The sequence below is a fragment of the Amblyomma maculatum genome, chromosome 8 (genome assembly GCF_055883805.1).
Source record: "Amblyomma maculatum isolate TAMU_Amacu chromosome 8, ASM5588380v1, whole genome shotgun sequence".
In the NCBI taxonomy this organism is placed as follows: Eukaryota; Metazoa; Arthropoda; class Arachnida; order Ixodida; family Ixodidae; genus Amblyomma; species Amblyomma maculatum.
This window is the reverse complement of record NC_139351.1, coordinates 52,180,094-52,423,886: the sequence shown is the minus strand read 5'-3', so window position 1 is coordinate 52,423,886 and position 243,793 is coordinate 52,180,094. Positions and strand designations below refer to the sequence as shown.

The 243,793-nt window shown below is 44.8% G+C and overlaps 2 protein-coding genes, 2 long non-coding RNA genes, 1 other non-coding gene and 1 pseudogene across 11 annotated transcripts; 1 reads left to right on the top strand and 5 right to left on the bottom strand.

Moving 5' to 3' along the window:
• Positions 1 to 1,182: 1,182 nt before the first annotated feature.
• On the bottom strand, positions 1,183 to 24,587 carry LOC146181163 (uncharacterized). Of its 3 annotated transcripts, none has more exons than XR_014700171.1 (3): positions 15,087 to 15,189; positions 11,153 to 11,205; positions 1,183 to 3,680 (listed from the first exon to the last, which is right to left on the bottom strand). XR_014700171.1 is itself a non-coding variant. In XM_084576278.1 (3 exons), the coding sequence occupies exons 1-3, from the start codon at positions 15,708 to 15,710 to the stop codon at positions 3,070 to 3,072; spliced, it is 729 nt and encodes a 242-aa protein (XP_084432404.1). In that variant the 5' UTR covers positions 15,711 to 15,761; the 3' UTR covers positions 1,183 to 3,069. The 3 variants fall into 3 exon arrangements, 2 of the variants coding, with proteins under 2 accessions (XP_084432404.1, XP_084432405.1); XM_084576278.1 differs by lacking the exon at positions 15,087 to 15,189 and adding an exon at positions 15,646 to 15,761; XM_084576279.1 differs by lacking the exon at positions 15,087 to 15,189 and adding an exon at positions 24,495 to 24,587 and having other exon boundaries at positions 1,185 to 3,680.
• Positions 24,588 to 31,592: 7,005 nt separating this feature from the next.
• LOC146181161 (uncharacterized) lies at positions 31,593 to 146,572 on the bottom strand. 4 transcript variants are annotated; one of them, XM_084576283.1, is made up of 4 exons: positions 146,416 to 146,572; positions 90,348 to 90,400; positions 44,304 to 44,416; positions 31,593 to 32,053 (listed from the first exon to the last, which is right to left on the bottom strand). In XM_084576283.1, the coding sequence occupies exons 1-3, from the start codon at positions 146,469 to 146,471 to the stop codon at positions 44,307 to 44,309; spliced, it is 219 nt and encodes a 72-aa protein (XP_084432409.1). In that variant the 5' UTR covers positions 146,472 to 146,572; the 3' UTR covers positions 31,593 to 32,053; positions 44,304 to 44,306. The 4 variants fall into 4 exon arrangements, with proteins under 4 accessions (XP_084432409.1, XP_084432407.1, XP_084432406.1 ...); XM_084576281.1 differs by lacking the exon at positions 44,304 to 44,416 and having other exon boundaries at positions 31,594 to 32,053; XM_084576280.1 differs by lacking the exons at positions 31,593 to 32,053; positions 44,304 to 44,416 and adding an exon at positions 52,511 to 53,000.
• On the top strand, positions 38,504 to 38,943 carry LOC146181162 (uncharacterized). Its single transcript, XR_014700172.1, has 3 exons — positions 38,504 to 38,588; positions 38,670 to 38,791; positions 38,853 to 38,943. It is a non-coding gene; the product is annotated as an uncharacterized LOC146181162 (long non-coding RNA).
• Positions 146,573 to 149,594: 3,022 nt separating the features above from the next.
• LOC146181160 (uncharacterized) lies at positions 149,595 to 162,189 on the bottom strand (annotated as a pseudogene).
• A 21,646-nt stretch (positions 162,190 to 183,835) lies between these two features.
• Positions 183,836 to 183,907, bottom strand: TRNAA-UGC (transfer RNA alanine (anticodon UGC)). Its single transcript has one exon. It is a non-coding gene; the product is annotated as a tRNA-Ala (tRNA).
• A 41,708-nt stretch (positions 183,908 to 225,615) lies between these two features.
• On the bottom strand, positions 225,616 to 234,594 carry LOC146181158 (uncharacterized). Of its 2 annotated transcripts, none has more exons than XR_014700170.1 (3): positions 234,388 to 234,594; positions 229,981 to 230,042; positions 225,616 to 227,402 (listed from the first exon to the last, which is right to left on the bottom strand). It is a non-coding gene; the product is annotated as an uncharacterized LOC146181158 (long non-coding RNA). The 2 variants fall into 2 exon arrangements; XR_014700169.1 differs by lacking the exon at positions 234,388 to 234,594 and adding an exon at positions 232,935 to 233,049.
• Positions 234,595 to 243,793: the final 9,199 nt, after the last annotated feature.

Below are 243,793 nucleotides of genomic sequence, written 5' to 3'. Positions count from 1 at the left end.
TAGCGACAATGATTTCACGATGAAAGCACATTCACACATGTGCTCTTAGTGCGCTAGGTGCTAGATGAGGCAGTATAACGCGTGTTTAGTCTGCTGCCTAACGGATGTTTGAAGGTCATTTAGAAACTCTTCCGGAGATCATTTCTGTCTAACCCTCGTGTAATGGAAGGATAATAGGTAAGCGAATAAAACATTATTATACTCAAATAAGTAAATAATGAAAAAAAAAAACACAAAAAAAGATGGATAGGTGGCAACAGTTTTGCTTCATTATTGAACTTAATTTTTTTTTAATGTCTCGGCACTCATTATAGTGAATGAAAAAATAACTCGTTTTTGCCTTTATGGGCACATTGCGCTCGAGTTTCTAACATTTCATTGCGACTTTCTAGACTTCCTAATCACAATTTTACTTTATGAGATAAAACGGGCACAACAAGGGGCTATTAGTATAACCGATAAAGGTACTAATTTATAGGGGTAAAGCAGGCTACAACTTAAACTACTGAACACGTTTTTGTTATAAATGTCTGGTCCTGTGCAAAGTCTGCTCCACCCCTTGACATGTGCTCGACATGGCAATGAGCCTTAATAAGGGCAACAAAATACAAGCGCGCGAATGATTCTGGTGCGTGCTTTGCTGGTGTTCGCTTGCGCTGACTGCTTGCGGCAGCACCAGTCCTAATGTACTCAGACTTTGAGGCCAAACCGTACCAGGCTGAAGAGTGAAGCAGTTCCTCCAGAGATTTAGTTGACAGTTTCCGGCAGTTGCTACCACACATGAAACGTTGCCTGTTGTACCGCACATAGACCTTTTCCTGTTTAGCATCACCTTTTACCGCCACAGTATGTTTAGTTTTGATGCTTTGAACCCGCGACCCCATTCTGTTATAATCGTAGTATTTCTCTTTGGCGCGTCTAGGCCGCATGCTTTGCTTGACTGCGGCGTTCAATGTGGTGTATTGGAAAGAGACATTTTCTTCATCCGGAATGAACCGGTGTTCATATACAGACAGAATCTCCGACATCAGACGAGATCATGTCGCGGTGATCGGTTTTCTAGAAGGTTGGGCATTCGAAGTTTCAAGTGCTTCAAGGATCCAAACACGAAAGAAAACTGGAGCTATAGTTTTTGTTTTACAATCACATACCTCTAAATACTGTTAAAAAAGAGAATAAAGCGACATAGACGCATTTCCGAAGAATATCTGACTACTGAAGAAATTGTTCTAAGTGATCTGGTATGCAGGCTGATATGATTTGACATGCTGTTATGACATGCTGATTTGACATGCTGTTATCTTATGATAACAGCGCCTCAACACGGACATGTTAGTTACCATGAACTCTTCAATATGAGGTTTGAAGCAGAAGGTTCATTGATTACAACCTCGTGCAAAGGCAGGAGCATGTTCCTGTTTGAGACTACTGCTGCTGTATTAGAGGAGCTTCACCCAATATCAGTCACGGTTTTGCACGACCGAAGGACCCCTCATAATGTTTCATATTCGCCTTAGCCTCCTATCGTGATAATAATCTCTGTGGTTCAGAGAAGGGAATACCTGTGGATGACAAATATGTAGAGATGTGTACGTTACAGGGTGGTGTTCTGTGAGCGACAGGCTTGCGTGTGTGTGTAACCTAATATTATCAAAATCAAAGCCTTTATTCAGCCTCAGAGATTCCTTGGAGCTGGCTTCCCTGGAATCGCTTCTGTATAAGTGCATGATTAACACAACTCTCACACAGATGGTTTTCACTTTACCTTATAGGCAAGTAATGCACATGGGCAGATGTTGTATGTTCTGTTCTTCGTAAATCATCCGCTCCTGAACCAGCTCACAACGTAATACCGAGAATTCAGTGGCACATTTTCTCGTAATCTGCATTACGTACATATTCATTTGTATGCCAGATATGCACCCCTAACACGCATGATGACGAGGGACAGTATACAGGCTCTTTTCTGTTTGAATCCTTTACTCTCTGAAGTAGAAGGGAATGGTGGTAGCAATTTTTCCATTAAAAGCGCCAATATTTTCATTTGCAGCTATCATCTTTGGTGCAGCGCAAATTTGAAATTCGTCACCGGAGCTCCTCTGGTTTGCAGCGGCGGATTATTAACACGCGTAACATGAGGAACGTAATTCGAAGTACAGGGATAGAGCTGTTTGAAAACCATCTTACACTGCGATTGCTTATCGTGATATCTTGAATTCCCTAGCGTTGCTTCATTTCCGCATTAATCTCCTGAAGAAAAATGAGGTATAGATTTGCAGCTTTGATTTCTATTTGCAATCTAGAGTAAATAAAGCCACACACAATTTAACCTGGTTAAATTTAATATTTATTTTATGGCGTATGCACCACCTGTTTTCTGGGCATGCTGTCGAATTGTTGCCATTCAATTAGTTTCATGTAAGGTGCCTACTGCGACTTTCAGACAGTGAGCATTATATACTTGCCTGCGAAGTAGTTTCGCACAGGAAGGCTGCAGCAGCTACCGACTTCGTTTCAGAGACAAATGTTATGATTTTCTGCAGCTGAAGGTTCAACGTTTTAAAGGGAGAATTTATGTATAATAATATTATTACCTCATATTTTGTACTAACTGCTGGAACGTTTCTTAGTGGTGCGCTTTATGCAGCGTGTGATTAAAATTACCACTTTCTGGTATCGATCTCGTCATACCACAAGTGCAGTAGAGCGTCTGCTTCTTCCAATGAAGGAACGAATTTTGTTTGAAGTTGCAAGCAAATTTTCCCCCAAATGCTAGCCTCTTATATTTCAACGAAAACAGCGCCATTGTGGAATGACTTTTAAAACAATAGTGAGAATTGCCTATTTGGAAAGGTGTTAGTGCTAAACTGTGAGTTGACATAAAACACGGCTGCGTTTGAGGGCTGCTTATCGTTCTCGCAGAAGCTAAGTGGCTGGCCGTATTTAATAAAGCGCCTAAGACATGCAATTTAAATATTCGGAGAAGTAGGAATGGTTTGAAGATTCGATTTGTGAATTACTAGTACCAGGAAAATTGAATTTCTAATCAATAAGTGGCGGAATGCAAATTTATCTCATTGGTCTGTATTGGTACGGTGGCCTAATGTCTTTCGGGTCGATATGTGGCTGCGATGGGGGCCGTGGCTGCTGTTCTAAACCTGGTGAGCCCGAAAATTGGGAAAGGGCTGATTGATTCTCAGGAGGCGTTCTCGATGGAGAAACCGACGGCGTCCGAGCAGGCGATGCAGGATTCGACGAAAGTGTGTAACTACCCGACGTGCTTGAAGACGACGAGGTTGAGGAGGAAGTCACGTGGGACTTCCTCCTGCGCGGAGATGTTGGTAAGTGAACTGAAGGACCTCTTTGTATATCAGGCAAAGAAAGCCGCGGAGATTGAAGACGAGGCTCGGAATGTCGTGGCCAAGTGAGATGCGGCCCACGGACTTTTTTTTTACGATGCTGAGACGGATGATATTTTGGGGGTAAATTATCATTGGAGGAGACCGGACGGGGAAAAGTTTCACGTGGAGACCGACGTGGCAATGAAGGACCGGGCAGAGCTCCTGAAGGTGGGTGTTCCTGAGCCGTCAAAGTCCTTCGGGGGCGCTTCTTCAACCCATAGTCATCCCGGCGTCCAGGAGGTGGTGTGTTCATACGAGCCGATATTACTGGCGGTGAACCTGCGGATAGCAGAGAGAATAGCTTGCATCATGAGCACACGCTAGCATGTATTCATTAGGCAACTATGCTTGACATCAGTGCACAGCCAGGGATTGTCACGCTTGATTATTTGCGAGACATAGGACCAGTAACTTTTTACGCTCCAGACTACGCGTAGTTCACACCCTTTTGCCGAGTAAAGTGCGCTCCGGATTTGCAGAACAGTTTCACGACGGATTTGAAAAGGTTGCGAATGCTAGGCTGCAGCGTTGGGAAATAATGATTAGTAGCACGGCGCCACTTCCCCCCCTGACGCAGCCGGTGTTTATAGCAGCAACGCTGTGAAGATCAACCACATTTGAACGAGCAATTCAGAAATAAGCACAGCTTAGTCGCCGTGATCCCTGATACGCAATACAATCGATACCAGTTCAGCTTGTGGTTTTGTCTTCTTGGTCATGAGTCCGGCTATTTTTTCTTGACTTAACGTTAGGAGCGCTATAATAGCCTTCCCTCAATGACAACACCCATGGCATAACATAACAACATAAACATAACCCAAATCCCATGACATAACATAAAAACAGTGCGTATTCAACGTGACATCTTTACCTGCGAGGTTTATGATAGCCTCAATCATTAGCGGCGCCTCTTTCAAAGAATCAGGTTATCTGGGAAATCATGTAGAAGGAATTTCATAGACTCGGAAGGGTTCCAGGACAACTGTTTAACGAAGCATTTCATGTGATGAATATTCTCATAAAAAAAAAACGAAGCGAAGCGATCTTCTCCTTATCTGATTGTTACGGGCTACAGGTTGGAACGAGGAAGTTGCACAGATTCTTTTGTAGTAATACCGTTTTCTATGTGACTATGTACGCTGCAGTAGAGGCACACCTCCGCCCTAAAATATCAACCCTTGAGGCTAAGTTTGTCATTTTTGACCGCGCCGTTTTCCGCTGCTTCGTTTATTTATGGTTCCGAAACTACGCATTAAATATTTATTGCTCATTGCACTGGTATTTATGAACTTAATTATAGAAAAGCAGATCTCATAGCTCAGTGGGTATAAAATGCGGAAAGGCAATTTTCCTTAACTCAACTGATAACATTGCAATGAAAATAAGTTTATTTAAAAATTTTCGAGAATCTTAAAGGAAATGTATTTCTATTTAGACGCATATATTATATACCACATCTGCGAAGGTATGCCTCTCTGCGCCATGCTTTTGCGTTCACTCTACGTCAGCACAACAGGCTCGCCAAAATAATACAGGTTTTCTGGAAGGGTACAGTGACGAAAGCTTTCATAATATTTGCATCACCTTCTTCCACTAAGCTTAAGTTTTTGCAGAATGCGCCTAAGCCTGCTTAAGAGATGAAATGGATGAATCCACTTTACAGGATTACTTACATAAAGTGCGTCGTCATTGTAATCGGTACTATCATGTGTACTATCATTATCAGTATCATCTAAGCACGACATATTTGTCATTGCTATGTTCTACAATTGCATAATCACTAAATCTAACGTCCCTGTCATGGCCGCTGTCATTGCTTTTATTAACACTAAGTGCTGCGCCATTGTCCTCACTTATAGCCTCTTACACTACACTAGGAGAATTACGATCTGCTTCTTACGAGCCTTGTATGGAGTAGTGGTTACTACACTCGGCTCATGATCGGAAAGGTAGTAATTCGAATACCGGTGGAGACAACGGATAATTTTATTGCCAGCACGAAGGACGTTTTCTGATCACACTTTAAGTGCATGATGCGCATGAGCCCACAAAGGCTTTCACCTACAAAGCGCATAATTGATGCTAATCGTGCAGCTGAACATGTAGACGTGTTCTTAATGCATGAAGCAAAATACTGCTATCTCACACCTGTCTGCAAAACAAGTGTTCACAGTAAGGAAGCAGTGTAAAAATGAAAAAAAAAATGGTTTTGCCTTTCATTATTTTGACCAAATGGTTTTGTCCTACGCTTGCTGTAAAGAATTCCATTTCACCCATAGTCGAATTCAGCGTCGCTAGTCCTGCATGCGAAATATAAATCCGTTTCACCCAGAGCCTAACTCAGCGCCGCTTTTTGATGCCCCAAAAAACAAAACGTTTTTGCGAGCGAATAATACTCGAATTCCTGCTATTGTTCCCGATATCGAGGGTGCGCCACACGTGATACACGCGCGGTGGTGCGCTGCCTTTTATCAACATGCAGACTTGCTTCCTGGACTCCCTAGTTGTGTGCAGTCAAAAAGATTGTTATATAAGTTAAATAAAAGCTCAGTTCAGGGGTAAATTCATGCTCACCATTATTTGCTGCGGTTGATGCTCGCCAACATTACTAATGCTACTACACTGCTTCATCCCAACATCCGTGTTCTGTGATAGCAGAAACTTCAATTTTTTCTTTATTCGAAAAGCGGCTATGTAATATTCCCTTTGAGAGAATGATAATGCAGACCAGTCGCGAAGCAGCCTGAATAATATAGCTATACATCGGCATAAAAGAAAGCGTGCGCCCCTGGAAAGATTCCTTAAATCATTCAAAGGCCTCCACTGACGCCCCTTGAGCACCTATGGTGAGAAATCATGCATGGCAAAAACATGGGCTAAAGATGGCGCTACAAGGAGAGTTGTTTACAAGCCGGATGGATGTAAGTTTAAATGTAATTAGTGAAATTTGTAAACAACTAGAATAAACGAAATAATCGCCAACGACATATTTGCCACTTTGAACTAGATCCCCGCAGCTGTGGCGTAGTGGTTAGTGCGCCGGAATACTCTAGGATAATCAAGTTTTCGCGTTGCTTTTCAATGGAAGCGAAAGGAAAATGCACATGTGTTGTGTACATTAAATAGACATTAAAGAATTTCAGGTGTCCAGAATTTCTGGAGCCATCCACTCTAATAGCCTGAGTCGCTTTAGGACATTGAACCCTATAAACAGAACCGAACTAAACTAATCAGGCTCTAATGTTCCTTTTTTAGTCATTTGATCCCATTGGTGTCCTGTTACTGTGATAAATCTATAGCTTAGTAAAAGTGCGAGATAATAGTCCTGATAGGAACTGGGATGGCGAAGATCTACCCTAATAAGTTTAGTAGATTTCTTTGGTTCCTGCTGCGCTACCGGAACATTATTTTGTGGTATATATTAGGGTGAGCATGAGAGCCACCTCAGCGGCGACATGGCCAACTCATTTCTTCTGTTTTCACTACAGGCATGCTTCATCTTCGTGGCTTGCTTTCTCCTGTCACCTGCGCACTTCCCCGGATCATTGTTTCCTGGTTACTTCTCAACGGATCTCCTGCCCGACAGCGCATGCTTTCCTGAGAAATCAGATGATGGCTTCATGCTGTCCCATCCCGAATTGCACACCCGAAACTATCTGGGCTTGCGTTTAAATCGAACACCACAAATTACTCTTGCTCTCTGCTATCGTCCCTCAAATTCAACTTCTAATTTCTGTGAACAGTTACACGCTGTCATTATTAGTGCCTACTTGCGGCATCCTACTGCTGTAATTGTGATAATCGGTGACTTTAACGTTCCAAATATTTACTGGTCTTCTAATCGAACTATTCTTACTCAATTTAGCTCTTTAAGTTCCCGATTGTTCCCGATATCGAGAGTGCGCCACACGTGATGCACGCGCACACCTCACGTGTTACACGCTGTCATTATTAGTGCCTACTTGCGGCATCCTACTGCTGCAATTTGGATAATTGGTGACTTTAACGTTCCAAATATTTGCTGGTCTTCTAATCGAACTATTCTTACTCAATTTAGCTCTTTAAGTCATACTGTTTTGAACTTATGTTCAGTTTTCTTTTTTACTCAGTTACTCTAGCAGCCTACTAGGCTAACGGACTCTACCTCCAACATATTGGATTTAATACTAACAACGCACCCCAATCTCGTTTCGAAATTATCATGCCTATCTGGGATATGCGACCATGTCACAAGAGCGCCTCACATCGCTTGCATCACTTGCAGCATCCAACATGGGCGAGATAGCACGGTGCGAAGACGTCATTGAGTGGCTTACGCGCGGGGAAGTGCAGCCATAATCACTTGCAGGCCATTACCAGAATCATTTCTTAAAAACAAGTATATTAAAGGCTCCACGTAAAGATCCTTAATTTGACTCAGTTGTTACCAAAGAAACTCTATGAACTTTTCGCATTACGATACCATTATATATACCGCTATAGGTGCCCGTTAAATATAAAAGAAAATTTGAGCTAGCAGGGTGAAAACTTCAAGCATGCCGGGCAGATGAATCGTCGAATTTGACTGGGTGAAAACTCTAGAATCTAATCTAAAGATGTCAGAAAGCAGCTTCCTGTAACTTTTCAATTCGCTTCGAATCTAACCGTTTTCATTACTTATATCACTCCACCATGCAATAATTTATAAACTAAATAAAGGATTTTACTTCAGTGTATTTACCGCAAGATCTGGACAACCTCGGACTATTTTCTTTTTTTGCAACGTAGGCATATTGTTCAGCTAACTACGTATAAAAATTATATCAATTGGATCAAAATTTTCGCCAGCATCGCTATCTGTGTCTCTTAACCAGGTTCCCATCGCAAATTTTCTCATGAATCTTGTCAATCTGCATACATGCTCTATTGAAGAACTTAGCAATGAACACATTTCATTTTTGCCGGCTACGAAATGAAACAAACGCATTCCATGGAGCGAAATTAAATAATATTGATGGCGCAACATCTTCATAGCATCATTTTTATTGCCATGTTTAATACACTCTGCAAAAGAAAAGTTCTTCCTCACTTTTTGGCACTAATAAATACGAAAAAGCTCTTCTAAAGCAATGCTTCGAAAAGATTTAAGGGTGAAGTGTCGTCTTGTTAGTTAATTATTACAAAATACTTCTTCGTGACAATAGTTGAAATGAATGCACTGTTATTTTTATTGATTTTATCTATCCCATTTGAAAAGGCAGGTAACTCCTATGCCTGATTTAAAAGTAACACAGCTCGACATAGCAAGGTCAACCGCTCCAAGTATCAGGCAATGCGGAAGCGCCGGGAGACGTTTCTTAAATTATATCAAGTTTCGCTCTCCAGGAGCGTGCACAAAGATACCTATGCTTTGCACCGTCAAAGTGGCACATGTAGTCAAGATGGCGCGAAACAGGCTAAATTGAGTATTAAGAAAATAGGAGAAATGACACCACCACACAATAGTCTCTTGTTTAATAATTATGCCAAATATTTCATTTTCAACACTTTGCTCGTCAATTCTGTGGAACAGCAATTATACACACAAGCCGTTTCACTGCTCGTAGGCATTTGCATCCACAGCCAGGCCACAAAAAACTAACACGGTACTTTCTTCCCTCGTATGACGCAAATGGCCGAAACAGAACACACTTATCTAGTGAGTGTTCCGTCTTTGTAGTCATGTTAAACCTCCATTGGTTATGGACTCAAATGTGGAAGAAGAGGAGATGAGCTAAAAATTAAAAATATTTCCATGCCTTACCTGCTCATGTGAACAATAAGTTTCGTGGCGAGGTTTTCTATCGTTGAATTTCGTTATATTTGTTACAAATAATTCTTTATAATGGTTAGACAGTTTAATTAAAAGGAGCGTCTTGGTTATCTCTTAACTTTTCCCTAGGATAAACTGAATACCGCTCTTCCTCACTTTGATGGCTTGCATGATGTGGTCCATGCGTTTTATTTTCTTTCGGGCGTTGCCCATACACTAAAAGGTTTCCCGAGATCGGTGCTTTGTTCTTTGCTTGATAGCATCTCTAGTGCTCATGTGCGAGATGTTGTCACTTATTACGCCTGCCTACACGTGCTGCGTCGAAATGTGTTCTTCATTTTTAGGGAGCATGTTGCTTTGTATAAATGCGGCGTTATGGCAGCCTCTAAATAGAGTTGAAAGTTGGCGCGCGTCCTTATACATTCTCGTTCTGGTCTCTAATGTCAAGATCTTTTGCCGGCCACCATGTGCTTATTTATCAGCTTTGATATCTCTGCCAGTCCTATACGATCCATTTGGTCGAGGCGATCATACTTGTCGTTTCTTTAAAGAGTTTACCAGCATCATCTCTAACAATGCTACCGCCTATTTCACCGCTAGCTCACTAATAATATCTTTGAAATTAGTGTTCTTTACTTCTGGGCTACCGACATTCTATTGGAAATTATGAAGAAGAAATGAGCATGGGCAGGACATGTAGTGCGAAGAGAGGATAACCGATTGTCGCTTAGGGTAACAAACTGGATTCCAAGGGAAGGAAAGCGTAGCAGGGGGCGGCAGAAAGTTAGGTGGGTGGATGAGGTTAAGAAGTTCGCGCGGGTCAATTGGATGCAGCTAGCACAGAACCGGGTTAAGTGGAGAAATATGGGAGAGGCTTTCGCCCTGCATTGGGTGTAGTCAGGCTAATGATGATGATGATGATGATGGCTTCAGGGCTAAGTTAGGCTTCCTCGGTTAGCACTGAATATCTATTCTGCTGCGAGAGCCTGAGTTCTACTTTTCCCGTTACTGTTCATTCTTTGATAAAATTTTCCTCAGTAATCTCTTCTGTTCCCTGTTAAACTGAATAATAATTCGAGACCTTACATTCGTGTGCTCACTGCTTTGAACCTTTTCGCTTACCTCTACAGCCCGAGCATACAAACATATTTTAAACTGGCGCCGCATGCATGTTGAGGCTGTTCCCGTGCGCGAGGATCTCAGTGCATATCACCTCTGTATGGGCACCGCGAGTGCGTATCACTTACATGACAAGCCATCGATATAACGGTTTGTCATCATTTGTTTGTCAGTACATATCACGTTACTAAATTCGCACTAGTAAACGCGCCAAAAGACACGTTCGAATCAGTGGAATATAGCTGAATGCTAAACTGAATAAGAAGTCGCATGAACTACGTGCATTCAGGTAGTACAGGACCTTGTTGTTTGGACGAATATAAGAGATGCCTTCACTCTCCCGCGGGTATAGTCAGATGACTGATGGTGAAGATGATGAAACTGATTTTTTATTCATTGCCGCGGTCAGGAATTAACCAATAATTTTGAACTAAATCACAAATGCCCCCGGCGGCACAAACGCAAGTGCCAGGTCTGAAATCGAATTCTTGCTCGCAAAAGCACGCACAGACTAAATTTGTACTTGTTACAAATGCGGCTAACTTGCTTACGCGCATCGTTGTAAAGCCACATTTTGTTACAGCAAGAAACCCTTTGGCTATAAAGGCTACAACAACGAATAAGAATGCCGTCGGTGTGCGTTTCATCCTCAGCCCCCGTAGTATTCGTCGAGTAGTGTTGCATACTGTATGTGCAAATTATTTTAGTTGCATTTTCATCAACCTAAACGAGCAGCTGTATTACGTCTCATGCAATGATTTTACTGTCTAATGGGACTAAACTTGAGTTATGCATATTCAAGTCAGTAAACAACAAAACTGGCAAAATTTTGCGCACTTACTTGGTTCGGTAAACGCTTGCTGTGCTGCACAAGCACGCTGCGCCGAAATCACTCTGAAAGACAAAGAAAGCAAGAAACAGGCAAAATTAAAAGAAATAAATATTCCGTTTCTCGCAAACACTAAATAAATAATGAAGCAAATGGCAACAAAGAAGTCCAGAAGGAACTCAGCGAACTGCACCAGCGGGTTTAGTTAACAAAGGAAAAGCGGTTTTATTCTCCTGCTTTTTGCACTGGTTACGCAAGTGTGATTGCTTCATGTATAGAACGGTAAGTCAAAATTGTCTGCAATATACGTGGTGAGCAAAAGTGGTGTAAAACACTTAGCCGGTGGCGGAGCTCCAGAAAACTGCATCTCAAATTTACCTAGCAACAGCTATCTAAAATTGAGACAATAGTGGCGGTGCCCCATTTTATCCACACGCATGTGCCGATCTCGCTGTCCGTTAGGCTGTTGCTAGATGGCATTTTGATGCAGTTTTTCCGAGCTCTATGAGTGAATGAGTGTTATATACCACTTTTTCTCACGACTGTACCTGTCACCTTTCGGCTTCTTCGCTTTTCGGATAGAAGCTACCACTAAACCTTTGTTCAGTGCTCTTTCATATTGTGTAGCCATTTTTGTCTCATTATAGGTCGAAGAATACAACTTCCCTTCTCAAAATCTTGCCTCGACTTCCAAGCTGAAGCACCCCATAGCGCTTGTTCCGTTCTGTCTCATATAACCCTTAGTGAAATATATATGGGAAAATGATCTTGACATATTTTTTCATCATATTCCGCCTGTTTTTCAATGTAATTGGTTTATGTTTGCTCAACCTTCCTGATGTCCCGAGAAAAGGGTTTCGGCTGAGCAGCGAAACACGCATCCATGGCGACTTATCAGTTGTTTTGGCACCACATTGGACTGACTCTATAAAAACCAAGACTGTTGTTAAAAATTTCGTAAGCAGAACTTTGAATAATTTCCATGCATTTCCCCGCTTATCTATCTTCACTCGTCGCTGAAACCAAATTATGTCACGTGCGCGCTCAATGTTGTCAGCATATGTGGCGGTTGATGATCGGTCGTCAGATTTCTCATGCCACGTCCTTAGAAAAACTCGTGAGTCTACTGTTCCCTTATTGTGCCAAAAGTCTAATGGAATGCGGCGACGGGGGAGGAAGATTTCCACAAATTGTTATTAGACAACACTAAAAGCAAAAGCCTTCTCCACTTTCTGGCAGGAAACAATTTGTATACACTTTCTATGCATGCCTTATAGCAAGTTAGCGAAATGCCAAAAAAAGAAAGGAAACTCTACATGTTCTTGCCCCGAAATAGCGGCACAAAGTGTCTACAGATCCGTTTTCATTAACATAATCATTGCGGTAAGGAATGATCAGAATTAGGGAAAACCCACTTTATTGTTCTATCAAAGGCGCTACTGAAGTCAAGAATTATTTCCAAAATTTTAAATCCGCTCTTAATGCCTTCCTGCAAAAGTGTCTCCAGTAATACCCCCCATATATTAATTCCAAAAAATAAAAACCTTTCATAGGTGACATTGTGCTGTATTGTCGGCATATCTCATCTCGTTTCTCAGTGATCAGCGAAGACATTTTGTAAGTTCCTCACTTCATTCCTCTATGACGCATGCATTGACGCAAAGTGCTTGTTAAAGATACAAAATTCTGTTGTAGCGCCTCTTACAGATCATTATCCGCGCATAAATTGTAATTTTTATGTTTTCAGCCCAAATAAAGAAAAGACGTAATGATTAAAAAATTCACCGCTTCGAGTGCTTCACAAATGTCAATATCAAGGGCAAATTGCGTTACATGCCACATGTGTGAACTTTCAATATCATGTTGCTTGACACTCGAATGTCTTACTGAACGCAGATTTCCGTCACTGTCCTTGTTTGACCCAAAACAAAAAACGCAGAGGTGAACTCCTGACAACAATTACTGCACTGCACTGCACTAAGTTGCACTGTAGCGTGTAATACGTATAAATACCGAATTCTAAGGTGCTTTGTTAGTGCACGCATCAGTGAAATCCCCTCAACAGAGGACGCCAAGCTTGAAAAGAAAAACGGAGTACTTTGATGGTATTCTAAACAAGCAAGTTCTTGAAATATCACATCATACTCAAGGGAGAACATTATAACTAGACCCGTGTCGCATGAAATTGGATTACATAGTAAGAGTTTTATTAGAAAAATTTGTGCTGCATGTTGTGGAAACTGGTAAGGATATTGTTGAAAACAATTCCAGCTCTTCGTTATATTCTATGAAATCATGCGGCCTGAGCAATATTATTTTGTTCTTGTGAACTAAGAATAAAATATTGGGCACATCATGATACATACATACATACATACATACATACATACATACATACATACATACATACATACATACATACATACATACATACATACATACATACATACATACATACATACATACATACATACATACATACATACATACATACATACATACATACATACATACATACATACATACATACATACATACATACATACATACATACATACATACATACATACATACATACATACATACATACATACATACATACATACATACATACATAATTTTATTACCATTCATCACTACAGAGTACATTCTCGTATGTTATCGACAATAAAAAATCCGCACCTTTTGCTATCGAAATAAACTCTCACATAGCGTCTTTTCCTTAAATATGGCAGTGTATAGAGTAACAAAGGTATTCGTTTGCCGTAAATTCAAGTTATTTGGGGCACAAAAGTACATAGTTATTATTTTGGGCATAGTTTGATGTAGAAATGTGCTCCTCTTCGGCAGAGAGTTGGTGATATGGTGTGTAAAAAGAAATACGGGCTTGCGCTCGACTCGCATGGTCTTCGCCTAGTTCGCGCGCCTGGCTGATCTCGCTGATCAGTGTCCACTGTTGCGCCTTTTTCAGTTCACAATCCTTGTACAGATCGATAAACCGCGCCTTACATCCGGTACAGGTGCGGGTTGCGATTCATCCTCTCGCCCTGGAACTCCGCAATCACACGTTACCGCCCTCTACGATGCCTGAAGGCGCCAGCCACTAAGCCGTACAAGTTGTTTCGGCTGTCATTTGCCCCGGCCCCCTCCAGATGCAAGGCCCCGCTATCTTCAGCGGCAGTGACGCCCACGACATTGAGGATTATTTCACATCCTATCAGCGGTTGAACTCCCATAACAAATTCGAAGTGGACACCAAGCCTAGAAACGTGATTTCCTTTCTCACCAGTGTAGGAAATATGCTTTCGGAACAATGAAGCTGACATTCCATCATTGTTTTCGGCCCTCTGGCTGTTAGGAAACTCCGAGCTGAAGAGCGCTTGCGTGCGTGGTTTTCGCCAGTTCGCGATAATTTTACCAGTTTCATCGAGGACGTTGTTGACCTGTGCAAGCGCGTGAAAACACAGATTTCATAGGGTGACAAGATCAAGCACATTCTCACAACTACGGAAGCACAGGGCCCTGACTCACGAGCACACCATGCACACTGAATTGCTTGCTGGCCGCATAGAAGCAGGTGAACAGTTTTTGCTCCTGGCTCAGATCAAGAGCTTCATTCAGGAAGAACTCGGTCGACAGCTCTTCCATATTTCTTGTCATAAAGACCATATATTATGCCAAGCTCCTAGTCTGCGCCAGATTATTCATGAAGACAGAGCCGAAGCTCTTTCCCCAGCCCATCAACTCATGCCTCTCGCGGTCCCATAGACATATGCGACCGTTGCTGCCCCACCACCAACTACATATGCTCCATCTCTACCCCCTACCTACATTCAGTCTCCATGTTGCGCTCGACTGCCCGCATAGTTTATTCGACTGCCGGCTCAATTGGCAAACTCCTGGCGCACGACTGACAATCGTCTCGTGTGCTCATTATGCTGCTTACCAGTTCATGTGGTGCGGAACTGCCGTTGACCCATGAGCGTCCCTCGTCCGCCTCCAGCTACTTCCGGTTACTGGCACAGCGCCAGTACACTCCTCCTGCTGAGTGGTCTCAAAGCCTGAGTGGTCTGAGTGGTCTCAAACTGTGTCCTAAGTACACCACCTCTGATCGCCCTTCACCTTCGCCGCTTCGGGGTTCCATTTCTCCAATTCGACATCGTCCCTCGGTAACCCTAGAGGAAAGCTAGATGCCGCAGTTCCTGACGAGAGTACTGAGCTGTCGTTGAATTTTAAAAGGCATCGGATCTTTCTGTTGCTTATTTAATTGAATGTTTCGTAGAGGGTGTTTATGTGCTAGCCTTGTCTACCCCGGTGCTGCGATCTCTGTTTTGGATGCAGCGCTCAGTCGCTCTTTGTGGAAAATGAAGACGCCTCTTTCTGACCTGTCGTCACGAACTGCGAATGCGCAGCTCATACAGCCGCCAGCTGCGTGTACTGCTCAAGTACTCATCCAAGACATTTTGCATGAAATCTAGTTCATTGTGCATAGCTTCAAGCCATACTTTGACCACGTGGTCTTCTCCATCCTGATGTCGCCGGGTTGGCTCCGTTTGGAGTCGGGAGCCATTGTAAAGAAGACAAGCCTGCGCTTGAACCGCGTGGTCTTGGCCTACTTTTCTGCTGTTATGCCGTCTTCACTTCGCAACATATGCATAAGTAAACTCCGCCTTATTAGCGCAATAATGCCATTCCAATTCTTTTCTCTATATTGGTATTCCACAGGTGTTCGCAATGGTGTTTACATTACATTCAATTTAAACATTTACTGAATGTTATATTTTCAATACAGTGTATAGTGCATGTTTTATTGTACTCATTTACAAACACTTAATAGAGGAGTGCACATGATATTGTCGAGGCATACCAAATAATAGTTATATCAGGCCAGGTATATAAAATGAAACAATATGAGTTCTGACAAGGACATGGCGTTCCCCCACTGGCTACCATAAAAGCCTTCATTTTGCATAGGCAGAGAAAATATGGCAGTTTCTGATTTTCAGCCCACATTTCCAATACACAAATTAACTACTAGCCTATACAGAGATTCTCCGAAATATCAAAAATAGTTTGTACTTCTGTTAACGACGTGGGTTTAGTTTCATCTGTATTTATTCAGCATTACAGTGGCTCCAGGGACAATTATAAATCTAGTATTTTGTTCTGTGTTAACTAAACGACAAAATTTGTGCTGAGGATCTCAACTTGTCTGGAACGATTTGCGTCTAGGATGGCTAGATGAATGAGCGTTCAGAGAAGTAGCCACAAAACATGAGAAAGAATAAAAAAATATACAAAGGCTCACTTCTCTCGGAAGTTTACTAACACCATTCCTCGGAATATCGAGGCATCTTTGAAATGAGGAGTTCAACAGAGCGATTATGGTTTTAATGCACAGTCGGTATTTAAAATTTCTATTTATAATCTCTTTAGAATAGCTATTTTAATGATGCTAAGTTCGCTCCAAATAACTAGAGATCAAAACTTTAGAAACAAAAACCGCGGCCGGAACCTCATAAATCCCTATCGATATTTTTAACTCCAACACAATCATGGCTGTGGCCGACATAGACAGAAAAAATTTTAAAATTGGGTCGCACTGCCATACATGAGCCCGAATGAGAAATATGCCCTCTTAGGAGCTTTCTCTGCGGCTAAACGTGTTTAGAATTTGTCATGACAGCCGGCCTTTTCAATTCGCCATGCGCATTACAAGGTACCATTTTAGCAAGTAAAGCTTACTATGCTTGTCAGAAATTATATTCCTTGTACTCTGTAGCCCCGGTGCTCTACTTTAAGGATGCGGTCACTGCCCTCATTATTTTATCAAATATGCTTTTAGATTTTACAAGCGACATTATGGGAAGGGAATGCAGTATATAGGAGGCATTTAAAGTAGATGGAACCGACATGGACCATACGGACACTCAAAAACTGAAGAGCCGTACCTGCTCTTTAACTATATGTTACGTCTTTTGATTTTATGCTGTGAGCTTTCTAATTTGAAAGCATTTTTATGAGCATGGAACAAAATCCCGTGCGTGAGAGTAGCGCGCGAGATGGGCATGGGATATGTGCATATGATCTGTGCACCAGATTTGTACGCTGATGTGTCACTTGTCAATTATCTTGATGAAGTCATAAAAAAATTAATTCTGTCTTCAGCAGGAGTCTAATCCCAATTTCGCTGATCACATGCCGAACTCATTACCCTGCTGTGTAGAGCCAGGGACCGTGAAACGGCCATCATAATTGGCTGTGGCTGCCATGAGGATGATAATGCCACGGCAGAGACGCGGAAAATAATGATAACGGCAATGATACAGTAGCAACGATAATTACTATGCATTTATTAATAATGATAATGAGAGGAACCATGATGTTACGTGTGCGGTAGCAGCGCTCTCGCTTTCGTCTTTCTTCAGTGTAGATTCCACAGCGCTTGGAATTTTTTCCTATGCTCCCCGGCGATCGTTTAAATTTCGTTTTTTTTTTGCGAAGATTCACAGAGGTAATCTGTGTCTTCAATAAGTCTTGTGGATTCTTTATGCTTTGTGGCAAACTTAGACTCCTCATTACGTAGTCAATGCTTAGTGCCTGATCACATGGCTTTTGCAAATGATTTCCGGAAAAGCTGCCCTCGTTATATTACGAAGAATTTTTGATATTAAAACAGATTTTGGTATTAACGCTGCACTAAATATTATCTGTGCCTCCCCATTTAGCAGCTTTTAAGCTAAAGCGTAAAGAATGAAAGTAAAGGCGGGTAGCTAACACTGTGCCTAATATTCCGATTTCCTTAATCTAATTCAATATACTCTGTGCACATAGATTTGTAGTTGATGTGCTGGGAAGGGCGTATATTCATAAGATGCAAAAAGCGTTGTCTGTATGCATTTTATAGGGTGGCACACAGGTAAAGATAAATACAGCAAAACTAAGATGCTGCGCTGGATTCCCGAAAATTATGATTGGGATTGGCTGCGCGCCATTTACCCCACAAACTGACATCTGGTTCCCTGCTTTGACAATGCAGGCTGTAAGGGAGCCTTTTGTTCATTTGTCATAATCATAAGGCTCAGGCGCCGGAACATCGTCCATGCTCTATCTTATAAGTGAGCGCCTATTCAACTAAGTCACCACAGAGCAGGCTTTTCATGTTAGTAAAGAGGACGGTCGGTGTTATGGAGTGGTAAAATTGGTGTTCCGAGAGAGATATTACAGGGATGTTATAAGGCACGCCAGTTGAATTTTACTCCACAAAACTTGCACAATACAACGTTTTTGTTGCTGTGGATGGATTCGAAGATTTAACATTGAGGCTGAAGGTACCTATAGTGTGTCCACAGTGGATAAAAGTACTGGTCTAGACGCCTTGATAATGTGAACAAAACTGCTTCTAGCTACTCGAAGACAAACGTATTGCAACAAAAAAAGCTGTCAGCTATGGCATTTTGTTGAGGGTAACGTACTGAATTACAATTGTATGTTTAAGATGTTACAGCTTCGTTCGACAAACTTCCGCCTGCGACACGTGTTCCTAAGACCGAGTTATGCTTCATTGGCGAAAAAAATGACGTCCCGCGCCACAGATTACAGTGAGGTAACACCTCCCTCCAAAGCGAGCGCCATTTTCTACATTCCCAATTTAACCCCGATAATCTCAGAGAAGCTACGTTTTCCTCTTCCGCCTACAGAACAGCATTTGCTCCTGGTCATAACTAGCCTGGCTTTATGTAAGGCCAGTTTTTCTGCCTTTCCTTTGAGGATTGTGTCGCAGCTTTCCACGTAAAATCTTTCGGGTCTGCTCAAACGATTTCTTTTTGCAAAGAGCATACATATGCAAGCCGTGTTAGATGCTAGCTCAGCTTGAGATTGCATTTCTAGTAGACATCATATGTGTCGTTACTTGCATCCCTTCCTCCATCTTTTTCCTAAGAATTGTATAAAAATCGAAAATTGCTTTTGAATAAAAGCTATACCCTGCATTTATGTGAAATGCCAATGGCCAACTGAACCGATACGAGGTAAGGGAGCGAAGTGTTATAAAAAGGTGCGATGACAGTGAAGTGTTGACAAGTAGTGCAGAAGAATAATTTCGAATAATCGATGGTGTTAAACGTTGGCTGATGAAGTATGCCTAATGGAAGATTGTGAGTTTCGAGACGTAACCGTTCATCTTTCCGTGTGTGGTATGGTGTCGAAGGTATTTCTTATTGCGCATAACATGAAAGGTCTAGTCAAGTGGAAGCCTAGCTCCGACATACATTTTATTAGTCATCATAAAATATTCAGGTTTTCGTTTTTTCCGCATATAGGCAGTCTTAGTGGCTCCGTAACTTATAGAGCACAGCCTCGTAAGTCCCAATTTCTGGAGGTGTAAGAAGTGGTATTAAGTGACTATATATTCGCAGTGGTGAATTTGACCCATGAACTTTTACACCTGTCTCTGCGTTTGACACTTTCGAACTCTGGTAATCTCTCAGTGCTCTCGCAAGCAAAACAAGGCCAAACTGTGTCAACAGTGCTTCTAAAACTGCAGCTCTGTGCTTTCGTGCGCAAACCCGGAGACAACTTGGTTCTGTCTTGACTAAGCTGACATTCGGGTAAAGCCGATGAGGCATAACTTGTCTTACTAGGAGTCTCGCCCAGTGAGTTGTTATATTGTGGGGCCTTATGGCTGCGCCATTAGCGCATCCAACGCAAGGCCACGGGAAGAAGAACGTAAAGACGCCGGTTGGTGATTGCACGTGAAGCCATCGCTGGCTGTTTTGTTCTGGCCTAGATCCTCGTCAGCTGTCTTGTCCTTCGCTTCTGAGTTCTACGGCCTACAAGGGGTGACCTAGGACAACCAACCCGATGATTGAAAAATGCAATGCTAGCACGGAGCGGCACCAGCAACCGCAGGGCACCTTATCGCTGCGGATTTGCCTTCCCCTTCTGACCCTAAAGTCCGCAAGTCTGGTTATTCCAGTTCAAGGCGGTTTACTATCTACCACATTACATCCGAAAGGGCGCTACTAGCAGGTCGTTAGTGCACTCCGAAGACCTCTGGCAATGCATGGTTATACACAAACACAGAACACACAACAAGATATTAAATCAAGACGTTCACACCGATGATGCGCTCGCTACGAACTGGCTGTTAATTGTGATACGAAAAAAAAAAGCATCACAAAAAATGTAGGGTCACAATAAGAGGAAGAAGCAAACAAAAAATTCAGAAAAAAATGGAAAGAAATTTATAAGAAAAAATACAGAAGCGCCAGACGTCTTCGGAGTCGTATAGCCAACAAGCCCGCTCGCAAGTATTACGTTTGTGCACGCCCTGAACGATGAGAGCTAAACTGAGCACCGCCTAATTTTTACAGAATTGTTTTTATAGGCAATTCTTTTTATCCAGTGGAGAAACACGCGAGTGACTATGTACTTGAAAGTCAGCAGTAAGCGATGGGAATCGTAGCACCTATGTTCTTCGAAATAGTCCTTGACTGCATGAGTCAACGCGTCAAAAGTCACCGACACAAAAAACGTTCTGCGTAATTAACGAAGGAATAGGCTTATGGCGAAATTATGGTGGATAGTGACTCATGCTTAAAGAAAACCGCTCATTATTCTTGATATTTGACACATTATGGGAAACGACTGTTATCAAGTGCCCTTCCGAAAATATTTGGTACTAATTGAAGAAGTGTGCGACGAATCTGTAGTCATTTCAATTTTATATCAAGCCTATAATTAGCAACAGCTATGCTTAGGGGTTGTCAGGAGGCGGTACGTAAAGAATGTGTCCAACAATTCTTAAAAGCCAATAAATAGAACCTTTAAAGGGTGGAATATAGCAAGACGTAATTTAGAGAATATAAGATCTAAAAAGTAATTTACTACAATTTAAAAAAAAATATAAAAACAAATTGCCTAGGCTAAGTAACAAATACTAAAGAGAGTAGCCACAAAGACAGGAAGTAAAATTTAGGGAATTATTAAAATCTGACAGGGAAAAACAGCTCCGGAACCGCATAAGAAATTTATCTCTGCTGAGTAAATCGCAGTAATCTGGTAATTTTGTAGGATGTTAACTACGTAGCGTATACGAATGCAGCCACAAATGTACCGAAATTATGCGCTCCCTAAAGTCTTTTGCAATAAACTAACCATATTAATTTCGCGAGAGTGCGCTCATGATGGTATCAAATGCTAGCCCATGTCTTCAGTCCCAAACAATATCATGCAAGAATATTATACATTAGTGCTTCTATACACAGTTAGCAATTGTCGCAATAGAACTCCCATACAAAATTGGCGCGCTTGATCAGTCGTGCTACCAATTAGTTGCTCTAGGTAGTGGCGTTGATTAGAAGTTCAATTAAATTAGTAGTGTAGCAGTCCTACTCAAGAGCCCAATTTCTTATTACAGCTCAACGAAGAAAATATTTGATTAAAGATGACTTGTTTGTTGTGGATGCGAAAAGCTCAATGCTGATTCGCGTTGTTAATTTCTACAGCGGCTGTTATTTATGGGTGGCTTGTACAAAGTCTGCCAACTATAGCTCGGAATTAACGCTCCTAGGTAGGAACTTTGTGAAAAGAAATGAAAGTACTTAGATTACCGGTAGAGCATCTTTCCGCAGCAGTCTCCTTTTTGCCGTTTTTTGAGTCAGGGTGTCCAGTTGATAATATTTGTTTTTGTTGCTAAACGTTTACATTAATTTGGTTTACTCTTCGGTAAGAAGCAGGCTAGAGGAGCTCCTAGAGGACGGTTCTGGTAATTTCGACTAACTGTGGTTCCTTAACAGGCACTAAAAATCCAATTACACGCGTGTATTGCATTTGTATTCCACACATTAGGGCGCTGTCGCCGTGTTCGCTGGCGCATCGTTCGGTTCGGCAAGTTTCGATACATAACTACTGAGATGCCAAAAGGAGTGCCTGCAATTACTGCATACGGGCTTATTTTAAGAACTGCCGTTTAGTATTTCTTGTATAATAACAAACTATACCACAGCGCCCAGCCGAACAAAAGAGCTGCGGTGATAGACACTTGAATTAATGATTAAAATCTAAATATTACCATTTTGAGTGCGTAATTGCGTGACACCCTAGATTGAGTTTTATTTTAATTACGGTGCAACAAACGGCTTATGTTTGTAAATATTAATAAAATCTTCTAATTATATTTCACCGCCGGCAGTCCTACCGCGCGACAATATACTATATCCACTCGCGAAATATCTTCAGTCACATCTCAGAAGAGCCTAGTTGTTTTAACTGGTCAACACCCTACTGCATATTTGGCTTCCTCTGCCATAACTTGCAACTAACCCAACCTTTTATAAAATTGCAGAATTATTCTGCACTCCTTTCTCCAAAACTGAAATACGCATACACTGTTTGAAACCCTTACCAGCCAAAACACTCTCTCACTCTTAAATCTGTTAAATGCCACGGAAAGGTTCACTCGAATGTAATTTTTAATTCACGCGTCAAGAAATCGAAATCCGAATCCGATCATCCCTCAATCGTCTTATGTGGTACGATTGCCAGGTTATGACTCTTTAATACATTTCATTACACACCGTTTGCAACTTATGGTTTCACACTTGCTCACTGTATTTCTGATCGTATTAAGCATGGCAAAAACGTTTACCTCCCATGTGCACCTCCTACCGCGCCTCATAATTTTGTTCACTGAACTTCCAAGGAATGGATTCGCCTGCCTGCCGATGCAATTCACTACACATCTATAGATCAATTCAAGGCATTCACTGAGTAAACCATCGACTGCTGTAACGCCCGATTACTCATGTAATACACCAAATAGGGCATTCCAGGTATCAATAAGTAAATAAACAACAATTCACAAATCCTGAACTCGGTATGGAAAATGCATAGGCCATGTGAGAGTAATAATCCCATTTGCAAAATGAAGGCTATAAAAGTTTGATATACTAAAAGTAATGCTCACTAGCTTTAGGTCGTAGGGGCATATTCTTGTCAAATGAACATCATGCATTCTTCACCATGGTAACAAATGCAAAGCAAAACTCAAGGCAAAACATAGTCCCAATCAGATCGTCGGTAGATACGTACATTTGTATTGGGTCTGCAGATATTTTCCATTCAGGAGTTCGGGAAGCACATTAGTGTGGGATTGACTGACTTGCTTTTGTGCGTTCGTGTTTAGTAGAACAGAAATGAAGAATGTTATGTACGAATTTATACTAATAACTTTGGCCCCAGATGATAAGATGGAATCATGGAAAGCCGTCCTGGAGGATAACATCTTGAAGAATCACGTCTAGAGTATTTATAGCACTTAATATGCCAGAAAATAGATATCAGTGCGCCAGATATGTCGGTAGAAAATGCATGAAGTGTTAGCTGTAAAAACGTGCTCAAATAAGCTCCTGGGGCATAGCTAATCAATGATTTTTTTGGTTGAACAAAAAGCTCACAAAAATATACCTACAATGCACTTAGTAGAATAAAGCTGCTAATTTTTAATTTTTTTCTTTATTCAGTAATGGTCAGCCGCCTTTTTGTGGCCAAGGCAGGGGTGTTGCGGGTATAAATTGTAAATGCTAAATTGATGAAAAAGGTAAAAAGACAAAGAGAAGATATGATCGCACAACAAGCAACATAGTTGCATGGCAGAAAAAAAGACGTGATAGCAGGTAAGAAAGACTCTTGATTTGACAAGCATACCACGTCACAGGGAAGCCGGTTCCATTCCGATAACCTTTTAGGAAGGAACGAAAATTGGTAATATTCCTTTCTGCACTTAGGCGCACACGTGTTTTTCGCATGTAGGGTGTGATCTGTTGTATTGCACGTAATCTTGAAAATTTCATTTTGACAGATTATGTATCATGATATGCAACATATTTAAGCAGCGTGACTTGCGGTGAGATTGAAGCGTCTGGAAGTCCACTCGCATAATTAATTTGATAACGAAAATATGCCTTCCATACACGTTGAAAATAAACCGCAGCTTTTACTTTTGGACGCCTTCAGTACGATTTGTGCCTAATTGTGAGTGCGGTTTCAAATAACATCCACGTACTCCAGTAATGGCGTCTCAGTTAAGTTTAAGCACTTAATATAGTTTTTATTGGGATGTGCTTCACAAATTTGCCTAACAACGAAAGTCTACGGGATGGCTTTGAAAAAATTGAACTGAAATCCTTGAACTAAGTGTCCATTTGCCTCAAGCTATAAACGCTATCACTGGATCACTTATATTCCCTAGTTATTTCTCAACTCGATATAATCTTCGTCGTCTGATTGAGATCTATTTGCATTGAAAAGAAGCATTTATAGCATTCAAGCGCTAAAGCGTCGCCATACTTACATGAAAATAAAGAGGAGAAGTTTGAGGTCAATCAGAATTTGATAAAAAGCTCTCATATTGTTGAAAAGAGTGAACGTTGTAGCTTTCAGTAGGATCTCAACAATTGTGCGAAAGCCGAACTTTCAGGTCCTTTATACAAGCCCAAAACATTTTTATATTCAACATATGCACACCATAATGAGCAAAGCGCGATGTACGGAAAATTACCCATTTTTCTACCCATCTATATGCGTGTTTATAACATTCATTTTTTTGAACGCGTAGTGTTGCGTGAGCCAAATATTGTGCATTTTCTTGCACGAATTTGCATATTCATGAAATTTTGACGCAGCATTTGTGGACAGGATTTCATGCGCTGCTAGATGAGCAAAAACTAGCCTGGGATTATGAAATGCGCAGCGTGATAGAAAGCTGGGCGGGTTGGTTAATATTATGCTCAAATACGGGGGCCCGAATTGTACAGGCCTGGAAAAAATAAACGAATTGTAAAGTCATTCTGTCAAATGCTTTAATGAAAAAGATGCACTTTCTTTAATATAACGCAATAATAACTCTAGATTATACATTATATTTCATTCGACATAAAGAATAAAAATAACAAAAAATCTGAGGTGTTTCATTTTTGTTCGACTGTTGCAGCGATGGCGTGCTGATGCAGAGTGCACCCATTACGGTGTTGTCACGTGGTGGTGACAAGCTGAAGACAACAAATGGAGAGTCTGCTTTTACACTGAGATACTCTTTATTAGGGCTGACATGCGCCCGCAAAAGAAGTATGAAATTTGGCGGCGACGATAACAGCAAATGTGCTCGCTGGTTGTCGAACAGGGAATGTCCGCTCCATTCCCGAGCGTTCAATTTAAAGGCGGCGAAGAAGGATCCAGATAAACTGTAAACGGTGACTAGCATAACCTGGAACATTGTGGAAACACACGCGGTACATGGAATCCTTCGAGATACATTTCGAGGCATCATCCGCCACAAAGGAGATGATAAAGCCGCATCTCACGGCAACGAGCATGGACAAAGAAAAATGTACAGTACTCACGGATTGAAATAGGACACTCGGAGCGCGTGGCCGTCGCTGCATGCAAGGCAGTGTGGTAAACAACAGGCCGGCTTATTGGCGACCGGAAGGAGCAGTTCTGCTTTTTAATGTTCTCCCCCTCGCTCTCTACCACAATGCAGCACCTTGGTTCCATGAGCATCCACGGGCGGCGCTGCATGCAGCGACGGCCACGCGCTCCGAGTGTCCTATTTCAATCCGTGAGTACAGTACATATTCAATTCATGCGCTACATATAGAGCAATAAAGCTGCATGCTCGGCGGCTGATGAAAAAAGAATGATTAGATACTTGATTGGTTTGTGGCATTACTCCCTCCTTAAGAAGGCATCTCCTCGATGCTTCTAAAATAAATACGAAGTGGTAAATTAATACCAAAAATAAAACTACTGGGACCTGGCCTTTAGCTCGCGTAATAAGGCCTCAGGCGCACAGAATGCACGATTTCTGGGGGAACCCGGGTCCAATGCGATGTGGTCTTGCCGCTGGGAATGACTTCTTTGGCCAGAGTCCCAATGCGTTCAAGGATTTTGTACGAGGTGAAGTCCCTACGAAAAAGTTTTTCTTCCAGTCCACGGCTTCAAGTCGGTGTCCAAACGGAGACTTGGTCTTCCGGGTTGTACTCAGCGTCCCTTCCTCCTAAATTCTATTGTCTGACGTCGGTTATTTGCTGATCTTTGATGAGCAGCCCGGCGAATCACCTGGCTTTTATGAGCGCTGAAGGGAATCGGAGGCAGCAATGTTGTCGTGCTCTTTCACGTGCGGGAGCATCGCGTCGAGCTTTGTTGTCGGCTGTCAGCCATACACGAGTAGGAGCGGGGTTGGCGATGTTGTGCTTGATGATCATGATCATGGTGGTAATGCGGCTGGAGGAGTCTTTGGAATTTGCGAGTCAGTTAATTGTCGGCTGTACAAGTTTGGACGGAACTTCGCCAGACGATCGCGAGGAGCAGTTTCTTGGTCCTCGAGTAAATGACTCCTGCTTTCGGCGGAAAAGGGCTAGCATGCGCGTTAACGGTTTCCTTCCAGTAAATTTTCTGAACAATGCGACGCTAAGACTCACAGTGAGTGCGTCAGTACATATACCTCTCGAAAGTTGCGCTAGAATTTCCAGGACAAGAGGGACTCTAGTCGGCGCTTAAGTTCCTCGAAAGCTTGTTCTTGCGGTGGTTCTCATTTAAAATGCTAGCCAGCCTTTGTAATCTGTATCAGAGGTTTGGCTATGCCCGAAAAGTTGCTCACAGCGCATAATCGAAACGAGCGCTACAATCACAGCTATCCTGCCGCATGCTGGCGGCAGCCAAAAAACAACAGATTTGAACGGTTTGAGGCAATATGAAATGCTTATATCTCCTTGTCAGGGTTTCGAAGGCAATATCTAAATAGCATTGTAGTTTCCTAGAAAATAAGACGTGATGTAATACGTTATGTTATGTTTTGGAAAGTAGGAGAGCAGATATGGCATTTATATTCCCTAAAGTATATGTTGAGCAAGAGCATGGACTGGCCTTTATGAACGAGTCCTCTGAAAACGGCATGGTATACCCTAGGCAAGATACACACTAACTAAACGTAATCTTTGTTTATCCTTGTAAGATATAATGAAAAGCTTTTTTCGTTCCCCCGCCGGGGTGGCGCAGTGGTTACGGCGCTCGACTACTGTTCTCAAGGATGCAGGATCGAATCTCGGCCTCGGCGGCAGCTTTCCGACGGAGGCGAAGAGCAAGGCGCCCGTGTGCTGCGCGATGTCAGCGCACGTTAAAGAACCCCAGGTGGTCGAAATTTTCGGAGTGCTCCACTACAGCGTCGCTCATAGTCTGAGTTGCATTGGGGCGTTAAACCCCATAAACCACCACCACCACCTTTCTTGTTCACTGCTCGATAACACTCAGCATGTCTGGAGCTATTATATTAAAAAGCTACTATGATATATTCAGACTATGTACTATGAGCCATTCAAAATGACTTAGGATATGCAACATCATGCATTATAAGATACGTGGAGGATTTCCTAGTTAGGTTGGGCTGTGGGGTTTAACGTTCCAAAGCGACTCAGATTATGAGACACGCCGTAGTGGAGGACTCCCGACCACCTGGGGTTCGTTAACGTGCACTGACGTCGCACAGCACACGGGCGCCCTGCTTTTCGCATCCTTCGAAAAACGGCCGCCGAGGCCGGGATTCAATACCGTGTCCTTGGGAACAGTAGTCGAGCACCATAGCCACTGTGTCAACCCGGTGGGGCGATTTCCTAGTAATGGTTGATAAAATGCTTTTTTGAGTCGTATGGCAGAAGTGATGTATGTGTTTAAAGCGAACGGATGTGGTATACAGTTCTCAAATGAAGTCGCGGTTGGCAATCAAATAAAGTTTTTAGATTTATGTTTGTATAATGCAAGGATAATTTGTTCTGAAAATTTTTGCAGCAGACTGACAAACTTCTACTTATGTTTCGAAGCATTCGAAAATCGTTAAAAGCGGGATTGTTGTATTTTCCTTGCCATCGGCGTTATCAAGATCCTGCTCAGATACGATAGATAAAAGCTTTCTTCATCAAGTACGGAGGCTCAGAGCGTCAGAATCTTCGGATGAGGTGATCATCTTTGGATACAATAAATTAATCAAAAGGCTAAAGACCTTGCCAACCTCTCAGAAAGATCGTGAAAGGCAGAAGGTCGCGGGTATGCCTTATTACACCGACTGTCTAATAACCTAAAATAGTAATCCACAGCTAGGTGTTAAAGATGTTTTTTCGTTGCCAAACAAGCTCGGAACGATCTGTTCTATGGCGCATAAGACCCGGAATGATTCGAAACAAAAACAGATGTGCGGGATAAAGCATGATTAGGAGTACGTTATCAGGGCGTGGTAAATATTGGCCAAATGGGACGTTGCATTATTACAGGTCTTGGTGAACCTAACTGCTCACTGGAATACGCTCGTTTCTCGAAATTAACCGACCATTGCCAAAAATGTCACTCATGCTCCCCTCTGTTCCACTATAGCGACATATTGTACAAGCACCACGTTCAACTGACAAGTGAAATTGTTGAAGCCGTTGCAGTGAAGAAAAGACCGAGATTGCGCGTCACCAAGCCATCGCTGGTACTGCGTGATAGTCAAGTGGCGTATCTTGACAACATGTAGCTACACGTTCTATTCTTTGTGTTTGTTGTATCCGCATATATTGTTTGTGTTTCCGGTGATTAAATGTCAGTTGAGTGTCAGCACTTTGTGGTGTGCAGTTCGCTCATTTCGTCATGCTTCGCGCTGTTATATTTAAAAATATGTATCAGCAACTCCCCGCTTAGCTATCTGTTGTATTCTTATCATATATTGGTTTGTAATAAATCTGGATGACTACACATTATGATTACGACAGACGACACGACAGAGAGCGGACATCATGGTGCTAGGATGACAGGACTCCAGCCTATTTCATGTTGGGAGTGGCGTTTATTAAGTGAAAAGAAAAGTATTCTAGGGGGAACAGCCAATTGCATAACTTGCCACCACACAAAAATTGAGAAACGAAAACAATATAAAATGTCACATGAGCAATCTTGAAGAAATTCTTCCTGGCCTTCCTAAGCGCTTCTTCGGGAGTTCTTGCTGTAGCATAGTTCTTGAGTCTGATGTACAGTCAGGCAGGGCTCTAGTGCGTGAGGAATGGTGCGACTCATTTTATTTTGTCTACCCAACTTGATAGTAGTCCTCAGGTGTTGCCTGGGGGTCCCTTGTTCAGCGTCGCACTCATAGTTTGTCAGTTACGCGTGTACGCTTACCCGCTGGCAGCGTAACTGTGTATTGTGACTTTGGGTCTACTTGAGTTATGACTGCTTTCTCCCGTTTCTTTCCATGCCAAAACCACACTGGCTCGTTCTTGCTCAATGGAGACAGATCTCGAGCAATATGGTATGCGTGCTTGTGCTATGCCTGCTGCCTTGTTTGAAGTTTTTTCGGGAGCTCCTTGTGCGGGCAGTGCGGTAACAAAGTACTGGGATGGGCTGGAATTAATGTTCTCATCCTTCTTCCCATAAGCATCTTTGCTGGTGACAGGAGTCTATTCATCGGAGCTGCCTTCTGGTTCACCAGTACCTCTGCGAGTTTCTTACTTTCGTACAACGCTTTTGTCACTGTTGTCTTTATAGCATGGATAGCTCTCCCTACTTGTTCATGCGGACAATGTCCCATTCCTTTATGAAGTTTCTAAACTCGTTGTAGTTGAATTGAGAGCTTTGATCCCTCACAACTTCTGAAGTTATGCCAAAGCGTGTGTACATATCCTTAAACACTGTGATCATCGATAAGGCTGACATTGCTGACATTTTCTTCACCTGCCCAAACTGAATAATTGTCCACAAAGAACAAATAAGTAGCACCATTGGGGTGGAAGAAGTCCGCTGCCTGTTTCTCCCATCGGAGATTTGGTAATTGTCTGTCAAGGAGTGGCTCTCACTGCTTAGCTCGTTGACGGCTTTGGCATAACGCGTAATTCAGTATTTCATAAATGTCCTGGTTTATTCTGCAAGCAGATCAATTAAGGGGAAAGGAGGGTGCTCATTATAATACATGAAGGAAAGAAGCCAAGAGGCGGCGAGGCCAAGGAAAGCGTTGGGGATGGTACTTTGTCTTTTTTTTAAGTTTGCTTGGATAATCACAGAAATTAGTAATGTAATATGTTTAGGGGAAAGATAATTAAACACAAAGTAGAAGAAAACCAACGTGCCGATGGTGGGAACCGAACCTACGACCTCTGAATAGCGCGTCCCGTGCTCTTCCAACTGAGCTACATCGGCCGCTGTCCCTCCTGCTACTTTTTGGGTATTTATGTTGTCTGTATAAGAACCTTGAGAGTGTTCACCAGCGCCACCCTCAGCCATAGCGGCGGACGTGGAACGTCCTTTGTGCCACCAGCGTCACGTAGAACGTGATCAAGAGCGAGGGCGAAAGCTGTGCTAGAACCCTCTTACGCTACCTATGGTTTCAAGACTGCCAGAACCGAGACCCCCGTAAGCTACAAGCAGATCAATTAAGGGGAAAGAGGGCGCTCGTTATAATACATGAAGGAAAGAAGCCACCAGTCAGCGAGGCCAAGGAAAGCATTGGGAATTATGTTTTGTCTTTTTGTTTTTGTTTTTAATTTTTACTTAGATAATCACAGAAATGAGTAATGTAATCTGCTTAGGGGAAAGATAATTAAGCACAAAGTAGAAGAAAAAACAATGTGCCGATGGTGGGGGCCGAACCCACGACCTCCGAATATCGCGTCCGGTGCAGGACGTCCCACGTCCGCCTCTATGGTTGAGGGTGGCGCTGGTGAACACTCTCAAGGTTCGTGTACAGACAACATTAATTCCTGAGAAAGTAGAAGGGGGGACAGCGGCCGATGTAGCTCAGTTGGAAGAGCACCGGATGCGATATTCGGAGGTCGTGGGTTCGGCCCCCACCATCGGCACGTTGTTTTTTCTTCTATTTTGTGCTTAATTATCTTTCCCCTAAGCAGATTACATTACTCATTTCTGTGATTATTCCAAGTAAAAGAAAACAAAGACATAAAACATAATTCCCAATGCTTTCCTTGGCCTCGCTGACTGCTGGCTTCTTTCCTTCATGTATTATAACGAGCACCCTCATTTCCCCTTAATTGATCTGCTTGTAGCTTACGGGGGTCTCTGTTCTGGCAGTCTTGAAGCCATAGGTAGCGTAAGGGGGTTCTAGCACAGCTTTCGCCCTCGCTCTTGATTACGTTCTACGTGACGCTGGTGGTACAAAGGACGTTCCACGTCCGCCGCTACGGCTGAGGGTGGCGCTGGTGAACACTCTCAAGGCTCTTATACAGACAACATAAATACGCAAAAAGTAGCAGGGGGGACAGCGGCCGATGTAGCTCAGTTGGAAGAGCACCGGACGCGTTATTCGGAGGTCGTGGGTTCGGTTCCCACCATCGGCACGTTGTTTTTTCTTCTACTTTGTGTTTAATTATCTTTCCCCTAAACAGATTACATTCCTAATTTCTGTGATTATCCAAGTAAACTTAAAAAAAAGCAAAGTACCATCCCCAACGCTTTCCTTGGCCTCGCCGACTGTTGGCTTCTTTCCTTCTGGTTTATTCTGGGCCTATAGATGCTCTGGCAAGCTGTGTTATTGCATGAGGCGGATGCCTCAATGGGCTATGTGGAGCTTAGAGAGCACTTCCTTCTGCCATGTCTAGGGCAGGACAAGTGGTTCACCATAAAACAGAAAACCATCAGTTATATATAGTTCAATCTTGATGGAGTAGTACTTCTTCACTGGGGAAACTCTTGATATCCAGTCAGGCCAGACATTCTGAATGTATGTTCTATGTGTCTCACCGGCGGTGGGTTCATTGCTTGTCCACGAGCCGTAGGCAGGCAAGGATGGGTGGCGATTTGCTACGGCGTTATAAGCAGGCGTGAAGTAACATCGGAGGCAAGGCGATGGCTTTCCGAAGCAAACGTCAGCGTGATAACCTGTGTAGAGAGCAGATGACTGGAATTAGCGCGAGCCATCGCGCGCACGCGCTTCCGAGCCGATTTGTAATTGTATGATGGTGGATTTTTAGCCCCATATTCTAATAATTGTAGGGTGGCGGATATGGTAACAGTTCATAAGTGTAGAGTAAATATAGTTGCAAAACAATTATAAAAATGCACGGATAATCCGACGCAGTGAGAGACACTCCTTTCGATACAGTTAACATAATAATGGGTTTTGACTTCCGATGTGAACACAAACTGAAATATTATTGGCTTTGGGGGTATCAAAAAACTTTGACGAGCTAAGAGAAGCACAACGTACGCTCAACTGGACAGCATCAACCAACCGGGAACGGGAAGAAACCTGAAGGAGAAATTAGGCATACCCATGGCCACTCAAAAAGACAAGGAAGTGATAAAGGAAGAAAACAGAAAAAAAGATAAGGGTAGAACCGATATCCAGACACGTGGACCCCAAAATGCAGCATGACAGAAGACAAACCAGAGTCTGAACACTCAGGGAATTCATCGACAATCCCAGTGCAGTCTACACGGACGGAGCAAAGTACCCTTACCAATGCAAATCGGTCGTCATGGTAACAGAGGTTGGTAAATATGCAGCTTAAGTATGCAGCACAACAATAAACAACCCAAAGCTAAAAAAGCCGCGATCGCTCTGTCAAAAGCGCACGGCAATGAAACAGGACAGAAGTTCACTATAGTGACGAATTCCAAACACACGTGTCGCGACTATACAAGAGGCACAATTGACAGATTCGCCAATCGTATCCTAGACACGACGACCAGACATATAACAACACTAAACAAAGTTAATATGGGTTTCGGGACACGATGGGATGAGGGGCGACGAGGGAGCAGATGAGTTAGCTCGAGGGTACGTCGACTGAGCGGACTCAACACTTTGCACCACAGGTATCTTTGACCCTGTTATCCCCACCTAAGGGCTCACCGTGCGACACGACCATTGGGATCACTAAGGTTAACAAGCCAGCAGATAGAGTGATGATCGGTTACAATTCTGAATGGGCGACAGTGTAACTACGACCAAAACCGCTGGACGTCGAATTCCACTGCTCGGTACTACTTCTCAGTAATAGTGTAGCTCCGCTCGGGCTTGATTCAGGAACGGTTTGCGTATACAATAACATGTTCTTGCTCATTGCAGCGGTGAATCAAAATAGCTCAAATGCCAGCGCCACTCGCATCCATATGAATTCTGCCGGCACTACAGGTTTAAAGTGGCGTAGAATAGGGTGCGATGTTAACAAAAGCTTCAGAGGATCAAAGTCCGCTTCCCATTCGGAGATCCGTTCGAAAGAAGCGCCTTTGTATAACAGATGTTAGCAGGGCGGCGATATCACCAAAGCGGTGTACAAAACGACGAAAATAAGAACATAACCCCAAGAAGCTTCAAAGCTCTTTCACGATCTGGGGTGGCTTAAACGATTCCACAGCCTCCGTTGTCTAGGGATCAGGTTCAGCACCGTGTTCGTCAACAAAATGTTCAAGCACCCCTGCCTGCCGCTCGCCAAACCGACACTTCATATAATCACGAAAAAGGCCAGATTGACCCAAATCACGAAGGACAACAGCTAGGCGTTCGTTGTGTTCGCTGAAAGTCTTTCCAAAAATAACTACATCATCTAGGTAGCAAATACAAATGTCCTATTTTAAACCCCGATGCACCATGTCCATAAGCCTTTCAAAAGTTCCAGGCGCGTTGCAAAGTATGCAAATCCTAACATGGAATTCAAATAGTCCATCTGGTGTGACAAATGCCGTTTTTTATATAATCAGGGTGCACATGAATGTGCCGGCAGCCGGATCTTAAATCGATGCAAGAAAAGAAAGAGGTTGCAGAGAGGCAAAATGTGGCTTCGTGCTAGGGGAAGAGGATACACGACTTTTTTGGTGATGGCGTTCCGATGTCGATAATCCATTGAGAACCTCTGGCCAACCAGGGCCTGGTCACCGGCCAACTACCAGAGATATGCTTTGATTTTTCGTTCCCAAAGCCGACATGGCTAACTGTTCTGACGAAGAGGGTCTTTAATGCTCATGTGTTCCAGTTTGCTGGTCTTACAAAAAGGTTCCAGGTTGCTAGGGACAATTAATGTCTTTGGTTTCTTTTAGTTAGACAAATACTTTAAGCCTCGAAGGTGATATATTGCATATCCAGTGTTTAAAATCGAGCTTCCTGTCTTCATACTCTTTTTGTGTGCACTCATAAGTCGCAAATTTGTTGAAGATGTGCTCAATTTTGAAATTTAGGCTTAATTGAGGTGTGCTTTAAAACAGCATTAAAACCAGCTTCATATTCGCGCGCGTAGAGGCGCCTCTCAGGCACTCTGTCAAAAAATGCCATTTCGAAAGGTGTGACGAGAACTTACTCCCCCCCCCCCCTTTCACCCGTGAAAGTGGCCTCAGAGTCAGGTAAGCCAAACAACATTGGTCTAACCTGTGGTGGACCTTGCATTTTGGTAAATATACTTTTAGCTTCATGCATTTAGGCATTGGATCTCACCAAGTGTCTCACCCCATGTTTTTTGTTTACAATCTAGCCTATTCTGCAGATTTTCTAAATCTGTAAGCAATTTTATTCGGTTCCAAGATTGTCAATAAACTAGTCAAGGCCAATAAGATGACGGGGAACACGAATAAAAAAAGTTGTGTGATGAATGCTGCCCTGATAATCTGGTGGCAGCTAACATACACACAGGAGACCATGAGCATAACAGTGACAAAGCATCAACCACTGCCCTCTAATTCTTTCATAAGGAAGTTGGTTTGTGAGTGGCCAGAACTAACAGTGGGAGGGAAGGATGGCTGACTAGTCGGTATTGGTACGGTTCGCAATGAACGCGTTGATCAGGTAGGGCTAGTATATGGGATGTAACATTCCAGAGAGACATACCCTACGAATGACGCCATGGGCGGCTCTGTAGCATATGAGTACATGGGCTTCTTGCGTTTTGCCTCTGCTGAAATGCTGCTGCCATGACCAGGATTAAACCTGCGTCCTAGAGCAGCAATCTATTGTAGGTATGAAACTGGTTCTTCCATCAGCAAGAAGAGATAGTAGGGGAAAAGGCATGCTATTCACAATGTGAAAGGTCTTGTGGAGTATTGTAAGTCAACTCGAATGTAATTGTAAATCACTCAAACTAGGAAGTAAAAAGCTACTGGTGCTACAAAAAGAAAATTTATTACCTTGCCTAGTCGCCACAACATGCAATCAAAAGAGAAGCTTATGGTCACTTTGAGTCGCAAAGCGGTTTCGGAGGGGAGTAAATTATAAGCGGCGGATAGAAAAGTATTTAGTAAGGGGATATGGTTAATATGCTTGAAACTTGGCAGAATGCTGCAGCTAGAGGAAAACAGTGTTAAGTGAAAATCAGTGGGGCAGAACTTTGTCCTATAGTGGAATTAACCAGCCTTATGATGTCGATAATTGATGCAACCCCTATTGTACTAGGTTCTGTAGTATAGTTCAAACCGCGCTACAATTTTTAATTTCATGAAAGCTTTTTTTGTTCATGGTAATAATTCCCAATCCCCTTACATTAATCATGCAAATAGTCGAATTGTATCGGTTATTGTTGTTGCCTGCATTGCTCTTCTTGCTTTCATATTGTTCCTATATTGCTTTTCATGTTGTATATGCACTGTACTATTAAGCGTGAGTGTTAGTAGCTTTGTACCAAGTCCATTGGCCTCAGATTGTAATATTAATATTTAACCACACTGATATTACCTATAACCTAATTTTACAAATTCCTTCTGGCAGTATCTGATGAGGAAGGCCTGCCCTGCCGGTGAGCTTCAGAAGCGCCACAAGAGGTGGCAATGTACCTGGTACAGAAGTACTCTGACCTGTGGCGGTAAATATCTTGTCATGGTCACGTGTGATCCTTTTGTCCAATTTAGGCACAATTAAGTGGTTGGCGGTTATAATTTGTTCGGCACAACGGTAGCAGTTATTGATTCTCGTCCTTGTTGAGCTCTTCTGATATGTTGTCAGTGAGAAGTGAGCAAAAGGAGCATCACCTGTTGCTATACAGTCAGCCAACTACAAGGCAGTAGGCAAAAAAAACTCCTAACGCCTCTCATGCATGTCTTCCACCACTATCTGGCGAGCATTCAATAGATCAAAGCTAGGAGTTGCGAATGCCTAAGGTCTTTAATAAATGAGCGATGAAAGGGTCGTTCATTGTACTGCCGTTTTCTACTTTTATGAATAATATACAGGAATATGATTCTACTAGCTACGTTTTATGGCCTAGCTAGCGGCGCATATTACAAAAAAACGCAATAGAAATTGGAATTGGGAAGCTCCTCCCACTCAGAGCGATCACCATATTGAAATGCTCGTGTGACGTCACTGAGGATACGCGGCGTAGCATCGTCTGCAATGCAGGCTGCAATATAAAAGGCTCTTTCTTTTTTTTTTTGGGGGGGGGGGTGATTAACACAGTGGTCGTCTCTCATGCAGAAGTGCTTAATGAAGGTGTTACCACATGAAAACGCTATAAAGTAAGGCATATTTTATTAAGCATAAGGCACGGTTACATTTAGTGGGCTGAATGATTTTATAATCCTTAGCTTATCGACTCACTGATCTTTTGCATTACACCAGTGATGACGCCAGCATAACAAACGGTCACCAACCGTCTAGTGTGAGGGTTTCGGGTCCCGCGACGCCAGCGGAACTGATCAGCAGACGGTCGCCCGATCTGTCTTGGTCGGATCGGAGGCCGAGCGAGAACTTGACGCCCGATATGAGTGAACGGTCTGAACAGCTGCGCTTGCCTGTAGCTTAACCGTGTTAGAGAAAGGCAAGAAAAAAGCTACAGTTTATAGGTTCCCCCTTGTCGTCAGCAAAGACCTTGGCCAGAAATGTCGGTGTTGAACTGCTGGCCCGCTCAGCGATGAGTATGCTTAGCGTGAGTAGGCGGAGTTCGGATCTAGAGTTTAGGCGATTACGGAACGCGCATTCATCAGCTTCAGCGATTGCATGTGGCCATCGAGTGTAGTTCTGGCAGTACCGACCCGAAATCGATTATTGCTTACATCACGGGGCAACTACACATTCAGCAGAAAGCATAGATATGTGACCCTGTCTAGTGAGCGCAGCCAGCAGCTGTCGGCGCAGCTTGTGTGTATATTTAGCGCAGGCAGGGGACGCAGCATCCACGGCGCTTCTTGCAGCATAATTCTAGTTTTTGAACAAATAAAATTGTTACCAGTATGAAAATAAGTGAATAGTTCTGGTATTGCTAGTTCAGCTTGAATTTTACAATGTGTGAACGAGCACTAAAATCGAGTCATTACAAAAGCTATGTAAACAAACACGATGGGGGCGCCCCCGTAATCCGCGTATCGGGGTATTCCTGTCGGAGTTTAGGGTTCACACAATAAATACTAAAGGCTGTATGCATGCTTACGTTGAAGCCCACAGGAGTTATTTGCTCGGGAAGCACTATAAAAACGCAAGGTGTGGGTCGGGTGTCGGTCGTAGTGATGCGCGTGACTGCAGTGGAGGCGAGACTGAGACAGTGGCGACGAGGAGGCTCTTGTTCGGTGCCGGCATGCAGTGATGAACAATCGAATTGCGTTGGGTTTTGCAATGACCGGTCTAAAGCGGTGATGGTGGCACATGCTTTCGTGCGCTGGCTGTGGTCAGACTGAGCTTAGTTTTGAATAAATGCTTTACCACCTTAAAATAGTAAAGTCTCAGACGGGCATATAACAGCAGGTCAAGAGGTACCGCTTCGTTTAAAAGTTTTGTCTGCTCCTCTAATGTCGCAATGTACGCTCTCACGTCAGGGTATGCTTATTTGAGATTCACTTTTAGTTTTTGGGCCGAAAGAGGGACGGCAAAAGCTCAGCAATCAGGAGCATAACGCTAACTCCTCCCCACTTTCGCGGCGCATGTACATGACGGAAGGAAACGTTGGACAAGTGTCTTTTTATTTGCAGGAGCTCATGTTGCTAAAACAAGCTAATTCTCATAATGTAAGAATAATATGCTTCTAATGCCATGCCTAAATTTTAGAGCATGAGCCCGTTCGATTTCGGCCTCTTTGGCAATCTTGAGACGAAGCCAAAACAAGTCTCAGGATCACTAAGATCAAATATTATAGTGAAGGCTTCTCATGAAACGAGAATATGTGAATAAAATATTTTTGCTGAAGAAAAAAAACAGTGACCACCATCCAAGGAGCGCATGAGTGTGTGCAGACGGCACAGGGTCCCCTTGTGACATCAGCATTCGATGTTAATAATAAAATTAAATTTAAAACTTTCTGTTGCACCGAATGAGCTCGAAGTTCGAGTATTTATACTTTAACGTGTGTGGCGTTAAATGCAATAATCAGCTTATGCTTATCTGTTAGCTATCATGATGCATTTAATTGGTTCTCAGATTGGCCTCCGAGCAACAAGCATTGGACACCATCGGATTACGCACACTTTGCTGGGACCGTACAGAGAGCCTAAGTTGACAAAGGTACCGAGTTAACAAGATCAGGATAAGTGAGAGTTCACTACCTGTTATCAAGGAGCATAATATACTTATAAAATGGTGCAGTTTTCAGCTACGCAATTCATGTGAAATGTGTGCTCTCTCGAAGTCAGCAGATGTCTCCCGGATTCTGCAGTGGCCTGCACAGCTAGGTGACATTTTGCTGACCCGTTGTACTTATGAGTTCTGTAAGTTTACGTCTGTTTATTATGGGAATGCAGTCTAAGACTCTATCTCTTTTTTCATCAGCTAGGGCATGCTGAATACCTGCGCAAGAAAAGCAAGCGACGCACTCATCAGCTGGGAGAATGGGTTGTGCTAATAAATCATTTTGTTTCAAGTAAGGTGTTTTTGTGCATGACCATACTTAGGAATGCATGGAATGAACAGAGCTGGATGCTGGTCCGCAACTGCATGTTAATAGATCAACAGCGACTACTTGATGAGACAGACTACAGAAATAAGCCACACTACACAAATACTACACAGCATGAGACAGACTATAGCAGGGGACCAGTACAAAAGACAGACTACAGACATGCGACACACTACATAAGACAGAATACAGAAATGCTACACACTACACAATACAAATTACAGAAATACTACACAAGACAGGTAACATAATTAGGGCATGCCGAAAAATATGACTGACGTCAGACTACAGGTATTTTTTGTAGTACTTCAGTAGGATTTCTTGACTGGGATGCTGTCCGAGCGCGGCCGCCTCGAGCAGTTGGTTGCCATGAGCGTCATGGCGACGAGCAGCTCTCTCAAATCTTGTGCCGGATGCGGCAGCTTCTCGTTTCTACACTCTTTACGTTCCCTCGGTACCTCTTTGCTCAACGCCTCCTCAACCCATTCGCCTTGTTTATAAAGTGACGCGCTATATCACCCTCGATCGCCTGGTGGAGCTCGCCGTTAGGAAAACAAGGTCGCTGGCCCGTCAAATCCTGCTGTCTGGCCGTCAACAGACACGGCAATTTCAGGCCTCAAGGAACATACCGAGGAGCTCACTATCTCAGTCAGCGCACTCCGACGTTCACCCAATGAATACCAGCCACTTCTTCCCAGCCACAGTTCTCCTACGCGCTCAATTTAAACTCCGACCCCAACCCACCGCTTTCCTCTGGTACCACCGTCGGTTTCGATATCACGACTAGAAATTCAGATCCTCCTGGAAACACCCACAGAGATGACTGACAGCGGCAGGTGATTTCTCCCATTGTTCAAGCCGCCTCTTCATGGTAAGCGACAAGCTATCTGGCGCCTCATTCCTCATAGTAATCGGCTAGGAAATTAGTGTGGTTCCGTCGAATAACACTGACTCTTCCGACTCTGAGACAGTTGCTCAGTGTTGCCAGTGCCTCGTGTACATAATTATAGACTTTGCTCAAATGTCATTTTTGCACACCTTGATCTAGCTACTTCTAAACGTTTTTCTCTTCCGCGATGCTGTCTGGTTGGTTGGTTTGGTTGGTTTGTGGGGTTTAACGTCCCAAAGCAACTCACGCTATGAGAGACGCCGTAGTGGATGACTACGGTAATTTCGCCCACCTGGGGTTCTTTAACGTGCGCTGACATCGCACAGCACACGGGCGCCTTGCTATTCGCCTCCATCGAAAAGCTGCCGCCGAGGCCGGGATTCGATCCCGCGTCCTTGGGAACAGTATCTGGTAAACGCGTCATTCATTTAACTCCAAAAACTGGCATCCTACTGCAATATGACCTTCAAGAAAATTTCAGTTCCGACCGTCTTCAGCCGACATGAATGAGATCATGGGCGTGTATAGCTGACCTCGACAACCTCCCTTTCAGGGTCTCCGGCTGCACGTTGCCCCTTTTGTGCCACCGACCTTCAGAAGGCTTTCAATCTTCAGTCTAGGGGTTCACGTACCGTCTTCCTCTGTCTGCGCCAAGAACGTGGCAAGGCTCGGTCTCTGGAGGAAGAAAATAAACTCGGCAGCTGACTGTGGCACGTGAAGCCGTTGCTGGCTGATTTTTGCTTGCCTAAATTCGTATGAGGTATCTCGTCCTTCGCTCCAGAAATCTTCAGCCTACAATATGGTAAGCTCTCGCATGGCGGTCTCACTGAGCGCTTCGCTATTGAACGCCAATTATGACGTGGAACATTGATTTGGGCTAGATGGTTCAGCATCGGTGAGAAGTAAGCGTCTGTCCTGCGTTGTTTCTCTTGTCTTTATTCGCGCTATAGTTTCGATTCTTCAATATCACGTAATTAGAGGATGATAGTTTGCTTTCATGACGTGGTATTAGCGAAATCTTAAGAGTAGTGTTCTTGCTCTTCAAAACATTTAGGCCACCGAAATATTTGCACGCCCTCCTTGTTGAGAGCTGAATTGAACGCACCTTAATTTTTTTAATAGAGGGCTTCTTATATTGAATCCTTCTAGTCTAATGCAGAAATGTTCAGTGATTCCATTTGAGTATTGAAAATACCTGTGTAAGGGAATGCACAGATAGAATATGCATTGCTCGAAATCTGTCTGGGCTGCTTACGTCAAATCGTCAAAAGTGGACGCAAAACATTTTCGGGCTAAGTACCAAAATAATTGGTTTACGGGGAAATTACTGGGATATTTGCCTTATCCTTCAAAAAACTTCTTATTATTTTTTACATTTGATGCTCTCTGGAAAGCTGCTGTTATGAAGTTCTCTTCCGAAGAAATGTGTGGGCCTAATTAGGCAAATGTGTAAAAACTGTGAAGTTTCACTTTTATATCAAACAGCAGCTGTACTTATGGATAGTGGGGAGGCTGCAAATAAAAACTCTATGCAAGTCAAAAATTTCGAGAAGTAAAAAAAGTATCGCATATTCCAGGGTTAAAATTTTGGAAGACTAAAAAAAAGGGAATGTAAAATTTTACAGAAAATAATTTACTACAATTTTGTAAAAAAGCTTACAAACAAATTGCCTAGATTAAACAACAAATACGCAAAAGAAAGTAGCCACGAAGAGAGAAAGTAAAATTTAAAAAAAATGCAAAAACCTGATTGAGGAAGCCAGCTCTGAAGCAGCAAACGAAATTCATTTCTGCTGCCTAATATAGCAGTAACCTGGTAATTTTGTAGGATGTAAACAACAAAGCCCATATGAATGTAATCCTAAATGTTTTGCATTATGCGATTTCTGGATATGAACACAACTTCTACTTTCAGTTGGAAAGCTGTATAAATATTTTGTTTTCCCCCACAAACAAACCCTATTATTTTCGCGAGCACACCCTTGTGACGATAGTGAATCGTGGCACGTGTTTTGGGTCATCCAAATCATCGTCCAAGAAAATAAATTTAAGAATTTTATTCATGGGTATATTATTTACGTATTACTGTCATATAAATTATTATGCGTTGTTTCTGAGTCAAATTTCCCGTTAGTATCCCGTTTTCTAGTATTAATTACAATTTTATCATAACATAAAGAGTAGCAGTCCTACACGAGAGCACTATTCTTGGTATAGCTAAGCAGAGAAAAGATTTTATATGAGGATATCTTTTTAGTAACAGGTGAAAGAAGCTGAGAAGACTTCGTGCTGCCAATTTGTACAGTGGCTGTTATTTAGAGCGTGTGAAGTACAGTATTCAAATTGCAGCTTTAATTTAACGCTCATCAGTCAGGATTCTTAAAAGAAATGTAACTACATAAATTATACTCCACTAGCTTTCCGCAGCATTTTATTTCATTAGGGAGCTTCCCAGCGATGGCCGATTGTTGTCACAACTTTTGACATCGTCACAATGTTCACCGCCAGAGCAGACGATGATTTGGAAGGGGCCTGCTGGCCGGTGGTTAGTTTCGTCAGCAGACGCATCCAACCGCAATTGTGTTTAGCGTACTCGCTATTTCAATAGTCACCATCATCATCAGCAGCAGCAGCAGCCTGACTATACCCACTGCAGGGCGAAGGCCTCTCCCATATTTCTTCACTTAACCCGGTTCTGTGCTAGCTACATCCACTTGACCCCTGCGAACTTCTTAATTTCATCCGCCCACCTAATGTTCTGCTACCCCATGCTACGCTTTCCTTCCCTTGGAATCCAGTTTGTTACCTTCAGCGACCATCGGTTATCCTCTGTTCGCACCACATGTCCTGCCCATGTCCATTTCTGACGTTGCTTAGCAAAGCAATGTCATCAGCAAATCGCAGATTACTGAGGTATTCTCCATCTACCCTTATCCCTAACTGCTCCCATTCCAAGTCTCTGAATACCTCTTCTAAACAAGCTGTGAATAGTACTGGGGAGATCGTGTCTTCTTGCCAAACACCTTTCTTTACGGGAATTTTGTTATTTTCTTTATGCAGAACTATGGTTGCTGTGCAGCCACTATATATATCTTCCAGCACTTTCACGTACAGCTCGTCTACCCTCTGATTTTGCAATGCCTGCATCCCCGCCAAGGTTTCAACTGAGTCAAATGCTTTTTCGTAATCAATAAATGCTTTGTATAAGGGCTGGTCATATTCCGATCATTTTTCTATCACCTGATTGATGGTATGGATATGATCGTTAGTAGAGAACCGTTTCCGAAACTCTGCTTGATCCTTTGCTTGATTGCAGTCTAAGGTTGTCCTGATTCTATTAGCGATTACCTTAGTAAATACATTATACCTTATTGGTTTGTAATTGCGTAAATGCGTATAAACAAAATAAGCGTGTTTGCAGTGTGTACTCATATCGAAGAAATACTTATTTTAAGTTAAACAAAAAATAAAAACCACACAGTAAATAGCGGTGTTGTAGGCGTTGTGCCCTTACCTCTTAAGGGAAGCTTATTCAAGCTCTAAAAGGTTTTCTTAAGAAAGGGCAGTTATATCTTTGCCTGCCATCCAAACAGGGGAGGAGAAATTTTTTTTTTGGAATGATGAACATTGAGGAGTTAAAAACACCTAAAGAGTGCGAACCTTTCCTATTTTACTCTCTTGCTATTCTGCAGAAGCGCATGAATGATGAACATTGAGGAGTTAAAAACACCTAAAGAGTGCGAACCTTTCCTATTTTACTCTCTTGCTATTCTGCAGAAGCGCATGGGCTATTTCAGGCTATTTATGAAGTCCTGACTTCCAACCCCGAGTTCTTTGAATGACTCAACGTATCTTCAGAATGGCGAAGCGCTTAGAGCCTGCGTGATTATAATGCCCTATGTATCCACATTCCCTGCCTAACAATTTAAGAAGGCGACTTAAAGGCTACGAGCTGAAATTTTTGCAGACTAATATTAGTTTAATATTGTAGCATTTTTTTCTCAACTGTAAGATACTAAGGTAGCATACCGCTTAAGGCAATGGTGCGAAAGATCTGTGGTGAACATGAATTCCATCCTGACTGGATGCACACTGGTGTAGACCTACGGACTCTCGACATGTAGAAGAGGGGAAGGAAATGCTTCATTAGGGCCCCTTCAACGTTTCCATATCGACGCAGGCCAAATGCGAGAATGTATTTATAGGTGTCGCCTCACCAACCGGGTTTCGAGCAAACACCCAAGCGATCAATCTGTGAAGCTCGTGTAAGCTTCTAGGCTGGTGGAACAGTGAAGCTTCTTTGAGTCCCTTCAGTGTTGCAGAGACTAAGTGGTTTCCATTCAACGTGTTCTCTATCAAAAATAGAGAGTCTGCAAACCTTGAAAGCTCAACCGAGATGTCATTCGCATTGTCATGGGTCTGCCGAAACACATACCTCTCAAAGAGCTGTACGCGAAGAGCAGTAGGTATCTGATTGCGGAGATTGCTTAACAGGCAAATATCGCCTAAAATAATCGTCCACGCTGTTCCCCAGCTGGCCGGTACGTCCTAGAGGGAAAAAAAACATATTGCGCTCTTCAAATGATCATCGTTATCCGCCTTGTGCTCTGGCAATTGCACTGACAGATGGCAGATCATTGTCTGGAAAATGGCTGCTCGCTATGCAACTCGGAGCGCCACCAGCGTTTCACTAAGGCGCATAGCCGCAGCCTAGCTAACAAACCAAAAGCTACTAATGCAATATTATATACTGATATGGCAGAGACGATACTTCCCGCAAGTGATGCCAATAACAGCGACACTGATGTTCCCAAATATTTGCAGACGGTGGCGAGGGTAGATGTCCCCCATCGTGTGGTAAACACGTCTACACTGCCCATCATCGATGACGTCGACACTGTGGAAGTAGCACTTGTAGACCTTTAAATTCCTGCTCAGTGGGACCTTCAAACCTTTCCTAAATATGATTCCAGGCACAGACTCTATCTCTTCAAGGACGCGTCTAGCGCTTATGAAACGTGCAGACGAGTGATCTCGGGTCCGTCAAAGTACTCTAGAATAACCGGTGATTTATTAGCGTCTTATGATGACCTCAGTCTCAAGATGCACTTCAGACCGACGATTTCTTAGGTGCCTGCACACACAGACATTGAAGGCAATGAATAGGCGAACTGCGAGGCGCAATCAGCAGCAAATAAAGTATCAAATGCTCCAAACGAACATTCTACCATCCTATTGCAAAAACCAGTGCCACTGGGCCCAGCGCGCCAGCGCCATACCTGATTATGGTCCCAGTATGACACTGGAAACTGGGCGCACTGGGACGCGGCATACTGGGCCGCTTCGCACTGGCGGCACTGTTCGCCCGGAGAAAAAAAAAAGGCGTGGGATAAAATTTAAAAAGTAAAAAGAAACAAAACAAGTCAAGTACATAAAAAAAAACTAAAAAAAAGTAAAAAAGAAAAGAAAAAAAAATGAGTGCACCAAGCGTGCTTCGAACTCAGTCCCTAGGTACATTTCAATCACAAGCTGAGCACGCTAACCACTCGGCCACGCCAGGAACTGCGTTGTTTTGAAATATTGTTGTATTTTGTGTCATGACCGGTATTTATAAGGTTGGGACTTCGTGTTTCGCAGTCTACAGGCCATTGCTACCGCTGTAACATTTACAACTTCTTGATCATTGGAGCTTGCTGTCTGCTCTCACGACTTGCAACTAATGTTCCGGGAGCCTATGCGCGCTATTTTGTGCACTGGAATCATTTTCCCATGTGGAGTTTGACATCGCTGGCAAATTTACCAACGCCGGCCCTTCGGTGGTGCTCTGCTACCGTGGGCGTAATTTTCGCTGAACACGGAGCTTTAGCACAAACCTTCAAGGAAAAAAGTGCGACCAAGCTTCAATACCGGCAAGCGCCGCAGCGATGACCCTATATTGCGTGTAACTAAACCTTATTTGTATGTAAACATTTCGTGAAGCGTTGCGATGACCGAGGGCTCGGCTGCTTCATACGCAGAGTAAGTAGGAGCGCAAAAGCTTGAGAAACACGCCAAATATTATGCGTTACAAGAGCTGTATGTTCTTGTTTTTTCTCTCATGGGCCCATCGCTCGCTAAACTACTCTCTTCCTCGTTTTAGTTTTTCTTTCTGCTGTTTATACTCGGCCGTGGTGTAGGCTACGCTCGCCTGCGATTGAGCCCGCATTGAACATTTTGGCAGTAATAATTGTGTTTGAGTGTCCTTAAGATAAGCTGTGAAGTTGATTATCCATGGTAGCCCACATTATTCAATTCCAGCTTTAGTTGTGCGTTAATCGTCAGTGTGTCATGAGATAAAGGCACGGGGGTCGTGGTCTCTCTCGAAACGCTCGAAATGACCTATCGAAACATGGAAACTCTAGAAAAAAAAAGATACTGGCTTTGTTTTCTTACAAATGCGCATGACTACGCAGCAAAAAGCGCTTGCTTGAACCATATTTTTCATATGCGCCCCGATGGTCGATTGCGAGTACGCTGTTGCCCTGTTGGCCCCTGAGGGATGCTACTCCGGCTGACGCCGCAGGCCGCACCGGCTATACTGGGGCACTGGGACCAGTGCGGCCCAGCGCACATACAGCGCTTCTCCCAGTGCATCGCAGATGCCAGCGACACACCCAGCGTCTAAAGTCTAATTCCAGCGTTTTTCTCCCATCGCACCAGTGCAGCCAGTGTCTTCCCGTTACTGCTCCAGTGAATATCGCAGACCTCCAGCATGCCCAGCAGATCCAGTGCAAAACCAGCGCGAAAATCTTACTGGTTTCGCACTGGAGACGCTGGTTTTTGCAATATAGTACCAAGACCTTCCTTTTGAAAACCCCAACGTTCAAAGTACTCGCGCAAAGCGCCACGTGCGCTTGGTGGCTGTGCGACGTTGCGGTCACGAACCCACTGATCTTGGCCATGCAGGTTAGTTAACCTCACTGCCGTTTAGCAAAAAAAAAGCATTTATTGTCTTCAGTGCTCTAGCCACCGGCGCTGCCTTCCTATTGCCGTATATTGTGCTAATATCGTTCGTTCAATGTTATTGTTGCCTGGATGTGTCGAGTTGAACCCAAGCCCTGACAAAGTCCTCGAACAGCTGAAAAAGCTGTCAGTCGGTAAATGTCAGCTAATCAGTGAGGTGCGGGCCTGCGAAGCCAGCTGCTGTCTTCGGAACAAAACATTTCCGACCTAAGCAAGAAACTAGCTGACATTGAAAATTAACATCGTCTTCCTAGCCCTACTTGCCGACGTAGACACGATAAGAACAAAAACCAGTCAGCTAACTTTTTCCTTAGATGCCCTTGCGCCATAAAAATCAGTTTATCATCATCCAGTCAGCTTACAAGTCAGATCTCTAAAATCGAAGCCCGCATTAACAATGCCGAATATCGTTCACGTCGTAAGAATTTAAGCTTTCATAACATTACAGATGACAATCCATCTCAAACTTCGCAATCCGAAAACGTGGTCCTCAAATTACCTCACTCAAACTAACACTGAAACAATCAAATTACCTTTCTACCCAAAAGACCTTGATCATGCTCATCGCCTGGGATGCCACTCTATCAGTCAGTTTCGCCCAATAATAGTTAACATTATCTTTTTTAAAACTACAGAATTAATCATCTCTAAAGGTACAATTCTAAAGTGGACTGGTTGCAACACAGGGGAAGACCTTTCGCGCCCTCTCCGTGTAGAGCGCACACAGCTAATCGCGTTCGCTCGAAGCACAACTAAAGCATGTTCACCGCTATACAAAACGCTGCACATTGTTTCGAAGGGTTACACTTTTGATGAAACAGCCCAGGCAGTAAACACAATCTCGTAGCAATAGACCCTTTGACATACAGCTAAATGTTCTTACAATATTCTTCGTGATAAACTTCTCATTTTGTCTTTTTTTCATATCCTACACAAACAATCGCAGTTACCTCCTCAAGCGCGAACAGATATCTGATAATGTTTCCTTATCCGTTAGCGGCATGTTCACACTCACCGAAACGTAGCTAACAAAACTGTAAGTGTCATAGACGTTTTGGACAACTTACATAAGTTTAACATTTTTCGGAAAGGTAGCAAAAACTCCAGAGACGGAGCCATCATGTTCTATCATTAACATCAAGTCTCACCTTGACATATTGTGGGTTATTTGCCGTTCCGCTTCTATAACATTCTTACTAGGTGTTTACTACCGACCTCTATCAACAACCGAATCTTCGCGACTAAGTGGCAAATAACGACTACCTCGCCCAATTATTAACAAAACCGGCACGCATCACGGGAATCTGCTAAATTGTGGACTTAATACTAACATATCACCCTGAAAATTTATCAACCCTCACCTACCTCACAAAATTAGCGACCACAAAGTATTGCAAGCCATTTTAGCCTTTGTCACAGTGTTACGACAACGTTACCATACAACGATATGCTTGCATAGCAGAGCTTAAAAGGAGCTATCAATAACCAACTGCAGACTTTTTTTCGATCTTTGAAACAGGCTGAGAAAACTGGCTGACTTCCAGAACTAAAATTCTAGAACAAGAGTGTAAATTTATTCCCGCAACATTTTGTGCAAACGGTAATAAGCCATGGTTCACTAAGTCTTTAAAAAGGCTTGAAAATAACAAAAAGCGCCTAATCCATGAATCTAAACGCGCCTCAACGTATGCACGTGGAACAAGTACTATACAGCAGAGGGTATGTGTCTAAAATCTGTCCTAGCGCTAATGCACATTTCTTGGAAGAGACCTCGCGAGAATCGACGATGAACCAACACGCCCAAACATTTTCCCTTCTGGCCAGGATATTATCGCGAAAACCTTTAATGCCTCATTGTTGTCAGCACGAGCTGTCGACAGAGTATGTAAGGCGCAGGGTGCAACACTTTTCAGCTGGACAGCTAAAAAATAAACAAATAAACCTTGTTTCCACTGATAATCAAGCCTCTATCTCTCTGATCCCCAGCCGAGAGCTTTACCATCTGCGCCATGCCCCGGATCGTGAAACGGTCATCATAACTCCCGCTGTCTACCGTTGAGGATAGCGGCATTCCGCTAGTGACAGATACCGTGCCTTCAATTTCCTGTAAACGAATTATACAATCCGGGTGAGCTTGATGCGTTCAATGGAATGCTGGATGTGTCGACAAAGGGCGCGCCATGTACCCTCAAGACTGGTCAAGACGTGACTAGACGATTCATGCATAGGCGAAGATGACCTCGCCGGGCGTCTGATCCAGGTGTCCATGCGGCACCCTTCATTTTCCGCTTCTTCGAACGCCGCAGCACACAGCAAACAGAAGCAGACTCAGATGTCTAGAGGGCGTCAGTACAACAGGCATCAGCGGCATTTCGAATTGATTTACAAGTTACAAAAGGCACAGTATCTGTCACAGCTTTACAAGGCCACATGTGCCACGCCGTAAAGGGAGGAAGGTGGGAGTGAAAAAAGAGAGGAAGATAGAGGTGCCGTAGTCGAGGACTACGATCCGCCGCGCTATAACGGCTTTCACCGCCTCGTGATGTATAGACCAAACTGCCCTCTAGATAACGGCTTGAGGGGCAAGTTGGTGCATCATCGTATTCAGATATGTGGTGCAAATAAACACAAACACAGGAGAAGATACACAGCACACGCGCACTGCTGTGCTGCGCGTGTGCTGTGTATCTTCTCCTGTGTTTGTGTTTATTTGCGCCACATATCTGAATACGATGCCCTCTAGAATTTAGAATCTACAATCTGTGAAAATTCTGACAAGTATTGAACCTCAACAGACACGAACTGTCCCTCTTACTAATACACTATGGCAGGAAGTCAGCGACGTAGAATGTGCAAACTTGTTTAACACTTCGTTTTTATTCATTTTTTTTTCTTAAGAAATTGAGTGTCCCTATCTACCGCTGCTACTCATTCGATATCCCCAATGCCGCCAACCTCATTTTCTCAACATTAGATTGCTTATGTCATTGAAAATATAAAGTTGTGATCTTCAACGGGTGCTGATGAAATTATATCTCCACTCAAATTAAACCCCGCAGGTCTGCGCATTATACCTTTCACTACTTGTCGGTAATACTTCGCACAAGATACCCATAGACTGGAAAGTAGTAAAGACTATTTCAGTCTACAAATCAAGTAACAAAGAATCACCTCTTATCTACCGTTCTTTTTCTTTAACTAGTGCACCATGCAAAGTCACGAAACATGTCATTTATTCTCACATATTGAAATTTCTTGACCGGAATAATGTTTTTCAAGCTTCACAGCACGGCTTTGGTAAGAGATCGTTCTGTCCTGTGAAACACAATTAGCCATTTTCGTTCATGATCTGCATATGAAACTCGATTCTAACATTTAAACTGGCGCAATTTTTCTGGACTTTGCTAAGGCTTTTGACAAAGTGCCTCACAAACGCTTGATACCAAGCTTCAGCACTATAAGTTATACCATTATGTACTAGAATGGATATATGAATTCTCACACAATGCAAGCAGTTTCTTTATGTTGATAACCAATCTTCCAATTACATTCCAGTAACACCAGGCATGGTACTGGATTTTACTTCAAAAATCCGCATGTTTGCCGATGACTGCGGCGTATACCGCATGGTTACTTACAGATCTCTTCAGCTAGCTTTTCAAAACGACTTAACCTGTGTATAAGAACGGTGCAGCCAATCGGTTGTGGAACGCAACCCAGCTGAATATAAGCACATGTCGTTCTACCGCAAACGCAACCCCATTCGTTTCCCCAACCTAATCACAGGCATCGGAGTAGGACTAGCCAAATCATAGAAATATCTAAGTCTAATCTGCAATGCGCAAGTAACCAACATCTTATCATCAGCTAAAAGATATCTTGGTTCTTTAACGCGGCACTTGCGCCACGCACTAACAGATGTAGACCTTCTCGCATATGAATCACTGATACGGACAACGCTAGAATATGCCTCCCCCATCTGGAGTCCAAACCCAAATCTATCATAACTTCACTTGAGTCCCTACAAAATCGAACCGCTTGGTTCATTCATTCCCGCTATTCCTACAATGCCAGTATTTCATCTTTAAAAGCTATCGTCCGGTCTAACATATCTTGCATTTCGTCGTCGAATCAGCAGCATGTGTTTGCAGCTCACTCCAAATTAAGCCTTACATCAGCCCTCTGACACGCATTTCACCCACCTTGGTCTACACCTGCTAGTTACCGGTCAACAATTTCATACTACAGCATTTTCAGCATCATTCTTTCCTCGCTCAGCTGAAGACTGAATGGCCTTCTACACGACATTGCTTAAATCACCTGCCCATTCGTATATTGTATTTGTTTACTTGCCATATTTAAACATTATTATATTTATTTTGTATAGAAAATATTTGTACGTATATCCACCCTTACATAACACCTCCTAACTGGGAATCTTCAAGTATTAAAGTTATCTGATGTCAGGCGAGAATTATAACTTTACTGCTCAAAGTCAACAACAGCTTAGAAATATTTTCAGTCCGACGTTGGTTCATAAACCTTTCCGATACTTCTGTTTCGTTGTACAGTTTTCCGATGTGATAACTGCAATTTATCAGCAATTGTTAGTAAATGCTAAACATTACCTCTGTATTTCATAGTCTTCATTAAACTTATCTCTTTATATAACATTGGCACGTTAGAAATTGGAATATTCATCCTCTGTTTGGAGCCCCGGTAGAGATTCACTTGTGTCCGAAATGGAGGCTGTGCAGAACTGCACCTGTCGCTTTATATTTTCTATCACAAGGCTAGAATTTGTGTGGAATGAGGTTAAGGGTGGCGGTTCTTGGCCCTGATAGGGCTGGGACAGGTAGGTCACCGTCGCTTGCTGCTGGGGCTAGCCTGCCACCGAATTTTTATCTGTTGTAGGCCGTTATTGCACCTGCCACCACTTCGGTGGTGGACGATGGCTGTTGCGCGCGCCTCTTTTTCTGCCTCTTCTTTTTCGTTCTTCTCTATTTTCTCTTCTGTCGGCACGAGGTAGCGGAGGTGGCTCAGCTACACATCCAGTAGCAGGCCTGTACATTTTCGTTTCATTTTTCTATACAGCCACACAACAACTTTCTATCACAAAACAAGTAGTGCGACTTCCATGAAATCAAGTTTGTCCCTTCCACTTCTATCTCACCGTAGGTCAGTAGCGTCATTAGGCCTTTTTCCTAAACTTTATCACAATAGCTACCTGAAAGACAGATTAATAACAAGACCATCTTATATATCGAAACGCATTGATCACCGCCATAAAATTGGGATTCCATTTTGTCACACAAAATGTTTTCGTGACTCATTCACACCCAGGACGTGTAAGCTGGAATCACCTTCCCCATAGTATTCTTTGTACCTCTGATTATCACTTATTTCGCTAAGCTATCGTTTCCCATTGAATGTATTTATGGTTGTATCTGAATGAATATTTCTCTTTTATCTCAAAAACTTTATTGAGCTTATCCCTGCTGCATTTCGAATATCTATATATACTTGTATTTTCTTTCTCTTTATCATTGCTGTGTTTCTGTGCTTGTATGCATCCCACTCCCCTTTGTAACGCCCTCGGACCCTGTGGGTAAAATACATAAATTCGTGCATAGAGCATTTTCTCTATTTTGATTTTATTGAGGTGGTCGTTGATATCCATGAGGCTGGAACTGTGGAGACGAAGCAGCGGAACGAGGCCTCCTAGGCCTCTGAGGTTGATGAATTGATGGCTGGCGTGGCCAGGCTTGATGGGCTTGATGTATCATAGCTAGAGGCATTCCGCGTGCCCCTGGCCAACCTGCAAGCGGTACACCTGCATCTGGGCCTTCCAGATGTGAAGCTGGTACCCATGGTGGTAATGGCACGGTTGTTTCAGCGGGCGGTAACGGAGACTGAGGCCTTACATTTTCAAACGCAGCCATCGGACTCGGTGGTGAAAAAACTGGTATAGCAGAAAACTGAGAATATGAAAACGGTGGCATTTCAGCAACTGGCTGCTGTGGGGCTGGAGGCGATACCATTTGTGGGGACGGGAATTGAGGTCCACGTGAGGAAAGCAATTTCGGGTGTTGAGTCAAAAGCCCTCGAGGAAGAATCACTGGTGGCCGGCCTGCAGAAACCCAGTGCGATTGCTATATTCGTTAATATTATTCATCACAGAAGCAATATATAAATATAAAATGATCAAAATTGTCTTGACGGTGAAAAACGTTGTATTATACTCGATTTCTAGACAGAATACTAAAATACACCGAACATGGTTATTGCAATCATCTAGTAATAAAACGTGACCCAATTCTGAGTATTGAAGATAGAAGTGGGTATATTTACTGCGTTCTATGTCAACGTCCACTGTTATGGCAACAACTGTACGCATATTAGTCCTTTCTTTAGTTGCACGCACAGTTTTACGCGATAGGGTATTGGGCTCGGTCGGCCGAAACACTGTCGGCTTAGTCGAAAATTCGCCATGCTCCTAATTACGCAGATTACGCACCAAAGCTCGGCTGCAGCCTCTTTTTGCGCAGCGTTAAGGGCGGTGCCGTACCCTCTAGTTTCGAATTAGGCATTCGTGCAGTAAACAAACTGGACTCTAATTTACGGTAAGGTTCTAAACCTATGACATATGTACCTTTATTCTGAGACGTCAAGTTTCGATTTATCTGTTTTTCTTGAAGTCAGACAGATGCACGGCTTCCTTTGAAACTAAGAAATATAAATAAAAACCATTAAAAATATCTTGCAAGAAAACAAAGGGCAAAGCGTGACTCTCTCCCCAACTTTATCTCGAAATATCAGCATATTACTGATCAAACGAATAAAAAATGACATCAAATATCACTTTATTGCCACTGCAACAAGGAAGGGATATCTTTGCAAATTATTTTATAATATGATGTCTTCTGCAGAGCTCTCATTTGATCGTATTTGATAGAAACGTTTCTAGATTCAAGAATATAACGGGCTAAAAGGACGATTGAGCAGAAAAACAAAGAACCGCTTCAAAAGCACATCCTAAAACACATCTGAAAGTCTATATCGTATTCATCATCATCATCTTTATCATAATTTATTTATTATTCCCCTAAAGATCCCTATCAGGGACATTACATAAAGGGGGGGGGGAGACAACGGTGAGAAAGTGTCATATATTCCCATAAAAACAATGGAAAAGAATACAAAAATGCACAACATTGACAAATTAAAAAAACAAAAACAAAAAAACGTTAAGGGAAGAAGAAAAGTAAGGCAACCGATACGGTGTACACAAAATACAGATAACCATGTAGCAAGGCATAACAAAGTAACGATATGTAGTAAAATCAACTATAGTAACAAAAGTAGCAAAAAGATGAATTACAGAAAGTTAGACGTTGACACTACAGTGCACGCAAATCGGATTGCTAATAATGGACCGCAAGATGTCTATGACAGGTTGAAATGATCAGTAAGTAATTTGGAGGGATTAGACTCGGTAACTATGCTTTCGGGAAGTTTGTTCCATTCCTCTATGGCGATGGGGAGGAAGGATTGATTGAAGGCGTTTGTGGAACCATGCAAACGTTGTATGCTACGGGAGTTAAATAAGCGGCGAGATGAGCGGAAAGGAGGGCGTAATAAGTTTTCTCGGAGTACAGGAAAGAAGAAATATAATTTATGCAGAAGACAAATGATCGCAAGTTTCCGACGAAGCGCTAAGGGCTGAAAGCCGAGAGATGATTTCAAGTCAGTAACGCTGTGTCGAGCAGAATACTTGGAAGTTATGAAGCGTGCTGCACGATTCTGGATGGCTTCGAGCGACGGGATAAAGTAGGCCTGGTGGGGGTTCCATATTGCGGCGGCATATTCTATTTTCGGGTGGATGTATGTTTCATAGGCTAGTTGTCTAACGGATGGAGTGGACATAGCCAGTGTTCTTCGAATGAATGTGCTCTATGATGTAACGTTGCGTAAAGGTAGTACTCATAACAAAAAACAAAAACCCGACGTGGTGCCGAACTTCTGTGCGAGTAAAATGTTTAAATTATTGTCAACACGGTCTGACCCAGGTCTTTGGAGTAAAGCAGTGACCTGATCACTGCAGTGTGTTCTTCATTCTGGAGCTGCGTAAGGTCAATATAATCTACTTATGATTTCAAGGGCGATAATTCTAGTATACTAGGTACGAAAGGATGTTAACTAAAAGTGGTAATTCAAGGAAAAGGTATGAGAACGATATACCTACATATATATTATTATCTTGAACACTGACCGCTATATAATTCTCTTACCGCTATTAGAATTTAAGAGCGAAAATTACAAGTACAGAATTCTTGGACTTAAATCATTATTGTCGCTGTGGTAAACATTATCAGAAATTTAAATATTTGGCGAATGACGAAAATGGGTAAAAAACAAATCCCTGGCACATTTCTTGGCAGCATAATAATAATGTTATACTTCAGCGGAAATTTAAAAAGGGTAAAAATGGCATGTCGTAAAGGCTTGTATTACGAATCTACACTGGATCAGAAAACTACCCTAATGCGCTGCAGTAAATTTTGTGAATATTTGCTTGAAACCTAACAAAATTAGATGAATGCTGAAGCAGGCTTAGGAAAACATGAATTCTATTTAAAATAAAAAAATATGGAACAACTGTCACCGGTAGCTTGAAAAAGCAAACAGTATTATATTGACAATAGTGATAAAAACTGTGTTGATTGTCTGGAAGTATGTTTTGCGTGCGTAGCGTTTGCTTTCAATATTGTGTCATTTCCTCGAGACCGAGACATAATACATGATGGCTAAAATTTGCAAACATGCTTTTTGTTTATTTGAAATTGGTGATTTCTACCTGAATGGACTTCCTCATTGCAGTAGCACATATACTGTGATGACAGAAAAGGAGTATATGAGCTCAAGCGTTTCAGTAAATGAAACAGCGGTATTGCAGTCATGCGATGCGTTGGTAAGCAAAACGTTATTGACACAGTTTTTTTTTATTTTTCTCAGTTCTGCTTACTGAAATAAAGTTTTCGGTTCTTTGCTTGGCAAGTTAATGATGCTTCGAACGATCATAAGCGGGGAAATGTGCATTTCTAAAAATAGTTTTTCTATGCAATTCTTTGCCAACAACTTACACAGTAGCGTTTCGAATTTCCGAAATTAATAACCAGAAAATCAAATCCTGCATATCATATCCCGCGAGTTATCAGATTTATTTGTTTTGCAATACCGAGCACTCAGTAATGTTAACGATTTAAATTGCTTTTGCTTTGACAGATTTAGACGCCGGAATTCCCTCTCATTAACATAACGCACATCATTTTAATGGCTAGCGCATTTAGACACATCATGAATCCAGAAAGAGAGTGCAATGACGGAAAAGGTATGTGCCGCGCTCACTGCTGCAACGAAAGTGGCTATAATTATGAGTGGAGCTGGAAAATAATTCTAAAGGCTGCTCCCATCCCGGATATTTTAGGGTGGTATCATTAAACGTCTTCAATATTAGCGCTGAGAACTTGCGTTAAGGATGACCTGATACCTACGGTGTAATCGAGCTTTAGGACGCAAACTTCACTCCTAACTTACACTTTGGTAACGATTAGGCAAGCTGCGTTTGAATGAACACCAGTTTACATAAAATAGTGGAACGATACCATGATCTTTCATTTTCTCCACATCTACAAGCGAGAGTTATTCTTCTCGACCACAAGTATATATTTGTTCCTTTCTAATATGAACAACCGAGTCTGCGTTCAGATGCCGTTGTCCTCTCGACATAGCGCCCAAGCTGCTTCAGCGGTTTGGGCAAGGCTTCAATGAAGCAATAGGTGTGTCATGCGCATATTTCTTCGCGTGACAATCTAACTACCCTGACGCACAAATTCTTCGCTCCTTATACTCAAACGCAAAGACATGGGAGCGCAATAGCGTTTTTTCAGGTTTCGGTGGAATACATTTTTGCCATATTTAGAGGCGCAATTCAAATCTTTTTGCTTCAATACCTAAAGCGAAATGCCTCTCTGCTTAAGCAAAAAAAAAGCTATTTGCGTTCAAGACAACAAATTCATTCGTGCTCACAACTTTGCATACAAAAAAGGAATGAAATTTGGATATACCTTCACATCTGAAGCGAGTACTATTGAACTATATTCTTTCGCAAGTTATACTAGCTACACCATTAGCAGCGAAAAATTACACAGGTGTGTAGCATCAAGGTGATTTAACGGTAACAGTGACAAAGATACAGGCAGCTGCCGGCAGTTTACTCTAGCATTTCACCTTTGCGCAACTTTGCTTTGAGATATTAGATTAGTTTGAGGCAATTTTTCGTATATAGAAATTTTGCCTAACCACTAATGCAGATTTATTGATTTGCATGTTGTAGCGTATGATATGCGCACCTTCCGCCCAGTTCTCGTACTCGCCAATGAGACTTGTCGCTTTCTACACTGCTCGATGTCCCGATGCCGGCTCAGCAAACACTAAAACTCTTTTTTTTTGAAGAAGTCTAGGAACGTTCGTCACAATACAGAGTCCCTGGGCTCGATATGCGGCGGCGGACTGATCCGCTGCGGCGGTGCTTCAGGTCGGTGTACTCCAATTGCGTGAAGTGTTCTTTCCAGGATGGTGGGGAAAGTGAATGGCTTGCACCTATTTTTAAAACGTTTCTTGCTTCAGTGAATGAAATGCTTTGTTCTGAACATTGCAATGAATGTTTCAAAATGCATCGTAAGGATCACACGAGAGACATTATTGTCAGAAACATACCTAAAAAGAATGGAATAGGATAGGTATAGAATCGAGCTGCTTTCGCCATTTTTATATTTTATACCGCTTTCTTAACCTCGTCCTTCGTTGCTGGCGGAACGTCTGTTTGCTCTTCAGTGCAGCCAATTCATCCTTGTCCTGTCTACAATGGCTACTGTAGAGGTCCGTATGGAACTCCTCAGCTAGCTTGATTATGTTGTTCGTGTTAGTTACTTACTAAATACTACTTAGTTACTAGTTAGTTGCGAGCACCGAATGAATGGGCGCACAAAGCAACCCACGATGAAGTCATGGAGGAGGTCTGCGCGCGGCGACGTTTAAAACTAAATAATTGGAGCGGTTGGAAATCAATTTTATTGGGAAAGTGATACTACGCCAGGTTTCGGCCCGTCGCGTAGTCCGTGGCCGCAGTCACGACTGACCTTGAACAGCCGCGAAGAAGACGAAGAGGAAGAACAGGAAGCTGCAGTAGTGGAAGAACAAGACTAGGAAGAGGAAGAAGACGAAGAAAGCTCGGTCACCCGCAGCTCATGCTTTCGCTTCATATTCGGTTCAGCAGCGCTGAACCGTTCTCATTTGTATTAAATATTTGTATATTTGAGGCTATAAAGCTTTTAGATTTGACTCGAATGTTAACGAAGAACAGCTCTATGGAAGTTTTTTTATGAGAATGCTATTCTATGTACAGATATATATGTGCTTCACATATAGAACAAATTGAGCTAGAAGTATGGAAACTGCAGCAGCATTCCGGGCGGATTAATTTTCGAATTTTATTGGGTTAAAAACACGGCTTTAAATCACTCATATCAAAGAGCGATGCTCTGTAACTATTTATTTTGTTTCGAATTCTAACCCCTTTGGCTCCGTATGTCACTTCACCATGCAATGTTTTAATAATCCTAAATATTTTACTGAAATGGTAAAGCCTCGACAACTTCTGGACCATTTTCTTTTTGCGCCCAAGGTGTACTGTTAAGCTATCACCCTCTGCAAAAAACCTACAGCAATTGGATCAGCTCTACACCTAGCAGCCCTATCTTCATTTCTTAACAGGATTCCCGTCGCCAATTTTCCCTTTTATTATGAATGAACAGTTTGAGTTTGCATACATGCTATATTTAAAACCTTGCCAATGAACATTATTATTTTCCTGTTTACTAAATGGAACAAACCATTCTGTGCGACACCAGATTTTACAGTGATATAGATATACATTGATGGCTCAACACCTTCTTAACAGAATTTTTATGATCATGTTTGATTCACTGTAACTAGAAAAATGTTTTTGTCTCTTTTTGAGCAATAAGAACTAATAAAACATGCTTCTAAAATAATAATTGAAACCAATGCACGGATGCAGCGTGTTCTTGTCAGTTTAAACGTTCTAAATACTCCTCCGTGATAATGGTTGATATGAATGCATTGTTATTAATGGCTGCTTATATCTGTCTCATTCGAAATGGATGCGTCATATTTTCATATCCTCTAAGCACAGCGTATTTGGATTGCGCAAAACGTGTTGTGTAAAAAGAAAAAAAAAATATATTTCCTTTTATCAATAAAGTCCAAGAAATTGCAAAACAGGCAACGTCTATGTCAGACTTTTGAAAAATAAACACAGCTCGAGATAGCAATATCATTCGCACTAGTACCAGCAATGGGGCCGCGCTAGGAGACGCCTCATACAGCATATCCAATTTTGTTCTCCAGAAGCCACACACATAGCCCTGCGCTTAGCGCCGTGAGAAGTGCCACGTGTAGTGACGACGTCGCGAAACAAGTTAAAATGCAATGGAAAGAAAATGGAAGGAATGACACAATGAGAACGCAGTAGCCTGTGGTTTTATTAATTATGCCTACAATTCCAGTTTGCACCACTTTGTTCGTTAATTATAAAGATCTACAACTACAAACACAGGCCGTTCCGCTGCTCGTAGGCATTCGCATTCACAGCCAGACCTAAAAAACTACCATGATTCTTCCTTCTAACGTATGACGCAAAGGGCCAAAGAAGAACACAATTCCGTAGGTCAATGTTCACTCTGGTCTGCCATGATAAAACTCTATTGTTTATTTCACAGGGTCTGGAAGCAGAGGAGCTGTGCTTTCAAGTAAGATCTATGTTCCAACCTTAACCGCTCTCTTGAGCTGCAGGTTTGTGCCGAAGTATGCATTCGTTGAAGTTCGTTATATTTGGGTTTAGGCTGGCCAGACATAGCTTAACTAAAAGAAGCAAGTTGAGCCATCGCCTAAATCTCCATTAATTATATTAAGTTAAACCTCCAGAGAGAAACATTTTCCGGGTGTTTGCACTGAAGCGACAGAAATCGATCTTAAAATTTTCCTGCGCTGTGAGGAACACGTAGTGATCGTCGAAATATCAAGTCACTTGAAAAGCAGTGGTTTCTGGGTTCACAATTAGCAGGCTTGATTATATACTACTTGTTTCTATTGATGAACTAGATTATTTGCACTGTTTGTCCGCGTTTACTTTCTATTTGTGATTTTTTAGTCTTTAATGGTGCGATGGAGCTCGATAACAGGACTCAGTGCGCCCTGAACAAGAGCGGACGCTCGACTTAGAAATGCGCGATGAAGAGCGAAAGTGTACCCTGTTAAATTTTTAAAATATAACCTTATACGTTTTATCTATAATTCGTGCAAATTGATCGTATCAATTTTCCTTGTCCATTTCTTTTTTAACAGATGTCATTCACAATAAAGAAGTAATTCAAATGATTTGCAATGAGCAGCATGCACTCGGTCAGTTAATTTGGACTATATACTTTCGATCTGAACATTTTTTCTGACATGCCAAATTGCTTCAATATATTTTAATAGCTGTGTATGAGTGGTATACCCAGACATAATTTTCGAGGGCGTTACATACGGCATCGATTAAAAAATTGCAAAAAAGGCCGAAAGAAGGAGTTCAAAAAACTTTCAGAAGGTGTTCTGACCTCGAAACAAGCCCTGGCTACGCCCCTGCTGTATATTGACAGGAGTATGTACATTGAAGTATATTCACATAACAACTTGCTATGTACTAACTTTATATGAACTGATCTAAATACAAAAAGTAATCGTGTATGAACTTCGTATTTACACATGTCCATACGAATTAAAAGTACGTACAATATTTATAGAGTCAATAAGGCGTTAATACAAATTCTAACGACTGTTGACGAACATTTTTGTAAGGGAATGCCTTAAAATAGCCTCCTTGAGTGACATTTCTCAAAACAAAAAGACACCAACCTACAAAGCCGCGAAAAGACATTTAAATTTAATATCCCGAAAGTCGTTAAAATCGAGTCAATATTCCGTCCATTGCTTCTCATCGCCCAAGATCGGGCTACGAAGACACTTAGTATTGATGTAAATATTCAAATAAGGTGTATACACTCCTTTTATATTTAGGTTTTTGTTCCACTGCATAGTAAACCTTGTCCTATAATATATAATCAGAGATGTTTTGGGCGTTCCCTTTTATCTCCAACGCCTTCTTTTTTTCTTGATCTGCACAAAATTAGTTTCCAGGGCACCCGCGCACAGCGTATTGCAGGAAGGTACAGAGCTTCACAGTGGAATTCAAGCAAGATACATTTCTAAGACGACGCACTAAAAACAGGTTAAATAATACCCGTGTCACACGAGCAAGCAAAAACTTTTTCACCTAAGCTGTCTGTTAGAGAGTTAAAGCACTTGTATTCAAAAGGAGTGGCATAGCAGACACACGACGCTGGTGATCTCTTTTTAGCGTTTCCTACCGAGGACGCTATCGAAAGCGTAGCGCTAGATCTTGAAACAAAACCATTCAGAATAAACCGATGTATCGAAACGTCTAAACCAAATAAGTGTATTATTACAAGTTGTTTATAGTAAATTTACCTACAATATGTTCACAAACGTTAAACTAAAGAAGATTGCGCGCATACGCGTCGGCGGTTAGCGTCACCACGCGATATGCTCAAACTGGTTTCGAGAGTGCTGCAGAAATCTACTACATTATTGTGATAGTTTGCCTTCTGCGAAGCGTAAAACTCTTTTTTATAGGGAGTAAACGTGACAAGGAAATTCACTTTTGCTCCATTTATTTATTTAAACATGATCATTGGTGTCCACTGGGCTGGAGGCTACTCCTTTCCAGCCGTACAAGAGATGAGCGATCTCCGCTTACAGAAAAGACCACTTCTGGAAAGGTGATTGAACTCGGTCGAATGTCTGAGGATGAAACTGTTTTTGGGAAGGTGTCTTTTTATTCAAATGCCTTTATTCCCGTGTGACAAAGGTCAAACAAAAAGGGTCTGCTGTATGCGAGGACTGAGTGTGAACCCGTGTATGGCTAAAGACTGGCTAAAGTGTACGCAAGAAACATTGGAATCCCTGCTATTTGAAAGCATATTTTGAAGTACAACGAATAGATCACGTTTTGGAATAAAAGAACAACGTAAAAAGGAATAGGCTTTTTAAAAGTCCCGCTGAGAAACCACTTATAATTTTGAAAGTTTCAGAAAAAATGAATACATCCTAAACCATAGATTCTTTCGTGCTTTCAGGTTAGGATTCGTTGCAAACAATTAACTTGTAAATTGCCGACTCCCGCCGCTAGTATAACGTGATTGAAGCCGGCCATCCTTGAAGCCAAAGCGTAAATAAAAATTCCAATCACTGATAATCAATAATAAAGCGGCTCTTGCTTTCGTGAAGCATCATGTTGGAGATTAAGGAAGGAACTTTTCAGTAAGCTGACCGTGGTATACCGTGTTTCCTGCCAGTTGCTACCGGAAAATATGTTTTCCATCTTCAAGCTACTTTATAGCGTCCGATCCTACTAGACATGGCTGTAGTGTGTAATATGATTATTGCATCGCCTAGCTTATTTCAACACACTTTCTTTCCCCATACCATTAATGATTGGAACAGCTTGCCAGACTCCAGCCTACAGTCTCTTGATCTGATAAATGACCATGTTTAGCATAATTTCATGCTCTGCTAATATCATTTTTCATTTCCTGCTGTTTGTGCTCTGTTTTGTTTGTATTTTTGTATTACTTATCAGTGTAATAATTTGTTTTTAATCAACTCCTGCTTGGGTCTCACGGCCTGCAGTATGTAAAAAATAAAAAAGTGATACGTTGTTATGAAAATTTTGCTGAGCGCGTTATGTACATGAAAATATTCAACTTTATGATGTGCCCATTTTAGCAAAGCCTGAAGCGCAATAAAGAGAGGGACGTAGAGCTATACACGACAGAGCTCTAACTTTCACCTGTATTTCATTTGGAGCACGAGAGCATATATATTATATATACTAAAGATAGCGTTTCTACGAAGAGAAATATGTGACACACATCGTATGTGCTGCCATGACTGTCGAGCAAAGCGATTTCGTTTTCTGATGAAGTGCACATGCACACAGCTGTATTCTACTGAATTTAAACTTGCCTAGATTATTTCACATTCGCAACAAGACTAACTTCATGACAGCGTGATTTCAAGTAAATTGCTCATACAGATTTCTCCTCCGTTGGTTTTGGGGGTTACGGTGTTTGGAGAATGTACTTAAGGGTGAGGTTGACAAACTCTTGTGCACTGGTGCAGTATGGGCAGCAGACCTGGTTCTAAAGAAATCATTATCATGCCCAAAGTCTGAGTTTCAACAATTCCTGCTCCTTGCCTTAACAGAGCACTACCTGAACAATGGCTTGCAGGGTTTTCTATGACTTTCATTGTAGTGTTTAAACGAGTTCCCTTCATTGTGCCACATTGCAAGGCTTCCATTTAAACATCTGCGTGCATACCCTACATATACTCAGTCAGAAGCCAAAGGAGTATGTACTGCCACCTCTTATGTACACTCTACAAATGTACTTTTATTCGTCTTAGGACATCCTATCTGGCCGCTTGGAATCAGTTTCGCGATTTTGCTCTATCTTGACAACTTGTCTACGGCAAAAAAAATAACAGCCCTGTGTATAGAAAATCTTCATCATTTTTCTAATATCTGTGAGCTGCTCCGAACGTATCTTGCGAGACTTGTTCAGCAAGCCTTCTCCCACCGAAATAAAAAAAAAAACATCTTTTGAATATGCAGCCTCAGAAAAACGCCTGGCCTGTAAAAAAGGCTGCTAGACATCCAGAGAGGACAAGCAAGACTTTTTGGGGGTGGTGGTAAAGCACGTGTTGACGATTGCCCTTTTCGCAAATTTCGAAGGGGAAAATAATATCAAAGGAGTGGTTTGCTGGCCTAGGATGGCAATACCAACTCACTTCGCAAGCAAGCTGAGAACATTATCATTAAATAAAAATAACTGCACAAATTTGCAAACTGGTAGGTTGTGTCTTATTTCAAATGGAAAAAAAAGTGCATTACATGAGGATAAGGCCATGTTAAATGCTCACTGGGCAATTGTCAATCGTGATTAAAGAATCATAATCTTAACGAAAACCTTAAACCATTTAACTCGTTTAGGCTGATGGCGATCAGCCTGTCACAGTATGCTAAAAGCAGGTCGCTATATACCGGCGCTGAGCAGGAATCAATGCAGACGGCCTGCAATGCAGAAGCGACCGTTTTCAAGATATCATCTCATTATGTACCTCTCTCACTTCTATATGAAAGAGCACTGAACAAGGGTAGAGCGGATGCATCAGTTTTCAGGTCGAGCCAACGTTTCGTCATGTGGGTCTTCGTCGGGGCAACACGAAGACAAAGCCAGACTAAGATAAGTCGACTTGTCGAAACGTTGGCTCGACCTGCGAACTAAGGCTTCCTCCATCTACCCTTGTTCAGTGTTCTTTCATATCGTGTAACGAAATTCTTCCTAGTTCTACTTGGGTGTTCTCATTTCTCTTTCTTTTTCAGATTCAGGCATCGCCAGAATCGGCAATGCACATCAACTAATGTTAGAAGCAGCCTAGCTGAATACCACAATATATTCCGGAAACGCGGTAGGTACGGCACATTGCTTCGGTTGTAGACAAACGTTTATAAAAAGCTTTAATAGGCTACGAGCAATTGCACTTAGTGTTATTCGTATGTTCAGGAGATTATTACGAATTCAGATATGTGGCACAACAAACACAAACACAAGAGAAGATACACAACACACGCGCATACTACCAACTGTAATAAGAATCTGAAAACACTTCCTCTTCACCACTCCTCCTTTTCTACACTCAAGCACGTCTCATCTTCCTCTTCTTTGCCAAGGGGATAATGGCACTCTCTTCCTCGCAGACCATAACATCGTCCAAACATGGTAGTGACCAATCTCATCTTCCTCTTCTTAACCAAGGAGATAGTGGCACATTCTTCCTCTGAGACCATAAACATCGTCCAAACATGACAGTCAAAAGTTCTACACTGTCTTGTTACTCCACACCTCTGCTTTGCCCAGTAACTCATACCACGCTGGACAAGCAAATATCACCACATAGTGACATAGTCATACACTAAAAAGCACCGCCACACATATACAGTAGGACATGACCATCCACACCACATAACTTGTGTAGTCCCTATGTATTGAGAAACTTTAACTTGCCAACATCTACGAAGCCACGAAGCCTATGTTCTTGAGGGAAAAAAATTCTGTAAACTACCATGGCCCCAAAACGTAAGATGAGTCCAAGAATAACCACTTTAGGCCAAGAAAACACCTTGAGGCCCGATAATAATCTCGTTCTTTGCATTACTCAGGAGCATTGCTCAATAAAATTAAATTCTTCTTTACGTAAACTCAACGACTCTTCCCTAATGCATCTCTCTTCTTTCTTCTGTATCCAAAACGCCTCTAAAATTTCGCGTGGCATCTTATCCCGACTCTTGCCTAAAATGTTAGCCTGCTAAACAACGGCTCGCGCTTGCACTTTTGGCAGTGCAAGGCTAAATTTGACCCTTTGCCATTTTCTATGGACTTCTCGTGTTCCCTCATTCTATCAGTAATACATCTTCCTGTTTGCCCAATATATACTTTACCGCACATCAGAGGAACCTCATAAATCACTCCCACCCGACATCCAACAAAACCCTTAACATGCTTCTTATCGCATTGGCCTTTCTTTTTCCTCCCTATTAATGCACATAACCCACCCAGTTTTCTGGGGACAGAAAACACAACTGGCACCTCAAACCTAACAGCCACCTTTTTCACGCAGTGTGCAACTCTATGTATATAGGGGATCACTTGTGGTCGTTTATTTCTCAACATATCTGGCGATCTTTTTTTTCCCTTTCAATTTCTGAAGCAAAGACTCTGCCACCCCACATATAATCATAACCGGGAAACCAGCCACCTCAAGCCTTTGTAATTGATTATTGAAGCTTTCCTCTGCCATATGTACACATGATTTTAACAAGGCTGACTCCAAACAAAGGGAAGCTATCCCTCTTTTTATAGTCTTTGAATGGGCTGATCCATATGGAAGTAGCTCTTTTTTAGCCCTGGGAAAATATTTCCAACACACTTCCCCATTACAAATTTTCATATTTAAATCAAGAAACTGCAATTTGTTGTCCACCGGTAGCTCATGAGTAAACGTAAGCCAATTTCCTTGTAGCTTAAAAATAGAAAGCACAGTTTCCACTCTTTGGCTCACTGCAGAGCCCGTATCCACAATGATTATGAAATCGTCAACATATCTAAATATTTTAAAATCTGATCCATTAAGGGATGTATAAATTGCTCTGTCAACACAGGATAAAAAGATGTTACATAGAACTGGGGCAACACATGACCCTATAAAAATGCCCCTTCTCTGCGCATACAAATCAGACCAAAACGAAACAACAGTGGACTTAAGGTAAAACTCGAGTAGGGCTAGAAAATTGTCCACATTGACACCAGCAGAGTTCTGAAAGTCTATAGTCCCATTACTTTCAATGCATTCCCTCACCGATTCAAACAATTCTAAATGTGGCACCGAATAGAACAAATCCTCTACATCAATAGAAAAAAAGTACCCAAGATTTGTTTGATCTTTTAAAAAATTGATCACTTCAAAAGAATTCGTAGTAGCAAAGGGATCATGAACCTCCAAACCTTTTAAATGTTTAAGAAGATACCCGCTGATCTGCTGCTGCCACGCATCACGTTCAGACACAATACCTCTGAAAGGCGAGTCCGGTTTATGAGTCTTAACAGTGAAGAACACATCCAAACAGGCCTTCTTGCATTCACTGATCCCCTTTGCCAACCTGGTTAGCTTCATATTGTTACCTGGAAACGCGGGACCAAAGTGATGTGCTCACTGACGAAGACGACGACCGAGGAACACGGGGACGACAAAGCGTTGAGAAAGAGGACGACGCTGACAGAGTGGACACTGCACAGCTACTGAAGTCTCAGCGTCGAGTTCAGCCCATCGCAGTGCTGTTACATTAAGTACATCCCCGTAACATCTTGGTGGAGGTCGCGGGTTCGACACAATCTGACGCTGGATCTCCGCAGTGGCCGTCACCTCGGAACCGTCACGATGACAACCGAGGCGGCTCCATCTACCTCCGCAACTCCATTTGTCGTCGTAGCCCACCCTGTGACCCTGGCCCATTCTGCGGTACAGATGAGGTCGATGTCGTGGACTAGCTTTCGCTTTATGAGCGCGTTAGCCAGCACAACAGGTGGGACGCCACGCTGATGCTGGCCAATGTCATCTTCTACCTTACTGGCACGGCACGCGTATGGTTCGAAACGCATGAAGCAGAAATACTTTCTTGGGATATTTGCAAACAAAAACTCCGTGACCTGTTCGGAAAACCGGTTGGTCGTCAACTCGCCGCCAAGAAGGACCTCGCCAAACGGGCCCAGACATCTACCGAGCCTTATATTACCTATATACAAGACGTTCTGGCCCTCTGCTGAAAAGTTGATAAAGACATGCCAGAACCTGATAAGGTGGGGCACATCCTCAAAGGCATAGCCGACGATGCCTTCAATCTTCTACTCTGTCGGGACTGTGCTACGGTTGACTCCGTTTTGCAGGTTTGTCGACATTTCGAGCAGGCAAAACACAGACGCATTGCACATCGCTTCGATCGGCTCCCCAACACTGCCCCTACCTCCACGTGCGAGGATCTGCCGACCCTAAGGCAACCTTCCAACACTGAAAATGTGACACGCATCGTGCGTCGTGAACTGGAAGCGCTCGCTCCTGCTGCATCCGACCCGCCCTCCTCGGACAGCAACCTAGCGACGATATCCCTCATCGAAGCCGTCGTTCGTCAAGAGGTTGCCAACTTGGGCGTCCCCTGTAGCCATACCGTGGAACACCACAGTTCGAGCCCCGTCCCTCCCATGGTCGCCACCACTACACCCCGCAACACCTACGCGCCAAGCTACCGATACCGCAATCCTGATTAGTGGCGCACCCCTGACGACAGGCCGATCTGTTTCACGTGCTCGCGTATTGGCCACATCGCTCGCCACTGCCGCAGCCGCTGGACATCACCACCTCGACGTTTTCCTTACGTTGACCGCTACTCCAATTACGGTCACACCCGTTTCACGCCTCGTTATGAGCCGCCCCGCACCGATACTACTCCGCCTCCTCCTGTGTCCAGTCGGTCTCCTTCCCCGCCAGCCCGCCGTTCCCGTTCACCTCTTCCTAGCCGCAGTTCCTCACCGTCCTCTGCCGGTCGCTTCACGGGAAACTAACCAATGCAGCTCCCGGAGGTGACGCTGCATTGGTGCCCCGACCTGGAAATCCTCTACGGCCCATTTCTTCGCCCTGTAACCTCCTCTCTCTGTTCGTGGATGGTGTTCCCGTCTCTGCCCTCATTGACACTGGAGCCCAAGTCTCGATCATGAGCTCATCGTTTTGCCGCCGCCTCAAGAAAGTAAAGACCCCCGCCGCTTCGCCCACCGTTCGTGTTGCCGATGGCAGTACTGCTGCCGTCACTGGTCAGTGCACTGCCCGAGTCACCCTTGCTGGTCATCACATCCCTGTTTTGTTCACCGTCCTCAACCAGTGCCCTCACAATGTGACCCTCGGCCTTGACTTTTTAACGGCCCACTCTGCCCTTATCGACTGCTCCAGCGGCCTTCTTCGTTTGGACCTACCTGTCTGCACAGAACATCCACCATCTGCACCCCGCCTTCGCTCCACTGAGTTCGCTCGCCTGCCCCCTGACTCTGCTGTTTACCTACCTCTGTCACCTTTCCCGCCTGTGCCTGACGGTGCCTATCTTGCTTGCCCTATCACCGAGGTCTTTCTTGACCGCAGCGTCGTTCTTCTTCATCTCATCGTACGCGTTACACAGAACAGCACCTACCTTCCTATCCTGAACTTCAGTCTGTCACCCCAAGTTCTCCCCGAAGGAATATCCCTTGCTACCTTGTCCCCTCTCACAGACTGCACCATTTGTGCACTCACTCCTAGCCCACATTCAAGCGTCCTTCCAACACCCGTCTGCACCACAATTACCGACCCTATTTCCGCAATGATTGCCTCTGACCTCAGCCCCGAACACGCTCAGGACCTGCACAACCTTTTGTTATCCTTCTCCGACATTTTTGACTTCGCTGCCGGTTCTCTGGGCCAAACATCAGTTGTGACTCACCGCATTGACACCGGCGATGCAAAGCCTGTACATCGGAGGCCTTATCGTGTGTCCCTTTCTGAGCGCCAAGTCATCCAGCAGGAGGTCGACAAGATGTTGGGCAACGATATCATCGAACCTTCGAACAGCCCCTGGGCATCTCCTGTCGTGCTCGTTAGAAAGACAACAGTTGGCGCTTTTGTGTCGACTGTCGACATCTGAAGAAGATTACAAGGAAAGATGTTTACCCGCTGCCGCGAATAGACGATGCCTTGGACTGTTTACATGGAGCCCGCTATTTTTTCCTCCATCGACCTTCGTAGCGGCTACTGGCAGATCTCTGTTGACAAACAAGCCCGCGAGAAGACAGCTTTTGTCACACCCGATGTACTTTACCAATTTAAGGTTATGCCTTTTGGACTTTGCAACGCCCCTGCTACGTTTGAACGAATGACGGACTCCTTACTCCGCGGCTTCAAATGGACGACTTGTCTATGTTACTTGGATGACGTTATTGTCTTCTCGCCCTCGTTCGAAAGCCATCTTCGTCGCCTTTCTTCCATCTTGGCACTTTTCCGCCGTGCCGGACTTCAACTGAACTCAAAGAAGTGCAGTTTTGGTCGCCGCGAACTTAAAGTGCTTGGCCATTTAGTGAATGCCACCGGCGTGCAACCCGATCCCGACAAAGTTCGCGCTGTCAGTGCGTTTCCATGTCCCCGTTCACCCCATGATGTCCGCGGCTTTATAGGACTGTGTTATTAATTTCGCCGGTTCGTCCCAAACTTTGCCACTGTTGCTCGTCCTCTCACCAATCTGCTGAAGAAAGGCGTTCCTTTCTCATGAGGACCAGAGCAGGCTAACGCATTCTCCACCCTCATCGCTATTCTCACCAATCCTCCTGTGTTGGCCCATTTCAACCCCTCTGCCCCAACAGAACTTCGCACCGACGCCAGTGGCCACGGGATTTGCGCCATTCTTGCACAGCGACAACGCGGCCAACTTTGCGTTATTGCCTACGCCAGTCGTCTCCTGTCATCAGCAAAACAGAACTATTCTATTACGGAAAGGGAGTGCCTGGCTCTCGTTTGGACCGTTGGAAAATTCAGACCCTACTTGTTTGGTCGACCCTTCACTGTAATTACCGATCACCACGCCTTATGTTGGCTCTCTTCCCTCAAGGATCCTGCTGGCCGCCTCGGCCGCTGGGCACTGCGCTTGCAGGAGTATACCTTTTCCGCTATATACAAATCCGGTCGGCTTCACAAGGATGCAGACTGTCTCTCCCGTTATCCCGTCGATCCCCCTTCCTCTACTGACCATGAGCCGGACCCCTGTGTCTTCTCTATATCGGACTTTTGCCATATAGCCGACGAATAGCTGTTGGACCCTACCCTCAGTTCTCTTATCGACCGCCTCCGCACACACAGCCGTGACTCTTCCCTCGCCCTGTTCTTCCTTCATGGCAATATGCTATACCGCCGCAACATGCGACCTGATGGCGCTGAGCACTTCCTGGTCGTTCCCCAACACCTACGCTCTGCCGTTCTCGAACAAATGCACGACGCCCCTACAGCTGGTCATCTTGGCCTCTCACGCACATACAACCGCGTGCGCCGGCGTTTCTTCTTGCCTGGACTCTATCGCTTTGTCCAACGTTATGTAGCCGCTTGCGACCTCTGTCAACGCCGGAAGAAACCCCCTGTGCTACCACCTGGACACCTGCAGCCGATTGCTATCCTGACTGAGCCATTTTCTCGTGTTGGCCTTGACCTCCTAGGGCCCGTCCCCGAGTCCTTGTCAGGAAACAAATGGATCGCTGTGGCCACCGATTATGCCACGCGGTACGTGATCACTCGCGCCATTCCCACCAGCAGCGCCACAGACGTTGCTGACTTCCTTTTGTACGACGTCATACTACACCATGGTGCTCCCCGTCAACTACATACCGACCGTGGCCGCTGTTTCCTTTCCCGAGTTGTTGAGGAAATACTTCGTTCTTGCTCCGTTCGGCACAAGTTCACCACTGCGTATCACACTCAGACGAACGGCCTAACGGAGCGTCTTAACCGTACACTCACCGACATGCTTGCAATGTACGTATCCGACAGTCATCGCGACTGGGATATCAGTCTGCCATTTGTCACCTTCGCGTCATGACACTGCTGGGTACTCTCCATTCTATCTTCTCTTTGGAAGAGACCCCTTACTGCCCTTCGACACTTTGCTTCCCGCCGCTGGCCCCGTCGCAACCTACGCCCGCGATACCATTGCCCGAGCCGACGCTGCTCGCCAGATTGCTCGTCACAATCTCACCATCTCCCAGGAAGCTCAAAAACGCCGCTACGACGCTCACCACCGCGATGTGCGCTATCCTCCCGGATCTCTGGTGTTGCTATGGCTTCCGTGCCGTCGTGTGGGGTTGTGTCAAAAACTTTTGCCCCACTACACATGTCCTTACCGTGTACTACGCCCAGTGACCGACGTGACCTATGAGATTTCACCGCTCCACCCAAAGTCACCGACTGCTACACCCACTTCCGAAATCGTACATGTCGCCCGCCTAAAGCCATATTACTCCCCCTCCACATCGCATGCCTAGCACCGGGACGTTGCCTTTTGCCGAGGGGGGTAGTGTTACCTGGAAACGCGGGACCAAAGTGATGTGCTCACTGACGAAGACGACGACCGAGGAACACGGGGACGACAAAGCGTTGAGAAAGAGGACGACGCTGACAGAGTGGACACTGCACAGCTACTGAAGTCTCAGCGTCGAGTTCAGCCCATCGCAGTGCTGTTACATTAAGTACATTCCCGTAACAATATCATTACATATCGCAATAGCTCTTGTTCTGCAAACTTTCTTCATCACTTTAACAAAATTGTTCTCAATTGCAATCGTCGCCTTCTCTTCAAAGAGTCCAGCAGGTATCACAGCAAAACCCCCTTATTTGTCCGTTTGAAGTAATCGAAGATTATTCCTTTCAAAAAACTTCACCACTTCTGCAGCACATTCCTTTGGTACCTTGTCCTTGGTCCAAGGACAACGTTGAGATTCCTTTCTTGTACTGTGGGCCCTTTTATGTGTTCTCATTCCAACTACGCTCAGGTACATGTGCTCATCGCTCGGATTGCTTCTTCGACATGCCGGGCAAGATGCATCACCTTCTGTTTGCGAACGGGTTTGGTTCCAGCAGAAGTGAGTGGTTTTTTCCGTGTGATTCAGCCGTCTGTTGGTCACGTTAAGAGGACTTGCCGATTTTGATATCAGAGTTATGGAGGCAAATTCGGGTGTTCAAAGACTGGATTCGTATTATATGCTACACAATACACCCTGTGTGGGCTGCGGAAAGAAAATTGAAGGAAACATGGCGTCTAGGGACCCAGACAACAGGGTTTTTGTGGCTACGATATGTGGCCTTGTTGCCAAGAAAAATGAAAAAGCATACTGGAAAGCCTAGGCAGTTGGTTGTTTTGGGGGATATCGCTATACCAGAATACGTCGCTGATACCCTAAAGAAGGGTCCGAAATACAGTGTGCCGCCCAAGATTCCAGCTTGTGAGCTTCTGTCCTTGAATAGAAATATAGCGGATAAAGCTGGTGAAGATCGGGACCGATGCTTACTGGATGGGCTTGATAGTATAACGAAGACGTCTTGGAACAAGGACAAGGTACCAAAGGAATCTACTGCAGAAGGGGTGAAGTTTTTTGAAAGGAATAATCTTCGATTACTTCAAACGGACAAAAAAAGGGGTTTTGCTGTGATACCTGCTGGAATCTTTGAAGAAAAGGCGACAATTGCAATTGAGAAAAATTTTGTTAAAGTGATGAAGAATGTTTGCAGAACAAGAGCTATTGCGTTATGTAATGATATGAAGCTAACCAGGTTGGCAAAGGGGATCAGTGAATGCAAGAAGGCCTGTTTGGATGTGTTCTTCACTGTTAAGACTCATAAACCGGACTCGCCTTTCAGAGGTATTGTGTCTGAACGTGATGCGTGGCAGCAGCAGATCAGCCGGTATCATCTTAAACATTTAAAAGGTTTGGTGGTTCATGATCCCTTTGCTACTAAGAATTCTTTTGAAGTGATCAATTTTTTAAAAGATCAAACCAATCTTGGGTACTTTTTTTCTATTGATGTAGGGGATTTGTTCTATTCGGTGCCACATTTAGAATTGTATGAATCGGTGCGGGAATGCATTGAAAGTAATGGGAATATAGACTTTCAGAACTCTGCTGGTGTCAATGTGGAAAATTTTCTAGCCCTACTCGAGTTTTACCTTAAGTCCACTGTTGTGTCTTTTGGGCCTGATTTGTATGTGCAGAGAAGGGGCATTTGTATAGGGTCATGTGTTGCCCCAGTTCTATGTAACATCTTTTTATCCTGTGTTGACAGAGCAATTTATACATCCCTTAATGGATCAGGTTTTAAAATATTTAGATATGTTGACGATTTCATAGTCATTGTGGATACGGGCTCTGCAGTGAGTCAAAGTGTGGAAAGTGTACTTTCTATTTTTAAGCTACAAGGAAAAGGGCTTACGTTTACTCATGAGCTACCGGTGGACAACAAATTGCAGTTTCTTGATTTAAATATCAAAATTTGTAATAGGGAAGTGTGTTGGAAATATTTTCCCAGGGCTAAAAAAGAGCTACTTCCATATGGATCAGCCCATTCAAAGACTATAAAAACAGGGATAGCTTCCCTTTGTTTGGAGTCGGCCTTGTTAAAATCATGTGTACATATGGCAGAGGAAAGCTTCAATAATCAATTACAAAGGCTTGAGGTGGCTGGTTTCCCGGTTATGATTATATGTGGGGTGGCAGAGGCTTTGCTTCAGAAATTGAAAGGGAAAAAACGATCGCCAGATATGTTGAGAAATAAACGACCACAAGTGATCCCCTATATACATAGAGTTGCACACTGCGTGAAAAAGGTGGCTGGTAGGTTTGAGGTGCCAGTTGTGTTTCCTGCCCCCAAAAGCTGGGTGGGTTATGTGCATTAATAGGGAGGAAAAAGAGAGGCCAATGCGATAAGAAGCATGTTAATAGTTTTATTGGATGTCGGGTGGGAGTGATTTATGAGGTTCCTCTGACGTGCGGTAAAGTATATATTGGGCAAACAGGAAGATATATTACTGATAGAATGAGGGAACACGAGAAGTCCATAAAAAATGGCAAAGGGTCAAATTTAGCCTTGCACTGCCAAAAGTGCAAGCGCGAGCCGTTGTTTAGCAGGCTAAACATTTTAGGCAAGAGTCGGGATAAGATGGCACGCGAAATTTGAGGCGTTTTGGATACAGTAGAAAGAAGAGAGATGCATTAGTGAAGCTTCGTTGTGTTTACGTAAAAAAGAATTTAATTTTATTGAGCAATTCTCCTGAGTAATGCAAAGAACGAGATTATTATCGGGCCTCAAGGTGTTATTCTTGGCCTAAAGTGGTTATTCTTGGACTCATCTTACGTTTTGGGGCCATGGTAGTTTACAGAATTTTTTTCCCTCAAGAACATAGGCTTCGTGGCTTCGTAGATGTTGGCAAGTTAAAGTTTCTCAATACATAGGGACTACACAAGTTATGTGGTGTGGATGGTCATGTCCTACTGTATATGTGTGGCGGTGCTTTTTAGTGTATGACTATGTCACTATGTGGTGATATTTGCTTGTCCAGCGTGGTATGAGTTACTGGGCAAAGCAGAGGTGTGGAGTAACAAGACAGTGTAGAACTTTTGACTGTCATGTTTGGACGATGTTTATGGTCTCAGAGGAAGAATGTGCCACTATCTCCTTGGTTAAGAAGAGGAAGATGAGATTGGTCACTACCATGTTTGGACGATGCTATGGTCTGCGAGGAAGAGAGTGCCATTATCCCCTTGGCAAAGAAGAGGAACATGAGACGTGCTTGAGTGTAGAAAAGGAGGAGTGGTGAAGAGGAAGTGTTTTCAGATTCTTATTACAGTTGGTAGTATGCGCGTGTGTTGTGTATCTTCTCTTGTGTTTGTGTTTGTTGCGTCACATATCTGAATACGATGCAGCACCAACTAGCCCCTAAAGCCGTTATTTTGAGATTAATACGAATGGCACAGGCCTGCGTTGACTACTTCGTTGGTACAAAATAATCAATAATCTACAAATGTGTACAAACAGACAGGGCACTAATCTACAAATTTCAATGAGGAATAGTTTCCGAAGTCAGTTTCCGAAACAATTTAAATGGTCCTGTGGTAGCTGGATTCACTTCAATCCTGCGAACTCATCCTCATCCGCCCTCCTATTTTTATGCCGCCTCTGCTGAGATTTTCTTTTCTTGGAATCCAATTTCTTGCTCTAAGCGACCACTGGTTGTGCTCTGTACTCAAGATATGCCCTTCCTATGCCCATTTGGGTTTTTTTTTTATTTCCACTAGAATGACGTCAGCTCGAGTTATTTCTCTGACTAACTCGGCGCGCTTCCTATATATCCTAATGTTACAAATATCAACGTTTTTTCCATAGCCCTCTGCTTAGTTCTCAAGTTAAGCAGAACCCCTTTTTTAGCCACCCTGTTTAATCCCCATAGGTGGGTACAGGTAAGATGCAACCGTTGTATGTTTACTTCTTGAGCGATGCCGGTAAGCTTCTAGTCTTTATATGCGAATATTTACCAAATACGCTCTATACTAATCTCATCCTCTTAGTTACCACCCTTCCTTGGTCTGGATCTGCGGTTACCATCTGTACTAACTAATCATATTTCCGCGAAACCTTGAAAACAGTATTTGTTGTTTTTTATAGCCGCCGGCATACAGGCTTATCACTCTGATTCCGGACCGCGTATCAGTTCCGTAATTTTTGTTTGTTACTGCTCGATGTCGCGAGCCACACCTTTATCAGTTTTGTTGTAGCGCAAGACGCACCGAGATCTGTCTCGAAGGTTCCGGCCACTCGCTTGTCTTTCCACAATGTTCCAGCCCGTGCTGGTAGCTGTTTGCGACGTTATCTAGATTCTTCTGTGCAGCCTTTAAATTGAGCGTTGCCGAGTGTGACGAGCATTCTTTGTTCGACGATCGACGAGCACGTTTGTTTCTATCGCCGCCGCCGAGTTGCTTATTTCTTTTGCGGGCGCAAGTCAGCCCAAATAAAGAGTTTCTTTAGTGCAATCATCGAGCCCCTTCATTTGTGTCGCCAACCTCGTCACCACTACGTGACATCTGGTGGAGGTGCTGCCTTTTATCCTTCAAGCGAAGACCCAAGCCGTGTTCCTGTCGCCCTGGAAGACCAGCCTACAGGTCACCGAGCCAGCCGCCGACTTCAAGGCCTACAGCCAGAGCACGGTCTGCTACCTGACCCCATTCAATTTCAGAAGACATCGACGCTGACAATGGCCCAGCCTACCGCACCGGTTGTTTTCGTTCAACCCCGTGAGCCCCCCTGCTTCCATGGACGACCGGACGAAGATGCAGAAGACTGGATGGACCTTTTCGACCGTGTTGCAGAATTCAATGGCTGGAACGACGCCGCGAAACTCAGGCAAGTCTACTTTGTTCTTCAAGGACATGCCCGAGTTTGGTTCGAAAATCATGAGGCAGCTATGAAGGATTGGGAGATTTTCAAGGAAGCGTTTCTGACTGCCTTTTCAAGCGCCGTCCGAAAGGAAAGAGCCCAGGCCCTCCTTCAGTCAAGACTTCAACTCCCTAACGAGCCTGTCTTGGCGTATGTTGAGGAGATGAAGCGCCTCTTTCGCCGCGCCGACCCTAATATGACCGAAGGTGAGCAAGTCAAACTTCTATTGCGAGGCGTTAAAGAGTCGCTCTTTGCGGGTCTTGTGCGAAATCCGCCAAGAACTGTGGCGGAATTTGAAACGGAGGCGTCTACTATTGAGAAGACGTTGGACACCCGAACGCGCCACTACGAGCGACCACTTCAGCCGGACTGCTCAATTCACTACCCCAGCGCATCTACAAGCGGAGAGAACCTTCGGGACCTCATACGGGAGATCGTGCGAGAGGAGCTCCGCCGACTGATGCCATCATCGCAACAACCGCAGGTGGCGACGCTCGCGGACGTCGTTCGTGAAGAAGTCCAGCAGGCGCTGGGCGTTCCTCAAGCGACGGCTGCGACTGTTCCAGCACACGAGGCAACAGCGATGAACTACGCTGGTGCATTACGTCGCCCTCCGCCCCGACGTGATGACTTTCCGAGCCCTCGCCGCAACCGTCCTGTTCCTGAAAACCGCCCCTTGGCCCCCGCCCGCCAAGCCTACCAACGACCCCCAAACCCCAGGAAGTGCGACGCCTGGAGGACTGCAAACAACCGGCCATTATGCTTCCACTGCGGTGAGGCCGGCCACATTCTGCGGCACTGCCCGTACCGACGAATCGGTCTCCGCGGATTTGCAGTTGACGCTCCACGACCACGCCCTGGTGAACGACCGCAAGAAATCGACAACTATCTGCGTAGCGGTGAGATTGCGCCACCAAGCCGTCGATTCAGGTCTCCATCGCCATACAGGGCCCGCTTTGCGTCGCCAGGACGTAACTATGACGATAGTGTGCGCGGAAGGTCCCCAAGCCCCCGTAGGGGAAACTAAAGGCAGCAACCTTTGGAGGTGAGGTTGCTCAACGGCGAAAAGACGAAGATCCTCCGCCGCCGACGACCACTAACGACGACGCAGCCGTTTCACCACCGCTTCACACGACGTCATCGACGACAACACGACCAAAGTGCAAGCAGACACCGCCGCCCAGCGAAGTAACAGCGGTATGCCCCGGCCATGACCTGAAGAAACGACGCAGCCGGGATCGGACACTAAGGCCCACGTGCAATGCGAGGACGCGAACAAGTGACCTTGAAGTTGATGTCGACGGTCGCAGAGTCACTGCCCTAGTAGACACCGGAGCTGACTATTCAGTCATTAGTGGACCGTTAGCCTCTCAGCTAACAAAAGTTACCACCGCTTGGGATGGCCCGCTGATTCGCACAGCAGGTGGCAACCTGATTACTCCATCGGGACGATGCACTGCAAGAATAACCGTAAATGGGCGTACTTACCCCACCAGCTCTGTGGTCTTGCAGCAGTGCTCCCGCGACGTGATTTTAGGCATGGACTTCCTAAATGAACATAGGGCTATCATCGACCTGCGATCGAAGCTCATCAAGCTCTCTGCAGACAAAGCAATTCCTGCTACGACGACGTCGATGCAACACATCGCTCTAAACGTCCTCGATGAAGAATTGACCGTTCCGCCCCGATCAAGCATCGCAGTCTGCGTAGGTAGCGCAAACATCGAAACCGCTGAAGGCATCGTTGAAGGAACTATCCAATTGCTCTTAGAACGAGGTGTCGGTATCGCAAGAGGCATCGCGAAATTCCGTAGAGGTCAAACTCAGGTGCTGGTAACAAACTTCACCGAAGAATACCGGCATCTCAACAAGGGCACGACGATCGCTTTTCTCGACGAATTAGCCGACCTCAAAGATGTATTCGCCCGCCACGACCAAACGCTGGAAGACGCACCGGACCAATTCCGTCAGCCCAAATTTGACATCAACCCGGCATTGACCCACAGCAGGAAAGACCAGATTCTTAGTCTTCTTCGAAGCTACGGGGAGTGCTTCTCGTCATCATCGAAGGTACGACAAACACCACTGGCCAAGCACCGCATTATAACGGACGAACACGCCCGACCTCTGCGCCAAAGCCCTTATCGTGTATCGCCGCGAGAACGCCAGGCCATTCGCGATCAAGTTGAGGAAATGCTACGTGATGACGTAATCCGGCCCTCAAACAGCCCCTGGGCGGCACCAGTCGTTTTGGTCAAGAAGGAAGACAGCACACTTCGCTTCTGCGTTGATTACCGCCGCTTGAATAGCATAATGAAGAAGGATGTCTACCCGCTTCCCCGCATCGACGACACTCTCGACCGGCTCTGCAATGCAAGGTACTTCTCATCGATGGACCTGAAGAGCGTATATTGGCAAATTGAGGTCGACGAAAGAGTTCGCGAAAAGACCACATTCATCACACCGGACGGCCTTTATGAGTTCAAGGTGATGCCATTTGGCCTCTGCTCCGCACCAGCCACGTTTCAACGAGTAATGGACACAGTCCTGGCAGGCTTGAAGTGGCAAATTTGTTTGGTATATTTGGACGACGTTGTTGTCTTCTCGTCATACTTTTAAGACCACCTAAAACGACTACAAACAGTGCTGGAAGCCATCAAGTCATCGGGACTAACGCTAAAAGCAGAGAAGTGTCACTTCGCCTACGAAGAACTCCGGTTCCTAGGTCACATCGTTAGCAAGGACGGTATTCGCCCAGACCCGGAGAAAACAGCTGCAATCGCACAATTCCCACCGCCTGCCGACAAGAAAGCTGTGCGCCGATTCCTTGGGCTGTGCGCTTATTATCGACGATTTGTCAGAAACTTTTCGCGGATCGCCGAACCGTTGACGCAGCTTACAAAGGCTGACGTAGCTTTTAAATGGGAAGCGCCGCAAGAAGAAGCCTTCGGCGAGCTTAAGCGCCGCCTGCAATGCCCTCCTGTACTTGGCCACTTTGATGAAAACGCCGAGACCGAAATACACACCGACGCGAGCAGTGTGGGCCTAGGAGCCGTTCTTGTCCAGAAGAGTGCCGGTCAGGAGAAAGTAATCGCCTACGCTAGCAGATCACTCACAAAAGCCGAAGTCAATTACTCGACGACCGAGAAGGAGTGCCTTGCAATCATCTGGGCCACTTCTAAGTTTCGTCCATACCTATACGGCCGACCATTCAAGGTGGTAAGCGACCATCACGCGCTCTGCTGGCTGGCTAATTTGAAAGATCCTTCTGGCCGCCTTGCCAGATAGAGCCTACGACTTCAAGAATTTGACATGACTGTAGTCTATAAGTCGGGCCGGAAGCATTCCGACGCAGACTGCTTATCCCGCGCTCCGGTCGATTCTCCCCCGAAGGACGATGACGGCGACGCCTTTTTGGGACCGGTAAGCGCCAGCAGTTTCGCAGAACAGCGATCAGACCCTGAGCTGAAAGCGCTAGCCGATTACTTGGAAGGAAAGACCGCTTCCCCTCCTGGTGTGTTCAGGCGACATTTATCATCCTTCACGTTAAACAATGGCCTCCTCGTGAAGAACTTCGCACCTAACAAGACCACGCAGCTTCTCGTAGTGCCTAAAACCCTTCGGCAAGAAATTCTGCAGGCGTTGCACGATGAGCCCACAGCAGGCCACCTCGGATTTGCGCGCACATTGCGTCGAATCCAGGAGAAGTATTACTAGCCGCGACTGCCTGCCGAAGTTGCCCACTACGTGAAGACGTGTCGTGAGTGCCAACGACGCAAGACGCCGCCGAACAGACCAGCAGGACTACTAAACCCTATTCCGCCCCCAATCGTGCCCTTTCAACAACTTGGGATGGATCTCCTCGGCCCCTTTCCATCTTTGTCTATGGGTAACAAGTGGATCATCGTGGCCACTGACTACCCTACCCGTTACGCCGAAGCAAGAGCACTACCAAATGGTACCGCGGCAGAAGTCGCCAAATTTTTTGTCGAACAAATTCACTTGCGACACGGCGCCCCAGAAGTGCTCATCACGGACAGGGGAACAGCGTTTACGGCAGAGTTGACGCAAGCCATCCTGGAATACAGTCACACAAGCCATCGACGAACAACTGCGTACCATCCCCAGACCAATGGCCTTACGGAGCGCCTGAACAAAACGATCGCGGACATGATCGCTATGTACGTCGACGCTGAACACAAGACCTGGCACGCCATCTTGCCGTACGTGATCTTCGCGTATAACACGGCAGTCCAGGAGACGACCAGAGCGACCCCGTTTAAGCTTGTGTACGGCAGGGAGCCCACGACGACGCTCGACGCAATGCTGCCGCACGTAACCAGCGAAGACAACCTTGACGTCGCCGCCTACCTGCAGCGTGCAGAGGAAGCCCGACGACTCGCACGGCTGCGTATTAAAGACCAACAGCGCACCGACAGCCGACGATACAATTTACGACGACGCCACGCAGAGTACAATCCAAGAGACCAAGTGTGGGTTTGGACACCAATTCGTCGTCGCGGATTAAGTGAAAAGTTGCTGCGTCGATACTTTGGGCCATACAAAATCCTTCGCCGCGTCGGACCATTGGACTATGAAGTCATTCCCGACGGAACATCAGCATCACAACGGCGACGCGCACGCCCAGAAATTGTACATGTTGTACGACTGAAGCCATATTACGCGCGTTAAAGAATCTGTGGTGTTTAAACTTTGCAGTGTTTATGTTTAGGTTTCTTTGTTTTGAAACATCGAGGCGATGTTTTTTTAAGGGGGGAGTAATGCCGCGAAACCTTCAAAACAGTATTTGTTGTTTTTTAACAGCCGCCGGCATACAGGCTTATCACTCTGATTCCGGACCGCGTATCAGTTCCGTAATTTTTGTTTGTTACACCTCGATGTCGCGAGCCACACCTTTATCAGTTTTGTTGTAGCGCAAGACGCACCGAGATCTGTCTCGAAGGTTCCGGCCACTCGCTTGTCTTTCCACAATGTTCCAGCCCGTGCTGGTAGCTGTTTGCGACGTTATCTAGATTCTTCTGTGCAGCCTTTAAATTGAGCGTTGCCGAGTGTGACGAGCATTCTTTGTTCGACGATCGACGAGCACGTTTGTTTCTATCGCCGCCGCCGAGTTGCTTATTTCTTTTGCGGGCGCAAGTCAGCCCAAATAAAGAGTTTCTTTAGTGCAATCATCGACCCCCTTCATTTGTGTCGCCAACCTCGTCACCACTACGTGACAATATTCACCTAACTCTTCAACTGCTTGGCTACCTATTGTGAACTGCTGTCCTCCCTGAGGCTGTTGAACATTGCCTTAGTTGGTTTTCAATATTGGTTTTCAAACCTACCTTTCCGCTATTCCTGTCTAGGACATTAATTATTCTCAGCAGTTCATGCCTGGAGTTACTCAGCAAGGCAATGTCATCAGCGAATCGCTGATTACCGGGGTATTCTCCATCAATCTTTCTCCTTATAACTTCCCCATTTTTAGTCTCTGAATACTTCCTCTCAACGAGCTATGAATAGTACGCGGGCAATCGTATCTTTGTCTAAGAGCTTTCTTTATGAAATTTGCTGCTTTATGCAGAACTGTGGTTGCTGTGCAGCCAACTATCGACATCTTCGAGTACGTTCATGAACGGTTCGTCTACATCCGTACTTCGCAGTGCTTATATGACTAGGCAAGGTTTCTTTTGGGTCGAGGGCTTTATTCGTAATCATTGCATACTATGATAAGGACCGGCTATATTTTGAGCATTATTTATCAAGACCCGCCGGTGCGGGGCAGTGGTTACGGCGCTCGACTACTGTGCCAAGGGTTGCGGGATAGAATCCCGGCCTCGGCGGTAGCTTCTCGTTGGAGGCGAAAAGCAAGACGCTCGTGTGTTGTGCGATGTCAGTGCACGCTAAAGAACACCAGGTGGTCGAAATTTCCGGAGTCCTTCACTACGGCGTCCCTCATAGCCTAAATTGCTTTGGGACGTTAAAACCCCACCAACCAACCAACCATTATTCATCGCCTCGTTGATGGTATGAATGTGATCGATAGTAGAGTACCATTTCCGAAATCCTGCTGGAATTTTGTTTGATTGAAGTTCACGATTGTCCTTACTCTGCAAGTGATTACCTTAGTAAGCACCTTATAAGTAACAAGTATTATGCTGATTGGACAGTAATTTTTCAAGTTCTTAGCATCCCCTTTCTTTATAACTAAGGCATTGTTAGAGTTCCTCCGTGATTTCGGTACAGTCGATAACACCAGGCATGGCGTACACAGGGCGGCCAGTTTACCTAGCACGATATTCCCCCGTCTTTCAACAAACCTGTAGGTACCTGGTCCTCCCTTGCCACTTTCCAACTTTTCATAGCTTCTAACGATTTCTTAACCTCGTCCTGCGTCACTGCCAGAAGGTCTGAGTGCTTTTCACTACTGCCTATCTTCTTATTTTGGTGACTACATGGGCTCCTGTATACATCAGTACAGAATTCCTCGGCTACTTTGACTATCCTGCCTATATTCGCGATGATATTGCCCGCCTGTCCCTTCATGGATCACTGCCTTGTCGTGGCGGAGGGGCTTGCGAAACTCGATAAGTCGTGAGCTCTGCTGTGTAGGGCCACCCAAGATAACCAGGTCAAGGCAGAAAGTTCTGACAAGATGTGATTCACTGGAGAAGGTAATGGCAACCCAATCCAGTATTTCCTGCCAAGAAAACCCTATGGCCAGTCACAATATCATTAATGATATGGCGCCGGAAGATGAGCCCCCCAGGTTGGAAGGCGTCCCACATGTTACTGGGGATGAACAAAGGGCGATTCCTAGTAGCTCCAGGACGAATGAAGCGGCTGGGCTAAAGCCAAAAGGACGCTCAGTTGTGGATGTGTCGGGAAGCGACCGGAAAGTCCGATGTTGCAAGGAGGTATATCACATAGCAACATGGAATGTAAGATCTATGACGCAAGGTGAACTGCATGTCGTCAAGCGAGATATGGGCAGAATGAACATTGATATCTTGGGTATCAGCGAGCTCAAGTGGACCGAAATGGGAGAATTTAATTCCGGCGACCATTATGTCTTTTATTGTGGGCACGAATCCAAGAAAAGGAATGGGGTCGCTCTCGTAAACAGAAAAATGGGCAAAGCAGTGCTAGGGTACAACCCCAAAAACGACCGAATGATTTCACTTCGGATCCAAGGTCATCCTTTCACCATACCAGTTATCCAAGTCTATGCACCGACCCCTACTGCTGAAGAAGCGGACGTTGAGAGATTTTATGCGGACCTACAATGCCTTTTAGACCGCACCCCATCATCAGATGTCGTTTTTCTCATAGGAGACTGGAATGCTAAGGTCGGGAGTGAATAAATATCCGGAATTATAGGCAAGATCTGTCTTGGTGAGCCAAATGAAGCTGGGCAGAAGCTAGTAGAGTTTTGTCAAGAAAACAACTTGACCATAGCGAATACTCATTTTCAACAGCACAAGAGGCGCCTGTACACACGGACTTCACCGGACGGTCTGTACAGGAATCAGATCGATTATATTCTTTGCCGGCAGAGATGGAGAAGCGCCATACAAGCAGTAAAAACAAGGCCTGGGGCCGATTGTGGCACCAATCATCAGCTTCTTGTTGCCAAAATTAAGCTTCGATTGAGGAAAACGCAAAAAACTAGAAGGCCTTTCACGTATGATCTGGATCAAATTCCATTAGAATATGCCGTGGAAGTGAGAAATCGATTTCAAGAATTAGATCTAGAAGACAGAGAGCCCGAATACATGTGGACTGATGTTCGTGATGCAATACAAGGAGTTGCTACTAAGGTAGTTCCAAAACAAAAGAAATGCAAGAAATCAAACTGGTTATCTGAAGAGGCTTTGAAAATAGCTGAGGAAAGGAGGAAGGCGAACGTTATGGGGGAAAGAGAAAGATACAAGGTTCTCAATGCGGAGAAGAGATAAGAATGGCTTTCTGTACATACAGTGCCAAGCAATTGAGGACAACAGCCAATTAAGGAACGCAAGAGCTCTGTATAAGACAATCAAAGATATCAAAGGAAGCTTCTATGATTAGCTGGGCTTGATAAAGTACAAACGAGGCAAGGACCTCACTGAAGCCTCAGATATAAAGAATAGGTGGCAGGAATACACAGAAGACCTGTACAAGAAGGACCCGAATGTGCAGACCCAATATAAGACGGTTGTTATTACTGATCTCGAGCCGGGCATCCTAAAGAGTGAAGTTGAATGGGCCTTAGCCAGCCTTGCTAAGAACAAAGCTAGCGGAATTGATGGGATTCCAGCTGAGTTGCTTCAAAACCTCAACCATGACGCTGTTAACATTCTGCATACATTACGTCAGAAGATTTGGACAACCCTGCAGTTGCCACAGGATTGGAGGAGGTCAGTTTACATCCCCATTATAAAGAAAGGCGGTGCCAAAGATTGTTCCAACTACCGCACGATCACGCTTATTTCGCATGCTAGCAAGGTGATGTTGAAGATCCTCCAAGGTAGGCTGCAGCAGTATGTGGATAGGGAGCTTCCGGACGCGCAAGCTGGGTTTCGAAAAGGCAGAGGAACTAGAGACCAAATTGCCAACCTTCGCTGGTTCATGGAAAAAGCAAAAGAGTTCCAGAAACCCATCTACTTCTGCTTTATTGATTATGCGAAAGCGTTTGACTGCGTAGATCACAGCAGATTGTGGCAAGCTCTCCAAGAGATGGGAGTTCAAATTCACCTCATCTGTCTCCTCGGGAACCTGTATGAAAGGCAAGAGGCCACAGTCAGAACTGGGCATGGTCTTACTGATTGGTTTCCGATTGAGAAAGGAGTGAGTCAAGGCTGCATACTGTCGCCCTGCCTATTTAACCTATATGCAGAGTGCATCATGAGGAAGGCCGGTCTGGACGAGTCTTCAGCTGGAGTGAAGATTGCTGGAAAACGTATCAACAACCTTAGATATGTGGATGATACCACTTTAATGACAGAAAGTGAAGTGGAACTCAAGAGACTTCTGATGCGCGTACAACAAGAGAGTGAGAAGTTTGGGCTTAAACTGAACATTAAAAAGACAAAGATCATGGCGTCTTGCCCTATCAAGTCCTGGTGCATCAAGGGACAAGAAGTGGAAGCTGTGACAGATTTTCTCTTCTTGGGCTCCAAATTACCTCGGAAGGAGACTGCAGCCATAAAATTAAGAGACGCCTGCTTCTGGGAAAGAGAGCAGGGGTTAGCTTTGACACCCTAGTAAAGAGCAGAGACATTAGTCTGCCAACCAAGATCCGTATAACTCGTGCTATTGTCTTTCCAAACGGAAGAACCGGAAATGGACATGGAAAAGTCCTAACGGAGAGACTAAAAATGAAATTGACTTCATAATGTGTTCAACCCCCGCCATTGTGCAGGACGTAGAGGTAATCGGGAAAGTGCGATGCAGTGACCACAGGATGGTGAGGTCCCGAATTAGCCTAAATCTGAAGAAGGAACGCAACAGATTAGTAAGAAAGAAACCCATCAACGAATTAGCGGTGAGGGGGAGGGCAGAAGGGTTCAGGATCTCGCTACAGAATAGGTATTCAGCTCTAACTGAGGATGGCGACATTACCCTAGAGGCAAGGAACAATAATTTCAGAGATATCATTACTGAGTGCGCGGTAGAAGTAGGCGGTAGGATAGTTAGAGAGGATACCGGTAAGCTGTCTAAGGAGACGAAAGATTTGCTTAAGAAACGCCAGAGTATGAAAGCTTCCAATCCAACAGACCAGATCGAATTGGCCGAGATATCAAAGCTAATCAATAAGCGCAAGGTGGCCGATATAAGGAAGTATAACATGGAGAAAATTGAGCATGCTGTAAAGAACGGGGGAAGCCTTAAAGCGGTAAAGAAGAAATTGGGCATAGGCAAAAACCAGATGTATGCGATAAGGGACAAGGCGGGAAACGTCATCACTAATATGGACAAGATAGTCAAAGTAGCCGAAGAGTTCTATACAGATCTCTACAGCAGCCAAAGTAGTAAGGACCGTAATGAGATTGGCGGTAGGGAAAAACAGTCAGACGTTCCACCAGTGACGAAAGACGAGGTCAAGAAAGCATTAGAAACTATGAAAAGGAGGAAATCAGCTGGAGAGGATCAGATAACTACAGATTTGCTGAAGGACGGGGGGGATATCGTGCTAGAAAAACTGGCCACCCTGTATACGCAGTGCCTGGTGTCATCGACGGTACCGGAACCATGGAAGAATGCAAACATTATCCTCATTCACAAGAAAGGGGACTCTAAGGACCTTAAAAATTACAGACCAATCAGCTTACTGTCTGTTACGTATAAGGTATTTACTAAGGTAATCGCTAATAGAATCAGGACAACCTTAGACTGCAATCAGTCAAAGGATCAAGCAGGGTTTCGGAAACGGTACTCTACTATCGATCATATCCATACCATCAACCAGGTGATAGAAAAATGCTCGGAATATAACCAGCCCTTATACATAGCATTCATTGATTACGAAAAAGCATTTGACTCAGTTGAAACCTCGGCGGTGATGCAGGCATTGCGAAATCAGGGGGTAGACGAGCCGTACGTGAAAGTGCTGGAAGATATATATAGTGGCTGCACAGCAACCATAGTTCTGCATAAAGAAAGTAACAAAATTCCCATAAAGAAAGGTGTTAGGCAAGGAGACACAATCTCCCCAGTACTATTCACAGCTTGTTTAGAGGAAGTATTCAGAGACTTGGAATGGGAGCAGTTAGGGATAAGGGTAGATGGAGAATACCTCAGTAATCTGCGATTTGTTGATGACATTGCCTTGCTAAGCAACTCGGGGGATGAACTGCAAATAATGATTGATGACCTAGACAGAAAAAGTAGAAAGGTAGGCTTGAAAATCAATATGCAGAAGACTAAGGTAATGTTCAACAGCCTCGGGAAGGAACAGCAGTTTACATTAGGTAGCGAAATACTGGAAGTAGTAGGCGAATATGTCTACTTAGGACAGGTAGTAACCGCAGATCCGGACCATGAAAAGGAAATAACAAGAAGAATAAGATTGGGATGGTGCGCATTTGGCAAGCACTCGCAGATTATGACTAGCAGCTTACCGGTATCGCTCAAGAGGAAAGTATACAACAGTTGCATCTTGCCTGTACTCACCTATGGGGCTGAAACGTGGAGGCTAACCAAGAGAGTTCTACTTAAGTTGAGGACAACCCAGAGGGCTATGGAACGAAAAATGGTAGGGGTAACATTAAGAGATGGAAAGCGTGCAGAGTGGGTCAGAGAAATAACTCAAGTTACCGACATTCTAGTGGAAATTAAGAAGAAGAAATGGACATGGGCAGGACTTGTAGGGCGAAGAGAGGATAACCGATGGTCGCTGAGGGTAACAAACTGGATTCCAAGGGAAGGAAAGCGTAGCAGGGGGCGGCAGAAAGTTAGGTGGGCGGATGAGATTAAGAAGTTCGCAGGGGTCAAGTGGATGCAGCTAGCACAGAACCGGGTTAAGTGGAGAAATATGGGAGAGGCCTTCGCCCTGCAGTGGGTATAATCAGGCTTATGATGATGATTGTCTTTCCATTTGTGATGTATGGATGCGAGAGTTGGACTGTGATAAAAGGCCAACCGCTGAAGTATTGACGGGTTTGAATTGTGGTGCTGGCGAAGACTCTTGAGGGTTCCTTGGACTTCCAGAAGATCAGATCAGTCGATATTGTCAACCATAAACCCTGACTGCTCATTGCAGGGTCAAATTCTAACGTTAAAGCTCAGCTTCTTTGGTCATCTGATGAGAAGAGAGGAGTCGCTGGAGAAAGATTTGATGTTGGGAAAGGTTGAGGGTTGCCGAAGAAGGAGTAGACAGCGAAAGCGATGGTTAGATGGCATCCTTCAGGCACTGCAGATGAAGTTATGTGATGTTAGGAAGATAGTGAGAGACCGGAAAGCGTGGTGTGACATGGTCCATAGGGTCACGAAGAGTCGGACATGACTGAACGACTGAACTGAACTGAATCTTTTTGCGCATGTCCATATTCCTCGTCACCGCTTCAAGGCTGCCCCCGTTCTGTACCGCATGCTCAATTTTCCATATGTTATATTACCTGGTGTCGGCTACCTTACGCGTTTTGAGCAACTTTGATATCTCTACTATTTCTATCCTATCTGTTCGATAGGAAACGTTCGACTTTGGCGTTTCTTAATCATATATTTCGTCCCATTATATATAGCTTATCATATTCTCTCCAGCTATCCTAAAACGTATTTCCCGCTCGCACTCAGTAATTATATTTCTGAAATTATTGTTATTTGCTTGTACGCTAAGGTCCTGATCCTCGTTAAAGCTTAATATCGATTCTGTAGCGAGATCTTAAATTCATCTGCTCTTTCCCTTACTGCGAATTCATGAGCCATACAATAGAACATTACTTTCTGACCCTCGTGTACTGAATACGGTACACATTAAGCAAATAAAACGTTATTCATAAAGAGCACCAACTAAGGTATGAGCTCGAAAAAGCTAACAAAAATATAAACAGGTGGCAATATTTCGTGCATTATAATAAATATCAGGACATTTTCTTGGAATGGTCGGCACTCAATGCAGGGAATAATCATTGACTCTATTTTCACTTCCTAGTCACGTTGTGACTTTCAAATTTTGACTTTCCAGCCTCAAACGTGCATAACCAGGTGTTAGTAGCACAAGCAATAAAGTCACGATTTTGTGTAATAAATAGGCAAGCAACTGAAAGTACTGAAGAAACGTTTGTTTTAAAGTATCCTTCTCTGCAAGAAAAACAGTTAGGAGAGCCTATAGTTACCGGCGAGAACTCTCCTGAAAGGTACAGCTGACATTGCCGTAAGTTCATATGTGACGATATAAACTTACGAACTTATATGAACCTTTCTTCCAACACGTTTGTACATCCTTGATTAGCATTGCATAACGAAATATGTGCCTTACATTTTATTTTCACTGCTTGACGAAAAGACACCTGCTAAAATTCTTTTTCAAAATGTTTACACTTATTGTTTTTCGTACACCAGTTTCGCAGATGCCTTCGCCCAAATATAATAGTGAATCGGTCAACGTGTTTTACGCAAGCAATTATTTTTGATAGCGAGCTAAGTTTCCTTATTGAGAATACTCTAACACATGACAATTATTTGCTGGGTATGCGCAAATGGCGCAGCACTTTTTCGACGCCCCTTAACCTTGACGGATGGCAAGGAGAACTTGGCCTCGTCCGCTTGGTAAACAGCAACCAGTATAAAAAGGGAAGGCGACACTTTAGGTTCACGATCGGCGACTTCCTCCGCTGGGCGCACCCACCTAATGGTATGGAGGAAAGATTTGCCCCTATCGCTCCGCTATGGAATACCTTCTACGGTAGTGGAACGTAACTGGGTGCCGAACAAAAAAAGTGCTCACAGTAATCGTCGAGTAATGTTGCCTAATAAATGCGCTAAGCATTTCACTGGCATTTTCATCAACCAAAACGAACCGGATCCAGTATATGTCTTATGCAATGTTGTTACTGCAGATGAAAAGCAACTTGGACAATGCATTCCGCAGTCAGTAAATATCGAAAATGGCCACATTTTGCTTTCTTACTTGATTTGGTAGACGCTTGCTGTATTGAGTAGGCTTGTTGCTCTGAAAGCGCTCTGAAAGGCAAAGAAACAAAAGGGTTAACAAATCGAGAGGGAAGAAACTACAGGCAAAATTTAAAAAAAAATAACCTTGTTTGGGCTTCTCGAGAGCTCTAAAGAAATAATGGAGCAAATGAAGACCCACAAGTCCAGAAGGAACTCGACGAACTACAGCTGGGCGCTGAGTGAACACATAAAAGACGCCTTTTTCGTTCTGCGCTTTGCACACGTTACTCAATTGGGATTGTTTTATGTATACTAGAAGTGAGTCGAAATTATCTGCAATGTAGCTATAACATTTTGGCTTCTTAGGTTGCAAACTCAGGCTCCTCTTCAACCTTTGTTCAGTACTCTTTCTTATTGTCTAGCTACGTTCTTTGCCTTATTCTAAGCAGACGAAGGAAACTTCCTTACTGAAAACCTTATCTTGATTTATTAGCATAAGCATCCCCTCAGCCATTGTTCAGTGCTCTTTGGAATAACCTTCAGTGCAGTATATAGTGGATAATGAACTTGACATATTTTCAGCATAGCCTCCCATGTTTTTCACCGCAACTGCTCTATCGTTCTCAAGCTTCCTGGTGCACTCCGAAAAGGTTTTCGGCTGAGCAGCGAGCTACGCACGCACCGAGCCCTGTTGAGTTGTTCTGTGGACCACCTTACACTGACCCAATAAACATGAAGACTGTTGTTAATGATTTCGTAAAAAGAACCACGACTAATTTGCAGATGATGTTCTATTATCTTTAGGATAAAATAGGATAAGAAATACGTTAATTTCTCTAGGAAGATCTTGTGCTACTAGCAGAAGAGGTCCATCTTCAGTCTTCTCACAGGGTCGGTGCCCCTATTCCAGGGCTCCGATGAGATTCGCTGCTCGCTGGGCATGCTGGATCAGACCTAGTTGGCAACCCAGATCGCCGCTGGAGAGCCGGCTCTACCACTGTTTCGGACTAGGGTCTTTACGAAAGCTATCGTTGTTTCTACGTTCCCACGTGATGTGGTATAACGAAGGTTTGCTACCACACCATGGGCAGGCGTCCCGATATTGCGACGGGTAAATCTTGCTAAGGATATGCAGGTTTGGGAATGTTCCTTCCTGTCTGCAGTCTTCGCCAGTACAATGCCTCTTGTTGTTTTAGAACCCGATGAGGCGGCGGATAGCGGATCCGTACCCCCTTACAGTAGTTCAGAATGTCTGAATACGTAGAGCCGACTCGCTCGGGTAGATCGTCCGAATGGAAGCTTGGCTCGTGTACCCTCGAGCTACCTCGGCCGGCCGGCCGGAAAATCCTGGACAACCTGGGAATTGGATATCAAGGCAGGGAGCAGACGCAGCTCTCCGTCCCCGATGAGATCAGGCGCAACATCAGAGTGGACTCGGTACCGAAGAACATGCACCCGGAGTATAACAAAGGGAGGAGAGCAGCGAGAGCCAAGGCGATGATAGACCAGCACGCGGCCGACATACACGCACGCTACGTTGACGCGGCTGAGTATGCTAAGATACACGGGTTCACGACGGTCGTCGTCGACGCGACCGGCACCGGTCGCACGACCGCCAGCACGAGATGCACCAAGGCAGAGCAAGCGGAGGATGTGGCCATCGCCCTGGCCATCGCCGACCGCGACTGCCACACAGTGCTATGCGACTCGAGGCAGGCGGTGAGAAATTACGCCAAAGGCAGGATAGCGAAAGAAGCTGTGCGCATACTGCAGGCAACCAAAAACGACAATGGCAGCAGACAAGTGAGGATCAAGTGGTTCCCGGCGCAAGCGGGCGAGGCGTCAGACCGCAACGCCAACCACAACGAGACGGCACACGCCGAGGCGCGCACGCTAACGGACCGCGCCTCGGTCGACTGGCCGCTGTGGTTCAGCACCAAAGACCGAATGACGGACTACAACGAAATAACCAAGGTGTTCCGCCTAGCTCGCAGAACTCTTCCACCCCCTTGCTCGGGGCTCAGTCGAGAGCAAGCCGTTTTATTCAGACAGCTACAGACGGGCTCACTCCCCAGTCCGTTGCTGATGCATAGAATGTATCCCGAGACGCACCCGTTAGACAAATGCAGAGTCTGCCGAACGGAGACTGCCGGCTTCGCACACATGCTGTGGAATTGTACCCAGTACCAGGAAGAAGCTAAGTCTGGGAGGATCCCGCCGCGACTGGAAGTAGCCGCAGGAAGCGACAATCAAGAGGAGCAACTCTGGGCCGTCCAGCAGGTCATCAAGGCGCTGGCCCGGCAGGGAACCAGCGAGCCGGCCACGGCGAGCGGGGACCCAGGCCGCGCGGCCGGTGCCCAGAGGACGACGTAGGCCCCGTCCGGAGCACGCGCGCGCTAGCGCGCGTTCTACTGCAGGCCCCGAATAAACGTTTTATCAATCCAATGTCGGTGTGTCCTGGCACCCAGTAGATGCTGTGTGTGACTTTTGATGGGGTCGCACTCTGGAGGAGCCTGAGCGCGGCGTGACCTATGCGGCCGTTCATGTAGTTAACCGCACGCTTTTGTCGAATCTGAAGAATGGTAAGGGACGTGTTGCTTCGATACCCGGCTACCACCGCCAGAGCAACGGCCAGCTCCTCCTCTTCGGTTACCGTGCAATTCCTGACTGACGCGCTAGCTAATTCCTCTATCTAATATCTATAGTCACTCGTCTCTGAAACGGATAGCATCCAAACTAGGATAGCACCCGAATCAAAATTACTCGCGTCTTTGTGTACCTCCATATCCGCTTGTTCAGTAATATGCGCAAAACTGGTGTGGCCTGAAGGAGGCGCTCAAAAGTCCTGAAATGCCTGCTGCTGCGGTGTTTCGCATTAAAAGAGTGCGGCGATTTCGGAGAAGGTTGGTACAAAGCGGTGATAGTAGGCACATAACCCTATAGCGCCAAACTTGTTTTGGTCTCGTGGCGGCGGGAAATTCGCGATAGGAATGGCTTTCTCGAGATTGGGAAGGCCCCTTGCTTTTCGACGAAGTTGTCTAAAAACTTCAATGCTTGGTACGTAAAGTGACATTTTTGGCCTTCAAAGTAGGGCCTGGAGATTTTATAGCGTGCAGTGCCATCTCGAAGCGACGAATGCGTTCTGTAAAAATTGGGGCAAAGACGATCACATCATCCAAGTATACGAGACGCGTCTGCAATTTCATGTCAGCAAGGACGGTGTCCATAACCCTTTGAAAAGTCACTGGCGCAGAGTAAAGAGTGAACAGCGTGACCTGAAACTCAAACAAACCATCTAGATGATAAATGTAGTCTTCTATTAGTCCCTCTCCTCTAAATCAATTTGCTAGCACCAAGATGTGAGGTTTATGGAGGCGAAATACCTGGTGTTGCACAAGCAATCAAAGCGTCGATTCTTGGGATTGGACAAATATTTTTTTAGTAACATTATTATATAGTCGATAGTGAATACAGTACCGTAATGTGTCCACTTCTGGACAAGGACAACAGGTGCCGTAAAGCGGCTCTGAGGTGTTTGGATAACATAGTTGCCAAGCATTTTCTTAACTTCGGTGGCAATTATGACACGTTCTTTCGCTGAAACACAAAAAGGTGACTGCCGGAGTGATTGTACTGTATGCTCCGTAATAATACGATTTTTCACAAGCTGTTTTCGGCCTAGGCGCGGCAATGACGCGAATGCAAGTTCTAAAAATTGAGGAAGTTATATAGCGTGTTTTGCTCCTTCTCCGGCTTGGTAATCGTCAACATAGTCTCTGTGTTGGTCGGCGCCGGTGAAGTGGCTTGCTTCATTTGAGGGTCTCATAATTTTCCTCGTAGAACAACCACACCTCCTGATGCTGCTGCATCTAATCTCCCATACGGGGACTGCTACACTGGCCCCTCTGCTCGGGGAAATCGTAGCTGTGGGACGAAGGGGACCACGTGACTAAGTCCGAGGGAGAAATATATTTGGCAATCTTCCGTGGGCGTGCGTTCTTCCGGTAGTGAACAGGGAGCACAGAAGGGAAATCCGCAGAGACCCACCTCTTTGTATGGGCACCGACACCAGAATGCCCAGTTTCGCCACAATGGTAGCACTGCGCTAGTAGTCCGCAGTTGGACAGATGTCAGTTCGGTGGCGCCTGATTCGCGGCACAAACGTTGACTGGGAAGGCTGAATTCGGGGAGCAACATGCACAGGTGCTTCGTGACGCGGTGTTGAGGGCAGTATAAAAACGGCAGCGTAAGTCCTTGTCTGTAGTTGTGGAAACGTTGCGAGAAGAGGCGAAGCCCCTAATGCTTGTTGGACTTGTTTGCGCACATCAGGTACCGATGCAACTTGCGGCTCTGCCGGCGTACGCAAAAGATTTGCCAGCTCTTCGCGCACACTGGCTCAAATAGCCTCACGCATTCAGTCTCTAGACGACATGGTGGTTCTATCAGTACATGTCTACAGCATCGGTACAATCGTGCACTCGTAATGCCGGGCCCCAAATTTTAAGCCCTCTCTAGATGGATGTAGCTTCATCGACGAAACCATCTATGGTCACTAGCGGGTTGCGAATAAGGTCGCCTCCATCTTCCGGCATGTTTGGATCTGCGCGGCGGGACAGTAACTTTGTCTCCTCCGCGTACAAGTATCAAACTTTCATTTTGGTGCTGGATTCGCTTCTGCACAAGATTACTTTTCTCTTTGCGGACTGTGCTAATGAATGTCTGCAGACATTCTGTCTTGAATGTGTCCCACGTTTGCAGGCCAGTATATGGTTGACCTACCGGTCCTCAACGAGTCCTCCAGGGCAATGTAGACATGTCGTGTCTTCGTATTTAGCGCCTTCCTCTGGCTGCGATAAGAGCGCAGCCAACGCACGACCTGTGGAAGAAGAAAATCAGGATGGTGGTGGTGGTAATAACTTTTATTGCCACGAAATGAAAGGAATTATTTCGGGCTGGGGCGAGTCTAGGGTGGCCTCCAGTCGGGAGCGACCTCTTGAGCTCGCGTGACGAGGGCCAGTTGCGTAGTTTTCCTTGGGCTGGCCAACAGCTTGTCCCATTCCTCCGCTGAGGGAGCTGGCAAGAGTGTCTTTGGAGGGGGATTGCTGGCGCATTCCCACAGTATATGGTCTTGAGTGGCCTGCGTCCCGTCACCGCAGTGCCGGCATGCAGGGTTGAATTCTCCGTTTGTAATTAACGATAGTCGGTAGGGGCTAAGAATGGCCTTTGTTTGTAGGCGTCTGAGTGTCGTGGCTTGCGCCCGGTCGAGGTCGGGGTGAGGGGCGGGGTACGTGCATCTTAGCTCGCGATAAAAGTTTGTTACCTCCGCGTATGTGCGCGGTGCCTCCACAGGCGCGTCCGTTCCCGATAGATCTCCCGTCTCCCGGTTGGTTAAGCCTCGGGCTAGACGGTCGACCCCTTCGTTTCCGGAGTTACCCGCGTGAGCCGGAACCCATACGAGATTGATGTTGTGATTGAGAGATCGGTTGCGCAGAATTCGCGCCGCGAGTGCGCTTACAGAATTTTTGGCGAAATTTTGAACGGCGCTTTTTGAGTCGCTTAGAATAGTTTTGGTGTGGGGATCCGCGATGGCCAGTGCGATAGCTACTTCCTCTGCCTTGCATATGGAGCTAGCATGAAATGTTATAGCGTTAATGAAGGTTGACTTTGGAGCGGCCATACATGCCACGTATGCTCCGTTTTTGATGTGCTGAGCTGCATCCACGTACACTGCTTGTGGATCGTCCTCGTACTGTTTCTCAAGGGTCTGTGCCCTTGTCTTCCTCCGGGCATCATGTCTACCTGGTAGCATGTTTTTGGCTATTGGTTTAACAACTAGTCTACTAGTTATGTCAGCCGATAAATGGGATGTTGCGCACACCTCCTCAGTGGGGTGGATGTGGAGCTTGTCGAGAATTACGCGTCCCGCAAGGCTGCGTGACAGGCGGGTCACTTGTGCTGTCTTATGGGCTTCAATTAGTTCAGATAGTGTGTTAAAAATTCCTAACTGCAGTAGTCGATCTGAGTTAGCGTATACTGGTAAGCTAAGGGCCGCTTTGTATGCTGTTCTAATTATGCTATTAAGTGCATGTTCGTCCCTACGACGCAGATGATAGTACGGGCAAGCGTACATGATTCTGCTTATCATAAAGGCTTGGATAATCCTGCACAGGTCGGCTTCTCTCATACCCCTGCGACGTGTGGCAATGCGTCTCACCAGCCCACCTATCTGGTGCGCCGTGACGCGTAGCCGGCGTATAGCTTCTGTGTTCTGCGTATTATTCTGAATCAACATTCCGAGAACTCTGATCGTGGCTACCGGGGGTATCGGATGGTTGTCAATGTGTAACTGGATAGGTTCTCGAGAATCTGGCTTTACCTGTGAAGCTTGTTTGTTCCTTATAACTAATAGTTCTGATTTAGCCGGTGAACAGGTAAGGCCGTTTTCCTGCACATAAGACTGTACCGTGTCGATAGCTCGTTGTAATGAATCTGTAATATCTCCATCGGAGCCAGAATTGGTCCATATGGTGATGTCGTCGGCGCATATGGAATGATGTATGTGTGGGATATCATCTAACAGACGCGGGAGGCCGCTCATAACGATGTTGAAGAGAAAAGGTAAAAGTACGGCGCCTTGCGGTGTTCCTCTCGTCCCTAGTGTAATTTTGTCGCTAACTTTGTCAACGAAATGGAGCGTAGCCGTACGCGCATTCAGAAAGGCAGCGATGTAGTCGTATGTCCGTTTGCCTACGTGTAACTGTGAGAGGTGATTGAGGATGGAAGCGTGTGACACATTGTCGAAGGCCTTACTCACATCGAGTCCCAGGATGGTTCGCGTGGCTCTTATGCGATTTGTATCTAGAATGTCTTGTTGAATTTGCCACATAATGTCCTGAGTCGAAAGACCTGCTCGAAACCCAATCATGGACGGGGGAAACGTGCCTTCCACATCGGTGTGCATAAGGAGCCTGTTTAAGACAACGTGTTCCATTACCTTCCCGAGACATGACGTTAGCGAGATTGGGCGGAGGTTCCCCATCTCGAGTCTTTTGCCCGGTTTAGGTATGAAAATAATTTTAGCGTGCTTCCATTCCTCAGGGACGCTGCCCTCTGTCCAGTACCTGTTGAAGAGGTCCGTAAGAGCCTCTACTGACTGGTCTTCTAAATTGCGCAACATCTTTTTGGTGATGCAATCTTCCCCCGGTGCCGAGGTGGTGTTAATTTTGTTAAGAGCAGCCCTAATCTCTGCTACGGTAAAGACGCTATCCATGCGAGGATTATCCAATCCTGAGTACCCATCTGGCGTGGGTATATCCTGGAAGGTGTTAATGTATTTATCTTTTAAAGTGGTCATGAGCTCTTCGTCGGTGCCTTGGAAAGATTGCGAGATCCTATGTAGGTTCTTGTGGAAATCTGCCTTAGTTCTCGTAGGGTCCAGTAAATGTCTAAGTAAAAACCACGTGTTCTTGTTGCCCAGTTGCCCATTAAGGCGGTCGCAAGTCTGATGCCACTGTTCTCGGCTAAGTTCCCACGAGTAAGCCTCGATTTCCTTTTCAAGCCGGGTTAGCCGAATTTTTAAACGTCGGTTATGCTTATTTTTACGCCATCGAGCATGGATACTTCCTTGTGCTTCAATCATGTGCACTAGCTTAGCGTCCGGACTGGGGCTGCTGTCCTCAAGGGCAACAGTTTTTGAAGTGTTTGCGGCGTCTTGCAACAGACGCTCCGTCCATTGTCTTAAATCTACTATACTTTCCGCTGGCCTTTGCGAGCGGACATATCTAAAGGCGTCCCAGTTCGTGTGCTTCACTTCCTGGCGACGCATTTTGCAATGCGTAGCTCGGAAAGTGGTACATAGTACATAGTGGTCGCTTCCTATGTTTGTATTTAGGTTTTCCCATCTCGCATCGGGGATATTTCTGGCAAAGGTAAGGTCAGGGCACGTATCCCTGGTTACACTGTTACCAATGCGCGTAGGTTTATCAGGGTCGACGAGTAAGGTATGCCCTAGCGCCTGGGCTGTCTCCCATAATTTAGTTCCCTTTCTACTGTTAACTGAGTAGCCCCATTCTGCATGGGGTGCGTTAAAGTCTCCAACAGTCAGCAACATTCCATTATGAGCGGCTACATGCGCCTTACGGAAGAGTGTGGCTATTTTCGTGCTGTTGTCTTTAGGTGGACTATATACGTTTAGAATGTAAAGGGGAGATTCTGTTCGTTTGTTCGGCAGGATTTGTATAAATGTATGAGAGACCTCCGGTATTTCCAAATCTAATTGGTTTGCAGTTAGATTACGGTGTACAAGTGTAGCTGTGATCGGCCGGCACTCAGCCGACACTTTCTCATTGTATGCTGTATACCCTGCAAGCTTTACTTCTGTATTCGTCTCTTGAAGTGCTATGACTACCGGCCTGTTTGTTTGGGCCAAAACTGCATATTCCAGAGCCTTGCGCTTGGCTCGGAATCCCCTGCAGTTCCATTGCCACACTATAACAGGTGTACTAGCCATCGCGTATCGGGTAAGGTTCCGCTCGCGCGGGTTGCAATACGCTGGGTCGGAGAATGCTGCTGGGGGACGGACGCGCCGAAGCACCGTCAGCTGGGCGTGAGAATGCTGTGTTGGCGGGAGGCAAAGAGCCTGCATTTGGCGTTGGAGATATCAGATTGCTAGGGGATGCTAGTGCGTTAACCCTGGTTGTAAGCGTGTCGAGTTTAGCTAGGACAGTTTCGAAAGTAGTCGGAAACTTTTCCATTGTGTCAGTTACTTTGTTAAGCTGTGGTATTAATTTCTGGATAGTTTCCTCCACCTTGGCTAGTCTTTGGTCTATTTTTGCAAATCTCTCTTCATAATTACTCTCTAAGTCATCTGTATCTGGCCGAGGTACCGAAGGTGCCTTTCGTTTGTTACGGCGGTTTTGATCTACTTCCATGTCCTCATTGCGGCTGACTTCAAGGCGAGCGCAAGCCACAGACGACTGTTCATTTTTTGATTGCGCATTTGCAGTTTCTAGCTGTTTGATTTTTGCGTTAGACTGAGCTAACTGTTGTTGCAGTTGTCGGACTAACTCTGCCAGCTCCCTTACCTGTGGGTCGGGTGCTCGGCGTTGCTTGTCTGTAAGTGGAGTCTTCCATGCCAAATGTTTGGCAGGTCTTCCTTCTTCTCCGGAGTTGGAGTTGATCCGCGAGCTGCGTCTCTGGGACGATGACCTGCTCCTATCTCTGCTCCCACTGCGTCCACGTAGAGGGGGAAAAGAGTCATCTCTTGGTTCCTGCAGCTGAAGTGGTGGACTTGTGGCGAGGTCAGTTGGGGGACTGCTGCTTTGCAGTGGCGGGAAGGATTCATCCCTTGGAGGTGGTTGTTGGTGGCCGCGTTCTCGGGGACGGGACTGGCGGCCGCTTGGCGAACTGTCTGGGTCAGTGGCAGTGTCCGTGGGGGACTGTGAAGATTTGCGCCTGTGGCTAGACACGAAGCGGTATTTGCAGCTTCTGCTGCCTGTTGGATGTGAGCCTTTGCATACGATGCACATGGCTTGGCAGGTAGGTGGTTGGCCGGCTGGTGGGGAGTCGTGAGCGACGCCGCAGCGGCGGCATGTAGGTATTCGTGGTTGGGGGCACACGTCCGCTCGGTGACCCAGCTTGCGACAGTTGAAGCACGCCTCCGGACGAGGCTTCAAAGGGAAGACTTCGAAAGTAAACCCCAAGTACCGCACGTATCGGGGCAGCTCGGTGTTGGCGAACGTAACGACGAAGTGCTGCGTCTTGCCCATACGACGCGCAGCAACGATGGGGAGATCGGGATTTCGAGCGCGGAGCTCAGCCAGGATCTCGGCATCGTTTTCGTAACTGTAGGCTCGGTACAAAATCCCCCGTACGGAATTGTCCGGGGCTGGGGCGTAGGCGGCAACCGGGACTACTGTCTTGTCGATGGTGATGGTGCCGATCTTGGCGTAAGACACTGCACGGGCATTGTCAGGCGTGCTCACTGTGATGGTGTTGTTAGTGGGGTGTATGCGGACTTGGTCGGCAGTAACCGCTAGGCGGTGGTCGACGTTGGCGGCTGCGTAGATAGCAAGTGCAAGTCGTGCGGGGCCTACGGTGTGAAGGTTCAGCGTGCCCTGTGGACGGAGGACGATCTTGAGGTGTTCCGAGGGCAGGCGGGGCAGAGGACGCTTTTTGGTCAAAGGTGGAGGGCGTCCGCGTGTCCGCGGATTCGGTACAGTCGATGTCGTGGCTGGCGTCTGGGCCTCGGCAGGTTGTTTCTTGGGCGGAGATGGTCTTCGGTACCGGCGTTGCATCTAGAATGCCGTCCATGAGCCATCGGATAACTCCGCGGCGGTAATGTCGGTGCCTTCCACAGTGTAAGGCATAGTCAAGGCGGTGTTGGGCTTGGCGGGACGCGACGTCGCCACCGCCGCTGCGCGCGAACGCGCCGATGTCGTGAGGCAGCGATAGGCTTAGCTGTCGCAGCTGTTGCGGCCAAAAATATTTGGTCGAAAAATCATCAAACTGCTTGCCTTGGTCTGGAAATCAGCACACCGGGTCCGGAGCGATAGACGAACGTCCAGGGCAAAGTTGGTGAACGCAAGTTCTGTTCTGGTTCTGGCCTAGATCCGAACCAACTGTATCGACTTTCGCTCCTAAGGTCCTCGACGTACGGTGTCTAACTGAGCACTGCGTCATAAATAAGTACATTCGACATTTATATGCGATTGATGTTCATGTTCGCCAGACATCCCGTTACTGGCGAACGTTGACATCACCTCAACCCTTGGTATTGACAAACTCCTAGAACTCCCTCTAGAAAAGTTCCTTTAACGACTACAAATGCTTCCACATCCTAAAATGAAGAGGTCGGAATTGAACACTGACTAATTTTCGACTGACGTGCTTTCTACAGCAATCTTTTTTTCTTTGCAGATAAAGGCCAGTGGCTAATTTATGTATTTCACAATCCGCTGTAAGCGAGAGAATGTAGAACTTGCGTTCTTCAAAATAGTCCTTGGCTGATGCATCATGGCGCCAAACAAATGCCATTGATCCAAAAAAACCTGTGGACTCAATGTCAAAGGTATTGGCTTGTGGCGCAATATTGTAAAAATGGCCTCATGCTTCAAGAAAACTGAGCATTATTCTTGATATTTGATGCATTCTGGGAAGCAACTGCTATCAAATGCCCTTCCGAATATATTTAAGCCTAATTGGACGACTGGGTGGCGATTGTGTTGTTTCAGTTTTATATGAAGCCTATAATCAGAAGCAGCAGCAGCAATAGCAGCTATATGATGCACCACGCAGCAGCGTAGTAGGCGACGACACACAGGAAAAGCACACAATACACACATACCCATAAACAAGGACTCTGCTGCGTGGTGCATCATGTCGTCTGACCAACTAGCTCGACTTTCGCAGATAGTAGCAGCTATGCTTAGAGGCTGTACAAAGGTGGTACGTAAAGAATGTATACAATCCAGCAAAGATTCGATATAGAGAATATAAAATCATTTACTATATAATGGGAAAAAACATAACACAAATTATTTATACTAAGCCGCAAATCCCCAGTGAATCTAACCGTGCTTTGAGTCATCTGAAACACACCAAAACATTTGCTTCATCTAACGTAACACGGTTAGCCTTTGTAACCTTAGGGCGTCCGAAACTTGAATATCCCTGCTCGATCTTGGACCAGCAAAAAACAACAGCCTCAAAAACCCTCGAATCAATAGAAAACAGAGACGTATGTTCTGCATTTTCGGAGATGTTGATCGCACAAGCATTATTACATTGAAAAATAAAGCTACCCTTTCAAGTCTAGAATGTTGACGGAAAATACACTTTGCTTTTTTTATGGAGTTTATCGTTCACCCCTCTATGATTTCGTTATCCCTCAGTGTACCGTCACTAAGTCCGTGCAAACCGTCCAGAGGCTGCCTATAGACCTCGAGCATCTACGTCTGCACACCTCAACTATTCTTGTTTCTTCAAGGGGACACTGAGAGTAACAGTTTGCCAGCCGAAGCTGTGAATTATCGCAAATATTGGCGCTCGAGATCACTTAATATTGAAAAATGTCAATTCCCCTTTTTATAGCCCACCCCTCACGAAATGCACCTTGTAGTCTTTTCAGGTAGTAATAAATAAAAAAAAAATAAGAAAAAAACTGCAAACCTGATCAGTATGCGTTGAGGGCAAAGGTCGAGGACTGTAAAATGGAGGTATATTTAGTCACCATGGTAACAAGATTGACACACTAGCAGGACAGAATATAGCGAATGCAATATTTCCTCAATTGACTGCAGGAACAACCGGTGTGGTTGTGAGGGAGAGTAATTTGCCCATGCGACAGCGGAGATTGGAAGATGTCACCGACAACTGCGATCCAGTTTTGTTCAAGGCCGTCTCTTATACACTATACATGTCTATGTTGATGAAGCTGCGTATGCTGCGGAGATTAGAAGGAAGACATTTGGAGCGAGTTGCCAGAGTGGCATCACCCCTACGTGCTATGGCTGTCACTTTTCCGAACAATTCTGTGTAATACAGGCAGGCGATTGCAGCTGGCGAGTTCGCGGCAATGAATATAGACGGCGTTAATGTGACGCTGATGTGTGAATGGCGTGAGGGAAGTTTGGTCTGGAATTCATAGGTATGGTTAAGAGGACGGCAAAGCACCGCAGTAGTAAGCGAAATCCGGATATCACCCCTTATTCAAGGTCGGAGCCCTCTGGCACCATCGGGAAAAGCGTTAACTTTTATATAAAATAATACTGAGATACTGTCGTCAGACATCCTCCATTGGTCTATGTGACGGTTGCAACAATTGGACCGCAAGGATTGCGACCACTGATGACAACGACAGTGTGACAAAGAATTTAAGAAATTTTTGATCTCATTGGTCACAGACCAAGATTTGTGGTTTCCCGCTGGATGCATGGCAGCTTCAATTCGGCACAAGCTGCTAGCTCGTAATGCTACAACAATTTCACAGTATTAAATTGCAGCAAAATTATCTCTGTGCTGTTGCGGCAGCCAGCACCTTCACCACAAATGTGGCGGGAAGAAATACATTAACAAAAATAAATTAAAGGCTCACACTAGAGCCAAGTTCACGAATTGTCTTCGTCTTGATCGTCTTGAGCAGACAAGCTTAAAACATTATATACCTATTTTGAAAGCCTTTCTAGACAGTATATAAATAAACGAAGTTCATTTGTTCCTCGGAGGTGACGCCAGCAAACGTTGTCTGCATGAGCATACGTGACAATGTTTTATATTTGTAGGTAAATCTTCAGTATTACAAGACACTGAGAATTTCAGAGGGAATTGTTCTCATTGGCTTATTAGAAGGAGGATTACTTGGTTGGCCAGCTTGAGAAGAAAAGTAATTCTCACACCAAAAACATATAAAGGCCAATGGCGACGTTCAGGGCATCCGGGCCGTATACCTGTGAGCCATATGTGTCGGCAGAAAACACATAAAGTGTTAGTTGTAAAAAAGTGATAAAATTTGTTTCCTGTCAACTATTGAAATTTCAAACCGCCTCGAGGATAAATGTCAATGAGTAAATTTGGGTGAACAAAAACTGACAATGAAATACCGGCAAAATGCATTAATCAGACTACACCTGTTAATTAAGGAAATAATTTTAATGTTAATGAGCGCCTTCAGCATACCTATAAATGTTTTCTTTTGGTGAAGAAAAAACTTACTATAACTTTCCGGTACAATTAACTTAGCAAGGATATATGTGCTAACTTTTTATTCTTTATTTACTCAATACTACCAACCGCCTTGTGGTGGTCAAGACAGGAGTGGTACAGACATACATTGATGAAAATAGAAATGATGTAACAGGTAGAAATATAAACGGAAGACGTGATCGCAGAACCAGCAGCAGTTATTTGGTAGATGCAATCACGAACGGAGCATAAAAAAGGACACTACGCCTCTAAAAAAGACGTAACAGCAAATAAGAATGACTTGATTTCACAAATTTACCACATCACGCGGAGGCCCGTTTTATTATAAGAATGACTTGATTTCACAAACTTACCAAATCACGTGGAATCCCGTTCTATTTTATTAACGTTTTAGCGAAAGAACAATAGCTACTAAGCGTGTTTTTGGCAGTAAGGTACCAGTATTGGAGCGTTGTGTTTGTTGTGTGAAGGGCTTGATGTGTTGTATTACATGTAATCGTTAAAATGCAACGTTTTTTGATAACATATAATAATATGCAACCTTTTTAGATGGTGTTGTTTTCGGCGGGATTTAAGCGTCGGGAAATCTACTCGCCTGAATAAATACGTAAATCAAAAATATCACCATAGTCGTCGAAAATAAATCGCATTGCTTCTTCTGGACACCTTTGCTACAATTTGTCTTTTTTCGTATGTGCGGGTCCTAAACTACACCCGCATACTCTAGCCATTGGCGTATTTCTGAGTGTAAGCTATTAATTTCATTTTACCTGTGGAGTGCTTGAGATAGTTTCATAAAAACAAAAGCTATACTAGATGCCTTTGAAATAATTAAAATGAAATGATTGAGTTAATTGTCATTTTCGTCTAGCTGTGAAGAGCTATTGCTGTTATTTTACATTGCTGGTTATTTTAAAATCTATATCATCTTCGTTATCTTACTGAGATCTAGTTGCTACGGGAAAAAGCATGTGGAGGATTCACGAGCTAAAGCGTCTGTCATTTGTAAGCACAATAATTACATGTAAAAGAGGACAAGTGCAAGGTCAATCAGCCTTCGAGAAACAGCTGTCATGCCGTTGAATAAAGTGAACGCTGCAGCTTACAGCAGGGTCTCGACACGTCTGGCAAACCCGAATTTTAAGGTCCTTTACACAAGTAGGAAAAAATCTTTGCATTCCAAATATTGCACATTTTAATGACCAAAGCGCAATGTACGCATCTACATGCAGTGTTTAAAATACTCAAATTTTGCTGCAATGTGGATGGCAGCGTCAAAGAAACACTGTGCACTTTTTTCTCGCGAATGGGCCCTGCATTTGACGACGTTGAAAGTAAGTCTTCTAACACGGCCGACGTGTGCACAGAAGTTCATGTGCTGCTAGTTGAGCGAAACACCACCAGGAGGCACGAGATGCAAAGCAGAACAGAAAGCGGGGCGCGCTGGCGAATGTTAGAAAATATGTGGGCACGAATTCACAAACTTGGAAAAAATGAAAGTAGGTAAATAGGCCGTTGTTTCAAATGTTTTATGAAAAAGACGAAGTCTTTTTTTATAAATGAAGCAAAAATAGCTACAGAGACCGAAATAATTATCAATTCAATATAGAAATTAAAAAATAAACATGCAGAAGTATTTATTTTTTTGTTTGATAGCTGCAGCAATGACGTCCTGAAGCAGATCGCCCCCGTGACGATGAATTGCCGTGTTGGTTACAAGCCAATGACTCAAAATGAAGCGCTTCGTATTACACAGAAGTATACTTTATTTGTACCAGCAAAAGGACTATGCGATTTGGTGGCGGCGAAGAAATTTTTTGAAAAAACCGCAAATGGCGACTAGTATAATCCGGAACATTTTACAAACACACGCGAGTACCTTAATTCCTTCGAAATAATTTCGGGGCATCTTCGGCGAGAAAGGAAAGGAAAAAGCCGAGTCTCGCGATAAGGAGAAAGAAAAAACAAAATGCACATAATCGATCCCTTCGATAAAATAGCCGCAGGATACCAGGTTACCTCGATACCAACAGGAGTCAGGAGTCAGAGATTAAAGTGTTTTCTTCGCCGAAATTGATCATCTGTTTTGTTTGAATAATGGATAACCTCAACTACATGTGACACGTCTTCATGGACATATTTTATTTTTAAGGGAGTTGAACACGTTATGCTGCGTTCTTGTCTTTGTTTAAATCCATTCTATCTCTCACGCTGTTAACAGCATTCTCAACATTTTACAACTCCTGAGTGCATAGACGTTTACTGTTACTCGTTTAAGGCTTTTGTAATTACAATGAGTAGCATATAGTAAAGTGTTTTCCTGCAGTTTTTTGTATGTGTTAGGAAATGCAGCCAGATTGACACAAGGTGTAGTGAAATATTCATAGTGAAAAATACATCTGGCAATATTTTTTTTATTAGGTGCATGTGAAGTGCATGTTTTTATTAAAAACTGAATGCTAGTAGCATTTGTGTGGCTATTCTATTGTGTAAACGTTTTGTAACGTACTTGTGTTCTGACATGTGCGTGTAAGTCTATTTATGCATGCGAGCCCACGGCAAATAGCTGGAATCTTCTGTCTTGCTTGACGCAGCTGTTGTACATTGTGCTTTGCTTGACAAGTGTGCGGAGGTACCACAGATGAGGATTATGTTTCGCACTAAGCAAGTGTTCATTCGTTTGTGCCGCCAGGGTGCGGTGACGGTTGTTTATTAAAGATTTGTTTTCTGTCCAAGTGCAAAGCTTTGCGACAGTTTGTTATAAATTCGAACTCTTCTCAAGCAAATAAGGAGCGAGCTGCCTCCCGAGTTCATACAAAGATCACATTGTGAACAGCGCCATCAGTGTGACGTCGGGAAACCGCCTCTGGCTGCAAGCAATGCATGTGTTTGCTCGGCTCGTCAGTGCTACCGCTCACCAGCCTGCCTATCATTAGAGGTGAATAAAACCTGCCGCATTAAGTCTAGAGTAGTGGCTACAGCCTCGCTACCAGTGCCCAAGGATGCACTACTTAACGTTGAAGAGGCTGAAAATCCAACGGGAGTATAAGAGAGTGACAATACGAGCTACAATTTGAAACTAAACATCTCGGAAGAATGCATAGCCTGAATCTATTTCGGAACAATATATAACGAAATGCCGAAATATAAAATGAGGAAAATTACTGGGAAGATTTATCCCGGCAGAAATGAACCAGCAAGACACAGGAGAAAAGCAAAATCGATAGAAAACCGGACTCAATACGTCCCACACATTCTTGAACCCGTACCTCCCTACGTGCTTCGGAAAAAGTGTTATAGTAGCAGCACTCCGATCTCGTGCAGCATAAGCGGCATCAGCCATAGGTGCCGACGACATCAAAGTGCTGACGAACTGAGTCCGCGCCATGCGCCGGTGTCTCGCCACGTTCACTTCTGGCTCCCTCAAGGCATTCAAATCATGCCCTAACACACACCGAATAAACCAGCCATCGCGATCAACGTACCGACCTCCCTGTGTTTGGTGCGACAGCCTAACTTTTATTTTAGGCAAGAATACCGTCCTTTTTACACAATTCCCCCGTTCACCATGAGCGCTGCAATGAAAGATATTGTCACGTGGTGATGACAAAGCCGATGGCAACAAATGAAGAGTACGGGTGTGCACTAAAGAAACTTTTTAACAAGCTGACTTGCACCCCCAAAGGAACTAAGCGGTTCGGCGGCGGCGATAACAGCTAACTTGCTCACTTGTCGTCGAACAAAGAATGGCACTTTAACTCGTCAGCGCTCAATTTAAAAGCAGCCAAAAAATATCTAGATAAAACAGCGAACGGTGACTAGCATAATGTGGAACACTGTAGAAATAATAGCGCGTGGCTGGAATCCTTCGAATTAGTTCTCGAATCATCTGCCGCAACAGACGAAATGATAAAGCCGCGTCGAGAGAAAACGAGCATGAACAAATAAAAAATACAGAATAAATCCGTGTGCTAGATTCACAATAAGACCGCATGCCGGAGGCTGTAGAAAATAAACAATTAAAGATTTCAATGCTTCGCGGCAATATATCTATGGAATGAAAGTCCTATAGCTGCCAATGTTAGCTTTTTAAGTTAAAGAGGCTGCTTCCCGTGGCATTCTATTTGGATGTCCTCAGACCGTTATAAAATATGTGCGCAGGGTTAAATTCTAGCTGTGCACGTGCAGTCTGTCTCTTGCAAGTGCGGGCTCAATCCCGCCGTTCAGTTTCCATTAGCCTACTATCTCATCAGCATTTTGGATAGACGTGATTTTCTGCTCGTGGACTACACTATACCGAAAAGTCTATAGTTCCAAAGGGCGAATGGGGCTAACTGTGGATTTATGACTGATGAGATACGCTCCGTAACGAAGCACACATAACTCTACGACAGATACATCTACAAGTCTTTTTCCTCCCGCACTTTCGCCATCTCAGTGTAGTGTGCCACACGAGTAGAAAAAATTGCAGTGACCAGACGCACCTGTGTTCTCAGTCTAGACCGGCAGTAATCACAGTTCGGGTTGCATCTGGGATGAGGCAACCTTTTTCTAGTCTTAATCACCAAATGACTCGCGAATGCAGTTGCATTCGGTAGCAGCGCGGGGCGATATGACCGCTTACGTCTATAGACAAATTTTTTCATTGAAATTTCTTCATCTAATAGTTGGAATGTCATGATACACCAGAGAACACGACTACACTTTTAGCATTTACCCGAAAGCCTTGAAATCGATGCCCACGAAGAGCAGTGGGAGACTAAGCTGTCAAGTCTCAGCCTAGATGATCAGCGTAGTCTGGTCAACCGGACTCGGGAGATGGCTCGTGTCCATCGCTTTCTGAACTGAGGAAGCTGCCCCTCTAGGGCTTAATAGTTCGCGCCTGCTACGAATAAATGTTTTTTTCTCTCTCTCTCTTCAGGGCAATGCACAGTGAACTGTAGCAGACGACGCGTGATGCCCCGCCTATGTGTCTCGTAGCTGCTATGCAACACTTTCTACGGCCTCCGCCAGAGGCGCTCCAGAGAGCACGGGCAGCTAGGAACGGTATTTTAAGAGGTGAAGACTCTACTTTAGAACTTCGCAGACGGTACGAAAAGCAGGCGATTGTAACACTTACTGCAGTGTCATAAAACAGGTCTCAGCTGCTCGATGTCACCGCGCTGCTACCTCATCTACGGGTGACTTATAAATTCACACTGGGTGCCAGAATGAGCATACACACAAAACAGTTTTGAAAACTTGCAATGTATTTGCTCAGTGAGAGTGCTGATTCATTGGAATGTTGTTTATTGGTATGAAAGCATTTATGGTAACGTGTGTGGGTATATTGACTTGGGACGGACGTTTGTCCGATCACACTGAAAACACAGTGAATTTTGTACATAGTTCCAATCATGGAAAACCCACACCCGTGATTGTACTCACTTACACGTCGGCTCCCTAGTCGACTGTAATGACACTACGTGAAGAGTATGGGAAGGGAAAGGTTGATTTGAAATTAAACTATGGTCCATGTATAGAAAATATGCCTAAATCAGAAGAAAGAATAATGAGATTAAAATGCTATTAAAAGTAAAGAAAGTAAAAGTGGTTGGACACTGCCAAACAGGAATATCAAGCATTGAGGTCAAGGTAACCAAAATGTTTAAACTCTCTTTTCGTGACTCCGGATGGTTTCCTTACTTCTTAATAGAATTTCATTTTCAGGCGCATATGACGTTCATAGAGCGTAAATAGAGCGGACAAAATGTCTTCACGAATGAATTTCGTATTGCTCTAGATCAATCTAGGCCAACGTTACTAGAACCAGCTTAAGTTTAATAACTCACCGCCTCCGCTATACATCGCGGGCGGCGCCCAGCTGCTTTCTGGGGTAGGTGCCGCCGCGGTAGAAGCCGGCTCCTGACTGACAGCAGCAAAAGCTGGCGCGCGATAGGGCGAAGGGCAGCATTTTTTAAGTAATAATTTGTCTGTATCAACAATGCGAGCGTTGTTTTTTTTTTACTTTCAGTAGCTGCGACCTTGGTAGTCACAAAATGTTTAGGAACTAATGAAAAACCTTGCAAGCAACTATTCCTAAAGTGCAGCAGCACGCAAACAGGATGTTGGACCAATTTTCGTCAACAGGGACAACTCTACTTTTCTGGTACATTTTGCGCAATTTGTGCGAACAATCAAACGCCACACGCCTGCTTTTGAGAAACTGGCTGTGTGCGGATGCTTTAATTAAGGGAAGTTGTCTATGTGTTAGAAAGCTTCTAGAGAAGGCTTTCCTAATGTTTTGCGGCTACACTTGGCATCCGGAATGTTGAAGAATCAAAACAGCGGCATGAGGAACTGGCGGTCGTGCAATCTGATAGACTCAATAGGAACTATTCCCAGTTGTTGGTTATTGTTGGTTAAGTAATCTGAAATGAACTGAGCGTACATGCATTTGGATAAATGGGCGATTTTAATGAGTAGCAATACTTGTTTCTTACCCGCCGTGTACACAGTCTGTGTTTAGAATGTGTCGGCAGTGGCTTTGTAGCTTGTGTCGATGACTGCACTGGACTAATTACAGTTCTCCGTTCTTACCCGTTATTTAGATAATTGTGACTATATTGAGGTCTACATATTATATTTTCGCTGGACGAACTGCAGGATTTATTTACTTTTCATTATACAGTTATCCGTAATTAAAAATATATCTTCATGCTGCAGCGTCAAATCTTATATCGCTAGATAGCTTTTGATTATTTAATTCCACTTCTTCATTGTTTATTGTAACTATTGAATTGTGATTGAATGCGAACATTAAGCTACAACATCAAATCATATATCTTTGGACAACTTATACAGGGTGCGATTACACTGCGCATGGTGCCATTGAAGTTGGTGTTGCATTTTGCTATGAACGGAAAGCGCGGCACCTTGGAGAGGGATGGAAGCCCAGACAAACGCAGGCGACCGCGCTGCGTAAGTCGTTTTTTTTTTCTATTCAAGTTGTCGCACTAAGTTCTTCACACCGCACACCTTCATTATTGTTTTAAAGTAACAGGATCGGTCAGCGTGGGCCAGATCCTTAAGCGCACGCTATAGTCATCCATCAACTGACAGTGCATAGTACATTCAAGTGAGAAACATGACGATATAAAAATGAAATTGTAAGAAGGGTAATAAAGTAGTCCATCTTAGAGACCTACACGAACTACGGCCGGGCTGAAAATTGCTGTTTGCCCGGCCCTGTCCGGGCTCGGGATTGTTGAATATGTGGACCCAGGCCGGGCTAGATCTAGCTGAATACGTCTTCTTTCGGAAATGAAGGAATGCCGGAAAAAAAGTTATTGAAGGTGTTTACGAAAACTTGAAGAGGACTGCTGAATCTGCACTGGAGTAATGTGAAAGCACGGATGCTGCTATTGGTTGCCTCTGGTTGCTTATAGTTGCTTAAATTCACTCTTTGGTTAGCCATTTTAGTCTTTGGTACTTTCACATTGTGCGCCAATTTCTTCCTATGCCCGTTTTTGGCTCTACTTCCGGTTGCGGGACGCCACATTCTTGACGTCAACCTAATTGTTGCCTTACATACCTATTTTGTCTTTGATACTTTTAAATTGAGCGCCAATCTCTTCCTATGCCCTTTTTCGGCTCGACTTTAGGTTGCGTGACGTCACATCCTTGACGTCACCTAAATTGATTGATGTATATAACTATTTCAGTATTTCATACATTCAAGTATAACGCCAAGGCATAGTCTAATTATACCATTTTCGCCCTTACTTTTACATTTTTCGCCTCAAATTATTTACGTAATTAACCTATTGACCTAATTAATTTTTCGGACAGAACATTACGTCAGCCTCTAGAGATTCATTATCATCCTTATCCTTACTATACCCACTGCAGGGCGGTGGCCTCGTCCATATTCCTCCAATAAACCCGGTCCTGTGCTAGCGGCATCCAGTTGGTCTTTGCGAACTTCTTAACCTCATCCGCCCTACATAACTTTCAGCCAACCCCTGCTACGCTTTCCTTCCCTTGAAATCCAGTTTTTCTTGCGCTAAGCGAGCATCGGTTATCCTCTCTTCGCACTACATGTCCTGCCCATGCCCATTTCTTCTTCTTAATTTTCACTAGAATGTCAGTCACGAGGTATTTCTCTAATCATTTCTGCATGTTTCTTGTCTTTTTACGTTATCCTTACCATTTTTCTATCCATAGCCTTCTGCGTTGTCCTAAATTTAAGTAGAACCCTCTTTGTTAGCCTCCACCTTTCAACCCCTAGTTAAGTACAGGCAAGATGCAACTGTTGTATACTTTCTTCTTGATCGATACCGGCTATGCTGCTAGTCATAATCTGCGAATACTTGGCAATTGCGCTCCATCCCAGTCTTATACTCCTTATTTCTCTTTCATATTCCTATAGATTGACACAACTCCTTAACCTATGTCATTTCTCAATTACTCACAACTTCTGCTTACATAATTTTATGTGTTTTGCCTATATATAATTACCTAATTACCTTATTGGCCTAATTATTTTTCGAACACAACATTACGTCACCCTCAACCGATTCACACTACTCGTTGACTTCTAAATTACGACTGCTGTGGACACGATTTTTCTGACGCGACCCGCGGTAGTAGTAAACGTTTTACTGCGAATAAGGTAAAGCTCATTTGTAGACCAATTTTAATCAGCGGCATTCATTGGTTTGCCCAAGTAACTCGTGCGCGCGCGCCTGGCGGCGTTCAACGACATACACGAAAAGTTAAAACGCAAAAGCGCAAACCCCTGCACCACCCTATACTACAGTGTAAGTCTCAAGGATTCTCCAAGGGACTTATCGGCTCCACCATCCGTATCAACGAGCACCCGTGCCCCTCACAAGCGTCCTTCGGTAGATAATCAACCGAATTCGTCCTCAGAAAGTGATGGCTATCAAGGAAAGCGCTCCTATTTAACTATGGAAAACCAGGTTGCACCTACACCGGGATCATCATCTAACAAAGTAGCGATTAAAACTCTAGCCAACAAAAGCCTCACCGATATACCAAACAGGATCATCCAGACCAACTTGGACGCGTGTCTCGGAACCGGAGGTTTTCGGGGCTTCACGGCAAGTACAAAGTCAAACACTATAGCTGTGTGGCTCCCGACACATACTGCGGTGGAATGTATCCGAACGCTTAGTTTTATTTCAGTCACAAGTGAGACCTCAGTGCCTGTGCAAGTGTATCTAGTTGAAGGCTCCGACTTGCAGCGTTGCGTCGTTTACAACGTCGACATAAACGAAGATCAAACCACCCTTCAACGTGAACTGTACTGCCCAACGCACCGAGTCATACAGGCCCGACACATAGGAAAGGGGCGTTCCTGCATGATCACCTTGCAAGGCCCTCCGACACTCCCAGCCTGTCTGTACTACTACGGCTGCATATTGAGGCCGCGGCCGTATAAACCGGGTGTGGTTTACTGTTACAACTGTTTTCGGGCAGGGCACACGCGCAAATCTTGCCCCTTTGCTACTGCCGATGAAGGTGCGTCTGAAGGAAAAGTTACGTACCGATGCGACCTCTGCAAATCGGACGACCACGAGATAACATCTCCAAGTTGTCCGACAAAGCAAAAGGCAACGCAGAAGGCTCGTCTTCGGAACACTAAACGTTGGCCAATAGAGGACATGACACCGGTGCAGACATCCAATCGCTTTGCAGCTCTTCAGTGGGATGCTGACGAGTGGCCAGAGCTTCCTGAGCCCGCTTCTAATGCACCTCCAGCTAAGACAAAGTCTAATGATACGGTGCTCAAGAAACGCCGTCGACAACAGCCAATACAGCAGCCTACTGATCTACCAGACGACTATATGGCTGTAGTGGATGAGCAAATAAATCGCCTCTTAGCAGAGGTCTCTAAGCTCCGACAACACCGCGAAATGCTTGCTCGACGTCGGCGAGCTGCGGAAGTAACCGCCAAATCTAGTAATTGCCCAACACTGCCGCCTTCATCCCGCGCAATAGGGCCGTTTGCTGCCTCTTCCCAGAGTACCACAACGCCCAATGATAACTCTGCAACATTGCTGCTCCGCTATATGGTCAACCAGTTGTCCAACCTGACATCTGTGATATTGCGGCGCTTAGACTGGCACACGAAAAGGGCGAAATCCTGTCGTCCTGGTGTACTACAGTGGAACTGTAGAGGCGTTTCCACGAAGGTTGCCGAGCTCAAGACCCGACTGCGATTTAACAAGCTTCGGGTGTGGGCTATGTTACTTCAGGAAACGAACGCCTTGCCATCTATTCCGGGCTTCAGCGGCTACGTGTCTCGTCTCCTTCAATGACCGACCGTCGCGTGCAGACTGCTTCTCCCCCGGGAAAGGCGGCGGTATATGTTGAAACGCGTATTCCTCATGTACGCCTTTCTCTCGAAAACTGGTGCATATTATACCAAGAGGTAGTAGCAGTTGTTGCAAAATTTCTCAGAGGAACCGTTGTTCTTGTTTCATTTACGTTCGACCAGCTGGAGGCGCCTCTTCCCGTATTAATCTTGGCTGGTTATTAAGTGTTCGTCGGCAATACCCCGGGTGTCCAATTTTAGTCGGAGGCGACTTTAACGCCCCTCACCCGGATGGGGGTATCCGACTGCAAGCCCTCGTGGTAGGCGTGTGCGGGACGCCTTCACTGATGCCCTGTTTGTTCTGCTTAATCACCATGGGACAGCAACACGAGCTGTGCGTCACATACGTAGTGCTGCCTATGCTCCAGACGACGTGGTGGTTGGGAGCAGGAATTCCCTCATGGAACATGGAGCCGGACTGCTGGGGAAGTGATCACCACTCTAACCTCATCGGTCTCCATCCCTCCCGTCTCCGCCCTTTACGCCGCAAATGTTCTGTGATAAAGTGGAACAGCTTTCGCTCATGTCTCGACAGTATGTCTTCAAATTCGCCGTCACTCCTTGTTGACCGTATACAGAGAGCACTAAACAGCGCTACGACTACTACCTGGATTGATGTAGGTCGGCCGGCACCAGATCTCGGCCTGCTTAACTTGTGGGCTGGTCGCCGTCAAGCTGAGCTGGCTGCTACGCGAGACCCTACTTCGGAGCAGGCACGTACACGACTGAATTATCTTACTGCGACGGCTCGGAGATATGAACGCGATTACTCGCGACGCCAGTGGCATGCATGGTGTGAACAATTTTCTGATAAATCATCGAATGCCTCGCTCTGGCGAACGTTTCGTGCAATGGAACACGGTCGTCGTTCTACTGACGCAGCAGCAACAGCATGCTTTGCGGCTAATCTGTCGCCGGGTGATTTCGCCAAAGAAGCTGCTCGAAAATGTTTCCCAAAATACGATATACTGCCTCCATCAGCTGTAAATCTTAATTTGGCAGGTATCCCTGCAGACGCATTTAAACTACCATCTGCTGCCGACGCAGATGGAATTGCGAGCCCCTTTTCGATGTGCGAGCGGCTCGCTGCAATTGACGACGCGAAACGGAAAACAGCGCCCGGCCTGGACAAAATTCAGTATGAGGTTTACAAGAACCTCAGTACTGCTGCACTTCCTCACCAACTAGACAACATAAACAAAGTGTGGCTTGATGGCTTGGTACCAGAGAGCTGGAAAACCGCTGTCGTGATCCCTATTCCCAAACCTGGGAAGCCTCCAACGGACCTCGCCAACTTACGACCAATTTCCATAATATCAACGCTTTGCAAGCTCGCAGAGAAAATGCTAGCCACACGACTTTCTTGGTGGCTTGAACAGTATGGTTTTTATCACCCTGCTCAAATTAGATTTCGTCCATACATAGGTACAGAGGACGGGTTGGCTGTCTTGGTATCAGCAGTTCTATCATCTACCCGCAGCCGCAATGTACGTACCATATTAGCAATGGATGTTGAAAAGACACGAAAACATTAGTCATGCTGCAATCCTGAATGCCATTGACATGCTTCATCTCCCTCCGAGAGTACGCATTTTTGTCGCTCATTTTTGGACGGAGGAAAATTTGCAATACGCCTCAGTAGTGACACAGTTGGTTCATTTGTTTCAATACGTGGTCTGCCCCAGGGATCAGTATTGTCTCCGACGTTGTTCAATATTACTTTCATCCCATTGGCGTGGCGCTTACATGATATCCCTCAAATCAAGTTTTTGCAATACGCAGATGATATCACGGTATGGAGCACTCACCATGATCTTCTCACTCAAGAGGCCGTCCTTCAGTCAGCATTAGACGTAACCTCTGATTACGCATCCTCCATTGGCCTTCAACTTTCTGTGTGTAAAACTTCATACAAGTCAGTCGCCAACCGCTGGGGACGCCGTAAACTTACCTCAAATCCAATTCGTCTCTCTCTATCAGGCACCCCAATACAAGAAAGTACGATCCTGAAAATTCTGGGCTTAACAATTCACCACTCAGGATCAGCGACTGCTTGGCTTTTTCAGGAAAAAAAGCAAGCACTTCAAACTATGAGTTTAATGAGAAGAATTGCACCTAAAACGCGTGGCGCTGGCTTGTCTGTTGCACGCCAGTTAGTGAGGGCGGTTCTGCAGCCACGTATTGTTTATCAGGCCCAGTTCCAGCATCTTACAAGGGCACAATGGGATCGCCTTGAAGCCGTAAATCGAGAAGCTATGAGGATCATAACGTGCCTTCCACGAATCATACCGGTCGTAGCGTTACAGGAGAATGCGCAGCTCAACAGCAGCGCCGTGATGCTCGCAGAATCAGGCCACTTTTTCACATTGCACGCAAGCACTGAGGACGTATGCAACGTCACACATTATTCTTCAGCCACCTGCTGCAGTTCTCCCTCCCTGGAAATTTATACAGTTAGGAGACAACAAGCCAACTGACATCCGCAGACCAACGTCTGCCAACTCGGCATCGTTGCTACGCCAGAAATTTGAAGAGCAAGTTACTCACCTGCCTCATGATTCCATAGTAGTGTACGTAGATGGAAGCCTGCAAGGCTGTGAAGCCAAAACGGCAACCTACTGTCCACGGAGACCTAGCCTGAATTAGACAACTACGTTCCAGCTTTCGGAACCACTTACATTTTCTGCGCGGAGCTTGTGGCAGTTCAGGAGGCACTCTGCTCCGTGACTTCTATAACCATGCTCACGTTGTCATCCGCACTGACGGACTTCAAGCAGTACGTCTGCTCCGAAGTGTCAGCCGCTGCCCTAAAATTTGCCAGGACATCCACCAGTTTGCGACGCACATCCCACAATCAATACGCATTGAATGGGTCCCACGGAATCTGCTGCCTTCCCAAAGTCAAGCTGATTTTGAAACCCACCTCCTGAACCAAGACGCATCAATCCCACGGCTTCTCGAAGTCGACGACGCTACCCTCCTTTTGTCAAGAAAGAAGCACCTCCTGCGCCGCACACGTGCACTTATCCCTCCGTGTGCGATATCCCTTCCCCGCGGTCTCACCCGTGCAGAGGAGGTTGCGCTTTGGAGTATCCGGGTCGGTGTTGCCCTTACACCAGCTGTAACTAGGACGTGATCATACTTCCAACATTTATATCCTCGCCCAGGATGCCCGATCTGTAAAAACGAAGATGTCGAGGCCGACATCCACCACTTGCTGTGGGACTGCCCAGCCCTCAAGCCAGCACGAATCCGGCACATGAGCATAGCTGGCCTTTCAGCAACCAATCCTGCCTCATACGTCACTTGGACGCAGGGACCTCATCATCGCTCACTTCTGGACTTCATAAAATTAGCCAACCTTTTTCCATTCATTTAATCAATTATTCATCCTTGATCTGATACCCTACTGATGCCCTAAGGTAATAAATATTGACTAAAAAAAAAAAAAAAAAAGGGTCTCAAGGACCGATGAATGCATTACACACGCCTTGTTTATATGAGCACGTGACGTGCACAACACCGCTAACTTTGAATGCTCAATATTCACCGAGCACATTCCGTTGTATAGCAGAAAACGCTCTTGTATGTTTTCGGTTTAGTCTTTGTGTTTATGTTACCTTAATGACTGGCTGTTTGAAGGCACATAAGGGTCTCTGAATAAGGACCTCTATTCGACTGCTCAGCAGGAAGTCATATTTCTAACGATAGCCTTTCTCTGTCTTCTCCCCCCTCCCCCTCGCTCCCCCCCAAAAATGTCTAGGCTAACGGCATTGAATAAGCTCGTGAAGAAATAGGAATCTTCGGGTATTGAAACACGTATACATAGACAATCAACAGGTTTTCTTTTGTTTCGCCTTCATAGAGATGCGGATTGCAGCATTGAACTCTTCACAAGGATATTTTTGCACAAGAATATGTAGATTTTATTTTCACCTGCCCTTGCTAAAGCAGGTTCCTGTGGCTTATTTGCTGGGGACAGTCGCTTTCTGTGTGATTGAGCAAATAACATGCTCCAAGAGCTGATTGCTAATAACGAACAATATTCAGGATTTTTATATTCTATAGCTCTTAAACGTTAAATATTGATTTGGGATTACGCGAAATTTAGGTGATATCCTTAATTTATTTTATTAACATCAGTCAGATTCGGGACTAAAAAGTGGGTATGTTACACCAAAAAACACACTTCTTAGTCAACTAAAAAAATTACATATGAAATGCAGTCATGCCAAAAGGAAAAAAAAATTCGCGAACAGCGTACCTACAAGTGCTAATTCTGCAACTGAGATAACAGAGATAATTACGACTGTTAGCAGATACAATAACGAACAATATTCAGGATTTCTAAATTTATAGCTCTTAAACGTTAAATGTTGATTTGGGATTACGCGAAATTTAGGTGATACAAGTTTATCTCAACCTCGCTTTGGACATATTGGCTAGCGCACCTGGAAGAAGCCTACTGAAGGTAGGTGGACACTATCATTTGTGATAGCCACTATACCTGAATCGAACCACCAACTTGCCTAGATAAGAATCCTGGCAGTACAGTCTCGCGCTCTCTCGATAACAAAGGAATTCTTCATGTAGTCTTCTGCCTGCTCGGACTTTTTGTAGTACGTTCTTTTGAATGTGAATTATTTTATATACGTTTGCATGCAAATGAGGACTAAATACTTATGATGGAATAAAAATACATTGAGCGTTTATTGTTTCGCCTTAACTGTACATTTTAAGTAGTCCGTTCAGACTGACTTCCTGGTCTTGGCCGGGCTGACACTTGATAGCGCGGGCCCGGTTCAGGCCTCCGTCATGTTAGTGTAGGACCTGGCAGGCCAGGGCCCTGGATCCATGGGCTCAGGCAGGGCTCGGACTTTAAACGATGGGCTCAGCCTTCAAACGATGGGCCCGGGCCGTAAAACATGGCCGTCTTAGCACTATAGTTAATTTCTCATTCTTCAACATAAATGGAATCGGTTACTGAACACAGCGAACTAAAAAAGAAAATCAAAGAAATAGGAATACTAAATTCATTATATTTCCGGAGCCGCTGTTCCACGGTGTGAAGTCAGCGCTTTGAACTGGCGCGTGCGTCGCTGCAACGCTTGCGGCGGCCGGCAAACGCGCCGGCGCGATGAAGCCTGGTTCGACTACAGCGCCACTCGCCGCGAAAGGCAGCGCCGGGCCGCGCTTCGCAGTTTTTAAACTGAAGGTGTTTCTAGTAACGTTTATCTAGGCTATAAGAATGAATCACTCTCTACTATTCGATGGGTAGTCAATTAGGACGAAACAATAAACTTATGTTCTCTTACCTTGTCACCCACAATGCTGTTGAAAGGGCGGCCTAGCATGAATGTAATTAAGAGTGGGGTTAAGTACTGTCTAATTTAAAGTGATTACATTTTATGTGGAATCTCAAGGCTGTCTGTATTGGCTTTGTAGAATATGGTAAAAATATATCTACGAAGTTTATTGTGAGATGAAGACAAATGTTTTTAAAGAGATACGAACTTATTGTATAGTTAAAATACTTAAATGCGGTTAAATTACTGAAATAATTGAGGCAAAGCTATTGCTCGTATTAGGCGGTATTACAAAGGAAACAATTGCAAAGGAGTGACATGCATCCAATCATGATCGAATTTTATCTCATGGGCCTGTACATATATGGCGGCTTCACCTCACTGGGTGGGATATGTGGCTGTGAAGGACGCGGAGGTTGTGGTGGTAAACCCGTTAGAGCCGAAATATGAGGCTCGGGAGACTGGTTCCCGGAAGGGATGGTTGCAGATGGTGTCGCGACTCTAGATGCCAAGGCTGCCTGGTGCTGAATAGTGACTCTGTCTGGGCGAGCGACTGGCGAACGTGGAGGTGAGAATACTGGAGGGTATTCTGAGTCCGAATAACTCGAAGACAAGCTCGTCGTCGACATGTAGGAGGAGGAAAATGATCTATCCCTGGCAATGTCATCAGGAAGCGATAAATGATGTGAAGGTAGACGAGGAAGCTGCCTTCTAGGCCAAGATCGATGGCGCGGGAAAATGTGAGCCGGATATCTCTCAGACACAGAATCAAGAGGTTGCGAAACGCTGGACGGGGTGATTTCAAGTGTTCCTTGAATAGTAGTTCCGTGAGACGCAGAACGAAGGATGCGCAAACGCCGAGGTGGGGATCCAGAAGGCGATGTATTGTGCGGTCGTTTGCGGGCGGCCATGTTTATCGAAAACGAAGTTCCAGGTGATGAACCTGTGAAGGTCAGAATTTCAACCGTATAGATCAGATATTTGCTACTGCACGCATGAAGATAGCATAAGAAGTGACATATACAATATCATAGACGGCAGTTCATTCATGAGAGTAAATTTGTAGCGCGCCTAGTTGTTTCATTAGGCAGCAAATATTTATATACGATGATTTCTTGTTTGAGACGATGATGGATGTTACGATTTAATTACGTAACAAACTTCCAGAGCCCGAAACCATCGGCTACAATACAGCACTGCGTTTTCAAGAGCATGGGTGCATTTGACGGTTAAATGTTTCATGCTGTAGCACCTCTTGCCACAGATTTCATTTTATAACGTTCATAATCCAGTACATTAAGTAAGACAATACATTAAGCATTACGCAACAACTATGTGTTGAAGATGGGGCAAATATTCGCTGAAGCATCGCTCAGGAATTCTTTCTCACGGTGTTCCGCTGTGGACGAAAGATAGCATAACAATATATAAGAAATTGTATGGCTGCGGTGTTCAAAGTTTAGATGGATATGACACAGTTAATTCTATAAATGTGATTCTATTCCTGGAAAATGCACTGGATGTCATGTATGGCTATTTTTCATCACGCTTATTTAAATATCCGAAGAGGGCATTACTCCTTACAATACATTGTGCTTTTGGCGTGCGACCCAAAGACAAGGCGAAGTTTGAAGATTTTTTCCACCCACTACTTTTATTTCTCAACCTCAATGTCGGTTACTATTATAGAAAGGTAAATTATGTGCCAACTGTGCGCAATCATTCATTTCTAGCGCTTGCTGTGCTGGCAAAAGCTCTGTGCTCAATATTCTCACCCATGGTGCGTTTAAACGAAAACTGCGCGGAGACTTTTCAATTCTGCCAACATAAAGGATTTTGTGGAGAATCGGGCACCCACAAAACCACGGGAATGGTCTGAATCGCTTCGGAATATATAAACCTGGAGTACACTGAGAATAATTTATTAGTGTCGGATGAAAAGAAAGTGACAGTAGAATAATATAATACACCATGTTTACATCGTCACCTTTTCTATCTGCCATTCTATACTACCGTCCAAAGCTCTTTCTCACCACCGAACTATAGGCGAGCCTAACCTAACTTCTAGTCGGTGTCACAATCCTAAATTACCTGGACTGTTTCTTCTCTGCGGTCTTCCTAAGGGCATAAGGCACTGTGTAAACTCCTTCAAAAACTGGTTTCTCTTTTTTTGTATATTTCAAAAAGTTTGTGGTATCCTCCATATGAAGTGTTACTGTTAGTCAAAGCACTTTTCGCCGTTTAATCTGCCGACGCTTCGTAAAGCTGCAGGGGAACCACAAAGAAGACTTTCACCTCAGGTACGCTGTCACACTCAAGAGTGCGTTACGAAACCCACAAACTCATATGAGCGGCTTCCTGATGATAAAAGTTGCATTTCCCTGCAGCTCTCTGCCCAAAACCGGTATGGCACTGTTTCTTGTTAATACATTACTCCCAGTTGCAGTTTAACTCTCTGACGTATTCTGGCACCCTAAACTGTCGTAAAAAATATGAATTCTTCCCAATTTGTTTCTTACGACTACCTGAGAAAGCCTACTGCATTACAACATAATCTTCACAGCTTGGAATAACAGCTTCCAAAAGAAATTTTTAATACCGATGATCAGGTGGTAGTGTCCGCCGCCACACGTAACGCGATGCATGGACAAATGGAAGGCATATGTAATCAAATTAAAACACCTCACCAAGATACTCTGATTTTCATAAATTCATCTATGTGTTTTTTGTTTTCATGTAACATTCGGGCGCCATTTAAACTGCATCTACATACTTTCTGTGCATTACCTGGCAGTAATGAATAGATCAAAATGCGCAGCGTTAGCCAGTGTATATGCACAATAAGGTCTTTCAAGCTCTAATTCTTGATAACCTAGGCTTCCCAATGGAGGTGGTAAAGCAAGGAGTCTAAATTATAAATTCAACTAAAAAGATCCTCGCAACAAAAATAACTTCCTGAAACGTAATTTCAAGCTAGCCCCCGGCCAAGTTAAAAGGAACACTTTACTTTTCAAATGTGCGCACTATCCTAGGATACGGATGCCCCGCTTAGGACCCTGCAACTAAAAAATATATTGCCGAATTTTAACCCGTCCAAAAGCGCGCAGCACGATTTGTCGCCTAAAACTATAACTTCACCCAAATCTCTTCTGAAATGCGACTTAATCTCGAATAGCCCATCTCACAAGATAGACGGAAACACATGCGCCTAAAAATATTTTACAAAACGTTTACAGTGAATCAGGATTAATGAAAGAAACATGTAAATTGGATCCTACTTACAGGTCTGCTCGGGTTGATCACATCTTAAAGGTTTGTGAATACCAATACCAAAATGCACAAACATTCGTTTTTTTTTTTCCTAGAACAGCCCGCGATTGGAATGGTTTGCTGGAGGGGACTGTCACCGCCCTGCGCTCTTCGTCTGACACCCTATTGCTGAGTTTTTGTTTATTAAAAGTTTCAACACGTTTTTGTATCCACTTGTTAGGTATCTTTAACGGCTTCTGGTAGAACGAAAGGAAGCAGATGGTTTGCACGGTATGAAAAAGAACTGAACAAGGGTAAATGGGGTACGCCTCAGTTCGCAGATGAGCCAACGTTTCGACGAGGGGACTTGGCTTCGTCTGGCCAGACGAAGACATGTCCACTTGTGGAAACGTCGGCTAATCTGAGAACTGAGACGTGCCTATTTACCCTTGATCAGTTCTTTTTCATTTAACGGTTTCTGTAGCATGTATGCCACCTTTTGTCGAGAATACGTTTTGTGTCTTATTTTAATTTATGACGTAGGTTATGTCTCGTTGTACTGAACTGTACCACCTGTACGACTTTGCAACGTTTTCCCCTACAATAATGTCCCTGTTAGGGAGCTTAAGTACATCAATAAATAAATAAATAAATTGAATTTTTTGTAGCCACAACAGTAACGTATTACAGAACTACAAGCTACAGAAATGTACTACAGGTACAACTATGCAAGATGTATTACGGCAGAAATACAAAATATTTTGTTATGTTTTTGAGACGGTTCGGTACCTTTTCGATCGACTAGAGCTAGGACAGTTATTGGTGAGTTACATTCCGTCTACTTAAGTCATGTTGGTTACAAGCGCATTGGTACCTAGCGTGACAGCGCGCTCTAAATATTGTGTTCATGATAGAAAAAAAAACATACATTCCTTGCGTATTTGACGCTCAACGAAGAGGCAATATGTAAAATATTGTTTTCCTGTTCGCTGCAATGCTCATTTAATTATCTCCTAGAAAGCACGGAAAAACCGAACCTAAATAAAATCAGTAGACCCTAACACCGCCAAACGAGACTGCGCTACCGCATGCTTTCTTCGCATACAAGCAGTTTTAAAAGACGAGGAAAATTTTCATATTTACTTCCACTGGGTGATCCATTCCCTCCTCCATAAGCAAAATCTTTTAAGGTAAGTCTGTAAAAGATTAAAAACGAATACGAAAGATACCGTTAACAAGAACTTTCACCCTCAAGTGAAAAGCGATTTTGTAAGCTTCTCCAAAATATAATGAAATATACATATTGTCACGCACTTCCCGCGGTCCTTATTGAAGGAAGATGAGGTTTGGCGAAATAAGCAGAAGAGGACGAGGAAGCTGGGCCCGAGCTGATACGTGTCCGCTTAGAGCTCTGTGTTTTTATCTTGTTTCACCTATTAACTGTCGTTTTGTGTGGGTAGGACAGTGCCCTCCGTAAGAACGAATGACGAAGACGCCCCTGTGGAGTGATTTCCGACTCGGTGGGCCCTTTCTCAAGTAAGAAAGTCCAACCGGATCCCTCAGGCGCAGGCTAGGCTTAGCTCGGCGTTGCCGAGCGAGGCTGGGCTACGCGCCTGCATGGGTTCTGCTCCGCCGACGACAGGTGTGCGGATTTCCGCTGTGTTACAACCTGGCGCAACAACCACGTCCACGCAATCATCAACGCCTACATGCCCCCAGTCTGCTTCGTCTTCGGATGGAACGACTTCGGCTTGTCCCATGGATTGCTCCGCCGCCTCTGTGCCTGTAACCCTCCCTCAAGGAACTGTGCCCATCGCACCGATTCAGTCTTTCCTTCCAAGGCCAACTACAGCGTGTCAGCCCCTGACACCACCACAGATGCCGCCAGTGAGTCGAGCCTCGCTTCCACTGGCTGCTAACTCGTTCCGCGTCACCATCAAGCCTACATTGCGCTTTGATATAACGACTATCCCTCCCCGGTGTGTCCAAGCCACAATTGACCAAGTTCTAGGTTCTACTAACTACTGTGGATTTGTCGTCCATCGCCCATCAAACACCATTACGGTGAACTTGCCATCCTTGGTGGACGCCCAGAAAATGTGTGCAGTTACTCAAATTCCCCTGGATGCGAATGAGCATGTCCCAGTGCAAATATATTTTGCCTCTGGCCCTGACACCCTCCGCTGCGTCGTTTACCATGTTGACAGCAGAAGTCCTTCTGAGGAGGTGCGAGCAAACATTCGCTGTTCAACTCACTCAGTGTTGCAAGCACGGCCTCTGGGGCGCAGGGGTTCATACCTACTCACTGTACAAGGCCCGCTGACTTTGCCTGAATACCTAACCTATTATGGTGCGATTATCAAACCACAGCCCTTCCGACCTCGTCGTATATTTTGTTATCACTGCCATAAAGAAGGGCACATGCAAAATACCTGCCCTAATCCGGCAGCTGTGGCCGACATGAATGAACCAATAGCGCTTTGTGCCCTATGCAAATCGGCGGACCATGACATGCGCTCCCCCGCTTGTCCAAAGAAGAAGAGAACGAGGCCGTCGCGCAAGCCGCCTGGAAAAGAAGATATTCCTACAAGTAATCGCTTCGCTGCTCTTACATGTGAAGAAACCGACTTCCCTGCACTTCCTTTACTTGACCCACCTGCTCATCATACGTCTTCTCAGCATGGTTCATACGCACAAGCGATCCACCCTCGTGGATCAAATGGTACACCAAAACGGCCAGTGCACCAATCACATGTGGATGCCGCAGATGAAGACGCTGTTTTAGACAATGCCATTGCAGAGGCTCGCCAACGTCTAGACGAACTCACCCAGCTCCGAGAACAGCGTCGCTCTCACCCCTCTCGAAGAACTATAATACCTCGTGATAAGATTTCAAATGAATCACCTCCAATAAGCAACAAACCACAATCACGTGCAGACAACACGTTAACCCCGAATACCCCGACAGTGGATAAAATATTAGCCCTTATGGAGCAGGTGACCTCCCTCATCGTAGAAGCTCTTCGGCCTCGCAATGGATAATGCACTGTCTCTGGTGGTGCAGTGGAATTGTCGAGGCTTTGCGAATAAGGCCTCTGAAGTGAACATCCGTCTTCGCGACAAAAAGCTAAAGGCGTGGGCCTTCTTACTTCAAGAGCATAACTCACTTCCTCGCCTTTCAGGATCCTGCGCTTACCATTCACCTTCCATTCCTGATCGCCGTTGCACCACCTCTTCCCAAAGCCCAGGTAAATCTGCAATTTATATTCACACTTCAGTTCCCCACACACCGATCAACCTTTCACGCTGGTGTAACACACGCCAAGAGGTGGTAGCACTCCTAGTTAAGCCTGTACGCACGCCACTTATACTAGTTTCCTTTTATGGCCGTCCTGGTTCCGCATCTCCTAATCTTGGATGGGTTCGTTTTCTGCGTTCTACCTACTCGGGTATCTTTATTCTAGTCGGTGGAAACTTCAATGGCGCACACACCTCGTTTGGTTACCCATCGGATTCTCCCAGGGGTGCACACATCCAGGGAAGCTTTTCAGATAATTCTTTTCACCTTTTAAACCACCCGCATACATCTACCCGTCCACGAGGTGGGCCTTATTCACCTGATTTGACTTGGTGGTTAGGCCCTGGTAGCCCTCGTTGGGCTGTTGAACCAGATACCTGGGGTAGTGATCACAGTCCTATCTTTATCTCTCTCACTCCTTCGCGGATACGTAAAATACGCCGTAGCGTACGAATAACATCTTGGGACTCTGTACGCGCAGACAATCGCTTATCTGATTTCACCCCATCATCAGCATTGTCTACTCTCTCTGCTGTTCTTGCGTCCCACACGATTACCACCACTGTAAATGAAGACGAGCCAAACCCGGACATCCACCTCCTGAATCTTTGGGCTCTGCGTCGCCAGGCAGATCATTATGCTGCTCGTAACCCCGATGACCCATCGGCTATCCCCGCTCTTCACCGGGCTACCGCGCGTGCGAGGCGGTATAAAAAGCGTCTAGGAAGGCAACGTTGGGCTTCATGGTGTGACGCCTGTCCTCCAAGCAGAGTAATCGACAACTTTGGAGAGTGTTTTACGCCATGGAGCGCTCTTCTCAAGTTTCTGATTACACAGAGAGCATTCGCCTTGCTATGAATCTAGATGAGGACACATTTGCAAAACAGGCGGCCAGACAGTTTTTCCCCACTATGATTCCACCTCAACTTCTCCACCTTGCTTACCGGTTATCGAACCCCTCGATGCGATTACTTCTGACCTAACCATGGCAGAGCTGCTGGCCTCCATTGAACACCTCAAATCTAACTCTGCTCCCGGCCACGACGGCATACCTAACTCCTTATTCCGCAACTTGGAAGGGACTGCTTTGCAGGCCCTGCTTGATGCATTCAATGACGTGTGGCATTCTGGTGTCATGCCGGACGAGTGGAAGCATTCTATTGTTGTTCCAATACCGAAGTCAGGTCATCCTCCAGTATCTCTCTCGGCCCTTCGTCCAATTTCCCTGACGCCAACTATCTGCAAGCTTTACGAAAACATTCTCGCCACTTGCTTATCGTGGTGGTTGGAATCCCATGATTGTTATCCAGAATCCCAAATTGGCTTCCGCCCGCAAATAGGAACGGAGGACGGTCTTGCTACTTTGGCTGCTGACGTGCTTCACCACTCTCCGCACAGTCATCTTGTTAGAACTGTGATCGCTACAGATATAACAAAGGCATATGATAACATCCTTCACTCAGCCATTCTTGCCTCCCTGGAAACTCTTGGTCTTCCTCACAGGTTTCTCCTCGCCATTCACGCCTTTCTAACAAATAGAACATTCAGTGTGCGTGTCGATGGAAAGCCCTTTGGTCACTTCCCCTCAAACAGAGGAGTGCCCCAGGGCTCCGTTCTCGCCCCTACTTTATTTAATGTGGCCTTCATTCCACTTATTCGAGCCATAGAGGCCATCCCTTCTATACGGGTGCTTGCGTATGCCGATGATATAACCTTATGGTGCTGTCACCCACATACGTCTGTCCATCAGGCGGCCCTCCAGCATGCGCTGGATGTATTGACATTTCGCCTCCCTCCTTTGGGCCTAACTCTTTCGCATACAAAATCCTGTTTCATTCGAATTGGAAATAAAGCTGGCTTACGGAAAGCTCCCAATATAAATTTTATGATAGATAATACCCCAATTCCTCAGGTACAAACCGTTCGCATTCTTGGTCTTCTACATTCCTCTGGGACTGGCACACGGTGGCTGACATCCATCCGTAAGACCGCTCACGCTACTTTAGGTCTCATTCGTCGCATAGCTATGCGCTCTGGCGGCGCGCGTGCTCACACGGCCCGCCAGCTTGTTCGCTCTGTCCTCCAGCCACGTATAATATACCAGGCACAGTTTCAACGTCTCACCCGCAGACAGTGGGACTCCCTTAAAGCCATCAATCGTGAGGCTATGCGTGCAATAACGTACCTCCCCCGCCTAACACCCATACCAGTACTTCAGGAGTATGCCCAGCTAAATACGCTCACTGAACTCGTTGATCAGCGGATGGCAAACAGAGCTCGCAAACAGTCTTTACAACTACATCACTTAAAGACACTACCTCCATGGTCGTACTGCCAGCTCACGGACAATCGCCCCACTGCTTCCCCGTCGGTATCATCCACACATCTGCCTGAAGGGTGCATATTATATACCGATGCATCACATACTGCAGAGCGAGGAGTTACTGCCGTGTATAGTCCCTCTCATCCGCATCTCAACACTCACGTGACATATACCGCGGATAAGTGCACCCCTCTGGCACTGGAACTCCAAGCAATTTACAATGCTATACATTCCCTCCCACCAGTTCCTACATTCAATGCAGTTCATCTTTACACAGACTCTCTCACTGCCCTTAAACAGCTTAAGGCCGTTCGACGCACATTCCAAATAACACAGTCCATACATTCGCTATGTTCAAAGTACCCATGTCCTATTCGCATACACTGGATTCGCGGCCATGCTCGCGATCCACATAACATACAAGCAGATGCTATGACGCATATAAACACATCAGACGATCCACCACCTTCCCCTCTTCCCCCAGATCCGTTCCTGTCCCACGTTTCCGATTCGCAAGTTCTGCGCCACCGAACACGCGCTCTCATTCCTCCGTGTTCGCACCCTCTCCCCCGTAGTCTTACTCGGCAGGAGGAGGTGACAGTGCGCCGGATCCGGGCAGGGGCGGCTCTGACCCCATCTGTTCGACATCGATGGCGGGAAAAAGACCTACCAGTGACTGACAAGTGCCCTCACTGTGACACTCCACCTGACGTCTGCGATGTGCGCCACTTGTTGTGGACGTGTCCATCAACAACGCACATCAGGCAACGGATAATCATGAAGGTGGGCCTGCGGTGGAATCGCGATAGTGATTATGAGAAATGGACAATGGACAATCGCTATACTGCTAACCTTCTAGAATTCATAAGCACAACTGGACTGCACTCCTTCTTTTAACTTTCTATCTCCTGCATCCCATTCCCCCTTTCTCAACTTATGCCTTGTGGCAAACTCTTCGGAAAAAAAAAATCTCCAGCGCATCCTAACATCTGTGTGAATAAATGTCGTAACAAGTTTGGTGGAGGTGCGGGGTACAGATCACCACGAAACCTCTCCTACTTCGCCGAAGCAGAAGAATTGCTGGGCTACCCCCCCCCCCCCCCCCTACGGACGTAGATGGCGCAAGTAGATGGTTCAACGCAGCCCACGCCAGCAGCTCATCCGACCACCGCACAGCCTTATCGGGAACCCCGGCACTTCTATGGTAAGTCCGGGGAAGACGTGGATGACTGGCTCACGCACTACAATCGGGTGAGCAAATACAACCGCTGAGATTCGACTACCAAGTTGGCGAATGCGGTATTTTTTCTTGAAACTGTGCTAACATGGTTTGACAATCATGAAGCATTTCTTACCACCTGCGATCGCTTCATGGATGAAATGAGAGCGGGATTTGGTGATGCCGATGCTCGAAAAAAGAGCGCCGAACAGGCTCTGGCTCAACGAGCGCAAGTACCGGGGGAGACCTGCACAACTTACATAGAAGTCCTCAAGCTGTGCAGAATAGTTGATGCTCGGATGACTGAAGAAGACAGAGTGGGTCATCTCCTCAAATGAATAGCGTGAGACGTGTGCAACTTTCTTATCTGCAAGGACGATTTGAATACCACCGCTGATGTAACACGACACTGCCGCACGTTTGAATGTTTGAAGCGACGCCGTATCATTCCTAAATTTGGTCGGTTGCCTAATGTGACTACTGTCGCCAGTGTAGATGTGTCTGAAACGACAAGCTTCGCCGATACAATTCACCAGATCGGCCGCGAAGAGCTTCGGAGGCATCAAGATATTGGGGGCCACGTTAGACCCGTCTACAGTGGCACCTCTTCGTCAGACAATAGCCAATCTTCTACCTGTTATGCTCCCCCTGTTACGTCTCCTTCGGACACCCGATGCTCTGCTGCTCGTCGCCCGACACATCAGCCTTTCACCATCAACGCCTACAACAGCGAGCACTCTCGTCCTCCTCGTAGACCACATCCAGAGCACGAAACGTTTAATTCAAGTGATGATGAGCCTTATTCATCGAATGAACGTGAGCCGCCAGTGTGTTATGCCTGTGGAATGATCGGCCACATTTCGCGTTTTTTCCGCAACCGTCGTCCGTAGCAGCAGTATCGCCGACAGTGGGTGAACTCCCGTACAAGGTTTCCTGCTGACAATGATGATTCATATAGAAGAACACCTGGCCGGAATGAGCACAGAGCAACAGCTAGCTGACAAGAACGCAGAATGGTGCTGAACCAAAACGACTCACCGGCCTCTGACCGTATCCTGACACCACCATCTCGGCGCCTACGACGCTCCCCTTCTTCCCGACGACGGTCGCCATCTCCGGAAAACTAGTGAGTGCGGCCGATGGAAGTGAGGTCGGAAATGATTCTAGCTTACCCATGCCTCTGTCCATTTCGATGTTAAAGAACCGAATTGACGTGTTTGTGGACGCTGTACGTGCTATGGCGTTGTTGTACACAGGTGCAACCATTTCTATTATAAGTCTGGCGTTTAAAAACTGCCTTGGTCGTAAAATTATGTTTGATTGGGATAGTGCGACAACATTTTTGGTGTTCGTGGCGAACCGCTTTACCCACTTGGAGTCTGTTCCATGAATCTTGTTATCACCGGCCTCAGATTCCGAACTGAATTCGTTGTATTTGCTCGATGAATGCATGACGTAATTCTTGGACTCGAATTTCTGGAGCAATGTGGGGCCACTCTCGACTTTCGCAACGGAGACATTTCTGTGAGCACTCGAATTGAATCTGCTTTGCGTGAAAATTCGCGGACCAATCCTAGCACGCTTTCGGTTTCGGACGACATAGTCATTCCTGCAATGTCAACAGAGTTTATACAAGTTGTTAGTTCCAGCTGTGCCAGTGATGTGTTCGACGCTGTGGTTGAACCACTCACCCTCAACTGCGCGAAGAAAAGTATTCTGATTCCCCGCTGCATCATCTCAGTCATAAATGGCCATTCTTCTTTGTGGACGACTAACTGCTCTAACGAACCTGTTGTATTACCAAGTGGTCTGAAACTTGCCAACTTTGACGAAGACACTTTTCAATCAGTGGCCGCGCTCAGCACAGACAATTCCCAGCCTACCGCACGCTCAGAAGAGGATGAGACAACATTTCTTGCCATGATTAACAAATCCCTGCCAACAAGTGACCGTCACAGTTTAGTGGAAGTTCTGGCAAGACATACTGCGGCTTTCGATTTCTCTCGGGACTCGCCACCGCGGATTCCTATTTCCCGTACTCAGCCCCGAATCAATACTGGGACTGCTGATCCAATCCGTCAGAAGCTTTATCGTGTATCCCCATCTAAGCGCCAAACAATCGAAGAACAAGTTCGTGACATACTGCATAAGGGCATCATTCAGGAATCGTCTAGTCCGTGGGCTGCCCCTATGATTCTAGTCAAAAAGAAAGATGGCACATGCCGATTTTGTGTTGATTATCGACGGCTGAATACTGTTACCAAGAAGGACGTGTATCCCCACCACGTATTGATGACACCATTGATTGCTTACATTCCACCTCCTATTTTTCCTCAGTCGACCTGCGATCAGGCTATTGGCAGATCGCCATGCACCCGGATGATAAAGAAAAGACGGCATTCATTACCCCGGACGGGCTGTATGAATTTAATGTGATGCCGTTTGGATTATGTAACGCTGCAGCCACCTTCGAAACGTTCATGGATACAGTTTTGCGCGGACTGAAGTGGCACATTTGTATGTGTTATTTGGACGATGTAGTGATATTCGGGACTACTTTTCATGAACACAAAAGTCGATTAGAGATGGTCTTGGAGTGTATTGAGAAAGCTGGTCTGGTACTGAATTCCAAGAAATGTCGTTTTGGAAAACGCTTTTCTGCCTTTCTCACTCCCTGTTGAAACTTCACTAGCGCATACTCTCTCTTTGGCTGAAGAAGCTAGTCGACTCGCTAGACTTCGCACTCTAGCCTCCAGGAACGCTACAAGCAATGCTACGAGAAGCGTCATCAAAATAGTAATTATGGCCGTGGGGACTTGGTGTGGCTTTGGACGCCGTTTCGTAAGCGTGACTTGTGCCAGAAACTGTTGCACCACTATACTGGCCCTTTCGTTGTACTGGAACGCCTCAGCGCAGTAAACTTTGTAGTCTCTTGCCTTACCACCGAAGGGCGTCGTTCTCGGAAGACTCAGTAGTCCACGTGGCCCGCATGAAGCCCTTCCAATCAACGTGACGAACCTTGACTCGCCCGGCGGGCATCGTCTGCGAAGGGGGCAGCGTCACGCACTTCCCGCGGTCCTTATTGAAGGAAGATGAGGTTTGGCGGAATAAGCAGAAGAGGACGAGGAAGCTGGGTCTGTCGGCTGTGGTGTGCTAATCTCCAGCGCATCCTAACATCTGTGTGAATAAACATCGTAACTATAATATGGTAAGCTTAAAAAATGAAATTTAGGCACCCTAAATATATTGTAGCGCTCTTGATGTCACGACAAAAAGCAATGCTACTGCGACAAAAAAACTGTTCACCCGAGCCAAACAGCACCTCCGCTACCACACACTTCTTCGTCCTTTCAGACTCTAAGCTCCTCTTCTTCATCCATCTAGTCCGTAACATTTGCCCCTCCTTTTGCAAACAAAGCCCTCCGAATAAGCAGGTGTTGTCACGACAATGGCACTTCTACAGGCGGGCGACAAGCGTACCCTCAGTGTTCGCCGAACGTTTTCCACTGGCCGTGAGGCGTGTAATCTGGTAGTTTAGTTCGCCGAATGGCTCTAAAATTACATATGCGCCAGTGTAGCGTGCCAGCATTTTCTGGTGTAAGCACCGCTTCCTCATAGGTTTCCAAATCCAGACTAGGTCACCGGGGAAGTAGGCGATTTATAATGGTGGTCGTCATAGCGAGCTTTTGATCTGTCTTGCGATGACAAAGTCCGCACCGGGCTATCCGCCGCGCTTCTTCAGCCAGGAAGCGAGTTTCCGCTAAGCACGGGTCGTCGTCAGGAGAACACGGGAGGATAGTATCGGTGGTGTGTCGGCTAGAGCGGGCGTACAGCAGGATGAAAAGAGTTCATCCTGGGGTCTTAAGCCTGGCAGTGGTGAATGCGTATATGATGAAAGGGAGAACACATTCCTGAGTTTTATGGTCCGAACCGACGCACATTGCAAGCATCATGGTTAGAGGTTTTGTTAAACCATTTGTCTGAGTGTGGTAAGGGATCGAATGCCTGAAATCAGATGCGCATAAACGGAGAAGTTCATTTATTATATCGGCAGTAAACTGACGGCCTCTGTCACTTACCACTACTATTGGGGGACCACGTCGCAAGAACACTGAATGCTGCATAAAAAGAGACACTTGATAGGCTGTAGCGGCGGTAAGAGCGGCCGTCTCACAGTAGTGAGTGAGATGATCCAGATACACAACAATCGAACGATTGCCTTTTTGCGACTTTGGAAAAGAACCCAAAATGTACAACTCTGACTTTCTCAAAAGGAGCCTGGGCGGCATTATAGGGTGAAGCATTCCGTAGGCTACTCCAGTAGGACTTTTGTGACTTTGACACTCAGGACAGCTGGCCACATACTGGTCAGTTGTGTGGCGTATCTGCGGCCAGTAGAATAGCTCGTGAGTGCGGTGCAAAGTTCTCGCCGATCACAGGTGTCCCGAAGCTGGATCTCATGCATGGCGCGTAAAATAGACAGACGGAGGCTTTCAGATAGTACCAACTGGAATGGACGGCCAGTGTCTGGGTAACCCTTCTTGTATAGCAGGCCATCACGTACGCAAACTGGCTGCTCTAGGTTGGGTCCCGAGCAGCCTTCATGAACGGCTTTTCATGCTGGTCGCTTTGTTGCTCTGTTCGCAAGGTGCAAATATCGGGAAAGCTCAATGTGAGAGGATGAAAGGAAGATCTGGTTGGTAGCCAATCAATGGGAAAGAGTAGTTTGTTGAACTGACCTACTCTCGAAATGTTAAACATCGCTTCACAACAGAGGCAATTGGGTTTTAAGAACTTTATTATCGCCTCTTAGTGAATGGTGGTCTTATCATCATCATCATCAGCCTGACTATACCCAATGCAGGGCGAAGGCCTCTCCCATATTTCTCCACTTCACCCGGTTCTGTGCTAGCTGCATCCACTTGACCCCCGCGAACTTCTTAACCTCATCCGCCCGCCTAACCTTCCGCCGCCCCTTTCTACGCTTTCCTTCTCTTGGAATCCAGTTTGTTATCATAAGCGCCCATCGGTTATCCTCTCTTCGCACTACATGTCCTGCCCATGCCCATTTCTTCTTCTTAATTTCCACTACAATGTCGGTAACTTGAGTTATTTCTCTAACCCACTCTGCTCGCTTCCTATCTCTTAATGTTACCCCTACCATTTTTCGTTCCATAGCCCTCTGGGTTGTCCTCAACTTAAGTAGAACTCTCTTGTTTAGCCTCCACGTTTAAGCCCCATAGGTGAGTACAGGTAGGATGCAACTGTTGTATACTTTCCTTTTGAGCGATACCGGTAAGCTGCTAGTCATAATCTGCGAATGCTTGCCAAATGCGCTCCATCCCAATCTTATTCTTCTTGTTATTTCTTTTTCATGGTCCGGATCTGCGGTTACTACCTGTCCTAAGTAGACATAGGACAGGTAGTGTATTAAGTGGTCTCGAGCCTCGAACTCAGTTTCCATGTCGTAGTTGAGTAGCAAACGCTGCCACGGGCCCGGTTGCGCGAGCCTATAGAGATATCTAGGCGGGCGATCCGCCGAGTAGTTCTAGGACATACGAGCTATACGCTGGCTCTATACCACCGCATTTGCTGCACTCCGTCCTCCATCTGTTCGGATTACGTGGCTAAGTACTTCTAGGTTGGGAAGGGTTTTAGTCTGGTGCTGTCTCCATATTACTTCTTGCTCCTTAGTGAGGTTTTTGTGAGGTGGGAGGGTAAGTTAGCCTTTCTAGTCGGTAGTGCTGCGTTATATTGTGGTAGGTGACTCGGGGTTCTGTGGTCGTGCCGACGTTCGGGTCACTGCCCACAACTCGGCCGATAGATCCTTGAGCTTGGCGGGTGTTAAACATTTACCGAAGATTACTTCGGTAAATGCTTTAACGTTAGCGGCTGTCTAATGTCTGTCGAGAAGGCGCGTGCGGTGGCGTTTGGTGGTGGTACGTGTTTCCTAGATCTCCCTAAATTTATCCCTTTTTTTATTCTGAGTTCCTGTGATCTCCGTTCTGCTTCTACCAGTTCGATTAGTATGCTGTGCAGACCTAGCTGCAGGCGTCTTTCGGAGAAAGTGTTCATTGTGAGGCCTAGTGTAGTTTTGCTGGCCTATCTTATGAGGTCTTCGATCTTGATTTTCTCGGAACTGATTATCTGAAACTACGGAAGGGCGTATGTCATACTGGTAATGATGAAGGCTTAGACTAGATGGCAGAGGTCTTTTTTTACACCTTTGCGTTTGATTCATATGAGACAAATTGGTGCCAGGATCTTATGTGCCAAACCTTTAGTTTCTCTATTTCTTCTGTGTTGTTCCGGTTCCCCTTAATTATCAATCCGAGGATACAGATGAAAGTGACTTATTTAAAGACCTTGCCTTTCACATATACATTAAAGGTCCGCAAACATGGTCACCAAGAAGCCACTGATAAACGTGTTCAGTGCGGCCACTGCAGCCATGAGGTTTAACGAGCGGTGTATGCGCACGTTAAAGATCCCCAGGTGGTCGAATTTACTCTGCAGCCCTCCACTACGGCGTCTCTTATAGCCCGAGTTGCTTTGGGACGTTAAACCCCACAAATCAACCAACCAGAAATGCAAAAACCTGAGCGTGGCTGCTGCACACAGTATATCGCGCGTCCCTTGTCGAACACAACCATCATTCCGTTGAACGAATCAGAGTTCACCGGTGCTCGATAATTAAATTACGGGAATGGAAAGGCGCAGTATCTGCCACACTTCTTACTGTGGCCACCTGAAGTTCCTGGAAAAAGTCAAAGGTCAAATCGGCTTCAGATATCGGGTTTTTCCAAGAAAGCGGCTAGTAATTCTGCAGCGCTAATTGTAGCCGATGAGGTGGGATTGGATTGGAAAACATTTATTGTCAGCAATGAGCGATTTGTGGGCGCTACACTTAGACGGCCTCAAGACCGTTTCTCTCGGCGACCTTTTGTGCCCACTCAGTAGCCCGAACTTGCGTTAACGGGTCTGAGCTAGCCAGTATAGCCTCCCACCGCTCAAAAGAAGGATCTGGTAGTTGGTCCGCTGGTGGCGGCGCTTTTTTGTAGCTTCATAATATGTGATCATATTGTGATATTTTGCCGCAGTGTTTACAATTTGGATTGTATTATGCTGGATACATGTGCGCTAATTTAGTAGGGCTGAAGAAGGCACGCGTCTGGAGCCGACGCCAGATTACTTCTTGCCTTTTGTCTAGTTTCTTGTCTGGGGGAGGATATATCCGCCTTTCTAGTTTAAAGTCATTTGTGTAGTCATGAAATCATGAAATGAGATTAGTGCATCTGTCGAGAAATTGGGGGAATCAACCTGGCTCACTGCTCGGCTGACATAACCTCGAGCTATACTGTGAGCCAAATCGTTTCCTTTGTTCCCCGAGTGTGCCGGCACCCATATTAATTCCACCTCTTTTTGGTTCCAGTCTTTATACCTTAAAATTCGCTCTGTCTCTTTGGAGATCATGCCCCTCGCAAAATTGTTTATAGCAGATTTGGAGTCGCTAATTATGGTAACCGCTTTGGTGCTGACCATCGCCATGGCGATAGCCCCCTCCTCAGCTGTCCCTGAGTAGTTTGTTTTCATTGAACCTGTCATTAATGTTTTACCCGAGTCGTTCACGCCCACGATAGCAAAAGAGTTGCCTCCTTTGTATTCCGCCGCGTCTACATAAACAGTGTATTTAGAGCCTTCTAACTTGGACTCAAGGGCCTTTGCTCTTGCTTTTCTCCTGCCTTCATGAAAAGCAGGGTGCATGTTTTTTGGTAGCGGTTCTGTAGTAAGTGTGTTCCTGACTTCAGTCGGCAGTTTTACTTGTGCATTTCTTTCCGGGATTCTATCTTGTAGTCCTAATTTACCCAGGATTTTCCATCCCGTCGATGTGGTGGCGAGCCTCTTTAGCTTTGTTATTATATGTGCTTCGCATAGTTCCATGGTTTTATTGAAGACCCCCAGTTTAAGAAGTCTTTCCGTAGGGGTGCAGTGGGGTAGCCCCAGTGCTGCTTTATATGCCTGCCTTATGATCGTTTCAATTTTGTTCTTTTCTGCCACCCCTAGCTTGAGGTAGGGGATGGCGTACACTAATCTGCTTATCACAAAAGCCTGAACAATTCGGCACAAATCTTTCTCTTTTACCTCGCGTCTTTTGTTGGCTATTCGCCTTATCAACCTGGTTGTGATGTTAATTGTTGACTTAAGTCGATTTATTATTTCTGTGTTCTTTTCATTTTCTTGTATTATCAGTCGTAAGACCATGATTTTGTCCACTCTGGTTATCGGTGTGTCATTTAATTCCCCCAAAATGTCTTCAGCGTTGATATTGCGTTTTTTTGTTCCTCGAATTTCTAGAAGTTTCGATTTGCTTGGTGAGCATTTCAGCGCTGCCCATTCCGCATATTCTTCAACAATGTCGATTGCTTTTTGAAGATTTTCTTCTATTTCCCCATCGTTGCCTGTGCATGTCCATAACGTGACATCATCAGCATATAGCGTATGTTTCACCCCTTTCATAGTTTTCAGTAGTGGTGGGAGGTTCTTTAAAGCTAGGTTGAAGAAGAAAGGGGAAGAACTGAGCCCTGAGGGGTGCCCTTGTCTCCTAGCTTAATTGTTTCAGACCTGATGTCTCCAAGGCTTATTTCTGCTGTTCTTTCGGTTAGAAAATCCCTAACGTAATCGTAAATCTTCTTGCCAGGGGCACCTTCCTCCACATTATTTAATATGGCTTCGTGTTTGACATTATCAAACGCTTTCTGTATATCTAGGCCAAGTACAGTTTTTGTGCCCCCTTTATTGGGCGCGTCAATTATGTCTGCTTTGAATTGAATCATTACATCCTGCGTGGACAGCTTGCTCCTGAAACCTAGCATTGTTTCGGAAAATACCTCCTTTTCCTCTGCGTACTCCTGAAGTCGGTTTAGTATTACATGCTCCATCAGCTTCCCTAGGCACGATGTTAGCGATATCGGCCTGAGGTTGCCTACTTCAAGTTTCTTTCTAGGCTTCGGAATGAAGACCACTTTAGCATGTTTCCACTCTGAATGCATTCTACCTCATTTCCGTACCCCATTAAGAAAGTCTGTGAGTGCTGTGACTGATACAAAATCTAGGTTTCTCAGCATTTTATTGCTGACCCCATCTGCTCCCGCTGCTGATGTGGTTCTTAGCTGACTCATTGCTCTCCATACCTCCGCTATTGATATGTCTCTATCTAGCTCTGTGTTCTCTGGTCCTCGATATGGTGCAGATGAACCCCCTTTGAATGTATTAAGGTATCCGCTCTTCGATTCCTCTACGAGATCTTCAGCCGTGCCCTTGTATTTATGAACCAATCTTTTCAGCTGTCCTTGAGCGGCGGTCTTAGTTTGTCCTGGATCTAGCAAGTGGCGAAGAAGTTGCCACGTGTTTTTACACCCAAGTTTCCAATTCAATTCATCGCAAATCTGCCCCCAGTGTTGACTATGAAGTTCGTTCACGCAGTCTTCTATCTGTCGTTCAAGTGTAGATATTTTCTTCTTTAGCCTTCTATTGCGCCTCTGCTTTTTCCATCTTTTCGCAAGGCTCTCGTGGGCTTCCCACATGTGGGCCAACCTCGAATCTGTAATATCATTTCCGGCTATTGGGATCTCTTTAGTGTTAGTGTTTACATCACTTTTGAGTCGTTCAACCCATTGATTTAGATTCACGATCTTCCTCGGAGCGGTTCTATCCCTGACGTTTCTAAGAGTAACCCAATCTGTTAGCTTCTTTTTGTACAGCATCCCCTTCAGCGGTCTGGTATGTATTTCAATCTCTATAAATAGTGAACACTACAGGAGGATGGCAAAAGTTATGGGGGAAAGAGAAAGATACAAGGTTCTCAATGCGGATTTTCAGAAAATAGCAAGGAGGGATAAGAATGCCTTCCTGAACATACAGGGCCAAGCAGTTGAGGACAGCCGCCAATTAGCGACACAACCGCTCTGTATAAGACAATCAAAGATATCAAAGGAAGCTTCTGTGCTAAGCTGGGCGTGATAAAGGACAAACGAGGCAGGGAACTCACTGAAGTCTCAGATATAAAGAAGAGGTGGCAGGAATACACAGAAGAACTGTACAAGAAGGACCCGAATGTGCAAAGCCAACATAATACGGTTGTGATTACTGATCTCGAGCCGCGCATCCTGAAGAGCGAAGTTGAATGGGCCTTAGCCAGCCTTGCTAAGAACAAAGCTAGCGGAATTGATGGCATTCCAGCTGAGTTGTTTCAAAACCTCAACCATGACGCTGCTAATATTCTGTATACATTATGTCAGAAGATTTGGACAACCGTGCAGTGGCCACAGGATTGGGGAGGTCAGTTTACATCCCCATTCCAAAGAAAGGCAGTGCCAAAGATTGTTCCAATTACCGCACGATCGCGCTTATTTCGCATGCTAGCAAGGTGATGTTGAAAATCCTCCAAGGTAGGCTGCAACAGTATGTGGATCGCGAGCTTCCGGACATGCAAGCTGGGTTTCGCAAGGGCAGAGGAACTAGAGACCAAATTGCCAACCTTCGCTGGATCATGGAAAAAGCAAGAGAGTTCCAAAACCCATCTATGTCTGCTTTATTGATTATGCGAAAGCGTTTGACTGCGTAGATCACAGCAGATTGTGGCAAGCTCTCCAAGAGATGGGAGTTGCAATTCACATCATCTGTCTCCTCAGGAACCTGTATGAAGGGCAAGAGGCCACAGTTAGAACTGGGAATGGTCTTACAGGTTGGTTTCCGATTGATAAAGGAGTGAGGCAAGGCTGCATACTGTCGCCCTGCCTATTTAACCTATATGCAGAGTGCATCATGAGAAAGGCCGGTCTGGACGAGTCTTCAGCTGGAGTGAAGATTGCTGGAAAACGCATCAACAACCTTAGATATGTGGATCATCATCATCATCATCATCAGCCTGATTATACCCGCTGCAGGGCGAAGGCCTCTCCCATATCTCTCCACTTAACTCGGTTCTGTGCTAGCTGCATCCACTTGACCCCTGCGAACTTCTTAATCTCATCCGCCCACCTAACTTTCTGCCGCCCCCTCCTACGCTTTCCTTCCCTTGGAATCCAGTTTGTTACCCCCAGCGACCATCGGTTATCCTCTCTTCGCACTACATGTCCTGCCCATGTCCATTTCTTCTTCTTAATTTCCACTAGAATGTCGTTAACTTGAGTTATTTCTCTGACCCACTCTGCACGCTTTCTATCTCTTAATGTTACCACTACCATTTTTCGTTCCATAGCCCTCTGGGTTGTCCTCAAATTAAGTAGAACTCTCTTGGTTAGCCTCCACGTTTCAGCCCCATAGGTGAGTACAGGCAAGATGCAACTGTTGTATACTTTCCTCTTGAGCGATACCAGTAAGCTGCTAGTCATAATCTGGGAGTGCTTGCCAAATGCGCTCCATCCCAATCTTATTCTTCTTGTTATTTCCTTTTCATGGTCCGGATCTGCGGTTACTACCTGTCCTAAGTAGATATATTCGCCTACTACTTCCAGTATTTCGCTACCTAATGTAAACTCCTAGTCCTTATGTGGATGCTACCACTTTAATGGCAGAAAGTCAAGTGGAAATCAAAAGACTTCTGATGCGCGTACAAGAAGAGAGTGAGAAGTTTGGGCTTAAACTGAACATTAAAATGACAAAGATCATGGCGTCTTGCCCTATCATGTTCCTGGAGCATCAAGGGACAAGAAGTGGAAGCTGTGACAGATTTTCTCTTCTTGGGCTCCAAGATTACCTCGAAAGGAGACTCCAGCCATGAAATTAGGAGACGCCTGCTTCTGGGAAAGAGAGCAATGGTTAGCCTTGACCATCTAGTAAAGAGCAGAGACATTAGTCTGCCAACCAAGATCCGTATAATTCGTGCTATGGTCTTTCCAGTTGTGATGTATGGATGCGAGAGTTGGACTGTGAAAAAGGCTGACCGCCGAAGATTGACGCGTTTGAATTGTGGTGCTGGCGAAGACTCTTGAGAGTTCCCTGGACTGCCAGAAGATCAAGTCAGTCGATATTGTCGACCATAAACCCTGACTACTCATTGGAGGGTCGAATTCTAAAGTTAAAGCTCAGCTACTTTGGTGATCTGATGAGAAGAGAGGAGTCGCTGGAGAAAGATTTGATGTTGGGAAAGGTTGAGGGTCGCCGGAGAAGGGGTAGGCAGCAAACGCGATGGTTAGATGGCATCCTCGAGACACTGCAGATGAAGTTATGTGATGTTAGGAAGATAGTGAGAGACCGGAAAGCGTGGCGGGACGTGGTCCATAGGGTCACGAAGAGTCGGACACGACTGAACGACTGAACTGCAAAAAAACCTAAGGTGTGTCCTGTGTTTGACCACTTCTCGCCCTCAAGGTCTCTGCCCAGAGTCAAGTCTGGGGACGTGTTTACAATGATGCTGTTGCCTATTCTTGAGGGGTCTTGTGGGTTGTGTAGTAATGTTAGTCGTAAGTGTTGAATTTCCATCCATAGTTTGTTTCCTTTGGGGGAGGTCATCCTATATCCCCATGCCAGATGCGGGGCATTGAATTCCCCAGTGATTATTAGCCCTTTTCTGTCAGCTAGTCTTATGGCTTTCCGTAAAATATCTGCCAGCACTGCCCCCTCGGTTTTTGGGCGAGTTTTACGTATTCAGAATAAGGAGACTGTTGTCTCCCTTTGTGTTTGGGATTTGTTTAATCATTACATAGTCTTCACTCGTGTTTTCGAGTTCATGTTGTATTGCTGTCAAATTTCTCTGCCCTAACGTAGCCGTGAACGACCTAAGTTTATGGCCCCTTTGTAATTCTAGCGGGGTATACGCGTCGTAGCCGGTTACTTTTACTGTGCCGCTTGCCTCTTGTAGCGTGATTACATCGGGTGTGTTTTCAATTTTTTGAATGTGTTTTCAATTTTTTGAATGTGTGCCTGCAGGTTCCCTCTCTTACAGTGGAAACCTTTGCAGTTCCACTGCCACATTTTAATTTGGTGGTGAGGGGCTATGATGTCCTACGACTGTTCTGTGGTGGCAGCTGAAGGAGGGCGTTGCCGGCAACCGGGGGAAGCCTTGCTTCTATGGTCGTTAGCCGTTCCATAATTTGCTGGAAGCAAGTCACTGTTTGTTCTCTGACCATGACGAATTCCGCCGTAAGATTATCTACCGGCTCGGTTAGTTTGTCAACTCTAGCCGAAACTGCATTATTCTGGCATCTTGAGTTCCTGCCCGCTTCATGAGTACATTCATGTCCAACCTAAGCTTGCTGTAAGTCGGGGTCAATGCTTCCTCATTCGAATTTTCCGCCACCTTTTTGGGTTTACTGTCTTCTGTATTTTTCTCTCTGGGTAAAGGTCTTTTCGCGGTTACTCGGGTGTCCGTCTCCATTGATTTTTCGTTATTTAAAATTTTGTTAGTATTACATGAAGACGATTGACTAGTGCTTTGTGAATTCTGAATAGGTGACTTGTCGAGTACCCTCTGCATTTTCGTGTTATCAATAATAAGTGTGCTAATTTCTGCCAATTCCTGCTTTATGGTTTCAAGCTCTCTGTCCCTATTAGCGAGTTGTTCTACCAGTTCTTTCTCTGAAGCCGTTTCGCAAGTGGAGGTCTTAACTGGCCAGCTCACCTTTTTGCTTGTCTCCATTCTTGCTTGGACTCCTTCCTTTGACTTGGTCAGGACCTGAGCCGACGACTCTGTCTCCTGTCCCCGGCAGTGGTGGATAGGAGTTCGACCTACTTCTCCCCCGGTAGACTTTGTGGTTGTCGCTGACCCGCGTTCGTGGCTGGTGTGCAGAGTCATGTTGCCCTAGGTCGTTCTTGGGCTTGTGGGGCCGTGTCTTGAGCAGCCTAAATTTGGCAATTCCTACAGCCGGTGTTGTGCATCCCACCGCATACAATGCATTCGGGCTTACACGTCGGTAGTTCTCCATCCGTTGACTCCGGGTGGTTTTCGCCGCATCTGCGGCAACGCTCTAGCCGTGGCTTGTAGCACACATCCGTCCTGTGCCCCGTCATCCTACAGTTGTAACATGTCTCTACCCGCTCGCGGTACGGGTAGACGGTGAACACTGATCCCCAGTAGAAAACAAGTCTTGGGAGCCTTTCCTCTCCAAAGGCGATCAGGATAGATCTCGACTTGCCGATTCTCCTTGCGTTGAGTACGGCGATGTTCGGGTCGCGCTTGATGAAGCCTTGGCGGACTTCTTCCGGAGTTCCTATCTTGTAGGTTGTGTATAAAACGCCCTTAATAGCGTCGTCGGGTGCCGCGATGTAGGGCGCCATGTCGAGGGTCTTCTGGTCTATAACTATGGATTTGATGTTCGCATAAATGCTTCCTCGTTGACGATTGGGTGTGCTAATCGTGTTCTCGTAGTTGTTCCCGGAGTTGATCCTTGAAATAGCTTCGTCCAGGACGTTTACATATGGTAGGTTTGCAGACGCGCACATGTCCTGGAGTAGGAGACTTGGCACATGATCACTTAAATTCCAGCCTCTTGGCCTGAAGATTATTTTATAGTCGCTCTCCGGGAGCTTCGCCATTGGTGCCCTCTTGCGGATTTTGGGATCTTGCCTGCTTTTCTGAATGGCAGATTTCTTCTCGCCGGCGCCGTGCTATCCGGCTTTCACGGAGCTCGACGTCTTTCTTCCTCATGCGGTCGTGCATGCTGAGAACGGTCTCCTACTCACTGTTCTCGAATTCTGTGGGGTCAATATCATCTTAATCCACAACGCTTTTCACAGTGGTAGTCTGCGGGCCGCGACAGGGGCCGGCATCCGTCAACGTGGGGTAGAGTATGCGACGCTAGGTCTGAGAGTTAGGCCTAGCTAGCTCTTCCATCTTGACGGTGAAATTCCGAAAAAAGTGAAAATAATCCACCGAATGGCCAAACTCCACTCTTGCACGGAGTGATGACCAGGATCTTTGTGGTGGTTTCCGGCCTGTAGGTGCAGATGAACGCTGGAAAACAGCATTTTAGCTAAGCGTATGCGAAGCACGTCTCGCGAATGCTGGCTTACTTCTTCCTACAGCCACAGCAACAACAACAGTTGGCGAATACAGGGGTTTAACTTCATAGAAGTATTGTTGTTGTTGTAGAAAGAAGGAAACGAAAATCCACAGGCTGCTATTGGCTCTGTAGCTGAGCCACTTCCGCTGCCTCGTGCGGACAGAAGAGAGAGACGCCGCCGCAACAGCCGCCGTCCACCACGCAAGTGGCGGCGGGTCCAATGACAAGCAAAGAATGACAGAATGGTTGTAAGTAATACCATAGTATAAAGGAGGCTACGGAAATACGAACTGGAGCATTACATAGCTTCAAAAGGCGATTGTGAAATCCGTGTTCTATTTTCTAACAGGAAAATTATTTATAGCCCATACCTACGCGCATAAAAAAACCAGTCAACCCCGCCGGGGTGGCGCAGTGGTTACGGCGCTCGACTACTGGTCCCAAGGATGCGGGATCGAATCCCGGCCTCGGCGGCCCCTTTTCGATGGAGGCGAAAAGCAAGGCGCCCGTGTGCTGTGCGATGTCAGTGCACGTTAAAGAACCCCAGGTGGTCTAAATTTCCGGAGTCCTCCACTACGGCGTCTCTCATAGCCTGAGTCGCTTTGGGACGTTAAGCCCCTCAAACCAAACCAAACCAAACCAAAAAAAAACAGTCATGTCAGTTTGCTTGGGAATACAAATCCGGCGTAATACAGTAATAAATTCTGATATATATTATTTAATGCTCAAATGTGAATGTCATTGCAATAAAGCAGAGATAAATTCAGAAAACTGATATACCCATCTTTCATTCACTATGGTATACATGCAGATCGTTAATCGTTGCTGATAGTTTAAACGAATACGATCATCCAGCTTGGTGAATCTTAGGTTGTGGAAACTCGTTTTCTATTAACAGGGACTGCAATCCTCTGGAGAGTTTGTGTATAATAATAATCGTCTACAAGTTGCCTTGGACCTTCTTTGGTCTCAAACAAGCATTATGTAAAACATGTTATTGGGGCCAAACTATATTATATCTGTGAGGGTTAAGTTTGCACGTATTTTTAGGCGGCTCTTTTTTGGTTTAGGACAGGTAGCAGCATACATATGCTTGTCCGCTTGAAGTTTAAGTATTCCTTGCTGAGATTTATATTATCGCGGTAACTTTTCTTTTTACTTGCCAGCTATACAACGCGAGAAAGACAGCCGCTTTGTTAAAACTATATAGAGAGAGTCTTACAGGCTGAAAATCTCTCTTTTCTGTTCCCCAAGTTTGAGTAAACATTTCGAATTAAAGTATCTCCTATAAATGTTTTTGATTTGAGCATGAAACAAGCAGAGCAATGTTAGATGTCCACGTTTGCACGTGAATATTTTAAGAAAGTTCGAGTGGTTCAATACTAAGCTTTAAATGGTGGATAACTGAGCTAGTTGGTACATAATGTCAAGTTTTGAAGGAGAAGAATCAAACCCAACGGCGACGCAAACAAAAAAGAATGTTGACACATTTTGTGAGCATAAGCCCGTCAAGACATGTGAATGTTTCACACATTTTGGTTCGAAAGTAATTGAAGACGCGAGCGAAAGACGAGAGCGTACATCAAGAGACTGTCTGGTACTTACACGGAAATTACGACAGCAATCACCGGTTGTACAAGGTTCATCTGAAGAGATTTCATTATCTCAAGAGGTTATAATGCGCTCCGGTCAGAATCACAATTCAGGATACTTTGCAGGATTCTGAAAGTGGCTTTATAAAAGCGATTTTGCTAGCCTGCATTGGCGGAAATACATTAAGCTTTCAAGACAAGACGTCATGCCACGAATCAACATTCTATTGGAAATTATATAAAATATGACGTCTCAAGAGACGATATTCAGTATTTATTTCAAGCGTCCTCATTTCGCAAGTACCGTTTATAGCATTATGAAAATGCCATTGCGTACTTATCTCGATCGACATCAGCGCGGACATGTGTGCTGAGTTAGGAGATGCATGAATATTCTCTGTGGATTTATAAAAAAAATTGAACAGCAGCATGATTTCTTGCATAGTATTGCCAGATTGATTTTGGAGTTTAAATATTGTAATGTAGCAGAAATGTATTAAAATCTCAATGCCAGATGAAATTTAATAATGAAAAACGAGACACACTAATGATCTGTCAAACTAACATTGAGCACGATAACCCTGGGTTGCGGATTATTTCTTGCACACATCACATTTATGGTGAAGCGTTAACAACACTGCTGACGGCAGAGATGACGAACAGGCTGCCGCAAAGCGTTATACAGTTCTCTGCGGCCTTGCTCAAAATTTGCATTTAAAGCACTCAGCCGAAGCGGCAGCGAATCTTTAATTTTGCAATAGTAATTGAGTGAAATAAAAGAAAAAGCTAAACTAATACTAAAATGCTTCATCAAGTCGGTAAAATCATGCGTATTCAGGTTTTGTGCAAGCAACATACCGAAATTGAGTAAATACAGCAGTCAAAAGCTTTTTTTTTTTTATTCCAGGAAGCATTCAGGAAAAATCATACCAGCTAAAGTGCGGATAAGAGTACCCAAATTTGAAAGCACATTTCATCACGGAACGCAGTGTAGTGCGCGTTTTGTTCTAAGGGCGCAAGGGAATGTATTTGGGATCTTATCCTCGGCGGTCTCTTTTCGGTGGAGGAGGACAGCAAGGCACCCTATGATGTGCGATGCAAATGCACAATAAAGAACCACAGTTGATCGACATTTGCGGAGTCCTTCACTATTGCGTCTCTCATAACATGAATCGCTTTGCGACGTTAAATCCCACTAATCAAGGCAATGCATTAGGCGGCTCTGCAGCACGCAAGTGCCCTTTAATAAAGAAATTAGTAAGCGTTATAGAACCTCCAACATCGGCGTAAAGAATGCATTAGTATGCAGATGAACTCAGCTACAACGAACATCATTTCAGCGAAATATTTATAATTTCGCGTCATCTTGCCTATATGGAAAAACGGAACACATTTCACGTCGTAGCTAGCAGATCCTGGAGTGGAGTTCAATTTTAAACAAATTTTTCGCTCAATGAATGTCATATTAAATACTCAAGCGATAAAAAATAAGCATATTGCCACGTATATATTTTTAGACTACTGTATGTCAACGCAACTGTTTTTGAAAAAAAAAGAATGTTTTAAACTGCTAAAGCGACACTACGTTTCGATGCACCCCCCTCTCTCTGTTTCTGTGCGCCAGCCTCCAGTCGAACTATGTCCACTGAATAATCGGATTCAGCCTGTTGTCTTCGCAACCTCTGAGACATGGGCAGTTCACGAGGAGCCTCACCTGGATCACCGACGACAAATGCTTCCATTAAATTACTGAGAGCTGCAGCGATTCTTCATACCGATTCAGGCAGAGGAGGCTATGTAGACATAGCAAGCGCCACAGTTTCAGATTTTTATTGTTGAATTACGTCATTGCTGTCACGTGACTAGGCAGAGGCGATAACGCGGTTACCCAACACCTCCTATATATTCTCAAGGCCTGCGCACAATGTCTCATGACGTCAGCGACGTCACGCGGCGGCGGCCGACCCGCTCCCGCTCGCTCGAGCGCGGTGCGTGCCGAATCGCCGAATACGCGATAGTGCCCGGTTTCAGCAAGTGTCCTCTTTCTCTTTACAAGCAATTCAGTTTCCTAGTTGCTAACATTTTATGAGAAGTATTGCACGCTAGCATTGAGGATGCTGAACGGTCTGGAACATTAAATTATCAGAACTGCAAAGCACAATACGCACTAACTACTTCCTTCAAAATGGACGCAGTAGACCTAGGTTTGTTTTCTTAGCGGTGGTCACTGAACTAGCGGAAATATCAGCCCAAATGTTACAATACACACAGAAACCACAATGCGCAGCGTTTATTTGAAATGATTCACAAAGCTTTAGTGATACAGCATTATAACAGATTGTAAGGGGAGCATACAAGAGGGTAGTTTGCAAAATAAGCACAAAAGAACAAGTACCGTGAACTGTAATGCCTCTGAAAATCAAATTATTGCAATGTGTAACCCATACATACAAGGCAGTTAAAATAGAGTGTGGGCCAGGATATCAGCAAAGAATACTCACAAGTATGTACAGCATAAATTAGGTATGCAAAAGTTTTTTTATTGCAATATAGTGAATTATTGCTCTTCATGCGATTAATTGAATTCACCAGATCTTTAAACACTACACTGACATTGAAGTATTCACAAGGAGCGTATAGATTTGCAGCAGAAAAAGAAAATGGTGTATGCAAACTTAAATTGAAAGAGTGCTCGATTACACAAAATAAGCAGGTTTAGTTACAAGCAGCAGCACACAATACACAATGTACATGGCACATGAAAACAAGTCAGAAACAGTGCATACATAACATTCAGAATCATTCATTTTGAGCAACAGCGAACAGAATGGAAAGACATCAGTGTAGTACTAAAGCGCAAATGCTCATTTCTCAGTAAAGATACCAGCTTTCCTTTTTTTTTTTTCATTTACTTTTGCAACACGTGCAAGGTCATTTTTCTGCTTGCAGAGGTTATTCAAAAGTATGTTAATTGTTCATATGTGTGCACTTTCATGCATGTTATCATTTCCTCACTTTCCGGAAGAGATTCCACTATGAGTTTGCTGACCAGCTTCTTTTGGTTAGAACTACTCAGGAACTCTGCACAATTTTATTTCTCGGCAAGCTTCTTCGCTATCACTTCTGCATGCATTACAAGAGTGACAACAAATAGTTATGGAAATTTTAAACCATCTCGATCCAATTGTCTGATTAATGAATTAATGTCATCATCACCATCAGCTGTGCATTGTACTGAATGCGACTTGTACTAAGCAGCAATAACTGATTTTTTAAAAATTTTAGCCTCTTTTTTTTTTTATCTGCAATACTAATCTCCAGCTTCTCAAGAAGCACATTTATAGCAGTGAATAAGTGCTCACAGCTTTGGTTTTCAGCGGCCTTGTTTTCAGTGGATAACAAGCACAGATTTTCCAAAATCAATAGCAGTGAATGTACATCATGAACCTTTTCGAGTACAACACTGCTCCCAAACCTCGTGATAGAAGCTCCCTGAAAACATGCGCAAACGCGGAGATCATTAAACACTGTCACAGAAGCTTTCAGGCACGGTTCACTTCTGTCCACTATGTTCAAAAACATTGTATACTTTCTCTCATAGATTACAGTCCAGGGTTCTTGCACTGATTGTGCTGGAAGGAATGTTTTCATTTCTTCGAGTGATGAAAAACAAAACTTTTCTTCCCGACTGCGAACGAAGCAAGAGAGTCTTCAAGCGCACGAGAGAGATGAGAAGCTTCCTCCCTGCTCCTTTTCACACCGGGCGCCTCTCTCGACGTCTGCTCCACCTTCGAAAAATACGAAGGTTGGTTGGTTGGTTGGTGGGGTTTAACGTCCCAAAGCAACTCAGGCTATGAGAGACGCCGTAGTGGAGGACTCCGGAAATTTCGACCACCTGGGGTTCTTTAACGTGCACTGACATCGCACAGCACACGGGCGCCTTGCTTTTCGCCTCCATCGAAAAGCTGCCGCCGAGGCCGGGATTCGATCCCGCGTCCTTGGGAACAGTAGTCGAGCGCCGTAACCACTGCGCCACCCCGGCGGGGTCGAAAAATACGAAGGGCAGCCCGGAAATATAGTGGGTACTGAACCATGGCGTAAACCCGGCACCGGCAATGACACTTCAATCACCTTCCCAGTCGTCGAATCAGTGTCCGCTGTCGTTTTCTCGATGCATTTCGAGTCGAAATGATCAGCGCATACCTGCATAAAAAAAATCTGGGTTTCAGAAATACATTCGTCTTGGATAAAGAAAAGCAGCGGCTAGCTATCTTTAAGGCGATGTCAGCAATGCGATAAATTCACGGCACGTCCGACTGTTTGCAGACTGCACGCACAAGCATGACATTTTCCAACAAACAGTGCGTGTAGAAGAAGAACAGCCGCATAAATACTAATTAAAGAGTTTTACCTTGGTGTAAGCAGTTGGTGTGAAGTCTTTTCGAGGAATGGCACGCATCCACTTTTGTAGCGTGCACTCATCTTTGGGGAAGGAAAAAACTTGCACCTTTTCCCCAGTAACGTAATTTCCGGTGCATCCCGGTACACAACACTCGTTCGGCGTCGTACATGCCGTCGAGGACACGACGATGCGAACAATTATCCACCTCAGCTGCCGCAGACGAGGCACAAAACAAAAAAACAAGGAACCACGTTTTCAGCGACAGAGGCGAAGCCTAACAGCCGGACGAACACGCCGCGAAGGAAGCATGCAGAGTGATGGCGCTGCCACTGGGGCTGCGCTGATGGGCAAGCCGGTCTAAAGCCCCACAAGGAACTTTAAGCCGGTCTAGGCCAGCGGCTAGTGACGTCAGAGGTTGAGGCGCAGGCCTTGACAAGTGTAGGAGGTGTTGGGTTACCTCAGTTTCTAGGGTGGCGCGCGGCGGCTGCAGGAAGTCATAGCTGCCACGTGGTTTCTCCTCCGTTCAAGGTCAAACACGCGCACACGGCGCACAGGGCAAAAAAAAACCATGACGGAAAGTAGTGAAAGCTAGCGCTTTTAAAACGTTTGATGGAATTGATACGTAGTACCAAGGCGCAAGGGTATATTTTCTGACTTCTTGGTAACGAGGGCCGCATCAATCCGTATCCTACAACACGTTATAGTGTTACAGAAGTTAGCTAGTTTGCCTAAGTCTTTTTCATTTTGCTTTTGAACTGCATTCTACGCTAGAATGGTGAGTTTGGCTATTAGGCGAAACCTTCATTCTTTTGTGCGCAAGGCACCTTGCCAGCGAGGCATTCAACGCAAGGCAACGTGAAAACACTGCAGTGAACTTCGGTATCTCCCAGAGCACACTCCCAAAGATTCTAAAATAGAATGTTGTGATATCGAAAGCTCGTTCTGCGGGGACATCCACAAACTGGAAAAAAGAGATCACGACATCGCTATCCAATTATCTCTTAGGGTGAAATTTTCATCACGGCGTTCAAGCAAAAAAAAGGTGACAAGCAACTGACTGGTGTCCATTTAAATAATTGATGTTTTTGGATTGCGTGCTTAGATTTCAGTGCGCTTATGGGATTATTTCACATTATAAAAATTTTACTTCAAGGAAACTCGGGAACGCCCCTCCAGTTTCCCCTTTCAAGGTTAAACTCTGGTATGAGAATACTGAATCGCAGTAAAGGAAATCTTTGAACGTTGTAATTAATATGATGATAGGCAATAATATTGCCCTTATCAAATTTATTTTCTCAAACTTCACGATTTTGGCGTTACGTTAATAAACCCGCAAAATATCTCTCTGCAAATACCGTTTGCTGGCATTTATGGTCATAATACACCGAATTAATTTGCTGGACAAGGCACGTATGCATTGAGACATTTTAAATAATAATTGATGGGGATATTCCATAATCAGCTTTGTCATAATCATAATTTATTTACCCCTAAAGGATCATACCGAAGAGGCAATACATAAGGGGGACAGAAACACTGGTCACATGCAAAAAATATAGTTAAGAGCATGAATTGCAACACACGTAGAAACAACCGTAAACCTAATAATAACATATGGATATAAAGAAGAGAATGAGTTGGTAAACAAATAAGCTTTCGAGGGAAAAAGATTTAGTGAAGAAATTAGCCCGAAACTGCTTATATTTTTGGGTATAAGCTTCGTTGACTACAGTCTGGAAGGACATTCCACTCGGCAATGGCAGATGCCGAAACGAGGCATTTATACCGTCTGTAGAACCGCGAATGCGTAAAACATTAAGAGAATTAAGCAAAAGTTGCGATGATCTCAAGGGCAGCCAATAAGCTTTCACGCTGTTGGTTAAAATTATAACGTTTGGAAACAGTCAAAGGTTTGCTATTATACCCCGGTTTCCAGGGAAGTTTTACCAACGGAAGAATTGGTATCAGTTTTCACACATCCCAGAATTATAATGAAATTTTACAACACGAACATGATTTTGAATGGCCTCTAACAATTTTATTGAGTACTCTTGATAGGGGTTCCGGTTCTTCCGTTTGCTGAAGAAGGTATTCATGATTCTTAAGTTCTTGCGCTCTGCAAACTCAACTAGTAACTCTCCCCTGCTATTCCTAGAACCAATGCCATAGTCACCTACTGACTGGTCCATTGCCTGCTTTTTCCCTATCTTGGCATTGAAGTCGCCCATTAGTACAGTATACTTCGTCTTTACTTTTCGCATTGCCGATTCTACATCTTCGTAGAAGCTTTCAACTGCCTGGTCATCATAACTACATGTAGGTGCATAGGCCTGTACAACCTTCAGTTTATACCGCTTATTAAGCCTAATTACGATGCCTGCCACCCTCTCGTTAATACTATAGAATTCATCTATATTACCCGCTATATACTTATTGATAAGGAAACCTACTCCTAGTTGTCGCCTCTCTGGTAAACCTCGATAACACAGTACATGCCCATCCTTCAGTACAGTATATGCCTCATTCGGCCTCCTAACCTCACTAAGCCGTATGATATCCCATTTCATACCGCTCTAACAGCACTGCTAAACTAGCTTCACTAGCTAGGGTTCTAACGTTAAACGTTGCCAGGGTCAGTTTCCAATGGCGGCCTGTCCAGCGGAGCCAGAAGTTCTTAGCACCCCCTGCTGCGTCACAGGTCTGACCACCGCCGTGGTCAGTTGTTCCGCAGCCGCTGGTGACTGAGGGCCGGGGTTTTATGGAGCTTATCATGAGACGTTGCGGCCAATTACTGCACCAGGGTGGCGAACTCATGTTCTGGTAAGGGAGTGCGTTGCCGGAGGTGTCACCGGCATCAGGTCGCACCCTAAACCTGTTTATGCAATTCCATCGACACACGGATTTTTTTTTTTTGAATCCGGTGGAGAATTGTGCGGCACCAAGATTTGAGCCCCGGTCCTCTTGCATGCGAGGCGGATGTTCTACTGCTACGCCACCGCTGCACCCTGAAATGGACATGAAAAAGTCCTAACAAGGAGACTAAAAATGAAATTGACTTAATAATGTGTTAAACCTCCGCCATTATGCAAGATGTAGAGGTAATCGGTAAATTGCGATGCAGTGCCCACAGGATGGTGAGGTCCCGAATTAGCCTAAATCTGAAGAAGGAACGCAACAGATTAGTAAGAAAGAAACCCATTAACGAATTAACGGTGATGGGGAGGGCAGAAGAATTCAGGATCTCGCTACAGAATAGATATTCAGCTCTAACCGAGGATGGCGACATTACCCTAGAAGCAATGAACAACAATTTCAGAGATATCATTACTGAGTGTGCGGTAGAAGTAGGCGGTAGGATAGTTAGAGAGGATACCGGCAAACTGTCTAAGGAGGCGAAATATTTTATTAAGAAACGCCAGAGTATGAAAGCTTCCAATCCAACAGACCAGATCGAATTGGCCGAGATATCAAAGCTAATCAATAAGCGCAAGTTGGCCGATATAAGAAAGTATAACATGGAGAAAATTGAGCATGCTGTAAAGAACGGGGGAAGCCTTAAAGCGGTAAAGAAGAAATTGGGCTTAAGCAAAAACCAGATGTATGCGATAAGGCACAAGGCTGGCAACGTCATCACGAATATGGACAAGATAATCAAAGTAGCCGAGGAGTTCTATACAGATCTCTACAGTAACCAAAGTACTCAGGACCGTAATGAGGTTAGTGGCAGGGAAAAACAGTCAGACGTTCCACCAGTGACGAAGGACGAAGCCAAGAAAGCATTAGAAACTATGAAAAGGGGGAAATCGGCTGAAGAGGATCAGATAACTACAGATTTGCTAAAGGACAGTGGGGATATCGTGCTGCAAAAACTGGTCACCCTGTATACGCAGTGCCTGGTGTCATCGACGGTACCGGCATCATGGAAGAATGCAACATTATCCTCATTCATAAGAAAGGGGACTCTAAGGACCTTAAAAATTACAGGCCAATCAGCCTACTGTCTGTTACGTATAAGGTATTTATTAATGTAATCGCTAATAGAATCAGGACAACCTTAGACTGCAATCAAGCAAAGGATCAAGCAGGTTTTCGGAAACGGTACTCTACTATCGATCATATCGAAACCATCAATCAGGTGATAGAAAAACGCTCGGAATATAACCAGCCCTTATCAAAGCCCTTTGTTAAATGCGCGACAGGTGCAGTTTACACCATACCACTGACTTGTGGAAAGGCCTACATAGGCCAGACTGGGCGCTGCATAAATGAGCGTGCAGGGGAGCATGAACAGTCATTAGGCGATAAACATATTAGCACAAATTTGTCTGAGCATTGCAGAACCTGCAAATGTCACCCAAGGCTTCATGAGATAAAGATTCTTGGCAGGGGCAGTAGTGCCAATGCACGTGAGATTTTGGAAGCGTTTTTTACAAAGAACGATAGTAACTGCGTTAGTGACGCGTCAGTCGTCCTGTACAGAAATGAAGTAGCCTTTTTGAAAACGACATTTAGGGTATGAAAATTAGGCACGCGTGACTTGAGCTCTTGGGCCGCACGCTGTACGGATGAGTTGTTTTTCAATCGCGAGGCCCAGGGTCAACTGATTGTTACTTGCTTTGACGACCTGTCCTAGGTGATAAAGTAATCAGTTTTATTTTACATTGTCGAAAGTTTTAGTTTTTGACTGCTTTGCTTCGCATAGATGACACGGCCTTTGCTACAAGAGACTGACTGCTATTGATAGAGGTTGTTCGTTAACTTTTGCTTTGTTCGTTCTTGTTAAGTTTTTGTTTGTTTGTTTGTTTTTGACTTCTTTTGCTTCGCATACTTGACTCTGCTTTTGCTACGAGCGATTGACTGCCTTTGCTTCACATACCTGACTCTGTTTTCTTTGACTGCTTTGCTTCGAGTACTTGACTCTGCCTTGCTACAATTGACTGAATGCGTTTGCTAAGGTTCTTATCAGTTATTTTTAGTTAACCTTGTTTTAAGGTGTTTAGTCATACGTGCTGAGCCATGTCATTCATGAATTCTGATAGCGGAGGGGTGGAAAGCGATTGAGCTATGAACGCTTGAGTGGCCGAGAGTATAAATTTGTTCCCTTTTTCCTTCAATAAAGAGTTGGTAGTTTGCGCTCGTCCCGTGCTACGTGTCCCTCTTACTTTTGTGTCGTGTTTGTTGCGCAATTTCACCATGACTACAGTAGACGTTCACCAACTAGCCCGCCAACAGCTCCTGTTACAGCCCTTATACATAGCATTCATTGATTACGAAAAAGCATTTCACTTAGTTGAAACATCGGCGGTGATGCAGGCATTGCGAAATCAGGTGGTAGACGAGCCGTACGTGAAAGTGCTGGAAGATATATATAGTGGCTGCACAGCAACCATAGTGCTGCATAAAGAAAGTAACAAATTTCCCATAAAGAAAGGTGTTAGGCAAGGAGACACAATCTCCCCAGTACTATTCACAGCTTGCTTGGAGGGAGTATTCAGAGACTTGGAATGGGAGCAGTTAGGGATAAGGGTAGATGGAGAATACTTCAGTAATCTGCGATTTGCTGATGACATTGCCTTGCCAAGCAACTCGGGGGATGAACTGCAAATAATGATTGATGACCTAGACAGAAAAAATAGAAAGGTAGGCTTGAAAATCAATATGCAGAAGACTAAGGTAATGTTCAACAGCCTCGGGAAGGAACAGCAGTTTAAATTAGGTAGCGAAGTACTGGTAGTAGTAGGCGAATATGTCTACTTAGGACAGGTAGTAACCGCTGATCCGGACCATGGAAAGGAAATAACAAGAGGAATAAGATTGAGATGGAGAGCATTTGGCAAGCACTCACAGATTATGACTAGCAGCTTACTGGTATCGCTCAAGAGGAAAGTATAGAACAGTTGCATCTTACCTGTACTCACCTATGGGGCTGAAACGTGGAGGCTAACCAAGAGAGTTCTACTTAAGTTGAGGACAACCCGGAGGGCTATGGAACGAAAAATGGTAGGTGTAACATTAAGAGATAGGGAGCGTGCAGAATGGGTCAGAGAAATAACTCAAGTTACCGACATTCTAGTGGATATTAAGACGAAGAAATGGGCATGGGCAGGACATGTAGGGCGAAGAGAGGATAACCGATGGTCGCTTGGGGTAAGAAACTGGAGTCCAAGAGAAGGAAAGCGTAGCAGGGGGCGGCAGAAAGTTAGGTTGGCGGATGAGGTTAAGAAGTTCGCAGGGGTCAAGTGGATGCAGCTTGCACAGAACCAGGTTAAGTGGAGAAATATGGGAGAGGCCTTCGCCCTGCAGTGGGTATAGTCAGGCTGATGATGATGATGACGACGACAACGACGATGATGATGATAAGGGTTCCAAATGCTCGATGCATTATCGATATTAGTGCGGACGAATGCCTTACATGCGATTAGCCTGACCTTGGACGGATGAAGTGTAAGCGATTGTCTGGAATTCAAGGAATTTACAAACGCTAGCAAGAAGGGCTACGACATGCGTTGACCTGCTCAGACTTTATGCTATGACGGCAATAGGATTCACGATTCTATTTGAGCATATAAAAGTGCATGTTGGATTGTTTATAGGACACGTGCATCAATGAGAAATTTGTTTTGTTCAGCTTCATAAGCCAGGTCAGGGATCAATTTTAGGTTTTAGGTGCTTCAAAAGGAAGCACGCGTCTTGCTTAGTACAAATACGGCGGTAATGGACATAATTATCTCCGATCAGAGGAATAGATGATACATTTCTTGCAGGAAGGTCATTGCTAAAGAAAAGAAACAACAGCCATGCAAGAAATGAGCCCCTAGGCGCACTGAAAGTAGCTTTAATAAAGGTACAAGGGTAGTTGTTCATTACGTTTTTTGTATGCGATTAGTTATGAACCTGTAAATCCATGACAATATATAAGGGCTCAGTGATAAAGAAAACAGTTTAGCCATCGGACGCTAGTGAAATACTCTATTGAACGCCTCAGAGAAGTTTAGGTGGGTGACATCAATTTGAAATAATGTGTCGAAATTTAAGTGGAGGTCATTCGTGAATTTAAAAAGCTGAGTTTCTCTTCAATAGTCAAAACAATTTCCGTGTTGATTTAGGACGGAAGATACGTTTTTGTCCAGGTGATGAGCTAAATGGGAGTACATTATATGTTAACATGTCTTGCAAGAATTGCATGTATCGTGCTCGGATGATAATGTGATGGACCAGAGGTGTTTCTTATCTTATACCAGTTCTACAACTTTGCATATCTTGTACTTAGACGCGATTTGGCCGCGCGATATTGATTGTACCAAAACGATTTCCAGTATATTGCTGAATATGCTTTGGTACCTTTAAGACTAAGCAGAAATGTTGTCTGGTCCAAAATCACTAGACATCTTATTATTTTTGCATAGGTTTTCAGACTCTTTCAGCTAAGGTAATAGATAGATAGATAGATGGATAGATAGATAGATAATGTTTATTTGGGTGTGCCTCGACTGCCAAGTGGCCTAAAGGAGCCCACACTAGGTCAGATACATCAGAACACTTAATAACATTTAAAACCAGGCATGAAAGCAACAATTAGGCAAATGTGTCCGTGTCAATAAACATTTTGTTATACAAGATTTGTATACGAGTCATTGGACAGTTGGCGTGCAAATCTGGATAAAATGTGTCAAAACATTTTGCAGCCTTTGCATGCGGCACACGAAAATTCAGTGACATCAGTAAGGTCTCACAGTTAATGAAACCGCGCACAATTTTTTGCATAAACTGCATGTCCCGTATGATTCGCCTGTCCCCAAGAGTACACATTTTGAGGTCTGCCAAGAGAGAATCGTAGTCGTAGAAACGGCGGCGTCCAATATATCTGTCATAAAAGATGCGTATGAACTTACGCTGGACATTTTCAATTTTTGCGCAATAGGTGGCAGATAAGTTATTCCAGGCTACTGACGCGAACTCAAAACGCGGTCTCACAAGGGCACAGTATAGAGTGCGTAGACATTCGTGCCGTTGAAATTTTTTTGTTAGTCTAGAGATAAGACCGATATGTCTCAATGCGCATAACACAATTGAATTTACATGCAATCTAAAATCAAGCCTTGAATCAACATCAACACCAAGGTCTCGTACATGGGCCACACGAGAAATATGATCCGCCAAAAGTGTATAATCAAACACAACTGCGTCGCGTTTCCTACTTAAGGGACACTAAAGAGAGAAAGGAAGTGGGTTTGCATCGATAGAATGCCAGTTCCTAATTACAAAAAGACCACTCTTACTGAAAACAGAGCTGTTATAAGGTAGTAAAGAAGAATAACAGAAATACAGGTATCGCCACCACGGCCAAACGGCCAGGCTCGCAACTACAAATCACGTGACGCGCTAGGGATCCCGGAGGCTGACAAATGCGAATTACATTGTATGTTTGAATGCGGTAGTACGTTTTTTCTCAAACATGATAGCACGCTTTTATCATACGTAAACGACTGCGAAAAGACAACGTAAACGTTGCAAGGCAAATACAAAAATATACTTGGAGGCGCCACAGGCACCCACTTCAGTTTTGGTTATGTTTCGGCTCAGGCATTTCGTGCGCACTCGGATAGTTTGTTTGAACCTGCAGCGCCTGAATTACGAGCTTGGAGCAGCAGATGCGCCTTGATGGTTCCCATTTGAGCATTCGGAGGCACGAGGGAGCGAAATCCGCTACCGCCGACACACTCCTTCGTTCACACTTCTGCGCCAACATATCGCCGCCGTTGCCGCTTCGACTGCGACCTGACCGCTTGACTGCAGCTACGTTTGCCACGAAAAGCATACATATGCTAAGTACCGAAGGAAAAACGCATTATCATTCAATTGTTCACTAAATCATGGCACATCTGACCAACACATACTGCGTCAACAAGACCTTCAATGTGCTATTTGCAGGCGTCGTAAACAAAAGGGGCATACTTGCCGCTCATACCAAGGAGAGCGTCGATATATTGCGCTCGTCGCCCGGCGAAAAAAAAGGGCCTCGGGTAAAAAGTAAAAACTAAAAATAACGAAGCACCAGAAATACATTACAAAAGGTTAAAAAAAACGATTTGTAAAAAAAAAAAAATCGCCAGAAGCGGTGACTAGAACTCGCTACTGCTTGCTCCGTAACGTTCGGCGCTAACCAAAAAAAAAAAAAAATCGCCAGAAGCGGTGACTAGAACTCGCTACTGCTTGCTCCGTAACGTTCGGCGCTAACCGCTCGGCTACGCCGCGCCACAGGAACCTTGGAAATATTTCTAGTTTTTATGTCATGGCCCTATTTACAATAAAGTGCTTCTGCTGCCGCTCTAAAAATTACAACTTCTTGATCATCGGCGCGTGCTGCCTGCTCTCACGTCTTGCAACTAATATTCTGGATGCCTATGCGCACTATATTGTGCACTGGATCCATTTATATCACAGCGCTGGCAAGTGTAGTGGCGCCGGCACTTCGGTCATGTTCTGCTACCGTGGACGTAATTTTCGCTGAACACGGAGCTGTAGCACAAACCTTGAAGGAAAAAAGTGCGAAGAAGCTTCAAAACTGACAAGCGCAGCAGCGAGGACACTATTTTGCTGGTAACTAAATCTTATTTGTATGTAAACATGTCAGGAAGCGTTGCGATGACCGAGGGCTCGGTTTGTTTATACACAGTGCAAGAAGGAACGCAAAAACTTGAGAAACATGTAAAGTATTGTGCATTACAAGCGCTCTATATTTTTTTTTCTTCCTTTATGGGCCCATCGCTCGGTAAATTACTCTCTTCATCGTTTTATTTATTTCGGCTGAGGCCGTCATTGCGAGTACGCTGTTGCCAAGTTGGCCCTTGAGGGATGCGAGTTGAGTTCTTCATTGCATTGCATTCATGTAAACCATGGAAATTACTAAAATCAATTAAACATTCGGCTTTTTCTCGAGTTGCTGTGCAGTCACTAGTGACCAAACCAGTGGACCAATCGACCTTAGGAAGATTAAAGTCTCCGTAAATGTGAACCTTGTATTTCAAGAAATCTAGCTTTTCCCCAATATCAAAGAAATGATCGGTAAAAACGTTAGGAGCAGAATTTGGTGGAAAGTAGTAACAGCCAACTAGATAGTGCGATTTGTCACATTTTGGAATTTCCAACCACACATATTCTCCGCATGTCTCCAGGTCTGGTCTCCTAAATGTGTTTAGCACAGACCGGCAGACTATCAGAACTCAGCCCCCGTATTTACTCTTGTCAGAAAAGACCCTGTCGGCCCTCAAGACAGCATACTCATCTATGAAATAAGACGCACTTGAACATGATGAGTTTAGCCATGTTTCTGTCAGGCACATAATGGCATACTCACATTTGTATGCATTCGCGAAGAGAGCTTCCGTTTTATTTCGCAGCCCTCTCGTGTTTTAGTAATACAGCTTAATTCCCTGTGCCATTTTCGGATGTAGCTAGAGCACCGTTAGGGTCATCGAAGCGCCGTGAGGACCACAGCTTGCCATAGAAAGGGCGAAATACACAACAATCAGGCCACACTTCCGGATTGTTCACAAGCTCAAATAAATGCTCATCCAGAGAAACGTGAAATGAGCAATATGTATCGTACTTCGTTTTGAGTTTCGTGCAAGTAACAACTTTGTCACCTATTGTATTCGCCAAAAGTTCCTGTATGTCCGACGCCGTTGTTGTCGGGTCCAGGCGAGCAACAAATAAGCTTTTCTTCGTCGGTAGTTTGGGCGCTACTTTAAGCATGAATTGCTTAGATGTGCCAAACGTTGCTCGAGGCCGAGAGGGTTGGCTCACCGCTTTCAACGGGCGTGGCAGATGTGTACTCCGGTCCTGAGCAGGAGGCTTCGGAGGAGGGGCCGACATTCCAGCGGGAAGATTTACCGCCACAGCTGAAGCGTAGTTGCGAGATTCCGAGCAGTCAGAATTTGAACACTCCACTGGCTGGCGGTACGAACAGATGCACTCAGGCCACTCAGATTCACGCAGGAGCGCGTTTTCCGCACAAAGCCGTCACACCTCATCCGTCAACGCATCCATTCGACTAGCTATTTTCCGTAGCATTAAAATAACACTCGAGGAAGCACTGACGGATTCTGAATCTTGAAAATCCAGGGAAGAGCGTTGCGCTTCGGGGGTCGTTTCCGTGTTGCTAGTTCCGCAGATAAGCCCCTCCGCCGAAGGATTACGCCGCTTCACGCAATGAACACATTTGTACTTGCTGGCCCCGGATTCTATGAGGATGTTGTATTCCTCGGCTTGTATGTTGATGCATTTGCAGTGAAAATGCTGCTTGCAAGACGCGCACGGCAAAAATTGCTGCCTACCACGAATGGGCTGGGAGCAGCGCCCACATGCGTCCGCATCAGCCGCCATCTTGGATCTTGGGTGACATGGCAAAAAAAAATATTTGCTTTGCTGCAGGTATGTTTACGGCTGATGCTTGTGTGAAACCAGACAAGAATTACGCATTCGTTACATCTGAACATAATTCTTTGGGATAGTGACAACTATCGTGATCTAATGAAGATATATTTGTGAGTCACTATGGCCAGGAGTAAAAAGACGGCAGTTTTTAGGCTTGCTTGGAATCATTTCGAATAGGTCCCTGTTAGAGATACCTTTAGTGCTCTGCAGATGCTTGGGGTAACTCTGAAGACACGTAATATATAAATATATATATATATATATATATATATATATATATATATATATATATATATATATATATATATATATATATATATATATATATATATATATATATATATATATATATAAATATATATATATATATATATATATATATATAGTTTTTTACATTTGTATGAGAAGTTTGAGCTCCTTGCTTCCCAGAATAACCATTTTTGAAATGCGTAGATTTGTTAGTGAGTTTGTGAACTGCGATTTTCTGACATCACCACGAATACAATTGAGGGGTAAGTAGGAATCATACTGAGTGCAACATGAGGAAGGCCGGTCTGGACGAGTCTTCAGCTGCAGTGAAGATTTCTGGAAAACGTATCAACAACTTTAGATATGCGGATGATACCACTTTAATGGCAGAAAGTGAAGTGGACCTCAAGAGACTTCTGATGCGCGTACAAGAAGAGAGTGAGAAGTTTGGGCTTAAACTGAATAATAAAAAGACAAAGATCGTGGCGTCTTGCCCTATCAAGTCCTGGACCTAGAGCATCATCATCATCATCATCATCATCATCCTGATTATACCCACTGCAGGGCGAAGGCCTCTCCCATATTTCTCCACTTAACACGGTTCTGTGCTAGCTGCATCCACTTGACCCCTGCGAACTTGATCTCATCCGCCCACCTAACTTTCTGCCGCCCCCTGGAGCATCAATGGACAAGAAGTGGAAGCTGTGACAGATTTTCTCTTCTTGGGCTCCAAGATTTCCTCGGAAGGAGACTGCAGCCAGGAAATTAAGAGACGCCTGCTTCTGGGAAAGAGAGCCATCGCTAGCCTTGACCGCCTAGTAAAGAGCGGAGACATTAGTGTGCCATCCAAGATCCATATAACTCGTGCTATGGTCTTTCCAGTTGTGATGTATGGATGCGATAGTTGGACTGTGAAGAAGGCTGACCGCCGAAAAATTGACACGTTTGAATTGTGGTGCTGGCGGAGACTCTTGAGAGTTTCTTGGAGTGCCAGAAGATCAAATCAGTCGATATTGTCGACCATAAACCCTGACTGCTCATTGGAGGGCCAAATTCTAAAGTTAAAGCTCAGCTACTTTGGCCATCTGATGAGAAGAGAGGAGTCGCTGGAGAAAGACTTGATGTTGGGAAATGTTGAGGGTCACCGGAGAAGGGGCAGGCAGCGAACGCGTTGGTTAGATGGCATCCTCGAGGCGCTGCAGATGAAGTTATGTGATGTTAGGAAGATAGTGAGAGACCGGAAAGCGTGGCGTAATATGGCCCATAGGGTCACGAAGAGTCGAACACGACTCAACGACTGAACTGAACTGAACTGAGGAATCATATCGAAGTTAACGTTTTATTATATGTACCGCAGTTTCATTATTAGACATGTTCGAAGCATACACTTCAAAGTAGAGTACGCATGTGGACTTTTTTCATTGATTGTAGAAAAAATCGGTGTTTTGTAGTCGCGAATTTACTTCGATGAGGTGTCCTGCGAAGGAATGAGGAAATTGCATTTGAGCAACACTATGCTATGATTTGAAAGATCATCTGCGGATAAAAAAGCTTGAATTAAATATCAATCCGACAGAACAGCAAGACATAAGATTTTTGTACCTCGGGTTCGTATTCACTCCGCTTGATGCAGGTCAAACGAAAAAATAAAACCTCCAAAATCTCTCCCAGTGGCGAGAAGATACTGACGGCTTGTTGCAATTTATAGTTGTGATGTTGAAATCACCACTAACTATGAGGTCGCCTGAGGGAACTGTATCTTTATGTCAAGTAGATTGGTACTATGCTATCGATTAAGGAACAGTGGGAGTCAGAGGCTCGATAAATTGCGATCATAGTATTTGTGCGATCAGCTGGAGAAACGTTCACGCAAACGATTTCGGTCTTACTGTTGCGACAGCAGAAGAGGCAATATTACTTTTAACGATAATTACCACGCCTCTTCCTCTGCGCCCGTATCTGCCACATCGAAAAGAAGTGAAGGACTGTCTATCTTGGAAACGTTCGTCATTCTGTATGTCAAATTTCAGCCACGTTTCGCTGGAGATGGCAACATCTCTGCTTTTGTCTTCCAATATAGCTTCGACGGCATCCTTCTTAGAAAAATAGATTCGAATATTGGTTATTAAAGCAGAAACAAATTTATCAGATGGAGTAGCGTTTACATGCGTGGGATGTATTGACAGTTGGTACACTAAGAAGCGGTTTGACTGCGGTGAACGCTAAAAATTTATTCGACCGCAGAATTTGTTACAGAATCATACGACAAATGTGTTGTTATGATGAACATATTAAAACAAATTTTAAAGAAGCCAGCGCATTGCTGACAATCGGAAAACATTTCCTATTTGCAATGGTGAGCGTGAACCCAGGCAAGTGGCCAGCGCACAGAAGATGACGTAGCCTGGATCCGGACCATGCGCGCAAATAAACAATTTACTAATCCAATTCCTTGGCAAGCGCACGCGTCCAGAGTAGTGTTTACATACTGAAAATCGTGAAATTCGGAGCTTAGAGCTTACAGAAGCGATTCGCCCTTCGTATTTTAGAATTGACTGTGTTATGGCTGGTTTTCCTCGTTGGAAATAGCCAAGTCTGTGAGCGCACTAAATATATTGGCTATGAGTGGTAATGTTGAGTTTGTGCAGATTTAACTGATTCGCTATTCCGACTCCGGCTAGGATTCATCTTGTTCATCTGTGAGTCGAAAACAGCAAAATTGGACCATCTGAGACGATTCTCGATTTTGCCTAATTGTTCTGAAAATTGCCTAATATGTGCTGAAAGTCTAGTCATATCACAATCAGCTGCTAACTTACGCTGTGTAAATGAATTTGGCTTGTAATATTTTCGGGAGGGTTCGTTCGCGCTGATAGGCTGGAAATTATATTTTCGACTTTCGATTGAACAGCGCGAATAAGCGCTGGTTTGTTTACCACAGTATTCTGAAGGCACTCATTGCAAAATATTGCGACTCTAATTGATTCCAGGGAGGATTGAGGGTCATTACTCTCGGGAAGGAGGGGGGGTAGTAGTTTGAATTTCATATCTCTAGCTAGCACTAAAATATTGCTGATGACATAGGCCTCAGTAAATAACTGGAGTTTATGACATTGAAGTGGAAATCAAGAAGGATAAAAGGTCATGGGAATGTAGTGAGGAGAGGATATCCAATCATTGAAAAGGGTAAGAAATTGGATTCTAAGGCAAGGAAAACGGAACGGGGGCCGGCAGAAATCTTGGTGGGCGGACAGCTTAATTTATTCGCAGGGGCAGTACCACTCCTGGTTAATTGTAGGAATATGGGACAAGCCGTCGCCACAAGCAATGACTGTAACTTGGCTATAGTTTCGAAAACCGTAAATAAAAATAAAGCATGTAGACGGTGCGACACCACAATCGCAAGCAGTTTTGCAGAGCAAGTGCAAATTCAAATTGGTTAGTAACCAACCTGCTGAAAAATGTTTTGCGGTGCGCATTTGGAGTTTGCATGCTTTTTGATGTGAACAAATTGAGAAATAACAGATAAAAATTAACTTATTCACGTCATAGAATTGCATTCTTAGATTAGAGCGGAATGTTTAGGACACTAAATTGTTTCCTAATAAAAGCGTAATTCATCATTGGCATCTGAAAAAGTGCAATCATTTCACAAAACTTTATCCTAGTCCGGGGATAGAAGCCGGGACCACAGCATTTCTGGAACAGTAGGTCTACAACAGTCGCTCTACTCCATCGATGTATTGGCGGCACGCGAGTTGGTGGCGTTAGCTTCATGCTCTCATGCTTTCACTCTTTCACACGTAAAGTGGTCGAGCCGGTGCCACTATCTTCTTCTTCTAATGCTGCTGCGTCTACTGCTGATTCTCGGCTTCTTCTGTTGCTTTGCATTCCAAGCTTTCCTGCTTCAGGCACCTACCCGGCAAACTTTATTCGCAGCAGTGCATATCTCAACAAATGTAAGCATTTCCTTACACACGGCGAGATAATCTTCCATTCCCCATTTGCGTTTTCCCTCCAGTGCCACGGATATTCATTTTGGGTCACCTCGTGGGACCTCACCCATCAAATTGTCCTCAAAACATTCCTGTCCTTAGACTTGGTCTTGTTGTCGTTGATGTTGGCAAACAGCAATATATGTGTCACAGGCTGAAGAAGAAGCTTCGGATGTGTTAACTTTTGCGTGGCGTTTGCTGACAACCTTGGAATAGGCAAGCAACAAAAAAGTGTCTGGCTTCTCTTAATCGGCCTTCCACTCTGAAAACTAGTAACCAATGTGAGATAGACGCACAACATACCAAGCATAAGGAAGCTTTGTCTTTCATAACCGATATTAGCCGAGCTAAGCAGCAAAATGTTTGGTTCGCATCTGTTGATGACGTTGGAGATTTCTCTTCACGTTTACGCGCTTGTTCATTTTGCTTACGCAAAAATGCTTAAATTTCTATTCTTTTATCTTAAACCTTCTCATAAGCAGTCCCTTCTCGGCTGAAAAAAATGCACAAAAAGCAACGAGACATGTGCATACAAATCCCCAGTTTTTTTAAGCCATACAAACATGTTAATTAACAAGAGAGTCGCGCACGTGCCTCGGAACCCAAGCACCTCACCTTCATTCCCATATACTGATTCTATCTCAAAGTAGGTTCCCCACTTTACAACACCTGCTAAAATGGGGCAAGTCAGGTGGTCACATGGGATAACTCAACACACCCACAAATCTGGGCCCGGCCCCCATGTCACTTTCCTCGAATCAACCGCTGGGGAGAAGTCCGTGATTGAAGAGGATGCTTTAGTAGGCTTAACCTTGTAATACGATACATTCTGCGAATATTTAGGTTACTCTACACACCGAGGTGCTTCTGCTACGTAAGGGTGCTGATGCAATATCATGGCAAGTGCGTGACTGAAAGGCGGAATCGGAAAATCTGCCTACAGTGTCAGCTGGGCAACAACAGAGGCGAGGAAGGTTAACCTTGCAAATGTGAAACTTAGAGGCGGAGGCAATGGAGGGGTTACGTACGTAAAGAAAAAAATCACGACCAGGGCGCAATATTTTAAAATATGGCAGGCGCAGCATAGTACAGTAGTATCTAGAAGAATGGTAGTTGCCTTTCAGGAGGACGCTAATGAATTGAGGGCCTGAGTGCAAATTCAACTTGCCAATGTAGAGCTGGCTCGGCGTCAACATTCGAATAGCCACGGAAGACATTGTAAGCGATACCTCACGAGCCTGTCTCTGTCAGGTAGAAGAGCGCGTGAGGTGCGCTGGAAATTGTCTCCCTGGTGTCACCATGTCTACATGGCAAAACCTAGTGAGGAAGTGCAGCACCCAGGCCAGCTTTATTGAAATGAAAGGGTTAGATAAGAATTGAGCTCGAGATCCTCGTATCCTGACGGTGAGGACGTAATACTTATTCACTGAAGTGCTGCCTCTTTAGAAATTAATACATGGTTTATGCTTCTGAATGACGAAGAAGGAGTATGGAACTTTGAGTCGTAATTAGCGCTAGTTTTGTCAATCTTCTTAATTTTGATTACCTGTGGCTGCCTCAAAAGATAACAAAATACAGCCAGAATAGAGCCTAATTAGAAAAAGGAAAAATGCTCTGGAGTGAGAACTGCTGCCAAAACATTCAGGCGTGACAAAGTAAATGCGAGGCAATATTCACGCTAAGGTTAGCATAGCATATTGTCAACCCCATTATGCTGATGTGATTTTATTTCGGCATTTTATGCCTGTTGCTTCAAAATGACGGAAATAAATGAGACATCACAAATATGGTTTTTGATGAACAGCGTGCATGTGAGAATGTTTTAAGATATAGTAAGATTTTGCTGCATAATGAAGATAAAATTTATTAACCAAGGAAATCAGTTCAGGACCGTGTTCTGTGTTTGTACATCTCGAATCCTTTCAGCACTATTTCATCAAAGAATAGCATAAGGCCTTAATGTTAAGCTGTGTTAACCATAAGCAATACAAGTTGAGGCGTGTGCTTCAGCCTTTTTAGGCGCAGTAATAGTATTGAGGCATTTGCTAGCCGCTGCAATTGAGGATCTCGGCAGCACATTTTTTTGGATGTTTATTGCCTCAGGGCATAAACATTGCTATGATTGATAAAGGTTGTAGTCAAATAAATGAAAGAGATGGCTTTTTTGTGTGGCGTATTTACCTAACCTAACTAAAGAAACGGCGCTGAGGAAACTGATTAAAAACAAGCATGTTCCTTGCAGACAGCACAATCTGTTGAAATTCGAACATGTTAATGAGGATGCTACTTATTGCAGAGTTCAATAGTGCGGTGCAATTTTACACGATGCATGAAGTACTATGGCAATAGTACAATGCTCCCTTGTGTGAGCTAGGGAAGCCGAATTCTTTCTTGGTCGATTTTGAAGCACAGTGGAGACAATACCTTTTTCCTTGTTGACAGATTTTGTGCAGATGCTCTGTGGAGAAAAGCAGAACACAGATTATATCCGCAATTCCAGTCCACTCTGCGAACGTGGCAAGAAATGCTGTCGCATGTAAAAGCCTTCTAATATTTTCATTCCAGTCCTAAGTTGCCATTGCCATTTCGTGTTGACAAATAATTTTATTTGGAGGCGATTAGAAGTTTGCCCGCGAACACAAACACTTGACATTGAAGGCTGTCCTCGTGATTTTCCGGGCTTGTGCAACTCACCCGTGTGTTCTAATAGTGAACTATCTCATTCAATGATAAAGCAGAAAAAAAATTGAAATTCATAGCCTGGCTACTTCACGAACTTTAAGTTTACCTCGGTGCAAACTGCTCATAATACTGGCCACAGAGTATTATTACACTACTTTACTGCAGACAAAGGCGAATATTCGAAAAGGTAAATTATTTCTTACTTGTCAATTTAAATGTCATGACCGAATTCTAATACTGTTGCAATAATACATAGCGCAGTCGTTTATGATTGCGTACTTTTGTGTTCCCGGAATGTATGACAATTATATATTTTATGTGATTGCGTAATTATTAGCCAAATTTGAATATCTGTCTCAAGTCTCTGGTACTATTATTTAAAACGGCATAATTATCAGCAAAGTGTGAATATAAATATCAGCACCCATCAGTATCATTAGCTAAAAAGTGACAGTTATAGCATTTTTTGTGATCGTATTAACAATGTGTATTTTGAAGCTGAGTTGCTTCAAAACCTCAACCATGACGCTGTTAACATTCTGCATACATTTTGTCAGAAGATTTGGACAACCCTGCAGTGGCCACAGGATTGGAGGAGGTCAGTTTATATCCCCATTCCAAAGAAAGGCAGTACCAAAGATTGTGCCAACTGCCGCACGATCGCGCTTATTTCGCATGCTAGCAAGGTGATGTTGAAAATCCTCCAAGGTAGGCTGCAGCAGTATGTGGATCGGGAGCTTCCGGACGTGCAAGCTGGGTTTCGCAAGGGCAGAGGAACTAGAGACCAAATTGCTAACCTTCGCTGGATCATGGAAAAAGCAAGAGAGTTCCAGAAACCCATCTACTTCTGCTTTATTGATTATGCGAAAGTGTTTGACTACGTAGATTACAACAGATCGTGGCAAGCTCTCCAAGAGATGGGAGTTCCAATTCACCTCATCTGTCTCCTCAGTAACCTGTATGAAGGGCAAGAGGCCACAGTCAGAACTGGGCATGGTCTTACTGATTGGTTTCCGATCGAGAAAGGAGTGAGGCAAGGCTGCATACTGTCGCCCTGCCTATTTAACCTATATGCAGAGTGAATCATGAGGAAGGCCGGTCTGGACGAGTCTTCAGTTGGAGTGAAGACTGCTGGAAAACGTATCAACAACCTTAGATATGCGGATGATACCACTTTAATGGCAGAAAGTGAAGTGGAACTCAAGAGACTTCTGATCCGCGTACAAGAAAAGAGAGAAGTTTGGGCTTAAACTGAACATTAAAAAGACAAAGATGATGGCGTCTTGCCCTATCAAGTCCTGGAGCATCAATGGACAAGAAGTGGAAGCTGTGACAGATTTTCTGTTCTTGGGCTCCAAGATTACCTCGGAAGGAGACTGCAGCCATGAAATTAGGAGACGCCTGCTGCTGGGAAAGAGAGCAATGGTTAGCCTTGACCTCCTAGTAAAGAGCAGAGACATTAGTCTGCCAACCAAGATCCGTATAACTCGTGCTATGGTCTTTCCAGTTGTGATGTATGGATGCGAGAGTTGGACTGTGAAAAAGGCTGACCGCCGAAGAATTGACGCGTTTGAATTGTGGTGCTGGCGAAGACTCTTTAGAGTTCCTTGGACTGCCAGAAGATCAAATCAGTCGGTATTGTCGACCATAAACCCTGACTGCTCATTGGAGGGTCCAATTTTAAAGTTAAAGCTCAGCTACTTTGGTCATCTGATGAGAAGAGAGGAGTCGCTGGAGAAAGATTTGATGTTGGGAAAGGTTGAGGGTCGCCGTAGAAGGGGTAGGCAGCGAACGCGTTGGTTAGATGGCATCCTCGAGGCACTGCAGATGAAGTTATCTGATGTTAGGAAGATAGTGAGAGACCGGAAAGCGTGGCGTGACATGGTCCATAGGGTCACGAAGAGTCGGACACGACTGAACGACTAAACTGAACTGAATTAACAATGTGTTATGAACTAAATTAATGTACGAAGTGTACACTTGATGAAGTCTTTTGTACCTAATGTAGCTTCACCATAGCATTGCCATGGTTACTCAGATGTTGCGCCATTAGTATGCTGCCATCTTGGACATGGTGTCTTTCTTGCCGCAGCGGCCAAGTTTCCTTCGAGTAGACTAGGAAGGTGCCAATAGACTGCTTAATAATAGGTGTAGTCCGGTCGGCGGCAGTTCCGGACTCTGCTATACACTGCGTTTCACAGACCATATTGTTCTAGCGTTTAAACGAAGTAAACCTGTCTACATGTAGATTTTGTTCTACATTCTGTCCCGTTTTCTATCATAAAGAATTAGTGAATGCTGATCCGTATGCCACAAGCATAATATTTAGAATTTACACCATTCCCAGTCGAAAAACCCTACAGAACTGTGTCAAAAATACGACAAAATATCCTGTAGTTCTGTCGTAACCATCAAATTTTTCTGTAGTTCTGTAGTACTTTTCTGCAGTTCTGTAGTTTTTCTGTAGTGTATTTCTGTTGTCTGTAGTTCTGTAGCTTTTTTCCGTTGTAACTACAGAAATTTCTGACGTTACTACAGAATGATCTCTTGTCACAACAGGTTTCCCGTCAAAAACCGCACAGATATTCTGTTGTAACATCAGAAAATTTCCTGTAGTTTTTTCCGACTGGGATCAAACACCATCTAGCTTCAACATCATAGTGGAACCACCTGTATGAATGCTTGTGATCACTTGATCCATGTCTCTGTTTCATTTATTTTTGACAGAGGGGTATTTCTTGCGTACCCCTGTTTAGCATATACTGTCAGTCCCCACTAGGGATTGTTACAAGAGCGGGTTCCTATACAAGAGGTATGCAATGTACATAAACCCATCAGAAGCAGTATATTATAGGGTCAAGCAGGAACTGTAAATTCAGGTATACAATGCAAAGGGTTTCAGAAACATTCGTTACTGGCGTGCACATCAACAAAATTATTACACAATGACCATAAAAGTGCGCTTTTATGGTCATTTGGCCAGATGAACAGATGAACATCATTAGGTGCCATCATACTTTGCAGAATTCACCACAATTTATTGATTCATGTTGGCTGTTTTGAGTGCATATAAGGCAGTCGTTCTAGAACAGTTTAATCACATCAGATAAAATACAAGTTTACTGCCAATGTACAATAAAAACAAATTTGCATATAAATAATAAAAGGAAACGCAAAATCACGAGGAAGATATACAAGAGGGATTCAATTTTGTTATGTTGACAGCAGCGAATCCCTAGGGAGCCTAACAATACTATCTAGCATATCCTGCGATGTTACAAAGCTTACCAGCGCGTTCCGTTCACGCACAGACCAAGGGTAAAATAATAATTATACATTTTGGGGGCAGGAAACATATAGTCATGCTTGTGGCGGATGAAGTTGACATAAGTCACAGGATTTATTTTTAGCGCATAATAAGCTCGCAGATGGAAGAATCTCAATGTATGCAGGGTTGCGCGGCTTGATAGTGTGGTCAGACTTGCGCGTGAAAGCAAGATCGACTGCGTGATTTATCAGCAAATAAACACTTCCGAAGACCTGGGAAAGTTAAAAACGGCGCTCAACAAAGTTGTGCGGTGGTGCAATAGTTTGCAGATGTTTGTAAACTTAGAAAAACTGTCTTTTTTTGTCACTAACAACAAACGTCGAAGCCTATAGCCTCTCAAATGGCTGTGGCAGCGTCTTTCTTGACACTGTCCACAAAAAAAAATAATTGGGTATAACGATAACACATATCAAAAAGCAATGAAGAGGTTTTCCTTTCTAAAACGCGTCCTACGTAATATATATTTGATTCCCCTTTATGAAGTGGAACATGTGCTGGACTTCTAGGGGGTATCCCTGCGTGTCGTGATGGTATATATTTTTAAATGGCGAGAATTGGGCCTAGTTGGTTATTCATGTTGGTTTCACCGCGCTAACACACAAACACCGCGCTCCGTGGTGTTTGTCTTTTCTGTCGTTCAATGTGTTAGCGCGGCGAAACCAACATATATATTTTTGTAATTACATTTGGTCCCTCCACATGAAGGAGCGAATTATCCGGAATCTCTGAACACCAGAAAAGTTTAAAACTCGCTGTGGTGCATTCAAGAAATATTCTTTCTCTGAAGGAAGGCCTTAGCGTTAGGCATTCATGTCAGTAAGACAGCGGCGGTGAGCCGGGTGTTGTATAAAGCGGCTACGAGAAGAAAGAAGCCGAATTTGTTTTTTGTGCAGAGAAATAGGGGAAAATGACGGAGGATATTGAAATCACCAACCCAAGACTGAGGATACGGAAAATACTGAGGCACGATAAGACGAGGTGAGGGATAATAAGAATAATTGAAAACACATTGTGGAAAGTTCGGGGTGAGGATGCTTAGCTATCGAAAGAGAAGGTTGCGAACCGCCGGTAAAATTGTAGGTAACTTTGATGAACATGCACACGTGCAAAAAGAAGGTGGGGAAGCATAACCAAAAACTACGCAGAAATATGAGCTGTAATATGCTGGGGCGAAGACAAGGTGGGCACCATTAAGGAGAATTAAGATGTTCAAGCTATTAAACCGAGCTGGATATTTTTTAGGAGAGTAAACAAAAGGACGGAAATTTTCGCAGAATTGGTTTGGAGACGCCGTAGTGGATGACTCCGGAAATTTCGACCACCTGGGGTTCTTTAACGTGCAGTGACATTGCACAGGTTAAGCCGCCCGAGGGAGAACGCCAAGGCGGCTCGCTTGGACAAGCTGAAGTGAACGTTTTAGAGAACTAACGAAAGAACTGAATGTGAGGGGGGGAGGGGGACTTGGAGAAATGAATGTATACAGCAAAGGTGTGTCACCTAGGCCGGAAGCATTAGGAATAATGGAAAAGTCAGAAAAACTGAGCGGAGGCGGACGATATCGAATAGATGAAAGAACAAGTGAGGAACTGTCAGAAGAAATAGAAAGGCGACTTGTTGTTACCAAGTTACAACGGCATTTGTGGTCGGGTGAGTTAGGTTTAGCCAACATGAAAGTAGAGCATCATGTGCAGAGAAACGTGGTAGAAAACCGCCAGGCCGAACCATGCGAGGCAGGCAGCCATCGAGTTGTCGACGGCAGAGCTGCAGAGTGAACACAGACTGATACCGCTCTTGTAGTAGCTGCCGTGTTTATGAAGGTTTAGTAGGCTCTCGGCTTACTTGCAGAGGGCGAGAATGGATGTCTTGGTCATGCTTTTGCTACTAATTTTCTAGAAAATAACAAGCATGACACCTGTGAACAGGCAAAAAAAAGCAGTGTTTTTATACCATTAAAACATTTCTTGTGCAGCAGGGAAAAATAGAAATTTCAAGTGTTATATAACGCCAATGGTTTTCCAGTTTGTTACAAGTAATGTATAACAAACTACTCTTCTTTAGGCGGCTATGAAACGTGGAAATGGGGTCCCTGACTGTCTGCATAAAAAAACAGTTGATGAGAGCAACTTAAGCTTGACGTGGCCATTAATGACATTCGTGTCCTGAGCGGCTATGAAATTGTTTCCCGGTGCCACCTCTCTTACCATCCCATTTTTTTTTATTCGAGGATGTGTTTTCAATGACCCGCAGAAAAACTAAGAATTTCATATCACCAACATACTAAACTATAGTGTTGCGTGGTTTTAAAGCGGTTTCTTAGCTTGGCCCGTATCACAACGATATCGTTGTCTATATCTTAACTTTTGTGAAGTTTCATGAGCTCCTCTTTGTAAGCATCTAACACGCTGCTTCAAAGCAGGTGGTGTAGTCTATACATTTATTAGTTTATAAATTTGCCTCTCTTGTATCTTAATATGCATGTGAAATTTCTCCTAACCTTGTACAGCTAGCAAAAACTGTATCTTAATTAAACGCAACTTGTTCGTTGAAAAATAGATTCATATGCACTGCGCAGTCCTTGGTAAGGTCTAAGAACAGCAGATATTGCGCTTTCAACAAAAGTGTACAACTCAACGCTGCTTTTCTCCATAAGCTCAATTTCGTGATAAGATATATATATATATATATATATATATATATATATATATATATATATATATATATATATATATATATATATATATATATATATATATATATATATATATATATATATATATATATTGTTACGTGGAAGATTTACAGTCCCAAAGCTGTCCGCACAACTGACGTTGATGAGGGCACCGATTTCACAACGCTCAGCGTCGTCGTCTTCTCCGAGTCTGTTGCACTTCCTCATCACGAACAGCGAATACAGCTAAGTAGCACTACTCCCCCGCGGGAAAAACACAGTCCCGGTGCGGTCTATGTTAGCGAAAGAGAACGTTGATGATAGGGATTTAGACGGGACACATGCACTATTTCGGAGGTTGGAGCTGTGGACGGGGACTTCGGAACCACAGATTCAATTTCGTAGGTGACGTCGGGCACGAGGCGCAAAACACGGTAAGGGCTAGTGTAACGGGGCAAACGTTTTTCACACAAGCCCACTCGATGGCACGGGAGCCACAGCAAAACGAGAAATCCAGGAGTGTAGTGGACATCACGGTGGCGGCTGTCATACCGGATCTTTTGAGAGTCTTGGGATGCAGAGAGCCTGGCATGAGCTATCCAGCGGGCATCATGAGCGCGGGTGACGGCATCACTGGTACAAATACTGGTGGCGTCTGCCGCGATTAGAGAGGTGTCGAAGGGTAGTAGCGGGTGTCAGCCAAATAATAAATAAAATGGGGAGTATCCAGCGGTAGAATGGACACATGAATTGTAGGCGAATGTGACAAAGGGGAGATGAACGTCCCAATCTCGATGGTCGTCAGACACATACATGGCCAGCATGTCTGTGAGGGTACGGTTTAGACGTTCCGTGAGGCCGTTGGTCTGGGGGTGATATGCGGTGGTGAATTTGTGGCGGACGGAGCACGAACGGAGAATTTTGTCAACCACTCGCGACAGGAAACAGCGGCCACGGTCAGTTAGTAGTTGGCGAGGAGCACCATGATGAAGAATTACGTTTTCTAGAAGGAAGCCAGCGACGTCTGTGGCGCAGGTGGTCGGGATGGCCCGGGTAATAGCGTACCGAGTAGCGTAATCGGTGGCGACGGCGATCCATTTGTTCCCCGAGGCGGAAACTGGAAAGGGGCCAAGGAGGTCAACGCCTATAAGGGAAAACGTTCAGTTGGTATGGGTATTGGCTGCATATGACCTGAAGGCGAAATTGTGGGCTTCTTCCGACGCTGACACAGTTCACATGCGGCAATGTACTGCTGGACAGAGCGGTAGAGCCCCGGCCAGTAGAAACGTCGGCGCAGGCTGTCGTATGTGCGAGAGACACCCAAGTGGCCAGCCGTGGGAGCATCATGTTCAAGGATGGTGGAACGCAGGTGTTGGGGAACGACGAGCAAAAGGTCTGTGCCATCTGGTACCATATTACGTCGGTATAGGGTGTTCTCGTGGAGCACAAATAAGGCGAGAGATGTTTCAGGGCGGTCGGAGGTAAGACGGAGGATAATGGAATGCAGAGGAGGATCTAAGTGGTGTTCCTTGGCAATGTTGGCATAGGCGGAGACAGAAAAGACACATGCATCATCGTCAGAGTCTGTAGGACTAGGGGAGTCGACGGGATGACGTGACAAACAGTCTGCATCTTGGTGAAGCCGGCCGGACTTGTATACGACGGAAAAGGTGTATTCTTGTAATCGTAGCGCCCAGCGCCCCAAACGGCCAGTAGGATCTTTGAGAGAGGAAAGCCAGCACAAGGCATGGTGGTCTGTTATCACAGTAAAATGGCAGCCAAACAAATAAGGGCGGAATTTCGTAATAGCCCAGACAAGCGCCAGGCACTCTCGCTCTGTTATAGAATAATTTTGTTCGGGTGTTGAAAGGAGGCGGCTGGCATACGCAATCACCCTTGTAAGGCCGTGTTGTCGCTGAGCGAGTAAAGCTCCTATTCCATGGCCACTTGCGTCGGTATGAAGTTCGTTATTGGCGGAAGGGTTGAAGTGGGCCAAGACTGGTGGAGTAGTTAGAGCAGCAATAAGCTCTGAGAAAGCTGCAACTTGTTCAGGCCCCCAATAGAATGAAACGTCTTTCTTGAGGAGTTGGGTGAGCGGACGAGCAACGACTGCGAATTTCGGGACGAATCGTCGGAAATAAGAACATAGGCCACAAAAGCTTCGGACATCGCTAGATGAACGCGGAGTGGGAAAATCTCTGATGGCACGTATCTTGTGAGGGTCAGGCTGAACACCGGAAGCATTAACCAAGTGACCAAGCACTTTGATTTCCCGATGGCCGAAACTGCATTTATTTGAGTTGAGTTGAAGGCCGGTGCGGCGGACTAGCTCGAGAATAGTAGAAAGGCGAGAGAGGTGGTTGTCAAAAGTGGAAGAGAAAACAATGACGTCGTCTAAGTAACAAAGACAAGTCGTCCACTTGAAGCCGCGCAGCAATGAGTCCATCATCCGTTCGGAAGTTGCGGGGACGTTATATAGGCCAAAAGGCATGACTTTGAATTGATAAAGGCCGTCAGGGGTGATGAACGCTGTTTTTTCACGGTCTCTCTCGTCGACAGAAATCTGCCAGTAGCCGGAACGAAGGTCGAAGGATGAAAAGTAGCTGGCTCCGTGCAAACTACTAAGCGCGTCGTCGATCCGCGCAAGAGGATATACATCTTTTTTGGTTATCTTATCAAATGACGGTAGTCAACGCAGAATCTCCAACTGTTATCTTTCTTCTTGACCAACACGACAGGGGATGCCCAGGGGCTACTGGAAGGCTCGATTATGTCGTTCGCTAACATCTTTTCGACCTCCGTTATAATGACGCGTCTCTCGGCAAGCGAAACGCGATAGGGCCGCCTGTGAATAGGACTGGCGTCACCGGTGTCAATGCGGGGGGTGACAACTGTCGTTTGACCCAATGGGCGGGTACCGAAGTCGAAAAGGTCACTGTGGGTAAACAAAAGCTTGTGTAACACAGCGGCGAATTCAGGTTGCAGATCAGCTGCAATCATGCTGTTAAGCGGATCAGGGCGCGATGTGGGCGACGAGGTGTTGTTGGCACGTACGGCAGCTGTATGATCTGTAGACAGAGATGAAATGGCACATCGGTAATCGGGGACAGCGCAGCTAATGGAATTCGCTCGGGCAGAACTTGAGTTGAAAAGCTGAAGTTAAGGACAGGGAGAGTGGTGCGGTTCTGGGAGATGTGTACAATTAAATGAGGAAGGGTGGTGTGCCGCTGCAGCATGACATCAGTAATGGGACAAGCGAGATAATCGCCATCTGGGACGGGTGGAAATGGCGACATAGGGATGTAAACGGCAGTTTCAGGAGGAAGGCGGCTAAATTGTGCTGATCGAAGGCGGGGTGAGCAGGAGGGGTCTTCAGAGCAGAGTGGAAGGCCCAAGCGAAGTAGGCCGCTAGAGCAGTCAATAAGGGCAGAGTGGGCTGTTAAGAAGTAAATGCCAAGGATAACGTCGTGGGGGCATTCATGTAGGACGGTGAAAAACACTGGGGCATGACAGCCAGCAATTGTAACTCGCGCCGTACACATGCCAACCACGGCAGCAGGGCTGCCATTGGCGGAGCGAACTGTGGACGAGACGGCTGGCGTAAGGACTTTCTTGAGGCGACGGCGAAATGAGGAGCTGAGAACGGACAGTTGCGCGCCTGTATCAATTACAGTAGAAACAGGAACTCCATCCACAAGAACGTCGATATGGTTATTTTGTAGGGCAGGGGTCAACAGAGGTTTTTCGGTCCGGGTCATAAATGCAGCGTCACCTCCGGGAGCTGCATTGGCTAGTTTTCCGGTACGTGGCCAGAATATGACGGTGGCGAACTGCGGCGAGGAAGAGGAGAACGCGAACGTCGTGCTTGCGGGAATGGTGAACGGTTGGCAGCACGGACAGTGGAACCGGGGTCAGCAAGGGTCTGGTCGGGGCGAGGTGGGGAATAGCGAGTGGCATAGTCTCCGCGGCGGTCGACGTAGGTGTACTGACGAGATAGCGTGCACCAGCGACTACGGCAGTGACGGGGAATGTGGCTAACGCGAGAACAAGTAAAACAGATGGGGCGGTTGTCGTGGGTACGCCATTCATTTGGGTTGCGGTAACGATATCGGGGCGGGAAACCGACGTTGGTTGAGGTGGCAGCAATTACTGGAGGGGCAGGTCCTGAATCCGTGGTGTCGGTGGTGCTGGTGGAGCGGAGGCCCATATTCGCAACCTCTTGGCGAACAACAGCCTTAATAAGTGATATGGTAGCCAGGGTGTTGTCAGGTGTATGCGACAGCGAGGCCGCGGGAGTCATTGCCTCAAGCTCTTGGCTAACAATGCGTGTCAAAGTGCTGTCGTTAGCAGGCGGTCGAGGAGTCGGGATAGCGATACAGGAGGAGCTAGCAGCCGTGTTCGGCAGCCGTTCGAAACGGTGAGATATGCGCCTCTGTTTCGCCTGCTCGAAACGTCGGCACACCTGTAGCACAGAGTCAACGGTGGAGCAATCCCTGCACAACAGGAGGTCGAAGGCATCGTCGGCAATGCCTTTTACTATATGGCCGACTTTATCCTCCTCAGGCATGCCTTTCTCGACTTTGCGGCATAGAGACAGGACGTCTTGGATGTGAGATAAGACTCCGTAGACGTTTTGGCGCGAGAGGCGAGCGCTTTTTTGGCGGCAATGGGGCGGCCAATAGGCTTTCCGAATAGGTCGTGCAGCTTCTGTTTGCAAATATCCCAAGATGTTAGCTCGGCTTCGTGGGTTTCAAACCACACCCGCGCGGCCCAGCCAAGTAAAATATTACATTCGCGAGCATGATGTGGCATCCCACCTGTGGTGCTTGCTCACGCGCTCGTATAGGGCTAGCCAGTCGTCTAAGTCGACGTCGTCGGTCCCGCAGAAGGTTCCGGGGTCACGGGGGTGGGCAATTACAACAGCGGGTGCGGCGGCTGTAGAGGTAGAGGCGTCGGTAGTCATCGTGGTGGTTCCGATGTGGCGGCCGCTGCGGAGATCCAGCTTGTGACAGGGAATCGAATAGATTCACCTCCACCAAGGGATGTTACGTGGAAGATTTAGAGTCCCAAAGCTGTCCGCACAACTAATGTTGATGAAGGCACCGATTTCACAACACTCAGCGTCATCGTCTTCTCCGAGTCTGTTGCACTTCTTCATCCTCATCACGAACAGCGAATACAGGTAAGTAACAATGTATATATATATATATATATATGCATTGTAGATTCACAAGGAAACTTATACAGAGTAATGATTCAATTCGAAACAACAGTGAAGAAGCGCTTAAATATATACTTTTGGGACGCCTCTAAACAATTGGCATTATAGCTCCTCATTCATTCGGATATCTGGAAGGATATTATACGTTCAAATTCGACAACACGCCACGCTTTTCAAAGACCTTGAAGCAATAGGCGGATATTTCAAGGTTTCAATATTTATATGGAATAACAAAATATGCCCAGTGGCTGTACCTGTGGCACACAGAAGCAGAGTTGTACGTAATTGAGTATTTGTAATTAATTACATCTATGAGTAACATTACCGTCCAGTGATTACTTTTTCAAGCAAATATCCCTTCATGTAATTGCAATATATTTTTAGATTTTGATTGTCAGTTTTCAATTACTTCTGCGCAGAAAAGCCTGAAGGTGCTCAAAGTTACTAACAACGCTTCCAACTTTCGGCCATACACGGTGAGTACTGCTGCATGGCACGTCGCGCTCTCCGCGGTCTTCGTTCTTGGTGCAGGTTCTGTTGGAATCTGCCGTAATTCGTAAACTGAGTACTAAATGGGAGTGTGAAATATAATGTCAGAGCTTCATTAGCTTTTGACCCAATAATTCAACAGACATCGATATGCTTCCACTGGAAAAGCCGCCAATGATGTTTCAAGAAAAAACGAAGACACGATCTTCAAACTTTTTAGTGACCTCACATGCGGAGACTCTTCACAACGAAAGCAGCGAGTAACAACGCTTCTTTATACAGAATGCTTGGTTTTGTCTGTAAGGTTTAACCTTCCAAAGCAACTCCGGCTACTAGACTTGCTCTACTCGAGGGTTTCTGAAATTTGAGAACCTGTAGTCTTAAAGCAGACTAACATCTCACAATACACGGCAACCTTAGTCCACGCCTTAATGTAAAAGCAGGCGCTGCGTTCGTGATTTAGTATTCTTAAGTGGGCTTAGTAGTAGATTGCCCTTACTACTTCCAGATTGTGGCTGGTCATAGATGATATTGAATGTGGCATAGAAGTTGCAAAACTACGCGCGGTTGTGCAAGGTGTTTGCACGTGATAACACCGCCTTGCCCTACAACGATAACGTGTAAAGGGTGCTAACAGGAGCGGCTATCTTGGCGAAGAAACTTTGCAAAATAACAAAGTGTAAAATAATAAATCAGGCAGCAGCAGTTTCATTTCATTTCATTTATTTTACCCTCAAGGCCTGAGGGCATTTAACTGGGGAGTGGTAAAATACAATAAATATATATATATACAGCGCAGTGGATATACAGCTTAATGCTGTTTAAGCGAGTTTGAGTGAATCAAATAAAATTACGGTTCTGTATTTATCAGGTACATTTCTAGGTCTATAATTGACTGCTGTAAACAGTTGCACTTGAAATGGAGCAATGCCATATTACTTATAATCTGTGCCATGTACAAGACTGCTTCAGAGACAGTACAAAATTTACATTTGTAGCGCAGTGCATGAAAGAATGTTTTTGGTAATGAGACGACTTTCTGCTCAAGTTCATATCAACGTGATTATTGTAAGAAATATCAAGAAAATTTCTACATCAGCTGAATTACTTTCATAGGGTTGCAACTCTGTAAATGTAATCACCTAGCAGGTGTACACAAAACTTCTGAAGAATACAGGATAACCACAGTCATTTTCTAATCCAATCCATTATTCTAGCCATGCTCCGGAATCCTTACCGAGCATCAAGAAAACAAACCCATCCTGGTAAATAAGGAGTTAGATCAATCAGAACAAGAGCGTGTGAATTAAATCTGCTACTTTTTGCATAGGCAAGTCGGCAACAGAACGTATGTATCAGTTCAAGGTCCTGATAAACAAGAACATATTGAAAACCTGTCCTTTTCTTCGAAAATCCTAGCCCGGCATACAAAGTAATCAGGATTACAAATACCAAGCTTGGAGAGCGATACGAAAACCCACAGCACTGATGCGAACAGAAAATGACACTTGGAATAAAGTTATGCCGAAATCCCCCGAAACATTCGCCGCCTGAACAAATCTCTCGCCTTATCGCATCTCCTCGAGTGCATGCACAATATTGTTACGGACTATCAAGGAAGCTGAAGCGGGCAGTGGCGCGGACAGGATCGGTCGAGCTAGGCCCGGCAACATTTCATTGAACGTTATCTCACTGTCATCGAACATCTCTCTGTCTGTTATCCTGTTTTCATCGGCTTGCCGATTCGTAACATTTGATTGGAGGTGCGAGGTACTTCATCATCACCACCCCCCCCCCCCTGGTCCGGAGCGTCGGTGCCCTGTGACCTCTTGTGCCGTCCGCTGAAGGTTAGTAGGCATCGCAATGCTGTTCCCTAGCCTGCCGGACCCAGAAAGACCTTGCCGCTCCTCCCGAACACAAGACACGACGAAGGAGAGATTGTCCCGAGACGCCACACATTTCTACAAGACAAAAGAGACCCGAATGACCATATGTGACCCCACTGACCTGATGTACCTACCAAAGACTCCACCAACCGAAGAAACCGCTACACTTCAAGACATCCTCCCCTGCCTATGTCATGCGGTGCATGCCTTGGCCTCCGCCATTGAGTTGTAGCAACGTGTGGCCCGAGAGTGTCCTGGGCCAAGGTTAATTGGGAATTATTGTGCCGGCAAGCCGCTCTATACTTCCTTCTTCCTCTTCTTCTTCAATCATCCAGACAGGCCCAACATGGAATCATCAACATCGGTAAACTTCCTCGTCCACGATCGGGGTGATCGCTTGGTGGCCCCGGGTCATATTACGTACGATCAAGGAAAAAGAAGGGGGCAGTGGCACGGACAGGAGCGCTCGGGCAGGCCCGGCAACAATTCATTAAACATCTCCCTGTCATCGAACACGTCTCTGTCCTCTGTTCTCCTGTTATCCTGTTTTCTGTTCTCCTGTTATTTCTCCTGTTCTCTGCATAAAATAAATATTTTAGCAAATTTCTTTCCTCGTGTAATACAGTGGCATACTTGTGCGATTGAACATATTTACCAGCTACCATTCCGAGAGATGAGATTGCTGAACATGCAAGATGCAAATATAAATATATTTTAGCCGAGTAAAAATAACGCCTGAATTGATTAAGAGCTGGGAGAACACTGCTTGCAATGAATTAGCTGGGTGTTTTATTTTAGAAACTCATTAAGTGTTTTAATGCAAGACAAAGACCCTAGATTATGCAAAAAATTCAGTAGCCCTATACGGTTCCTTCTTCAACACCTACGCGGACACCTACCCGAAACACACCTGCTCAATGTGCACAAAAAATGATACACTATTGCACTAGGCAAAAAAACCTCGAGATTAGCGTTTCAGACACAAAGTACCTTTAAACGGTAAAGCAGGTACAGGCTTCAGGCTATCATGAGAAGAGGCGAGGAAAGATTGCCCTTAAAAAAAAATTAGTCGCACAGTGGAGGAGCCGGGGTTCGAACCCGGGACTTCTCGCATGCAAAGCGAGCGCTCTACCTCTGAGCTACACCCCCGCTTCGAACGCACAGTTTTCAACAAATTATGTGCATAAAAGTATCTATAAATTACCTAATTATTGATACTGAAGTTACTGTCATGAACTACAACTACAGTGAATTTTACGTACAGTCGGCTGAAAAAAAATTTGCATCGCAGGGAAAAATTGAGAAAACGTCCTTGATGCAGAGTACGAAATAACACAAACGTTTGCATAAAAGGTAGCATAAAGGGGAGGTTGGAACGAGACCACTTGTTGCCATATGCATAAGGTGGCTCAAAATTTGAAGACGGTCGCTACCAAACACGGTGTCAGGATGGTCTTCTGCGCCCCAACCCTTTCCGAAATTGGCTGGCATGTACGTACGAGTCACGAACGATGTCAATAGAAATCAAAGCTGCACAAAAATCTTTTCAAATTCTCCGTCAAGTATGTGACCGGAGTTATTTACCAAATCCCCTTAACCTGTGGCAAGGTATACATCGGCCAAACTCGCCGATGTGTGAAAGATAGGGCTGCAGAGCATAAGCGTTCTCTGAAAAATAGTCTGAATTCACATCTACCGGTCCATTGCCAATCGTGCGACTTCAAGACAAAGTGCGAACCAAAGCTCGCAGAAATTACGATCTTCGGCAGCAGCACGGACACTTTTGCCCACGTGTTGCTTGAAGCCTCTTGTATAAAAAGGCTAGGCTCGGAATACATCATAGAATCACCTGTACACGATTTAAAAGTGAAAGCCTTCTTTTGAATTTTTTAAGAGATTGAAGGCCTAAACTGGTGTACATATGTTGCCGACGGTGACGGGACATTTGTTTTTTGAGGAAGTAGTTTCGATGTTGTGTTGTTTCGAAAAAGAAGTTGCAGCCAGCGCCGGTCGTGCGCGTCTAATTCATAGCGCTGTTAGCGCTGTGAGCCAAGCATTTAGTTGCACTAGATTTTGGCTGAAGGAAGGCGCCTAAAACTTTTGATTGGACGCCATAGAATTGTGGACATCTATATCTAACCAGATCAATATCATTTTCTCATTTTTTATTGATTATGTTTTACCGACTGACTTAATGTGCCGGGAATTCCAGCCTAGGCGGCGGCCGCGTAAGCCTTGAACCACGCATGGAGCGTCACGGAAGTGCTTCTTGGAACATATTAGTCGACAACATCCAGCCTTCATGCACCTCAGATGAGGGGTGGGTAAATCTGATCTAGCTACCTACACGTTATCCCCCGTGCACTTTGAGTGGGCCGAGGTGGTTTCAGCTGCCTGGCTTTGCTCAGTAACTGACAGCCAGCGGTCGGTATGGGTTCAGCCGGCGCCCATACTGAGGGGTGGCCAATCTCCAGGGGGTCCTCAGCGTACCCCCTTGGCATTGCCAGTATGCCCTGCACACTTTAGCTCATTGCCGGAAGCGGCGGCAGGTCCGGAGTGGGTCTGGACGGGGCGCGTGTAATCTGGAATTTCAGTCCAGTGTTCGGCAGGCCAAGGGAATGCCCTACCCGCTGCCAAGGGAACGACAGCGTAGCTGCTGAGTACGCAAGGAAACGCAGCTAGCTAACTTCTGATGCAGGGCTCTCATTCGGTATCCAGGTTGGCCGGCAGGCCGAAAGAAAGCCCTGCCTGCTGCCGAGGGAAAGGCGGCAGCATATATAAGGCAACATAATATGCGAAAACGGCAGCCCACTTAAGTTAGGCAGCGTTATAATATTCCAGGTGCCTATGAAGCGCACCAATACGACTTAATTCAAAGATTTGAGAATGTGCAACGCAAAGCAGCCACATTTATCTGATCGAAATATGCTTTCAATTAATATAAGTTCAGTTCAGTTCAGTCGTTCAGTCGTGTCCGACTCTTCGTGACCCTATTGACCATGTCACGCCACGCTTTCCGGTCTCTCACTATTTTCCTAACATCACATAATTTCATCTGCAGTGCCTCGAGGATGCCATCTAACCATCGCGTTCGCTGCCTACCCCTTCTCCGGCGACCCTCAACCTTTCCCAACATCAAATCTTTCTCCAGCGACTCCTCTCTTCTCATCAGATGACCAAAGTAGCTGAGCTTTAACTTTAGAATTTGAGCCTCCAAAGAGCAGTCAGGGTTTATGGCCGACAATATTGACTGATTTGATCTTCTGGCAGTCCAAGGAACTCTCAGGAGTCTTCGCCAGCACCACAATTCAAACGCGTCAATTCTTCGGCGGTCAGCCTTTTTCACAGTCCAACTCTCGCATCCATACATCACAACTGGAAAGACCATAGCACGAGTTATACGGATCTTGGTTGGCAGACTAATGTCTCTGCTCTTTACTAGGCGGTCAAGGCTAACCATTGCTCTCTTTCCCAGAAGCAGGCGTCTCCTAATTTCATGGCTGCAGTCTCCTTCCGAGGTAATCTTGGAGCCCAAGAAGAGAAAATCTGTCACAGCTTCCACTTCTTGTCCCTTGATGCTCCAGGACTTGATAGGGCAAGACGCCATGATCTTTGTCTTTTTAATGTTCAGTTTAAGCCCAAACTTATCACTCTCTTCTTGTACGCGCATCAGAAGTCTCTTGAGTTCCGCTTCACTTTCTGCCATTAAAGTGGTATCATCCGCATATCTAAGGTTGTTGATACGTTTTCCAGCAATGTTCACTCCAGCTGAAGACTCGTCCAGACCAGCCTTCCTCATGATGCACTCTGCATATAGGTTAAATAGGCAGGGCGACAGTATGCAGCCTTGCCTCACTCCTTTCTCAATCGGAAACCAATCAGTAAGACCATGCCCAGTTCTGACTGTGGCCTCTTGCCCTTCATACAGGTTCCTGAGGAGACAGATGAGGTGAATTGGAACTCCCATCTCTTGGAAAGCTTGCCACAATCTGCTGTGATCTACGCAGTCAAACGCTTTCGCATAGTCAATAAAGCAGAAGTAGATGGGTTTCTGGAACTCTCTTGCTTTTTCCATGATCCAGCGAAGGTTGGCAACTTGGTCTCTAGTTCCTCTGCCCTTGCGAAACCCAGCTTGCACGTCCGGAAGCTCCCGATCCACATGACTGCTGCAGCCTACCTTGGAGGATTTTCAACATCACCTTGCTAGCATGCGAAATAAGCGCGATCGTGCGGTAGTTGGAACAATCTTTGGCACTGCCTTTCTTCGGAGTGGGGATGTAAACTGACCTCCTCCAATCCTGTGGCCACTGCAGGGTTGTCCAAATCTTCTGACATAATGTATGCAGAATGTTAACAGCGTCATGGTTGAGGTTTTGAAGCAACTCAGCTGGAATTGTATCAATTCCGCTAGCTTTGTTCTTAGCAAGGCTGGCTAAGGCCCATTCAACTTCACTCTTCAGGATGCCCGGCTCGAGATCAGTGACCACAACCGTCTTACGTTGGGTTTGCACATTCGGGTCCTTCTTGTACAGTTCTTCTGTGTATTCCTGCCACCTCTTCTTTATCTCTGCGGCTTCAGTGAGGTCCTTGCGTCGTTTGTCCTTTATCACGCCCATCTTAGCACAGAAGCTTCCTTTGATATCTTTGATTGTCTTATACAGAGCTCTTGTGTTCCTTAATTGGCTGTTGTCCTCAACTGCTTGGCACTGTATGTTCAGGAAGGCATTCTTATCTCTCCTTGCTATTTTCTGAAAATCCGCATTGAGAACCTTGTATCTTTCTCTTTCCCCCATAACTTTTGCCATCCTCCTTTCCTCAGCTATTTGCAAAGCCTCTTCAGATAACCATTTTGCTTTCTTGCATTTCTTTTGCTTTGGAACTACCCTAGTAGCAACTTCTTGTATTATATCACGAACATCAGTCCACATCTCTTCGGGCTCTTTGTCTTCTAGATCTAATTCTTGAAATCGATTCCTCACTTCATAATATAAGAGGAATGCCCAATTGGCTACAGCTACCCTTTTTAGTATATCCTGAAAAGTGTTTGATAACGCATCTTCTTCTTTAAAGTCGAAGAATTGTACAATATTCAGAAAATAAAGTATTTGTTTTAATAAAAACAAGAAACCTAAGAAGGACTGATTATAATTACAACATTCGCTCTTGCACATAATTGCATACGCCCAGTCTTTTCCCCCGTACAAGGGCTTGACGAATTTTCACCGCTTGCTCTTCCAGTGTTGTAATTTTAAAAAGCAACCAAGGACCTGTGAAATTAATCTTGCATATGCAGCAATGTTTATTTATGATTATGGTTTGGTTTTTGGCTTCTTGTTGATCTTCAAACCTTGAAGTTTTTTGTGACAAGGTTAGTATCTGCTTCTCCAGAAACGGTTCTACAGGCCAGCACTGTTTAAAAATAAACAAATAAATAAATTTTGAGAGCGTACACTCCATTTATATTTCTTCAGTGCAGGCAAAGCATCAAACTCTGACACGCTTCTGTTGAGAAGTATTTTATTTCATTGGTCTAGCTATACAAGTATAATGATTTAATCTAACTGTGTGTAGTCTGTGGCTGCGAGTATAAGGCTGATGCTGCTTTTCCGAATGCGTCAGTACGGAACATATGTGTGGGGAGGCTGCTGCCGATAGGGCAACATGGCTGAGGCTGTCAGGACTTCCGGCACAAATTTTGACTCGGCGTGGTAGCGAGCGACTAAGTGTTTCAGTTCGGTGCCGGCGAACGTGCAGGGGAAAATACCTCAGGATAAGGTGAAGGTGAAGAACCCGGCGTAGCCGTCGAGGATGAAGAAGATATACGATATCTGTAAAAATCAGGCAGCGAATACCCATGGGAAGGAAGAGGCAAATCCGATTCGGGCCAAGAATGAGGACGCGGCAAAGTATTATGTCGGTATCGTTCAAGCGTAACACTGTGAGACGACGAAGCATGAGGGCTGGTCAGACTATTTTGATACCCAGCACTATCAGGTGGTGAGAAGTCAGGTCCTTGCGTCTGAAGTGATGGGTAATCCCAACTCCACGTAGAAGACGACGAAGATACGCGATATCGCTTGAAATCAGGCAGCGAATATCCAGGCGAAGGAATAGGTAAGCCAGTCTCTGGCCATGAATTAGAACGCGGCAACTTACTTGGCCGAATACTGGTTTCAGACGCAGCACTATGAAACGATGTAGTACGAGGCCTGGTCAGGGAATTTTGATACTCCGCAATATAAGATGGCGGAGAACCAGGCGGAGAATGAGCAGGAAAGAAATGTCTTGGCGATGAATGGGCGGGCATAGGACTGTGTAGTCTTTTTCTGGTGCCCATGTTTTGGCTAGGAGGTCCTGGTGGGGAATCTGTAGGATGTGAGAATTCATTGCATAAATAAGAAATATGAACTTGCTAATATGAAAACAACGCAGCCAATAATATTACAGAATAGTAGACAAAGCAATTTATTCATAGGGTGGAAGTCGGACAACTGTACATTATTTGTCCTTAGTACCAAAATTAATTGCTACTGCTAATGCTGATGCAACTTCTTAGTTCTGTAGAAAAAGGAAGCTTCTAGAAATTGAGAAACTTATGCTGCGGCAGAGCTTATTTCTTACTTCACAGCCTCGAATTTTGTACTGTAACTTAGGTTCTGTCTTCTGAATGCGAAGAACTCGATATTTCTAGTCAAAAGATTTTTTACGGCGCAAATCAGTGCACTCGATAAAGCTAAGTTTGGAAGTTTAGTAAGCAGATGAGTGAACATCATCTTTTAGGTTTGTTATGGAACTGTATCGAAGCAGCAGAGACCAGCAAGATCTCATAAATAGGGAGGTTGCCTCTGCATTCTAAATTTCAATAATGAAACGATGTTGACTTTCAGTTACAGAGTTCTTTTACCTGTGAATACCAAGTGTGTATGTTTACTGCAATATATATACAAATTTGTGCCCGAAGCATTTTATCGACGCATCCCGGCCTCAACGGGTGCTTTCGAAGGACTCGAAAATCAACGTATCCTTATGCTAGATGCGATATCAGCGCACTTTAGAGAACACCAGGTGGCCACAATTTGCGGAGTACTTCCATACGGCGTCCGTAATAGCCTGAGTCACTTTGGGACATTAAACCCCACAAACCAAACCAAACAAAAGTTTAAATTTTGGTGCCTCTAATCGCCTCAGTCGGTATGGAACGTTAAACCCCACAAACCATACCAAGCCAATTTTACATATTCGTAACGAAAATTGTTCAACAGGGTACGTTATCTGCAATATCATCAAGCTATCAGGACCGGGCGAATCTTGAATATTGCTTTCAAAAAGTTGTTTTAGAAGTCGCTATTTTCTCCTTGAGAAAAAAGGGGAAACAAACATATGCTTCATATGCACCCGCACCACATTTAAAAGCCTGACCGGATGGATACGGGGCTATGTCGCTGGCACCACCCAAGCTTACTCGATTGAGTCTTACAATTGTACCATCATTTTTCTCGTTGCGCCTAAATATGTCCATGCTTAAAAACGCGAGTGCCCCAGGGAAAGCCTCTTGAGCTCTAAGTGCTTTCCAAGTACGTAACATCGACGTTCCTGATCCTGGGAGCCCTTGAACATGTTTTGAGCTATACATTTGAGGAATACATTTACTGCATATATATTCACCCTTTTTACTCAAGTTGTTCCTTCTGGCTGCTCACCCACCATGTCCAGGGCTCGCTTCGTTTAATAAATCTCAGTCACATAAGGTGTCGGCTTAAGACGTCGAAGTAATAAATTTCTAATTGTTACTTTTCCGGCGTCACAATTACTGTCCTTGCAAATAGCAGAATTTTTTACAATGAGGTTTAATATTACTACGAAAGCTACACCCATTTTATAGCTTGGAATAAGGCCACAAATGCTGCACAAATTGAATTACCCGCCTCAAAGTCTTGGGACAAAATGTTTTTATTTCCAAAGAACGTGACATACCAGACATAGCAGTGCCGTCATGAATTGAGAATTATTGCGAACAGATTTGTAAGTTCTTCTGCGCAATCACCTCTGGGAGCACAAAAGAACAGCGCGTGCAAAACGGCACGCGTCACAGCGGCAGGAAAATTCAGCGCTATGGCAAAAGAGCGCAGTGAAATAACAGCGTGCCAACGAAACATCAGCATGCGCAAAAGCAGTATACCGGAAACAACAGCACAACCAATAAACAGTGCCCGGAAAAATCTGCAGAGCAACAAGACTGCACAGGGAAGGAATAGCAAGACGAAACAATAGGAGAGCTCAGAACGGCGCTGCGCTTCGGTAACAGTGAAATATTTCTGTCATAACCACGAACAATCTATGACGAGCCATACAATAACGGTATTTAGTGTGAGATAAAGTTCAGAACAGTTCAGTCGTTCAGTCGTGTCCAGTTCTTCATCACCCTATGGAACATATCACGCCACGCTTTCCGGTATCTCACTATCTTCCTAACATCACATAACTTCATCTGCAGTGTATCGAGGATACCATCTAACCATCGCGTTCGCTGCCTCTCCCTTCTCCAGCGACCCTCAACCTTTCCCAATATCAAATCTTTCTCCAGCAACTCCTCTCTTCTCATCAGATGACCAAAGTAGCTGAGCGTTAACTTTAGAATTTCACCCTCCAGTGAGCAGTCAGGGTTTATGGTCGACAGTATCGACTGATGTGATCTTCTGACCATCCAAGCAACTCTCAAGAGTCTCCGCCAGCACCACAATTCAAACGCGTCAATTATTCCGAGGTCAGCCTTCTTCACAGTACAACTCTCGCATCAATACATCGCAGCTGGAAAGACCATAGCACGCGTTATACGGATCTTGGTTGGCGGTGTAATGTCTCTGCTCTTTACTAGGCGGTCAAGGCTAGCCATGGCTCTCTTTCCCAGAAGCAGGCGTCTCCTAATTTCATGGCTGCAGTCTCCTTCCAGGGTAATCTTGGAGCCCTAGAAGAGAACATCTGTCACAGTTTTCACATCTTCCCCTGGATGCTCCAGGACTTGTTAGGGCCAGACGCCACGATCTTTGTCTTTTCAATGTTTAGTTTAAGCCCGAACTTCTCACTCTCTTCTTGTACGCGCATCGGAAGTCTCTAAAGTTCTACTTCACTTTCTGTCATTAAAGCGGTATCATCCTCATGTCTAAGCGTGCTGATACGTTTCCCAGCAATCTTCCCTCCAGCTCAAGACTAATCCAGACCGGCCTTCCTCATGATGCACTCAGCATATAGGTTAAATAGGCAGGGCGATAGTATGCTACCTTGCCTCACTCCTTTCTCAATCGGAAACCAATCAGTAAGACCATGCCAGTTCTGACTGTGGCCTCTTGCCCTTCATACAGATTCCTGAGGAGACAGATGAGGTGAATTGGAACTCCCATCTCTTGGAGAGCTTGCCACAATCTGTTGTTTACGTAGTCAAACGCTTTCGCATAATCAATAAAGCAGAAGTAGATGGGATTCTGGAACTCTCTTGCTTTTTATATTATCCAGCGAAGGTTGGCAACCTGGTCTCTAGTTGCTTTGCCCTTGCGAAACCCAGCTTGCACGTCAGGAAGCTCCTGATCCACATACGGCTGCAGCCTACCTTGGAGGATTTTCAACATCACCTTGCTAGCATATGAAATAAGCGCTATAGTGGGGTAGTTGGAACAATATTTGGCACTGCCTTTCTTTGGATTGGGGATATAAACTGACCTCCTCCAATCCTGTGGCCCCTGCAGGGTTGTCCAAATTTGCTGACATAATGTATACAGAACGTTAACAGCGTCGTCATGGCTGAGGTTTTGAAGAAACTCAGCGTGAATGCCAACAATTCCGCGCTAGCTTTATTCTTAGCAAGGCTGGCTAAGTCCCATTCAACTTCACTCTTCAGGATGCCTGGCTGGAGATCAGTAATTATGACCGTCTTATGCTGGCTTTGCACATCCGGCTCCTTCTTGTACAGTTCTGTGTGTTCCTGCCACCTCTGCTTTATCTCTCAGGCTTCAGTGAGGCCCCTGCCTCGTTTGTCCTTTATCACGCTCAGCACAGCACATTAGCTCCCTTTGATATCTTTGATTGTCTTATACAGAGCTCTTGTATTCCTCAATCGGCTGTTGTCCTCAACTGCTTGGCACTGTATGTTCAGGAAGGCATTCTTATCTCTTCTTGCTATTTTCTGAAAATCCGCATTGAGAACCTTATATCTTTCTCTTTCCCCCATAACGTTTGCCATCCTCCTTTCGTCAGCTATTTGCAAAGCCTCTTCAGATAACCAGTTTGCTTTCTTGCATTTTTTTGCATTGGAACTACCTTAGTAGCAACTTCTATTATATCACAACATAACACGCGATAAGGTAGTTTTTGTATAATAATTCAATGGACAAGGCATTATAAGAGTGTGCCATACAACAAATTTGCCATGTTCGGCGTTATTCAGAAAACTTTCTTCTGTTTGCTGCTCAACCAAAAGAAACAAATGTAATAGAAAGCTGAACAACCTGCTGTTCTTCATGTGAGAACTGATGTGGAATAGTTAGCGCTAAAAGAAAGGTTACGAACGATTACGTTATCAACCGCAGCACTGCGTCTACAAAGAAGTCCCTGGCTTTTCAATGACGTACCTTCATGTCATCATCAACTGGCACAATATTGTATTCATTGACGATGAATGTATCAATGCGCAAAGTCCCATCTCGTTCAACCTCAAGCTTAATAATTCAAGCTAGATCAAGCGTAATAATTTGAAATAGTTTCTGTCTTGACCGTAAGCTTAAACGGCATTGCCCCGGTCGTGTGTGTATATTAGAGAAAGATCAGTGCTACAAGAACCAACCGAGCGAAGATTGAATAACCATACTTCTTTTGCACTTCAAACAACAGTGCATTGTAATGCGTTCCACTTTACTCTGCTGCCACCATGCTGTTTTCCCAGTGCTGTTGGTAGTCGTGCCGCCTTTCTGTGTGCTGTTTTGTTGGCGAGCTGTTTTATATGACCTACTTTTTTTACGGGCGCTCTACTTTACCTGTGATGATTTTTCACGCGCTGCTTTTCCCCTGCACTCTATTCGCACTTGATGTTTCTTCTTGCACTGTTCTCTCACAGCGCCGATCGACTCCAATAGCGAATTCGAATAGGAGAGCAGGTGCACTTGAGAGCACTTGAGTGCTCTCACAGAAGCGTGTGCCCTTCAGTGGGAGAGCAGCAGTAGAATAAATGGCTTCCAATGGTTAAAGAGGAGGGCTTTTCCTCCGCTGGGAGCACCCGAGTGCACTCACGGCAGCTCCCTCTTCTAGCGAGTGTATAGGAAGTCACACGACCTAAAGCGTCGTATCCATGCCATCTTTTTTTTTTCTCTTGAGTCGACGACGTTCAAAATGGCGGCTGCAAAGCATCAACCCTCGGCAAGAGAAAAACATTGCTCAGGTGCTGTATGCATGTTTGAGAGTCGCTCCTGACGTCAAAAGGGCCAAAGGAGGAAGATCGCCACGCTGTGAGAACAAAGGCATACTCGTACAAAACAAGTGGTTCTACACAGAGCGTTGATCTCTCCCGGATGGCAACTGCCGCCACTGCGGGCAGGCGGAGAATGCTTTGGAGAGAAGTGCGGTCACATGGTCGTGGCGCCCTGCTCTTAACACGCAGAAAGCGCTCCCGTGGAAGGACAGTTACACTCTCGCTCGGCATGCTCCTGTACTGCTCTGTACTACTCGGCGCCTCTGCTCTCGTCCCCCCAACCGAATGCGCCACAAGTTTTACGAAAATCGCATTTCATCCTGCAATGCAGCGCTCAAAATTTCCGGAGCCATCCAGTATAGCGTCTCGCATAGCCTGAGTCACTTTGAACGTTAAACCCCAGAAAGCAATCCAAACCAATATAAACTCCACGACGTTCTGCTGCTAGTATATCATGGAAGCCTCAGCCAAACTCCCGAAAAGCAACTGTTAACGTTATTGACTGACACAAAAATTCACTTTCTCTCCTTCAGTTCGTCATTACATCTGATAGTATACAATGTGCCAGAATATGATCGTAAGAGTTGGAACCACTAGATTTCTTCAGTCAAGTTAATGAGTACATTTTCGTTTGGAGGTTTTCGAGTAACGTTCATTATTGCATAATTTTAAGAAAGAGCTTGCCTAATTTAAAATGCGAGCAGAAAGTGCTGGCACAAAAAAATTGGAAATGACAATATGCATTATCACCACGTATGCTTACACCTAACTTTCCACAGCATATGTTCACCCGTATCTCAAAATGTTGTTGTGATTGAAACTGTCCAACGAACCATTTGGAACTAACAAATTTGTTAAATCAGGACCCACTATTTTATTAGTTAAGTGGGCGCATGGTACAAATAGTTACTGCCGTTCGCGTAATACACAGCTTCAAATTCATTCGTCATTTTTGCCCAGAAAAAGTTCCTACCCAAAGAATGCTGCTTGCAAAAGCGTTGGGGTGCTGAAATTGGTAATTCACAGAAGTATCAAGAGAGTACGCAACTATTGACATCGACTTCAACTGAAATGTCAGAATACGATTCTGAGGCTTATACATTAATAAAAAAGCCTTCCTCAGAAATGCAACGTTCCTAGAAAAGCCTTCGAGTTAGCCCTGAAGGAAGAAAAATAATGCGGAGAGTTTGCGTTTCCCAGTGGCTACTTACCTTGAGGCTGAAGATGGTCCGGCCTCCAATTGCTTGCATTTTTTTTTTCTAAATTGAACATATTGCAACAGCCATTCTGAATTATGGCAGAACGCTGCATACCATTGCTAAACTGTAACTTCTAATATTTAACAGTTCGTTACTCCCAAATGACCTTAAAAATGTTGAAATGCTGTTCAAATTATATTTTAAGTAAGTACAATAGCCGGGGCAAAAGGTATGGGTATTTTTCAGAGTCGTCATCTTACCCAAATCTTCTATACCAGCTGTGCTACGAATCTTGAATTAGGCTTTACACTCTGAACAGTTTTGCTTGTAGGATAGAAACCGATTAGAATGATAACTAATGCTGTGTATATCAGTAGACACGTGACAGTGTTAGGCCATTTTTGTGTGGAAGCGCCATCATTCATATGTACTACATCTGATATTTCTTACTGACTGCAAGACGGATTGAATGTAACAAAACAAAATTCCGCCTAAACTATGTAATAAAGAAGTTAGGCTCGAATCTGAGGAGAGATGAATTTTATTTTTCTATATTCAATCCGCCTTGCAGTCTAGTAAGAAATATCAGATGTAGATAATACCGAACCAAATAAATGATGTCTGATTCACACTAAAATGAATATTTGGCGCAGATAGCAACGGCTATAGAATTTGTTTTGTTCGGAAGTTTTACCAATATGAATTCCGACCCATAGCAACGTTCAGAAGCTAACACTCCTGCAGTGTAAAATGCCAATTCTAACGTAGCCAAAAGAGAACAATTTCTTTTACAATGTGACATAGTGAACCCACCCAACCAAGGTGTTTCTTAGCTTATATTGTGGTACATATTGCACGAGAAATGTCATAGAATCGAGCGCACATTTTCTCAATTGAACCTACCGTCAACTTCACGCCTTAGCTGAAAAATACTGTATTCCTTGAGTTATAAGCGTAGGAAAGATCGAGGACGCAATGCACTTAAAAGTACAGAGCTGCAGATATAGGAGAATAATATTTTGGCTATGTTGGTACACAAGCGACAGGGAATGGACATTAGGATGATTGAACTAGCTGCTCAATATCAACAAACTCAAAACGGTATTTTAATATCTAGACTCGCGGATATGTACGGAAAGCGCAGTTTTGCTGAATATTTCAAAACATCATGTCTTTAGCACAGAGGCAAACCTATACGTTTTTTGCAACATGCTTACATACAGAAACAAAACCGCCTGTAACAAGACATTTATTCTTGATCAGAATTCATGGTTTTCTTTTTCTCTATAGGTAAAATTTATGTACAACGCGTGTTCCAGACACACATTTATTCGACTAGAAAGTTCTTAATGAGTCAGTAAAATTCGTGAGCGTAAATCTATTATGTTACATGAGGAGTTATTTACCAGCGTGTTTTTGGGTGAATAGCTATGACATTTTATGGAGGCCTAATTGTAAACGTGCATAGTAATTTCCACCCAATTACTGTATTTTGAGAATAATACATGGTATGAATACGAATAATACCATTTGTTGCTGTTCTAAATAATTATGTTCCAAAACCATTCCTATAAAGAAAGAGGTTAGACACGAACACATGATCTCCCCAGTACTGTTCAAAACTTGCTTAGAGAAATTATTCAGACTTGGAATGGAGCAGTTAGGGTCCCGGTTGGATGGATCATACCTCAGTAATCGGCTAATCACTGATGAAAATGCTTTGCTAAGTAACTCAGGGCATTATTTAGAAAGAATGATTGAAGAACTAGACAGGAAAAGCAGAAAGGTAGGCCTAAAAATCAATATGCAGAAGACTAAGGGAATGTTCAACACCCTGGGGAGGGGAAACAAGTTTTCAAAAGGTAGAGAACAACAGGATATCGTAGATACCTATGTCTACTTAGGAGATGTAACTAGACTTCCGGATCATGAAGCATAAATAACCAGGAGAATAAAATTGGAGTTGAGTGTGTTTGGCAAATACTCGCATATTATGACAAGCAGCTTATTGGTATCGCTCAGCAGTACATTATAAAATAGTTGCATCTTACCAGTACTCAAAATACGGGGCTGAAGAATGGAGGCTAACGAAAAGGGTACTACTTAAGTTGGAGACACCACAGAGGACTATGGAGCGTAAAGTGGTTGGAGTAACTTTAAAGGATAGGAAGCGTACACAGTAGGTGAGAGAAATGTCTCGGGAGAAACGGAAGTGTACATGGGCGGGCCCGTGTGTGAATCGAGGGCAACCGATGGTATCTTAACGTAGCAAATTGAATTCCAACGCAAGGAAAGCATAGCAGGATGCGACAGAAGTGTAGTTGGGCGGATGAGGTTAAGAAGTTCGCAAGGTTCAAGTGATTGCAGCTAGCACAGGACCGGACTTATCCGAGAAATTGGGGAGAGTCTTTCGCCCTGCAGAGGGTATTGTCGGGCTGTTGATGGTGATCAATTTACACATAATTTCGGGTACAATTTTGTCCAATACGTCTGCAGACATATAGCGACTTCATATCGGTGGATCGGAAATGTTGCTACAAGAAATGTTAATGCCACAGGAATGAACACGGCTGTTTCGGGAGAGGAGGCTGCGGCGGCTGTTGCTTCGAAATCCCTTGGAGTGAGGATGACGGTAATCTAGGAAAGAATGTTTACTTGCCTCGGCAGGAAACATTGCATTCCGTGTGCAGGGAAACGGTGACCGTAAAGGGGAGTAATGCCCTCCGTATAATCGGAATGCAAAGAACTCGAATGTCACGTAGCAGAAAATGTTCGACACCTGATCAAATAAGGAAGCGACATTCTAATTAAAGAAGCCGTATGAAATTTCGTTGGCGAATATGAATGACGAATTGGGAGAAATAGACCCTTTAATGAAGAACAGAGATTGTAGCTGCCGTTTAAATTTCGCTGACGTGCTACTCTGTGTAGGAAGGAGAATTCGGGAAATAAAGATGGAAAAAGAATCGTGAGCTGAGCGGTGGATCTGAACCACCATGAGAAGATAAAACACGAGGCCTGCTTCGATAACTTATAGACGGAACACACTAAGGCGGTGAAACATGAACCCATGCTAGATAAAATTTAAGCGGAACGACAAGTGATGGTGAGCACTGTTGGGGGTATCGATAATTTAAATCTGCATAAGTTATCCGAGACACGTTCAGCGCCTGTGTCGTTGTCTTTTTAGTGTTCTTTACTCTGTGTGTGTTTAATGACTGACAACCATTGCAGATATCCGCCAGCCTGCGGCCCACTGAAAACATTTTTATGCGGAGATCCAGGGGGCGTCGGATGTACTGTCGTTTTTGGTTGCAGTGTTTGCGCCACAAGAGTGTACAGGCGACAAACAAGTGAAATGCAAAACTACAGTGTTTACATTAGTCATTTTTACTATTACGTATACGAGCAGCGTAGGCAATATTATTGATTGTGAATCACTTTTTCATGTGTTAAAGAGCCCAAAGTATGGTCGGTTGTTCGGCTGAGCACGTTTGTATATTTTCATTACCGCACATGGTAGTGGCACGTTTTTTGCCGTATGCTGTGAGGTCCTAGATATTGGCAAATCACTTCTGTGGCAGCGGAGTTATTACTTGATGGTGACTTCGTTTGAAGCGGAATGTGACGTGTGTAAGGTTTTCTATGCGGACGCTCTAATTCCCTTTTCAGCTAGGGATGAAACAAGTGACTCTATTTAGGATCCTTACACTTGCGTGCTGCTAAGAGAATCTAAACGCTGTTAAGTATTCCATTGTATGCAAGCAGTATTTAAAAAAAAGAGGGCTCATATTTACCTCCATTAGACGAGCTGAATGAGCTAAAGGACCCGGTCCGTCCTGCATAGACAAGGCTCGTGCATGCCACTCTACAAGGGGAAAAAAACGAGCGAATTTAGGACAAACAAGATTTTCTAGGTATATGCGAAAAAACTATTTCTATACTCGTAAATATTTCAGAAAATGTTTTTATTCTCCCACCATCAAGAAATTTGCTGTGACAATTTAAGATCCGGGATGAAACAGGGCTTGATTCTTCCCCCAGTCAAGAGAGCACCCGCAACATATATCAAAATATACGTCTCTGCAGGTGCTATGAGAAACATCTAGGGAGAAACACCTGACACTGACAAACTTTCGCGAGCAATTTTCGGAACTCTGTTCTTTGCATTCTTGTTTTTTGAAGAAAAATATTTCTCTCTATACCAACGCAGAGCAAACAGCCTGACATTTTCCACCAATTCTCAACATAAATAAATTGGCATGTTTGTCGGCTGTTGTCTAAGGCTGATCAATATTACTCCTCAATTGGTGCATATGCCTTAGCCTTCTTCAGGCCATTACGAAAATTCCTCCTTTGCTGGCTCTCTTTGAGGGCTACTTTTGGTAATTGGGGGTTGCATTTCAAAACTATACATTTTCAGGCTCCTGCCCTTGTGGCCGGTTGACCAAAACTCCGACAGCTTGCCCTATCAACCCTTACACAATCTATTTTCTTCGTACATTTATTTTTATCTGACTACGCCCACACTGATAACGAAGAATTCTCGGTTTCTTCGTTACGTTCCTTAGTCAAATCGAACCAAATCTGTTTCGCCTTCGCTCCTGTGCGGTCTGTAAGCTCTCTCTTTCGTCTTCGCCTTACAACAGAAAGCAACCAGCCCTACTCTACCGCCTTCTTGGCTACTATTCTTCAGTGCATCTGACTTCACAGCTGGCGCTAGGGGCCCAAAGTTACAAGCATGCCTTTATAGCGATTGGTGTTTGGTAGATAACAAAAATGGACAGTGCTTTGTTGGCGAATTGTGTGCGTCATGAATCACCTTCTGAGGTTGGTTTGCGTAGCTGCCATGTTTGTTAGATATTCTGAGGTGGGAATGGAACTCCACGACACATCTAGATTTCGGGTGATACATCCTAATTGCAGGCTATACATTAACGTCCAACGGCCTTGTTGAAGGCGGAATTTGCGGTTCTTCCTGCTGGCCGTCGCCTTGTTTTACGCTATGACGGAATGAATTTAAAACTTGCATGCTGTCGTTTTATCTCACAATAAAAAGTGAAGACATAAAAATGGAAGACAAAAGGGAAGCACAGAACCCGATTTTTTGGAGGGAATGGTAGTTACCTACGCCCTGCAATCAGCATAGTCAGGCTGATAATGATGAAAAAGGTAAGAACCTACAATATGCCCTATTAAGTGCATGAATGCTTTGAAAATGATGGCTGTAAGTATTTTGGAGCGGAAGTATGGTCCAACCCATACGAACGTTAGTTCCATAGATTTTCAAGGTTAGACATGACGTGGTGAAATCAGAAGTTTTAGAAGCCTGGCACTAAACAGCATTCCCATTAGGATAATGATCCAGCAAGGCTGCGCAAAGGCAATAAAGGAAAGCACGCACTAAGGGTCTGTGATTCTAATGTTTCGTACTTACTTAAAAACGATGAGACAAATGCCCAGTTTAATCAAATTGAGCTCATGAGATTTCATTGCTCCAAGTTAGTGTACAGTGGTACCATCAAAATCATTATTCCAGCGTCTTTATAGGGTTCTGTAAATTCTTTTAAGACGCAAGTTTTTCTCAAGAGCATTACAAAATACGCACATGCTTAAAAAACGCATATTTCAATCTAACTACATTGTCTTTGCAAGAGCGGCTGCTCTGATTTTCGAATTCTTATTTCTCAAGAACTGATATCAAGCTATTAGTCCCGACTTCATGATTTTATGGCTAAAGCAAAACACATTATGGTAATACATGGGCCTCCATGTGTCCTTCTAACATGCCACTTACGTAGGTGCAGAGCTATGCACTGTATGACTATTATGTTTGATCTTATTAAGAGACTAATAGAAATAACATCATATCGCTGCGAGTATTTCTTACCCAATAGTACAATTACACGCATCATAATGCTTCAGTATTTCCGCAAAATATCAAAAGCAATAACTAAAAAAAAAACGTACATGCATCAAAAATCACATAATTCAGTATATCTACATTAGGTTTCGAAAGCACCTCCTCTGACATTTGAATTCTGACGTCTCAACGGATGATGTCAAGTTATTATAATAACATCATAATTGCATGGATAGCGCGTCAAGCATTATAGTAGCACAGGGGCCTACATATGTGCTGCAACCTTGCTACTTATGTCGGTGCAAAGCTACGCAATCTATGACTATTCTGTTTGACTTTATTAGCAGACTAATACAAATAACATTTGATTGTTGCCAGTATTTCTGAGTCAATAGTAGAGTTACACAAATCGTAATGGTTCAATAATTCCGCATAATGTCAAAAGGAATAGGGTAAAATAGCAGAACAACAGCGAGATAAAATAATTTTTTCTGACAATAGCGTCCACTGTAGCTCGCCCTTTTTCAATAAAGCGGCCATACCTGTGTATACGGATACATATATACGTATACACTTATATACGTATATTCGTCTATAGGGCTGACATGCGAAGTCTTACGAAAAGGGTTCTACTTAAGTTGAGGATAGCAGAGAGGGCTATGGGAAGAAAAATGGTAGGTGTAAAGTTATGAGATAGGAAGCGCGCAAAAAACAGCCCCCGTCGGTATTCTAGTGGAAATCAAGAAGTGGACATGGGCCGGGCGTTTAGTGCGTAGGAAGGGTAACCGATGGACCCTTAAGGTAACAAAGGCGATTCTAAGGGATTCTAGCAGGCCTGAAAGAAAGTTAGCTTGACGGAAGAGTTTAACAAGTTCACAGTTGAGAAATGGCCGCACAGGATCGGGTTAACTAAAGGAATCCCAAGTATCACGCCGTTAATGGGCCTCCACATCCTAGTATTGGGAAACACCGGTATCAATAATGGGCCAATAATGGCGTTTCTTTGGGACGCTAACCGTTCAAAGATTCGATTCAATCTACTATGCTGGCTTTCTAATAATGGCCAACAATGGAACTCTAGCTTATTTATTCGCCAACAGCCTCACTCAATGGCTGCCCGAATGCGCCGCCCAATCACACCCACTGGCGGGTATGAAACGGACCTCCAAACACTTTTCACACGCTATCCAATAATTATAATCAAGCTTACTGATAACTTTAGGAAATTCTATCCAGCTGGGCTAATCAGCTGCCATACATAGCTCACCCAAGCATGTGCACAGGGTTTGCATGATTGGTATCCAGCCAATCCCGTTATAGTTGAATATTTCTTTTTAATAGCTATTTTATGCTTTGATGGATGTATGGTGCCGAGCCAATTAAGGCCAACGCACCCAACAGAAGATTGAGTTGCCTTTTCAAGAGGTAATTTACACGCAACTACTGAAAGTACACATGCTCACAACAAAGCCAGAATGATTCGTTGCATGGATATTTATTAGGTACGCATATGGTATATAGCAAAAAATCTCTAGGCAGGACTCTTTCAGACTTCCAGGACTTTATCTGCGGCTGGGCTCATTGACAAGGTGTCAGCAGATCATAAGCTGTAGGAATACACCGGATTAATGGCAGCTTCAAGTGTCTGCCAATCCAGCAGTTCAATCATGCGCCTTTTACTCTCGAGAGGCGCTGCTCTCGGTTTTACGGGCAGCAGCTTCCAGCAGCCCTTGTCCATGTATGCTTGCGCAGCTTGCTTAGTACCATCTTTCCTTTCGCAGAGAACATCTGCATATAAAACCAAGAAAAAGAAATCATAATGCAGGGTTATGTATGTTGTTTTTTCAAAACAACTTGGGCACGTTTATTGAGCCGTAGAGTGTGTCAGCGCTAAAGGAATTTAAGTGTCCATTTGACTGGGCTGAAAATGGAATTCATGGAGAGTGTATATTTTCTGTTTGGAGCAAAGGAGTTGAAGTAAAAGCTTGTCTGATTTGTAGCGCGCATACACAGCAGATAAGCGCATTGTGTCAATCATACCAGGGGCTATTGGCTGAGAAGATAAATAATGTCTTGTTAAAACGCCGCACCGTATGCAAAGAATGGATGTCTTACCACTCGGACAGCACAAGCTTGCATGCAGCGTCAACCGAAAATGTCCAAAAGCAAATCGGCAAGCAAGAGTCCATCCTGTCATCCTGTGTCTTTACTCCTGCAAGGAAGTGTAGCATCATGGCATACAACTAAAGCGACAAATTTTTCTGAAACACCGCTCCGTTACGCGCATATACCTTAACATAAACGGCCAGTGGCACTCACAGAAAGGTGCAGACTGTTCTAAGACTCGAGAGGGAGTACGAGCAAGGTCTGTGGATCGACTATCTATTCTCTGAGTGAAAGCGGAGCTGTTGCAGGCAACCCGTGAAGCGCACACCATCACTTTTAGATAGAAGAACAAAGAGAAACGAAGAGAGCCAGTCGCCCGAGCAGAGTAGGGGTGTATGCATGGATTCATATGGGACTCGCAGTTAGAATTTCACCCGCGTTCACAATACGGCTTAAGGCGCGGGAATGAAGCACCCGAACGCTATCGCAGAGAAGGCTGGCGTCGCTTAGTCCCAAATAGCCACCCGCTTAAAACTCCCAGAACGTATAAGTGCTTTCTGGACTGAGAATCTGGGCAAACTAGGTTTCAATAATAATCGATTTGGAGACAATGTCTAGAACACTGCATAGAAAGAAGCCTTTCAGCGAGTGATGTTTAACAATCTTTATAAAGATATTCAAAGTTAGCTCCATGAGTTGTGCACCCGCATACACAGCTTTCAGACAAAAAATAAATTAAGTGTAGAGCAGCAGGAACAGGCAATAATAATTTTATGACAAATGTTCCGGTGGTCATCCGAGCACGTACTCATTACACCTTCTTTTTCTATCAAAAAATTACCGATAATTACGTTACCTCCTAATGTGAAATTTGAGCGCAGCAAATAAGCTGTTTCACCTTTTCGATATATTGAGGCAAAGAAATCGAGCAACACATGTATGCGCTATCACAGAATTTTTTTTTTATTTTTCACACGTATTCATTTAACAAAGACTCCCTTCTCGGCGGCGGCGATGAGCTTTTGCTTCAGCCTCGCCTACACCTGGTTGCTCTCGACGGTGGCGATGAGCCTCCGCTTCGGCGGTGCGAACCGCAAGGGTCTTCTCGACGGCGGCGATGAGCTTCTGCTTCAGCCTCGCTTACTGCTCTGGATTCTGGCGGCGACGGCGCTGGGCCTCTGCTCTGGCAGCTCGTTTAGCAGCAGCAGCAGCAGCAGCAGCAGCAGCAGCAGCAGCAGCAGCAGCAGCAGCAGCAGCAGCAGCAGCAGCAGCAGCAGCAGCAGCAGCAGCAGCAGCAGCAGCAGCAGCAGCAGCAGCAGCAGCAGCAGCAGCAGCAGCAGCAGCAGCAGCAGCAGCAGCAGCAGCAGCAGCAGCAGCAGCAGCAGCAGCAGCAGCAGCAGCAGCAGCAGCAGCAGCAGCAGCAGCAGCAGCAGCAGCAGCAGCAGCAGCAGCAGCAGCAGCAGCAGCAGCAGCAGCAGCAGCAGCAGCAGCAGCAGCAGCAGCAGCAGCAGCAGCAGCAGCAGCAGCAGCAGCAGCAGCAGCAGCAGCAGCAGCAGCAGCAGCAGCAGCAGCAGCAGCAGCAGCAGCAGCAGCAGCAGCAGCAGCAGCAGCAGCAGCAGCAGCAGCAGCAGCAGCAGCAGCAGCAGCAGCAGCAGCAGCAGCAGCAGCAGCAGCAGCAGCAGCAGCAGCAGCAGCAGCAGCAGCAGCAGCAGCAGCAGCAGCAGCAGCAGCAGCAGCAGCAGCAGCAGCAGCAGCAGCAGCAGCAGCAGCAGCAGCAGCAGCAGCAGCAGCAGCAGCAGCAGCAGCAGCAGCAGCAGCAGCAGCAGCAGCAGCAGCAGCAGCAGCAGCAGCAGCAGCAGCAGCAGCAGCAGCAGCAGCAGCAGCAGCAGCAGCAGCAGCAGCAGCAGCAGCAGCAGCAGCAGCAGCAGCAGCAGCAGCAGCAGCAGCAGCAGCAGCAGCAGCAGCAGCAGCAGCAGCAGCAGCAGCAGCAGCAGCAGCAGCAGCAGCAGCAGCAGCAGCAGCAGCAGCAGCAGCAGCAGCAGCAGCAGCAGCAGCAGCAGCAGCAGCAGCAGCAGCAGCAGCAGCAGCAGCAGCAGCAGCAGCAGCAGCAGCAGCAGCAGCAGCAGCAGCAGCAGCAGCAGCAGCAGCAGCAGCAGCAGCAGCAGCAGCAGCAGCAGCAGCAGCAGCAGCAGCAGCAGCAGCAGCAGCAGCAGCAGCAGCAGCAGCAGCAGCAGCAGCAGCAGCAGCAGCAGCAGCAGCAGCAGCAGCAGCAGCAGCAGCAGCAGCAGCAGCAGCAGCAGCAGCAGCAGCAGCAGCAGCAGCAGCAGCAGCAGCAGCAGCAGCAGCAGCAGCAGCAGCAGCAGCAGCAGCAGCAGCAGCAGCAGCAGCAGCAGCAGCAGCAGCAGCAGCAGCAGCAGCAGCAGCAGCAGCAGCAGCAGCAGCAGCAGCAGCAGCAGCAGCAGCAGCAGCAGCAGCAGCAGCAGCAGCAGCAGCAGCAGCAGCAGCAGCAGCAGCAGCAGCAGCAGCAGCAGCAGCAGCAGCAGACGAAGGACTTCCACCGGTCGTCTCGCTCATGGTTCAGAAAGAACTGACAGATAATTTCGCAGTGGCGAACGGCAGCGGCAATTTCGGCTCTGGCTCTCTGATTGTCACCGCACAGGGGTTGCATTGGAGGAGGAGCGAAGAAAGGAATTAAGTTCGAGCCGGCGCTTTGACAACCGGAGACTCGCAGGAAGAGGGGGCAGGGGGGCGGCGTGTACACCCAGCGGCAAACGATGGGGGCAGAAGCGCGCGCAGCAAGCGGAAAACGCGATAAAGGGAGGAGGGAAGAGATAGCAGCGACTGACTGATGCTGCTGACGCCGATAGTGAGTCAACCCCAGCGGCGGAGTTGGTTTCAGGGACAACGCCGCCGATGCCGACGCAAACAATATGATACCCTCGCTTCCGCAGCGCCAAGAACCAGGTCTAGCCGTGGGAAGCTGGTCACGTATTCGTCGACGTGCCGGGGCCTACGTGAAATAACCGGCGCAATGACAACTGAAGAGCACCCTATCCGCCACACAGGAACAGGGGTGGGGGGACCCTCCCCTCCTCTTTCTTCAAGGCGGCGACGGTGTTCTATGCAGTCACGTTATCTTGACTCTCTAGCGGCGTCAGCGGTATCCAGCGGTATCAGTCGGTCGCTGCTAGCGCTGGGGGATGAAAGGGGGGCGGAGCTGGTTACGAGGCCGACGCCGACGCCGACGCGAAACCCAGGAACGGACGCCAAAGAGCTGCGCTCTAAAAATTCCGTTTTCACGTATTGCCAGACCCCAATACTAGAGTTTCTATGCTGCAATTCATGGTTTCCTCTTATGAAATCTTTTTACCTGAAATGCCAAGTCCGAAGTAGTTAAACGTGCAGCTGGCAGAACATTTACACAATGTTTTTTAAAACATTTAGTATTTTACAGTGCTAATGAATTAAATACACTTATTTTCAGGACATCTGCGAGAGAAAGAGCTAGATTTCTTTTCCTGTAAGGCGTAGGTAGAGAATGTATAAAAATGTTGCTTATATTTTTTCTTTGGGCGGAATAGTTATGACTATGAGCTATGCCGCAGCAACAGCATGAAGGGTTTCTTTATGGTTCGTCCCTTGCAGAAGAACACAATGCAGCGCGCGTCGGCATATAAAAATCTGTGCAAGTTTAATTTTGGTGGATTTTATAATACAAAATGATTCTGCAACCAGCCCACCTTCTGTGCAAATACCAGCTATTTTCAGGCACAGTACAGTTGGCGCTGACGCCAAATGATGGAGGCAGCTAAGGCGTGCATGGCAAAACGGTGCCGCATTTTCATTCGACCTTAATTTCGCAGCACATATGATCAAATTTATATTTCTCTTAACCACGCAAATGAAGTACTGCATAAGTAAAGTATTTACGTGTGTTTTTGCAGTAATGCATACAAATTACTTTACACGGTGCCGTATTTAGGCATTCCGCGCTACCGACTAAGCCGCGCTGGCCGACTACTTATGCGTGGTCTTGTAGGTGCCACGTCTTTACAATGCCCCATTACAGATTGCAGAATTATATGCTTTGGTTTCTGCACGTTGACAGGGAACTAGCGTTGTCAATCTAAAAAAAATTCTGCGCCATTTTTGTTGCGAATTTCTTAGGAGAGCGATGAGGTATTCCCAACTTTTACGTATGTTCGGCCTCAGGCATCATGTGGAAGGCGTATCGAAGATATGGTAGGGTCTGTAATGGCGGCGCTTTCCATCTTATAGTAGTTCTTGCACATTTGCGAAACTCGAAACTGTCAAGCGCTTCTAAGCGCTTCATAGACGGTGTAAACCATGTGTCCAATTCGATGGCAATGACAGTGGGTTGCACGAAGCATGCCTTGCATGCATACGTAGTGCCGCACAATCATGTAATTTGGGGCCGTCTTAAATATTTTGCACCAGAATGTCGAGAATGTCTCATGGGACAAGTTTCACAAGAAAATCAAGCCATACCTCGGCAGGGGTTCAGCCAACACAGCCATGGGAGAGCACCCTACCAACACCACCCTTACCGCCTTAACCCTTTTTCTTGAATAAGTGTACTTTACTAAAAAGTGAGAAACTTAAAACCCAAACGGAAACCATCCGCACGGCAGTTGAGGCTGTGAAGAATCGCTCTGTATACTTGCGTGCTTGCCGCGAAGTCCCAGCACCCTTGCGGTTCTGTGTACCTGAGGGGAAGCAGAGGAACCTTCTCTATTTGTGCTAAGTTACAAGCAGTCAATCAGCTGCTATAATTATAATGGTGATGACATATAAATATGCTGAAAATTCACCGCGAAGGGCATGACAGTATTGATCGATATGTTTTAGAAATATACCATAATAAGCAGGTTGAGAATTCGCTAATATACACAGGTCAGTATGCTCAACACATGTCATGATAAGTACAGCGTTTTCCAGCCATCGAAACTCATCGAACATTATCTACCACTAAACTCAGTCATATATATTGTTGAAAGCCCCAAAACAAGCCCGACACCATCGATCAATGTATCGGGAAATATATTCAATCTTAAAGAGCCATCCATTCTAACAGCACCCTATTTATCAATAGATACCCTGATGCGTGCAATGTTGGCAAGCCGCCACAGCTGCCGCTACAGAATTGGCTATTAACCCACAATTGAGACAATATTGAGGAGCCCTCTCCCGTGGTACTAAAATATTTACCATAATATGACAGTAAGGATTCAATGGTCATCAATGATGGCAGCAGAATGTTAACTAGCCCCAGGTAGCACATGCGATCGGCCTGATATTGGAAATTGATTGGCCACGCCTGGTCCGGCAGTATTACCAATGCCACCAATCTTGGACCAGGGATTTATATATCCCCCCATGTTGGCTTTTAAGTGGCTAACAGCGGGCAGTAATGACCTTGAATATAGAACTGCTTGCTAACATTGTATACACATAGACATATGATGGCCAATATGGCCCTCCCAATGTCTTGCCTATAATTCGCGAATCATGTCATAAGCTGGTGAATATTTTCCTGCAAGTATATATGGCTTGTCGACATTAAATATATCTTGCCATTCTTTGCTCAATATCTTGTCGCTATTCTTAGTGGCATCCCAACATTGTGTACATGTTCAGTTCCAGTATGCGATATTGCCCAACGATCGGTGGTCACTGGCCAACATTGTGCCTATCATGGTATGCATTAATAAATATTGTCCTGCCAGTATTGATAGCTTGTTAACATCAGAAATATCTTGGCAGACATTGGTCAATACCCCCTACCAATCATGGCGGCTTCCTAACATTTTGTATCTCTGCAGAATAAATGGTCCATGATGGCATACAATGGTAAATATTGTCCTGCGAGTATAGCTGGCTTTTCGACATTGCATATAGCTTGGCATATATTGGTTATTTGATAACACCTTTCTTAGTAGCTTCCCAACAATGTATACTTATTGGTTCCAGGGGGCAATACTGCCCAAAGAGCTGTGGCGAGTGCCAGTTTTGCAGCTATCATGGCATAATGAATCTTGGCATACATTGCTCAAGATCCCCCCGCCAGTCATCATGGCGTCTCAACATTGTGTTTATCTGCAATTAGATTGGTCGATGTTGGCTGACAGAATGTAATGACTCGCCAAAATACCGTACATGTTTACAAAGGTTAGCCACTATTCTCCTGCCATCATTGATGGCCTGTTAACTCAGAATATTTACTGCCATATGATGATCAATATTTTACTACAAGATGAGATGTCCAGGCAGCACAAATCCACTGCGCTCCCAGTGTTGGCGCTGCCGATATCAAACACTGGCTAGCTTGGGCTACGGTGTACAGTGCGTTCCCAATATTGGCACTGCCGTAAATACAGAATGTCTATATTGGACCGAGATGTCCGTTTCGACTTCTCGACAAAAAGACTTGCGACAAAAATGTTTTTATTTCCAAAGAAAGTGACATACCAGACATAGAAGTGCCGTCATGAATTGAGAATCATTGCGAACAGATTTGTACGTTCTTTTCCGCAATCAACTTTGAGAGCACAAAGGAACAGCGCGCGCGAAATGGCACGCGTCAAAGCGGCAGGCTAATTCTGCGCTATGACAAAACATCGCAGGGCACTAACAGCGTGCAAACAAAACATAAGCATGCGGAAAAGCAGTATACAGGAAACAACAGCACAACCGTTAAACAGTGCCCGGAAAAACCTGCAGAGCAACAAAACTTCACCGGGAAGGAAGAGCAAGACGAAACACTAGCAGAGCTCAGGACAGCGCTGCCCTGCGAAAACGGTGAAATATTTTTGTCATAATCTATGACAACTCATACCATAAGTGTATTTAGAGTGAGATAAGATTGTTTTTGCATAATAACTGTCATCAAAACAAATTTGCAAAGTTGGGCATTGTTCAGAAAACTGTTCTGTTTGTTACGCAATCAAAAGAAACGTGTTTAATGTCAGATGTAAGAGAAAGCTGAACGAGTTGCTGTTCTTCATGTGGAAACAGATGTGGAATAGCTAGCGCTTAGAGAAAAGTCAGTGAACGGTTACGTTATCAACCGCAATACTGCATCTACAAAGGATCCCTGGCTTTTCAATGATGCACCTTCATGTCATCATCCATTGGTAAAATATTGTATTCATTGACGATGAATGTATCAATGCGCAAAGACACATCTCGTTCAACATCAAGCTTAATAATTCAAGCTAGATCAAGCATAATAATTTGAAATATTTTTTTTTGTTGACCGTAAGCAAAACGGCGTTGCCCAGGTCCTGTGTGTACGTTAGAGAAAGACCTATGCTAAAAAAATCAACCAAGCGAAGATTGCATAACCAATGCTTCTTTTACACTTTAAACAACAGTTCAGTGTAATGCGCTTCACGTTACTCTGCTGCCGCCATGCTGTGCTGCCACCATATAACCAGCCCCTATATATAGCATTCATTGATTACGAAAAAAAGCATTTGATTCAGTAGAAACCTCGATGGCATGAAGGCATGGTGAAATCAGGGTGTAGACGAGCTATATCTGAAAATTCTGGAATATATATTTTGGGACTTTACACTACCATAGTTCTACATAAAGAAAGTAACAAAATTTTTATAAAGAAAAATTTTAGGCATGGAGATGCGTCTCCCCAGTACTATTCACAGTTTGCTTAGAAGAAATATTCAAAAACTTAGAATGGGATCAGTTCAGGATAATGGTAAATGAAGAATCTCAGTAATATGCAATTTGCTGTGACGCCTTGCCAAGTAACTCAGGAAATGAACTACAAAACATGCTTGATGACCTGGACAGGAAAATTAGAAAGGTAGGCTCTAAAATCAATATGCACAAGACTAAGGTAATGTTAAACAGCCTCGGGAAGGAATAGCAGTTTACATTAGGTAGCGAAGCACTAGAAGTAGTAGGCGAGTGTTTCTACTTCGGACAGGTAGTAACCGCAGATCCGGACCATGAAAGGGAAATAACAAGGAGAATAAGATTGGAATAGACCGCATTTGGCAAACGCTCGCAGATTATGACTAGCAGCTTACCAGTATTGCTCAAGAAGAATCTATACAACAGTTGCATCCACCCTGTAGTCACCATGGGGCTGAAACGTGGTAGGTAATAAAGAAGGCTCTACTAAAGTTGAGGACTACGCAGAGGGCTATGGAACGAAAAATAGCAGGGGTAACGTTAGAGATGGAAAACGTGCAGAGTAAGTCAGAGAAATAACTCAAGGTACTGACTTTCTAGTGGACATCGAGACGAATTATAGGGCATGGGAAGGACACGTAGTACTAAGAGAGGATAGCCGATTGTCGCTTATGGTAACAAACTGGATTCCAGTGTTTGCAGGGGGTGGCAGAAAGTTAGGTAGGCGGAGTAGGGTAAGAAGTTCGCACCGGTCAAGTGGATGCCGCTAGCATAGGAACGGATTAATGGAGGAATATGGGAGAAACTTTAGCCCTACAGTGGGTAGTCAGACTGATGGTGAAGATGATGATGACGATGAAATGGTTCCTACCGTCAATGGGAAGGTGAAAAATCACGCTATGCGATGGCAGGAATTTGTATCCTTTTGCCTGCTCCAAGAGGAAGCGAATAAATGTCTGTTCAAGACGAGTTCGAACCTGTATTTTAAGGAATGTCGATTATGCGACCTGCAATATATAAAAGTTAAAGTTTTTGTAGATCAGATAAGACCTATTCACACTGTAGGTTAAAGAGAGAGGCTGAGAAGGATGGATGGATAGAATATAGGAGTGTACCCTTTGAAACAGGGTGGTAGCAGTTGCTATCAAGCTCATTTTTCTCCCTATATCTTAATTATTGTTTTAAATTGATTAACTATACCATCATTCTACTTAATGAATTTTGTTTCTACATTAATAACATTATGTCACTCTTCTACTTTTAGGCCACCAATCTTCCAGTCTTTTTTGCTAGTTTCCACCGCCGGTTTATTCACCCTGCCACTGGTATCTCTCAACTCCAAAGCTTCAGGAAACGTGACTGCGCCTGCATTGACTTCCGGATGGTTACCATTACATTCGAGTATAATATGGTCAATTGTATCAGTGGAGTTACCACACACTGCACATGCGTCATCTTCATTGTGAAATTTGTTTTGTAGCTGCGTGTTTTAGGGCACCCTGATCTAGCTTCAAAAAGTAGGGCACTGCCTTATGAGTTATCAAAGAAATCTTCCTTCCTGATCTGCATTTTCCACTTTCGGTATAATTCCACACCCTGTTTCTTTTCCATCGAATTTATCCAATTTTCACCTTCTGTATGTTTCACCTGTTGCTTAACGCTCGTTATTTCTTCGTCCTTGTGACCAACATACTTACTGGTTAGTTTTGTAGTTCTTGTCCTCATGAGTATTTAAATACTTTAGTTGCCCATCTGTTACTGCCCAATTTCCTCAGGCATTCCTACAACACATTTCTCTTGGGTGCAATAACAAAAAACACAGACATGCTAACGAAGCACATATTTCTATATATTTACATCTTGTTTCCAAGGCGACTGCTAGATATTTGAGTTCTGATATCTGAAGAGATGATATCAGGTTATTAGCACCTAAGTCATGATTTTCTGGCTAGCAGCTAACGCATTACAGTGATGTACGGGCTTACGTACGTCCTGAGATCTTGTCACTTATTTCAGCCCAGAAGTACGCAATCTATGACATTTCCGTTTATCTTTATTAAAGGCTAATAGAAAAACCATCATATAAATGCCAGTATATCTGTCGCGATAAGAGAGTTGCACACGTCATAATGTTTCACTAATTCCGCGAAATGACAAAAGAAATATAGAAAACACACAAATGCTTAAGAAAGCACATAATTCAATACACGTACATTCTGTTTCCAATGCTGGCGGCTCTGATATTTGAATTCATGTGCCTCTAGAGTTGATGTCAAATTATTAGTGTCAACGTCATAATTTCGTGCCTAGCGCCCAACGTATTATGGTAATAGAGGGACCTATCTATGAGCTGCGACCTTGCCACTTATTTTGCGCAGATCTACGCAATATATAACTACTCTATTTGGCTTTATTAGGAATGTTAATATAAATAACATCATATTGTTGCCAGTATACCTTAACCAATACCAGAGTTACACAGACAATAAAGTTTCATTAATTCCACGAAATGTAAAAATGACATAATCAGGTAAAACGACCGCTGTTGCCATATATATATATATATATATATATATATATAAACATATATAGCATAAGTAAATAGACATACTTGGTTGCTAGAGGTTACATATTCGGCAGGAGCCCTGCCTTTCTCAAGACTCAAGTCTTGAGAAAGGCAGGGCTCCTGCCGAAACTTCGACTCCAAATAGACTTGGAAACAGTATGAAGCAATTTTTCACTTGTATATATATATATGCATACATATAGATATGTGTAATATCGAGTTTTGCCTCGCCATATAGAAGAATGTGGGTGTGGGTTCTCAAAGCAACGAACTGCCTTCTAGATGGTGTTGCATTGCTCTAAGTTGCGTAGCATAATGTTTGTTCCTTACGCGCTCAAAATGGTTACGGCTGTAGAGGAACCTCGTGCACTGTGGACAAACGGCGGCAGCAAGGTAAACGCCGCTGTGACAATTATGGTGGCAGTATCCTAAAATTTGCTTTGGTGCTTAGCAATTCTCTTCCGGGTTCCGAACTATACATGAGTAAAGTACACAGCGACTAAAAGAGCGTTGCATCAAAGTGAAAGTATGGGAAAGATAAAACCTGAAAATAATACCCGTTGGAGCACTGTCTGTTTCTACATTGAACGAGCTAATCGCCTACATTTAAACTTCTTCCGTTGAAGCTTGAAAGTACACTCGCTGTCACCTAGGACTATGCTGAGCAAGACAGTAGGAAAGAGGTACCCGGGCGCACCGATGATTTAAAGTAATGGATTACTCCTCCACCATTGCGACATGCAAACGGCACTTAAGATACTTCAGCACCAGGACGTAGTTTCTTTGCGTTTTTACACCGCTATGCGTACGAAAGAAAAGTAGACGGAATCGTACATCCTTCATTATATTTGTGATATCAAGGTAAGCTAAAGATTACGAAGAGAAAGGGAAAGGCTATCAAGAAAAAAAAATTTCCCACTGTCTTTTTATTATTCGATTGGCATCACACGTCATGTGTTTTCCGGAACTGCACGATGACACTCCCACCAGAATAGGAGTCATTATGACTTGAAGCGATCCTATGATGCGATGCAAGCTTTTCGACCGAAACACATGTATGCACTTTGCTACACAATATAACATACATCGAAATATTCGACATTACGTTTAGTAACGCGAGCAACCAAGCAGAGAATTTGAGGCTAGGACAAAATCATTTATTAACTGCGATCTACTACGACCCTGCCAACCAGACAAGCAAAAAAGAACGAACCACGCAAATCAAGTTTCTCATTGGTAAAGAAAAGTAAAGCGCGTGGTTAGATGAGCAGCCACACAGCGACAGGTAACTGATTTCATTACCGCCCGAGGCGCACCGCTTTGTGCAATAACGCTTCGCTGTAAGCTGGAGTGTTTTGTGTTCCTTAGTTCTGGTTTGTTTTGTGGGGTATTAGGTCCCAAAGCAATTCAGGCTATGAGAGACGCCGTAGTGGAGGACTCCGGAAATTTCGACCATCTGGGGTTCTTTAACGTTCACTGACATCGCACAGCACACGGGCGCCTTGCTTTTCGCCTCCATTGAAAAGCTGCCGCCGAGACCGGGATTCGATCCCTCGTCCTTGGGAACAGTAGTCGAGCGCCGTAACCACTGCGCCACCCCGGCGGGGTGTTCCTTAGTTTTATATTCATAGTCGGCAAGTGCTGCTATGAGATTGGAGAGAAATGGCATTTAGTGAATATATGCCTTCGAATAAGTTCCAGGAAAAAATAGTTTTGCGTTGGTTTAATATTTCAAACGAACTATTTGTTTGGCCTTCGTTACCCATATGTCATTTCTTGTGCTGTACTGCCAAGTACAAGTCAAAATTATAATCTCTCAAATTGTAGGCTTCATGTTATTGAATTTATAGAAAGATATTTGGTGCAAAGCATATATATATATAATTTTATATGAATTTTTCAGGCTTTCAGGAAATTCGAGAATTACGTAGCAAAACGCAAAGCCACTGAGAAGTTTAACCGACCGCGAAATACCCCAAGATAAAAAATGAACAACAGACGCCCATACTTAAATTCTGCGGCGTGTCTTATAAGCGGTTGGAGTTTTACGTGCTGAAACTTCCAAAAATGTTAAAGTGCAGCTTTAATGCGCCAATTCATCGCTTGAGCCGCATCGCTGCCGTTGGCGGTGTAACCGAGCGAAATAGAATTTCTTGAGAGGAGAGAAAGAGGAACAACGAGATCAGCGCCACTCACTTATCGGCAGCACGCAGAAGTTTGCAAGAGAGATTGTCCGCGCTGCTGAAGTATTTTACAGCACTTCTTTCGTTATGAAAAAAATGACCGACTGAACCGGTGGAAATGCCTTTCCTTTTTTTTCGCTGGGGTGCGTGCCACGGATGTGCGCACCATCGAAGATACACTAGGCGCCACAATCAACATGAGCCTGAAATTCTTGCCGCCTAAATAAAATACCGCCTCCATCGATGAGACCTTCACATTCCAATGGCTTGTAATAATCAATGGCTCCTTGTAACGTAGAGCTGATCACAGCGCGGAGAGGCTCTTTCCGTTCGTGCCGCAGAAGGTAGAGCTCCAATAATATTACGCGTATTAGAATTTTCCCACGAAAAGCTCATTTACGCCGTGTTCTTAAGGTAAAGGTTCAATCTCTATTGTTGACTCAAGCCATGTATCTTTTGTTCGTCATTATGAATTGCAATACAGTATTTCCTAGGAGAGGAGAACTAGGCCTAGTTGCACAGTTGTACATGCTAAGTTCTGCCCGCGTCCAATTCTTATCGCTTCCTGGGATGTTAAGCGTGCCAATGGGCACCGTGTAGTGTAGTCTGTCACTAAACTAAATTTTGCGTACAATATGCAATCAACTCCAAATATTCGTATGCAAAGCTGGGTATTTACCTTATCATAAGTAGAAATAAAAAGAACAATGGCGCCAGCAAACAACCCCAGGACCCCTCATCTAATTACCATCAAAAAAGCATCCGCTAATCTGGGGCAACACTTGTCTAAAAATTTTGCAACAAGCTGTTTTTGACAGTAAAACCGATTGGGGCAACATGTGATAGGATGGTTTACGTGGTTCAGATGGATTCAATTGAGGATCGACCGTCTTACACCACTGCCAAAAATGGCGAATTAAGTTATGTTAAATCAATATATGTTACTTCCAAATACAGTGAAATCACTTGAGTGACATTTGCGGGACTTTATGTGAAAGTTTATAAAAATGAAATTTCACTGAACGTAAATATGTTCATAGAAACTTGTTTGCAATTGCTCCAAGAAACTTCGGGTGTCCATCATATATCTACTCATCAATTTGTGTCTGCCCGTTTCCAATCGAAGAATGGAGTATCCTTTTGCAGCACATTGGAACTTATGACTACAGTGGTCTGAGCTTAGCTACTGCTTCTAAGCTCCCGTGAAACGTGTGGGAACTCCAAAATCCCCCTGCTCGCCTGACCCGGTGAACTCCCTCTTTCTATCACGAGGAGCTCTCAACTTTTCACTCCCGGCATTCTTCCCCCTAAGCTGCTGCGGAAATTGGCACAGAGAGGGGCTGCCGTAGCGCGCCGGGCGGCCCCTCCTTCGCCATTTCCTCTCATCTTCGAAAGACGTTTCTGCAGCTGGGTGACGACGCCGGAGCGCACGGATGCTGCCAAGAGATGGAGGAAGAATATTGGGCGCTCCCAATCAAAAGCTTGGCCCGCTGGATTTGTCTCGGTGTGTCCTTCAAGGCCACATTGAGGGCCACGGCAGTTTAGCTCTTAGAGTAGAGCCCGAACTCCGTGACAACTCCCGAAACCTGGTCTGGCACAATTATTTGCTTGAGAGCTGTTTTTCAGTTTCTTCAAAGGTGATCATTACTTCAGCAGATCATGGTTGAGCAGCAGCATACGTACGCCTTTCTGGACTTAAAAGGCCTAGTAGGGCTGAAGCTGTGGCTGTGGCTGCCTATGGCTGTGGAGCCCGTTAAGCGCCCAGAGCGAGGTATAGATTTCGCTGTTAAATATTTAATTTAGATACCAAATTTATTTGAAGCTAAATGAGGACCCCTTTCCTTTATGTGGTAATGCAGTGTGGTTCTCGATGTAAAATATGCAACAAAAGGTGCGGGCAGGGACTGTTGAAGTGCGCAGGATTACCCTGTAGACAGAGGATAATGCTGTGGAAAGTATAGGAATGACGTTGATGCGTATAAGCGACAGTGCAAAATAAAGGAGCAAGAGCTGCTGGCTGCCCTGAAAAAACCGTCGCTCTGAATGGACGTCGTCCAGTTATTAAAGATTTCTCGTTGCTAGTCCTTGGAGAGTCAGTAAACCTTTATTACAAGTGCTGGAGACCACTGCATCCTGCCCTGGAATTATGAATAGGCACCTTCACATCCACGATGCTGACGGATGCCCCCAGGCTGCACAGGCGCTGCCGTGGACGGTTATCACTTCTGGGACACCCCACCAGGGTAACCCAGTCATCGTGAGATGGACTGGTGATTCTAATGTCGATGACTGGCTGGCCTCCCACAGCCGCTGGGACGCTACAAATAAACTGAGCAATGTCATGTACATGATGGGCGTCACCAACCTCTATTACAGAAATCATGAAGTCGACATCTCCATCAGGGTTGGGCTGCCTTCGAGACCAACTTCCTAGAAATATTTTGCCATCCCGGCTTTCGCATGCTCCGCGCTGAAAAGCAATTGCTGCAGCCTGTGCAGCCACTGGGTGAGACGTTCACCAGCTACATTGATGACACTGTCGACTTATGCAAACAGGTTAACGCGCAGGAATCGAAGGATGGCAACACCAACACATGATGAAGGGCATGGATGAGGATGCATTTCAAATGTTTCTTGCCAACCAGCCGGACACAGTTGCGCCAGTTGGCAGCTTGTGGGAAAGTTACGAAGAGCTCTGCAAGCAGCGTGTTTTCACACGCGGCAATATACAACAGCCTGAAGTCGTATCTACTGATGCCGTGGTGAGTGGAGGGTATCAGCTGTTGCCTGAAATGAAGCAGTTCAAACCCCAAAAAAGTAGCGCGCCAACCTGGGTTCGTTCATGGAGTGAAGGAAACACCACCAGCGCTGAGTCCCCTCAGAATGCCATCCAGGCTCCGGTGGTGAATGTTCTCCATATCGAGGGTGAATTCCCGCCTTTTACCTCAGCAGGGTGTGGCTGCTTCCCTCACTCATGCACGCTGCATTTCCGTCGATACCACCACCTCAACCCCTGGGGTGCTCTTTTCCTGCCCTTCCTACCGGCTCGTCGGTGTTATCATCGCTCGTATCACGCTTCGCCGACACCACCTTCGCCTTTCATCGTGCCAATGGGCTTCAACTGTGATCATATAGTACAGCCGTGATAACAGGCCGATTTGCTTCTGTCGAAGTCGTTCTTTCACACCTGTAGACGTCGTGTCGCCACTAGCATTTGGGCTTCCCGAGCCGACACGCCGTGTCCAAGATGACGCGCCATTCACTTCACGTGACTGTCACAATCCTTGCTCTCCTTCCTCACGGCATCCTTTCGTATATTCCATGCGCCGTCACGTGTGTTCTCCTGGAGTGGAAAACTAGAGCGCGCAGTTCGCGATGCGAGCTGCCTATACGTCGAAATCTAGAAAGCATCCATTGCTCACCCCCTCAATTTTATTGATGTCTTTGTGGAAGGTGTTGCGGCTTGTGCTCTCGTAGACACTGGTACTTCCGTATCAATTATGGACGCGAATCACAGTTGACGAATGAAGAAAGTGATCAGGCCATACACGGAAGCTTCGCTTCGAATCGCTAACGCCCAAAAAGTCAAACCGAGGGTGCACTGCCCGGAGCAGTATACAAGATTTCTTATGCACGATTGGACTTCTGGCGCTTTCCTCTTGCTCGTGCGAAGCCATTCTAGGAAGTAACTTTGAGCATTTACCATAGTCCGAGTCGATGTTGGCCTATTTGATCTCCCCGAGCTTCCTTTGGCCGATATTCCTGCTGCGCACCCGGACAGCTTGTCTCGCTCAATGTGGACCTTCCTGCTCTCTCCTCCGTCCTTGTGCTCTTGATGTACGCTTCGTTTGCTGCCCTCACTAACAAGCCTGTGCTGTTAATCGTTTGCCGCAAAACCTTTCGCCTCCTTTCACTATTCTTATTGTGACCCCTGGAGCTATGGTCATATTTGTCATCAATGCCATGCCATATGCTGTAACTGTGATTCATGGTGGATTCCTTGAGTCCGTTGAGCCTATTGGGCAGCTCCAAGTCTTTCACGAAAGCGCTACTGTTCATTCTCCTCCGCTCTCCGCCCTAGCGCCTGTACGCCAATAATCGCGGCTAAACTGTGAAGTGTTCTCCTGTGCTATCGATCCGGATTTAACTTCAATGCGCCTTGACACGTTGTTCGAACTGTTAGACAGATTCGGCACATCCTTTGACACCTAGCATTCTGCACTTGGCCGTGCTGACGCCGTCAACCGACGCTTCGATACCTACGCCCATCAAGAACTGCAACCGCGACCCTTTTGTCTTTCATCAACAGAGCGGCGTTTCGTAACCTAGCCAGTAACGGCATGTTAGAGCGCAAGATTGCGCAAACTTCAAACAGCCATGGTTCTCTGTGATTCTGCTTTTTTGCAAGACACATGACTGAACAGAAGTATCGATTACAGCCCACTGAACACGATAACCTACCCTTTTTCCCGTATACATGACGTCCTAGATTGCGTAAAAGGCGCAGAATTCGTTTCTTCACTCGACCTGCGTTCAGGATGTGGTCAAGTACCGATCGTCCAATCTTATCGTGATAAGAAAGCGTTCGTCACACGTGATGGTTCATATTAACTTAATATCATGCGTTTGGCCTTCGCAATGGTCCTGCAACATTCGAATGAATGATGGACAACGCCTTGAAAGGCCTGCGCTGGAAGATAGGTTATCATGACGACAGTGTCGTTGTGTCGGCCAACATTCCAAAACATTTAACTCACTTTTGCCAAATGTTGACCTACGTCCCCTTCGCAGGATTGATGTGAAATTTCAACTAATGCAATTTCGGAGCTCGGGAACTTGCCATACTTGGTGAAGTTTGTCCAAAATAAGGCATACACCCGGACACAGTGAAACTCCATGCAGTCGGCAACTTTCCGAAGCCATTTACAATTAAGGAACTGCGGAGTTTCATTGCCCACTGCTCATATTTTCTACGCTTCATCCGGAAGTTAACGACCATAATTTCACTTTCAACGCAACTTCAAACGCGGAGGCTATTTGTCATCAAGGTCGACCCAATGTGACAGCTTTTTCAAAACCTTGCGTCGGCTCCTTACGCCGCTACCCATTGTTCGCTATTGCGACCCTAGCGCACTTAATGAGATTTGTACGAATAGTAGCAGGGCCGTCATCGGTGCAGTACTTGCAGTACTTTGTTTGTTTAAACTTACGCCCGCTTACTATTGTGTAACTTATTCATTGGCGATATTTTAATAGGTTTCAATTTGATTATATCTTTTTCTAGATCCTCTGCCACACTTGTGTATTTATACTCATGTATTCCTGATGGGAGGTCCCCCAGACAGTCTTACTTCGCGACCTCCTACTGTACAAACCTTTTTATGCACTTATAATTGACTTGTATTTCGTTTTAATAAACCTTAAAACCTTCAAACCTTCAAACGAAAGTCTGCGTACAACGAATATGTTGTCATCAAGCGAGCCGAACGCTATCGAAGGCCGAAAGGAATTACTCTGTTACCCAAAAATAATAAAGCAAGGTGCCAACTTTCACGAGTTAGTTCGACGTGATAATGTGTGTTTCTCTTTCTATCTGTCCGTGTTTCTAGCGCTGTTTTAAAATAAATAAAATAATGTTTGTTCATTTTTTGGGTCAAAACAAAATTCTACCCTTTCAGTACGGCCACCAATTCGGCGTTGTCACTGACCACTATGTTTTATGCTGGCGGTCGCACTTAAAGAATCCTTCGGGTTGCCTTTGCTGCTGTACCTTACACATTTAATAGTATGAAATTTGTGTCATCTACCGTTCCGGACGCAAACACTGGGACGCTGACGCTTTTTCCTGGTCTCCGCTGCCTATAGACACTGCGACTGTGTCTATCAATGAGCCCGTGCTTTCATCCTTACGATAGTCCGACATGATCACTGAACAAAGCAAAGGCAAGCCAAGTTATTCTCTTGTTGATATTCTATGCGCCCACATGACACCGGTCCCGTCCCTCTCGCTTCGGCGTCAAGCCCGTCACTTCGCTCTCCTAGATGGTCTTTATCCGCATAACAACGTAAGAAACGGTCGCAATTGGATACTGGTCATTCGTTACTTGCGCCCTAAAGTCAGCGCTTATAACCACATGGATGCTCAAGCTGCTAATGGTGCATGTTGGTCGTTGAAGAAACTATGCGCGACTTCGACAAAGTTACTAAAGATGTGGCATGTAGAGCTATTTACGGAAGTACATCCGCTTATGCCTTCAGTGATAGCTCTGCAACCCCCCCCCCCCCCCCCCCCGAAGTGACTCTGGCTATTTCCAGCGCCCCGCCCGTCTATTTGATCGAGTGCGAAGTTACTTTACGGGCCATTGCTATAGTCTAGTTCAGGTCAGCGCTGGATTGTCTTTGCTGACGACGCTGCAGGATATCGACTCTTCGGACAGCTGCAGGCAGAGAGATGGCATTATTCATGCTACGAAAACTCGTTCTGCGCCACTGCGCCCTTCGCGAACTTCTGAGCGACGCGGTGGCGTGTTTTTAGCCAACGTAGACAAGGAGCTCCTTGATGAATGTTGCATAGTTCATCAGAAATCAAAGAGCGATTCAACCGGGCGTTTGACGACAGGTTGGCTATTTATTTTTGTTCGAACTGTTCTAACTAGCACCTCGTTCGGCCACTTGTCATATGCGAATATTGTACTGCCGTACTATCAACTACTGTTCTCTACTTTTTTCCTGCTCTACAGACGGGGACGAGCCTCATTGGCACCATTCGTCCTTACCATGTAGAGAGATCCGACTGCCCTCCTGTCTCCGAAATTGTAGGTATGGCGAAGTATGCCGCAAACTCGCATGTTCCCTCACGAGTGCTGATCAGCTTCTACAGAAAGAACGCCGCGATACCGATTCACTCCATACCATTTTTTCGTTCAGATCATTAGTTTCCCTGTGGATCTCTTCATACACTCCTGGTCTTCGCTTCAACCTCCCCGAAAAATATTATGGCCCGTATCATGTGGACTCCAAACTTCTGCTGTGAATTATGTTGCTGAGCTCTTGACACCCTATTATTCACTACGGTGTCTACCAGGTAATTTGCAACGTGGAGACATAAATGACAGAATATAATATTATGCCACAGTTGGAAAATGGTGTGCGATTCACAAATGTCGTAGAATCTTGAAGCCGGCGCCGTGCGCTGAGACTCGCGCAAGGGCGTTATTGGAGTGGCCGTAATACTAGCAGAACGAAATTATGCAATATGTTTTGAATGAATTTGAAAGCTGAAGTAAAGGATAATAGGTGGACAAAGCTTAAGAGATATAAAAAAAATTAGTTGTCTTCAGAAATTTTAATTGTTCGCTGTTTTCTTGAAATTAGTGCAATCGTACGTCTGTATTGAAACGTTATATAAATATTAGCTTTCGCAGCTTGATAGATAAATATGCTGAGAACATAGTGTGAAAGTATTGCCTCTCCACCGTAAACTTTTTTTGAGACAAATGACTGCAAACTAGACAAAATTTCCTTTTCTGGGCCGATTTCGCCCCGCCGCGGTAGTGCAGTGATTAAGATGGCCGATTACTGTGCCCGAGTACCAGGGTTCGATCCCGACCACTGGCGGCTGCGTATTGATGGACGCGAGAAAAAGAGGCCTCCATGTGCTGTGCAATGTCAGTGCACGTAAAAGATCCCCGGGTGGTCGAAAATACTCCTTAGCCCTCCACTACGGCACCCCTTTCTCTCTTTCCGCTTTCACTTCTTCCTTAGCCCTCCACTACGGCACCCCTTTCTCTCTTTCCGCTTTCACTTCTACCTGACCTGCGCCTTAAGGCGCAGGTCAGGTGTCCACAGAACATTTATGACAGATACTGCGCCTTTCCTTTCCTGTGAACCAATTATTATACTTTAAGAAATAATATAAAAACAGGTCAGGTGTCTCTTATAAATTTGGTGGGAACCATTAGCCGGAACCGCTATGCGGCACCAACCTTTCCTTTATTTTTCATGCAAATAAAAAACACCTACAGTTCACAAAAAAAATTAATTGAATACAAACAAAAACTGGCATATTTTTAGTGAGACCATTTTCAGCTGCATAACTTTTCTGTAATCAATAACGAAAGTTATCAAAAACAGCAGAGAACAAAACCTCGTCACTCCACTTCTTCGTTATTATTAATGTCCTGTGCCCCGAAATAAAAACATTGTCAACAAAACCAGTTGCAGATATCTTCTTTCCAGTCATCGGTCAACAATATATCAAACTTTAAAATCAATTTATAAAGTAGGCCGACCTTGCTTAGTTTGATCTTACATGGAATCGCCCTATAGCATCGTACCTTCAAATTGAGCTGTAATGCACGGCACCGACTTGTGCATCGTAATAAAAAAAATTGCGAGCAAAGGCGCGCCTACGGGTTCCGCTGCTTCAATTTCTTGCGTCATGTTTACATTCAGGTTTGCAGCAAAAGCCTACTACAATTGTCTGTAACGCAATAAGTCAGGACATTAGCGCTCTTTGTTATCAACCGGAAAAAAAGAACGGCGAGAAGAAATTCAAACATTGGAGTGCGGGAACGCAACTGTTTTCTTTGTTTTTTTTTCCGGTGCGACAGCGCCTGAAACTTTGCACATGTTGGCAGCTGTGAAGGTTCACGTGGTCATCTTGTACTCCTTTGAATGCTTTTTACACGCCGCTCACAGGGGTGCTTTCAGGAAATATTCTATTCATCGTGTTTGGCGTAAACCGCAAAGCTGCATATCAGTTAAGAAATCATTCATGCGGCCCCGAGTCGAATTGTAACCCAGAAAATTGGCAGAAATATCTAGGTGCCTACCTTCAACAAAAAAAAAATTGTTTCAAGCCGGCGAACACCCCAATGTGTCAAAATCAAGCGCCCGTCCCAGGCGCGCCGATAGAAACGCAAGCGAAACGAACGACGAGATAGGCCCCCAGTACTGGTGCTGATCCTGGCGGCTGCGTCATGCGTAAAAATCACACTAAGCGGCCGCTCCTCGCGGCGCCGTCGGAGCACCTCTCTTTCTTCTACCGTGGCTGTGTGGTGGTAAACGTTGGTGGTGGTGCATCGAGCGACGCTTATGCCAAGAACAAGAAATATTGGGACAAAGTGCTAAAAAGTGCTTCACTACACGATCAGCTTCGGGCTGTCGAAGAGTCCCACGTGGCGGCGGAGAGCTTCGGTTTCTCTGTGCAGACTGGGAGCTGCCCTCTACACCTGGCACCTAACCGAGTGCCCCTGAGGACCCCTATTGTGAGAAATTAATTTTACCAAACCAAATAAGTTTGGGGCTCAGACAGTCAGTCTTAAACTACACTTCATCAATAGAGTCGAGGACACACTCCTAATTTCCACATGGACGCACATACAAAGTATATTCACTAAGCCAATGGCGGCGGTGAACAGATGACATGTCTTCATCCCATATTACTGGAAATTGGATTTTAAGTCTGCCATTCTGTGAGGAACCCGATTTAGTCATTTCCGCCTTAAGTATGACGGGGAAGCGAGGCCAGCTACAGCAGATATCCAATCTGTTTGTGACTCTGCGAGTTACTGAAGAGGACAACGCCGACAGGCTGCAAACTTTTAGCGATAATTCCTGTGTATGAAATATTCTCTGAAGGTGTTCAAATTTTTATCAAATGAGCAACATTACCAAAACTTTTAACGCAGGTCAGAATCGTTTTGCTGCAAGGAAGGCATTGCTGAGCGACGCCAGTGTGAGAAAGGGGTGCATATTTACTGGCCTGATGACGGGACATTCTGAAGAAAGGAAACCACAAATAGTGAGGCCAAAGAGCTTGGGACAAGAAACATTGGTAGTAACAATTGAACGTTTATTTATTCAATACAAACTATGTTTTGGCTATGGTTTATGAAACTTCGCGCTGCAAAAGCGGCAATAACAGAGCAATGGCGATGGATTTTAGAAAATATATAGAGTCTGTTTCCGTGCATTTTCTTCAAAATACTTATTAGACACATATCCAGAAAAACGTTGTATACTCCGGGTATCGAAAGACCTTGGGACGCTCAATATTTACATCCAGAAGTGATCGAACGATTTGTTTACATACATGACGACGAGCAGGCGTTATGTGAATTCCTTTAGTATGCAAACATTTACAAATAAACACATAAAAACGTCCATAAAAACGTCCATAAAAACGTTATATTTGTTTTATTTCGACAGTTTACAATATACTCAGTTCTTTTTTTGTCACGTTCTGATGAAGAAATAACATGTGAAACAAATCTGCACTAAGGGTCCAGGGTTTTTCTTGCTTTCATCGCATAACAATACTTATTAGGGAGGCAGCATGTTCGCAACAAATTTAGGGGTCAGTAAAACTCAAGGACGTAATCCCTGCAAAGTTGTTGCACGAAGTCCTATCTTCGTGCTGTTGGGAGGATAGCGGTGACATCTTTTGAAGGCAACATTGCAAACGTCTCTACCTTTAGCTTGCCACAGTGCTATCACAAGAATACGCAGTATGAATGTAGTTCATTAACGGGTTCTTTGCCATTCAAATCTAGATAATTTTTTTTCAATGCTGAGTACCGATGTATATTATATTAGCTAACATGAAACGAATAAAACAATGCTCTAATTTTTTTTTTTCACTGCGATGGTGAATAACTGCAATATTTATAATTATTTTAGAGAAATAATTTCAGGCAACGTATTTCATCATTTCAAAATATTCATTGCTTTTAAAATGTTTCAACATAAATAAATATCGCGCCTTATACGTTCATAACTTCGGATACACTTTTGTCTCAGGAGTTTCTACACGTACAATCGCTTGATCTCCCTAGGGCGACATGAAGCTGCGAATGATGTTGATTTTGTTGTGGTGGACGTGGCTGTTCCAATCGATGAAGCTCGGGAGGCTGCTGCTAGGAGGCATAATAGCAGAAGTTGTAGGGATACTATGCCCGAATGTCTGATTCAACGTGTCAGGGAAACTTTACTTTTTGGTGGGAGACCGTGAACGTTGAGGTAAAAAGACATCGTCCTCATCGTAATCTGAAGGCAAATTCGAATGCCACGAAGAAAAGGAAGATGAGCGACGCCTGCTAAGGTCTGGCAGCGACATCCCAGGTGAAGGAGCTCGACGTAATTGAGCTGCAGGCCACGAATTAGGACGGGTAAGAGAACCTGCTCGGGGTATTTCAGACTGAGTTCTCTGAAGATCTGGCAGCGACATTCCAGGTGAAAGAGGACCAGGTATTTTAGCTTCAGGCCACGATTTGTGTTGCGAGCTATCACCTCGCTGATATCTTTCATGCATAGTACTCTGATACCCTGAAATACGACGCCTCTTCGGCGAACTTGCATGCCCAGCACCCTGAGCAGGTGGGACATGAATCCAGGCAGGATAAGATTCAAGTGGATCAGTAAGAAGGGGTGAACCCTGATGCGGCTGTTGTTCAATTTTGAAGTGAAACTGATAGACGCCAGATGAAGAGCCAGGAGGAGAATAAGTCTTGGATGGAGAACTAGGTGGTGTCTGGCTTTTTGGTCTCTTTCTGGATCCCGTGTTCATCTGTGAAGAAGGTCCAGGGGAGGAACCTGCATAATCCGAAAAATTAGTGTTTAATTCAGTCATTATTTTATAGGCATATATAAGACCAACGTATGCAATGCTGATGCTGAATTGCAGACAAGATTATTTATATATGACTGAAACACTTAAATGAGGATTTATTTTGGGACCGCCTATGATTTATACATATTAGGTATGCATTATCACAAATGATAAAACAAATCATGTTTTGCTGAAATATGGAGCGCCAAAATATATTAAAATTAGGCGGGGTAGTGCTATTTTTTGCTATTGCGTCTCTTTAAATCGTAACACAGGGGTTAGAGCATAGTGATACTAAGAACCAAATCGTTTGCCCCAATATTTATTATAGAGCCGTGATGGCAGTGAATTATCTCGGTGCTTTGAGAAGCCAGAGCTCGGGTAAAACCTTCAGGTGGTATAAATTGTTTCAACCTTCATATACCCTACATTCCTAGTAGCCCTTGTTTGGTTTATGGATAATGTTTCAAATTCCGCTTCAATATTATTCCGCAAATTCATTTACCAAAGTAAAGTTAGCTCAAGTTTTTCACAAATTTTATCTTCTGGTTCGCCCGTCGATCCATCCAGGCTCGCTTCCCTCATTACCTGTACACGCAACCAAGGTGCAGCCAAAATACGTCAGATTCATCTTCCGAAGTGTTACTTCGCAACTCCGACAGTAGGAGCAGTGCGAATTACAGAAATTTACCCATACGCATCAAATACCTTCTTTTCGCACGCCACACGTGCTTGACTAAGAGGCCTGCTGTAATGAAAATCTTGAGAGAAATAACTTTTTTGAGCCGGAAGCTCTTATCGGCTTATTAGCTTGGACAGGATTTGTGCGTCTGCGGAGGATTTACACCTTCATTGTCCAGACATGAATTCATAGATCAGTAAAAGAATTGTATGAGGCATAGCTTAAAAAATGTTCCTGTGTGCAAAAGTTTATTGCTTCGGAATAATTAGTTCATAAAATCAAACAAAAAAACCCAATACCTTGTCAAAAACAGGGAAAAAAGGCAAATGATCAAAACAGGAAAAACTAGAAAATGAAAAAAAGAGAAAACGACCAAAGACGAAAATCGCTAAAAGAGAAGGAAATTACTTAAAAAGTGAGAAACGAGTGCAGAGAGTCGCGGGAAATGCTTTCGCCTTACCGCACATAAGAGGCCTAAGTGCTTGCAACGATTTTTATTTCCCAGGCAGATAATATAGGAGGCAGGATTGACAGAAATGGTTCTATCTTGAAATGGACATATGTACACTGAGGCTCGGAAAATACCATGTTCATTCTATATTTCACAAAGCCACAAGCTGTGACTTGAACAGAGTGATCACTGCGGAGTACAAAAATGCTATATTTTACTTTCTATTTCCTCATGACTGCCGGGTAGATTATGGCTTACTTCGTTCTCACCATTGCAGCCTAAAACAGCGGCATTATTTGTACAAGCCTTTGAGTACGCTGCAATTATAAAGCACACCACTTGTAATTGATTATCTGAATGAAGTAAAGTCAAATTTAATTTTAAAGCAGATTCTGGGATCCCGAATACGATGCGATTTTCATTACACAATATAGCCATTTGATGTTTCCACCTAACATTCAACAGCATCATAATATGCTTTTGTCAAACATTTTGTAAATGACAGGTCACTACGAAAACATCGTGAGAAAACATTTTCGGACATATATATGCATAAATATAATTTTAGAAGTAGCCAATTGACAACTTCAGCATCTCTAGCTATTGTAGGCAAAGAAAGCAGTAAAAAGAAGTAGGACAACTATAAAAGACCCTTTAGGGAGGAGACAAAATGAGATTGGGAACGTGATTGAGACGGTTTTTTATGCTTCCAAGTGTGGTTCTTGTCTCCAATCCGGTTACTTCCTTTTCTTGATGTTTAGGCTACTGTAAACAGCGACTTTTTTGCGGTATAACGCTTAGGTGTCAGAGGCTCACAAAGGCGCAACAAAGACAAAGTTATGAGTGAAATAATAGCATGCAAGTTAACGCTGCTGTGGAAATAAGCAAATCTTGATGCGTTCATTCATAGAGAAAGCTTTCGATAATGTAAACAAAAATGAGCTCTGAACATAATACTGGACAAATAATTGTTATGCTTAAGTTTGTTTTATAATTAAATGCGCCAGAAAAATTAATTTTAAATATTTTATGTTATTTTATTTTCATTATTTAGCCTCAAGTTCAGAAGCATTGCCTTCAATAGAACACTGAAACCTCCATTTACATATTGGCAGCATGGTGTTTTTATTCTCGACAAACCGTAAAAACATTTCATTTCATTCATATGAAACAGCAGTAAAATCTCTATACTCAGATTCTGCACCATAACAAAAAAAAAAAAGTGAATGTCTTACACAGTATTTTCCTGAGTAATCATTATGCCATGCTCCTTTTTACCTTCAATAAACTTTCAGGCTCGTAAATAAGAATTGCCGTTCAGACAAACCATTTTCGTTGTAGGAGTGACATCAGTATTACGGTTGCTGTTGCTATGACTATCAATGACAACAAAGCAGTTGCAAAAGACAAAAATAATTTTCATATTTACTTCCACTGGATGAGCTGGATGACCCGTGCCCTCCTGCATATGCAAAGTGTGTTGAGGTCAACCTTTAAAGAACGAAAAAGAGTAAAGTTATGAAAATATCCCGAGGCATGGGTAAAAAAATATTTACAGATACCTAAATACATTATAAAATATATTTATAACAAGAGTGAAATAGGTTCTAGAGTAGAAAACCTGCAAGGAAGAGAATACCAAAGGCGTTACATGAATGCACGACATTTGGGAAAGCCTAAAAATAGAGCTCTCATGTGGGGTTGCTGAGTAAAGTTACTGCCATTCTGCATATATTGCCAAAGCGTACCGTACAACGCCGCTGCGAGATCGGACAAGGACCTGTCAATGTGGGCTTAAAATAAGGTCCTCATTTAGTTCTCACCCCCCCCCCGCCCCCTCGAAGCCTTAGCGATACGGCATGTGGCAACTGGGTCTTCTTCCACCGTCATCGTGATCTAGAGAGAGCGCTGCTACACAAGGAATGAAGTACAGCGGCAGAAAACTTGTTTCATATACATTTGCGTGTTACGGAGAGAGTGTCTTTTTTTTTTGTCAAAGACTCATCACTATCATCATTGTCAGCCTACCTAAACCCACTACAGGGCAAAGGCATCTCACGTATTCCTCCAAATGACCCGGTCCTGTTTCAGCTGCGTCAACTTGACCCCAGGAAGATTCTAAACCTCATCCGCCCACCTAACTTTCTGCCGCCACCTGCTACGTTTTGACTGCCTTGGAATTCAGTTCGTTACCCTAAGCGACCATCGATTATCCTCTCTTCGCACTACATGTCCGGCCCATGCCCGTGTATTCTACTTGATTTCCAATAGAATGTCAGCAACTTGAGTTATTTCTCTCGCCAAATCTGTAAGCTTCCTGTCTCTTAATGTTACCCACACCATTATTCATTCCTTAGCCCTCTGCTTTGTGTTCAACTTAAGTAGAAACCTCTTCGTTAGCCTCCACGTTTCAGCCTCATAGGTGAGTACAGGGAAGATGCAACATGTGCATTTTCATCTTGAGCGATACCGGTAAGCTGCTAGTCATAATCTGCGAGTGCTCGCCAGATGCTCTCCATCCCAGTCTTATTCTCCTTGTTATTTTCCTTTCATTGTTCGGATCGGTGGTTACGACTAGTCCTAAGTAGACAAATCCGCCTATTACTTCCAGTGCCTCGCTACCTAACGTATACTTCTGTTCCTTCCCGAGGCTGTTAAACATTTCCTTAGTCTTCCGCATATTGATTTTCAAGCCTACTTTTATACTTTTCCTGTCCAGGTGTAGGCAGTTCATCTTCAGAGTTATTTTGCAATGCAATGTCATCAGCAAATTGCAGATTACTGAGGTATTCTCTATCTACCCTTATCCCTAACTGCTCCCATTTCAAGCCTCTGAAGTCTTTCCCCTAAGCAAGTTGTGAATAGTACTGGGCAGATCATGTTTCCTTGCGTAACACCTTTCTTTAGAGGAATTTTTTTTCCCTTATGGTTGCAGTGCGGTTACTATATATATATGTTCCAGTACTTTGACATACGGCTCTTCTACGCCCGGATTTCGCAGTGCCTGCATGACCGCCGTGGTTTATACTGAGTCAAGTGCTTTTTTCGTAATCAGTGAAAGCAAAAATATATAAACTGGTTATATTCCAAGCATTTTTCTATCACCTGGTTGATGGTATGGATATGATCGATATTAGGCCACCCTTTCCGGAACTTTGCTTAATCTTTTGCTCGATTGCAGTCTAAGGATGTCCTGTTTCTACTACCGATTAAGGTCATTTCAAAATTAAGGTCTCCAGTTCTTTTATAAATTGAAAGAAATGTTTATATTAAACAATTTACAAATCAATTAAAAGACAGACCAATTATTTTACCTTTCCACATAATCGCCGTTGCGGTCTATGCATTTTTACTGAAGCTGGGGCAGTTTTTGTGTGCCCATGTCTACCAGCACACCCCCATGCTTCCCAAAACACAGTTGCCATGACTTCGTCGGAAGACTGTCATCGCTTGAATGTTCGCGGCTTGGATGAGGAGGAATGCAGCCATTCTTAGCCTCAGGTATGAAGTGAAATGCCCAGCTTTCGTGACCCGTAACAACGGAATCCGAAAAGTTGTCCTTTTCACCTCCATAACACCGAAGAAATTCGCGGGAGGAGTCAACGCGTTGCCCTTGATAGTCGTCTTAAAGCTTTCGCGGAACCGATCTTGCGCACGTCTTCCTAAATTTGAGCTTTGCTGTCAAATTCTTATGAGTATAGTGCTCCTAGAAACGCTAGGAACCAATATGCAGATTTCGTCGCGTGTGATCTTCTGATATTGCCGCACCGTTTTTTCGACTTTCGCGACTGTCTCATGTGAAATTGACGGTATCCTTCTTCTTTCTTCGTCATGAATTTAATTGCGACCAACTGCGAACTCTCTACACCACTCGCGGACGTCTTTACCATCCATGCACGACTTTCCATAGAGTTCTGTCAACTGGCAATGAATGTTGATTGGTTGAACGCCTTTTGTGCTCGAAAATTGAATATCTGCACCAGCTTCTCGCCTTGCGGTAGCGAGAAACGAGAGCTCCATTTGAAATGGCTTCTATGCCAAGACTGACAGTCCCCTTGATGCTGAGTGATGGATTGTTTGGAAGATGGGAAACAAGGAACACAGCAGTTGGCGAGAAGCCACGCAAATTGTTTCGCTGTGGCCTAAGCCCTTTGGAAGCATTACTTTTGGGATTACCCTCATAAATACTTTGTACGTAAAAGACATTAAGCTGATTGGTCTGTAATTTTTCATGTCCTGAGCGTCCCCTTTCTTATGAATTAAGATAATGCTTGCGTGCTTGCATGATTCAGGCACTGTCGATGACGCCAGACACTGCGTATACATGGTGGCTAATTTTTCTAGCATGAGCACCCGCCCGTCCTTCTACATCTGAAAAGTTACCTGAACCTCCGCAGCTGTTTTCCCTCTTTTCATAGTTTCTAACGCTTTCTTAAACTCGTCTTTTGTCACTGACGGAACGTGTGACTGCTCTTCACTACTGCCAGCCTCATTATTAGCCTGACTACATCGGCTACTGTATAAATCAGTATAGAACTACTCGAACACTTTGACCTTTTTTTTTCTTTTTTTTTATTTTGGTTTTTGGAAATCAATCCTTCATTAATCTATCTTAACCTAGCATAACCGAAAGTAATAACCTTTGATACAATCTAATTTATATAATTCAAAATGATCACAGTTAATCCAAACTAATTCAGCCTAACTCAACGTGATCACCTTTAATCAAATGCAATCCACCATATTCAAGATAATCCAAATTATACAACATTAATCTCAAGTTAACTGCCACACGCCAGGTTAAACCACCATAATACAAATTATTCGTCCTAATATAACATTTTCGCTCCTAATTAAACTTATTAGGCCCTAATCGTCCCTTAAAATCACTAACTCATTATTCATATAAATTAATAAAACCTTAATTCAACTTGCTCGACCTAATCCTCCTTAATCAAACCAGGATCTAATTTCAGTCACATTCTATTCGTCTTAAAACGTCATTGTAGTTCATGACACACGACGCCACCGCCTCACAATCCCGTTTTTCTCAATGTTTTTGATTCTACCGCCAATACATCAACTGAAATTCAGCGTTTGTCCTAAGTGTCGCCTTGCCTTTTTCTGTGTATTTTGTGCAGAAAAATATCCATACAAAAAGACCTAACTGCTGTAGCATTCGATGCCACATTCTAAGCACTTCATTGCCGTCGCTTCCATAAAACAGTTCTTCACCCTACGAAATCGGTGTTCGTGATGTGAGAAAAAATCGTTTGCATGCCTCTGGGGCATGGTGGCACCCGGTGACATGGCAAGACACTGATTAGTTGGCGCTTTTTGCGACTTCGAGAGTCAGCATAAGCTGCCATCATAAATAACTATTTCGAAATCGGGATAGGAGTCATTGGGACCTTCGGATCCCGAGTGATACACCCTACTCCTAGGCCTCACAAGTATGCTCGCATAGCATGTTTAATCACGATTTTATATCTCAGTCAGCTGGACTCTGACGCAGAGTGGTAGCATAGGACTGCTTTTATAATAAAAATGCGTGCAATTATTTACCTTAAAATACAACTAAAAGACCCCACTGTATGCGCATTCAACACATGCATGCTTTGAATCGCAGGTTTTCGCTTTGTTCCAATATTGTCCCAACCCTTATATTAGTCATAATCTATACGCATTCTCGCATACAAATGTCTTCATGAAAATAAAAGCTTCAGAATATCGTGCACTAAATATCATTTCGTGTAAGATAAGGTACCCATCTAAAACTTTCGAAGACAAAAAACAGTGCGAGTAAGGGTACGTGCATCTCCAGATCTATACTTACACGAAAACGATGACAGCAGTTGCCAGTTGAATCAAGTTTACCTGAAGAATTTTCATTGCCTAAACTTGATTTTCAGAGGCACTATCAAAAGCAGTAATTTTCTAACTTTATAGGACACTGCAAATCCTGCTACAGATAGAACGTCAGCCGCATGCAAGTGCAAAATTGTGGTTGGTATTGAAAATGACACCACGTTCGATCTACATTTATTCTGTTTCCATGCATGAACTGTCTATTGTCCATAAAAGTCTGATGTCGTAAGTGATGACATTAATATTTATTTCCAGCTTCATGACTTTGCTACGTAATAAGGCTCACATTCGGTAATATTTTGGGACTCTAAGTCATATCAGGAATTTAATGTCAGCATATGACAGAAAATAGCTGATATTTTAAATTTCAAGGCATATCCCAAAAGAATATTCGAAAGTTAGAAAGAAACATATGGCACAATAATTGCTGCTAAGCGCCAGACAACTTATCATCGGAGCCGAGTGTTATTGAAGTAGCTGAAATTGTTTCACATTTCCATGCGAAAGCAGGCTGTTTGGCATTCCCATACACAGTCCTTATGTGAACGAAATGTCTGCTACCTAGTGCTATATTGTCTTCTGCCGCCTTAATTGATGCTTGTACTTAAGCTCTGAAAAATGCTGAAGGAAATCTTTTTACAATATCACATTATTGATGTTGTAAGGTAAAAAAGATCACTGCTCTTGCTGGTCATGATTCACACCAATTTTGAATAAGAGCAAAATACATTTTAGTCTTTGATGAACACCAAGAACTAAAAATGACTCGAAATAGATTTCAGGAAACGTTTACAAAAACTGTCAGCAGGCCATGTGCGGGTAATTGTGGCTGAAGTTAAAAGGAGAATGCATCACGCAATCTAATATTTACGAGATTATTTTAATTGATCGGATGAGAATATTTGCTGCATATGTGCAGAACACAAGGGTCGTCAGAAAGGTAAATGTTAGTATGGGTTGTATGAGCGGCTCGAATTGCGTTTAGGAATACATTACTTTTGTAGGAGAAGAATCTATGTCAAAGATGAAAGACATGAACGCAGTATTGTGTGCTATAGTAAGGCGCTGGCCTGTCGTATTTACTGTCGCACATCTCATTATTCCACCGCATGAGCGAATAAACACGGAATTAATTATTCATGGCGTTGCAGTTTCTGCTATTACCGTGAAAGAAAAATATATAGCATTTCCTCATTGTGGAAGGTTTGAACCATATATACTGGTGCCGAAAAATTGGTTCGCATCAGAAGGTTTGGTCGTTTCTGTCATTGAGCAATATCCTAGTTACGTCGGGAAACTGTGAAAAACCCATTTGGAAGAATGTTATAGCAATTGAATTCTTGACAGTGCAGCTTGTAAACCTGCTATTTCAACTTTATCGACGCCTACTAAATATATCGGATAGTGCTAAATGAGCATCGGTGATTCGTATGACGTGGTCCTTAAAATCAGCGTTAAAGTATTGTTGCTATATTAGAACTCTGCGTCCGTGTTATGGACGAGATTTTAGACATAAAATAAACTTGGGCAACTTCAGAACTGAAGTTGCCCATGTCGCCCGGATGAAGCCGTGTCACTCTCGTGGAAACGAATAACTACCTCGCGCGGGGGGCTTCGTCTGCAAAGGGGGAAAATGTAACAGTACGGAACAAGATACGTTTAGAAGACAAGTGAAGGAGAAAGACGTTGAAAAAGGACTCTCGTGCCGGACGCGCTGCCGTTGACCAGCTGAGCTCCCTACCCTATCGTCTTGTAGTTCAGCGCTCCGACGTCTTACCCCCTTCGTAACAAATTGGTGGTCAGGTGCTGGGTACGACTACCCTCAAGACGCATCTTCAATCGCTGGAGCTTCGTAGGAGCCGTCGCCTCGCTGGTCTCCCACCCTTTTCAACAAGAATGCAGCAGACTACCGAGCAGCCCCGAACATCAACACGGGACCCTCTACCCCCGTCTCGCGATGCGCCGCCGACCACTACGAATGCGACGCTACCATTTCGCGAGCCTCGTTCCTTTGCCGGCCAAGCAATGTTGATGACTGGTTCACTCATTATGAACGTGTGAGCCGCTATAACCGCTGGGAATCAGTGGCTAAACTAGCCAATGTAGTCTTTTTTTGACACAAACCGCCTTGATGTGGTATGAGAACCAAGAGGACTCCCTGACAACTTGGGAAAGCTTTGTCGAAGCCATCAAGGAATGTTTCGGTGACCTAGCTGCAAAGAAGAAACAGGCAGAGCAGACACTTGCTCAGAGGGCCCAGGCAGCCGGAGAAACTTGCACCACCTACATAGAGGCCATACTCAAGTTGTGCAAGACCGTCGACAGCACGATGACTGAAGATGATAAGGTAGGCCATCTGCTCAAGGGCATTGCGGAAGATGTCTACCACTTCCTAATTGCCAAGGAAAACTTGAGTTCGGTCTCTGACGTTATCCGGCACTGCCGAACAATCGAGGCCCTAAAGACTCGCCTCATTACACCGAAATTTGGACGGCTCGCAAATGTGACTACAGTGGCTAGCATTGAAGAGTCGCCATCTCAAAGCCTCCTGTGCGCCATCCGTGAAATTGTTCGAGATGAGATGTCACGACGTGAGCAGCTTGTCCGGCCCAATGGCTTCGGAGGGGACGTATATGCTCGTCCAACTTGTGGGGGTGCGTGCCCGCCGATGTCCGCGAATGTCACCGACTTTGTCTGCCGCGAAGACCTATACACTCCGCGACCAAGGCCTGAAGAGAATTTCCAACAATTCTCTTGCCATCAGCGTAGAGATCCTCGCTCTTACTCCAGTCGTACATCCCGCCGACCGCCGGACAACTACATCGTCCCGGAACCACCATCCGGACATTCGTCGCGGCCTACCATGCAGGGACCAGCTGACACGCCACTTTTTCAGCGACCTCTTCCGTTGTGCTACCGGTGTGGTGCCGGGGGTCGCATTTCCCGCTACTGTAATCGGCGCACATCGTTTCGGAATCCCCCGACGGCACCGAACCGACGCATCGTCCAGCCCTACATTGACAACTATAGGCCAGAACATCCTTCCCGGAGGGGCCGTTTTCAAAACGAAGGGCACCGCAGCCATTCGCCAGCGTCTGACCGTAGTGTGACACCACCTCCGTCATTTCGTGTGCGCCGCTCCCCGTCTCCACGGCGCCGATCTCCACCACCAACGCAGGAAAACTAGCCAGCGCGGCCAATGGAGGTGAGGTCGCTGGACAATGTGCGCTGCTACCTATTATTCCTCCGTCTGTGTTCATGTTAAAGAACAAGGTCAATGTGATTGTTGATGGTTTGCCAACGATGGCGTTGGTAGACACTGGTGCTACAGTTTCAGTAATGAGTTTAAATTTGCAGAACCTTTCGAAGAACAAAGTTTTGTTTGTTTGGGACAAAACTGCAAATTTTTATGGAGTAAGTGGAGAGTTATTGTATCCGGTTGGGGTATGCAGCGTTAAAGTTTCCTTGGGGGGCACAAGGTTTCCGGCGGAGTTTGCAGTACTGCCCCGATCTGCACATGAGGTAATGTTGGGAATTGACTTCCTGCGTATGTGCGGCGCTACAGTTAACTGTCGAACGGGAGAGCTAAGTGTTAGTGGTTCTCTTCCTCGTGAACTTTTGGAAGAGACATCAAATTATGAAGACGTTTTGTGTGTGTGTGATGAAGTCGTCATACCGCCACATTCGGCAGTTTGTGTCCAGGTGTCCTGCTCCCGCGCTATTAACGACTCTTTTGAGGCTACTGTGGCGCCTCTTAATTTACAGTGCGTAAAGAAAAATGCGTTAGTGCCTCATTGTTTGGTTCGCGTGAAAGAGTGCCGTACCGGACTGTGGACTATAAATTGCTCATCGGAACCAGTTGTTTTTCCAGCGGGTTCCAAACTAGCTTCATGTAGCGCAACTCTCCCGAATTGTGTAGCTGTCGTTACTCCTTCCCTACACAACCCCGCTACTAACTCACCTGCTGACGAAAAGCTTCTTCAGATGATCAGCGCATCGTTGAACACCTCACAACGAGAGATACTGAAGAACCTCTTGTCCCGGCACCTATCCGTCTTTAATTTCACGCAGTCCAACGGCTCGCACCGTTTTCAGCTGTCGCGCGCACGCCACAGGATTGACACGGGATCTGCCCATCCGATCCGTCAAAAGCCGTACTGTGTGTCACCATCAGAGCGTAAGATCATCACCGAGAAAGTCCAAGACATGTTGAACAGAGGCGTAATACAGGAATCCTCCTGTCCTTGGGCTGCTCCCGTGATATTGGTGAAGAAAAAAGACGGAACATCGAAGTTCTGCATTGACTATCGTCGCCTCAACTCCATCACTAAAAAGGATGTGTATCCTCTCCCACGCATCGACGATGCCATAGATTGCCTTTTTTCCGCGTCTTATTTCTCTTCAGTTGATTTGCGATCGGGTTATTGGCAGATTCCGATGGATCCTGCTGACAAGGAAAAAACTGCATTTGTTACACCGGACGGCCTATTTGAATTTAAGGTGATGCCCTTCGGCCTATGTAATGCGCCGGCCACATTTGAAAGATTTATGGACACAATACTTCGTGGCCTCAAGTGGGAAATCTGCATGTGCTATTTAGACGATGTTGTTATTTTTGGCCGGACTTTTACTGAACATAACACGCGACTCGCTGTTGTGTTAGATTGCCTACAGAAGGCTGGCCTTGTCCTGAATTCTAAAAAGTGCCGTTTTGGTGAACGTCAAGCGCTGGTACTCGGGCATCTCCTCGACCGCAATGGAGTTCGGCCAGATCCACAGAAGACTGCAGCAGTTGCAGCATTCCAACGACCACAGACTCAAAAGGAGCTCCGCAGTTTTCTGGGCCTGTGTTCCTACTTTCGACGATTCATCCCAAGGTTTGCAGACGTCGCCTACCCTCTGACATCCCTTCTACAAAAGGACGTCCCTTTCGACTGGACCTCATATTGCGACGCGTCTTTCCGCCAACTAAAGTTTCTGCTTACGTCACATCCCATACTACGGCACTTCAACCCCTCCGCTCCGACTGAAGTCCACACTGATGCAAGTGGGATTGGTGTTGGCGCTGTGCTTGCGCAACGTTCGACAACAGGCGAGCATGTAATTGCGTATGCAAGCCGTTCCCACAGCAACCCTGAGCGTAACTACACTGTTACGGAGCAGGAGTGTCTCGCTGTAGTTTTCGCTGTTCAGCGGTTTCGGTGCTACCTATATGGACGCCATTTCACGGTTGTGACGAACCATCATGCCCTGTGTTTGCTTGTCAACCTTCGTGATCCATCTGGTCATCTGGCACGCTGGGCCCTTCGTCTGCAAGGGTACGACTTCACTGTTTCGTACAAGAGTGGCCGCAAACACGCCGATGCAGACTGCCTTTCACGTCTTCCTCTTCCTACGACCGAATGTGACTCTGGTGATTTCGATCATTACATCGCCTCCGTCGTGCCCGAGTTTCCCGATGCTTCGGCTCTGCGGACTGCGCAAGAGACCGACATAAGCCTCGAGCCCCTGCTTGCGGACGCGCGGGATACCACTGCTTCCAGCCCATTTTGTCTCCGTGATGGCCTTTTGTACAAAAAGGCTTACTCAAGCACCGGTACGAATTTTCTGCTTGTGGTTCCCGAGAGCTACCGCTCGTGCATCTTACGCGCCATGCACGACGACCCCACTTCCGGTCACCTGGGCTCTGCAAGAACGCTCCATCGTGCCCGCGACCGGTTTTATTGGCCAAAGATGCCCCAGACAGCTGAGCGATATGTGGCGAGCTGCACTGAGTGCCAACGACACAAACGCCCTACGTCCAAGCCCCAGGGCCTGCTGCATCCTGTGACTCCACCACGTGGCGCATTTGAGAAAATCGGAATCTACCTTATGGGTCCCTTCCCGAAGTCATCCGACGGAAATCGTTGGATCGTGGTTTGTGCCGACTACCTCACCCGCTACTGCGAAACGGCAGCTCTTCCTTCAGCCACCGCTCACCACGTGTCCCTGTTCTTGCTCCGTTCTGTGATCCTCCGCCATGGACCTCCGCGAGTTATCATCAGTGACCGAGGTCGCCAGTTTATGGCAGATGTTGTGGAAGAGCTTCTTCGTTTGTGGGCCTCGCACTTCCGGCATTCCACACCATATCACCCTCAAACCAACGGCTTGACGGAGCGCACAAACCGCACACTCACAAACATGCTATCTATGTACATCGCATCTGCCCACAAGGATTGGGATACTATACTGCCATTTATAACGTTTGCATTCAACACCGCAACCCATGAGACTGCTGGCTACAGCCCGTTCTTCCTGCTATATGCCCGTCCTCCTCGGCATTGTCTAGATACCATTCTTCCTTACTCCGTCCATGATGAACCGTGCATTGCGGAAACCCTTTGTCGAGCCGAAGAAGCTCGCCGTCTCGCCCGTTTGCGAATTCTCGCTTCTCAAGAGCGTTCAAAAGCTCGGTACGACAGCCGGCATAACCATGTGTCTTACGCCCCTGGAGATTTAGTGTGGCTTTGGCGACCTCTCCGAAAGCGTGGTTTAGCGCAGAAAATGTAGGCGTATTACGCTGGCCCTTACGTTGTGCTTGAACGCGTCAGTGAAGAGAACTACCAAATAGCACGTATGACAGCAAGTGGTCGTCGTTCAGTCAGAACTGAAGTTGCCCATGTCGCCCGGATGAAGCCGTGTCACTCTCGTGGAAACGAATAACTACCTCGCCCGGGGGGCTTCGTCTGCAAAGGGGGAAAATGTAACAGTACGGAAGAAGATGAAGTTTAGAAGACAAGTGAAGGAGAAAGACGTTGAAAAAGGACTCTCGTGCCGGACGCGCTGCCGTTGACCAGCTGAGCTCCCTACCCTATCGTCTTGTAGTTCAGCGCTCCGACGTCTTACCCCCTTCGTAACAATATATATATATATATATATATATATATATATATATATATATATATATGTATATAAGGCCGTTTTGTGTGGTTTAACATCCTCCCAAATCGACTGAGGCTAAGAGACGCCGTAGTGACGGACTTCAGGAATTTAACGAACTGGGTTTATTTAACGTGCTTTTACATCGCACAGCTCACGGGTGCCTTGCTGATCGCCTACATCGAGAAGCTGCTGCCGAGGCCGGTATTCAATCCCGCATCCTTTGGAACAGTGGTCGAATGCAGCAAACAAAGCCTCTCCCAGGCAGGGTAAATATATTTATACACAATCATATTTTATATTATATATTATATTATATATATATATATATATATATATACATACACCGCCTGAGTGCCGCACTGGGTTCATATATATGTATAACTTATATATAGTTAACCTTGTTTTGTTATACAGGGCTTAACATCCCGAAAGCTGCATAGGCGCTGAATAATACGTATTGGAGGGCTACTGAAATTTCGACCACTTGGGGATCTTTACTGTCCGAAATCGAGAGCCGCGGACGCCTTTTCTTTTCGTTTCCATCAAAAAACTACCGTTGGGGCCAGGATATTTATATATATAAATAAAGAAACTTTTGTTCGATACTTATTCCGAAGACGTTGTACCTAATCATACTTGCATATATAAATCAATAGTGTCTAAAGCAACCGAATGTCACTGAACGGCACTGGGCAAGACAAATCACTGTATAAGATATACATCACAAATCTTTATGTACTTCCACGAACGAGAATACAGTTTTAATTAGAACACTGAGAAACATAAGAGATTCCATATCGTCCGTGATCGACGCGGCTATCAGTAATAAATGATTCAGAACGCTTGCACCCGACTAAGAAAAGCTGTTTCTTCGTTTGTCAAGTAACTGATTGGTTAACAGATATGTCCCATTGAAACATAAATCATAAAGATGACAAAGAATTTTTCATGCTTGAGAAACCTACATGCTGCAATTATATGAGAGTTCTGACATCAGAGAATATGTAGTTATGTTTTGCGTCGCGCACGATTCCTGTCATGTATTTTGAAATTATAATAACCATCAATTTTGCGGCAGTTGCTCTTGAATTTGTTGCAGCTAATCCGAGTAAAAAAAGTCACTTCAGTAAACTTTTAAAACAAGTATTCGTGGTTAAACTCCTCTTAAACCAATTAAGATGTGCGAGGACCCTCTCTAGTATGATTTGGCATGATTTTGCATGCCGGCTTAGCATTTAAAAACTGTTAAAATCCTTGGCAAAATATTAGCTGCCTGTGTTGAATGGCACAACTTTGAGGTATATAGACTTCTTGGAATCCTTATAGAAAGTACCCTTCAGACCTGGCTTTCATATGGATGCCAAATGGGAGGTAAATTGTACGACACACAAATTGACCTTGGCAGAAACAACGCCTTAGGCAGAGTTTTGAAACGAATGAGGAGAATCTTAGTGGCACATAAATGCAATTGCTGATACTCTGCTAGCAAACGGCAGCGGAGGCGAAACGAGGCGCTGTCCTGCCACAGGTATATTTGTTTTGCATGCCATCGCCGCACTATAGCGGCTTTAACGGCTCGCCAAAGGGTGGCATCATAGATGCTATCGCTGAAATCGAGGAACAAGATGAATTTCCGTTCTGCATTTATCATCTTAGTTTGCTTTGGCAATAATGTGTCGCAAATATTCCATTAACCTTTGAGAAACACGGAACCTATTATAGCGTTGTACATGTGCACGGAATGTTGAAATCAGAAACGAACAAAATATTCCAACAAAATTCTGGCCAGAAATCCACTGTCAAAAATCATCGCGGAGCTGAGACTTGGAGCGTCTCTTATTGCTCTACTATGCCTACTCTTTAAATCAACCTTTACATTTCTACTGAGAGCTCGTACACTGAAATGTCGCATTCGAGGTGAAGGAACAGACATTAGGCCTATTTTTCCACCCCTTGTAATTCTTATCGAAGGTTTTCTTTTTTTCACGCTACGGTTAACTGCAAGCATCCGCCTGCAAAATTCGTTCGTGATATGTTCACGTAGAGCATTGCTAAAGTAAGAAGAAAGCAAAGTGCTTCATCGGCAGCGGCCTCTCATAATATATAATTTTACCTTTTGTGCCGCAGATAATCATTTTCAAAATAATTTTGGGGAACGTGTAATCTGTGTTTGCAAAAATATGACGCGAAAGCCTAACCTCTTGCTCTGGACACCGCGTGAGATTCCTCCTCAACGTAAATGCTACTTTGCGAGTCGCTTAATTGTTCCATTTTATTGTGATATATTCCTAATGTTAGGTAGAACGAGACGAAGAAGATGGCTTGCATGGCATGAAAGAGTACTAAGCAAGGGTAGAGGGGGGGGGGGGGGGGAGCCTCAGTTCGCAGATCTAGCCAGGGTTTCGACAAATGGACTTGTCTTCGTATGGGAAAAGATAAGTCCATCTGGTTCT

Coding starts and splice junctions, on each gene's coding strand:
- LOC146181163 (XM_084576278.1), bottom strand. CDS start 15,710: ATGGCTCCCGACTCCAAACGGAGCCAACCCGGCGACATCAGGATGGAG. Junction 11,206..15,645: donor GAGAAGACCACGTGGTCAAA/GTATGGCTTGAA, acceptor TTTGTCTTTCAG/AGTGATTTCGGCGCAGCGTG. Junction 3,681..11,152: donor GCAAGCGTTTACCGAACCAA/GTAAGTGCGCAA, acceptor TGCTATCCGCAG/GTTCACCGCCAGTAATATCG.
- LOC146181161 (XM_084576280.1), bottom strand. CDS start 146,471: ATGAAATCTCTTCAGATGAACCTTGTACAACCGGTGATTGCTGTCGTA. Junction 90,401..146,415: donor ATTGCTGTCGTAATTTCCGT/GTAAGTACCAGA, acceptor TTTGCCTTTCAG/AGCGCTTTCAGAGCAACAAG. Junction 53,001..90,347: donor GCAAGCGTCTACCAAATCAA/GTAAGAAAGCAA, acceptor GGGTTTCTGCAG/GCCGGCCACCAGTGATTCTT.